General features: G+C 39.5%; 1 protein-coding gene across 14 annotated transcripts; it reads left to right on the top strand.

The window, feature by feature from the left end:
- Window positions 1–67,023: 67,023 nt before the first annotated feature.
- On the top strand, window positions 67,024–271,611 carry NTRK2 (neurotrophic receptor tyrosine kinase 2). Of its 14 annotated transcripts, none has more exons than XM_051801377.1 (18): window positions 67,355–67,734; window positions 86,161–86,235; window positions 86,479–86,550; window positions 92,813–92,881; window positions 95,896–96,050; window positions 110,285–110,421; window positions 113,417–113,549; window positions 115,125–115,424; window positions 120,219–120,251; window positions 124,488–124,588; window positions 125,869–125,968; window positions 147,878–147,949; window positions 184,867–185,055; window positions 215,189–215,319; window positions 221,445–221,617; window positions 225,106–225,340; window positions 265,290–265,448; window positions 266,303–271,611. In XM_051801377.1, the coding sequence occupies exons 1-18, from the start codon at window positions 67,526–67,528 to the stop codon at window positions 266,486–266,488; spliced, it is 2,529 nt and encodes an 842-aa protein (XP_051657337.1). In that variant the 5' UTR covers window positions 67,355–67,525; the 3' UTR covers window positions 266,489–271,611. The 14 variants fall into 14 exon arrangements, 13 of the variants coding, with proteins under 13 accessions (XP_051657340.1, XP_051657337.1, XP_051657341.1 ...); XM_051801378.1 differs by lacking the exon at window positions 67,355–67,734 and adding an exon at window positions 68,091–68,112; XM_051801380.1 differs by lacking the exon at window positions 147,878–147,949 and having other exon boundaries at window positions 67,024–67,734.
- Window positions 271,612–288,358: the final 16,747 nt, after the last annotated feature.

Here is a 288,358-nt window from a genome sequence, read left to right as displayed (position 1 = left end):
CTGAGATGTTGCTTCAGGGAGCTCTTCTATCTTCTCCCTAAGATCTTGCTTTATGGTGAACTTGCCACTGGCTGCTGCATGACAGGAGTCCCGAAGAGAAGATACAAGGGCTCCTTGAAACAATGGGGAGTTGCCCTGCTGTTTTGAGAAAGCACACAGGAACACCCTTGAGGAGAAGAGACAATGCAGAAAGAATTGTGTCTTGCAGAATATACCACCTAAGGAGTCTTTCTGCTGTGCCTTTTGCAACCGGACGTGCCAATCTCATATTGGCCTTTTTAGCCACCAACACGCTTGTAACAAACGTGGGTAGAGCCCTTCCCAAATCTTCATTCACGAAGTCTAGCCATGAAGTGTAAATATATTTATATATTGCTTTAGCTCTCTTATTTCGATTCTCTTGGGGTTTTTTTCCCTTTCCTCTTGTTTTTTTTGGGGGAAGCTTTTGCTGTGGTATTGGGGACTTGTCAGGAAGCCAGCTCCAAACCACCACACTTTAAGAAAAATAAATCGTTTCCCTTTTCCTGTGGTGTTTTTGCTGCATACCAATAGCTGATAAAGAAAGACCAGATCAAGATGACATAGATTTCGTACTATAGTCATGTGGGAGTCAGGGTTTTCTTTTATGTAGACCTATGGGCACATAGGTCTATGGAGCCAGATGGGATCCACTCGAGGGTACTGAGGAAGCCAATGGAAGAGCTCACCAAGCCATTTCAATCATTTACTAGCAGCCCTGATTAATGGGGGAGGTCCCAGGTGACTGGAAGTTGGAAAATGGGACACCCATCTACAAGAAGGGCCAGAAGGAGGATCCAGGGAACTACTGTCTGACCTTGGTGCTAGGGTAGGTCATGGAGCAGATCATTCTAAGTACCATAGCATGGCACATGCAGGACAACACAGGGTCAGGCCCAGCCAGCATGAGTTTAAGAAGGGCAGGTCCTGCTTGACAAACCTGGTCTCCTATGACAAGGTGACCTGCTCAGTGGATGAGGGAAAGGCTGTGGATGTTGTTTTTCTGGACTTTACTAAAGCCTTTTGTCAAGGTTTAGGAATGGTATTCTCCAAATTAGTACTCTTGCTAAAACTACTCACTGCCTTCCCTTCCCCCCTTCCAGTTGGGCACAAGAAAGGAGAAATCACAGCTCAAGATAAGAAATATTTGTTAGAAACAGCAATGAGCTAAGAAAACAAACAGTAACATCATGGCTAGGCTTCGCAAACGAAGATTTAGGAAGGCTCTACCCACATTTGTTACAGGCATGCTGGTGGCTTATGAGGCCAATACGAGATAGGCATGTCCGGTTGTAAAAGGCACAGCAAAAAGACTTCTTAGATGGTCTGTATATTCTGCAAGACACAGTTCTTTCTGCGTTGCCTTTTTTCCTCAAGAGTGATCCTGCGTGTGTTCTCGAAGGAAACAGCAGCGTTATAGATGGTGTGTCTCCAGGTCTCACGATTGGAGGCCAGAGTAGACCAGTTATGTTGATCAATATGGCCAAGGCTGAGATGTTGTTTCAGGGAGTCCTTGTATCTCCTCTTCTAGGTTCCTCTCTTGTGGCAGCCAGTGGCAAGTTCACCATAAAGCAAGATCTTAGGGAGGCAGTGATCCTTCATCCTTGAGACGTGCCCTGCCCAACGCAGCCGTGTTCTCAGTAACATGGCCTCAATACTCGTAACTACTGCCTGTTCTAGAACAGATGTATTAGTCACATAATCTGACCATAATCTGATGTTTAGGATTGTACGGAGACAGCGTCGATGGAAGTGTTCTAAGAGTCACAGGTGGTGGTGGTAAATGACCCATGATTCAGATTCATACAAGAGAGTAGACAGCACTATGGCTCTGTAAACACTGATCTTGGTACTTTTCTTCAAGTGTATATTATGCCATACCCTTATGGAGTTTTCCGGAAGCTCTCTATGCCTTTGCTAACCTGTTGTCTATCTCCCCATCAATCTTACCATCTGAGGAGATGAGGCTGCCTAGGTAATTAAAGTGCTGGACTGATTTGAGCTCTGATCGGCCAATGGTGATGTGGGGATGATGGAAGACTTCTTGAGGTGCAGGTTGATGGAGAACTTCTGTCTTCTTTAAGCTGACTTCCAGCCCAAAGAGCTCAGCAGCATCTGCAAAGCAGGATGTTAAACGCTGCAGAGCTGCTTCTGTGTGGGCCACAAGGGTGGCGTCATCAGCATAAAGCAGCTCCTGGACAAGATGGTTTAAGGTCTTGGTGTGGGCCTTCAGTCGCCTTAGGTTGAAAAGGCTTCCATCAGTACAGTATCAAACGTAGGTACCATCCTGATCATCGAGGTCTGCTGTGGCCCTTTGGAACATCATGCTAAAAAAGACTGTGAATAGGGTAGGAGCAAGAACGCAGCCTTCTTTGACACCATTCTTAATTAAAAAGGGCTCAGAAAGCGTGTTGCCATATCTGACTTGGCCATGCTGATCCTCATGGAGTGAGATGATCATTTTAAGGAACTTGGGGGAACATCCTAAACGTTCCAAAATCTGCCAGAGACCTTTTCTGCTCACAGTATTGAAAGCTTTGGTGAGATCAACAAAGGTTACATAGAGACCTTTGTTCTGTTCCCTGCACTTCTCTTGCAGTTGTCTGAGAACAAATATCATGTCTGTGGTACTCCTGTTGGCTCTGAAACCACATTGGCTTTCAGGTAGAATTTCTTCTGCTATAGTGGGTATTAGTCTGTTCAAGAGTATTCTTGCCAGGATTTTGCCAGCAATGAAGAGCAGAGTAATACCACGGTAATTTGAACAGTCTGATTTAATTCCTTTCTTCTTATACAAAGTGATGATGACTGCATCTCGAAGGTCTGATGGTAGTTCGCCTAGTTCCCAACAGCGCACCACAAACTCGTGAAATTTGGTATAGAGTGCAAGGTCCCCATATTTCCAGACTTCAGGTGGAATTCCATCAACCCCAGCTGCTTTGCCAGTTTTCACCTGCTGTATGGCCTTGAGGGTTTCTCCTAAAGTGGGGGCAGTATCCAATTCATACTTTACTGGTTGTTGTGTGATGGACTGAATTGCTGAGTCTTGAACTACACGGTTGGTACTGAAAAGAGTCTGAAAGTGTTCAGACCATCGGTTCAGAATGGAGGTTTTATCTGTGTGAAGCGTTTGCCCATCAGCGCTGAGTAGAGGGCTTTGTACCTGGTATGTAGGCCCGTATGCTGTTTTCAGGGTCTCATAGTAACCTTTGTGATCATCCATATCTGCACATAATTGAGTTTTTTCAGCTAGATCGGTCCACCACTTGTTCTGGATGTCACGGAATTTCTGTTGGAGTTTGCTGCATGCAAGATGAAAGGCTGTTTTTCTTGTGTGACAGGCTGTCAGTGCAAGGTGTACTTAGTGGGTCGTTCTCTTCTTCCTCAACAAGTCCTGGATTTCTTGATTGTTTTTGTCAAACCAATCCTTGTTCTTCTTGAGGGAGAACCCTAAGGATTCTTCAGAGGATTGCAGGATGCTGTTTTTAATATGGTGCCAAGTCGTTTCAGGAGAAGAATCTGCAGAATCTGTGGAATGGTTTTCAAGCCTAGTTTGAAGGTTTACCTGGAATCTGTCTCTTACTGTGGCTGATTGGAGATTGTTAACTTGGAGTCTTCTCCTGGGGATATTGTCCCTTTTAGGTTTGAATTTGAGATTGAAGTTGAGTTTACAGCGCACAAGCTGTAAATGTCTGTTTGACATTCTGCACTGGGCATCACGTGGGTATGGTGGACATCGCGGACATCTCTCTGTTGCACCAGGACATAGTCAATGAGGTGCCAATGCTTAGATCTGGGGTGCATCCAGGTTGTCTTCAGACTATCTCTCTGCTGAAAGATAGTACTAGTGATGGTGAGCTGTTGCTCCTCACAGAATTCTAGCAGAAGTCGACCATTATCTTTACAGTTTCCAACACCATGCTTGCCCAATATTCCTTTCCAGGCTTCAAAATTCTTACCTACTCTGGTGTTGAAATCACCAAAAATAATGATCTTATCATCTGCAGGCACCTTTTGGGTAAGGCAGCGCAGGTCAGCATAAAATTTATCTTTTTCGGCACAATCAGCTCAGAGAGTTGAGGCATATATACTAAAGACGACAACATGTTACTTGTTGTGTAGTGGAAGGCGTAAGGAGATAATGCGGTCAGAGTGATCTGTCAGCAGATTTTCGAGTTTAGGAACAATAGAGTTTTTGATCATGAAGCCAACTTCTGAGAGATGTTTTTCGGTTCTGGGCTTACCTGATCAAAAGATGTGTAACCGGCACCATGTTCTCTAAGGCTGCCTTCCTTGTGAAGGCAACTTCACTGAGAGCAGCAATGTGGATGTTAAGATGAGCCAGTTCATGGGCAATTAGGGCAGAACATCGTTGAGGACCTCCGCTATCCGCAGAATCGAGCATGGTTCTGATATTCCAACATGCTAGAGTTAATTTAGGTACACCTTTGGAGGCAGGTGCATGCCATTGTCTTTTGATCTTTGTGTGACCACATTGGAAGAAGATGCCCGTTGGCCTGCGGTTAACCAACCGAGTGAAGGAGGAGATGAGCTTTCTTTAGGCCACCTTTTCTAGGCCCCTCTCCGAGTGGAGCAAGCAGTGCTGTCCTTGTAAAGGTTGCTTGGTTGTTCTCAGTTGTCTGAGAACAAATATCATGTCTGTGGTACTCCTGTTGGCTCTGAAACCACACTGACTTTCAGGTAGAATTTCTTCAGCTATAGTGGGTATTAGTCTGTTCAAGAGTATTCTTGCCAGGATTTTGCCAGCAATGGAGAGCAGAGTAATACCACGGTAATTTGAACAGTCTGATTTAATTACCTGGAGAGGGTACTCGAGCCCTAGGTGGGTACAGTGGCCAGAACAGTTTTGTTCGTTTGGTTTTGGCTCACCTGCGGCTACTGCCCAGGTTCAGTATGTTTTGGATATATTCGTTACATCCTGAAATGTAGATGTGGATTTAGGGTAATTTCTGGTGATTTCATTGCTGCTCTATGAGAAGTGGTGATCTTTTCTACAGTAAGGGTGGAATGTAGGACACTTCTGAGACGCTACAGCATGGGCTTTTCCAGCCCATGAAACTGAGCTGTAAACGATTCTTAGCCTTTGCAATCCTATGCTGTTTCTTGGGCTCATAGAAAAAAGTCTTGAGCTCTTTTCCACCCTATAGCACTGTAAATCGTATGGAGTGAAAACAGGAAGAGCTAATCTGAAAAGTAACTAAATAAGAAGTGATTCTGATATCTTCACCCTTTGCCAGCATCTGAGTATTTCCTTAAAAGGCAACTTTACTCTATGACATCCTTTTTATATCCATTCAGAAAAGACTTAGATACAATCATCATGAGCAACAAGATTAATTTAAGATAAAACTGAGCTTCAGATCAGGTCTGGAACTAAATGCACATTGACTGAATGAGAAAAGAAGCTCATTAGTGTCCCTAATGTTCTCTGAGGATCACTGCTGGCTAAATAGTCTACTCCTCTTCTCTGGCAAAGGTTTCATACTTTGATTTCAGAACCTTCTAAGAAGTGGGAACACGTAAGTATGTAAAGTCACTTATGTTCAGACTGGAATCTGTGAAAATCTTGGGGTCAGTGAAAGGCTGTTAGGTTTGCAGATGTATTTCATGCAACATGGTACTGTTTTTCCTGAAATTTTATCTGTGCCTAGTTTAATTAATTGAGGGTAACTTACTAATGCACTAATGCTGGTCACTTAGTTCACTGATCCTGAAATGCCCCCATATCTCAGGGAGGAATAAGAAGATTTCTAAGTTTGGAATTAATCTGGTACTACAAGTGTACATTAATTATGATTTCATTATTCTTTCAGATAAATAATGCAAGATCTTCAACAAAGCACTTCCTTAATAATCACATTAGAAACTGAAGTTCATGCATCAATAAAAGCAATACTCTGTTTAATTTTTACTACCTTATAATAAATAAGAAAAATGGTAGGATAGCAAAACATTTTAAAGAAAACATACAAAGCTAATATTTTAAGTGAAGAGTTATTTCGGCACAGTCTTAATTTGCAAAGTAATCTGCATGTATTTGGCACATCATCACCAAGAGGCAATTAGCTACCAGGGGAAAAAAGCATTGAATATTGCTGAAAACAGATGTTAATTTCCCTTATAGAGTCATTAATATACTAAAAAAAAATCAGAAAAACATCTAAGACATGGAAGTTATTTTAAAACATATTATCTCATTGTGGTGGGGGGAAACAGTTTTTCCCCCTGAAGTTATAAAATGGTAAAACCCCAGGGGGTGGTGACCCTTGAAGTTTTGAAGTTTTAACCAATGAGCGCTTCTGCGAAATATAAACATATCACACTCAGAACGTAAGAGAAGAGAGTTGTAGTTTGATAGAAGAAGGAGCCATGTTGTAGGAGCCACGAGGAGAAACAGCAGCAGCCCCACTGGGGGCTGGGCCCCCCCCCAGCCCCCAGCGGGGGGCTGCAGGGACCTGGAACAACATAAGGCTGGGCTAGGTACCTGTAGCTGAAAGCTAAAAAAGTTTTCTCCACCGTGAGTGAGCAGAGACAGAGCAGCGGCAGCGTCCAGAGATTGTGGTTAAGAGCCAGCAGAAGATAAGCAGCAGAAACAACATGCAGCTGAGCAAAGAAGACACAAAGTTGTCTGAGAGAGCCGAGAGAGAGAGCCAGCAGCAGAGAGAGAGGAAGTTGGGGTAAGAACTGAAATAAAACTCCAAACCCCTCTGAGACCCCTCCTAGGAGGAGGGAGATGGACTCCTATTTAAGGAGAGGAGTCTTGGAGTGCTGCAGCACCAGAGAGAGAGGAGCTGAGAAGCTCAGGCGTCCTGAAGCTGGACTGGGACGGCCAGACGGAATGCGGAGGGGGTGACCTTGGCCCCCCTCTCTGCTACTGCCAAGCTGGCAGCCTGAGACAGAGCACAGGAGCTCTGGTAGAACTCTTGAGGCAAAGGCTTTCAACTGAAAGCTACCCAAGATGTTCTGACTCAGGGGTGAATCCCCTGAGGAAGGGACCTTCATGGGCATCTTACACCCCATGATATAACCATGGTGAAGCGAGTTTTGTCCCTGCTATGCAGTCCACGGAAGAGGAAGACCCTCGCTTGAAGATGATGGGCCACGAGGGCTTGGATATCCCTCGTGAGTGCTGGCAGAGATCCAGCTGCTGCATGGGAAGAAGAGTGAAACAGATAGATGCCTGCTGCCTTAGAAACTGCTGCTCTGAGAGTGAAAAGGATCTTTCCTTCCTCCCTCCTGGACTTTTATTTGGAGGGGAGAAGAGATTTGATCATTGTGTGGTTGTCTAGAAAAAACCTTCTCACATTGAATTGAGATGTGAGAGGGGGTTTAGACTAGGGAATTGGATTTTGGGGCTCTCAAACCATGACATTCATGATATAAAAGTATTAGTCAATTTGATAGGGTTTAGCTCCAGCTCTCAGTTTCTCAAGCATGGGAAGAATTTGGTTTACCACCTGGTGTGGTTTATGGCAAAACAAATGTGGTTTTCACTGGCTTGTAATTTTACTGCTTAGAAAATAGAATAGTTTGACTCTTGATGAGTGCAGATTGATGCAGCTCCAATAAAATCATTGCGATTTGCACCGCTGGGGGCCTAATCTATACACTTCTGTAACAAGTAGGAGTTACGTTGCAGGTAAGGAGAGCCTGTCTGTTATTAAAGCTGCATTACCCCAGCTGTCAATGAGAAGAGAATTAACTATTTGTTCCTAGTGTTTTCTATTCGTCTAGCACTTGAGATCTGAAAATTGGAAAATAAAAGCTTTTTTCTTACAGTTGAAGGAAAAAATGAATATTTACCTAGGGTAAGTATTTTCTTTAAACCTGACTGTACGTTAAATGACTGCTCCCAAAGAAGGTGTTCTCTGTGTTTTTCTTTAAAATTTGTAACAGTAGCCTATAAACCATAGCTAGACAGAGTTGTGATGGGGGTTCTGCTGCATTGATGTGAAAATTACAGAATTGTAATTTCCTGTGAAGCTTGATGTTTTTTGGGTTTTTTTGTTTTTTTTTTTTCTCTTGGAGGGAAACTAAGAGACAAGGTTTGTTATTGTTCCTAACCAGCAAAAGCAATGGTACAGCAGTTCTTCCATTTGAATAGGAAATTGTTTTTTGCGTAAATACAGTCAAAGAAATCATGAGATATCTGCAATGCATTATTTCACCATATGGAAATTGGTTATGTTGGAACAGCTGAGGACAGCCAATTTCATTCTTGTACTTTTACAGAATACATTCAAACCCCAAACCCTCTTCCTTTGCTTTTATTCTACTCTATTTTTTTAATTCCTGTTGTTCCTTTGCTTCTGGTCCATGTAGAGATATATGCACATCTTAGCCTGGGTGTACAAAATATTCTTAGATTTTGAGTTTTGTAGCTTTTTCATCTACAAATGAAAAAATAGAAAATTACTCTCAGTCTGCCTTTTCAGATATTTCCAATGTACTTTCCTTAGGTGACACCTAAACCCTTAAAAGTTACAAATGCAGGTTCTACAACCAGTCCTTAGTTCAGTGTGTGGAATAACTGAAAATAAGTTGTAATTCCTGTATTTTGCACAAATAACATTCTCCTGACATTTTAGCAGCTCCATAACACAGTCACATGTATGTAGAAGGAATCTATATGCTGGTTAACCAAAGCAATGAAGACATCTTGATAATCAGGACCCCAAAACCATAATTTGATCAGAATGGAAATAAATGAGCAGACTCTTAACTGAATCTTGTAAAGACCAGTTTGGTCTTATATGACAGAGTACTTATATGACAGAGTAATAATAAAAAACCTTGGCCAGACTTCATTTTGTTACTTCAGAAACAGAATCTGCATCATGTAACCACAACTTCTGTGCACAAAATAGCATACATGTGCCAAAAAAAAAAAAAAAGTTTAGAAAACTTCCTGAAATCCACATGGGAAAACATTAAAACATTATAGTCAAAGTCCACTGGTGTTGTGCTGCCTTCTCTCGATGTTGGTAGTCCTAGTCACAGCTGAATGTGCATTTATAATTCCTGTGCATTTCACATTGATGCTGCCATAAACCCATATCTAAAATATTCTGCAGCATGGCACTCTTATACAGTGATTTTTATGAAAAAAAAAACCACAAACAAAAAGAGTACAAACAAGCACAAACAAACAAACAAACAAACAAAAGGGCTAAATGTCTATTTCCAAAAGGGGAGACCTAAAGTATTTATTGCTAAGGTCAGTGCCAAACACGCCAAAATTTTCAAAAAGCTACATTTGGTGAAGTCCAGTTCTCAGAGTTGTGGGCACACAGATCTTTCACTCCTAAATAGAAGGCTGAACCCTTTCCTTGTCTGAGAGTACAGGTAAAGAGTGACAGCAGTTAGGTCCCAGGGTGGACAAAAGCAAGTCCTTCTTTCAAAACCTGACAGAAATATCAGAGTTGGAAGGTGAATGTATCCTTTCCTGGGAGAAAGGAAGAAGGATTCAATTCTGCGGTGCTCTAAGGAGAACAATCCATAGTTGACCAAGATGTAGGCAGTAGGCTGAACCAGTTCCTGGAACAGACTGGGACTGAACTTTGGTTGTCTTGGTGCTGATTAGTAACAATTCTGAAGTTCAGTAAACAGAAACGAAACCTTTAGAAGAAGATGTATTTTTACCTACAATACTCACACTGGGTTTTCTGACTGTGGGCTCTGTAGGTTAAACCTGGCTTGGAAGTTCTTCCGTATCAGAAGTCACACTTTTTACTTCCACTATAGAGCCATGGAATTGTAGAATGGTTTGAGTTGGAAGCATCTGGTTCCAACCCCTGCCATGGGCAGGGACATCTTCCACTAGACCAGGTTGCTCAATGTCCTCATCCAACCTGGTCTTGAACACTTCCAGAGGTGGGACACTCACAACTTCTCTTGATGACCTGTTCCAGTGTCTCAATCATCCTCACAGAAATGAATTTCTTCCTAATATCTATTTTAGTCTCTGCTCTTTTTGTTTAAAACTGTTCCCCCTTGTCCCTGGCCTGTGTATAAAGTTCCTTGTCGCATTGGGTCTCTATATAATAAAGAAATGGAGTCTGCTCCCAGCTGAGATGGTGATCAGAGAGCTTTTATTTCAAACCCGACACTCCTTTTATCCCTTAAAACCATGTGACCTTGTGACCAATGAGGTTATTGATTCCAGTGCATGTCCCCTGAGCTTCCCCGCCCTGGTTGCTTCCCCTGCACCCCTGGACATGCCTCCTACAGTTGCTCTACATCTTTTTTATAAGATCCCTCTAGCTGCTGAAAGGCTGCAATGACATCCCCCCCAGAGCCTTCTTCAGGCTGAACAACTCCATCTCTCTCAGTCTTCACTCACAGGAGACGTGCTCCAGCTCTCTAATCATCTTCATGACTCTCCTCTGGAACCCCTCTAATATGCCCATGTCTTTCTTGTGCTAGGGACCCCAAAGCTGGATGCAGCTGGAGCCTCACCAGATCAGAGTAGAGGGGAAGAATCATCTCCCTCAACCTGCTGGCCGCATTGTTTTTGATGCAGCTCAGGAAGAAGTTGGCCTTCTGGGCTGCAAGTGCACATTGCTGGGTCATATTCAGTTTTTCATACACCAGTACACCCAAGTCCCTCTTCACAAAGGACATATCCCATGTAAAACATATGGACATATGCTATATAAACCCCTTGATATATACAACTGCATATAAAATATATGCCAGAGACTGGTGTGCTTACTCTTTTGTTTGTTTCTGTATTTAGTATGAGACTAGATCTCATAGCAAAATACCTTTTTTGATTTGGGAGCAGAATGGTTAGGGAGTCTTCTGCAGCTGTAAAAAAATCCTTGCTAGACACCTCATGAGTGGAAAGTCCTGCTTACCAAACCTGATTTTCTTTTATGACAAGATAACCCATCCAGTTGATCAAGGGAAGCCAGCTGATGTAATTTTTTGGGATTTCAATAAAGTTTTCTATACTGTCTCCCCCAGGATCCTTCTGGACAAAATGTCCAGTACACAGCTGGATAAACACATCATGTGGTGAATGAGCAATTTGCTCACAGGTCAAGCACAGAGGGTAATAGTGAATGGGGTAACATGAGACTGGTGACCTGTCAGTACTGGGGTTTCACAGGGCTTCATCTTGGGCCCTCTGCTCTTCAACATTTTCATAAATGACTTGGACACAGAATTGGAAGGGACACTAAGCAGGTTTGCAGATGACACAAAACTGGGAGGAGCTGCTGACTCCCTTGAAGGCAGAGAGGCCCTGCAGAGAGACCTCGACAAATCAGGGGGCTGGACAATCACCAACCAGATGAAGTTCAATGAGGGAAAGTGCTGGATTCTGCACCTGGGTTGGGGCAACCCTGGGTGTACAGACAGACTGGGGAATGAGATGCTGGAAAGCAGTGCCATGGAAAGGGACTCAGGAGTCCTGGTTGATGGTAAGTTGAATATGAGTCAGCAGTGCCCTGGCAGCCAGGAGGGCCAATCGTGTCCTGGAGGGCATCAGGCAAAGCATCACCAGCCGGTTAAGGAAGGGGATTGTCCTGCTCCGCACTGGTGAGGCCTCACCTGGAATATTGTGTGCAGTTTTGGGCACCACAATAGAAGAAAGATATTAAGCTCTTACAGTGTCCAAAGGACATCTTCAATGAGAAGATATTGAGTAGGGCTCTGGAGGAGTAGATGTATCTTCCTGTAGCTAACTGAGCCTATGTCCTGTGTGCCAGAATCATAGAATCAGAGAATGATTTGGGTTGAAGGGACCTTAAAGATTATCTGGCTCCAACCCCTCTGCTGTGAGCAAGGAACTTTTCACTTACTCAAAGCCCCATCCAGCCTGCTCTTGAACAACTCCAGGGATGGGGCATCCACAACTTCTCTAGGTAAGCTGTTCCAGTGCCTCAGCACCATCACGGAAAAGAATTTCTTCCTAGTATGTAATATAAACCTACGCTCCTTCAGCTTAAGGCAAGTTTCCCCTTTTCTTTCCTCTACATGCCCTTGTGAAAAGTCCCTCTGCAGCCCTCTTGTAAGCCCAATTTATGTACTGGAAGGCACCCGTAAGGTCTCCTTGGAACCTTCTCTTGTCTAAGCTGAACAACCCGTCTTCAAAGGAGGGGTGTTCCAGCCCTGTGATCAGCTTAGTGGCTCTCCTTTGGACTCTTTCCAATAGGTGCATGTCTTTCTTTCTTGCCACTCCAGGAGGGGTCTCACAAGAACAGGGTAGAAGGGCATAATCACCTCCCTTGACCTGCTGCTCACACCTCTTTTGATGCAGTCCAAGATGTGGTTGGCCTTCTCTGCTGCAAGCGCACATTGCTTTTTGTGCGCTTTTTGTCCACAAGCTTTTTGTCCACAAGCATCCCAAGTCTTTCTTTCTTTCTTCCGAGGGCTACTATCTGTCCATTCCTCTGCCAGCTTGTGCTTGTGCTTGTGATTGCCCCAACCCAACTCTTATGGACTGCAAACTATTGAAGTTTCTACTGAAGGTAGGAGTCCTGTTTCCACGTACCACAGTATTTAGAATCTTGTCTGTATTTAGGACGCTCAAAGTGATAATCTGTATTCAAGGTCTGTATGTATGCTCTTTAGGCAGTAGTTCAGCTTTTCTACTTCCTTACTACTAGGCTTTGTGAGGTATTGCATGTGGCTATGAGCACAGGAGCTTGATTCTCTCATGTCTTCACTGATTTAATTTTGTCTTAACTGCACTGAAACCAAAGGCAGCAATTTCCTTTCCAATGTCTGTGATGGGCAGGACATGGTAAGGGAAGTTTTGCTCCTGAAAGCTTAAAGCCTTAGGAAACTATCTTTTGTTCCCTCCTCTGCTTATTTAATTTCTGAGAAAAGATTAAAGGTTGGGGATTCAAAAGCACAATTTTTTCCTGGAATATTCAAAATTACAAAGATCCTAAACATTTAGAAAAAAAATTGGCTTCATTATTGATTTTTTTTTATCTTAGCCCAGCATAAAGCATGTCCCAATTAATACCAAAAACTGCAAAACACTTCTCAAGAAGTCTAGAGTCTGATTTGTAATGACATAATACTTAAAATCTGCATATGAACACACAGAATAATTTTTGAAACATAAAGGGACTTTTAGAGGGTGTCTGAACTGAGGATTGGGATGCCACTGTTTCTGGTGTTCAGTGCAAAGACTGGGCCCATGGGTTTTATACCTCTTGTACTTTATGTCAGAGTCTGGAGACATCATGCCTCTCCAGGAGTTTTGGCAACTGAGGCTTGGGACCAGCTCAAAGGGCAGCCCTGTCCCCCTAGTGTCATTGGAAGAGGCTTTCAGATGCCCTGCAGGGAGTGGCTCACTCCTGTCTTCTGGGAGCTGATTTTCAGCTTTGCCTTAAGCTGGGGCTGCCCTTCTGCTCTCTAGCAGTCGTGGTGGGACAGCCCTGGCTGCTGGTCTGCCCTGCCCTACGGGGAGGCCCTTTGGCCAGTGGTCCCCAGGGAGCAGCCAGCAAGTGCCACTTGAAATGGCAGTGTTAATCTACCACTCTCTGCCAAGCCCCATAATGGTGCCAGCTGGAAGACAAGAGCTTCCCTGCCACCAGCAGTGCATGGGTCAGGCAGACCTTACCTGAACAATCAAGACCAATCAGCTTCAGTAGCTTTCACCTTAGTGCGCTGGAAGAAGAATATCTTCCAGACCAGCTGCAGTGAGAAGTCAACTCATGAGGAAAAAGACTCCAATCTGCAATTCTACAGCAAGAAGCAAAACAAAATTAGTGTTCCAGGTTGATGCTCCAGGCTTTGAACATCTAATTCCCAGTAGTATTATTGTAATATTCTCCATGTGGAGCTAACCTTGAAGTTCTTGTGGAAGTTACAGCTGGTGCAAAGCATCCCAATAGGCACATAAAAAGGCCTTATACAGTTAAGTAGGAGTAAACTTGCAATTCAGCTCACAGGGTGATTTGCCTCTTTTAGATAAACACCGTGGCTTTATGAAGAGAGAGGAAATGCAGAGCACTTCCATGCTGCAGTTGTGCTCCCCCTAAAGGCCTAATCCCAGCATTATATTACCAGATGCTATCACACTAGCTATCACACCTGCATTCCAGGCTTTTAGTAAGAAGTTCTACAGCTGAATCCCTTATATGGCTCTTGAAGAAATTGCATACTTCAGAGATTCTCTGTCCCCTTCCCTTCAGACCAGCAGGAAATTGCTCTCATGAGATCTGCCCCCTCCAGAAGAAATGTGGGTAACCTTGGGTTAAATCCTTAGACGTTCCTGTGGATGGCAGAAGTGTGTGTGTGTAGTGGAGGAAATCTAACATGGCAAGTCAATGTTGCCATGTTAGTTGTGTTCCTCTTCTTTGATCTTAGACCCTCCATAAATATTTCTTTGGCTTAGATTCTATGAACAATGGCATAGGAAGTGTATTTTCAGGTATGTCAGTTGATATTCTAAGCAAATAGTTATTCAGATGCACTCACATAGCTGGTTGATATCACACCTTAGACACAGGTATGAACCCACTGTAGAGAGAAAATCATAAATCCCTAACCTAATGGCAAAAGAGTATAGTGCCCAAGTTTTTCCTCCTCAGATTTCAGGAGTAAGTTAAGTCATAACATCAATGTGTCCAAATTTTCTCTCTAAGGATATAGCTGCAGTTTCTTCTGGACATCCTAGAGTGTGTTAAAGGTGATATTGTTTTGAATTTAAATATTTTGTTGTGATGCCCTTCTTTCATACATATGGTATTTGAACTAGGATAATCATCTGTTATTTCCAGTCTACCATATCTCATTCCTCATTAGTAACATTTTGTCTTCTCCTGAAACGTACTTCTGTAGTTGGAAGGCAAAGGCATTAATAATCAGAAGCCTTTTGTCCTTCATAAAACATGCCATCCTGCAAAATGATTACTCTGATTGATTGCCTAAATTGCAATACACAGTTTCTCTTCTCTGTTTGAAAGGACGACAATTAGGAAAAGTCCTGAGCCAACTGAGTAGATCTTGATTCTATCAAAGAGAGGCTATAGGGAATTTTCTAACAAAAAATCAACAGAGGAAATGAGTAATTATGTCTGATAAGTAAGCTTGGGAAAATGTGAAGCCTTTTCAATCGTTCCCACTCTCTTTTTTTTTTTTTATGTGAGATTCATTCCAGCTGTGTATCCAATTATACCTCAAGTCACCTTTGGTGGGGATGAAGTGAACGATGATTTGGATAAAACATTTGTCCTCCTTTGCAAGAAATTAATTGATTTTTATTAAATAAACTAATAATTAAAGAAAAAAACTAAGTCCTGAGTTTTGACTGCAGGTTCCAGGAGGACAGGGACTGGTGCATTTAGAAAGTACTCCAGTATTATAGTTGAGAATAATACCAAAGTGATAGCATACCACCATTTTATCAGACCAGCTTGCAAGTATGTTGGTGAACCACTGCAGTTTTTCTTTTTTTGTCAGGAAGCAGATGATTCATAAATGTGCTTGGACACTTGTAGTGTGGGAAACTGAGTAGGCGACAGTACCATGCCAAGGCTCAGGGTTCTTCCAGGCTGGTAATGTGACAAACCAAAGGTCTTCACACAGACCTCTGAATGAATCGTTAGAGAGATAGCACATGAAATAAAATGAACATATCATGAATCACCAATAAGTTGCAATGTAGTTACTACGGAAATAGATGTACCTTCAGTTATCACATTTATTCATACACTAACATATCCATAAGCAACATTGAAATAATAGTGGCATTTTTCATTCAGGCTTTACTTTTGTCACAATTTTATTTTCACAGGGGTTTTTTTTTTTAAAGTGAGGAACTCCAGTCTGATATTTGGAGTCATATGACTTCTTAGATCAGCTCTGTATTTGGTACTTTTGCCTTAAACTCTTCTGAGTTGGTGAACACCAATATTTGGAAGTCACCATAGCTGTGATTCTGATGCACATTACAAATCACTCCAAAATTCACCAGGATATCATTATTCCTTGTCCAAACAGTAATTGCATTACTGCTTATTCTTTATTCTATTCAAGATTAGCTTTATTCTACTCAATACTGAAAAGAACAGAGCAGGACACAGAAAATTACTATGAAAACCACAAAATAGTGTGTTTCTCTTACTGAATCTTTTGCTTGGGCAACTTTTTTTCCCCTACAAATTATCAAAACTTGATTGATATGTCTAATTTTGCTCCATTTTTGTACAGCTTCATTGCAATAATTCAGTACCTAATTAAGTAAAAGAGCTAATGCTCAATTCCATCAGTTTCCATGAGAGTGGCTGAAAATATGTTATGTAGATCTCAGGGTCCCTGGTGAGCATTTACATATTACACTGTCATGATAAGTCATATAAAACCCTAAGTTAACTTCAGAAAGTAAAACAGAGACTCGAAAACATACTATTTAAAGATATAATAAAATACAGGAGGTGACTTGGAGTTTATGTCCTAATTTTGGCCAGGAGAGGATAAATTTTTTTACAGTAGCTCGGTGTGGGGATGAGGGGGCAGGGCCAGGCCCCAGATGTTGTTCTGTACTGCCTCATGTCATTGCTGGGGGTAGGTGAAAGGGACTCTACGGTTTTTGATATAAAGGGCATGGCTTCTGGTCTAAAAGCCAGAAGGGGGGGGACAGAAGCTGTCCACCACTGTTCATTGTCTCAGGGTCTGTTGTGAGCATTCTCTCTTTTGTATACTTCTGTTATTAATATTGTTGCTGCTACTGATCATTTCTTATCTCATTCCTGTTTCCAGTAAATCGTTCTTATCTCAGCCTGTGATGCTCATCTTTTCTGCTTCCAGTTCTCAACTCCATCCTGTCACAGTGGGAAGGGGGAGGGAAAGAGGAGGGGTGAAAGAGCAGCATGTGGATTGGGAGAGTATTGGTGGGGGCACTGAACTGGAGAATACCATTCCTAAACCAACACAGGTTGGAAACTATTTTGATCTAAGCATCTGTTTTATAAGGTAAGGAGCCACTGATCACAATGTTGCTTGTTCTGTTCATGTGGGTGTGGTACCTAACCCTGTATATTTTTCCACACATGCAGTATGTGCCCATCAGGGTTCTCCTTTTCAGAGCAGGGAGAGGGATCAGGATTGGTGCAAGTTGAATATGAGTCAGCAGTGCCCTGGCAGCCAGGAGGGCCAATCGTGTCCTGGAGGGCATCAGGCAAAGCAGCGCCAGCCGGTTGAGGAAGGGGATTGTCCTGCTCTGCTCCGCACTGGTGAGGCCTCACCTTGAATATTGAGTTCAGTTTTGGGCACCACAATAGAAGAAAGATATTAAGCTCTTACAGTGTCCAAAGGAGGGCAACAAAGATGGTGAAGGGCCTTGGGGGGAAGCTGTATGAGGAGAGGCTGAGGTCACTTGGTCTGTTCAGCCTGGAGAAGAGGAGACTGAGGGGAGACCTCATTGCAGTCTACAACTTCCTTGTGAGGGGAAGAGGAGGGGCAGGCACTGATCTCTTCTCTGTAGTGAACAGGGACAGGAACCGAGGGAATGGCCTGACTTTGTGTCCGGGGAAGTTTAGGTTGGATATTAGAAAAAGCTTCTTCACCCAGAGGGTGGTTGGGCACTGGAACAGGTTCCCCTGGGAAATGGTCACAGCACCAAGCCTGACAAAGTTCAAGAAGAGTTTGGATGATACTCGGGCACATGGTGTGACTCTTGTAAATGGTCCTGTGCAGGGTGAGGAGTTGGACTTGATGATCCTTTTGTGTCCCTTCCAACTCAGCATATTCTGTGATCATGTGAATAATTGCACCCAGTCTGTGGGTGAGACAAGGGAGGATGATTTTCCCCAGCCTTTCACTCCCTTTGCCTCCTTCAAGCCTGTTACAACAAACAATCCTTTTGATTTTGATTTGCCTTTGGATGTTACGGAAAGCATGGTCTTCTTACTAAGACTGCTAGGTCTTCTCAGTGCAGTCCACATCATGTTTAGAGTTAAGAGATTTCTTGGAAGGTCATTCAAAGAATTAGCTGTGCTGCAGGTAATCTATAGGGATTCAAATAATGAGCAGTCCTCTGTAGGTCCAGATGAGGTCCAGTGTACACAATCCATGTGACAAAAGTTTGTATGGATATGGACCGTGCCATCATCATATGTCAACTCATTGGCATTGATATCAATGAAAGAAGGAGCACAAACAGTGCTTCAGGTGACCAGCTGACTCTGTTAATACGAATATTAGCTTTTCTCCTCACTACTGATCTGTGCCTTGTCTGTGGAAAGACTGTCCAAGACTGTGGACAGATTCAAAAGACTCGAGCAAACTAGAGAGGAAATGTCTCATCTCCGCCCACATGGACCACAGTCTTTGCGATTGGGAGTAAGCCCTCCTCTGCTCAAGAGAGAAGAAACACACCACAAGGTAACCTGTGGTTTTGCATGAGCACTGCAAGGACACAAGGAAGTGGGATGGAAAATCCTAGCAGTATGGGTATGTGAGTTGAGAGGAAGAACAACCACCATGGGAAATTCTTCAAGGATAAATGCCACTCTGGTTTCCAGTGGGCAGGTCCTCAGACAGAATCAGAGGACTGATGTTACTTCCAGCCCTCTTGTAGGGACCTCCAGTTCATATTTACAAGAAGTGAGCAACAAGTACCATGACTGAAACTAGAGGCACCCTGCCTCCAGCCAGGTGGAGGAAAGGGACAATTGGATCTACCAGACTGGATGGATTCAATGGCCTGGCACATCAGACCCACAGGAGTATAAAGCTTCAGTTGACACTGACACACACTGATGCCATCAAGATTTGTAGGGACAGAATCCATCTCTGTTTCTGGGGTAACAGCAGGATCCCAACAGCTGACTCAACTGGAAGCTGAAGTGAGCCTGACTGGGAACAAATGGCAAAAACACCCCACTGTGACTGGCCCAGAGGCCCTGTGCATCCTTGACATAGATTACCTCAGGAGAGAGTGTTTCAGGACCCAAAAGGGCATCGTTTGGCCTTCAGGATAGCTGCTGTAGAGAGAGAAGAAATTAGGCAGCTTGGTCTCTCAGAGAACCCTTCTGCTGTGGGACTGCTGAGAGTCAAAGAACAACAGGTACCGATTGCTACCACAACAGTGCAACATTGACACCACCACACCAGCAGGGACTCCAGGCCCCCCACCCATGGATGATTTGTGAACTGGAGAGCCAGGGAATGGTCAGCAAGACTTGCTCACCTTTTAATAGCCCTGTATGACCAGTGCATAAGTTCAATGGAGAGTGGAGACTGATGGTAGACTATTGTGGCCTGAATGAAGTCACACCACCCCTGAGTGCTGCTGTGCTGGACATGCTGGAACTTCAGTATAAACTGGAGTCCGAGGCAGCAAAATGGTGCCACCATTGACATTGCTAATGTGTATTTCTCCATTTCTTTAGCAGCTGACTGCAGGCCACAGTTTGCTTTCACCTGGAGAGGTGTGCAGTAAACCTGGAACCAACTGCCCTGGGGATGGAAACACAGCCCCAGTACTTGTCATGGACTGATCGCACTGGAAAAGGGTGAGGCTCCAGAACACATGCAGTACATTGATGACAGCATCATATGGGGCCAACACAGCAGAGGAATCTTTTGAGAAAGGGGAAAAGATAATCCAGATCCTCCTGAAGGATGATTTTGCCAAAAAACAAACTAAGGTCAAGGGACCAGGCAATTCAGTTCTTAGGAGTAAAATGGCAAGATGGATGTCGTCAGAATCCAATGGACAGGGTCAACAAAAGAGTAGCTATGTCCCCGCTAACTAGCAAGGAGACACAGGCCTTGGAAACAGCGTACGGGCCTACATACCAGGTTCAAAGCCCTCTACTCAGCGCAGATGGTCAGGTGCTTCACACAGATAAAACCTCCATTCTGAATGGATGGTCTGAACACTTTCAGATTCTTTTCAGTACCAACTGTGTAGTTCAAAACTCAGCAATTCAGTACATTACACAAAACCCAGTGAAGAATGAATTGGACATTGACCCTATTATGGGGAGAAACTATTAAGGTCATACAGCAGGTGAAAATCAGCAAGGCAGCTGGGGTTGATGGAATTCCACCTGAAGTCTGGAAACACTCCATGCTAAATTTCACGAGTTGCTGTTGGGAACTAGGCAAACTACCATCAGACCTTCGTGATGCAGTCATCATCACTTTGTATAAGAAGAAAGGTGATAAATCAGACTATTCAAACTACCAAGATATTACTCTGCTCTCCATTGCTGGTAAAATCCTGCAAAAATACTTTTGAACAGACTAATACCTGCTATAGCAGAAGAACTTCTACCTGAAAGCCAATGTGGTTTCAGAGCCAATAGGAGTACCACAGACATGGTATTTGTTCTCAGACAACTGCAAGAGAAGTGTAGGGAACAGAACAAAGGTCTCTATGTAACCTTTGTTGATCTCACCAAGGCTTTCGATATTGTGAGCAGAAAAGGTCTCTGGCAGATTTTGGAACATTTAGGATGTCCCCCAAGTTCCTTAAAATTATCATCTTACTTTGTGAGGATCAGCGTGGCCAAGTCAGATATGGCGATGTATTTTCTGAGCCCTTTCTAATAACCAGTGGCGTGAAACAAGACTATGTTCTTGCACCAACTCTACTCACAATCTTTTTCAGCATGATGTTCCAAAGGGCCACTGCAGACCTCAACAAAGAATATGGTATCTACATCCAATATTGTACCAATGGAAGCCTATTCAACCTAAGGTGAATGAAGGCCCACACCAAGACCTTAAACCATCTTGTCCGGGAGCTGCTTTATACTGACGCTGCCACCCTTGTCACCCACACAGAAGCAGCTCTGCAGCGTTTAACATCCTGCTTTGCAGACGCTGCTGAGCTCTTTGGGCTGGAAGTCAGCTAAAAGAAGACAGAAGTTTTCTATCATCCTGCACCTAAGGAAGTCTTCCATCATCCCTATATCACCATTGGTGAATCAGAGCTTAAATCAGTCCAGCACTTTAATTACCTAGGTAGCCTCATCTCCTCAGATGGTAAGATTGATGGGGAGATAGACAACAGGTTAGCAAAGGCATAGAGAGCTTCCGGAAAACTCCATAAGGGTATGGCATAATATACACTTGAAGAAAAGTACCAAGATCAGTGTTTACAGAGCCATAGTGCTGTCTACTCTCTTGTATGGTTCTGAATCATGGGTCATTTACCACCACCACCTGTGACTCTTAGAACACTTCCATCGACGCTGTCTCCGTACAATCCTAAACATCAGATTATGGTCAGATTATGTGACCAATACATCTGTTCTAGAACAGGCAGTAGTTACGAGTATTGAGGCCATGTTACTGAGAACACGGCTGCGTTGGGCAGGGCACGTCTCAAGGATGAAGGATCACTGCCTCCCTAAGATCTTGCTTTATGGTGAACTTGCCACTGGCTGCCACAAGAGAGGAACCTAGAAGAGGAGATACAAGGACTCCCTGAAACAACATCTCAGCCTTGGCCATATTGATCAACATAACTGGTCTACTCTGGCCTCCAATCGTGAGACCTGGAGACACACCATCTATAACGCTGCCGCTTCCTTTGAGAACACACACAGGATCACTCTTGAGGAGAAAAGACAGCGCAGAAAGAACTGTGTCTTGCTGAATATACCACCTAAGGAGTCTTTCTGCTGTACCTTTTGCAACCAGACTTGTCTATCTCGTATTGGCCTCTTTAGCCACCAGCGTGCTTGTAACAAATGCGGATAGAGCCTTTGTTTGTGAAGCCCAGCCATGATGGTGCTGCCAGCACCAACCTCCTGCCAGTGATGCTACCTTATGTACCAAGTATTTTTCTAACCCTTATGAGGATTCAGTAATATAGTTGGTTTACAACACACCACACCAACTGTATAGAGACCATGTTAGTTTTTTGACTGCCAGCCAAAGAAGGCTACCCTGAGGGCAGATTATTGGGAATGCATGTGCAATTCTGAAAATGCTCTTTAATCACATATTGGGGGAAGTTTGGCATCTTATATTTAGGGAGAGTGCATTATTGATGTGATTCTTTTCATATCAGTGGAATTACTAAAGCAATTATAAAAGCTCAATATATCATCATAAGAGTCTGTTGACCAAAAGAATTTGTCTCAGTCTGTAAGGAAGGAGGAGGATGACTGACATTACCCTATCAACCTCTTAATTTCTGACGTATAACTTTTATCTTTCAGCAATTTGAAGCAATTAATTTCCTGCATTTGAACACCTATGATCAAGTATATATATGTTATTATTATAAGGTAGTTGACAATAATATTTAAGTGAAAGCTATATTTCCTCTTTTTTCAACAAAGCTGTGCTATTCTTACATAGCACCAAAGTGCCATTTAGAGTTGGAGAAGGAATCCTAGGAAATTGGAAAATTTACATTAGTGAGAGCTGATTTAAATTCTCACGGATTTTTCTTACAACTTGACTATCTTTGGAAGCCTTTTAAATGATGTTTCATGAAGTTGTGATGAGCACAGATAAATCTTTCATTTATCTTCTGCTCTGCATATAGTTTGCTATAGATGGATGAAGTCTTCATGTTCTTTACTTAGAGAAATGTGATAGAATTTGGGCAGTTGGGATATTCAATAAACATGATTTCAGTACTGAAAACCCAGATCACCCCTTCTGTTTCAGTATCTTATCTGATTTTTTTACTCCTTTAAATTTTTAATTTGGAAGATAAAACTCAAGCAGTAGGGTAGTTTCTGTGGCCTAACAGTAGAGTAGCTAAGAGTTTTATCTGTTCAGAGTTGCTTTAACCATTAAAATCTTTGGTAAACATTTTATAGACTCTGTAAGAATGTTTGTTTTTCAGTTTGAACCACAAAGATGCAGGAGTACTTGAAAAAATACCAGCCAAAGCACAGATTTAGTAACTGCAAAGTAACTTGCATATTTTGAAACCAGAAGGAATCCAGAATGAATTATGTTGCTTAAAGGCCTTGAGGCTGTACCTCATAAACAGATTTTTTCCATGGGGTTCCCTGGCACCACCACAGCCATCAGAATATTCAACAGCCATCTCACAAACTGCTGTAGGGATCTGACCTAGTCTGTGGGATATTTTTTTATTGAAAGGGCTGCTACAAGGTAGAACAATTCCCTTATCTGCCTCACTCTCACCACAATTATTTTACACTGCAGTTAAGCCCTAATTCTAAGGGCTCCTATGTGCCTGAAGAATTCCTCTGCCTTCCTTTCTGTCTTAGCCTCTAGCTTTGTGCTTTACTTTTAGGTAGAATGGTAGATAGTTTCGTCCATTTACCTTGTTTAATACATGGGCTTTCATACATACAATTACTTTTAGAGAACAGAAATGTGGCTACTTAGCTCGTTTGTTGCTACAGAAAAGCCACATACATGTTTTTAATTTTTTTTTAAGTGAGGCGTATGTTGACAGGTGTAGGAGAAATAATGCCAGGCATTGTTCCCTGTGCTAGCTGCTGCTGTAAATGAATGTGTTTATCCTGAACTGAAAAATAAAACTGATCAGACAAAATCAATGGCATTTTTGCCTGAACAAAGTTTTGTGTTATTGGTCTAAGTGAAACCCCTCCTGCTCCATAAGACCTATATGTCTTAATACAATAAATCTGTAATTGTCAAAAAAACTCTGTATGCTTTTCCCATTTCTTTTGAAACAAATGTGTACTGCTTCATATCTGATTAGAGCAATCTGTTTTATTAGCAATTAGCTGATCTGTCTTGTGCGACCACCCTAGGGACTGCTCTTGCTTCTTTTCCAGCATTGGTTTTAGGCACAGAACAGTGGATGACGGCAATGGTTGGGTATGGGCACCACAACCACCACAATCCACTGCCAGATTAGGCCATGTGAGGCTCTTCTGCTGCAGTGTCTGGGGTTGTGTGAGAGCATGAAACTGGGAAGGCCCTCAACATAGTATGGCTTCTCCCTCCTGCCCTGCATGTGGAACAGTTTGGGAATGGACCGAATAGTGACTCATTGCTGCTTTTGTTTTTGTTTATCTGGTGTCAGAAGGTCAGGTGAGACTAAGAATTAGATGTAGTTGCAGGATGAAAACCAGAAAGTGCAAAAGTCTGTTTCTGGTCAGTCAATGTCTTTTGTTGTATGAAATGCCATACATGTACATGTATGGACATGGAAAGAGAAAAGATTCATATGTGGACAATGTGAGGATGACAATGCAATGACAGTCATCTGGTCCAAATCTCACCAAGGCTAATGAAGTAATTATAAAAGTAAAGTAAATGAGAACCAGACCAGACAGCATAAAGAACCATCTATAATAAGAGCTGAGAGTTCAAATCTGTATAAAAAAGTTCTTTTATTCTGAACGAACCCTAAAGTTTCATTAAATAAAGCGTTCAACATTAAAAGGTTGGGCAACCAAGCATCTGTGAGGAGAAGCACATCAAAATCTGTAATATCTGCTTCCTTGCATTAAACAGAAATATTTAAAACAAGCACATTCCCAACTAGTAGTTTGTACCATCACAGTTGTTAAAATGTGACATAATCCCCTCTCTAATAAAGCAATTCAAAAGCAGAAAGTTAAAAAAGACCATAAAATAAAAGTAGACTGTGAGGATTTACAATACAAACACTATCTACTGCTGGAACCACAAAACAATTAAAACTTCTCTCTGGGATGACTTTTCTTCCTCCTCTAAGTTCTCTCCCTTTATTTTACATCCAGTTAGCTTCCTATATCTGTTACTTGAGGGTATCTACAGTGCAAATCCTCTATTTTTCGGAGGTATATAAAATTATATATGCGGAAGGTCACATCTGCTCCATTCTGCCCTATATCATCTCAGACTACATTTTGGTTTTGCCTTTTCTGTCCCACACTGGTGTTTTGGCAGAGAAAAAGCATCTACTTCCCTAGTGTCCTCACCTCATTTGATCTCAGTCTCTGAAGTATCAGAAGACTGATGTGAAGTTATGATAGCAGGAAATGTGACCTCTTGGTATTTATGCCTTGGAAACTGCTGTCCACTTCACAGTTTCTGGTACCTCGCTTGAGCATTAATCTATTAACAAGCTGTGTTTGGAGACCAATTAATACAGTTTTGTATTATTAAGTAGATGACATGTTTGTCCCATTTGTATTAATAAGGCTTTTAAAAATGCTTCTAACGGGACTCCCTGAAGCGTGGGAGTGGTATAATTCACAAATTTTCTACATATATAGACATAATCCCTCAGAGCAACTAAATAGTCAACAGCTTTGAAAATTAGGCTATGTAGATTGTAGATAGATATCTAACTATAGCGCTGCAAATATCCCATACACCTGTTTCTGAAAATTTTGAATCTTTTATATGTAAACTTCGCAACATCTGTTTTCATTTATTATTTTAGGGTTCTAATGAAATTTTCTTCCATGGTCACACCTTACCTCTTCAGCCTGTGTCCCTATTTCATCTAGTATGTCCATTAATAGCCTGAGGAAATAGCCTGAATATTTTATATAGTAACAAACAGACATAAATTACTCTAAACTAATATATGTTGCTATAAGTTATATTTCTTCATCCTTCAGCACTGAAAGTATGCATCTTCTTTTGACATTAGATTTTTGTATGCTTCCTAAATCCAACACAGATGCAGCTCTTGGAAAAATAGAATTTAGATAAGTCTTAGATTTTTTAGAAATAAAATAAGCTAACAGGAACAAACATATTTGGTAGCTGAGTCTAAACAAAAAAGTGGTCCCTTCTGCTCCTCTGGAAAATGTGTTACGGGCAGGAACCACAGAGGTTTTGTCATCCTTTTGAATTCAGTAATATGATAAATGCCAAAAGGATCTGTAGTCAATAGAGCTAAGAATGATACAACCAACACAAAATATTTATACATGTAAAATATAACACTGAATTACTGAACTCAACTTTAAATTAAATGATGTTGCTTTGGGAGGGCAATTCTTCTCACACTTGCTACATGATCACCAAACAATCTTGGCACTTTTCTTCAGTGTATCTGTTTTGACACTTAATTATCTGCTATGATACCCAGAAATTTCACTTTAACAATGCTCAAATTAAAAATTAATCCTCTCTCTCCCATCATTTTCTTCTGCCTCCTTGCCTGACAAGGGACAAGGAAACATTACAGAAGAAAGCAGTGCCAGAACTCTCAAGATCAAGGGCTAATTTAATGGGGAGCTTAACTGCTACATGCATCGGAATGCCAATGATCCAGAAGATCCCAGATGAAAAGCAACTTTTTTAAAGTGAGATATTCACTGGTACAGGCTGAAAGACAATATGTGAATGTTTTCATTATTGTTGGCCTTGTTTTCTTGATTTCATTTTCAAAATGGATTGCACCATGGGCTGCAATGCAGAATACTTTTCAACTCAGGTCCCCTCACCTTGTGATTCTGCTCTCGTTCAATATAGAGGTGTGGTGAACAGCTGAAGCTGGGTCCTTCCTCAGAACGCCAAGCATAACCTGGCCTGCTGTGTTCTTCCAGACAAAATAAAACCTGTTAAGGACAGTCACGTTCAAACGTAACTCACTTGACTTTAAGCAAATTCTCAGCATGAATTTCTGTTTTGTGTTTTGTCAGAAGAAAGTTCAACTGGAGACATATAGCTTATTTTTGCCTTTCCTTAGTGTTTAAGAGAGCGAAGATTACAATTTTCAGAGAGATGAACTATCTTAGCTTTCAGTATCTTAAATTAAGGTCTGAGAGAATCCTGAAGACTTTCTATAAACTCCTTCTTTAAGATCAAAGGGAAAAGATTAAGGGCAAAAAGGGGAGATGTGATTTAAATGTCCTGTTTGTTGTTTGAGTGTCCCTTGCAGTAAACTTTCTTCACTAACAATGTGTGTGTTTGCAGAGCTTCACTCATATACATTAAGCAATCAAATTCATTATTTTTGCATGCATTGCCTTGAAACATGACTAGAGACAAGACTTGAGGAAACAGCATGAAGCTGAGTCAGGGGAGGTTTAGGTCAGATAACGGGAAAAGGTGTTTCACCCAAAGGGCGTTTGGGCACTGGAACAGACTCTCCAGGAAGTGATCACAGCACCAAACCTGTCTGAGTTTAAGAAGTGTTTGGACAATGCATTCAGGTACACGGTGTGATTCTTGGAAGGTCCTGTTCAGGGCTAGGAGCTGGACTCGATGATCCTGATGGGTCCCTTCCAATTCAGCAGATTCAATGATTCTATGCAATCCTATTTATTAACTCCAAATTTAATTTTAACTCACTTTCTCACTCTTCATGTCCTTAGAATGTTTTCAGAGTATAAGCAATTCCTTAGAACAACTTTATTTAACAAATGAAGTTGCTCTTTTACTTAAAAAGGTCTGCATGCAGGTTCTCTTCTTCCTCCAGACTTTTTGGGCTTGTTTATGCACCTCTGGGGCTTATCTCAGCCTAAGGAAAAATGTTTTCCTTCAAGTGTCTCCTGAAAGTTTTGACAGCAAATCACTGGCACTCCCAGAAAAGAAGGAGAACCTGAAGGCAAAAATTCTCAGAATTCAATAGGACTTTTCTCTTCATCTATCACCCACACTTGCACTGCTCCCAAGGTCTGGGGAGAATGAACAGTCAGAGGTTATCCAAAATTCCTTCCAGCAGAATGAAGCCACTGGGGAAGCTCCATCCTGTTCTAAGCAAAAAGGAAGCGATAATCTCCAAGTCACTCATCGCTTTAGGAGACACTTAGGAGATTCACAGCTCTTGCATTTCTTATGAAAACCCTGGAATGCAGATGTAACAGCTAATGGATTGCTGAACCTCTGAGCATCTGGTAGTCTAATGCTGTGGTTAACCCTTTTGAATTGCAGTGAGCACAACTGTGCAGTAAGAAATTGCTCTGAATTTCCTCCCTGCTCAAAATATGATGTACCCAAAACCTGCTGAAGTCAAAAAGAGGTGTGTGGAAAAAGGATACTTTGGTTAGATCCCAGAGACATGCCACGGCCTTCCAACTTTCAGGTTACTCAATAGAAGTCCTCTCTTTTGTGATGTTTTGTTTTATTGTCCATCCCTGTTACAACTGATTTTTGTGACCTTTGTTTCTGTTATTTGTGTCATTAAGTTCTGAAAGTAGGAATATTTTCCTTCCTTAATAAATTGGTGCCTTACAGCACCATATGTTGAGACCTCTTCTGTACTTGACACTCTCTTCTGGTCAGCAAAGGCTCTTTCATGTTTTCATTGTAGGAAATCACAAATCAACAGACTACCTGAACTTCACAGAATAATGTCAATTTTTCGTTTTACTGGGAGGCTGGGATGAGAAGACATTACAAACCCCTAAAGAACATGAAAATAACACCACAAAGCAGCCTGAAGGCTTTAAAAATAAATTTTTGAAGGTTTTTAATGCCTTATTTAATACATGGGCTACCCCCTTATGAAGAAGAGGTATACTACTATTTTCTAGGCTTCATGTGGGAGTGTAACCCAGGACACAGTGACACTGGTGATCCTCTTGGGTGGAGTAATAAGAAAAGAAACTTAAGTGAAGTCCTGGCTGCTTCACTCTAACCACAGAATAAATAATTCATATATTTCAATGCTGTATATTATCTTCTGTCCCTAATCCAGTGTGGCCTAATGTAAGAAAATCATGTTGTACCAGACAAATGAGGTAACAGGGGATTCGGATGAAGTATAATGAAAAAATAGCAACTTAGGTATAATATGAATAAGTGGAAATTAAATATGTACATATGCACATAAATATGTGCAATTTTAGATACCTATGAATATGTAAATGTAAACATATATAAATAGGTTTGTAATTCACTGAAGCCTTTTCTTTTGAGACCTTTGGGGATTTACAAGGATAAATTATTAGGATATTTTGCAGTGAATTGTTTCTCAGTCAAAAGTGTTTTGGGCCTGGTCTAAGGGAAGACCCAACTTTACAGGTTCAAATTCAAACATATACTAATGGAGAACTTCTTATGGTCACTTGTATAATACAGATTTGCCATAATTTCAATTATGATGTGTTACATATTTTTGTACCGTGATGAACGTGAGGTTGATAGAATGAAAGGACATAGCTAAACATCTGTTATACATTTGCATTTGAGGTGTGAGCATGAAAATAATTCATTTTTCATATTTCACCCTGGGTACTGGTGACACAATTCTGGTTATATTATAGTCTTCTATATCTCGAAAGTATAACTCCACTGTTTCTTCATATTCCAGGTCTGATTCTAATTTTATGCTGCTCTAAATTAGGTGTTGACCCATTAAAATGAAGGATTAAATCCTGATCTCATTGTGTGTAATCTGAAGGTAGTCTTGCAATTCAAGAAAGCAACTTTGAAATTTTATAAGGTAGCTGTAACCAGATCCAGCTCCAACTGCCTGTGTATGTAAAAAGCTAATATAAAAGACAGCCCAGTCAAGTCTGTGTTATCTGTTCTTTCTCTGGAAAATAGTTGATAAATTTATGTTTGTTTTTAAAAATGATCAGTAATCTTCCAATAAGAGTCAGTCATGTTGAGCAATTAGCTTAATGCTGAAGCACTTCCCAGCTGATACTTACAATGAATTCCTTCTTTTTTTTACTTCAGATTCCTCATACTTCCTTTTTTAATGGAGAAATTCTGACATGTGCTAGAGTAGACATCAACAGTAACATTTAGGGACCCAGAGGACAAATTTCTGTTTTGGAAGAAACGTAAATTAAAAAGTATGTGTCAATTAATGAACAAAACCCACAAAATCATAGAATAGCTCAGTTTTGAGGGACCTTGAGAGATCATTTGGTTCAAATCTACATGGGAAAGGGGGCCTATATGAGATTATCTAGGATACTCTCCAATTGCATCTTGAAAACCTACAGTGATTGAGGACTCTACTGGTTCCTGGTGAGGTTGTTTCACTGAATGATTGTTCTCACTGTAAAAAATGTCTTTCTTATGTCAAGATCAAATGTCTCCGGGTGATAAAATTTCTACTTCTCCTACTTCTAGTAGGCAATGGATGCACTATGTTTTAGCAGACCTCTTTGGAAAGGTTTGCTGATGCCAGAGAACTCAGCTTCACTGAGAGCATTGGTCTGAACAGAGTCCTTCATTCACTTGATAAAGCAGATTACCTGCTCTCACTCTTTAGTCTTGAATTTCTGACTAAATTACGGTGGTTTAATTAAGTTATTCCTGGTCTAACATTGGGCTAGAAACATAATAGAAATGAATTTTATGGAAAGCCATCACTCTAATCTGCATTTAGTGAAAATCACCCACTACTAAAAGTCTCCTTTACTAAGCCTAAGTCTGCACATATTCAAGGTTACATCCCACATTTTTTAGTGAAACATTTCACCAATGATCTTAAGTATTATGACTGAAAGCCATATATTCTATTTATTTCTGCTATCAAAATCTATCTTTCAAGACAAACTTCTAGATTTCCTGTCTTTGTTCGTTTTTAACAGGCAGTGATACTTTGATCACTGGGATTGGTAGAAGCAAGTCTCCTGAATTGTAATTTATTTCTACTCATATACATTTTTAGTTACTCAGAAGAACTACAAATTTTAAATCTTTATTGTTATAGCAACTACATAGTGAATTTAGATGATTGTTCACTGGGTAGTGTAATAGAAAAGATCGCAATCAGTATGTGAAGCTGAGGTAGTGGCCATCAGAATACCATAGTCTCCATATATTCTATATATGATCCACACTCAAAATCAGAACACCATGTTAAATTGAAACATCTCAATGTAGGAAAAAGCAAACATTACAGCAAGTTGTCAATTGATAATATGTAATTAAAAGCAGTTTTGAAAGTCTATAGTAGCAATTTTAATTTAGGGGAAGAAAACTCAACATTCACAAGGTTACTAAAAGGCTCTTACTTATAAGATTAATATCCATATTAAAAAACAAAAACCACAAACCAACCAACCAAAAAAAATTCCAAGTGAATTTATGCAGAAATATATATTTTTGTAAACTATGCAGCATTTGTGTATTCAAGTATATCTAGCTAAAAAGTGATTACTTTCTTTATCTCTTCATTACTAGAATGAACTGAAGCTATTTGCAACTTTCATAGGGGAAATATTCTAGATAATTAAAATGAATGCATTCCATTATCTTATCACTTTGCAACTGCTGACAGTCTTGAGGAAATGTATCAAGAATGAATGGATAACATTGCCTTTGAATGGATAAGGCAATGCAATTCAATTCTCAGCCATCTTCTTCTTAATGGATGGAGTGGGATTATTCATGTTCTAAAATTAACTAATAAACTGATGTACATGACTTGCCTGAAAACTGCTTTTTTTCTGAATCTCTAACATAGACATTTAAAATATATATAGTTACACTGAGTAAATGCAAGTTATGTGAGATAACTCATGTGACAGAGATCGGATTTTGTGAGAACCAAGTAGTTGGCAGGAACAAACTCTCTGTTTGCATTTGTACAGTTTCCTAAATCTCTTGATTTTTGGTAAATGACTGACTACCTCTGACATGACTAATGGAAATGGTAATATTTAATCTGCATTTACATAGACATGTTCAGATTGAACGATCTCACAGAGAAGTAAAGATAGCAGGATAAAATAACTGCTGTTTTCTGATGGAAAATATTTGTTTTCCTTCAAATTATAGGAACTTCTAAATGTTTACAGCAACAGGTTATAAAATAAGGCAGAAGTTACATTTCAATCTGCTTATCCAAATCATGGAGCTTATCAAAACATTACTTGAGATATTGTATTACTTGTGAAGAAATCCCAAAATATTACCTTAAAATTTTTCTCATAGTTTAAAAAGGCATGATCTGGACTTGCTGTTATGTCACTTGAGGAAGGAAAGGATAATGCATTTTCTGCTAACAAGAAGAAAAGAAGAAAAAAAATTAGTGTTTAAGACGTATTCAGGCTAATTTACAAAGTCAACACTAATGAAGCATAAGGCCTATATACTAAATGTAAATAATGTTCTACCTAATGTGAAGATATGTTTACTGTACCACAATCCATAAAATTGCTCAGTGAATTAAACAAAGGACTTGACTCTGTGAAGAGCCCACTTTTAAGATGCAATATTTTACTCTAATTCCCATGAGACTGATTGACTACCAGCAGTGTAGTAAAGAAAACATAATTACAAGAGTTCTAAGATCACATCTTAGTTTTAAGAGATGGTGAAGCACATACAGGCAGTTAGGATCTACTGCCTGTGGTTTGTCCTAACAAACCACAACCTCCTCTAGCAATGTCAGAAATATTTTCAGTTGTTGCTAACTAATTCACCAAACCATGCAGTATGTTTATCTTGTCTAAATACTGGCTTTACTATTATTTTACTTCTACCATCACTTATTTGTTGGATTGAAAACTTTTGATTTTCACTGGAAAAGATGTAGCATTTTTATAAACATAAATTACTTTCAGTGAACAAAGGATTGACAGTCATAGAGAAGCTATCTGCTGCCCAAGACAGTGACAAGACAAAAAGTTCTATACTTAATTTTCCTCGTGGTCCCAGTCAGGAGCGTTTAAAAAATACCCTAATAAATTTTTAAAAAATTTCAAAAAAACTTCAACCAAAAAAAGGAAAAAAATATTGCTGGAAAATTTCAGGCAGTAAAGTGTATGTATGAGTAATAGAAAACATCCTTTAAGTCTGGATTCCTATGGATTTGTGTCTTAGATAGACTTGACTTTTTTATAAAGATTCAGGTCATAACTGCAGCTTTTCTAAAAATACAGATTGTGTAATGCGGATTTTTGTACATCTTGTAACATTTGAGTTTATGTTAATCTCATCTCTTTTCCTCATTTGAGATGATACTGAATTCAATACACTGAGTAAAAAAGTCACTTACTAAGCCTAACTACAAAGTCATTTGTTTTCCCAGAATTTAAAAGAACAGTGATTCCTTCATCAGTTTGGCCGAAAGTACCTATTAGGTTCAAATGTGGTGGTTTAAGGAAAAGAGCTTAGCAGACTCCTGTCAGTCTGATACTACGATCAGCAGGGCATAGCTGTATAACCCTTGTCTTCACAGAAAACTGGGAAAAATAAGAATTGAAGCCAACATTCAGTCTAAACTGTGGTTAGTGGTACTGCTTCTGTGCTGGCTAGAATCTCACCACCTTTTATGGTGGGTATAAGAGGGGTAGGTCTGTTAACTTAGTGATTTTACCTGTGTCTAATGCTCCCGTAAATGAGAACAAAATCTAGACTTTAAGGTAGACCCCAGTACTTATTCCTTACTGAGAATATAATATACTGAGTGCTAGTAGGAAAAAGGAATCCCTTTGGGTATTTTTATTAATTCTACATCAATTCAAAGTTTTCTACTTCAATAAAGTTGTCCATAATGACTTATTGAAAATACAACAAGAATATTGATTGAATTTCAGTAAAAATGAAAGTACATCCACAAAAAGATGGAATCGTTTGAATACTGCTAAACTACTGTAAAGTATTTGAATACAAAAATAACCAAAATGTTTTAAACATTCCTTAGGGGAAGAAACCAACCTTATAATATTTGGACTTTCTGTGGAATATTGCCATTGAGGGCAATAAATCAAATTTAGCTCTACACAGCAGAATTGGGTTTCAGGTATTGCAAAAGTAGTATTTTGAAGTTAGAACTTCAGGAGAAAGTTCTGGCAGAACACCATTTGCCAATAAATATAAATGATCTGCAAAAACAAAATTTTTTGCTGCTCTTGATGAAGTTTCAGGGAATATCTTCTGGAGGAACACTGCAAACTGCATTGACATTTGTGGAGAAAAACATTTGGGTTTTTGTTTTGGGCTTTGGGGTTTTTTTTAAGAATCTTCTCTTGTATCAATGTTATGGAGCACGGAAAACACTTCCCTGGTTGCTCATTTGTGAGGCTGTTGGTTCCAGTTCTCACTGTACTAGATGTTTCTTTGAAACTTGCCTTTGATTGCATATCTGTTTGCCTTTTTGTCTTGGATTTTCAAGCACACTAGCTGGATGACTTAGTCCATTTGTTTCATGCCCCAGGCTTTCAGCGTCTGATCCATTCTCATGCCGGACATGACTTTTCTGTACCTCCCACGTAGAAGTTATTCTTGACTAACAGTTCAGCTCTTCAGGGAGATATCAGGGTGAAGCAAACAAATACACAGGCTTACTCATTTTACAAGAAGAAACTATTTGAAGAAATAGTAAGATTTAGAACAGGGTAATGTGAAGCCTATCATTCTTGGTGCTGTCTTCTCAACACCTGTGTAAAAGCCACACTCCCCTCACTTGAATGTGATTTTTACTGCAAATCACAAATTTTTTTTTTTCCTGTAGTTACTTTCCCTCTACACTTCCCTATGAAAAAGTGGCTTTCTCCTCTCTTGGGTCAACCTACATTGTTTTTTTGGATTTCTTGCAACAGCGTAAAATACTTGTGTATTTTAGAAGAAACATGTAGCATCTCAGTTGTTTTCTGCCCTAATATGTATTCCCAAACTACTTTTGACAAGTTGAATAGGTCTCATTTTTCTTAAGACATCGCTCTCCTAAACCGAGATAAGTAGACTTTTTTTAAAGTATAGTTCATCAGTTCTGACATAGGCATCCAAAGTTAAAGGTGGTCACTGTAAGCTCTGTGCATAGAAGGTTGTTACAAAAAAATGATTGTATAATTAATCCGGTCCTTCATCTGGCTTTTGAAATTGATTTGATGAGTTTCCCCCAGAAGAATCTGTTTCCTGTTGTTGACTGTAAAGGAAGTCTGGCTGGTAACGTTGTATTTGATGCCAAATTTACATGCCTAAATTTCAATAAGATGACTCCTGCCTAGTATGTTTAGACTTCAACAAAATAAAATTATTCTGCAATACTTTGCTTTACAGATACATTCGTCAATGTGCAGAAATTTTCTGTTTCTTTCCTAGTTGAAAGGTCTTTGAAATTCCCCAAATCTTTGTGGAGTTGTCATGCTCTGCCTATCGTTTTTTCTTGTATACAGTAGGTTGAAGACAGATTGCACTACTACTGATAGTCACAACCAGATGTGTAAAGATGAAACCAGAATGTCAGTCACATTATCAGGATTACACATGGATTGCCACCTGCAATCAGCAGTTCACATCCTGATAAGACGGAGAGGTATTTTGCATTGGCTGAAGTGTACTCAACTCCGACTTGGAATATAACTGAGTACTTCGCAAAAGATAAAAATAGCAAAAGATAAAAATGCAGGTGGGAAATGCAAGGTAAAGCAAATAGTCTTTTCAGACTTCTTTTTAGCTTTCCTCTGTCTCCCCATCTTTCTGTCCTTTTCAGTGGCTGTCCTCCTCTCCAGCTGTCTCTTTCCATTGTCTTCAACACTCTGTGGAAAAGTAACTGCCTTGTGAAGGCAGTTGGTTTTGTCTGGGAACATCTGAAATTGACAGACTATACACAGAATCATCCCCTATGTAAGCACGTGAAACAGAGCCAGAAGCCCTAAATAGACAACTAATATGCCACCTAGATATTCTTGTGTGCAAGAAACATGCCCAGATGTTTTTGGTTTTGTTTTTTTTTTATCTCTTTGCTCATAATGTTTTAATGGAAAGGAGATGGAGATGCATTAGTGTGAAGACCTAAAGGGAGGGTGTACAGAGATTGTGGTCATAGGTTTGTAGGATTCCCTAATGCACAAGAACATGGAGATTTTATCCTCTAAATTCCCCTACTTTATTACAGATTATCACAAATACCAGAAAATTTACCACTAGCAAGTAAGCTGACACAAAAATAAAAGTAATAAAAAAATCACTTATAGCAAGTACAGCATAACATATATAATATAATAGTATAATTATGATTAATAAAGTGAATATATACTATATAATATAATTATGTATATTATATATAATATAATGATATATAATATATAAAATATATACTATCTATAATACACACTACTCTCAGCAATAGTAGTAATGTTATCAGATTGATAATATAGCATCAATAAATAATATGGCAACAGTCAGCAACAGTGACAATCAATCACAAAGCAACAATCAATAACAGCAACTACCAATTAGGTATATATTATTACAAGTTACTATGAACTTTTCATTACTGAAGCAACTTACCAACAATGTAATACCAGATACAATAAATTATTTATATGGTTTTATAATATCAGTATCAAGGGAATTAGACAGATTTCAGAAGGGGACAGACCATCCCAAAGTGGGGGGCAAACTAATCCCAAAGGTGAATCAAACCATCCCAGAAGTGAGATCACAATCTAAACCCACCCCAAAAGTGGGTCTAAAAATGAGGACCAGTGAGATTATAGATAGAGTCTCACTTCAAAGTTGATCTGTGGCACAGAGTCTGGAGTCAGCACCCCCAGTGAGCAGTCAAGACCTCGTAGAAAGGTAATGTGGAGAATTCAACCTGTTTAGAAATGAAAAAATACGTGTGACAAGGTAAGTTGCCAGGAAGAGAGGCTCAGCTTTGAATAGAAATTAAGCTTTTTTTGTACCAGAGACATAAGAGGGCACAGAATATCATTGCTTCAAGCAACCAATAGATGCTGCAATTTCAATTTTTTGACTTGTAACACACAATTGATGATGAAATTTCCTTTTTTTTTGGAGGAATTTCTACTTTTTCCAGACTGTTTTCCACCTTTTCAGATATAAGCTGTCATTTCAGTCCCTTGTTTTTGCAATTATCAATAGTGCCTTAGGATGTGTCCTCTTCCTAGGTACACCAACTGTACTTCCAAGAGACCAGCTGCCCTTTTTAAAGATGTTTCTGGTCCAGAGGCCTAGTTCCTAGGCTCAGAGCTCCCAAGCTGGCAAGTATTTTCTGTGAGTATTTTCCATCAGACATTTTCCTCTGATCAGTATTTTCCCCCTATAACTGGGCTGCCTTTCTGGCTGCTTACAGAAATGGAACGTCTTAGCAGAAGTCTTGTTGCCAGTCTGATAACAAAACTTAGAACTTCTCAGAATTCTAGTTTTGTTTGTCAGATGTTTCTTAGGTATCCCATTCATCCCAACAGATATCATCTTAAATATTTATTTTAATTTGGTCTGTATTCTGTATCATATGTGTTATTTTTCAGCACTGTAACATTCTCAGAGAAAACAACAGCAACAAAATTACAGCATTCCAGAACTGTAGAGTGGAGATTGCTTTAATTAAAAGTCACTTCTGTTCATAAGGGAACAGGCTGTGAAAAGAGATGAAAGAACACAGAGGAATTTAGGTTAAGCCTAGCATGAATATTTTGGAAGATTATAATACATTGTCTACTTTTTTGTCACACATAATGCAAATTGTACAGCCTATGTTTGTTGAAGACTTGAGACTTTCAGGGTAGTATATGTCTATTCAGCTACTATGTAAAGGCCAGCAGTATTCCAAAAAAGGAAGTAGAATCTATACTGTGTTCCAATGCTTGTTAACCTTTTCCCTGAAGAAATATTTCCTAATATCCCATCTAAACCTCCTGTGGTACAACCATTTCCTCTTGTCCTGTCAGTTGTTACCTGGGAGAAGAGACTGACTCTCACCTGGCTAGACTCTCTTTTCAGGCAGTTATAGAGAGAGATACAGTCTCCCCTGAGCATCCATTTCTCCAGGCTAAACACCCCCAGCTCCCTCAGTCACTTCTCTTAAGACTGGTCCCTTCACCAGCTCCCTTGCCCTTCTCTGGACATGGTCCAGTACCTCAATGTCTTTCTTGTAGTAAGGGGTCTAAAACAGATTTAAGGTGTGGCCTCACTGCTGCTGAGGAGAAGGGGATGATGTCTGATGTAGTCCTGCTGGCCAAAAATTATATTATTTCAAAAGAGTAGTATTAATTATGGAGATAATTGTCAAAAGTGAGTTACATTTCACTTTTGTGCTCCTTATCAGAATATCAAAAAGTTACAGAAGTTCTTGGATAAGAGAGAAGAAAGACCTCTCACTTCAATATTCTTTCCCCTCCCTTCAAAGTCTTGACAGCTCAAAAAACTAGATGGACTCCTTTTCTCTAGAATTAGCCACCCATCATGCTCCATGTTGGCAATTATGACATGGCAGCATCAGGCAGCCATCACACTCCGTATCTCACAACCATACATATATTTTTCCTCTGGTTCTGGAGGTAGACATCTTGAAGTACCTGTAAACATCACTTTAGTAGCATGCAAGTGTTCCCAGAGAGAAGCTCATACCTGGAATTAGCTGCTGCACATCAGTCAGTAAGATAATGCTTAAAAGCACAATTCACAGATCACTGATATTATACTGACAGATCATTCAGCAATTTAAATTTCATGTGTCTCAGGCATGAGCATGTGACCATGTTTCTTTCTTTCCTTTCATTTCAGATTTTATAATTTTTGACAGAATTAATAAAAACCCAAATAAGTCATGGAGAAAGTAAAGATCAGCCATAGATCTAGGACACTTTTTAGAGCAACTACTCTGATGGTGAAGCAGATTTGTAATGAAGAAAACTGATTATATCTGAGTGTTTTGGTGGGTAGAAGACAATTACATCTGTTGCTATGAAGTCAAAGAACTAGTCAGAATTGTAGAGTTAGTTGTGGTGCACAGAATAATGACCAGAGAAGGCTGAAGAACATTTGTGGTTGGTTTTGTTGGCTTAAAGAAGATCTCTTGTAGCATCAAAAGGCAATATCATCCTGTACTTTCAGCATACTCAAATTAGTTTATTGATCAGCTACGTAGCTAATTTTTGGAGTAAGATTTCATGCAAGTCATGGCATACAGAACACACTGCTTTAGAGATTCATGGTGAGGACATGTTCGACTCACCAAATCACTGACCGAGTAATTATGGAGCACTCTAACAAGACTAGACAACACTAAGAAAATACACTGAGCTACTGATGAAAAATAAAAACCAAACCAAACAATAAAAAACCAGAGCTACTGCTGTTTATTAGAAATGTGTAAGATGTTTGGAAAAGCCTTAAGGAGCACTTTGTGGTGATGACCTCTTGACCATAGCCATTTCAATAAAAAAAAAGCCATTCTTCTTCAGTTTTAGGTTTAAATAAAACTTGTTTTAATTAAAAACAAATTTTTTTCTTTTTTTGCTATCACATCCCTGTGTTCTAAAAACTCTCCTGGAAATTCGTATAGATGTAAGCTGCAGATAAAGTCTCCAATCCTCATGCAAATAGCAGCATGTAATGCAGTCCAGGAAAAGATCAACCAGGTTTGTTTGTTTTTTTGGTTTTGCATTTCACTAGAACAGATTTTTGTATGAATGCCTCATTTCTCTCTTTTCCCTCCATAAATGTAGAATACAACTCCTGAAAGGTGACTTGTGACTACACTATATCCTGAAGTTCTCCCATTTAAATGGCAATAGTGCTGGATTAATCCCCAAGAGATTGTAACTTCCTCTCTTCAAGCCTAACAAAACCCACCTCAGCTAAAAATGCCCTTGACATAAAGTGTCACAATGTCTCAGATACAGTATGAAAGAAGTGACCTGAAGGACAGCAGGAGGCAGGGGGAGTGTATTTGTTTAGATATCCCACTACCAAAGCCTGTGCCTACCCCATCACAGCCCAGAAGTGTTTAACATTCAGCATGGGGGTGAAGGGTGACCCAGAGGAAGAGGTCCTTCAAAAACATCTTATACTTTTCAGATTTCTTTGGCTATAGAAAATGGAAAAATATGGATTTAAAAATACAAACATACACATAAATTGTACATAAACCCTAACCAACTTAAAAAATTCTAGTTCTGTGAAGTTGCACTTGTGTACATGTTCCTGTTCTGTTCAAAGGATGAAAAATGGAGCCTCTACTATTTTTCCTAAGTGTGATTGTATAATTTACTGAATCCCCAAATATTTCTGTGTCTCTAAAGAGCAATTCTCTCTGTCCTCGGACCCAGAGGCAATATGAGTTCTTTTGCCTGACCCATTAAAGTCCCTAGGACTGCCTCCCATTCTGATATTACCTATTGGCATCAGCCTGTAAATAAAGCCACTCTAAAAAATGCACTGAAGAGGTGGCGTATTTGCCAGACCCTGCTGTTCCCTTCCAAGTGAGGGAAAGTGAGAGATCTGAGAACACACAAACTCTGAAGACAGTCAAATGATCCCCCAAAAAAGCAGAGGATAGATATGCTCTGGAAAGAAGCTCTGCATTTGAAATCAATAGAAAGTTTAGGTTCCCTCTCTGGGAGGTTCAGCCTACATTGCTGAACTTACAATTCCTTCTTTGTTTTAAACTGCCTTTCAGGGCCTTTGTCTTTGGCTTTGTTTCTAATTTAAGTCCAGTAACTCAAAGATTGCTTGTGCAACTAAGTGTTTAGCAATTCCTGAAATAGCAGGTACTTGGCAAAGCATCTGTCACTTTGTCTGTTAAACCTTTCTTGGAGTGCCTTGCCATCAGTGATAGCTGGCTGTGCAATTAAATCATTCAGTGGGGAGGTAGAGAAAGAGATCATCACAGATTATGGTATATGATTTGATCTGTCACAATTGCAAACCCTACATACTGATGTTCAACATTTTATTTTTATGAACAGGATTTCCTAGGACCCTGCCTCTCCTTTCTAGCTTGTTAGCCTCTGATCTGAAGAGAGTCCAGCACCTCTTTCCTTGTTCTTCTCTGAAAACAAATAAGTATGAAATAAGGTATAAATATTTTCTACAGTGCTGCTATTAAATGTGGATATGGTAGGCACCAGAGTTCTTGTGATGCTAACACAGCTGCTCAGTACACAGTCTTCCTGTATTTCCTGTATTTTAGATCACAGCCCAGAGGCTCACTCCAAAGTTTATGCATCATTCCTCTCAGCCACCATCAAGAAGTGAAGGTCACTGAAGAGGCAGCCGCTACCTTGGACAATGAGTTTGGGTTTTTTTCTTTATCTATATGGCTGGATCCTGGAGCTTGTCCTTCCTCCATGCTCTGTGTTTTTACCTGGCTATGTCCCGACCCTGTGCTGAGGAGAGGCCCCATGTTGCACTAGCCATCAAAGCAGGGAAGCTGGTTGCTCCACACAGCAAGGTGAGCCAGCAGCAAGGCAGCACAGCATGGCTAGCAGAAGCAGTGGCCTCACCAGTTAAGAACCCAGTCATATATTCTATGCTCCTCAATCCCCAGTTCAATGCAAAGAGTTGTGGCAATGTGGAACAACATGAAGTGGGTTTTTTTAGAATGATCTCTGCTGCCCTGGGCTCTATCTGGTCTTTAGTTCATGGACTGTGCAAATTCAACAGATTATGCTGGAGCAGAAGATAAGGCTACTGTAGAAAGTTCACTGGAGGGCCTCTCTCTTCATCCAGGGTGGATGAAGAGGTCTTAAACATACTTATGGGAGAAGAGATTTTTTTTCTGCATGTCATGGAGGGTTCTGGGCTCATGCCTGAGTTTTGTATCTACCTTCAACTGCTGCTTCTGTAGTAAACATATTAGACATGAAAGAAGATGAGAAATCAATTTATGACTGTCTACTGGTCTGAGAACTGAAGAGTATTTTTACTGTAAAACAGAAGCTACCATGGGTCAGCTGGAGACTGTCCAATAGTTTTAGAAGTATGTGCCTAGTTTGTATTGCTTTTTAAAGCTATTACTAGAGAAACAGGATATACATCTATGTTTATTAAAGGCCACATCTGTGTGTATTCCATTTCCACAGGCCTGAGGCAGTGTGGACCTACAAACATGATAAGTAATTTCAGTGAAGCCTTTAAAGAAAACCTGGGATGTAAGAATTTAATGTATGCTTATTTCATGTATGTTTGACGAGTAGGCATCTCTGCAACTTAAGAAGCAACTTTGATTCTGTGACTGAGATGGATCCAGCCTTTTTTAGAAAGGGAAGTATTGATATTTTGGCTTTATTTTCTGTAATTGCCAAAGATAATTTTTTGCTTCAGTGTTTGTCATAAGCTTTATAGGTATTTGAGCACAACTGTCCCATGCTTGTGCTCCATAAGCTGATATAACTGGGAACAACAGACTGAGCTGATAGGTCTGTAAAAATCTGAAAAAAACAGAGACATCTGCAGATTTAAAGATAGTAATATGAACTTATACATACTTTAAATTAATATTTTTTGAAGTCAGTTGTCAGTTTCAGCTACAAAAAGAGAAGTTCTATCAATAATGCAGAATTTTTATTTAGAATGGATATGAAGTTGCTATTGGTCCATCTCTACAGCTGTATATGTATTCCTGAAGTTACATGTGCATGTGTGGTATTGGCAGGGTTGGGTGTCACAAAATAGGTAGTACAAATACAGGAAATGATCAGTGTATTCTATTCAAATCTACTGTAGAATTTTCATGAAGTTTTAATATCTTAAAATAGAGCACCTTTACTAAAGCTAAGGTAGCTGGCAAGCTAGTGGGACACAGTAGGTGTTTCTACGTTATACTATTGGCTCTAAAGCCATCTTTAAAAATTTTCACTTATGTCCTGGCACTAGAGTAAATGCAGATGTGGCCATGCCTGAAGATGATTCTGCTAAGAGTATACTACACCAGGATGGTATTCAGATCCTGGACTAGCTGGATTCAAGCCTTGTTTCTGGAAACATTCTTGCTGCTGAAACTACAGGGGGTCAGCAATCGCATCTTCTCTTTTGTTTTTAATAACTTCTGACAGAAAAAAGCTTCTGTCCAGCTTAGATGCTATTGTTTGATCCTTCACAGGTGATTATTTAATAATTGTGTCTCAATGTTCTTTAGAAGTTAATTATGACTACACTAACTGATTTCAGGAGTTAAATCAAAGACCAAAGTGACATTTGCTTCTTAAAAAATAACTAAACAGGATACTCAAGCCTTGTTTTTTTAGTGAAAAGTTAGAATTTTCCACTGAAAGCTCTACTCTTAAATTCTCAGTAATCCTCAGGCAGGCCTGCTATATGGAATGCAAAGTGGACTCAGGTCGACATTAGGTTTTCTTTAAAGCACCTGTTTTATTATTAATATACTTTTAATAGCATCTCTCTGATTGTTTTACAGACTGTCTACAACTTAAATTAATTCTAAGACATTAAAAGCTTGCCTTTTAAATTTTTAACAAGAATAAATATGTACACAGAGAATGGACTGTGTTGAACTTTCTGGATCTCATCTGAAAACAAGCTAATAGGATTTCACACTTTGTTTTAAATATTTTATTAGAAGTCCCAAGTGCTTCTGATTTGTATTTTTTGGCCACTATTTCTAGGTATTCTAAATGCTAGTTAAGTGATCTCTTAGAAGTTTCCAAAAAATTGGGGCCAACTTTTCATCTAGGTGAAAGATATTGGGAAAATGAAAGGTGGAAATTAACTAGCTACAGGAATCGTAATTAATCCCCCCACCCTAACAACAACAACAACAACAACAACAACAATGCCAAACAAAACCAGCCAACCAGACAAAACCACACTAACCCCAAACCCACAAAAAACCCCTCCAGATGTCAAAAAACACAACAAAGACATTTGAGGGAAATGGAAGCAGAGGACAGAAAAATAAAGAAAAGGAGCTTGAAATACTGTCTTTCTTCTCTTGTTTCTTGCAGACAGCTGTAATGAATTTTCAAACCAAAGCTGTCAAGAAATTCTGATTGAATTATCAGCAGTTTGAGATCTCTGGGCATTTTGACTGGACTCATCACCTGGCTGTGATTCTAATGTAGAAGTGAAAAGCTGCTTACCTGGTAGGGTGAGTTTGACTTTTAGCAGTTTTATACTGTGTTACAGTTGTGAAGTTTAGGAAAAAACCCTAAATGTGCTGCTCTGTTTAAAGTACAACTTTTAATTAATTGTTTTCTTCTTTTTCACCCTGTTTCAATTTTATCTATTAAAACCCATAAGTACAGGAATTTGGTGTGGCAGAACAGCAACTTTGCCTCACTCAAGTAAATCACAGAGTCAAAGCCTGTTTTGAAAATGTAAATCTCTTAAAATGTATTTACTATGTCTACATTATAGTTTATGAAACCCCTTTTAGATGATTTTCTTTCAAATAAGTAGCAATATAATTTTTATGTGCTTTTAAAAAAGCTGTGCAACTTCTCTTTTCCCTCTCTGAACAACTGTAAATATCCAAAGCTTTAACAACATAAGATGAAGTTGCTAATTTACCATATGCCCCTCCTTCCTTTTCAGTTCATTCTCCTCATCTTGAACTAGTCCACACAGCTACAAATGATATAAGGAAATACAGAGAGGTCTAACATCACAGGCTTGAAGGACTGCAGCACCCCTCAGCTACTGTTAGAATTTGAGAAAAAACATTGACTGTCATTCCAGATCTCTTAGCTGAATCTGGAGGACCCCAGCTGCTCAGGCTTCCTGGGATAAGCTATGCCTCAAATTTCCTTTTCAGACACCAGAACCATATATGTGGAGGACATTCTTGGTGCTCTCCAGTGTCTGTAGTTCATGTGCTGGCAGAATAGCTCAAAAGTATGCCTGTAGTTTCTGAGCAAGAGATGGCTCAAGGGATCTAGCATTCCCCTAAATGGATGCACCAAAGAGCAAGAGTGTGAGTCATAGGTGTTCCTAATCAGTCCAATCTAATCTGTAATGCAGAAGAACCAGTTGTGCTTTACTACCCCACTAAAACAAGCTGAAAATTTATACACCTATGATTTGCTCCTATGATTATAGATATGAGATTATGCTATATTTTACATGTTAACAGAATTATTGACTAGGAAAAACAGTGAGCAAAACCTAAATGTTCTGTGCTTTGGCAATTAAATTTTTCTCTGCATGTTAGATAGAAGATGGGGTATATCCAGGAAAAATGAACCAACTTATTTAGTGAGCTACTTTATTCAATTTTTACCCTAAAAAACCCTAAAAGAATATATTTATTCTCTTTAGAAATTAGAATCTCTATTCACTTCAGAGCATAAAATGACTTTTGAAAAAAAAAACAACCCAAACTAGCAAAGTATGGCAGAGAAACAACACTTCTCACCATTCCAGTGAAAACATGATTATAAACAGAAATGAGCTTGCTTTTCTTTTCTTTTCTTTTCTTTCCTCTTTCTAGTTTGGCCATAAGGAGCAGTGTTCAGAGACCATGGATTGTTTTACACTGCTGATGAGTCAAGCCAAAGGGAAGGAGTTTCTGAGCTGGGACCTGCAGCAGCTTTCAAGGTTGAGTCATAGCCACTGAGGTGTCCATTCTCTGCATTTTTCTGGGAATCATAGAGTCAAGAAGGCTTGTCACAGACATCAGCTCTACCAGGAAGCACTGATCCAAAACAAGAAACAACAGAGTTCAGGGGATCATCAACAAACGAGAGTGCAGAAAGCTGCAAAAGGACCTGAATACTTCCCTGAGAAGAGACAGTAAGTATTATTCACCCATTTCCTACCACTGTTAAACAAAATGCCTAGAAATACAAAATAAAGGAATCAATACGAATATATCATCTGTGCTCAGACTCATCCCAAAAAATGAATGAATGAACATATCATGTTGGAGATATGAGTGGAGATATGAGAGGAGCACAAGTACTTTTATTTCTGGTGGGGAATTAGTGGCAGCTACTACCTCTTAGCATCATCTGGTGCAATCTGATGCAGTTTACGCCTTGCAACCAGGTACTCACAAACGTAGTCTCCTGTTTTTCATCCTTGAAGACTGAATAATTGGAGGGTTTTGTTAGTTTTACACTACACCAGGAATCCCAATTGCATTCTTGCACTTTCCCTTAATGATGAGAGCTTGTGTCTGTGCCAAGCAATTCAGGGTATCATTTGCAGGAGTTGTATTCTGTCCAGGATATGTTACGCTAATGCCTCATCTCAAGAATACCAGTAGTACAGTGACTTTCTTTTAATTAACTGTGATGTTAGCTTCGTGCAGGAGGCCAGCTCACAGCCTGTGAGCTGAATCTCTAGGCTTCTGATCCAGGAAAGAGAATCACAGCATGCACAGGCAAGCAGTATTTGATATAGTTATAAAAATTTCTATGAGTTTGCTCTCTTAAGATAGAAACCTGATCAACACTTACAGACACTTCTGTTTTTTACTGTTACAAGGTCTGGTTTGCTCAAGATAATAGGAATGGTGTGCACACAAAGCATGGGAATGGGCCATTAGAAAACCCATTTACTGAATGAGACTTAAATTGTTTCAAATGATTTCTGAGTATTGAAGGTGAATGAGGTACAAGGATGGAGAAAAAATGTAACAATCTATGTGGAGATGGTGTTCATTTTTCGTAGTTCAGGTGTATCCTATAACAAAGATCTAGCAAAATTTAGAAATAGAGTCCATCATTCCCCCTGAAATTTGCAGGAGAATCTCATTGGTTTCACACTAGTCCTCTGTGACTGAAGTTCAATTCTGATCCTGCAAAAGTTGGTGAAAAGATTCTTGTTGTTTTTAAAGAATTTCCTCCACAACATTTAATTAAGAATGTTGTTTTTCTGTGGCTTTATATGCTGAGAACCACACCTCTCTGTAGGAGTTGTAGGAATGTTTTTCTTTGAAAGATAGAGGCTTCACTCATGAGACAAAACAATGCTTTTAGGAGATACTTTTACTTGCAAAAAGGAGTTAAAATTAAACAAAAACCAACCACCCAAACAACAAAACAACTCATGCATCTAAGCACAGTGGTCCAGCTAGTTCTGGGTTTGGTACCTGGCTCCAAACTCAGATATACTTTCTTGGAAAATTACTAAACGTTGCATTTGAGTGCCTTATCATCAATCTGTATATGGGAACTGGGACTTTTGAGCATCTGGATTCAGATAGGGCAAGCTTATTATCCTGGAAACTCTTTCTGAAGAAAGAGTCTGAAAAAGTCCCATGGGCTCTACTGGTTGTACACTTGTCACCCACCACTCAACACCATGAATAAAGGTTACACAGGTGAACCTTCAGGATTACCTGGAACGCAGTACCTTAAGTAAATGCCTTCCATTACAAGGGATAATCCCTACAGTATTTGTTCAGTATCACAGAAAATATAATTAGGTGGCTAAAACTTCTGCAAATTTTTTCCTATATCTGTGTCTCACTGTGATCGCAGAAGTCTCCTCTCGTATGAGGTAACACATACTCAGGGTCTTTCAGGTAACAAAATTAATGATTTACAAAGTCTGGGATTACTACAAGACATATATTTTGTATTCACGTTCATCCTTCCTAGAGGTCTTTAAATGGCATACAGTCAACCTCTTATTTCAGCAATCCAGCAGTGACACTTTTTCCTATTTTCCGATACAACTTTTCTTCAGAAATTGCCTCCATTTTGAAACAGAAGTAAAAACTGTTCTGTGAAGATTGCTTGCCTTCATATGGAATCTCAACCAAATACAGTTGTGTATACAGTATATCTTCTTTTGTTTGCATGCTAAGAAAAATATTTTGAAGACTGTGTGTAATGTAGTTCCTGATGAAAACTTCCATAAAAACATAAACAAGACAGGTAGGATATCATTCCTATGACATTTAAGATATTGTGTAGTTTAGATAATACGCTATGGAACACTGTTTGGTGTTCAGTTTCAGCAAAGTAAGATGTTTTTACTAAATGAAACAGGCAAGTGGAAATCTTTGCCTTGAGATGAGCTAGACGAGTACCTCTGTTTCCCCAGTTATGTCTTATTGCTTCTGCTTGTTTCCATAGAAGTTACCATGACATAAAAGTAGAGTAACTTGTTGTTGAGTCAGGCCTTCTGTCTTACTGTATTTTTTGTGACAGCACAGTTTTTAGCACTATTATTGCCAGACCTAAAGATACTGACACTGTTGAGAAAGACGGTTTTGAAGGCTCAGCACTGCCTGATTTACTCCAGTGCCCCAGGCCTCTATTAAGAGCACTTGAGTGTTACTGGTATGTTTACCTCTGGCATACTACTCTTATTATTTGCTTTGTTTTCCTTTAAGCAGGGTTCAAAATGCTGTTGTATTTCCTTGTTACTTTGCATTTCTCAATGTTGTCACACTCTGCAGTCAAAAAGCATGCAAAACCTCAAAAGAATCAACCTTCTTGGATTAAGATTGAGCTTAAAAGTCAAATGGTCAATTAAGTGCCTGCAATGACCCACTGAGCAATTTTTTAATTAGGTACCTCCACTTTCACAGTGTCTGAAATCATTAGGGCCAATGCATACCACAAAAGTAAAAAGCTAAAGGATGCTCCAGGAGATAAGATTTTGTCTTCTATAAAGAGAAGACACAAAAGAAATGGCACAGAAAAGGGAGTGGAACTCTGAGATATGAATTGCTTCTTCATTTTTTCCTTCACTACTCCAGACAGACATTATTATTTTTAAATGTAGGAAAAAATTGGAAATAGTCTCATTCAGCACAGTGGCAAACAACTTTTGACCCAACCCTGTATTTACACAAACATGGAAATGACTCAAAAAAGAAGTGCTAGGTCACAGGTTTGGAAATCAGAAGATAAGATATTATGATTTTAGGTGTCAGTAAGGTAAAATATTAGAATACTGGCATGCCAGTGAAACTGTGTTCCTTACATCAGAGTTTATAGTGATTTATTTAATATGATTTTAGTTGTAACAAGTATTGGTACATCTAGAAATTTTCTTACGGGACACCATTCTATAGCCTAATAATTATCACTCTGAGGCAAATGGTCTCTTCGCTCTTCCCTGCCCTTGCCTAATGAACACAGTTGAGCCACCTCTACATTCTCTTCAGGTTTCTTTGCAACTCTTGAATTTGTGGAGTCTCCTTGTGTTTAGATTTAAGTAGGAGGCATTTCCAATATTTATTTTTTTTCTTGTCCCCAAAATTATGTACTCATCATTTTCCAAGTCCTCTCAAGTGGCAATTGAACAGCTTCCTCATTTTACCTGAGTCATCAACACAGATAAATGCTCAGGATGTGAAGACAAATAAGTTAGTGCACATGGTAACTCCACAAAACCATTGTATCTTAGGAAGCCGAAGAAATACCATTCATTTTAATAATGGGCAGCATGATTTTTACACTTCTGTACAAGTTCTTAATAAAGACATTGGTCTTCATATGACTGTGTGAATACTCAGGATTCATTCCAGGTATTCAAGAACAGAGATTTAATTCAAAAGCAGCAACAGCCAAAAAATATTTTCATGGATGCTGTTTTGTTTGCAGAACAGTGTGATTTCTGTTTTGTTAGCTTTAATGGGTTTGCATCCTTGTGCTTATGGTCTGTATTTCTAGGTCAACAGAATTAACACAGTCAGTGTTTTTGTGATCTTAGATAACTTTTAAAAATACTAGCCAGACCAATGTCTTCTGATATAGTGTTGCCACACTAATTCTTTAAATGTCATAAATATGTTACATAAACTTCTTAGACTAGAAAAGTTTATATGCTTGGGAAGAATAACGTTAGTAGCTATATCATTTTGTTAACAAAAGTGGTTTATTTATATAAAAAATTATTAACAACTGAATCACAAACTCATTTTGTTGTACTATCATTTATTTACCATTTGTGTTACCACTGTTTATATTTAATTCTTCTGTATCTTACCTTTAAAATTAATCACAAATTTTATAAATTCAGGTGCAACTGAAGAAGCAAGGCAAGATATTTCTTTTAACTTCAGGTCAAAATAGAACAGCAAACATTAGGGAGTCCTACAGAATTTTAAACGCTTGTGCAATCTGCATGTCATTTTAGTGCCCGTCATCTTACTGATGATATTCTTAGTATTTCCTTCTTTGCTTTTCAGAATAGTGACATTCTTTTTTCACACATGCCTAAGTCTGTGTTGGCCTGCTAAGTGAAATGAGCTCCTGAAACAAACTCTGAAAATTTTAACAATAACAACAAATAAGAAATCTTGAAAAGATTTTTTCAGCTATACCAAATGTGTTTTGTAAACTCATCCCCAGTTTTTTGTTAATTCTCTCACTACACAGAAAGTTACACTGAAGCTGTAATGAACTTTCATGTGCCCAGATTTAACAAACCACAGTAATTATCATTCATGTACTTCAGTCCTTCTACCCACATTCTGTGGTCAATTAATAAATTGACAATCTGTAAGGTTGTTTCACACTGGAATTTAGTAAGGATGACATGGAGAGGGCCCTACATCAGTGGTTTCCTTTCAAAGTACACTTCAATACCATCAAGTCCCCAATCAATGGCAATGCACACATGTTTAACAAAGCTTTTAACCTTTTGGCCATCAGGCCATCTGCCTTTCAAGAAATATTGCTCTTGGTTCAAACAGCAAAGCAAGAGATTGTATACAATCCCTTGACTGGAATCCCTGGATGGATGAAGGCCTGGGAATCTCTTCAACTATCCAATCACCTCTCAGTTAAAAAAAATAAAATTGTAGGTACTACAATGCAAGAGTCATGCCATGAAACAAATCCAGTCAAGACACAATAGTGAGTCAGCAGTGCCCTGGCAGCCAGGCAGGCCTTCCTGGGGTGCATCAGGCGCAGCATTGCCAGCTGGTCGAGGGAGGGGATTGACCCACTCTGCTCTGCACTGGTGAGGCCTCACCTTGAATAATGTGTGCAGTTTGGGGCACCACAATAGAAGAAAGATATTAAGTTTTTAGTGAACGTTCAAAGGAAGCCATGAAGATGGTGAAGGGCCTTGAGGGGAAACTGTATGAGGAACAGCTGAGGTCACTTGTTCTGTTCAGCCTGGAGAAGAGGAGACTGAGGGGAGACCTCATCATGCTCTTCAATATCCTCACTAAGGGAAGAGGAGGGGCAGGCACTGATCTCTTCTCTATGGTGACCAGGGACAGGACCCAAGGGAATGGCCTGAAGTTGTGTCAGAGGAGGTTTAGGTTGGATATTAGGAATAAGTTCTTCACTGAGAGGGTGGTTGGGCACTGGAACTGGCTCCCCAGGGAAGTGGTCACAGCACCAAGCCTGACAGAATTCAAGAAGTGTTTGAGCGATGCTCTCAGGCACATGGTGTGACTCTTGGGGATGGTCCTGTACACGGTCAGGAGATGGACTCAATGATCCTTGTGGGTCCCTTCCAAGTCAGCATGTTCTGTGATTCTGTGATAGTGATGGGAAGGAAGACTAGCTGGTTCTCAGTGACTTCTCCTGAGCCTCCATAGAAGTGCTAATATGGATATATATGCAACATGAAGTGGGACATAAGACCCTTTCCTTTAAAGAAATGAAGGAAAAAAATCACTGCTCTTTTTGAACATAAGCACCTTAGTCTTCAAGTCTAGTCACATGAACAGCAGTGGCACCTGTCCCAGTCTTGGTGAAAGCCCTGTAAGTGTAGCAGAATCCAAACTGGCTCAGCAACTGTGGAAGCCAAAAGTGGGAGTACATCTGACTGTGAGTAACTTGTACCTGCATTAAAGGGTAAAACCAGCACACGAATTGGATTTGGCAATTTGTAAACCATGGCTTTAGAAAATAATACTTACCTGCAAAATACTGGGAATTTTGTATAAATACATCACCAACATGACTGCACAAAACTTTGATGAGTCACAATCGTGTGCAAAGAAGAAAAATGCTGCACAGAAGGTGTCTCAACTATAGGAGCTATAAGAAAATGCATTGTGAGATTTTTAACACTGGTGAGGGCAGTACAGAGAAAGAAAAGATTCCTGTAGTAGGTGATGAAACTAACAGGAGTGGGCAACAAGAACATGACCTTCTAGGATAGATTTCAGAACTGGCTTCGTTTCACAAGGATAAATTGTGTCTTCATTGACCAAGACAGGGTAAAGGATTTGAGTAGCTGGGATTCAGCAGGAAAACTCCAGTCAATTACTCCAAGAGCACAAGAGTGCCCAGGATACCAAAGGAAAAAACCGGACTCAGATAAAAGGGAGTGTGTGTTATAGAAAACGGACTTACTGTTGTTGTTGAAGAGCTACATCCTCGGCAAAACAGTTCCACTACAAATCAACATGCTGAAGAAACAATCATCTGCTTGAGTCAAGATGAAAACTAAGTGTTACTGTCTATTGGTCAATGAAATTAACCTTGTAGATATATAAACTGTATTGGAATATTATACACTTGAAATTGCAAGGGGTTTTGCTCACTGTTTTTCTGGACAATGTTCTTCCAAGCCTTTTATACTTCATTGACAGACCTAAAAGATGACCAGGGCTTGTAATCAAGAAATATCTTTTTGTAGGACAGTGAGATCAAGGAGTTGAGGTAGTTTTGTCTGTAGTGCATGTGCTCTCCAAATTTTTGCAGGGACATCAACAGATTTTCCCAATGAATCAATCAAAGATAGAAATCCCTTTAGGACCAATATCCACTTAAATACATGTATTTGGAATAAAAACTTCCACTTTGCAGTCATTAGAGAAACAGGTGTGGTGGTTAATTGATATAATAACTAATAAACTTGCATGGACCCAGTCGGTTGAGGGTTCAGCAACCAGATCCATTTATTAGAGACAAACAACACCTTTTATATGCACTTCGAAAGTACACGTCACAACGCGTGATTCTACCAACCAATCATACAGAGTACTCCACTGCCCATGTGTGCTAGAGTACATAGGAGACTTCATTTCCCAGGATGCTCCTTGGGCATCCCTCCTAAAACATGAATCCCACATCTCCCCTGTTTTTTTATTATTGTGATGGATTACAGAACAGTGCATATAGTAGAACAGTACATTTTTAAACTTTTTGAACCCTTTTTAACAGTGACCCAGCTCACTGCTTTACCCTGGTTCTTTAACAAGCAGATTTATTTGAACTTTTCTTCTAACCTTTTGAAATTGTTTGATATAATCTCAAACTTTTATTTTCTAATGGTTTGTATGCAACTGGAATGAAAAACAACTTTATTAATCTGAGGTTCTTCTGTGTAACTGGGTGAAATATCAACCTCTACTTTTCTAGGGGTCTGCATAGAACAGGGATAATTCGACTTTATTTCAACAAAAGGGTTTTTGGGGGATGACTGTTGTGTACTGAGTTTTTTCTAATGCGATCATGTGGTTGAGGTAGAGCTGTCTTGTAAGTGCAACCTTTTTAAGGCTTATTGGGTTTAAAGTGCTTATACACTCACATATAATTCTATATCCACACAATTCTCTCTCATTCGCTTATAGACATTCATGCAGACAGCCGTCTCACTCTCTCTTCTGATGCATACTTATGATTTTTATTAGGTTTCTGTATTTTAGCCACACAGGTCAATCTCAGCAATAGTCAACAATTATGTGTCTTTGTCTGTAGTCTCTTCAGTTGTCACCTCCGGCGCTTGCTCCTGCTGTGAAGGTGTACCTACATAGGGTTTGACACACCTGGAAGGAATCCATTTTAGTTTTGTGCCTGTAGAAATGCAAACACATCCTCTTCCCCATGTTACAAGATCCACCGGTCCCATCCATTGTCATGATATTAAGTACTTTATCGGGACCGGTGGCTTGGGAGAGGAAAATGCTTGAGGTCTATGTTGTCTTTCATATCTACTTTGGTCTGCACTGTCACTATTTAAGAAGTTTAATACGTATGTCACTTTCCACAGACGTTCCTGTGGGCTACAGATGGATTCCCCCTCTTTTTGTTTTTGCAGCACATACTTTAGGGTACGGTGTTCTCTCTCCACCATCACCTGTCCTGTAGGTGAGTGTGGTATGCCTGTGGAGTGAGAAATTCCCCAGTCTGTTAGAAAGGTTTTGACTTTTGCTGAATTGTAAGCAGGACCATAGTCAGTCTTTATCTTTTTCGGGGTTCCTAATGTTGCAAAACAGTTAAGCCAGTGCCTTATGACATCTTTTGCCTTTTCCCCAGTATGTGCAGTGGCAGTTATATATCTGGAATGCGTGTCAACTGTAATGGACATATTTTAGTCAACCAAACTCAGCTATATTTGTGATGTCTGTCTGCCACACCTCATTAGCTATCAGTCCGCTGGGGTTAACTGGGATGGCATTGGAGTAATTTGTTGGCAGTCTGGACATGACATGATTATGTCTCGAGCTTGGTTAATGATGATCTGAAATTGTCTTTTTAGAGAACGTGCATTCTGATGGAAAAAGGTATGAGACAATTTAGCTTGCTCCAGAATTCTAGGTACTATGACAATCATAACAGCAGCATCAGCTCTTTGGTTACCTTTTGCTATGGGCCCTGGCATTTCTGTATGTGAAAGAATATGCATTACACAGAAGTCAAATTTTCTATGGTTAACAAGAAACCATACAGTACATATCTCAGCAAATAAGTGGGGACTAGTAACATCTCAAAGAAAGGAAGCCTCGAGATGTGAGACTAAACCTGCTGCATAACACGAATCTGTGGCAATGTTAGTTGGCTGATTACAAAACAGTTCAAAGGCAATACGAATGGCTGCGAGTTCTAGGACCTGTACTGAACCATGACTTATGGTCTGTACCTCTGTCCCACTGTCCTGTGACAGAGTTTACTCATGTCAGTGCAGCTTTTCTGGACTGCCCAGATGTGTCAGTAAAGACAGTAAGGCCGTTTACTGGTTGGTGTCGACATTGGCGTGGGGCTCTTAAGGGTAGGTTACCGATTTCTGCCCAAAATCTGTGCTTAGGATAATGAATTGAAATGTCACCATGATAGCCTGCCAAGGCTGTCTGGAATCCAGCATCTTCTGCCAGTAGCCAGTCGAGTTGTGCTTCGTCGCTGGGATGGTTGCAGGATCCCGTCCATCCAGCTCCTGTAGATGTCCTCTGCCTTTAATGGTAAGCTTAACAAACATTTCAGTGATTGTTCACACAGTCTTTGGTGGTGAGTGGGGCAGAAACAGCCACTCTAGGATCCTCAAGGGATCAGATTTGGCCTGATACCACTGGAACAAAACTGCAAATGGCTGGAACCTGCTAGGAACAAGTGCAAGGCAAATGTGAAGGTCAGGATTTCATCTTCTGCCTTGTCTATTCTCAATCACCTGAGAACATGTCTTTAAGGCCTGTTTTGCCTCTGCAGTTAAGAACTGAATGGATGTTAGATATGGATCGCCTTTGAGCAGTTCAAAAAGAAGATGAAGCTCCTCTGTAGTTAAGCCTAAGATAGGCCTTAACCAGTTAATAGCTCCTAAGAGTCGCTGTAAGTCATTTGAGGTTAAAGTGTCTTTTACCTGGATCATCAGTGGCTGGGGTGTGATTTCCTGCTGCGTGATCCTCCATCCAAGATAGGCCCAGGGTTGAGATCGTTGGATCTTCTCTGGAGCAACCTGCAACCCTGCTTCTTGGACAGCATTAGTCAGAGCACTTATGACAGATTGTAGCTCAGTCTCTGTGGCCGTGGTTACTAAGATGTCATCCATGTAATGGTAAATAATAGCTGAAGGGTGAAGTTTTCTGACAGGGTGGATAACCTTAGCCACAACAGTCTGACAAATTATCGGACTATTATGCATCTCCTGGGGCAAAAAGACCCAGTGGTACCCCTGCATAGGCTCTGTGTGGTTTAAAGGAGGGATTGAGAAAGTAAAACATGGGGCATTATCAGGGCGTAGGAAAACGGTGAAGAAACAGTCCTTTTGGTCAATTACCATTAATGGCCATCCTGCTGGAAGCATAGCAGGTGAGGGGAGTCCTAGTTGTAATGACCCCCTAGGTTCTAGGACTGAATTGACTGCTCTAAGATCTTGCAGCATGCGCCATTTGCCACTCTTTTTCGGAATGCAGAACACCAGAGTGTTCCATGGACTGAAGGTTGGCACTATATGTCCTGCATTTAGTAGCTCTTGGACTAGATCTCTCAGGTGAATGAGCTGTTCCCTTTTTAAGGGCCGCTGATTAACCCATATAGAGTCATTGGTCTTCCATGTCAGTTTAATTTGTCCTTGGAACAGCTGGCCAATGGCCCTCAATGAAAATCCTGAGCATCCCTTGTCGCAATTTGCATGACAGTGCCAAACTGGCCTAATACATCTCTTCCCCACAGAGTGCACGGGATAGGAGCAACAAAAGCTGCTATCTTGGCAAACTGCCCCTCTGGCCCCAACACTGTAGGCACCTGTGCACTCTGCCTAGGCCTCTGCATACCTCCAACCCCTTGAATAGTCGCAGCAGGAAATACAGTGGGCCAGTCAGCTGGTCACTCAGTGTCCTTTATGATAGAGACGTACGTGCGTGTGTCCATTAAGCCTTTAAATCTGCATCCGTCTATGTGACCAGTCATTATAGGTTGTGCCACAGAGATAGCCCTTGTCCAAAATATTTGAGGCTTGTCTGTGCTCCCGAAAGCCCCTGAGCCCCTTTCCCCCTCCCCAGGTGGTGACACACTATAGAAGGGGCAAGTTGTTGTCCCTCAGGTATGTAGCAGGGAGGCGCTGGTGTCCATGCCATGATTTGTATTTAGCTTTGGGAGTCAGAATCAATCACTCCGGCTAGGACAAACAAACCCATCCTAGTGGCTGATGAACGTCCAACTAGAAGGGCATGGATTCCTGGGCCTAAGGGTCCACAAACTCCTGTGGGAATCAACACTACGGCAGTGGAAGTTATGTTTACTGGTTGATCTGAGGCCAGGTCCAGGCCTGCACTTCCTGCCGTGGTGGCGAGTAAGTCACTAACCAATTTTCTTGGGCCGCATTTATTTGATGGACCGGGGCGCACGGCTTCGCACTCCGCTTCCAGTTTCCTGATGGGAAGGGTTTTACCTCAGGTCGACTCAAGTCCATCCTTCACTAGACCACCGCTTCCCTTTATGACACATACTGCCAAAGGGGGTTTCCTAGGACAGTTCTTACAGAAATGATCGGCAGCCCCACATCGGTAGCAGATGCCCTTCCCTTTTGTTCCATCCTGTATTCTCAGCTGGGCACTTAAGGCTGTTGCTAGAGAGGCAGTATGATGTTCAACTGATCCGACATTCTAACATGCTCGGACCATCTCAGCAATCGTGCAGCTTTGCCTTTCAGGGATGGTCTGCAAAGCTCGCCGACAATCCTGGTTAGCATTTTCATAGGCAAGCTGCCTGAAAAGCAATTCTCTCGCATCTTCGTTTTCTATCTGCCTGCTTAATGAACCCTGCAGCCGATTGAGGAATCGTGAGAAGGACTCTGTTGATCCTTGTAGGATCTTTGCAAAGAATAAATTACTATCCCTGTCTGTGCTAGGAAGCCTCTTTACTGCCTTTAAAGCCATTTTTGTGATTACCTCTTATATCTCTCGAGGGTAACCAACCTGGGATTCGGGTGCCATGTAGGCTCCCTCCCCCATCAAATGATTACAAGTCACACCTGCCTGCAAGCTGCTAAGATCATTTGCATAACCGTGCAATTCTCCCGGAAGTCAGTAAGCCAGATGCTGTACTGGGTTGTTGTTAAAATCATCTTTTACAACATCTTCCAATCCTGGGGGGTAAAAACATATGTAGTACTCAGTGTCTCCAAATACAAGAACATATGAGATGAGGAAACGCCACTTTCTTTAACAATCTGCCTCAACTCCTTAGTTACCTCATAAGGCAGACTGAAATTGAGGGGTTTGCCGCGGCTGGTAAATGACTGGACGTGCATTTATAACCTTCCAATCTCCCATCCACATCGCTTCCTCTCGACACCTTTCCCACCGGCTTACTGATGTACCCGCTTGCACACACTCGTCCTCACCCAGAGGAACCACAGCGGATTCCTCTCCTGCATCTTCCGATGCCTCACCACCCGCTGTACCAACACACTCAGCTCCTGGTAGAGGCATGCCAGAAGGTGGTTGCTGTGATGGAAGAGGCAAACCTTCCTTGTTCACACGGTTAGGACAACATGGCTGCAGGGCTGGAAGAGATGGCCCAAGTTCTGGTCCCCTGACTGTAAGAGATGGCAGCGCCCATGCAGCGATCTGCTCGCCACATGGCCGTGACTCATCAGTGACCAAAGGGGGTGAGTTGTCTGGGATCCCCTCCCCCACGCCACAGTGGGAATTCAAAAACTGCTCCTCTGTAACAGCTCCACAGTTTGAATTTTGTGCCCCAACACCACAGCCCACGTGTGTGCGAAAACTCAGACTAGAGCCATAACTTACATTGTTCCCCTCCCGTTCCTGCCCATGGAAAGTCCAACTCAAGTCCATTACTAAGTCCTCTCACCTACTTTCCTCTTGCATTGCCTGTGGTTCCCCCTCACTCCTGTCTCTAATCCTAATCTCTGGGGAATGCCTGAGCCTAGCAGCATTAGTAGGGGTTGCAGGAAAATTGATGTTTGTCTCTATGGAGGGATTTTGCTTTCTTTGAGCAATTTGCAGAGCATTCATAACTTCTGTCCAGGTAGGCAAGCATTTAAAGGCTTCTACATCACTGAACATTGATCTTTCTCTCATTTTTCTCCCGGTCCTTTGCCAGGTGGTTATATTTAAGGCTCCAACCACTGGAAGCCCTGGTGCAACTACCCTTATCCATTGCAACAGTTCAGTCACATTAGCTTGCATTATTTCTGTGGGATATTGTCTTAATAATACGCACACAGCTTCTGTGTCCTTGTCTATCTCCCTGGAGTTTGAACCTCCCATGCTGGCTTCTTACCTTGAGTTCTCTGCTGCCTTTTTTCCTTGGTGTACCTTGATGCATGCAACTTCAGTTTTCAGAGCTCCTTCCCGCAGTCCTGCTGCACTGGTCTCCCGACGCCTGAATTTTTTCTTCGGAAAGCGTTGTTTTAGCTTTTAAAACAAGTTAGCCCCAAAAGCTACTGCAATTACCCTGATACAGGGCAGTCCCCATTCACCCCTGGTACAGGGGAAGTCCCATTTCATGTGCCATGTGTGGCAGTTTATTAATATAATAAGTAATAAATCCACATGGACCCAGTCGGTTGAGGGTTCAGCAACCAGACCCATTTATTAGAGACAAACAACTTTTACAAGCACTTTGAAATTACACGTCACAACACGTGATTCTACCAACCAATCACACAGAGTACTCCACTGCCCATGTGTGCTGGAGTACATATGAGAGTTCATTTCCCAGGATGCTCCTCAGCCATCCCTCCTATAACATGAACCCTATAAACAGGTACTTCCAGGAAATGATCCATGTGATCTGGTCAGACTTTACTGTAGGATGAGATATGTCAGCCATTGTCTGTTTCTCACGACTAAATATAAAAGGAACATAGAGTTATACTGTGAATTTCTACATGTAATAAGATGAATTTTGAGACTAAAGTCTGTCTCTGTTGCTAAGGAAAATGTATCTTCTTCAGAAGATGATCTTTCTTGAGGAGATGTCTTCAAAAGCAGATTAAAATGGGCACAGCTAAGAAAACCTGTTTGTTTGATATTAACAAGTTTAAAGCATCTGGCTTTTTTTGGCTTCTTTTCTCATTGTGCGACAAAATTACTGACAAAATTACTAACCAAATCAGAGAATTCTTGCTCCAGAGGCAAAGCAAAGAGGAGTACCCAACAGTACTCGTGAGGAGTAATGCCAAATTCATCTCTTAGGTGTGGGGAGCAATGAATCCACAGTACTTGTTCCTCTTTCCCTGTCATAGAGTGAGTTCCTCTCCTGTTATTCCACCTGCTTGTCTCTTCAGCTGGAATGGCCTGAAATTCTGAAATAGCTGAAAAGAGAAAAGATCTAGCAAAAAACTGAGAGGTGATGATGTGTCACCAGTGTTGTCAGTTACTCCACCCCTATACATGTATTTACCTAAAAAATTTACAACAACCCCTGTGACATGACTGAGGTGTGGTGTCTGACACTAGAGGTCCAGGAAGAAAGAGAAGCAATTAAGAGGTACTTCTAATGGGAACAGATCCCAAAAAGCATTGTCTATGTAAAAGACAAGTAAAAGCACCAGTCTCTGAGGAGAGAAGTTGCCCTTCAGGTAGGCTATGTAATGAAACCGCAAAAGATGGAGGAAAAACAAGTTTAAATGCTTTATATTGGTAACCTTAATAGAAGGTTCTTTTTCGCTCTGTAATTCTTGGATAAAATGTTCAAATGAAAAATATATTTAGTGAAAGTTCAGGCATCAACATGCCATGTTAAAAAAAAAAAAGCAGCAGCATAGGAAGAGAACAAAATCAAATATTTTGGACATGAATAGAATACATTAACAAGAATTTTCATAAATCTAAAAAAGATATTCCCTAAAAAAACTTAAAGTGAATTCTACTGAAAGTAGGTATAAACTTTTGCTACATTATCACTTCAGGCTAACACATGGAACATAAGGCCAAAGCAAAAAAGTACAACTCAAACAGAATTTAACTGCTAAGAACTAAGCTGTGCTTAATGGATAAGCTTCAGATAAGATAATACAAATCCTTCACTGACTTCAGCATCAGAACCTAAGTTGTAAGGTGAATTCACCTTAAATTGCTGTAAATACTGTTAACAGTCAAGAGACTGCTTTCTGCGCTGAACTGTACATAATATGCTTCATGCAATTGGTCCAGCTGCTTAGACAGCAAGCTGGACACTGCCTTAACTAGACATTTAAAGAGGGTAGCAAAAACAGCGAGATTGGTTTAAGCTAAAACTTTCAAAACCCAAATGTTCTCATAGTTTAAACTTTTATTGCATTCTCTGTGAAGAGAATGGTGACTATCAGCTCTATCTTTGATCCAGATGTTGCCAAACCACAAGGCAACATTGTCTGCTGAACTTCAGAAAACTGAACCGAATGGTGCCTCTGTCTTAACTGGATATGGCCATGTGAAAAACCAATGTTATCTGAATCTTGGGAAAAGGATTTATAAGTGATGATGATGGTACATCTTAAAATGTCTCCTGCTCTGTATGGTTGCTGTGGGAAACTGAGGGGAAGTACCATAGAAACCTAAACATTATGTAAGAGTCCCTCATGCCCTGTGACCAAATCTGTGTGTTGCGGAGGGGAAAGGTAGACAGGGAGAGACAAAAAGGAAAGAGAAGCTGTTAACAAATACTACATTTACATAGTATTGCCTCTAGTACCAATGTTCTTAAGAAAGGGAAAGAGAAATTAAGAATGCTCTCATAAACGTGATTTTCAGTTAGAAGATTAGATTTATCAAGACATTCACAGTGTATTATCCATAAGTGGAGTAATGACCTCCAGTTACAGTTGCTGTACCAGCCATCAGGATCTCTCAGTCCTAAACTGATCAGCTGGAAGCAATTGATTTCTAACCTTCCAGGTCTCTACTACTTTGATTGCTTATCACTGCTCACGGCTGTTACCTATGTCATTGTGACAAGAGGCATGCTCAGACATCATCAGTAGTTCTGGAACAGAATTACGATGTCCTCTGCATGCCATCAACAATGAACACAACTGTACAAGCAGCATTTTCCCTTGGAGAAACAGGCCTTATAATGCGATTTGCCCTTTGTTTGAATGAAATGCTAGCATAGCCATGACAAGCATAACTGCATTATAAATTAAATTATGTCTATCTTGAGCAATAAATTACAGAGCTTTCTTTCTCCAGGTTAGTGTATTTCCCACAGCCTGAAAGGACAAGGAGTCATAAATCATGATCATGAGCAATGCATATTCATGTTATGTAGTCCCTGTGCATATAAATGACAAGAGTAGCAGTAACTCAGCAATTTGTAATGCCAAGTGAAGCTAGCTTACAATGTTCCAATAGCTAAGTTTTCAGATGATTTTGGATCTTTTTAATTAGTGTCCTGGAGACTGGGTTTTGGGGAGTCCTTTTTTTTTTCTTTCTCGTTCAGTGACTGCTGTAAAGGAGGATTCAAAATATCATGTGCTCAGTGTGGCAAAAAAAATCCTACCATTTTCTCCCATTAAACTGGAAGAAAACTGACAACTGACTGACAGATTTTTATTATGTTGCCATTTTCCACCTGTTGAACCCTCCTAATCAGAAAGACAAGTATGATTTGCACAACAAAATATATGTGTGCAAACAGACATATAGACAGCTGGATCATCTGAGGAAAAAACAATTTCTGTGAACTGAACAAGTCCATGCCATTAATGCAAACTTAACCTGAACAAACACTGTTTGAAATAACCCAGCAAGACATCAGGGCTGATCAGTTGCTTTGGGATCCATGTTACTGAAGTCTTACCGGTAGGCACATAATTTATCTTTGCTTTCAGTTTTCCATAAGGTGATAACTGGATAGTTGCAGAAACAACAAGCTGCCCAGTTTGGCTGGCTGCAGAGAGACTCACAAGTGTGGTGGAAAAAATAGACTGATGTTGGGGTAAGAGCCTGCAGTGACACAGAGGGGGAGCAATTAAGCACGTGGTGGAGGAAGATACCTTTTCAAGTTTTTGTTCTAGTTCGACCACCTTCAGGATGATGTTTGCACTCACACATTACCAGGAAGCTACTTGTGGAGCCCTGTCAGCCAGAAAAAAAGAATGCTGCCTTGGACTTCAGCAAAAAAGGGAGATAGATCCATGTTCCTTACAATCACTACTTTTACCATTCCCCCAAGAAATACTAACTTTTTTTTTATAAATGAAAAGGGTCTTTCTCTCCACTCTATGATGTGACTGCTTATTGATGAAAAGAAAGCAGCACTGCTCTTATAGCAAACAAATGTGACCAAGAGTAACCAGGAACTCTGTAATTAATACCAGCAGCCATCACACAAACACAGGCTATGGGACAAGAGGCTAGTTAAATGTCTTGCCCTCATAAGGGCATGGGCGTGGCATGGGGGACTTCGACACTCTGTAGGGATATGAAAAGCAACACTCCATGGTGTTGCAGTGTCCGGTGTAACAGCGTCCCTAGAAGACTGACTGCCCTTTTTAAAAAATCTCAGGTAGACATCCCAGGCAATATTGAACTGGACCCAATCACTGTACACTCAGAGCCCCATTTTATTCCTTGTTTAATAGAAACATGGTAGTTAGTCAACTTTTCCTTCCCCTTTTCTCTTTTTTCACTCCTTCCAAAACCAAAAAGGTGTGCTAATTTTCTTGAGCACAAGGTGGCAGGATTCAGCTTCCCTTAAAACCCGATAAATGCTGAACGGTGCTTGAAAGCGTTAAGGTAAACGTTTCCATTATCAGGAATGCAAAATCAGCCATGATCAAGTAGCTAGATAAATCTGCAAATAGGTGGAACACTGCAAAGAACAAAAGGCAGGCTAAAACACTCAGAGAGTGCCTCGTGTTTGAAGGAAATTCAGAAAAGAGCTGTGTGGAAACCAATTTTTGTCATTGAGGGAAAAGATGTGGGAGCTCATTTAAGAGAGGCAGGTACATCTCAGAGTAGTTATCAGCCCAGCAGACGCTGGCGGTTGGAGTTCATAGGCTTGCTCTGGTCGTGGTGCAGATGCGTGTCTCTGACCACAGTTCTTGAACACAAGGACATCTTCGTATGGAAAGTTTTATGGGAATTGGGATATTTCTCCAGAAAACAAAAGGTTTCTGACAAGATCATGAGTTCCTATGAGGTGTCCAACCTCTCCCTCTTGTAAGAGCTAAATATTTCGAAACTGGAAGGAAAATGTAAGCATTTATTTCTATGCAGTTTTGATAAGATTAGTCTTTCTGTATACACGCACTTTTGCCAAGATAGGGTACACAAATCATGTGACCTGTTCTCAGACTCAGCAGTATAATTACTTATTCCCCCACCTAAATAACACTACTCTCAGGGGAATTCTTTGAATTTTCAGGTGCTGACTTTTTCCCACAAATTCATGTTATCCACCTTTACAGATATTTACTATAATTTCTATTCAGTGATATGTTCTTTATGTATGGTGTATGAATTAAAGCTTCAGAGTGATTAAACTTAACTTTAGCATAGTGATTTCAAGGAAACACTGAGTATTTCATTATGTTCAGGTTTTGCTCCTAATATATTCAGATGAAGGTGCTCCCACATAACTTTATCTACAGCAGTAAAAAAAATGGGCAAAGAAATGCGTATTGCAAGGAAACAGAATTTCTGGGAGGTCGTTAATTTGCCTTCATCTACCTAAGGCAAATCTGACTCTAATTCACCAGCCCTGAAGAGGTTCACCTCACTTGCTCTGAGAAGGCTCTATTATTCAAGATTTGAGTGTTCTCCAAAGTGATCTATTTGTGGTGCTTAACTGTCCTTTTCATACAAAAGTTTTCATAATGTCAAACATGAATCATCCTTGTTGTAAATCAAGTGTATTACTTGTCCTATTCCCCAGACAAGGAAAAAATATTACCTGTCCCTTTGCATGCCCTTTTACATATTTCAGGGGTGTTATTGCACTTCCTGTCAGACTTTCATGCACTGAAGAAAGACAGTTCTTTCAATCTTGACTCAGAATTCATATTTTCTAGCCCTATAATCACACTCTATAGCTTTGTCATATTTTCAACTTTGCTCCAGTTTTAACACCCTCGGGATGATGTTTGCTTTTGCAGCATTATCAGAAAGCTATTTATCTCTAGTGGTTTAGCTGTGGCTCTCCCTTAAGTATTGATTCACATTGTGGCTCTTTCTTAAGTACTGATTAATAGGAAGTACTTGAGTATTTGAAGTTCCTTCCTACTTTCTTTAATCTGTAAGAAAAAAACATAGAATACATAAAAATAAACCTTATCTACGTAAAATAAAGTCATGACTTACCACAGAAATTCTTTATACAGCTATCTAAATAATTCTAGAATTTAAAGACTCAAAGCAGGAACTGTGCCTATTGTAAGAGTTGCTGCTTCCCCCACTAGGCCAGCAATGGTATTTCTCAGTGCAGCATTCCCTAGCTTTCATGTTGACAATTCTGGTGGCATTTTCAGTCTGCTATCTTCCCCTATTCTCCCCCCAATCTATTTTGATAAAATACTAACTTTAGTGGGGAAATAGATTTTTAACAGAATTTGGTATTTTACCATCACGTTTTCACATCTGGTAAGTTTTGGCATTGTCATGCAGAAATCTGTGTCTCCAAACTTCTAAGCAATGATTACTGTATAACTCAGCAACACCCTCATGAGAAATTTTTTGAATTGCAGAAAATATAAACTGATGTTTACCACAATGGTGATGATTCCTTTTCCAAGTGTTTGCTCTAGCACTATTTAACGCTTACCTGCAGCCTTATGAATTTATGGTCTTGCCTACAGAACTTTGTCATTTCAATACTATTGAACCATCTCATTAACCAGTTTGATCCAACTGCATAGTTTTATCTAAAACTTCTTTGACAACTTGTCAGTTTTGCAAATTCATGGAAAACAGAGACCTAAGATGTCCGTGAAGTAATAAAGTTTAAGTATGTGCCCATATATGATTAGATAGCTGTGACCTAATTGTCATAAAATCACAAGTAGAATTGCAATGAGTAATTATGGCCATAAAGAGCTGATATCTTCATGTTCATCCAGGAGAGAGAGGGGGAATAAAGCATATTTTCCAAAGCTGTAAGTAGACTTCGCTAGAGAACAGTAAAGAAGGTTTTATGGCAACTTACAGATTTCAAAATTTTACTTCTGTCCTGCATTAAGGATCTTACTGAAGATTGAAAATAGAATCATATTGCATTTTATGCAAATAATTTTTCTCTCTTTTAACACTTGCCTCCAAATCCTTTAAAAATACCAAACTGTTTTGCCTCTAGAAAATTTTTCCATGACCTTTTTATCTTACTAGCTATCCTTCTATAAATACTTTGTTTGGAGAAATATTTTATTTTAAAGCTATTGGTGCCTTAAAAAAAATTGTATTAATTGTAGACAAAAGCCCTTGCACTGAATAGTATTTTTTATGGTCCTTCCATGTTTTTATGCTGCATCATTGGCTTTGTTATTCCTTGAGCCTCTCTTCATCTTCCTTGTGTTTTATTTAAAAAAAAAATAAAGTGCTGAACTTGGTAAGGAGGTAATATATTCTGAGTATCTCTGTAAACATTTTACTTAAACTTCAAATAAATTAAGTATATCATGATCAATAGTATTTTTCAATTATGTCTTTTTGTCTAGTCTTCATTTGTTGCCTCATGGGGAAGTATAAATCAGTGTTTCAGCTTTGACTTTCCTAGCAGGATGTTCTTTGAAAGCAAAACTAACCCTGTCTGTGGCCATGCCAGGCCTACAAATGCATCCAGTAAGATGGGGATTTTCCTGTTAGCCTGAGCAAATGCAAAAAGAATGAAGTGTGCTTTCAATTAATAAGTGCCATGTCAAATTGATTCCTGAGCACTTTCTATCAGCCTATTGACTGTTCTGTGTCTTAGTAAGAGAAATTCTGTAACCTTTTCTTTCTTTAATTCACCCAAATTTACTAATCTGAAAATACTCAGCTCGGGTAATTAGGTAAGAAAGGACCATCACCATCTTTTGATGTAACAGTAGAGGTTAAGTGAAGAACCTGTTGACAGAGAGCAAGGACTACCCGCCGTGTACCAGGACAGAAGCACATAGTCTCAGAAACGGCAAGGGAAGAACATCCCAGATCAGCTGCTCTTTGCACCTGCGAATGCGTGACACACGTATGTCGTTCGGACTTGCCTCAGCCTCGATGCACAGCAATGATAACTCCTTGTTGTGTGCCGTGTGTCGTCCCCCTGGCGCCTGGGTGTCCATGGGGCGGTCGGGGGTTCACTGCTCCGCGCGGAGGCAGTGCGGGCCGGACTGCGGGACGCGGCGGCGGCGGGACGCGCGGTGGCGCCTGCGGAGCGCTCAGTGCGGGGCGCTGCGGCGGGATCCGGCTCACCGGCAGCGCTGCGGAACCCGCAGGCGGGGGCGGGGGCAGGGGCAGAAAAACGCAAAGCACCCCCGACCGCAGAGCTGTCAAGGGAAGAATAAGGAGTACTAGGGTAGCTCATCCGTTGATTTCCGGGGTTCTCACACCATCCCCGATGGTTTATCATCCGAGGGCGAGCTCTCGCCCTGGCGGGGATGCCAAGTGCCCCTCGGCAAAGTGCCTCTGTCCGCCCGCCGGGGCAGACAGCTCTTACAGGCGGCGGGGCGCTCCCCATCCCGCGGGGTGCGTGCACGTCTCTTTGTGTGTGCGCGCCTATGTATGTGCGAGGCTGAAAGCTCAGGCGCAGCCTGCCTATTGGTATCTGCTCTTCGGCAACCTCCCTTTCCCCCGCTCCCCCTCCTCCCTCCCATGTCCTTTTTTTTTTTTTAATTATTTTTTTTATTTCAAGCTCATTTTGTGGAGTTTCTGCCCCTCTCTGCGTCAGCCCCACGTCACTTTGCCGGCAGCTCCCCGTCTTGGGCTGGAGCAGGAGCCGGAGCTGGTTTATTATCAGCTGGAGGGAGGAGGAGACGGTGCGTAAAGCGGCGAGCGCGGAGCCCCGAGCCCCGCCGCCACCGCGAGCTGCGCCTCCCTTCTCATCCGCTCGCCCTCCCTCCGGCGGGCAGCGCCGCCCGAGCCCCCGCAGGTAGGCGCGCAGCCTCCGCCACCTGCCCCCGCCGCCCCGCGCGTTTTGCAGCATCATCGGGAGTAGCCTCAGGGGCAGGCAGTGTCGCTGTCAGCCCGCGGGGCCGGGGGCAGGTGCCGCGCCGCGCCGGAGGCCCCGCTCGGCCTCTGCTCCGCGCCGCCCGTGTCCGGCCCCCGCCGGCTCGCGCAGTGCCCGGGGCGGACGGCGCCGCGGGGCGGTGTGGCTGCGGCTGCGGCGCGCCCATGTAAGCACCGGTCCCGTCTGCCCGCCCGCGGCGCGGAAGGCTGCGCACCCTCCGGCCGAGCGCCCCGGCAGCGGCGGCGGCGCAGGGAGCAGGAGGAGGCCGTCGGGGCAGCGCTGGAGTGAACGGGGACGGCATGGTGTCCTGGCGGCGGAGGCCGAGACCCGGCCTGGCGCAGCTGTGGTGCCTGTGCTGTCTGGTGCTGGGCTGCTGGCGGGGCGCGCTGGGCTGTCCCGCGTCCTGCAACTGCAGCTCCTGGCGGATCTGGTGCACGGAGTCGTCGCCGGGCATCGCCTCCTTCCCCGTGCCGCAGCGGAGCGCCGAGGGCGACAATGTTACCGAGATGTGAGTACGGCCCGGGGCCAGGCGCGGGGGCGGCGGGCCGGAGCAGGGGGGGAAGCTGCGGGCGGAGGTGGCGGGTAACTGGCCCGCGCCGAGAGGCACTTACTCCGCGGGCAGATGCGGTGGCTGGAAGACTAAAAGCCCCTATGATTTAATTTGGACGCGACTTTCCAGACGTACCGCTGTCAGCCTGTTTAGATGGTGAATCCTAATTGCCGCGATGCGGTTCCCAGGGCACTGGGCGGGGGTCGCCGCCGGCCGCAGCGGGAACACGGGGCAGCCGGGGAGCGGTACGGGGGGCTGGGGCTCCGCTTCCGCCTCCTGCTCCTTCCCCTACCAGGGGCGCGCACCGGTCAGCCCGCACCTCTGCGGCGGCAGCAGGTATGGTACGAAGGGCTTATTTTATTTATGGGGTTTTTTACATTCTCTCCCTCCGTTTATTGCTGCGAACCTCACCCCAGATCTCTCCTGTTCTCTTTTCCTATGAAAAAAAAAAAGAAAAAAACAAAAAGAAAAAAAAAGAAAAGAAAGGGATGCGGCAGATTCTGATGGAAGTGACAGCAAACTATCCTCCAAACCGTAGCCATAGGAATGCGAACCTGGTTTGCCTTTCTCAGTGGAGGTGGCTGGAAGGGGAAAATACTAAGCCCGCAGATGAATGAACATTGTGCTGCTTGTCAGCAAGTGGTAGGCGATTAGGAAACCCTAATTAAGCGTGAGGAAGGTGCAAAAAAGTTTTTTCCCCCCTCGTTTCCGTGTGGTACTTCCATCCTCGTTGGCCTGTAGACGGTCTTTGGTGAGGGAGTGCTCTTGCTTTTCATGTTAAATCCTGCATCCTTTAAGAACTCAGAGCACTGTGGCGTCTATATACGTTGCCTGAGGAAATCTGAAAAGGTTCTTGCTGAGCAAAAAAATTTGGGTACTGGGTGTGGAGATGATAGCTCTCAGGAAAAAACCATCTCAAGCTGTCTTCTCCATCTTCTTATTTCCCTGTTCTTGTTTCTGAATTACTTTCTATGGCATTTAATGTAAAAGATACCAGAATATTTTCCCCAAAATTGATTCAGGTTTCTCACTATTTGGCTTCACCATCTTTCTTCTCTTTGTTAGTTTCCTCTAGAAGCAGTATAAAAATACTGTCGAATACAGTGTGAGTGTAGATTAAATTCTAGCCTTTGAGCTACATTCCTACAGTTTGTCGAAGTCAATTTGCTGCATTTCTCTGCTTGGGGAGAAAGCTGGAGGCATTCCTTTCTACTACTCATACATGGCCTACCTTTGGTAGATTTTTAGGACCTATGGTAAAGAAACAGTCTTTCTGAATTGTAACTGTTATTGATTTAGATGTTTGTGTAATATTCTGTAGATTGCTTAATTGGAAAAAAATTACTTTGAGCTATGCATCTGTGCTCATTTACATGGGCTTTGTAGCCTTTTTATCTGGTGCTTTCAAATTAGAAGTAACAGAGCCATTTTCCCTTAGAATTTAATCTCTGTTTAAAAGGCCAGAGGAGAAAACAGGTATTAGAAATATGTGTTCAAGCCATGATTAACTTAAAACGTGTCTAGTCATTTTGTGTTGCTGGTTTTGGTTTTCATTTTCTGTTTTTTGTTTGGTTTTTTTTTTTTTTTTTTTTTGTGCATCGCTGTCTTTACAGGTTTTTTTTTGGTTTTTACTGTATCATTCTGTGACATTGCACATTGTTGTGTTTGGTGATCTAAAAATAATTTTGAGTCATGGATTTCTCAGGAGATGCTGTCACACATATTTAAGATGGTCTTTTCATGTGTACTTTTAACATAAAACACAGAGGCCCTTCAATTAGTTTATAGGCATAAATTAAAAATTGGACTGCAGGAGCTGTCACATTATTTCGCTGTGTGACCTCGGTAAACAGTAACTATGTAGGGAAGCAGTTCTAATACAGTAGCTACAGATTGTGGAACCATTTTTAACACTGCAGATCTTGCTTTACTCTAGCTAAGAAACAGATTTAAGAGACTGGGGCATTGCGTTTCACTTGTGAATCTTCAGGCCTGGTTCTTTTTTATGTGCTTTACAGACACAAGAGCACAATTCCATTGGTCTCTGGTGGAATTCCTCTTGGTATAAATAACAGGAGAAGAGTGTAAGACAATTAATTTCAAGAATTTGTTCCCATGTATTTCCATAGTGTCTGTTGAAACCAGTTCTTTATTTGTTAGTTATGTACTGCTCTTGACGGGAGTGGATCTCACAGTCCGAGACAAAACATCCACAAGCACCTGGGGCATGTGTGCTGACTCCAGTTCCTTACGTGCGCCACAAGTACGGGAGGCTGGGATAACTGCGTGGTCAGGGTGGGTGTGTGAAGTCCACAGTGGTTCAGAGGGTTGGCTGTGGGCCAGGGGTATGGCACTGAGCAGATGGGGTGTGAGTGGGCAGCCAGAGTTTTCCCCTTTAAAAGGTGGCATAGAAGGCTTGAGCATTGTGGTAGGAATAGCGGAGCTGAGGTGCCATGCATAAGGCAGCCTCTGTCCTTTAATGCTCAGGTGCTTCAGCTCTGTTTTGGTCTGTAAGTAAACTGCAGTTTAGAGCTTAATAAGCAGTCTTGTCCCAGTTGAGCTATTTCTTGGTTCCTGGTTGGATCCAACATCCAGATCTACTGAGGGCAGTAGAAAGACACCCAGAATGCTTCTGCATCAGCCCTGTGAGGGCCAGCTGCTGAAATTTTGTGTGGGAGGGCATAAGAGTATTTATGCCTGGTGCTTTCTTAGTCATCTTCCTCACTCTTTCCCTTCCTAGTTGTTTTTGTATAGTTTTCTATTATAGTTAATAAGATGCATTTTAGATTTGTCCAGCTGGCTAGGATGATGGTGTGGGCTGGTCTTTATCTAGAAAGCAAGTGCCAATGCTTATCATAAGAGAGTGTAATTGTAATAATTGTTTGGTTGTTTGTATATTATTGGAGATAAATTGAACTCTAGAGTGAGATCCTGCATTCAAATAACCATATCAGTCATTGAAGCTCACATTAAGAGCCAAGGACCAACAGTGGTGAGAGCAAAATAACTATATCAGTATTGTTAAATCCATACATTGTAGGTACAATAGCAAATAAGTAGTTCTTGTCAGGATCACTCATTACAGAATATCAATAGAGTAGTAAATGAGTGATTTTTAAAGTGTTCAGGCCTTCTCGTAAAAGGACCAGTCTAATATTTTCTTGCTAAGTAAAATCTATTGCTATTATATCTCAGTGTATATGACTCTTCGAAGACTTTGATTTAAAAGTGATTTCTTGCAGTGCAAGTATATTCCTGGCCTAGTTTCACAGTTCTGCTTTCAAGTCATTAATATGTTTACTTATGATTATTCAGGTGAATGGGGTTTGAAATTAATTGGTGTTTTTCAGGAAGAACTACTTGCCAACAAAACAGTAGATGACTTTTAAACTCTTGCCTGTTAAAACAGGGGTGATTGTTTATTACGTACATTTCAAAACCACAAAATAAATTTCTTATGCAGTTACATAAAGCACTCTAGAATTGTTAATAAGACAGGATAAGTAATTTATAGAGTAAATTATTTAACAAGTCGTGAGCTTGTGCTAAAAAAAGGCAGGTTTAAATTCATTAGAAGCTCAGAGCTGTTGGTATTTTGAGGTTTTTTTCATTTGATATTTCTAAACTGTTGTAGATTAAATGTAATATAAAACTGGCTACAGGGCCTCTCAACCCCCAGCCCCTTCCTCCTCAAAGCAACTTTTGGCTGTGCATCATTGCATGAACTTGGCTCGATTGAGAAGTTATTTCTGGTGACTTGGAATTGTATAATAAAACATGAGACACCAGGCTACAAATTGTTAAGGGGACTTTGGACAGTGGTGACATAATAGCTGCTTTTAGGATATTGTCCTTTTACTTTTCAAATCTTTTAAAGATCTGGGTAAATGGTTAAGGTGAGTGGAAAGTAAGAACTGAAAATTGGTTTTCTAATTTCTAGGCTCTAAAAATACTCCAAATATCACAAAGCATTGGATTTTGTATATACTGGGGTTCTTCTTTTGATCTCAGGGAACCTTTTATGTGTCTTGTTTTAGTCCTTGTCCTTATGATTTGTGAGGACTGATGTGGCTCCTGGGGGTCTCCACTCTGGCTGTCAGGCTGAGGCGAAATAGCTCACAAGGCTGGAAGAGAGCAGCATCCATCAAGAGAAGCTCCCTATGGGCAGGGTGGCAGGAACGGTCTCTCCCTCTTTGTCTTTGGTCACTCAAGAATTTTGAGAGGTTTTACATTTATATACTGAAATGAAAGCTGTTTATATAAATTCAAGAATTTGGTCTTGAATACGCTGTTTTCAAGAAATTTCGACTTCTTTCCATACTAATGAGAAAACAGGGCTCGGCAGTGCAGCCTGTGATATCTTTAGGATGACATTTTCCAGATTTCTCAGGTTCTATTTTTTCTTCATTATTTTTATGCTGCCAAGTGTAAGGGAGAAAGTAGCTTAGCAATATTCTGGATCCCTAATCACTGTAAAGTAAAAAATTTTACATAACTAAACAAGGACCTTATTTCTCCATTTTGGATTTCGTTTTAAAGTGAAGAGGGATCCCCCGTCCCCCTTTATTTTTTTTTGATTTCTATTCTCTCTCCTCTGTGTTTGTCATCTGTCATAACACAAATGTCTAACACTATGTCAGTGAATGTGGCCATCCAGATACCCTTGCCCAAGCAGGATGAGTGTAATGAGTAATAAAAAATGAAAAACGGAGGAAAGAGCTCTAAAACTGTTTCAATGTTTTGTTGATGTATATTTAGCTTTTTACGTGTGAAAAACCACTCTTTCAAAACTGTCCTTTGAAAAGTGAAGCACTGATGGTATAAATTCACTAATTCATATGCATTTCAAATGGAGAAATAAATCCGTAGAAGTTTGAAAGCCCGTACTGCCTAGGATGTGAATATGCTCTGCTACTGGATGCTGTTTGTGTCTGCAAAAGTCTCTTCATCCAGATGTATGTAGGCATATAGCTGCTATTAAAATCAAATATAATTAGGATGCTTCTTAATTCCTGTTTGATTATGAGTCTGTATTTTCAGAAACTGCAAGAGGCAAACCAAACTACTCCCCTTCCTGAATGGTGTGTTTTATATAGCTACCGTTAAGCATAACATTACAGAGTCACAGAATCACAGAATGGATAAGGTTAGAAGGGACCACCAGTGGTATCACCTAGTACAACCTCCCTGCTCAAGAAGCTTACTCTAGAGCACGTTGCACAGGACTGTGTCCACATGGTGCTTAAATATCCCCAGTGAGGGAGACTCCACAACCTGTCTGGGCAATCTGTTGTACGGTCACCCAAAAGTAAAGTTGTTCTTCCCTATGTTCAGGTGGAACTTCTTGTGCATCAGTTTATACTCGCTGCCTCTTGTTCTGTTGCTTGACACACTGAGAAGAACCTGACTTCGTCCTCTTGGCACCCTCCCTTCAGTTACTTGTGTATATTGACAAGATCCCCTCTGAGTCATCTCTTCTTGAGGCTGAACAGGCCCAGCTACCCTAGTCTTTCCTCATATGAGAGATGCACCAGTTCCCTAACCATCTTCGTACCCCTCTGCTGGACTTTCTCAAGTAGCTCCATGTCTCTCGTGTCCAGAGGAAATGGACACAGCACTCCAGATGGTGACCTCACTGGAGCTGAGTAGAGGGGCAGGATCACCTGCAGTGACCTGCTGGCAATGCTCTTCCTAATGCACCCCATGATACCATTGGCCTCCTTGGCCACAAGGACACACTGCTTGCTCATGGACAGCTTGTTGTCTGCCAGGACCCCCAGGTCCTTCCCTGCAGAGCTGCTTTCCAGGTCAGCTCCCAGCGTGTGCTGGTGCCCGAGATTATTATTCCTCCCCAGATGTAGGACCCTGCATTTGCCTTTGTCAAATTTCAGGCAGTTCCTCCCTGCCCATCTCTCCAACCTGCTGAGGTCCTTCTGAAGGGCTGCACAGCATTGTGGGGTATCGGTCACTCTTCCCAACTTTGTGTCATCAGTGACCTTGCTGAGGAGGCATCTGTCCTTTCATGCAAGTCACTGATGAATAAGTTAAACAACAGTGGGCCCAGTATTGAACCCTGGGGGTTCACCACTGACAGGCCTCCAACTAGACCCTGTGACATTGATTATGACCCTCTAGGATCTGCTGGTAATCCAGTTTTCAATCCACCTCACTGTCCACTCCCACAGTCCACACTTTCTAAGCTTGCCTATGAGGATATCATGTGACACAGTGTCTAAAGCCTTGTTGAAGTCGAGGTAGGCAATATCCACTGCTTTCCCTCATCCATCCAGGTAGTTGGCCCATCATAGTAAGCAATCAGGTTGGTCTAGCATGATTTTCCTTTAGTGAATCCATGGTGACTACTCCTGATCCCCTTCTGGTCATCCATGTGCATTGAGATGGCCTCCAGAATAAGGCACTCCGTCATCTTTCCAGCGATAAAGGTGAAGCTGACTGGCTGGTAGTTCTCTGTGTCCTCTTTCTTGCTCATTTTGAAGATACCTTTCTTACTGTCCTTGACATCCTTGGCCAGAATTAAGTGCAGATGGATCTTGGTCTTCCTCATCTCATTTATGCTTACTCTGACAACATCTCTGTAGTCTTCTCAAGTGGCCTCTTCCTGCTTTCACCTCTTCTGTGTCTCCTGTTTGTGCTTCACTTTTAACAGGAGTTTCTTATTCACCCATGCATGTGTCTTGCCCTCTTTGCTTCACTTCTTGCTCATCAGCATGCACTGATCTTGAGCCTGGAGGAGGAGATGCTTGCATATTGATTGACGAGCTCTCTTGGACCCCTCTTCACTGCAGGGCTCATTCCCATTGGATTCTTCCAAAAAGGTCCCTGAAGAGGCTAAAGTTAGCTCTCCTGAAGTCCAGGGTTGTGGTTTCACTTGCCACCATACAAGGGGCTGAACTCTACAATCTCACGGTCACATTGCATAATTGTAGTGAATTTACAGGAAAGGAGCCATGCCATGGAAATTCTGTTGTGAACTTGCATTTATTTTTTTAAATTTTCATGTAAGAAAATGACCTGCATTGAGTGTTGATCATCGACAGAGGTTATAGCAGAAACTTAAATATATTTAATACCAGTTCAGCTATACATTTCTGAGTTGTGTTATCATTGTTAGGTTACATTCTTGGAGATCAGATTTGAGGTCAGTATTCTTTTATTCTTAGACAAGGCCTGAAGCAGTGAGATTTTCTTTTTCAGAAGTAAGATTAAAATGGAAGAAATAATGCCAAAGGTGTCCAAGGCATTTTCAGGGGCACTTTAAGAGATCATAATCTCTGAATCGTGTAACTTGAACTTTACTTTTGCTAAGTCCTGATCTAGCAAGGTAATTAGATGCCCTTTATTTCAGAGGGAATGTGAGTCTGAGATTCTTGCCTTCTTAAAATCGGTGACAATAATGGATGGAATTAGTGTTTCACCAGGGTAGTTTAGAGTATATATGTGAAGGATGAAAAGAACCTTGATTCAAGCATTTTCCTGCCTGTTTTAAGTTAGGAAGAGATGGGACCTGTTGCTCCATCACTTGATGTGTTTTTGACTTGCAGCTTTTTTTGCTTTTCCAATGTTTTCATACTGTACAAAATGCATTGAGGCATGAGGAAGCTCAGATTATTTTCGTAGGGAAGCCTTTTACAAAGTCTTAGATAATTTTGCATTGAAATGCAACTGCAAAACAGTTGCACCTGCAGGTACTACTATGGATCGATAGAGGGTATATGGTTCATTGTATACAGTTGTCTGATGTAGAAATAAAAGAAAGGCAATGCATTTATCAAAGTTAGTCTGTTTCCAGACTGTTGCTGAAACAGACAAAGTAGTGAAATGGCGAAACTTTGGAAGTCCTTTTGGAAGAGTCTGTCCACAGAGCTATAGTTGGGGCTGGGAAAGTTGCCTGCTTTTCTCTTGATTTGACACTCGAGCCAGCAGTTTTAGATTTAAATGAAATTAGTCTTACCTTCTCAATTTCCTAACCATACATGTAAAACTAAGTAAGGCTGTGTTGAACAGGTATCTTGTGAAGCACATTGCCCCACATCACGTGGTCAGATGCTGTACTCTATACGAAGGGTGTATGGGGTGTGACTTTTCCCATTCTTTTGCATCAACTACCTGCTTTCCTGAATGTCATATGGCATAGCAAGCATATGTGAATAAATCATGTGCCCATACTGAGCATGTCAGTCTTACTGGGTAGGGACTAGGAGACTTTTCACAGCATGTGCTGTGGGTGTTATGTGATGGACTTCTGAATCGTGTCTAGGACTGTCCCAGCCCTCAGCATTTAAAATCTGGCATCTCCCTACTAACGATATAGTGAAGGCAGTTAACTCAGCTGGCTATTCTCCTGCCAGCAATGGAGAACTCACTTCTTCCAGAAAGTGATTCAGGAGGCTAAATTACATTCCTACTGCAGATTACCCACTGGAGTCATCCTCTTTCCTCTCCACTGATTATAAGAAAATATTGGGGACTTAGTTCACTGGAGTGAGGGGCAAAACCAAGATCTTCCTTTTAGCGAGCAGAGTCATTCTTTAGAGTAAACTGATTTTTGTGGTTCCAGGTGAAACATTTCAGCATGCATGTGAAGGGCTGCTCTGCTAGAAGCAGAACATGGGTCTGAACCAAGGTCTTGCATGTCAGCATCTTAACTGCTCGTCCTGTATGGTGTACAGATGTGGGCTTGCCTTGGTTCTTCCTGGCTGAGTTGCCTTCTTTGGCATATAGTATTCAAATATGCTTTTGGGTCCAGGAGCAGGACAGTCTGTTTAGCTAAAAGGCTGTGACACTTATTTGTGTAGTGAGACAGCTGCATCCTGCTCCTTCTCCACTATGTGTTCAATTACAGTAAAAATTAGAACAGCACAAACAGGTAAGATTGAGATTGCCCTCTTTCAGGTTGCTTTATAAGTATGGTATTTTCTGAGAAACTGGGATCACATTCCCTTAGGAAGCAGAAGGATTTGAACATGGAACCCCTGGACATTATTTATAGCTGGAGCATTATTTATGGCATTTCCTTCAACTCTGTGATCTTCAACCTCACACAGAGATGTCTCTCTTTTTGTTTTTTTTTTTTTTTCTCCCCCACCCCCCCCAGCTGAATCTATCTGTTGAATATGGGTCTAGTTCAGGAAGCTGAAATTTCTTTTTTCCTTTTCTCCACCCACTAAATGGGTGAATAGTCTACTGCATATTCATCTCCTATTCTTCCCTCCAGTCTTGCCTCTTTTAATTATTAGAAAAAGGTTTTGGAACACAATATGCATACTGTGATCCTTACCTGGTAAACATATATACTGTAGTCTCCAGCTGGGAGCAGTTTTGTTGACTTCATGGGTCTAACTAAGCATATGCTGAAGTGTGTTAAGTTTGGAGTGGTGGTAAGTAAGCATCTTTTTAAGACTGCTGTGTGCATATTTATAAATATTGAGAAAATTAGAATAGATTTACAAATATTTTCGATTGGTGCAAATCCATGTGACATCAAGGCACCTAAATAAAAAAATATTAATGCTGGATACTGCTTCTGCAGTACATATCACTGCAAATCCTGGATCAGGATTTGTGTGCAATGACTGTCATGTTGCCTGAAGCCTATGTCATTTGAGGGATGTGAACCGAGGTGGCACAGCTGCAGAAATAGATGCCACTTGTCCTGGAGGTGGGTGTGGGTGGAAAAAAGACTGTCCATCTTCCCTGCTCTGGACGTTTCTCCCAACTGTTCATGAAATTCCTGTCTGCATAGAGACAGGGCAGTTGTTCCTTCAGTTTACGTGGTCTGGTAGCGTGCATAGTTTTCGCTAGGGCACGTCTGCAGGTTCTTACGACTTTCAATGAACGGTTTAACTTGTAGCAGCTTTGCTCTTCTTTTTTTTCACTCTTTCTGAAATGAAAGGTTTAGGAGGTGAGCTTCCTAATAGTTGGAGATATCACCAAAATGTCTACTCAGTCTTATATTTGCAGGTGAACACCTTTACCGTGTACATCCTGGGACAGGGGCAATGCTGCAAAAGGTGTGTAGGAAGGAGTGCTGAAAGGTGTGCACATCAGTGCGGTGTGGTCATGAGAACTGTAGGCAGAAATATGCTGGTGGATGAAAGGAATACTACTCTACTCATAAGCAATAACAAGGACAAAAGCTGCAGAGGTAAATGAAGAATTCTGTGAAAGTAGTGGTGGTGAAGAGAAGGCAGCTTTGCAGAAATAGTGAAGAAGTTTGAAGAATACTGCTGCAAAAGATGTCACCTTTTGAAACAGGTACATGCAGGATAAGAGTTTTGTTTGAAGGTAAAATGGTAGAGAAGGTGACCTAAGACTTTGACATTATATTAAAATGGAAAATTAATACTTACAAAAGAGTATGTTTTCCTAAAATATAACAATAAATACATCCATGAGCGCATTTTTAAGTAAAAGTTAATGACATTCTGGAAGGGGCAATGTGTATATGTCACATAGCAGAACAGAAATACAAGAAGAAAACTGAAAGACAGACACAGAATGCTTGTCTGTGTGTACCATTGCAACTGAGAATTTTCCCAGGATCAAACTGGCCTAGTACAGGAACATGGAAAGTTATGGAAACAGTAGCAGCAATTTGGCATTCAGCAGAAGTATTTAATATACTCTGGATACTGACAAATGTGCAGAAAATATAATAAACACATCATTATGCTAATATATGCAGTATGAGTAAGAAGCTACTTATATTAAATGAAGAATGGGATTCCTCAAGTGAAAGAATGCTAATGGAAGCTATAAATTCAAAAGATTGACTAACTAAAATAAGAAGTGGACTATGCAGTAATGTAAATAAATGTGATAAAAGAAATTTAAATAGGTAACTATGAAGAGCACATGAATGTGGAACAGTGAAGAATGCCTCTGAAAGGGTTTAGCAAAAAAGCAATATCAGTGCTGTTGAAATGCTCTCTGAAAAATGCATTGGTTAAATATAAGATTCACTTGGACGTACAGAAGGTGGCAACTTGTTCTGGGCCTGGAAGAGTGAGGTAAATGTCAAGAGAGTCAATATCACAGAAAGTCAAAAGGACAACCCATAACCCTTTTGGAATGCTTTGGTAACATAATGTGAAGTTTTATTCGTGTATGTCTTTCATTAAGAGACAAGAATGTCTTCAAGAAGACATAGATCTGTGATCAGGGCTACACAAGATGTTTCACAGGTCTTGGGAAGGAGTGTGGGAAATCAGTTGTGACCCATGGAAGCAGATGGTATCATTTGAAGAATGGAAAAACATCTACCAGTTGGGTTCTCTGTGTAATAATTGCATAGAAAAGGGGTAGAGATTATGGCCATATGTAGTCTCTCAAGACTTAAGTAAAAACAGAAGAAAGAAACTTTTTGTGGGTTATGGAAAAGGGAATATTGTTTGAGATGTCAGGAGTCAAATTGTTCAGCAAATTTAATGTATTAACAGGATATAGATGGATTTTCTTGGATAGATGTCCTTAAGTTTTGCATCTTCTTTCCATCATTTGGAAGTCGTACCTTTTAATCTGTATTTGGCATGGGATGAACTGAATGCAGTGGATGAGACAGTGGACAGTGTAGCCAGTACGTCAGACATACATCTCGATGATCCAATGAATATCAGACCACATCGAATGGAGTATTTGACATTCTAAGAGCCAGTAGTTTTAAACTGAATAAAGCCAAGTATTAATGTCTAACAGTGGAAGTAGTATATGTGGGGGAAGACTGACCTCAGAGGAAAGTTCAGAAGGAAATTCTTATGTTGAGTCAAACAGTGAAGGAATACTGAACATGTTAAAACCCGGAGATAGGAAAAAACCTGTTGTGAGGGATACTGATTTATGTCAAGTGCTATCTAGCTCCAAAGGACATGCAACTACCACAGACATCTCTTCCACAAGGTCACTGCCTGAGCATGGGTGCCTAAAGAGAATTCAAAGGTTTTGACATTAACCAAGAAGCTTTAATGTTTTGACTCACTGAAGGACATAAAAAGATGCACATAAAGGACAGTTATGAGGAATCTTGCTGTGCTGTTATGGAACTGATGTTTTGCCATTCTCGTTTGCATGAAGGACAGTGATAGCTAGAAGAGGTGGTGTATGCAACTGCTGAAAAGAGTATTTACATTACTACTTTTTGAAGAGTCACTGCACACGTGGTTCTGTGGAAGAAAGAAATGTCACATGTATTTGTATTTATTTATTCCTTTGAGATGCTCTTTCTTCCTTGCAAACCAAATAATAACAAAATTAATAATAACAAACCCAATAATAATAATAAAAATTAGCTTTATGTCTGCTTTCTGTTGAGTAATAATGAAAAGCCACATTCACTGCTCTCCTTTTTTATGTGAATTTATTGTGTGATTTTTAGCATATATATTGTAAAGGGGCTATATCGGAGTTTAAACCTCCTCCTAGCAGTCTGCAGAGATTACTTCATACACAGGGGATGAAAACATGTTTTCTAGGTAAGTACAAGGTCAGAGATTAAGACATTTTTTGAATAAATAGGTCATTGTTTGGCCAGCTGACAATAAAAAGGAATATCAGCATTTCCAAAATACCTTTGCTTAAGAAAAGCTAGACTATAGTTGTCAGTTGTTCTCTGGAGAAATGTCAAAAGTTGATGTCTTGGTATCAAATGTATAAACTTACAGACCTCAAGGAGAAGGACAGGTCCCTGAATGGAGAAAATACTTAAATAAGTCTTGCATGCATTTGGGAGAAAGTAATTTTGGAGGTGGAATTCATCAAGGGCATGAATCTTAAATCTGGAAAGCTGCATGAAATGTCTTGAGAGTTTGTTTGATTTGGTAGTCTGCTATTTGAAGAAAATAGAACAAACACCTTGAAGCCAAATCAGAAACGTAAGTAAGCCCAAAGGTGTTTTACGTTTCATTTTCCCTGCCTTATAGTAACTGTTTGCTTAAACTTTGCATTCTAGACATACTAATTTATTTTTATTTTTGCCTTCATGCTGTAAAGAGGAAACTAAAGCTGGCTGGCAAACTGTGGGCTTTCCATTTTCTAGGCAGTTGTAGCAGTAAGCAACAGCATGGATCTGCTCCTTCACTGCCATAACAAGATGGTATCTCCATTAAATTCCTGTTTTCTTCTGCTTTAAGATGGTGGCTTGGCACTTATTGTTCAGGATGGTGGCTTTGGAGAAGCAGTTTGCAGTGGCATCTGTGTGCTACTGATTGGATAATCATAGTATATTGATGTGGAATAGAATGTCTGGGGCACACTGCCTCCTGGTAGTTGACACAGCTATGCATCCTGAACAGGGAATTCTTGAAGGTAACTGTGATCTCTGCTGTGAGATGCTGAGTCCCAAATTGTTCTGAACAGCTTGTTACTTGAGTGTAGTCTATGTGTAGTGCAGGATTTGCTCAAAAAAGGGCATGCCTATGTCTGTGAAGAAAGATCCCAGAGTTAATTATTTTGCCTCCAGAGCTGTTGTACTGGCACGTGGAGAGCTACCTCCTGTAATCTTCCATGACTCATGGTTAAATACTCTAAATGGGAGGAAAGAACCCTTAAGGAACCCGTGATACTGGCAAACAGTTTTTTACTCTTTGTGAAATACAATGATTCACAGTTTAAAAAAAAAGAAAACAACCACCAGAGCACTTGCTCTGAATTTGTCAGGAGACATCAGGCAGCCAAGGAAGGAGTTGAGCACCTGCTTGTAAAATAGCTGAATGATAAGTAAGTCCTCCATGAACTAACTTGACACTCTACCTCTTTTCTGAGTTATGGCACGGTCTTTTAGCAGTGGAAGTTCTGTTTCTTGAGGTTGTCTTCATGAAAACTGGCAGTTGTGGTACCAGATAGATAAAGCAAAATATAACAAAATGATTGAAGTAAACCTGTATATCTGTAGAGAGGACTTGTTGTTGATCATTGCTTGCTGTTAAGAGATTCCTTCCTAGAGGGATCTTGGTCCTGTGTAGAACGATTTCTTGATTGAGCAGAGATTGTATCATTGGTACCTACATCTGTCTGAAACCTCACATTCCTGATGTACAACATTATGTAGGTCTCTGCTTCGTTTTCCAACCATATGAGTTCACACCACTTGAGCATTACTTTAAATTTGGTTTCAGAGGGGCTGCAGTTGAAATCTATTTGAATATGCCAAGTTTCATCAAGTATTTTGTCAAGCTTACAAATTCTGCGTGATCTTAATGCATAACCATAAAGCAGGCCAGGTTTGTTGAAAATGGCCCTAAGTTTTAGCTTACCTTTTGATGAACTTGGCATGACAATTGTAGTTTGTAAGAAGATACAGCACTAAGGAACTTTGCAATGTTTAATCGTTAATGTTAAAATAAAACCCTCACAGTAGTGTAGACTGGGGACATACATGATTTGTCATTATATGGTAGTTCATCTACTGACAGTTCAATGTGTGAAGTATGCTGCCTTTTTTCTCTAAAGGCTCAGTGAAAAAACAACTCGGACTATGAAGTTTTCCCAAAGTTCAGAAACATTTCACCAGCGAATATGAAAGTTTTTAAAAACTTTTTTTCCTAGCTGTATGAACCAGAGCTAGACATATAATTGATTTATTTTTTGGAGTGTTAAGCAAATATGTTTCCCATAAAGGGAGTTTTCTGGCAACAGAAATACTTTTGGAACTGCATATTACAGTATTACTTGTTTGCGTCTATATTCTTAAGACTAGCGTATACTGGGGTTTTTTTCAGCATGTCCTTATAGCTCCAAATGGAGTAATATACTTTAGCATACATTAAGCTGGAGGAAACAGTTAGTTAGGAAGGCCAGTTTTTTTCAGGTTAAGGAAAAGATTTGAAACTTGCAATGAAATCTTTGAACTTAGAGAGGAACAAAATAATCTAGACCGCTTTAAAGATCAGAACCTGCTTTCTCTTTGTGCTTTTGCAATTCAGAGTTTGCTTCACTGACATTATACATAATCTATCCCTAGTGTTTCACTTGCATAATGAGAAGAATTGAAGACAACTCTCTTAAAGGAGATCCTACTTGGGGGAGTTAGGTCTTTTACAACAGGATTTTAAGCTATCATTTCCAGAATGTTGTAGCAGTGATGAAATGTGAATGTGTGACATTATTCAATAGCTGCTGAAGTGTGCTGAGATAAATGTGTTATTGTAGGTTGCAATCTGCAGTCAGTAGGTGTGTGATTCTGAATGCCTTTATTAGAGTTAATGAGTAGTTTACAATGGGGAGATTAAAGGTCTGAAAGCAACTATTGTTTACTGATTACTCATTGAAGGAGAGGCAGAATGCTATAGTATAATCAAGCAAATAGTATTGTAGGCAGCAGCAGATTTGGTTTAGAGGCAGCAGTCAGTATTTGTGATCTGATATGTGTGATCTCTCTGGGTACTATCCAGCCAGGTTTTGGCGGTGCTACGCTCTGCTGTGGTGTGCAGTGGGAGCTTCCAAGCTCTCCATGTGACTTCAGCCATCTGTGAGTCAGTATGTTTTTCTTCTGTGCTACAATAAAAATCTTCAGTTAAAGAATAGGGTGGATGTTCTTAAGGGCAGGCAGGCAAATTACATTTCTTGGCATCGCCCACTGCAAGTCAAAGCTCTTAGAGTATTAATGTTTGATGATAAGTAACATTAAGGTAGAGTAGTTGTGAAGAAGGTAAAAATAGACTTCAGAAAGGGAGAGGTTTTATTTCAGGTCTCCCTCTAAATTAAGCAGAAGAACAACTTCCCCTTACAATGTACAGCTACATCATTCTACTCCTTTCTTTCTCACTGCTATGACATAGCTGCAGAGGCTTAACTTAAAGCAGACTTGTTAAGCAAGTAAGGAAGCGTAAGGGGACATGACCTGCTTCCTGTAAATTACATCTGTCCACTCCTTCTTGCAGGATTTCCAACTGCATGAAATTTGCTTTACTGTCGTGTTCTGTACTGAGATTGTTTTTACCAGTGTATTGTAGAGCAGTTATTGAGTTAGTTGCACTTAGACTAAAATTCTTCTGTGTCCCTATTCAAAGTATCGTTGTGGAAATCAGTGGTTTCTTTTGGTTCTCTCAGTTAGGAACTGGAATTGTAAATCATTCATCTTAGAGAATCTGCTCTGATTTCTTTTAGGGAATACAATAAGAGAAGGAAAAAAGGTACCATAAATTCATGCCACTACTTCTTCCCAAATGTTGTCCTTTTGGTCTATTGCCTAATGGACCAGCACTGATCTTTTATATAGATTGTGTGCTCATACTCAGATCTTTGTTCGATGTAAATTGTGGTAGCTTCATTGGCTTCAGCAGAGCTGAGCTGTTTTACACTGAGTCTTAATACAGGATGTAGTACACTGACATATTTCTGTACAACATTGTAAGTTATGTCAAGTTCTGCAGCTTCTTTTAGTGAGTGTTAATGGTTAAGTATTTGTATGATTAAAATTGGAATGTCAGATTTGGATGGGTGATATGTGTGTTTAAGTGATGGGTCTACATTTTGGCAGTGTTTGTCAGAGATATTTTTTTGATGGCTTAATCTTTAGCTCATACAACTGATTCCTCTGTTTATTTTCTTTACGTCTGAGTCTCTTCTCCCTCTGTGTTTCACTGTCCATTTTCCTACATTCCCATTCTTTTGTGATTTCCCTATCTCTGTCTGGTCTTGACAGGATTCCTGTTAGTCCTGTTACTGAGGACAAGATGAGGAGGATATCTTTGATAACTTTATTTTAACATTATGAGGTCCAAGTGACAGAGAAGGTGGTACGTAATTAAATAATGAATTCTTCAGGGCATTTTTAGAGGAAGTATGATCATTCATTTCCAGGATTCTTAGATGAAAGAATTGATAGATTTTTATGTACGATTTCACTGTTTTTACTTGGCAAAATATGTAAACTTATGCACCAACCAACAAACCAATAAAATAGATTAGTAAATGCTGAGATAGGAAATCAGCTCATCTTAAAAATTCAAGAAAGGAAACACAAAATATGAAGGACTCTTATCTTCTAATGAGTACGCTGTGTTGATCTTATCCTGAAAAGTCCTGAAGAACAGTTCACTGTCATATGATGCTGTAGTAATGTGTTCCGTCTAGTGTCATGCATTATCTTTTTACTGCCCTTCTTCTTCCCAAGGGACAGTGAATGCCATTAGAGGAAACTTTTGCTTTTCCTGGTGCGTGGCAAGAGCAAAGCCCAAGTCAGCATTGCGGCTTTAGAGGAGAGCCCAACTCGACTTTGGGATTCTCAAGCTTCTGTTTGGATTTGGGAACACAGTGAATTTCTCTAACGTACCAGCGAAGGTATATGGATGGCCTCTGGGAAAGCAATACACCTTCTTTCTAATTCACCAGATTTCCCTTTAAATAAATTTTAAAAAGTACTTAGAATGAATAAAAGGTTTCTTCTAGCAAAGAACGACTCCTCTTTTTTAGGAGAACCTGCATTTTTGCTTAGTTCAGGATGCTCATGAAAATGCAGGTCAATCTCTGTTTGAGTTTTTCTGGGACTAGGCTTATCTTCTGAAAAATCTGGAATCCTATAAATCAGACATATTTTTCTGTCCACAATGTCAGAAGAATTGCAGTTTCCACCGATTTCTTCTTCCTAGACTGCATGATTTGCACTGTGAAATTCCTTCTTGCTGCAGAAGAGGTAACGATGCATTATTTGTGAACATTTTAATTTCCGGTCTGTGGGATGTCACTGGTTATTCATAGATCTCACATGGTGATAATACAAAGGACCGGCTTACATACCCACATCCTTTTGGGGTTCAGGCAGATACTAATGCTATGTGAGTGGACTCAGTGCTTTGGTCTAATATGGCAGTTTGTCTTCTCTTATTTTCTGCTTTTCTGTGTAACGTCATGAAGTACAGCCCCTTTCCTCAGTTTTGCCATTACCACACCATGTAGAAAGAACTGAAATTACTTTGTGTCAGGGAGAAAATAAGTTTAGCAAGTGATTAAGTTAACAACATGGGAGAAAAGACTAGGGCAGTTTGATTCTCCCTCAATGTAAGTGAGGATAACTCCACTACTACTATTGAAGTTGGCCCCTTCGCTGTTGTCAAAAGGGACATGTGTCTTGGAGAACAGTGACACTGTAATGCAGCTTTATTTGGCTTTCAGGTTGATTTCCTTTCTTCATTTCCCCTGTGTAAAACTAAACTTTTCCCTTCCAGCAGTGCCCCACAAAGTACCATTTAAATGATGGGGAAGATTTTAAGGACCACTTTTGCTTTGCATATGGTCTGAGTAGGACTTACTTCTAATTGCAGTAGGTCAGCAATCACTACTGACTTTCATACATCAGTGCATGATCTCTGAACACTCAAAGCCCCGGAAGGATCTACTTACATACTTTTTTCTGTCTTGCTTTTTCAACAGTTACATCGCAAATCAAGAAAACTTAAAAAGTATCAATGACAATGAGGTTGGATACTATGTTGGACTTAAAAATCTGTGAGTAGGGGATACTTATCTTATAAAGCTATCTTTTTTTTCTATTTCTTTCATAGAAGCATATGGAGACATTATCAAAGTGTAGACCTCACTTTTTGTGTTAGTGAGAAAAATTGTAAATCTTGCAGTTGAGCCTTGTTGAAATTTCACCCAGACTCTTATTTTAACCATTATTATCATTATGCTTTCCATTATATTTTAAATGAAACATAAATATTACAACAGTTTTATTTGTTTTCCCAGGACTGTGGTGGATTCAGGCTTAAGATTCGTGTCCCGTCAGGCATTTGTGAAAAATGTGAACCTACAATACATGTGAGTAAGAATAATGTCTGTCTTCTAAGTTAAAACTGTCTAACTCATGTTAATTTATTGATTGTTAACTTATTTCTGTCTCTTACCATTTCCTTAATAAAAAAATACTTTAATAATAAGTCAGACTTACAATGTTCTTCTGTCATTAATTGACTTTAAATAAGGTATGTATGGTAAGGAACTGGCAGATCATAAGAACACAATGTGGGATGATAAAAAGACCATGCATTTCATTATCCGGTCTTTTACAGCAGACTTTGTCTGTGTCTTTTGTGGTAAGCAGTGTAGCACAAAGAATGCCTCTCTTGAGCATATGATGTCCCCACTGTGCATCACACTCAGTGACATGGGTTTGACTAGCTGTAGTCTGATTCGATGGGCGGAACATGTTTTCACAAAATTACGGTATATGCCAAGTTGGAAGAGACCTATAAGGATCACTGAGTCCAACTGCTGGCCATGCACCCATTCCCAAGAGCAGCTGCAGTGCATTAGGTGCGTACATGAAACACATCTACTATAATTTGACCAGTACACATGCCCAGAGACTGTGACATGACTGTGAACTGAAGTCCTGGGAGTGACCAGAAGACTTGCTTTGAAAGCTCACACGCTAAACTAATGCACCCAAAGCAAAACATAGGAATGAAGTTGCAATTTGTAGATCATGGACTTCAGAATTGATGCCTGTGCAGCTTTTTGACTGTGTTTTTCTAGATTTCTTATGCTTTAGATTTAACAAAGGCTGAACTGATCGAAGTTCTCTTTTTAGTATGACTTTTTTGCTTTTATCCTAATGAGATCAGGAAGACATTTTACCAAACCTTGAGTTTGTAAGATATTTCTTTGTAATAGGGAAAAACTGCTGAACAGAGAACAGGGTTGATTGTTTTGCTTATGAGATGAAATCACTTTCTGAGCTCTGTTTTCCAAAGAATGGCAATTAGTTCATGTAAGGAAGTGGACATGGATCTTCATTTCTGCCTAAACATTAAGTGCTGTCCTTAATGTGGAACAGTCACTGGAGGAGTGTGAACCAGATCTTCTGAGCCTGTGAGACTTACATATTACTTCAGATAGTCATTAATAAAACAGGTAATCAGTTGGTACCTGTAGTGGGTTTGTGTAGCTAAATAACATTTTTTTTCTGGGAGGAAACTAGGATAAGTCACCTGACTCGAACAGGAAGATATTCCATACCATGTTACGTCAGCTAAAACATAAAAAGAGGAGGAAGAGGTAGCTCTCTCTCTTCTCTTCTGGGGTAGCTGTGTGGAGCGGTTGGGCAGCTCCATCAGGAGAGGAGATCATTGGTTGTGGGGAAGTATCTTTATTTTTAGTTCTTCTCTGTATGCATATTGCTTATAGTGTTTTCTATCTTTGTGTAAATATAAATAATCTTACTTAGCAGCTTCGATCTAGTAGTTTTTCCCTTCCCTCTTTTCCCCCCTCCCTCCATTCCCTCTGGAGGGACTTGGGCACAGGCCCAGTGGGTATGTGGTTGTTCAGCCAAAGTAAACAATAACAGTACCATAAGGGAATAATCTTCTGTAGTAAATTTGTGTGTTTACCTGTGTAAAAATTGCTCAGTGAATTATGGTTATAAAATATGAAATTCCATTTGCACTGACTGTGGAAATACACAATACCAGTAGAAATACACAATAGGAACGTACCGTCTAAGAGACACATTTGCAGAGAAAGACTTAGTGACTCTGCTGGGACAGAATCTCAGAACAAAGCAAATCCAAGTCTGGAATCAAAAGGAATTTTGTGTTACATTTTTACCTCTTTTTCCCATTACTTTAGTGGCTGGGAAGGAATCTGTCAAAATACTATATAGTGATTAGGACACTGAATCTACTCATCTTGCAGGATACTACAAAGAGCAACAGAGCTATAGGGAGCTTATAAGGCAAATAATATAAGGAAACTTAGAGCCTGAGTCTGTTCAGTGCAATAAAGAGAAGACTGAAAAGGAACATCACTGCAATAGGACAACAAATAATGTTTTGAAACTGAAAGAGGGTTGATTTAGATTAGGTATAAGAAAGAAGTTTTTTACAGTGAGGGTGGTGAAACACTGACACAGGTTGCCATAGAGGTGGTGGACGCCTCAGTCTTGGAAACATTCAAGGTTGGATAGGGCTCTGAGCAACCTGGTCTATTTGATGTTGTCCCTGCTTGTTGCTGTGGGATTGGACTACGTGACCTTTAAAGGTCTCTTCCAACCCAAACTATTCTATGATTCTGTGGCTTCTATGATCATCTTTGCTTTAAAAGAAGAGTAATTATGATGAGGAAAGCAATCGATTCTCTCCACGACTATGAGTGCAGAGGGAGAAATAATGAGTTTAGTTTGGAACAAGGTAGACAGATATTTGGAAGACCTTCCCAGCTGTCTGGGCAAATAGGCACTGCAAAAGGTGAGAAAATTGATGGGATCCTCTTGAGAGGCTTTTTTTACCTGTTGCTTTAAGAAAATGGATTTCATGCAGTCATAAAGTGTCTCTGGCCCCAGTGGTTGCTTCTAACCAAAACCTCAACAGGTAAACACATTTTCAGAAATCTGACCATTTAAGCAGAAGAGGGACACCCTATTAAAGTTACCATTTAAGGAAAAAGTATCATTGTGTATATATGACCTGCTAGGCTTTACAGAACCCACTTGGATGAGATGCCCTTAAAATACTTCAGCCATAGGAAGAGCTTCAAATGGAGCATGCAGTCAAATGGGGAATGCATATCTGTTGGTAAGCAGGCTTTGCTAGAGCTGAAGTTCATGAAGCTCCTTGTTAGAAACAATTTAGACTGACTTGATATCTGTTCAGTTGATGGACATGGATACTTGATTCAGAATACTTACATTATGCACCATAAGCTTATCCAGTATCGTACTGTGTTTTCTTTTGGTGGGGATTTAGTAATGTTACCAGAGACAGGATAAACCCAGATAATATGGAAAATATTAAGTGTCACCCGCTGCTCTAGATACATAGAACAAAGCAGAAAGTATGGAGGTATTTTTTACCGAGGCTCATCTGTTATCCCTGCAAAATGCATTTGTTTGTTTTCTCTGGCAAGTCTTTATGTGCATCAAAATGTTTCTGAAACCCCCAGTGAATCATGGTTTGTTGTCATCAGCAATAACAATCCTGTTGACTGCACTAGGAATGAGATATAGCTCCTGTTATGTTTGGGACAGTGAAAACTATTAAGAGCTGAAATAATTTCACTTTTTAAGAGTAAATTCTGAGTACAGGTCTTTGAAAAGTCTTACATTTTATTTTGAAACAAATTTGTTACTATCCCAATGAAAGCTCCAAACACTTTTCTGAAGACTGATGTAACTGTATAAGCTTTAATTTTACTATGATACTATTACAGCTTTCTTTTTCTTCTATGAAAAATCTTTTAATGCAGTTAAAGGGCTCTTATTATATGAAAATAGTATTTATTTTATGAATCATACAACAATATCAGTTTAAAATAAACTTGTTAACACATATTTCTTTAAGCCCTTTTTGGTCCTTACCTTATTTTCTTGGTGAAACTTATGTAGCCCAAATATCTTTCTAGCATTATGTATGATGGAAAGATTTGTGTAATAACATAAACAACAGGAAAATAAATGCCCTAATGGACACTACTTAAGTGTAATTAATAGCTTTGCTCATCTAATTCTGGTGTTTTCATTGACCTTAGACTCAAATTAGCCAATAGTTGCATTTTAGTAGTGCTGTAGTTTATAAACTTACCTGCTGCTAACAGTAATTTGTTGGAAATGTGTAATACATATGCATGGTATATTGTCAGTGTTTTTAAATATTAAAACACATTTTACAGGGAGCCGAGATTTCCAAAAGCTTTAAAAATTAGCTGTTGTTACGTGCCAGGCTGCATCTAACTGTGTTGCTGAATCAAAGATTTGTGAGTGTAGTATATATACAGCTCTAGGTATTAAGATGAGTTTGTATCTCAACACTGTTCAGGTTTAGGCAAGACAGCCAAATGAAACAATTTGAGATGTACTTTGCTGCACATAGGGCTGGCTCATAGGCAGAACAGGCAGTTGCCTGGGCAGGAAGACTGAGTGTAGCAAAATGGCCTTTTCTTCACCTCTTTCCCCCAGTTCTCCTTAGATCTATTCCCTCTCCTTCTTTCTTGCTTCCCCTTGCCAGAAGCACTGTAGGTGGTAGAACTATGCCCATGTTGCAAGCTCTGTGAATTTTTATGCAGCTTCCTGGTCTGCTTTTGGTCTCCTCAGATTACCACAGGTTTGCTTTTAGTTGAATTAGGGCTAGCAAGTTTAAAGTGAGCTTGATATTTACATGTAAAATACAGGCATGCTTTTAACTGAATTTGGGTCCTGTCTGTGGGTAAAGCTTTGGAGCCAGGCTCTGTACCCTTGACTTTTCTTTTCCCCCCATAATTAGAAAAGTCTTTAGAACCCCAGATGGATCTTCTTTGGGCATGATCTTTTTATGTACTGTTAAATTGGGGAACTAATTCTTATTCTCTTTTCATGAAAGCGGAAGTGTGGTCCTTAACGTCTTCAAAAGAAACCTGGCAGTGATTTTTTCACTTAACATGAATTAAAGAGACTGCAGCAGGCATCCCTGTAGTCAATATAGAGTACTCACTTTATGAAAAAATATAATTTAAATTTACTGTCCAAGTATTGTTTAAGGCAATAAATTCATAACAGTGGTCTGCAAGTAAAGCCCACTGTATATATCTGGTTGTCTTTAGGAAAAGGTAGTTGCTGTGCAGGTAAGAGATGCAGGTGTACACCTTGTTTGGTAATACCACGGGGCCATCTGCATGTGCTGCTTGTCAATGTCAAAACTGGAAGGATTCTCTTGCATGGTGAGTATAGAGTTTCCTATGGAGGGAGGGCGTTTGATGTGCCTCCACACAGGAGGCAAAAGCCCAAGCTGACAGGAGGATCAAACTTCCTTTGTTCAACCTCCCAACACAGAGCATATACATATTAGGAAAAAAAACATAGTGACAATTTTTGTTTAAACACAACTTCTGTTCTATATGCAAATTGTACTTTAATGTTGCTATATCCAATCAGGGTCCATGAAGCATTTCCACCAGCATCTGCTATATGCAATCTAGTTCATCTGACTAATGAAATAGTACCTCATTTGTTTCGTTCTCACACGTAAGGACCAGTCAGTTTGTAAACTTCAGGGTGTTGTTTGCCAGAAGGAATATGTGATGAAATGTAGTAAATCTTTTAAAATAATCTCTTAAAGATTCTCTTATAAACATTTGTAGAGAATCCAACTTGTAATTTCTGTGAAAGTTATCTTGTACTCAGAGATCAAGGACTGAAAGTTGGGGAGTAAACACTGTGTTCTTTAGTCAGGTTAAAAAAAATAATAATTAATCCCTAGTTTTAAATGCTTTGCAACTTTTAAGTGTGGAGCCTTTACGGCGCCTTTATAATACCACATAAAACTCATGGTATTTTGGCTCATAACTCTGATTTGTACTTTACTGCTGGCAGTTACACAGTTTACTGCTCTTGCTATCTCTAATTGGTAGACCGATAAGACTGTAGAAAAACTAGCATTATTTTGCTTTGGGGTAGAGAAAGCAATTTTGTAAGCCTATGAGAGGAAGAGTATTTCTGGTTCAGATCAGCATTTCTTTGCGGAATAGTAGAGGACCTTTCACGAATTACCACTGGAAACCGTAAATGCTTAATTGACATAAAAAAGCCCAATACATGCATTTTACAGTTTTCTTTTGATCTTCCATGTGGGTGCATATGGTACATGCAATTTGAAAAGAACAACTAAAAGGCTCTGATACGGATGTGTGCTAGCATGTGAGGAGGGCTTATGTGAGTGCAGAGTTTGGTGCAGCATCAAAGAATGGAATACACCCATTTCACATGAATTAAATTGAGCATGTAATTAACACATGGACTTTACAAAATACTTTTGAAACACAGTTAAATCTGCTGTTTTTCTGCAATGAACAAAGTGCTAAAAGTAAAAATATTGATCCCTGTTGAGCTTGATTTTGAATGTATTTGACTTGAGGTGTATTCTGGATTCAAACCCTTGAAACCCTTCAAACCATGAAGTAATACTGAACACTGTCTTTTTATAACTGAAGTCAAAGGACTTTCAGAGCTCTTAATGATTGAGTCCTTAATTATTTTTTTTTGAGAGACGCAAACTGTATTTTCAGTGTAAGAAGAAACAATTCTAATTAATGTACTCCTTCTCTTTTCCCATAGTAATTTATCCAGAAACAACCTCTCAAGTTTGTCCAAGAAGCCTTTTCACCATCTGGGTTTGTCTGATCTGTAAGTTGTCAGTTTTTAAAATATAGTTTATTTTTGGCTGGAATGGAAGAACAAGACTTTGAAGCTTTTTCTGTTGAAGGTAGAGGTCCATCAAGGATTAGGGTGAAACTTTGATCCAAAGAAAGCATCGATGCTGGACACTTAAATACAAAAATATTGTCATTCCAGAGCTTCAAGAAGGTCAAGTATGTATTTTAAACCAATTAGAGGTCAAAATAACCTCTTCCCTTCAGCTTTAAGATATTTTATTGTGAGGGTACTTCACAAAAAGCTGCTGGTGTTTATATTAAATGTTTAAGCTAGTGAAAATACAGTCTTCCACAATTTTCAAATTAAGATTCTCTCTCATATTCTTATATAGGCCTCACAGCTGCTATGCTTATGGTTGGCTATTGAAGAATATTTTCTCAAATTCTTTGAGTTGCACTGTGCTTTATATAATCATTTAGTAATGAAAGCACTGGTAAACATATTCATTGATGGTTTCAATATTAACATTTTTATCTTCTGTTACATCAACTGGATTTTCCAGTTGATGTAATTATATATTCCAAGTATACATTCCAAAATTTTGGTCATCTTGTACATTCTCTGCTAATATGCAGAGAGCCTGCAGAAGCTTTAGGAGGGCTGGGGCTGCACTGGAGGGGGAGACTGCTCTCCTGGAGCTCAGAGCAGAGTCAGAAGTTGTCCAAAAGTGCAACAGCAGACATGGAATCCTTGTTCTTTTCTGGTGAACTTCAGCATGTGAGAAGTGAAATGAGGAAATCTTGGTGCCAAAAAAAGAGGTTGTGCCCTTTAGGTATGTTTTGCTGATAATTAAGTTGGTATAATTATTTTCTTTAAAGCCGAGGGAACATTGCTCACTGGAATTTTCTTTCATAACTTGACGGTCACTGAGCACTGTGATGGAAAGACTAGCTAGTTGCAGAGCACTCCCATTGCTTCATGCTCTGTGTTGGTCTGTTGGTTCTGCATGAAGAAGCAGGGGAAGGGTACTGGGAGTGAGCCAAACATGGGAAAAAATGGGTGATACGAAGGTTAAACAGAGTAGTGATTGAGAGGTGGAGTCAATGGGTGATGAAGTACAGGTTGAGAGAGAAAGGAGATACAAAACTGAGATAGAGTATTGTGGACTTGGGAAAGGGAGTGTAGGAGTAGATTAACTGAAGTTACACAATCAGACATTGTGATGAAAGTGAGATAAACAGACATAAAGTAAGGGGAGGGATAAAAGCAGATCCTGAAGGGAGGAACAGTAGTGATAAAATCAGTATAATTGAACAATTCTGTTGATAAGTAATTAATACATAGGTGGAAGATCAGAAACAGGGGAGAAAGAAGAGTGCGGGTAGATGAATCTGCGATAAGAATGTTGCCATAAATAGCTTCTCAGGAACCTTCTGACAGAAAGCTGACAAGTATGCTTGTACTGTTAGTACTCTTATAAATCAAAATGTAAAGGGATGAAAAGTTCAGGATAGGCTGTAGTTGAGGCTGTTCACCAGGTATTATAGAGATGGAGGTGTCACTTTGGAAGGTTTCTTTTAGAACAAACAAACTGCACCTGTAAATTTACTAGCAAACAAGATAAAGACTCATAATTTGCTTTTGCTAGGTTAGATTCTTTCTTTCACACAAGTGTCTATAAAGGGCCATTATGCCTCCAGCATCATGCCTATGATATGCCTACCTCCTGTGGTGCATTTAGCACAAAATAAAAGAGTGGAAGAAAAAGACAGCTCAACCACTGGTCAAGAGACATTCCTTTTTTACAGGGAAACTATAGGATGAAACAGAAGATGGAAGTAAATCTGGCAGTTTTGAAAATCCATGTCATAGGCTTTGACCCAAGGAATCTTCACATTCATACTGTGTCTTGCACAAGCCATTTTTGTCCATGGTGTTGTGGTGTTGAAGTCCAGCAGATGATTTCTGTGATTATAAATTGCTCCTTCGGAGACTTTAGAGGATGAGCCCTACATTTGTTAATCCTCAAAGAATTTGAGATGACTTTTGGGGAACAGGTTATGGCTGTGATAAGCTGATTTTTTAATTATTTGCACACTTTATGTCCTTAGGAGGCTTTTATTAGCATAGATTCTGTGAGAAATTCGAGCTTTTGTGCGTTGAAAATACCCATGAATCTTTGCTAAGAAAAAGTTTGCCTTCTAATGAAATGCCTTAAATAGTTACTCACTCACCCACTTTATTGAATCGCATGTATGCCTGTAAAAGAAAAAAAAATAACACTGGGTAACTATTTATGTAGACATTGGGATGTTTCTGTTTCTATTTATGTAGTTTTATTAAATTTTAAAAATAGAATTTGTTAAGTTCACTAACCTGTAAATTCTGTGTGGTATACCATATCCATTTCTGTTTCAAGGCTGTGTTTTCAGTTAGTATTTCTTCATGACATTACCTAAGGTTTTACTGTGAGATTTTCTGAAAGTTTTGTAGTACATAGTAGAACATTAGGTAAAATTGTTTTTAATGATTAGACTTTGTTAGTGCATGTGTATAATCCAAGAGTGTTTGACTCTATAAGAATTTATAGTCTCACAGTAATAAACTATATTTGAGGTAACTAAGGAGGGACTCAGGTGTAGAAAAGAGGAATTCTGATCTCTGCCTATGAAAAAAATGGACCTTCATAGAAATACTAGTTCTCCAGTTGCTCCTGATTTACCCTGATGAGTTGGAAATAGTAGTCAAATCTCCTGTGTGATTTCTCCCACCTGCGAGAGTTTGGGTCCTTGGTGCACGCAGAGTTTAGTTCCCTACATGGAAACTGTTACTGACTCGCAGCTTGCACTGGGCTGTTTACCAAGGTTGCTTACCTTATGCTTCTTAACTAGAGGGTTCAACTTGCATACTTCAACCTTCTTAACTGAAGGATTCAACTTCTACTTTCACTCAGCTGAATGCCTGGACTCCCCGTGCCCCTCATTTTTTTTCTATATGCATGACATGTTTTTTCTTCTAAATAAATTAGTATTTTTTTGCTATAGGATATTGGTGGACAATCCATTCAAGTGTTCCTGTGAAATCATGTGGATCAAGAAATTTCAAGAGACCAAGTCTTACACAGAAACTCAGGATTTATATTGCACAGATGAGAACAACAAGAGGACAGCCTTGCTGGATATGAAAGTCCCAAACTGCGGTAATATTCTTTTAACATAAAACTACTGCTAAATTATTGTGAGCCAGGAAAAACAAACGTGCTTTTTTACAAGGTACCTCTCAGAATGACTACAGTGCTCTAAAGGAAAAGTTTTCAGTGGAGATATTGACCACTCTGTCATCTTTCAGTCCGCTTGTAATAATTTTGGTAACTTCATAGAATCATAGAATATGCTGAGTTGGAAGGGACCCACAAGGATCATTGAGGCCAACTCCTGGCTCTGAACAGGACACCCCAAGAATCACACCTTCTGCTTGGGGACATTGTCCTAACACTTCTTGAACTCAGACAGGCTTAGTGCTGTGACTGTTCTCTGGGGAGCCTGTTCCAGTACCCAACCACCCTCTGGGTGAAAAATCTTTCCCTGATGTCTAACCTAAACCTCCCCAGCTCAGCTGCATGCCATTTCCTCTAATCTTGTCACTAGTCACAAGAGTGAAAAGATCAGTTTCTGCTCCTCCACTTCCCTTTCTGAGGATCTTGAAGACCACAATGAGATCTCCCCTCAGTCTCCTCCAGGCTGAACAGACCAGGTGACCTCAGCTGCTCCTCATATGGTTTCCCCTCCAAACCTTTCACCACTTCATGTAAAGTTGTTTGTTTTTTCTCTTGATTCTTTAAGGATGTTCTTTATTCTAGTACAGGGAAACAGAATACTGATTATAGGTAGCACACAAGAATTATATAGAATGCATGTGCCTTTGTTGAAGTAAATAGCTTCCAAGCTCAGTAGACATGAAATTTTACCTCCTTGAATTTTTTTTCAGGTATTTGTGGTTAATGAAGTCTTTATTTTCCTTCAAAAATACGAACTGTAGTACTAGGACCATAGGAAGAAATTTCAGAAAAACTATCTGCTAATTGAGACTGATTAGCAATAGCTCTGGTCTTCACACATAAAATTCTGCTGAGTTCATTTGTAAAGGCTATACAAAAGAGTTATATCAAGTTTAAGTCTGTGGCATATTGCAGCATACTTTTTTGGTTATCATGTATGGATCTAGAGATAGTGAAAAAATTATGTAACCCATAATGCCATCCCCTTTTGTGTATGAAGTTGTTGACTGTATATGGTCCTGGGACAGTGGGGGAAAGGTTTCACCCACTAGTTGAAAAGATTTCTCCTCCTCTCTGTATGAGGGGCAGAGATGGGGTGTTTCTAACATGATATCACATCTGCTGGACTCTGGAAATTCCTTTGTGGAGTGGGGAGCTGGGGTGCCCAGCAGCAGGAAGACAAGAAGTAAGGGGAGCAAGGGCATCCTGATTTGGGTTGGAAAAGCTGTAAGTGAAGATGAACAGCAGGACAAATTATACCTTTTCTCCTTCCACCTTTGCTCATTGAGTTTTCTTTTCTGCCCTGCCTGTATGGAGGATATGACGTCCTCTGATAGCAGCTGCCAGTAGAGAACAGCCATGATGGGGACCTATTGCAGGCTCAACAAGTGCAGCATTTAATGACAATGATGAATTTTGTGATCACATATCATGCTCTAAGTCTTGTGTCCAGCTTCCTTCTGGGACCAGATGTGGTGGTGTATTCATGGCAAAAATAGTGCTAGTGTCTGGTACAATCAAAAAAACCCCCACAAAACGACCTGTTTAGGGGTTCTTGTGAGCTGCAGAGTAGGTCTTGTGTACTCTAGGGTCTGATTTACCTGAAATGGGAGATGGTACCTAGCTGAGCTCCAGCTGCATAGACTAGAAGGTAGATTCATGTGCTGGGTGTAGAGAGGTTGGTGTGCTGTTGGAGTGACATCAGTTAGTGCAAATCAGGAACTCCAGCACAGTCTTTCGTAACATTCTTGGCTGGCACCTCGATGAGCTACCAGGGAGTTGGGATTTTCCTTTGAAAACTTTTGATGTTAAATACCCAGAATTAAACCTATGAGACATTAGTTCTTCCTCCTGATTTCTTAACCATCTGCAGTCAAAACAGGCTTGTCTCTGACCTCTGGGTGCTGTGTAGGTGCTTATGTGTGTACCCATGCGTGCATCCTGTGGGCATATCTTGACTGAAATACTTGTCATGACAAGGGAAGGTGGTACTTCCAACTAAGGAAGGAAAATGAGGAGGAAAGATGAGTATATACAACATTTAGATTGGAAGTTGCAGTATGTACAATTTGCATATGGAAAACATGCATTGTTTTGAAGATTTGTGTGGATGTCAGCACATGCCTACAAATCATTTATGTTAGCTTTCAGAGTCCAAATATCACCACGCTTTCCTTATTTCCTTTATCTTGTAGATGCTCTTTCCCCTTAATTTACCTTTTCCAAAATGAACCAGTATAGGGTATAGGTTTTTAATAAAGATGACAACACAGGCTTTTCCTAGACACAGAGCAGAGAATCCCAGATAAAGAGGAATGACCATTTTGATGGAATGTGTTCTGGAAGGTATCTGAAAGATCCAATGCATAGCTCTTTCAGTATCTTTGCAGATATTTTTCTGTATTTTAAAGGACAAGACTTAGTTTCAAAACAAAACAACTCATGATGCTGGTTTATTTCATTTCCAGAACTTTCTGTGAGGCTAATAGGTAGAACTGAAATAGAAGAGGAATTCAACTTTTTACATATGTGAACTTTTTCTTCCCATGAGCTATGTGACCTTTTTAGCTCCCTTTAATGTTAAGAGAAATTTTTGGCATGCAGGCCTCTGCATTTTGTTAATTAGATGCTTTCTAATTTTTCTCTGCTAATTAAATGGTTTCATCCTATATTCTTGTTGAATTTGTTAGGTTTGTTTTTTTAAGTTAGAAAATAAGCAAACACACCTATGTTATGTCTTCAGGTATTATGAATTACTTCATGATATTATAGTTTATATATAAATGCATATATAAAAATACATATAACATGTACATTTACAGTTTATATATATACATATATATTACAGTATGTGGTAAATGTTTTGGCAATAGGATATCTTGCTACTGTGTGTTGTGAATAAACCTCTTGCTGAGAAGTAGGTAGAGACCACTATGGGTTCTTGATCGTAAGGCTTTAGTTTATACAAATTGATGAGAAAATTAGCAAATTTCTGTGGTACTTTACTTATTGTTTGTATGGCAGAAGTGTTCAATAACGTACTGAGACTGATTGCAGTTTAGATGCCATCAACTTTGTGATTTATTTTCTTGAGGTTTAAATTCAAGTGTGCTCACTATCTAGAAGATCCTTTCCAGCTGCAGTATTAGAAGTGTCAATCAATATTTTTTTTTAACTGCATTTGAAATGTATTTAGATATGATGAAAATTGTCAGATTCTCCCAAGTTTTAAATTCACACATAATTACTATGTCAAAAGTTTTCAAGTTGCATCTACCCCAGTAGAACCTTCTGTGTAAGAAATGATGGTGTTTAGTTTTGCCATTTTCACAGCATTTGCTGGTTGTCTGTATAGCATGGACAGCATCTCCACCTAGTCAGTCCTCTTTTGTTTCCACATGATAAATAGCATTAGAAAATCAAAAAGAGAACTAAATAAGTAAACACTTCGTTCTTATATTACTTCTGTAAGTTCTGGTGGCAGTTACCACCAGTGTGTTAAGTGCTTGCAAGCAAGGCATGTTGTATACCTGGCGTAAGGTCACTCAAAAGACCCAAAAGACCCAAGAGATTTTCTCCAGATCACCTGGAGCTCACTCAGTGTCAGGGAGGCAGGACCATGTCTTTGGGACTGGTTGCTGATGTGTTACTCAGTCCCTCTGGTAGGCATTCAGTTACTCAACTGTTACTGATTTCAGTGATACTGGAAGAAATCTTTTTATCTTGTGATGTTTTGGGGAAAGGAATGGCTTCTACAGCTATCTCTGCAGTCCTATGCAGACCTCATGTTGCTCTGGATCTCAGTCTGGTAATGGCATTTTGCCTTATCTGGTAAATTATGCAGATACGATGCCTAATCAGTTTTTCAATTTTGCTTACCTTTGCAGCTTGGATGCTTGTTTATCATCCATGGTTTTTCAGATGCCTTCTGTCTTGTCATTGGTCATGTATGCTTGTGAAAATCTACTGAAAAATGTCGCAAATTGCTTCTGTGTACTAATTTGCTGTACATATAACTAAGGTATGTTTAGACTTGCGTGTTTACATATGCAGCTGTGGAACTGTTGTCTGGTCTGAGAACTGTGGGATTTTATGAATGCTCACATTCTTTTCCTGTCTCCTCCCTTACACATGAAGTATTGCAGTGTTGCTCTTAGTGCTGCTTCTAGTGTATGACTGACAAAATTTTAGAAGTCACTGTAATGTAGAATTTCAATCTAAGGTGATGGATTGCCCATTTCTTGCTTGTTGGGGAAAGCCATGAATTTTAACAGGCAATTGTTCAGATGACTGCAAATGTACTGGACTGGATCTGGCCTCATTTCAGCCTGTTTCTGATGATTTTTTGGTCCTAGAGGTAAATAAGTAAATGGTAATACCAGACTGGAGGCAGGTGGTTATAAATTCCAAAGGGCAAAAAAGGCAAACTGAAGGATTGACACATATGCTTCTTTGAATTTGAAGAAAAGATTGTGTCGTCAATAAAATAGGCAATCATGGCACAGTGAAGTCTAAAACCATAAGTAAAGGCATAATCCAGTGGGTGTTGACATTTTTTTTCATTATCAGCCAGGTTTCACAGATAAGACTATTAGAAGGAGAACATTACAGGCAGAATGAAGCGAGTTTAAAAAAGCCTTAAGTGTTCTTAATGTTTAGTTAAAATATTCATGGAATCTGTGGCCTGTGTTGTTTATTTTCGCTCAAAAACTAGATGTGATGCATGATGTTTGGTGACAAACTGTTCTTATTTTCTCTGTAAGAGTTTTGATTCTTGTCTGTGATCATGGGCTATGTGAAAAAGTTTCATTTTTTATGAGACTTCCATAGTATTGGGATTTCACTGTTGCTCCCAAGTTGAATTAGAGTTTTCCATACTTAATTAAAACAATTTTTTGGCTTATAAGTGAAAACAACCAATAATTTATGGAGTTTGAAAAGGCAACAGGAATCTTATTTTCGAAGACACATACGTAACTTCTTTGTGAGCATGTTTGTAAATCAAACATGAACTTTAATACAGATGTTAAGACATGAACATCTACATGATATGTAAATTAGGGATTGTGAATTATGATAATTGAGTGATGTATTTGAATGTCTCATCTTAAAAAATAAAACAGATTTTTGTTTGGTAATTCTGATTCAGGTTCTACTTTAATTTCAATGAAGCAGATTTGTAATACAAAGCATGTTAGAAATAGAAGGAAGCAAGACACTATCCAAGGGAAAGAAATGTGTCTGGATCACTCAAGTATTGTCCCTGAATTCAGCATATTGTGCAGGTTTGTAGAGGTGCTCTCTATGCCTGACTTGACACACCTGTCTAAGTGTGGAGTACTAATCCACTGAGTAGAACAGCTGTCTGACTCTTGTCTGGCGGTATTCTTACTTTGCTCTTACAGTCTATCTGGGTGAAGACTGATGACTAGATAACTGTATTCTGGAGTCTAGAGAAAGTATCTTTTTCTTTAAAAATGGAAACTTTTCATGAAGGCATCCCTTCAGTAATATGCTTGGTATACCATATATTTGGTATTGATAATGAAAGCCATAATTTTACTTGTTTATATTGTTCTCTGAAAATATTCCTGTTTCAGGATCAAGTGTTTGCAAGATTACACAGGTCAGCATTATTTTGAGTATTTTCTAGACACACATGAAATTCCACAAATAATGATACAGGAACTGCAACTGCGTTACATGCGCTTAGTGAATAAGAATCCATTTGTTAGATGTTTGCATAAGCTACTTTAGGCCTCATTAACTTACATTACAAGGGCTGTTTAGCTCTCAGTTCATCTGTTAACCTTGTGGCTGCCGTATTCAGCCCATCTTTACTACATATCTTTGGTTTTCTTTTGAAAGTTGTTATGGATAAACTGAAGCTTAAATGCCAGGTAACAACAATTTCTCTAGGTGTAATTTAATTTGCTTAGCCATTCAGTGAACATGGCTAGATACCTTCATGATAGTGCTAGAAAGGGAAATGTTGATTAGATTGATAGCATCTGTAGAAACATATAGTCTCAAAATTCTTGCAGACAAAGTGTTTAAATAAATACTGTGGACAAGGTCAATTAAACAATTCAGGTGCTGAAGGATCCTGCGGCTTCCTACTAAAACTGAGGCCATGTCTAGGAACCTTAAAAGAAAGGTCCTGAGCAAAAGTTAAGGAGCTGATGTAAACCTTGGAAATGTAAGCCCTTTTTCTGGTTTGAGATATCAGCAACAACCTTCAGAGCTTCTGTACAGGTTGACGGTAGAATTCAGCTCACTGTCCAAGTGAATTTGAGTGGTGTGGTGGGTTGACCTTGGCTGGATGCCAGGTGCCCACCCAGCCGCTCTATCACTCCCCTTCCCAGTTGGACAGGGGGGAGAGCAAGGTGGAAAAAAACCCAAACAATTCATGAGTTGGGATAAGGCAGTTTATTTAAAGCAAAAAGTAAAGTGAAGCTTGTGTGTGCAGAAGCAAAAGATAACATGGTTTATTCTCTACTTCCCATGAGCAGTGATGGTCAGACACTCCTGAGCAGCAGGGCTTCAGGATGTGTGACGGTTCCTCAGCAGGCAGCCATTGGAGACAATGAATGCCTGCCTTCCTACTCCTTGCTTTAGCTTTTCTATCTGGGCTGATGTCATATGGTATGGAATATCCCTTTGGTCAGTTTGGGTCAGCTGGCCTACTTGGGTCTCCTCCCAGGATCTTGCCCTCAGCTAAGGAAGGAATGTTACAGTGCTGATGCTGTGCTCAGCAGTAGCCAAAACAGTGGTGTGTTATCAAAACCCTTCTAGCTACCAATGCAGAGCACAGCACTGTGAGGGCTACTGTGGGGAAATGAACTCCAGTTCAGCCAGACCCAATACAAGTGGGTGCACAGCTGTTGGTGGTTTTCACCTGCACTGCATTCATTTGAAGCCCTGGGTAGGGGTATTCTGTTGAGGTGGTGCTTATTACTTTGGTTGTGAAGATGAGTTAGCACATTTTGTGGTCTTTGCTGTGGCACACACTGGCTCTATGTAAAAAAGTTTGCTTCTAGTGACAAGTTCTGTTGAATACAGTGATGGAGTGTTTAAAGGCAAAGTAAGAGTGCATTGGCTGTGGGAAAGCGTACTTTAAATTAGACTCATCATCTTCTGGTGGAGACTGTGCTTGTTTGTTTTCTGTGAAGGTTCCCAGCTGAATGTTACAATCAGGTGTGTCATGATTGGAGAAAGATTTCTTTTAGTATTTTAAAGTATTTGTGTGGCTCAGTGAGCTGCCACATCACTCTTTCTGCCTCCTGACAGAAATACGTTCCTCCATAGACTAATGAGGTAGGTGCTGTAAGTATCACATCTGGTGCAGTAAGAAAATGAGAGCTGGAATTCTAAGGTGTACTGAAGCAGCAATCCACATCTAGCAAGAAGATGTCAGAAACGAGTTTGTTCAGTGTGCATATGCCTTCCAGCTGCTTATTAGTAAATGTTGAAGGCATGAGACAGTCTTAAACCTTGGTCTCAGTGATTTCCTCAAGTTCAGTTCAAGAGTATAACCTGCAGCTTTGGAGATAAAGTACTCACCACCGATCTGTAGAGTGTTTGAGACTATTCTAACTTAACTGTATCAGACCTGTAGGAGGACCCCTGGTGGTCTGGTGGTTAGGATGCAGCCCTCTCACGACTGTGGCCTGGGTTCGATTCCCTGTCAGGGAAACTCCCCCAGGCAGATGGAGCTCGTCAGCCCTGTAAGGCCATCCATCTAAGAGAAGGTCACTCTAAACAAACCTACGTCCTGAGGACCTCGCTGCCACTGTCCGAGCTCGCTCGGCCCCGGCAGATGAACCTTAGGATTAAAGGGTGGGCTCAGTTCAGCGCACACTGTGTCTCACCTAAAAAATCCACTGCACAGGCTCGAAGGGTAATGACCTTTCCCAAATCTTCGTTCACGAAGACTGGCCATGAATAAGAGTATCAGACCTGTGCAAAGTACCATTTGGTACATTTGTTCACTGTGGAAAACACCCATCAGGATTTTCTGTGCCACATGGCAAGCATATGTCAATTCAGTGATGATTTAGTGCTTTATTCAGTGGCTGTATTTTCCCCTAAAGATTGAAAGAAGTTTTGATATGGAACCGTTTTTTTTAATTTACACTCACATTTGGTCAGCAGAGTATGGAAATTTACTGAGGAAAAGGGTCGTAATCCAGGATTCCTTTTTGTCTTTTCCCCTTATATCTCTAATATTGATGCCTTTATTTGTCATTTTAATCCATTGGAAATTTCAAGTTTTGTTGTTCGTAATGGCAAAGTTCTAGTGGAGCGATGGAGAGTAGTGCCTGGTGGTTAGTGCAGTGAAATGAGAACAGGAGAAGAATGGGAACTTAGGCCTTCAGAAAAAAAAGGAAAATGGTGATCTTTGGGCTCTGGAAGATAAATGAAAGATGATAATTTGTTTCAAATGTTCCTTATTTGTGCCAATCCTGTATTTTATTTGCCTAACATATTTTTAATGCTCATTGAAAATGTGGATAACATCTTGTAGTAACTTTTGTGAGATTTCTGCAGCTTATCTCTGTGTATTGAGCATTTTGATTCTGTGTTTGTGATACAACAGGAAATGGAAACATTTATTATTTATGTGTCTTTAATTCACACTTTGCATGTAAAATTCTGGGGTGTCCTGTTTATAGTGTTTTAAAGATGCAGCCAGATGATTTTTGGCCCTGTCATTTTGCAGACTTTAAGTGGAAACATACCCACTTACCCAGTGGCTGAAATCTGGCTCAGAGTTTTTTGGCTGCAGGCATTTAAGTGAAACTTAGGAGGTGAATCATGTATTTAACATCTCCTATCTTTATAGCTAGAATTACTAGAAATTTTCCTCCTTTGTGTTTTTTAAACACTTAAAAGCCCATAGGAAAAGACCTTTGAAATTTGTAAATATTACTGTATTTTCCAACAAGGCAGAACTTTAATAGAATGATAAAAGAAAACTGTTTTCCTTCCATTGATAAAACCTGTTTTGAGCCAATGAGACCTCTGAAATTTCAAGAGCTATGACAGTTCATAACAAATTACATTGTGAACCGTTCTGTTTTCAGGCTCAAGACGGTACAGATAGTGGGTGTTATGAAGCTGTACTGTAGTGATATAATAAATTGTATGTTTTCTCCCTAGAGAGAAAAAGCAAAACCAGGGGAGCCAAGAACCGTAGACTGTATTGAAACTTTATGTGAGGCAAGTAGACTGGATTTGAGCCACAGTACCTTAAGAATTGTGGTGGATATTTTATAGATCAGTGATTCTGGTAGTCTGCCTTTACATAGTTCAGTTTGATAGATGGTTGCTGCCTCAGTATTAATTTAATCATTCTGTGTCTGATAATATCTACTAAAAAGATGATTAAGGGTTTCAGATAGGGATTAAAATGACCTTATTAGAAATCAGATGCAGTTGGCTAGTTTCAAGAAAAAAAATGTCATTTTTTCATGGTAATTACTTGTTCTTATCACAGATTGACCTCCAAAAACATGCCAAACAAAAGGGAGATGTTATGGGCCACATTGAAAAACATTTAGTGACACGGCATCATGTCTAGACTCCAAAGATTTTGTTGACAGAACAATGAAAATCAGGGACTTAGTGTGCAAAGGATTTCATAAATGAATGCAATATTGAATTTACGGTATTCTCCCAGGTACTCATTTATTCATCATGTAATTTCTTAGGTATTAGTGATGCTAATTGACCATATTGAGAGAATTGTTGAAGATTTTTGAGCAACTGCACAAATCCCAGAACTGAACAGATGAGAGTTGAAGCAGAAAAAGTGAATCTGGTACTAATTTTGTAAAAATTTTTGTAGCTGAAGATAGTGAAACAGTATCCTTGGTGTAATGGTGGATTTGCTTATTCTGGCTTAAGACCATCACCTTCGAAAAGTAGCTTTAGTATACTGGCTAAAGTGTTCTTGCTGCTAAGAGTTGAGCTACAGACTACAGCTTATATTAATATTTAGTTATTTCTTCATTAGGTCATATCCTTCCTTTGACATACAATGACAATCTGGCCCTAGTAAGGCCAATTTAAGCTTTCTATAGAAAGTACTAAGTAGCAGCATGAAGCCTTTGAAAGCCCTGTAGGAATTTAGGCACATTCATTTTATGAATTTCCATTGACAGTTGCGTAGCCCGATGTAGTAGTAACCTTTAAAAATTGCATCCAAGGTGTTTGGTTTTGTGGTTGCTGAGGTCCCAGCTGTGCACAGGAAAGATGGGAGTAATTCCCTAGTGATGCTTGGCAGTTCCACTGTCTGGTGGCCTCAGGTCATCCTTTTGCACTAATGATGGTTTGTGAGGGTAAATGCCTCTCTTCCCTACATAAGGGGGAGTTTGTTCCTTCTAAAGTATGAGATGATATTTGGAGAAACTCAGCTGGCAGAAATGAGTTCCTTCTGCTTGTCTCTGTTGTGTCTAGTTGTGCTGGAGTGAGGGAAGTGACTGCTTATTCTAATCCTGAGCTGCCTATAAAGTGTAAATCAAATTGAATAAAGTGGGAATAAAGTGTAATCAAATTGAATAGGAGAAAAGATATTCTGTATGTGGTGAAGAACATAGCTGTTATATACCAATGCATAATGAAACACATGGATATTAGTGTGTACCTTCATCTATTGAACTGGGTTATTTTCTACATTATAGTTTAAAGTTCTCAGTAACAGGTTCCATCCTCCCATTTTTGCAGAGATTGAAAAGCTTTGGATAGATTATCAAGAAGAAAAGGGATTTGAGAAACAAAATAAAAGAATGTAATCTTAAGGAGATCATTCAGAAACTCTCTTTACTCTGTTCCACCAGAACAAGAGAGTACTCAATAAATTTGAAGGTCACTGAGAAATTTCAGAACTGGTAAAAGGGAATTGCTTTTGTATACAGCCTGAACATTACACCTGTAACACTCATTGCTGCAGAAGGTTGCTAAGGCCAAAAATACAGCAAACTTGAAAAAGACATTGGATACTAAATGGGTCATTGCTGATATCCAGAGTTATAATAATTATTACTATAAAAGTTTGAAACAGAGATTGTGTTTGAGCTTTGAAGCACAGAGTAGTCTCTGTCTGACAGATATCAAGATGAAACTTATAGAAAGATAACGTCATGACTACCTTTTATGGGCCCTTATCCTACAGTCTGAACTTACTATACTGGCAGTATACAATAGTATTTGAATCTGTTGTCTGATTGCATGTATCAATTGCTGTTTGCAAAGTCCTTTAAAATGTACATCTGTATCAGATGTACATTTTAACAGAAGCGATAGCCATCTAAACCCCTGTATTTAACCAAATTGAGTCAGAAGTGAAAGCAACATGGTTGGATATCTTTTATAAGTGTCAAAATGCTACCGACCCATATAAATGATCTCACACTACACTGAGCATACAAACTGAGCATGTATGTATGTATGTTAAGGTCCAATGTGTTTTGTTTTTTTTTTTTAAATACAGTTATTTTTCAGTACAGTCTTGCTGCTAAGTGTCATTGCTTTGTTGGTAAGTGCAGTGCATCATATGTCTGGATATGAAGCTACTGTCCACTTTTCTGAAATAGAACCACATCTCAAACAGTGTGTATTCTGAGTGTGTATTCTGCTGTGGAGCAGTTTGGGAGCCACTGGAAATAAAAGCAAAATGACCTTGCAGTTAAAGTTCATTATCTCAAGACATGTAACCAGAAAAAATGAATCCCAAGGTGTTTCTTAGGTTTTCCACCCACCTCATGACTGGGAAAGAAAGTGAAATAAAACACACACAGCAACATGATTTCTATTTCTAATTCTATTCTATTCCATTCCATTCCGTTTGTACTTCTTTTGAGGCAGAGGTCTTGCAGCTGGTTTTTAGTGTAACTTTAGGAACCTATAGAATAATAAGCAGTAATATTTTATAACCTCCTGGCATGATGTAGCTGTTTTCATTAGAGACTTAACACCAACATGACATATGTAGACTTTTGCAAATAAACAGAACTAGATTTAATTCTGGGTGAAAAACAGAGGCAGTACCAGAGAAATTAAACTTCAGTCACCTATCCTGTACATAAACACATTGCAGGAAGAAGTTGTCTCAGAACTTAACAGCTATCAAAGGAGAGCTCTGAGGGACGAAAGTTGTTTATATTTTATTGGTGGTTTCACCTGAAATGATATGTTAGTAGGAACTGTGCAGGTTTGCACAGTGAAATGCTAATCTACCATGTAGACCTTATCCCAAGTGCTAGGGCTAGGAAGAGCAGAGACCTTTAATCTCTTCGGATGTTCAGGTCTGGCAGGAGTAATTGTAATGGTTTTCAGAGATGGTGTGAAGGTGTAACTTTATGAAGCAAATTATCTCGTTACTTTTCTCTTTGTTCCCTAAATAGCATAATTAATATCCAGATGTTCCCTAAGATTAGTTTTATTTCCTGCTCACCTAGTTGACAGACACTGGTGAGATTTGAATTCACAGCAGGCTAGAGCAGATGGCTACCTTTGCTAACAGATTACTGCATCAAGGCATACAAACTCCAGCTCTGTCTCAATAAACTTCAACATATGATTTATAAAGTGAACATAATAGAAGAAATCTATGATGCCTATAATGGGAATCATATTACAGCACTACTTAAAGCACCAGGAGAATTGCCTGAGCAGTTAGTGTATACTTGTGCCGATCTCCAAATCTTATTAGGCAAGAAAGCATTGCCTGGGAAATTATTCACCTTCTTTTCTGTATTAATTCCTTTAATTTTTTTCTTTTATTGAACTAATTAAGGCAGATTTCCAATACATATAGCTTCTATTGAACCTCCAGCAAACATATGTGTTCACGCTGCGTTGGCAGTTAGTTATTTGTTTTGGATATTTTATATAAGGAAAAAAGTCTCTGCTAAACTTCTGTACCAAGTCCATGATGAAAGTGCTGTACTCTCAACTAAAAAAAACAAACGAAAAGAACTGTTGTTTCAGAAAAAGAAAAGTTATTGCAAGATGATGCATACATATCCAGCACGGCAGATAAGCTTGATTATTTGAGGTGATAAATTGCAAGTAAAACTTACCTGGAACCATTGCTGAGAAATGCCTCGTAAAGGAGACCAAGGCTTTTTACAGAGTGTGGCAGCTTCAAATGATGACATAGTATCTTTAAGAAAGGTGATATTTATTTGCTATGTAAATAAATATGAAATGTGAGTGCCTGTGTGCCTACAGTCTACTGATATTGCTGTTATTATTTTTGAAGAGGGTGAGTCTGTAATTCTGTGTGTTTTTCTAAGCATTCAGCACATATTTACTCTTTGGGAAACTCCCGTTGCTTTTAGTGCTAAAGAATGAGATACAGAGTGATTTATAGCTATGTAAGATGAAGTGGGAGTCCTTACTCTTGCAAAATTTGGTCTTGTTTCCTGATGAGTGATACCATCTCACTCCTTTTCTGCTTTTCTGAGGGCATTAGAAAAGTCAGCTGAGGTGCCTTGGATAGAACTCCGTGCAATTGCTAACACTCTCTTTTGTCCTTTCTCTTCTCTAGTTTGATCTGTTCAGTGCTCTGTTTCCCTCACTTTGTACTTAAGATCTAGGTTTTGCCCTGCTCTCTGTGATCTCTGTCACTCTGTGAGAGGAGGGCTGCAGTCACCTGTGTGATACTGGGAGCTAATGGGATTTTCTTGTTAGTGTTGTGGAGAACAGCAGGAATACCACAATGTCAGTTAGTTGAACATAGAGATTGCTTTGTGTTTGTTACAAAAAGATAGATAAAGTTTCTGGGTTTGAAGAGTAAGGGAAGGGTTTTTTCCATTTTGAAGTTAAAAACTGAAGTTAGGATAACTTCTGTTTGCAGACCTGACATATTTCCCTATATACTTAACTAGCATAATGTATTTCCACATGCAATATTGTTTTCTTAAGATATGAAGCAGAGGAAGTGTAGAAAATACATAGCAGCCAAACATTGTAGTTATATATTTCCAAAGATTCTGTTTGACTGCTTGACTGAATAGCACTGACTACAGTAAATATTTGATGTAGTAGTGGTTTTGCTTGCATTTATACGGCTTGATTAGAGTTGCATGGTGTCTCTTCTGTCAAATACAAATACGTGTGGATGTTTTTTGTTATTGTTTCTATCATAGACTTGCCCTCAGCAAACTTAAGCAATTATAACATCACCGTGGTGGAAGGAAAGAGCATCACGTTGTACTGTGATACTACTGGAGGACCACCCCCAAATGTGTCCTGGGTGGTAACTAATCTTGTTTCAAACCATGAGGTAAGTTTTATATTCAAATATGTGACAATTCGGAGACAGGTGATACCTGCTGAATGATGGAATGAAGTTACACATTCAGCTTTAGTTAACTTTTTATTAAAAAGATGAAAGAGAAAGTTAATGTTGGGATTACATTTGTTTTCCAGTTATTTTCAATCACGGGTGACTGTGGCAGTGCTTTTGGAGAATGGCAGACATTTGTTTCTCAAGATCCTGATTTTCACTCTGGTTTTTTGATGTTCACTGGTAAATGAGAGTAATGTAAATTTTTGAAAGTAATGTGAATCGGGATACTGAAACACAAGGACTTTCTTGTTATCAGTGATACCTGCTTACAGAAAATAAATCCAATCTATCCTAATTGTGAAAAAAACTTTGTGTTCATAATTTTATTATATTTTCATGTCAAAGGTTTGGTGTGTTGGAATTTGGTTGTAAATATTTTGTGGCTTGTTTAATTTTCCTGCCAGGTGTTGCTACAAAAGGAAGCCTTGGAAATTGAAGTTAAAATGTTACTAAAAAGAATGGCATGTGTTTGTTCATTTTTTAAATGAACTATGAAAATGTTTCCTCAGTGAAATCATCTAGGAGGGGGAATGTTGTTTTCTGGGATCTTTATATTTTGTGTCCCTACTGTAGACTGTGTGTACACTGGAGATGGCATGATTAAGTTCTTTCTGATGGAAGTATTGACAAAGATGAGGCATTTAAACAGATATTCAACATGCAGCTACTGACCTCATAAATTGGCATTATTTACACAGTGGAAAAGACCTTCTCTGTATTAAAATTTTGTGGCATTGTTTGTCCTACATTCATGGTGATGCACAACTGTCTAAAGCTTCTTGGTCTGTACAAGGTGTGGGATGTGTACTTCCAAAACTCTTCCTGCAGTGTGGAAGAGACAGGATCTCTTGGGTCTCAGTTTTTGTACTTTCTTTCATAAGGTCATTATATCAGGCTTGTATAGAATTTAACTAGCCTGTCTTTCATTTCAGCTCCATTAGTAAGAGCTCTGCAGAGCTCTAGTTGTATTTTTAAAGTAATTTTCTCTGATCTGTAAAGTTCCCCAAAGTCATCAATCGTCATCAAGAACAAGAAAGTAAAACAGTTTGGGGAATCTATGCCAAGTTGTGCTCTTTTTCTCTCTCTTTTTTTTAACTTTTTTTGTTTTTTAATTAGGAGCCAAAACAAATGTGGGATGCTGTTCAGAAAGTGAGGTCACCTCATTTTTTAACCCTCCTATCTTTGAAATGCCATAATCAATTTACTTTAAGCTCTCCAGAAGTATTTTGTCCTGGAATAACTTCATCGTGGTGTTTTAGAGGGGCTCATAATACAGGCTAGCTACAGCCTTAACCGTGGAGCACAGTAGTCTTTTCAGTAGCAGGAGAGCTCATGCCTTTTAAACCTTGTTTGGCATTCACAACTGTCCTTTTCTGTGAGTGTTGCTTTCGGTTTGTTTTCTCTCACTTGCAAGTCTCAGTTTCTGCCCCCCTTTCCTTCACCTCATATTCTGCTTTTGCCTGTTTTCTCTCTCTTTCCTGTTTTAAGAGAGACATAAGCAAAAGTTAAAACTAGACTTTAGTTCTGCAAAGCTGTATGTTCTGAGTTTCTATGCTGATGTATAGTCTGACTGATGTTGCTTAGATTTTTCTTGCTTTAGATTTCAGCCCTGAGCCTGTGGTTGAGCCCCTCTGCTTTCAGTCCAGCTTTGGGCACTGCTCACCTCTGAGAATTGCACGCAGAGAAGTGTGTGATGGGATGTTTGCTTTTCCACCCACCTCCCCTATTGTAACACTGAAAGCAAAGGGACATTTAACTCAGATGGAGTTGTGCTGTCATCTTGAGGTTCAAAATTCTGGTTGCACAGGACTATATGCAAAAGTGTTCCCACAAATTCCTATTGACTGCCATGTCAGGTTGCTGCAGTTTTACAGATGCATTGTGTTATTTGTTTGTGTTCTGTGCGCTGCTGGTGTGTGTGTGTACAGTAAGAAAATTATCTCAAAAGTAGTTTTAAAAAATTATCCTAATTATTGTTTATTTTCTGAATGTGTTTGGTTCCTATCCTAATAAAACAGTCTTGCTCTTTGTGAAAAATTCAGGTATGGAAATAATGATTTGGAGATCATATGAAGGCCTGATTTAAGAACATCAGAACCATTAACAAATAGCTTGCTTTTTGTGTGTGTGTATAATTCACCCATATTTCCTTAATCAGTATGGCATAGCTGCATATTCAGTATGTCATTTAAGACTGTAGATGGACACTGAGCTTTCTAGGAATCATAAGAATCAAGATTTATAAGAATTATCATTCTTACCTTAATTAGGCTGTACTTAACACATAAAACAGTACTTGGACAATAACATAGGTAGTAGAAAGTATTTAGTTTCTTGTGGAAGGTTTCTTGAGAAAAGAAAGCTTCCAAGAGAAATTTGGTTGAGGAGGTAGAAGACACATCCTTGTCAAGGTACAGTAGGGCTCAGAAGGCATCAGTGGAAGAGATGTCACGCAGAATTTTAAAGGAAAGAGAGAAAAGGATAAGTAAAGCAAGGATTGAACAGAATATAGGCAAGAGAACAAAGAGAACAGGCAGAGATAGAACACAGAAATTGGTTATGAAGTAGGAGAGAGGGATGAGCAAGGGTGTGGGTAGAGAAGAAAACATTTGTGTGGAGAGGATCAAGTGTTAAAAAAAAAAAGGCAGAGACTGAAAGTGACAGGACAGAAACATGGTTGAGTGCAGTGTTTGTAGCAGGACTTCTGGAGCTTTGAATCCACTGCCACTGATTGTTAAAATTGATTCTGTAGGTGATTTAGGTCTGTGTGAATAAGACGCTAAGGTAAGGCTTTGATTAATTGTGGACTGATAGAGTTAAAAGGAAGGGAAAATGAAAAATGCCATTCAGCTATTGCCAATAACACCCTCCCTCTCCTTTGTTCTTAATGCTGTGGTTGACACATACATGTTTTTCTGATCATTTGTAGAGTGACACAAATAAGAACCCTGCCTCACTAACCATAAAGAATGTTTCGTCCATGGACAGTGGACTGTCGATTTCCTGCGTAGCAGAGAACATTGTGGGAGAGTACCAAGCCTCTGCCGAGCTCACGGTATTCTGTACGTATGCAGGCCTCCATACAGGTCCTGAGGCCAAACTGCATTAGCAGGAGCTGTTTTGGATATAAGTATTTTTTGGTCTCTAAGGTTGTTGAAAAGAAAACCGTTAAGGCATGTGAACTATCTACTTCAGTTAATGCTAAGGAGTAGCCCAACGAGCAGTTGTTGCATTTATCTTTTTCAACTCTGTATTCTGCAAAAAATATGTTTGTAACTGCTTCCTCTTCCTCTTAGAACAATCTGTAAGTAAAGGTCTAAAATCCCAAATACTAAATGGCACTATCAGTGTGGGAAGGTTTGTAGTGATGTGCGTGTCCATACACACTATCTTAGGAATTGAGAAGTGTGAATGCATCAAAAAGCTTGTAGAATTCTATGAGACTACAAATGCTTAAGTTCTTACTATCTAAAATAACAGCTGCTTTGTTCGAAAAATAATACACTTTCAACATTTGTACGGCCAGATATAAATTTATTTGTCATAGCTTTGAATAGTGCATGTATTTGTCAGGGCCAAGGAAGGGGGAAGGGACATTTAGTGTAGAGGCACTGGCTTCTTAGGTCTAGGCTCCAGGCTAAATTCATTTTACATGAATTTACACTGTCATTTTACATGACAGTGTGTTTTCACAAGTTCCAACCCTCTGTTTAATTGAAGATGAGAATGGAACAGTTCGTAGACAGCAAACTTGGCTCAGCGTGTGCTCATGACAGAGCAAACTACAGAAATCACTGTACATGTAGGTTTGTAGGTTGAAATTGGATATGTAATAACTATGGGAAAGAACATAAACTAGAAATGTTTGAACAGTGTAATGAGATTCTGAGCTTGGCACTGTTATGAGTGATAAAAGGGAGTACAACGAGATGAAATTGGATGTAGTTAAGAATAAATATAGAGGAAAATTTCCCGGTAGTGAAATAATGGGCAAGGTGTTGGAATAATCTCTTGAGAGAAACAGAAGTAGTCTGTAAACTTGAGGCATTTAGCAGATTTGAACAAGGATGAGAATATGTATAGTAGAAAATCATCTTTCCCTGAGAAAAGAATCCAGGGAATTAAGTAATCTGTTCTGACTTTGATTCTGTGAAGAAAATAGTCTGTAAGTTTGGATTCCTAGCTGAGAATATTTGCAGTGCTACTTGCTTTTGGCCAGCTTTTAAATATTTTCAATACTGCTGTTTTCCTTCAGCACTCCTGTGCACCATTTTTTCAGCAAAATAAAGCTAAAATGTTTCTCTTCCAAGAGAGAGATTTTCTCAGCGATCTAGTAACTGAACTTCCCACACCTTACAGGCTTTAAGTGATTTAACACATGTTCAGTCTTTGTCTGAAACTAGTTTGCTTTGTTTTTTTGAAGAGCAGCTTCATTTCAGTTGTAAGCATAGTACCCTAGGCAGAGCAGGTGCATTCCTCTGTGAGCATCCTTCAAATATGTACCATTCCTACTAGTAACATGTATTTGTACTGGTGAATAAAAAATACTTCCCTGATAACTTTGGAGGGAGAAAAGGAAAGGAGGAAGGACATGTTCAGAATATTCTGATGTTCTTCATTCTTTTTTTCCAATATAGTTGCACCAAATATCACATTTATTGAATCTCCAACCCCAGACCATCACTGGTGTATTCCATTCACTGTGAAAGGGAACCCTAAGCCCACATTGCAGTGGTTCTATGAAGGAGCTGTGCTGAATGAGTCTGAATACATCTGTACTAAAATACATGTTATCAATCAAAGTGAATACCATGGCTGCCTTCAGCTGGACAATCCTACACACCTGAATAATGGTGCTTATACCTTACTGGCAAAGAATGATTATGGAGAGGATGAAAAACGGGTTGATGCTCATTTCATGTCAGTCCCTGGAGACGGTAAGTGTAATTTTTTTTTAATGTTAGCAATTGCAAATTTATACTGTTGAGACAGTGCTCTTGCCCAGTTTAACTATTTGGAGGAAGCTTTTTATAGGACTTTTTTTTCTCTGAATAAATGTCTTCAATATTAATTGTAAAATAATGTTTTCCTTGATTATTTTCTTCTTGTTTATTGCTTCTCAAGGGAGGCCATGCCAGTGCTCTATAAATCTTTCCTTTGAGTAGCCATCCTCGCTGCCAGCTAAGGCTAATAAAAGGTTGCTTTTCTTAAGTTTTCCCAAGCCTCAGTTCTGATCCTGGAAGGCACTGACTGCCAGTTCAGCCACTCTGTAATTTGCTGCACTGCATACGAATGGAACTAGGCAGTGTATTGCAAGACATGGAGGATGCCTGTGTAGCATCTAGTGCCTTGTTGCAAAACTGATCGTGCGGTCCAGTGAATTGATGATAATATGTTGTTTAGGGCATCGGTGACCCAGAGGCAGGATGGACAAGGTCTCAGGTGCTTACAGGCATTTTGATGTCCAGTTCCCATTCATCTATGTGAAGGTTGGGCATCTACATGTCTAGGAGTATCACTGTTCAAGATAGCTGCATCTTCAATTGCTCTAAAGGTTCTACCAAGGCCACCTAAATGCTTTTTGGGCAGGCTTAAGGTAGACTAATTACTGAATTGCAGGGACTACTGTAAGTGATTGTTATTCTCTGTGATTTGATCTTTTCTCACATCTTCAAAACCATACATGAAGTGACTGCAAGAACAGTCACTGTACATGTAAGCATACTGGTGTATGTGGAAGAAAACACTGAGGGGACCTTGCACATCTGGAGTAGAAATAAAGTCATGGTTTTGTGCAGATAATTACATACTCATATCTGAAAATACAAGCCTGTATGTACCTTTGGCTTTTTAGCCATGTGATATAAAAAGTTGTCTTCTTTTAAACAGCAATGTGCAGTATAACGTTATCTGGCAGGAAAAAAGGGGGATGTTTAAATTCTCTCTTCCTATATCTCAGGCTACAGAAAGTAAAAATATGGTCATATGTCATTTTTTCCCTATCAACTCAGTTTCCTGTAGGGAGAGAGAGAGTAGGTCAAAAGACTTTCCCATCTTTAGAAGGAGAAGATGCAGAGCTGATAAAATCAGACTATTTACTCCTGCTGTCCTTAATGCTCCTCTCTTCTTTTTTTCTCTGGAGTTCTTCCTTAAGTAGACTCATTACAGAAACATGCCATGATTTCAGCTATTGGCATCCTTTAATACTGCTTTTTAAATGTTCAGCAAAACAGTTCACCTCATGGATATTCTGTGTACAGTGGAAGTTCTCTTAAACTCTGCTTATTTAATATGAATCTGAGTTCATTTTCTAATTGAATAACAGTTAACCTCTCATACATTTAGGTGATTTTATAATTTTTTGTCTTTGATCCAAATCCCTTCTCCTGTTTTTCCTTTATGCCTCTCCCGTGTGCACTGAAAACTTTCCAGTTGTGTTGTTTTAGATCAGTAAATAGAACTGTAGCTATCCTCTAAATTAGAAAGAAAACATTATTTATTTGTTCCATCATATTTATATTCATATGGAATATAAGTCTATATATGACTATATATTATTTAATCTGTGCTGTGTTCTTTAGGCATTTCCCAAGTCCTGTAGTGGATTAAGCTTCACAAAAAGAGTACAGAGGAAATGGGACTATCTATGGACAGGATGTAACTGCATTAGAAATTAGTTCATATATAGTGAATGGCACCAAACCAGTCTTAAAAATTAACAGCAGGGGAAATGGCTTACATACTTAGCCTCCTCAATATTGTTTTTAGTTTTTTCCTGTAAGAGTTCATGTCATTGAGCTGCTGAAAATGTCACAATGTTGTTGTCTCCTCCACTGAAGCTCACATAAAAGCAGATGTGTTGTATTACAATTTTCATTCTCAACTATTACTATTTAAAGCACTGTCAAGCTTTTACAAATCCTTAAAAGGTTTTTTCAGTGCTGTTGTTACTGTGTAGTTTCTTCTTTTGGCCCCTATACTGTACAATGAATCATAAAGGTTAAGGCTCATGCCCTGGTATTATGTTCATTTCCATGTCTTCATGACTGAATTAAATATTAGTCCTGATGTTTCATGGAGTGAGGTACACTCACTGACGTTAAACTGATTCTCTGCTTATTGCATCACTTGGGCAAATGCTCAGAAGGTAAAAACAAAACAAAAAAAAAATTCAAAACCTATAATCCATATGTCTAAAGTGAATACACATAAGTCTGAAACACATTCTACTATCAACAACGTAATGCTTCACTTTCACAGTTGCATCAAACATGGTGAAGACATGATTTCTCTAAGGTGCTCTCAATTTCCAGCATGCTACTTGGTGAACTTTTTTCACTGGTCTGAGGATGGAGGAAACTATGTACCACAGTGGGATTTTGATGGTGTTAATGATACCACAATTAATGTTGTAAAATAAGAATTTGTTTTAAATATGAAGACCTAGAAGAATAAAGTTTATATTTTATTGGCTGGATTTTAGCTATCTTTAAGCTGCTAAAGTTCTTGGTTTCCTGTTCTTGCTGAAAGTGACTTGATTATTTGAGATGACACTGCAGTGAAGAGTAAGCCAGAAATGGTCATGGTTTATTCTGGAGGCTGTCCTCATAGTTGATCCAAAATGGCTAATGAATGTCGGAGAGATTTTTACCAATAATAGGTATTTTTAATTAAGCTTATTCATCTACCAACTGTCTATGCTAAAATTCAGCTGAAGTTTCCAAGTCACATATATCTTGTCATAGCAAAAGAATATGTTAAATATGCCATAGAAGTAGCATTTGCTTGTGTGGCATAATGTGTTTTACAGATGTTTTTGGAATTGAGTCCTTTGCTGCTGTTTTATTTTGAAAACATCAAATTTGTAAAGAAAGAAGCAAGCAATCCAAGTGTAGTTGATGTAGTTTGTAAAGATGAGTGAATAGGATAAGTCTTTTGATAGTTCAGTTACTTAACAGCCTCTTCTAAAGGGGACCAAAACAATGGTGCCATTCTGTATTTGCCTTGAAGATAAATGTGTGTAAATATGCAAAATTATTGTGGTGAAGTTTAATGTTAAAATAACTTCAACTGATGATTAAGTAGGTGTGTTTTTATGTGCTAAATAGAAAAAACAATACTAAGTAGAAAATTGGGAGTTGTCTACGATCTTGATTTTTGAAACTTTATTTGAAGTATTCAGTTATACAAAAGGAGTTGAATAGAGTTGATGACTTCCTAGTTTATATCTCTGGCAGGAGTTAAGGGTTTACTAATCTGCTTATTTTATCCCAATTTAAGTGAACGTTAACAAACATGTTGCCAGAAATAAAGGACTGGGAGGCTTTTTTATTGTTGTTTTGGGTTTTTTTCCACTTCTGATTGCAGAATGTGAGTTAAAAAATACTGTCTTTCAGCAGATGGATGTTTTACAGCAGAAAAACTGAATCCATGGATTTTTATGGACAGAAATCTCTGGCCAAATGTTGCTTGAGGACAGATAGTGCAACATTTCTTCACTGGTTGTTTATTTATGTTGATTGACATGATGCTTCTCATGGGGATTATTGAAATGTATATCTGGATACTAGAATATCTTCAGATGCATTTTAAAATGAACCTAATTATCTGTTGCCACTCTGCACATAGGTTGCAACTAATATTTTCAGCACAGTTTCTCATGCTGTGAACAATGGTGTTCTGCTCATATTCACAGTGGCTTTATGCCAGTGTAATGCCACTGCTGTGGATTTACTGTATAGTATTATAAACAGAATTATATTATTTGAAGTTGGATGCATCTTTAGAGATTTTAATTATCTATAGTTTTACTTCCAAACCTACAAAAAGAAAGACTAAAAATATGGAAGACATTATTAGACGCCTACTACATAAGCTATGTTATGAATACATTATAAACTAGAATGAACAGGTATGTTAAGATACAAAACAAGTATTCAAAGCATGAATAGTCTAACAGTGCACAATAATTCTGTGGGCATTCTGTACATTACATTCACATATGTGCTTAGCCTTACCTATGTGCAGTAATTAGAAAAGGATGCAAATAGGCACTAGTAAAATTTAGAAAAGTGTTGCCTGGACAGGTATCCATTTGCTTGTGTAAATTCTGGTTTCTGAGACATCTGACTCTTTTGGTAAGAGTTCTGTCTGTGTATCAGCTGTGCAGTTGGCTTCTTGGAAGCATCCTTTTACAGAGTGAATGAAATGGTACTGCTTCAGTTGTTGCTACCTCTAGCCCTTAAATTACCAGCTCCCAGCTAAACCGGTTTGCTCTCACAGTGATATAATAGCAATTTCTTTATCAGGTAAAAATCCATAATTGTTAGACCTCACTGAAGTCTGATTCCACTTGAAGTCAGTGAGAATTTTACCATTGACATTTCAACGGGAATAGTTGATGTTGCACTTATTCCATATATATATATTGATAGTGGAAAGTAGGATTTTGCCCAGTTGGGGAATAATGTGTGCCCTTGCCAGAGCTAGCTTGCAGTAACTCTTTCACATGAAGCAAAATATTAACCTTTGGGATAGCTCCAAAATGGTTGTAAATGTAATCTGATAAGCAGGTACTGTAATTATTGGTGTTGACTTGCATTTATGTAGTTACTGGTGATTGCTATGGCAAATAAAGTCAACTCTTAAAACAATACCTGTTCTTATTCGTCCAGCATTTGCAATCTATTTACATAGCTTTTCTTTTTTTTTTTTCTCTTCTCCGTGTGCAGGTAGTGGCCCAATTTTGGATCCAGACGTTTATGGTATATATTTGATTTCCTTTCTCTTTTCTTTTAATGCTAGAAATTAAGGAACTGAAGCCATTAAAAGATTGAATGTCAGACTCAGTTAAATTGAAATGTCACATATTATAACACGATTCTAAAAAGTACTTTGTGTTTTTGGTTCTTCTGCCTTATATTCAACATACATGATGGCAATATGATGTTTTACTTACTCTGCTGCTTTTGATTCACATTAGGAGAAGCATAAATCCACTGCTATGAATGGGTGCAGTTGATCCTGTAGAATGAAAGCTGTCTAATGTAGTTCACAGACATTAGGTTTTGTGAACCTTTTGGAGGCATTTCTTGGAGGAAAGAGAGTTCGTGATTTCTCCTTATATAACTTAATTTATTTTTTCAAGGATGATTCCATACTTAATTTGCCTCCAAAAATGTACCCCTAAATCCCACTTAAAAATGAAGTTGGCATAGGTAAGTTTTCCTATAGGTAATTTATTCTGCTCTGTCCACTCATTTGTACCTTCCCTTCATCTCTCTTGCATAAGCAGACCATCAAGTCAGTGGTAGCCGAGTGTGTGCCAGGAGATTCGATGGCACAGTGTTCACATTAGTTTTTTAGTTAGGAGAAATGTACCTAGTGAAAGCCAGTGTGCACTAGAATAGAAGCTGCAGAATGAAAAGCAACTGGCTAGTTTTACAAAATATTTCTGGTATACTTCTGGTGAGTGGGAAAGTTCACCTTAACCAACATACCCAAACAACCTGAAGCTGGATCCTATTTGGAGTAATTTTTACTTGGATGAAATGGCCCATGACTCAAGTTAGCTAAAGCTGATCTAAATGTTATGTCTTTGATTCCATTCCATGTCATTAAACTTTAGCAAATGTGCAGTTGAAGCATCAATTTGACTTTAAATGCTTAGAAATTCCAAAGGATAGCTTCCCCTCCCTCTCTTTCCAAATTCTTTTTTTTTTTTTGTTTCGTTTTGTTTTGGTTTTTTGTTGGGAGGCTTGGGGATAGGAGAGTGGTGATGGTTTGCACAATTTCTTCATGTGTTGTATTATATAAACTGTATGCATGAAGATTTTGATTCTGAGTTGTTTATGAGGCCCTGATGCCTGTGTATGGCTTTAGTCATGTGAGCGCTGTATGCTTCGATTGACTTGGGTAGGATTCTGCTAATATGTTGTGCTTTGAGTTTTGCTGATGGATTACACCCTGCAAGACCCAGTCCTGGTGAAGGCAGCCTTCCTTTTTATTCTTGGGTGTTCTTTCTGCTGTTTAAAAATGCTGTCCTTGTGATGTGAGGTGATTTCCAAATGTTTTCCATTAAGTGTTTTGAACATACAACAGAAAATAGAAGAACTGATGAGGCTACATCAGGCTGCATGACATTGTGTTTGTCCGTGGGAGTCCAGACTGCATGGAGCAGTTCCTGCAGTGCATGGAGCAGTCACTAGTGCCTCTAGCTCACCTCTCTGGCACCTCTTGGAAAAGGCGAAGAGGGGAAGCTGTCCTGACACCATCTGGGAAGTAACTGAGAGAAATAAAGCAACTCACTTGGGTATGAGCAGGAAATTTAAGTGCAAAGCCAGCTCCTTTGGCTCTGAGTTCACATTTTCATGCTACGATGCTTCTTCTAATGTGGTTGTGAATGTGAAGGAGACAACCTGCCCCATATCAGTCAAACCCCCAGAATCACTGTGCAGGGCCTGCCTCCCCTGTTTCCACCCACCCCCCCCCTTCCCGTGCTGATATGACTGTGCTGTTATGTCTATCCCAGCTGCCATGCACCTTGTTTCTGAAATTGCTGCAAAATATGTCCCAGGCTCAGATGCAATTCACCGCAGTTTTTATAGTTATTGGTGGCTGCATGAGGTACACAGCACAGGAGAACTTGGCCCTGCAGCAATATGAGTCCTACCTAGCATGAGTCAAGAGGCGTGACCCTCTCTATATAGCGCTCAGTGTTTATGTCAGGATTTCATAGTGAAATGAAGAGGAATTTGTTTAACTCAGAATCATCTGGTTTGGGCTAGATAGCTGTTGTGTGTGTTTTCCTTGACTGACTCACCCATTTCAAGACGCATTGAAGATCTGGCACTATCCACCTCAAATGCATATGATTCACAATTAGACAGCAGGGAATGTCAGCACAACACCTGTGTACTGATGCAGCCTACTTTAACTCTTGCCCATTTGAATATAAAAGTGCATTCAGGGGATTCACAGACCAGACCTGAAACACTATGTATGATTCTCACTAGTCCTCCAGGGTGTGATTTCCAGTAGCTTAGTACAGATATAAGCACAAAGACAACTGCAAATAGCATCGTCTTTTGCCCACTGCTACTTACATGTGAAATTAAGACCAAAAAATTTCCTTCTTTGAAGTTTGTTTTACAAAGTCAGATCAGTGAAGGCCCTAAAAATTTGTTTTATATGTTGGTCTTATAAACCTACAATAAATATAAGGTTGGCCAAAACTATATTTGTGAAAATGTTCCCAGGTAATTTTAAAGGAAGCCCAACCTTCTAGGCCTAGGTATTTGTTATAAAGCAGGCTTTGCCTGCAAATAAATTAAGCAGAAGTCTCTTCCTCTCCTGTGGCAAAGTGTGTAGTCATGGTGACAGATGGTCTTGTTCAAGAGTCCAGGCTGCTTGTGCAGGTGAGCTGTTCAGGCAGAGGTTGTACTACCTGGACGGGTGAGAAGTGCTGTTCATACTTCTGTTGCTGATGCGTGGTAAACTACACCCATAGAGATGCAGTGCAGAGTTGTGGAATTCAAATGGTAAAAGACAAAGATATTAATTTTTTTTCCTCATGAAAGCTCTGTATATTTAAAATGTATTTTGGCTTGAAAGAGTCCTGTCCTTTGGCATGTATAGTTTAGAGCCAAAATAGAATATGTGAGTTGTTTAGACATCCTGACTCTGCTGACTATAGCACTGATACCAGAGGTAGCTGATAGCTTCCTCTACCAAAAAAGTCTGCAGCCTGCTACTACCTTGCAGAAAGCAAGTGTGTTCTTGAAGATCAAAAGCCCAGTGCAACGTCTTGCTAGCACTGGCAGCTGAGCTCTCCAAACTGGCCTTCGGAACTAAAGGAGAATGCCTCTGCTGGGGTGCAAGCCTTCCCTGTGCTTGCTCAGCAGCAGCTCTGTGATCAGAAGAGCTCCTGCATCTCTAATTAGCAAGAGCTGTGCCTCTGTGCTCTGCTTTTTCAATTTCATAGTTAAAATTTCATCTGTAGGCTTATGGCACTAATTTTAATCCAAACATGTAAAGAAATACCCAGTGAATTGCAAACTTAAATTGCAATGCTGGAGGTGCATTTTGTAATAGGTGGAGTTATTACCCCTTGTTTCTTTCATCTGCACACATTACAGTCATGAAATTGAAATGTTTTGTGTGTTTCCAAAAGTAAATACAAAATATATGCATTTTTAAATTTTATTTTAATGCGTGTTTCTCTTAACATATATTACTATTTGGTTGTTTTTATCTCATTTGAATAATTTTGTCAGGAAATCATGAACTATATATTTGTGTTTCATTTTAAAATTATTATAAATAATTAAGCCATGTTCATTTTTTATATGGAATGGTTCTGGATTTACCCTTGCAGCCCTATCAGTGGAATTATTTTGATAAGTCAATAAATTTCTTCATACAGCTTCAGACACTTGAATTTTTAAAGGATTACCTGTATGACAGCAGTGGTAAATGGTAACCCCTGTGCACGCAACAGAGGTTTTTTATTATTTATTAAACAAATAAAACCAGCTATTTCTCATTTGATACTCATAAAACTAGCTAGAAACTCATCTGCCAAGTTCATCAGCTAAACAAAAGTGCCCGAACTAATTTCTGAGACTGTCCTTTATTTGACTGAATGCAAGGGTTCAGTGTAGAGGGCAGTCTTTCATTTTTAATGGGAATTCAGAAGTGCATTAAAATAACTCTCTGGATGGAGTTCTCGTTTAACTCTAGTGTTTCCAGTAGGAATACACATTATGATGTAGATTGCTTCTCTTTTCATGTTTGTCAGTCACAGCACATTTGTTCAGTTATATGCTATAGTGATTCCCCCCAAAACATTCCAGCTTCATTAGCAATTATGGGTTGTTTCCAAAGAGCTCGAAGTCCCAAAGTCGATAGTGACCTTACCATCTTACAAAGCAGAAATAATGAAAACCATTTCCTCTCCAAAGTGACGAAATTATAAAAGCAACCCTTTTTCCTTTCTTAAGAGTATGAAACCACGCCTAATGATCTTGGAGATGCCACAAATAACAGTAATCAAATCACTTCCACGGATGTTTCCAACAAAGAGAATGAAGATAGCATCACTGTAAGTATATGTGGTGTTTCCTGATCTATGATTTTTGTGAACTTCCTGGCTATAAAACTCACGAAGCTGCAGACACTGTAACAGGACCCTGAGCTACCAGAACACTATAACTATTAGTGTGTTGTGATCAAAACTCAGAAAAAAAGGGGAAAAAGAAAGAACAATCAGTGCTCCCCACTCATGTCCTCCCCCCATTTTTTTGAAAGAGTGAATCAATTTTCAGTTCAAGTAAAACTGTTATTTTATTTCTTACTTTTCTGAACAACTTAACTGTAATTTTTTTAGCCTAAGACTTTACATTTAATTTTTAGTTAAGGAGAGCAGCTCTTCATTTACAAAACAAAGACATGCAAGGTAACTTGAAGATTGTTGTTTGAATACCAGTCCTGTAGTCTACTTCTCCTTAGAGAAAGGATGTGCTGCAACGAACTTTCAAAATCTAATTATATGTTTTTAAAACATGATTTCTTGTAGGTTTTTGTTTTATTGGTATGTAATAGATTTTAGTAAAAGTGACTGAATTGATATAGGCTTCCTCCTTTACTGCCTTGCCTCTCATGCTTTCCTGAACTGAAATGTTGGAAATTGATAGTGGGTTACCAGCCTGGTTGACATTGCAGCCTCCCTCTACCAGTGACTCTGTAAAGCAGCAAGCAGTGGGGTGTGTGCATTCATGAAACAGAGAGCAAACTGTGAGCTGGGACACTGTGCTAAAAACTGGGAGGATCCAAAACAGTCTTGTCTCATCTGATACTGGAGTCGTTGAACTGCTGAGGTGAGAAGGGAGGGATCTGTGGAAATCCGCTGGTCGAAGCCTTTAATCAAAGTGGGGCCAGCATGGATCCTCATGGGTGTGTCCTCTCTGGTTTTGATGTCTCCGGTGATGGAGGCTTCCCAGCCACTCCAGGTAATTTGTACCAGTATTCAACCATCTTCACAGTAAATTTTTTTTCCTATGTGCTTTTGTTACGTGTAACATGCCACTTTTCTTGTAACGTGCCACTCTGCTGGAAGGGAAAGGGGTGATGTATGCTCCCTCCCACCTACCTTGAATGTGTAGGATGTTGAAAAAGGTGTTCTTATAGCTATCTGAATCTCTGCTCCTTGCAGAATAGAAGAAACCTCAACAAGAGTCTGTTTTCTGTACTATTTGATCTGAGTTCCCAGTTGAAATGAATCTCTTTTCCTAACTGGATTAATCTGAATGTATGCTGGATATCTTTGAAGGTAGTTTACAAGTGCAAAACAAGCAGTTCTGTTTGTGTCCTCTTCTTTTTTAGGTGTATGTTGTAGTGGGAATTGCAGCGTTGGTGTGCACTGGCTTAGTAATAACACTCATTATTCTGAAGTTTGGAAGACACTCCAAGTTTGGAATGAAAGGTAAGCGGGGGTTTTTTTTATACCTTCCAGAACTGTTGTGGGTTGTAGGAGCTGATACTATAGGTGGTTGTTCTGGGAGCAGTCAAAATAGCTACATTAAATGCCATCACATTTAATATTTTTTTTAATTCATCAGGTAAGTAAGGGCAGAGGGAGATGAAGACAGAGTGTAGAATTTTGGATGATAAATATTTTTTCTCTTTTGTTCTTATGACAAATCCCATTTCTCTGCCGCCTTCTGCAAATCCCCCTGAGACACTTCCTGGAGTAAAATATTTCTCAAGACAGTGTAGGTAGGAAGAAGACAGGAAATGAAATATTTTTTGCTACAAGTTTGATAATAACAGTTTGATGAGGATCTATACTGTATGTAAGAGGTACAACACAAGACAATACGACAATGTCGCGTTAAGGTGATTCAAGAGGAAACAATGACAAGAGTGGAAGGTGCATTTGCAGTGGATCCTGTCAGATTCTGACAGATGCATTTTCTTGTGCTTCTTGGGGAGTAGCATCTGGAGTGACGAATACTCATGTCCCTGTGAAAGAGGGAAATCTCAGCCTTTTGTTTATTCATTTATTTATTTATTTTACAGCCAGATGGAGGTATATATAACACAGAGGTACCTGCAACAACTCTGTTACCGTATTATTTTACTGATGTCATCAGTCTGTGACTGCTGATATGAGTGAAATGGTATTAAAAAAAGAGAGAAATTTAAAAAGACCACTGTGTACTAAAGGAGATGAAGTTTTGTTCTTAATATGCGTAGATGAGGGTCTGTGGAGAATGTGGTGACTAATCTGTTAACCTCATGTACTTCCTCTCAACTGTGCTTATGGCATAGTACCACATGGATGTATATTTCGGGAATCCTTATGTGCTCTTGGCAAGTGATCTTTTCAGAGATATCTACTGTATATTTTGTGTTCTTGTGTTCTGTTTAGAGTAGATTTCCTGGAACAAATGAAATTTGAGCACAACAGAAACGTAGTCGGTGCGTATCAGCTTGCTGGGATGGTAACCTTGTCTTTCACCTCCTGATACGATACAGTCTCTGCTCTTTGGGGTAGCATAAGAAGAGGACAGTCATTTTGATATACTCTGCATAACAACACAAAGTCAGCAGGATAGAGCTGCAGTTTTGGTGGAAGGCTAGAAAAAATTTTCTGTGACTGAACAACAGTTCAGTGTAAATTTTACTTGTGTTTGAGGCTTTCTGAATTGCATTTACAGAGCTGAAGTAGATGGAAGCTAACTGAGAGAAACAATGAGAATTGTCTGTTGTTAGTTCTTTAAAGCGGAATACTTGTTAGGTTTTTCCAGATGTGCATTAAATATTTCAATGCTATTGGAGAAACTAGGAAGTAAACTCTACCCTGAGGGAGAATGCACGAAGTTCTGTTTTGTGTGGTAGTGTTAAATTACCTTCCAGGATGCTATTAGTTTTTTAATATCTTAAGATACAGCTCTTCTCACAAAAATAATGCACTTGCCTAATCAGTAAATTTGACCTGAGTAGTTCTTTGTTGCAGAATTGTCCATGTAGATCATATTTTAATAAGGATATATTTTGTGGAAATGACTATATGAAATAATGGAAAGGCAGCAACCTCATATATATTGTTTATTTTTAAATATGACCAGTGATGGTTAGGAAAATCAGTAAAATGAGTTTACAGTTCAGGTACACCCCTTCAAAAATTAATTACAGTCATGGTATATGTGGTAATAGTGAAATGTCACTGTGAGCTACAAATAACTCTTTAATGTTTCATTAGAAGGGAGTGACTTTCACTTGTCCCTTAAATGGACCTCAGACTTCTCCAAAGTGTGCATTCACACCTCAGCTTCACACTGTGGATTTATCCATAGTCCAAAGTCCCAGAAACTCTCTCTCCCTTTATCATTATCAGTATTATTGAATTGACCTGAGATTAGATTTTTATAGATATGCAATACCCAGACTAATAAGAAAATATTACCTGCTCTGAAAAGCCTGCAGCGTATGTTGAGAATCCATAAACAACATGGTGTGTTCAAACATGAGAAAAATAAGGAAAAGGTGACAAGAAGGGGTTTTTTTGATCATTATTGGTCACCAGAATACATTTAAAATGTGTGTCTTGGAATTTGTGAATAAAAGGATCAGGCCAGCTACCTGAGAACTCATTGAATCATTTGCAATTGAATTTAGTGACAGCAAAATTAATCCAAACAGCATAAAGACAATGTGCTGTAGTGGTAGTTTAATAAACAGTCTTAACAGGGAGGTGGGAAGGAGTGAAATATCCAGATTGCCATGGAAAATATTTATAAAAAAAGATTAAAAGTCCTCTCCAAAATTAATAACTATTTTATATTCATTAGAAGTAACTTCCTGAGTTATATCAAGCAAAAATGCATGAAAGGCTGTGCTTCATTTTTCTGTTACCTTCTGAGAACACAACATGGTCACTTCGGACGCCTTGTCATTAAGCGTCTTCCCACACTTCTTTAGCAAGCAGTTTGGAGAAAAACCCCAAATAGTTACTCAGTAACTGGAGCAGTCAAACTGGCACCAATGGTATTTTACATGCAACCATGTACATGGAAAAAATGTACCACTGAAAATCAGAAAAAGAAATGTGTATATACCCAATCAGCACTGTGTGTGCCATAGGAAATGTGAGGGATGAAATTTTCATCTCATTGAGGTTCTCAGCAGGCATCTGTAGCTTCTGTAAACACCGTTTTACACCTCATGTTTTTAAATGCCAATTGGTCCCATCTTTTACATGGGCATCATCTGCCCACTTCTTAGACTGTGTCCTTGCTGAGTTCTTCTGCACTTAAAGAGCTCGAGCGTAGTTGGAATGTGGGACTGACAGTGATAAGAGTCCCCAGAAAGAGATGTGGAGCAGGCAGTTGTGTCTGAGCTGTGCTGCCTCAGAGCTGCCCATACCTAGAAGCACTGGTAATGCTGAGGAGCTGCTCAGCCTGCCACAGAGCTCACATTCCCCGTTGTCTCCTTTTCCTTACCGGACAGAGCAGAAAAGTGTCCACTTTATGTGTTAGGGAGTATCAGGTCCTCTGGGAACTTCTAGTTCTTTGGCAGTACTGATCAATCTCTTATTAAGATCTCTCAAAGAGTTGTATAAAAATTATTTTTTTTCTACTTTTGTCTATTCATTTGGTATATCTAAGGTAAGAGAATAAGTTGGTATATGTTAATTTCACTCAGTTATCTTTCCAAATTGTAGTCATAGAGTATTTTTACAGGTAAGGAGAGCAAGCAAAGCACTCATTCACCACCAGTAACAAAATGTAAACATTTTGTTTGTGATGTTCTGTATTCTGATTGAAGTTGGATTGTCCTGTTTGAAGCAAGCAATTGTTTTAATTCTTGCCTTGCTTCTTTTTAGTCTGTCTTTTAGAGCTAGAGAAGATAGGAGTTTCTGATTATTGACTTTGGGAACAGTATTAGTATAGAACAGATCTTTGATCGGTACTAGAAGAGACTTAAAATAGAGTGAGTAGAAAAAGCTCTCATGTTGTGCCAGACTTCCCAACTTCTGTTGCAGAATTGGTCAGAGTAACTAGTGAAACATAACTCTATTTCGCTGCTTGTGTACATTTTAAACACCTTCTTATACAGAGTCTGTTTGACAACAACTTTGTATGAAAAGCTGCTTTTCATTCCTTGAATCTGGAGATGAGGTTTTTAGACCCTTGCAAGATGCAGCATAAATGGTGAAAGCTTCAGTTAATTTCTTAAATGCATTTGTTAAGACTTGTGAGTTGCTCTTACAAAACACTTTGGCTTGCTTGCTGGGGGATGTGAAAGTGCTCATGGTGGGAATTCAGAGAAAGCTGCCAAGACAGCTCTTACAGTTTGGTGTGTATTTCTGACTCCATCTAACCAACTTATGAAACTGAAAAATAACAAGGGAGCTGAAGTAGAGAGGACAAGGGAGTGTTTGTGAACTCCCTGAGAGGATTTGTGGAAGAGTAATTCTAGTCCTGTTTTATTCTACTTTCCATGTTGAAAACTCAATATAAGTAATCAAATGGCTGCAAGCATAACCAGCCCAATAGACGGTTTGCAAATGTTAATAAAGCCACTGAGCATGAATGGAAGTATAGAGGAAACCGATGGAAAGTAAATTAGTGGATAAACTTCAGAACACCATCATTCAGTTAAAAGGATGAAAACATTTTTGTTTATTTGAACTGTAGTAAATTTTAGCACAATATGTCTCCATTCCAGTGACAGGGCAGTATCGTTGCTGCTCCTTGCTTGCTAGGGAAGTTGGAAGTGGGTTGTTACAGACAACAGTATTATCACAGCAGCCTTACTGTAGAGATAAATAGAGTTTGTGTAGGTTTTACCAAAATCAGAAAGGGAAGGGAAGCCACTCTTATCCAAAGCAGCAACTTTTGTCTTTTAAGAAGTTAACAAATAGCATTTGACAGAAGTAGAGGAAAATCTTACTTAATCCATATGGGGTTAGAGAAGTTTTCATTTCTGTGTTTGTAGGAAGTTTCTGTCAGTGCTTTGAACTGTGTGCTGTAGTGCAAAGTGCAAAGGTGAGAGAACAAATAGTCTGAAATTTGCATTATACTTAGGCAGTGCCAGTTATCCTGTCTGTGGGCTTGGGTGTAATGCTTTGAAAGGTGCTTCTCCTTCCTTGAACACCCTCTGATCTACCTACCATGTCTAAATGCAAGCCCTGACTATGAATGTTTCACTCCTTTCAAAATCTTGCAAGTCTGTGCAATTCAGGGTACAGAAATTTGCCTTTCTGTGATTAAGTTATGAGATCGTACAGGTTGATCTAAGAAAGATAACTGTCCCTTTTAGGACACCCCAAAATACTACATTTCCTTCAAGTTCTTGCTAGCTGCTTCTTGTCTTTCTTGAGTGTAAGTTTAAAATTTGGCCTCTCAAGGAGGATGCCGTTCTCTTTTATCAAGCTGATTAAAAGTTAGGAACACACCCATGTGTTTAGCCTGCCAAGGTTGAAACTGCATTTTCTCCTACTTCTTGATAGCTTTTTCTCTCAGGTGATTTCTGTAACTTCTGCACTGAACCCTGAATGTCCTTGAAAACTTTTAAATAAAGGCACTGGTTATTCCAACAGAAGCACACTGATAGTCCAGGAATGTTTTTTATTCTTTGTTTGTCATTCACTATATTCTGTTTGCTTGTAAACTCTTGTTACATTTTGAGTTTTGGCCCAAAAGAAACACACAGGAAGGCAGCTTGGAACTCATCTCATTTGCTGCATATTTCTCAGCTGTCTTACCGTATTTTAGTTTGGCTAAGAAACACTGTACAAAAGCAAGATAAGAGCCTCCTTTCAAAGCAGTATTGTCATTCTGACACAATGATGTGACATAATGACCAAAAGACTTTAACCTTCATTTACCCATATTTACATGACTTCAAATACAGTGCTGTCTAGGTGAAAGTGGAGTACTTTACCATTATGTCAGACACGTAACCATTTATTCAGGCTTTTGCATATTCTTTTGGTTGTATTTTTAGGGCCATCAAGAAACATTTTTCCTATCTTGCTTGTCTGTAAACAAATAGCAAATGGTCATTGCTTTTCTGCTTTAATACATTTTGTTTGACTTCTTGTTGGCAAGGGACTGATTCCAAGTTACTTAAAAAAAAACCCCTGCTTCATTCACATTGGTGGTTGAAAAATTCAGATTTAGGAGAGTGTAGATGACTCTGAGTGGTTTGAAGTACTGATATGGGAAAAGGGAGAGCTGTTCTGTTTATTATTAACTCATGCATCACATGTCTGGCTTAAGCAATTGGCTTGCTTATAGAGTAGGAGAAGGGTGAAATGCCGTTAATATGCTAACACTTTTACTTCTTTTAATTCTGTACCGATTACAAAATAGAAGCTTTTATCTTCTGCAAAAACCTGCAGTTTGACAGGTGTGATCTAATGTTCAAATTGGTCTGCAATAAGCTTCTAGCAGTAATGGCTTCCTGGACAATTTTGCCTTGTTTGACAAATAATTCAGAAGATCAGTTTGTAGCTTGGGAACACACTGTTTGACTTTCCTCAAGTCACTGAAATACTGAACTTTTTGAGTTTTCATTTATACCTATAGAAGTGCTTTTGTGCTGTGTTGTGCCTACCTAAATGCCAATTCTGTGGGTGTCAGTCCTTTAGTGTCTTTAGAACATTCCATTATTTAGTCAATGAGCAGAATATAAAAGAGAGATCAATTCATATGAGTCAGTGTCATAAAATCAGATGTAGAGAAACATGAATGTACTCAAATCTACAGTATTTTTAGTGAGTAGACAATGTAAAGGCAATGATGATATTGCTCATCTGAACCACACACAGCGAGCTGTTTTTATTATTTGACACTGTCATTCTAATCCCTGCAGTCATGGGCAGATCATACAAATTGTCTGTCTTAGGTGCACCATTTTTTTAATGGGGGCAGTAATATTACTTTACTACATGAACATTTGGAAGATGGAGTTGTTAATACTTTTAAGTACCTTACTTTGAAGAAGCAAATTTTTATTAAGTACTTTTAAAGAATGAAAGTTTGTATTAACTGATCCATGAAAGTAATTTTGCATAAAGGATTTTACAAAGACCTTAAGATATTTAAGCCACCATTCTCTTGTGTTCCAGTAAATAAAAGAGCATTGTTTCTTAAAGCATTGTACTGGGTCCATGTCACCCTATCAGAACATACTATTGGGCATTTTTAGAGTTCCATTGTTATAATTTGTATAAAATTTGGTCTCTAGGTCTCAGATGTCTGTTTTGGTCTGCTACTGTTTTTCCTGAGTCCAAACCGAAGGGCAAGATACAAGAGAGGAATGTAGCTCTGTTTCTGTAATAGGAACAAGCAATGGATGACATGCCTCATCTATGAAAAAGGATTTATGAAGTGTTGTAGTTTGACTCGTCCAACCTCCCTCTGGGGCTGGAAATGGTTAATCCCAAGTGAGTTTCTGATGCAGAGCCAATAGAAAGCTGCAGTACACCCCTGTGAAATTACCATATTTCATAGGCTGGAAGAGAAGGCTTGTTGGCCTAGTTGGAAATTAGAAGCAGGAGACAGCAGAGGGGCCGGTGGGCCCCTCCATGGGGGGCCAGGCCCCTCTTCCCCCTGACCGGGCCTAAGGGGTGGCCTGGCGTGGCATTGGAGCGGCTGGGGCTGAGCTGGGCCCCTGGCCAGAATATGCAGCAGCCAGAGAGCAAGAGAGAAACTCACCAGGAGTTTCCCAGATGGCCTTGCTGCCTTCCCTCCCTGAGGGGGTGGGGTGGTGAGGCTGGCTGGGCCCTGCGGCAGCCAGGGAGGGGACCTGCAGTGCCAGCAGCAGCAGCAAAACACGGCAGGGAGTGGAGCAGGCCTGGAGTGGCCCAGACGGTGCCAGCGGCCGTCTGGAGCCTGCCGGAGAGACAAGGAGCCGTCCAGCTGGGAGAGAACTTGCAATGGAGCGAGCCTCTGCAGACCCACAGCAGCAGCAGCAATTACACAGACCGAAGCAGTAAGAGAGAGACGGGCAGAGGGAGACCGGAGATGCCCTGTGTGAGGTTTGGACCAGGGCAGCTGAAACGAAGGAGGTGGGGGATAGCCCCCCCCACGTTGCAACCAAGCTGATGCCTACAACGAAGACAGAGCAGAAAAAGTCTGCTGGCATATTTGCAGGGTAAGAACTGAACCAAAAACCCCCAAAACGTTCTGACCCGGGGAGCTTGATGCCCAGGGACAGGGACTTCCATGGTACAGAGAACAAAGACTTTAAGCTTTAACTTCCTACCCTCCATGGTATGACCATTGGTGAGGTGAGTTTTGTCGCTGCTCGCAGTCCATGGGTGAGACTCCTGATTTGGAATTGAGGGGCCAAGTAGGGGTGAGAAACCCCCCACATTCTAATGAAGAGAAAGAGAGATTTTCCAGCTGTGACAAATCGGAACTGCTGCCTTAAAAAGGAGAGACTGTGCTGCCCTTAAAGTGAAAAAGACTTCTTTCCTTCTGGACTTTATGGAGGGAAAGGAGGATGGTCTATGTAAATATATTGTTTTACCATAGGAGAGATAGGATTGTTGTATAGATATATTGTTCTATAATATTTATTGTGTTAGTAATAAATTTTAATATAATTCCCCGATGCTGAGTTGTGCCTGTCTGAAAACTTCTCTCACATTGGAGCAAATTGTGGGCGCTTGAAAATTGACTTTTTGGGGGCTAAAACCACCACATTTTTGGTGGAGAATGTGGGCATCGATCCCACTACCTCTCGCTACCCTCGGGCTTGGGGCCCCTAGGCCACTCTCTCTCCTCGTGATCTCTAATTCCATCTACCCCAACAACTTCTCTTCCGGCCTATTAAATATGGAATTTCACAGAGGTATTATTAAGTTTTTGATTGGCTCTGCATCGGAAGTGCCACTCTGGAATTAACCATTTCCAGCCCCAGGGGAACTGAGCGAGTCAAACCACGACATGACGACAGCTCAAATTTGAAACTGGAGAATTTTTAGTGAAGTAATGGTGCATTTTACTCTGATTTCCTTTGGTTGCAAGATTTAAACTCAGTTGTAACAATTGAGGCAGAAAAGAGGTTTTTAACTTGCTGAGAGCTTTTCACGATGCAAACTACTACACTGATATTATTAACACTAATATTATTAACAAAGGAAAATTATCTGAGGCCTCAAGTCTCTTTCTAGTAAAAATATATGGAAAGAAGTGTAAACAAGTACTTGTATTTCACTCCCCCTCCCCCAAAACAATATACAAACAGGCGATGAGATGGAGTACGCATGTATGATGTGCCTGAAGTGAAATGGAGAACTGGGGAGATGCTGACTAGAGAACAGCTTAGAGACAAAATGGAAAGAGACTGAAAAGAAGACTATAAATGTATTCAGTAGAAATAAGGAAAACTGAAAATCATGGTTGCCGGGACTCCACCTTGGTATGGGCTTAGGCACACAGAAATAGCAGAGCTCCTAGATCAATGTAGTGACATATGAGAAGAATCAGTCTTAAAGGTGTAAACTGCAGAAACCCAACCCCGTGTTTAGTCTACATCCACAGTTGCTTTATAACTCTTTTTTTTACAGAGCCCAGAGTTTCTCCCTTAGTTTTTTATGTGCAAAGGTTGAACGCTCACCTGTTTTTATATGAACTTTTGCCCATAATGCAGGTCACACTGTTTTGGGAATGCATTACTTTGTGAGGGCAAATTGTGGCTTAGTCCATGGAGAATTTTAGAGAAAAACAAGATTGGATGTAGGAGGAAATAGGAGAATGAGAGAAATGAGAGGTGGGGGAGAAGGTGGATCATCATAATGATATGCTTACCTGTAATGAGAATGAAGAAGTAATCAGATGTGGGGACCAAATAGAAAGAATGAAAAGGACTAAAGAATAGCAAAGCTAGCCTATGTTAAAGAATAGTTATAGCCAGCCTCTATCTGTCTATCTATCTACCTACCTACCTATTTTTGAGTGACCCCAGTTCTCCAATGATTTAAGCATCATTTACTATGAAGTACATATATGCTTGGTTTTGATCACCATTTGAGGAAATGTTGAGGGTAGGCATGCTAGAAAACTGGATGCTAAAAAACAAGCAGTTCTTAAACAATATAGGTGGTGACATGGATAGTAGATTGAAGGTATTGCTGGTAGAGATGAGGTCCCTTGTGAAATCTCTAGCTAGGAAAAAGGCTTATACGGAAATGACTGACAGCAGAGGCTTCTCCTGGAGGCTTGTACTGACTTGCTACAGAACCCAACAGGTGAGCACTCTGAGAGTGCCTAGTGCAACACTGTTCAAAGCAGGGTAAGCTGCTGTGGCCAGCTAGAATTGAATATCTCCGAGGGTGGAGGCTCCAAAACCTCTCTAGGCAATGTGTGCCAGTGTTCAATCACCTTGAGTACATTTTTTCCCCGCCTTATGTTTAATGAAATTTCCTCTATTTCAGTCTGTACCCATTACTGCTTGTCCTGTCACTGAACGTGTTGACTCACACTGCAGAGGAACACAAAAAATGGGTACATGAAGTTGGCATGTGGACAAAAGACACTTTCAGAACTCTTCCGTATTGTCTTCGGATACTGGCTTAATTGCGAAGACAAGGAAATACTGAAAAGTATGCTGCATACTATTTACAGAACAGTGACTTCTTTTACAGGGAAATTATTTGGCTCAGGTATGTGAGTCTCAGTTGGATAACACTACTGGGAATTACAAGTACATGTTGCTTAGGGCTTTACTTCACTTCTCTTATGATAACTCTCAGAGTTTATGAGAGTTTCATTCCATTTGTGTTCCTCAGCTTTCGAAGACTGCTGTAGGATTCCTCTTCTTATTGATTTGCATTGATTTCTATAAATGGCTCTGAAGTTTGAACCTTTTTCCTTCGTTTTCCTCCTTTTTTTCTTCTCTGAGCTTGGGACAAACCCTTTGCTTGCAATAGTAGGTAATATAGTTACACTGCATCGTAAAGTTCTCATTTTAAATGCCTGACCATGTTAGCTACTTATCAACTGTGTTAACAGATGCCAAGATATTAGTACACTCGAAGTGCTCTTTTTTTGCCTTATTCCTGTAAAAGTGTTCAGTATGGAACTTCGCACAACAGGGGAAGATTCACCATGGCCTCAGAGCCTGGCTGGCACAGAACACTATAGTCTAGCTCCTCAGCTGTTGCTATTCTGCTTCCTGCAGTGGAACCATGTCTTTTTAAGTAGTATGTATGGAATCACAAAACAAATTGAAGACTTGTTAAAATATGTTCCAGGCAAATGTGTGCGTCTAAAGAAGCCCCACAAACAAAAACTGCTCAGATATTGAATATGATTTTCAAAGTTTTCTGATGCTTATTTGAATTTTCCAAAAGTCAGACAAACTGCTTATTCTTTGTTGCTTGATTTTGTGAAAACACAGAAGAGTAACCTTTTATCAATAGCTTCCTTTAATGCATCTGAAAATTCCTTTGTTTTGTTTGTACAGTCTCATGACATTACACTCTTTGGGTCTGAATATTTGGAGAAAGCATCAATAATAATTTTTTTTTTTTGCTGGGTTCACAGTATCTTTTCTGTCAGAATGAACAAGAAGTGCTGTAAAGCCATTCTTGTAGCAATGCTGTTGCAGCTTAGGAAAAAATGAGGAAGTACGAAAGTTCAGAGGAATTAAGAAAAATTAAGACAAAAGATAGCCAAGCTGCTTGAATATCTAGTAAAGGGAACACTTCAGGTTTTATTTAAATTCTGGGCAAAAGTTCAAATAAAATTTTATTATTTGAATTCATAGGCCCTTTTTATTTCTCTTTTTCAGACGCACCCCCTGATGCATGTTTAGTATCTCCCAGGACATCTATAACCTGGGATCAGCTTTGTATATTAGCTGTTAATTCACTGCAGTCAGTGAATTCCCCAAAGTTTTTTTTTTGTGGGTAGCTGAACACACCTTTTCGAAGTGACTCATAGCTGTTCTCAATTAACCTTTTCCTGGAGATACTGTACCACCCCAATGCTTCCTTTCTAGTGCAATATGAGTATGCCTCTCTGCCTCACACTGGCCAGTGTTTTAGCCTTTCACATTTATTTACTTAAAACATTAGGGCTATACTCAGTCCTCAGGCTGGACGATAATCCAGTGTAAGGATCAGAATAGTGTATTATATATAATGACTTTTTTCCCTATAAATGAATGATGACTGAAATAGGAATGGTCTTCTCTGTTTTGAAGGAGCTTTTTGTGCTGCCCTCAAAGTCCATTTTCTTCTGACACCTGTTCTGTATCCTACACAAAAATCAAAATTGCCTTTTTAAGCAAGAGTCTTTCATTCTCTCTGTTTTGTCCTCTACCCTGTTTTGTCCCATTTATTGCTGTTCACTTTGCCATTAGGAGAAACCAGGAAGAATTGATGCCATTTCTAGTATGGAAATGAGAAACCAGAAACCACAAAGAAAAATGAGATCTGTCTTTGAAAATTTAAAAAAAGAAAATAAATTAAAGAGGGGTTGAGAATCTTTCTGCTTTGCTCTGTTTGATTTTTTGGAGCTTCTTGAAAAAGAGGTTTGGGAGGGAGCAATATAATAGGATTTTTTATAATGAAGTAAAATGGGCAAACTATTTGGTAACTATTATTTAGCCTAGATCAGTTTTATTCTTAGCATTAAAGGTTAATCCCAGTGTATCTTCAACTGCCTGGCATAGCTGAGTACCCTGGAGCACAAAGAGGAGTAATGTAAACAGGCAAGAAGTATTCATAAAAAGTTCTTCACCTTTTGCTGCTAGATGACAAAGCATTTTGTGTGACTGAAAGAGGGTACGTTTAGGTTAGATATTAGGAAGAAATTCTTTACTGTGAAAGTGGTGAAGCACTGGAACAGTTGTCCAGAGAAGTTGTGGATGCCCCATCCCTGGAAGTATTCAAGGCCAGTCTGTATGGGTCTTTGAGCAACCTAGTGGAAGGTGTCCCTGCCCTGCAAAGGGGTTGAAACTAGGTGGTCTTTAAGATCCTTTCCAGCCCAAACCATTCTCTTGATTCTCTTTGTCACAAAGTTTCACTTCTTCCTGGTACTTTGGCCAGCCAGTCACAACTGTGGTCCTCCTCCCTCTACACTTGCCTACTCCAAATATTGATGGTATGAAAATAGAGAGCTGGCATGTCTGGGAACTCAGATCTTTTCCCTCATACCCATTTTGGATTTTAAATGCATCATTCTTGTGAAGTAAGAAGAAGATGGCTTACAGTTGTGGCACAATTTAGTCCCTGCCACAACTCTTCGGCAGAGCATATGTGGAAGCAACTGCAGCTGGAGGAGTTCATTCATAACCCTTGTGAGGAGTGCCTGTGTTCCTGGATTTGCCTCCACAGTTGACAGGGCCAGCCCCAACATGGGGCAGGACAGATTTTAACTTTGGTTCTGGTTAGAAGATGTTGTGAGTAATTCAAACTGGTAGAAAAACATTCCTTAAAAATCAGTGAATTGAGTTACCATGACACTTCATTTCCTGTGGAAACTCTCAGGCACAGGAGCTGGTGCCCACAGATGAATTATTTGTTACTGAAGGTGTTCCAAAAGAGATTTGTGGCCTAATCGCTCTGTTTGTTTCCTCTTGCTGGAACAGGCAGCAGAAGAAATATACTTTGTAGAAACATGCCTTTTTGCACAATAGTGTCTAAACTAGAATCTGCTGATATCCTTTTTTTTTTTTTTGAGGGCCGTTGTAGTGTTCTCTCACACAAACTGTGCTGTTATGTGTCCTTCTCCTGTGGCAAGTGGGGTTATGTACTACAAGCAGTCCATATCTTGGGTCTTCAGCTGCTCTGATGCAGTTGTGCATGTGTTGAATGTCTCTCATGCTCTAGCTGCTTGAAAGTCAAGTTAAAACAGGTCAAATCATGTGTTTGTGTCTACCACAAATTAAATATTTCTGCCCATGGCCATCCTCTTGGAGGTCTCCTGTAAGTGCTCACAGCCTTCAGTCACTTAAGAGAGCAGAGCCTCCCCTGCTAAATTTCTCTCTTTTTATGCTTTTGAGTGCTAGTTTACCAGCTAGGCAAGTAATGTAGCTGCTTTTCATTGTTCCTGGAGCTTCTGCATTGCAGCTGCTCTTGCAATGGCCTCTCCCAGCATGTTCCAAACATTAATGCGGACTATTCTGCTGCCATCAGAAGTAGTCATGCAACCTGCCAGTGGCACAGTAAAACTCAGGTGCCTTAGGAGTGCAGGCTGTGAGTCAGGTGGATGGCACAGGGCCTGTTCCCTGCCCAGCGGCTCTCAGTTTGAACGATACAGCTATTAAGCACAAAGTCATCACCTCAGGCACATGAAATCTTTGTGGTGTGGTGTGGCAAAGGTGTTCTGGTATGCACTTGCTCTGTGCTAACATGATCCCTCAGGCAAATGCTTTTGACTTGTGTCAGAGGCAGGGCAATAGATGTTTCATTTGGTTGGACCAGCATGGCTGTTCTTGCATTCTGTGCTGCACAGAGGAAGGCTGACGAGGGAGAGAAGCTTTCTTTTCTGTCTATTAAGCACCCTGTTGTTTTGGTAAAAAAGGGTATAAAATAAGTACACATGGCTTTATTTTAGAAAAGTAATAGTTTGGAATGCCATATAGGTGGTTTAAAGTGCAATTTCCTAGCAATCTAGCAGGAAGGCAGAGGAACCAGAGGAAACATTCTTTTTACTCCTTGGCAAAGCAGGCTATACCTGTGTCTTGGACATGGCATATTCTACAGGTCATATGGCACGCACAAGAGAAGGATGATAGCTAACCAGCAGAGAAACTGAGGAGATTTTATGCTTTCAGGCTGTTGGACCGTACTGTCCTGAGGCCATAGAGAGACTTGGATAATTTGAACACCAGCTTTTCCTTTTGATGTGTTCAGACAGTTTCTCAGGTCAGAGTCTATGTGTTCCTGCAGAGACTGGAAGTGTCTATCCAGTTACATGGCTCAGGCTGGAGTGTGCCAAATTTGAAGAGGGAGAAGTTGATATTCCAGGGAGAAGGATGAGACTGTCTTTTTCTGCCATCCTGCAGGTGTTGCCTGTGGCAGCTCTGGGCTGACAGTCTTGCCCTCATGGTGCTAAAGGAAGACTCATACTTTGTGTTTACAGTCTCTATGCAATTGACTGTGACCCATCTGTGTTCTTTTAAAAATGTTCATGCTGCAGTAGACATTCACTATTAATCACAATGAGATCACCTAGAGTTTAAGTGCTTAGGTACTGCAGTGATGGTAATTATCACAAACTTTAATTTGCTCCCAGCAGTCAGGACAACATTTTTGCTAAGTAGAAGCTATACTTCTACAAGCAGGTGCTTTGATTGATTGAAGTATAAAGCTAGGCACCATTCTCACTGACCACCACCTGTAGTAAAAGGATGTTCATTTGAGCTGTTATGTATATCAGCTGACACTGGAACAGTGATCTCTACCACTGAGCTCTCATACTCTGTGCACACTAAATTCCTGTCATTTATTACTTACCTTCTAAGTACAAGGCATAGAGCTTCTGAGAGTTTCCTAGTGCCTCTTCCAGCTGTCCTAAGTTTCAAGTTTACTCAAATTTTAATTAAATACTTCAGAGTTAGCTGGTTAGGCACTCTGTCTTTTTCCAGTTCCTTCCATTGTAGCTGGCTAGTGATAACCTTTCTCTGTTAAAATCCTGAAAATACAATCAAGCCTGTGAGCAATATTATGGAAATGCTTTAATTGAAATGTTTTCGTTCAGTTCCACAACTTGCTTACCAGTTTGTTTTGCTTCAATATGAGGTGGAAAAAAAAAAGAACCTCAGCTACAGTGTCAGCTTCAGAATTCAGTGTCTATTACTGTTACTTAGTCAAAGAGTTGGCTTGATGTTTAAAACTGAAGGAGTACCCTTGCTAAGTGCAGGGATTTTTGAAAGGGGAGAAGGAACTGGGCTGATAGAATGCATCACTGGTATCTAAAGATGTTGGTATGGTGATGGCATCCTCCATAAAATACAACAAAAAGGTCAGTGAGCCAGACTTTTTTTCTACACAATGGCCCCTTTATACTATCCTGCCAGTAAATGAATGTAGATGGGAATCAGACTCATTTAGATTGATGGGTGTTAGCATTTCTTTGGGGAGAGAAGTGCAGCAGGCAGAGGTACTGCGGTTGGCTGTGTCAGCTTCTGTGTGCATCTGGGAAAATAACATGGGAAACTAAATCTTCCCAGAGAATAGGTGGAACTTAATCTTGGCCTTTAGCTCCTCAATTAACCTTGGCACTGTAACACACTGGATTCTGGATGAGTGAGGCATCTTAGACAGCTCCTTAACCAGGGGATGAAATATCAGTGTTTTGCTATATTACTGCTTCCAGACAACATGGCAGGACTTAAAAAAAAGGTAACAGAAAAGAAACCCAGCTAATAAGGTCACTTCTGAATCTACTCTGGACAAGGTATGAACCAGGACCAGTTCTTCTATGTCTTAGCTTCTTCTGTGTCTTAGCTTCTTCTATGTTATGGAGGAGGGAGTTTAAGAAATATCAGAGGGTGCTCTTAGCTGCACTACAGATGCAGTCGACTGCATTGGCTGGTGTGTGTGTAAAGCACAAAAGGTACAGCAAAAAGTATTTTGCTGGTGCCAGTGAGAAAACTGTGTGTGTCTAGTGGTAGACACAAACACAGGTTATAGACTGAAGTGATTAATCCTTTTTACACAGACCGAAGGGTTCATGTACATTCATGTTTGTGGTCACATATGCTTGCACATTCTTGGTTTTGTGTATAGCCTCTCAGCTATAGTCAGATAAATATCTTTGAAACGTGAATCAAAATAGTTTTCTGCTTTCTTTAGCGTAACTTTTATGGTATTTGAATGGTTTTATTTGTCCAATGTAGTCATAGTTTAGTCACTTAACCAAATTCATCAATTTTTTAAATACTGCATGGCTTCATTGCTTATGATTCACCTTTTGGAATGTGATTGTAGTTCTGGCACATTTCTCTTGTTTCATTTCACTAAAAGGGTTTGCTAATAATGCAAAATAGGTCTAAAAGATGATAGATCTAGGATGGAAAAACATGAAAAGGAAATTTTACGTGATTTTGCATGATTCCTGCAGCCAGAGTCAACAGATTCAGTTTTCCTTTTCTGTAATACAGTGCTTTCTAATTCTTTGTGTAGAGTTTCATCTGTCTTCAACAGTACAACGCTTGCTTGGAGATTCCGTGTGTTAGCATCACCTTGACTGCTACTTTGTGAAGAAAATTACATTTTCTCCTTTGTTTTGAAACTGATTGTAAGGGATTCAAGGATTGTTTTGTAAGGAAATGTAGTGTGTGGCAGTTTGGATTGTACAAATAGCTCTGAACCATGAGTCATGCAAAACTAAGCACAGGTAGTGAATGATAGGTTATATAAAACTAATAGAAAATAACTGCCGTGGGTTGGGACTACACTGAGCAAGATTTTGGGTACGTACAGGGATACTGCAGTCAGAAGACTAGTAGTCCAAGAACAAGAGCAGGTGAACCTCCTGCAACTCATTCAGTGAGCACAGTGAGAAATATAGTAATAGTTTGAGAGACAGATGAGATTACTTTTTCAAAAAAAAAAAAAGAAAAAAGACAAGCTGGTTGTTAGAGAAGTTGGGTTAACTGAGAAATGATGGAGAGAGTGACAGAGAAGTGAAAAAAGAGGTAAGGAAAACGAGAAGAGGACAACTTCAGCTCCAAGTGAGAAGACCAGAAAAGGTAAGCAGGTGGGGAATTTCTTAAATTGTGATGGGGAAAAAGGAAACAGTTGTTGTGAAACTAAGAGAAAGCAAGCCAAAGAAGGCTAAAAAAATCACACCTTTTCCCAGTTTTGTACTGGAAGGATTGTTTGTATTCTGAGTAGGAAGAGAAGAGCGGGAAGGTATTAACATGAGAACCCGAAGTTGTATAGGAGTTGCTGGGATTGAAGATGCATAGTTAATTGTGATGAGGAAGGTGGGACTAAAATCTGGCAGTTGGAAGAATGACAGAAACAGGGGTAGTGTGATTTCTTGTCTATCTGGGGAAGGTCCCAACCTGACTTTGAAAGCATGGTCTCTGATATCCTAGAGAGAAGCAAAAAAATCAGTGAGAAAGTGATTGAAGAAAGGAATGAAAGCAAGAGAAAAAGCCTTGAGGGGAGAGGACTGAAAGCTGTGGAGAATGTCAGCTCTGATGATCTCTAAGTGAGAGATAGGCCAGATGATGTATCCCAGAAAAACAATGTAAGAGTTTGTTCTAGATGAGGCCAGTATTGGGAATGCAACCTTTACAAGTATTTTGCAAATGTTACCAGACTTAGTCTAATCACCATAACTGGGGCCAGGAGCTGCCCTGAGCTCAGAACAGCAGAGTGAAAGCTTGGGAAGCTGGCTTTTCTCTTGCCTCTAATTGCTGCCAACATGAAATTAAGCTCTTACAGTCAGTGGAACTGTATGGTTGTTAGGCTCGTTTGCTAGTGTGGAATTTGATACTAGAAGGTATGTATGTTTCAAAGTAATATTATGGGACCAGAGGAAGAAATCTGTGCTTCTCTTGTGAGTGATGTCTTGATGCTTAGTTGTTAACAGTGTTCTGCTGTCACCTGTTTTTTATGGTGTCCCTCACTGAACCTGCATATTCATGAATTCCAGTGCATCTTTTTAAGAAAACCAAACAAAAAAAAAATAGATATTTAAACTTCCACTTGGGATGCACCAAGGCCAGACTAATGGCACCCAAAATCAGACAGGCAGAGCCAAAAATGTGCTTCTTGTGCCACAGCCGCTATAGAATCAAACAGGTAGGAAGAGAAAGTTTATTCTGCAAAGCTCTGTACAGTGGCATTTAGCCTGGCCTCTAGCCAGGACAGTTCTGTTGACAGAGGTTTACTTAATCTGTCCTGTGCTATTCACATGTGGTCACAAGATTGGATGTGAACACATCAAGGAATACAGTAACAAATGCAAGCAGTAGTCAGACTTTCTCTGAATATTTCAATGAATACAGTGAATTTCAGTGTGTACAATATATATGCAGTTAAAATAATGAATGCAAAAGAAATGAGGCCTCTCCCACCCACCATGTGCAAATCATTGTGCATGCCGAAACAGATGATTAAAAATGTGGATCAGCTGTGTAAAATTAGAAGGACGGCTAGTGCTGTTGTTGTGTTGGGTGCTATAGGGTTCAGCCATCAGTGAGAGCAAACCTTTTTGCCCCAGCCTGTACTATTGCTTTTTCAGCACCACAAACACCACTGATGGAAATAGGAGCTACCAGTCAGTGCAGAATCAGCATTGTGATAGACTCCACAGATAGCAGCATGCATGGAAGAGGAGCTTTTTGCCCTTGGCCTGGAAATTACAGGTTTATGCATAGGATTATATGCAGCTTATTTTTTTGCTCATCATTACACCTTTCTGATGTTAGGTGGCTATAGTAGTTAAAGATGGTAAACTTTTTTTATAGAGTTGTGTTCCACTGTCTTTTTCTTGATGTTGTATAAAGTTTATGTAAGAGCCATGGGGCTGAACACAACCATGCAATCATAGTGAATGTTTGTAAATAGGAATGAGGTATTTAATAATGATCTTCTGATTTGGAATATTCTTTTTCTGTTTTGTTGCCTAGAAATACTTCACATTGTCTTGAATGAATGGGTAGTTTATTTTCATGTATGGATTGTAAATGTGCTGTTTTTGAGGAAACCTGAAGAAAAACCCACTTGGATATGTAAAAAAACTGGAATTAAGAGCATGCTGTGGGAGCTCATTAATGATTCAGGATGGTTGGTTTGAGTTTCCCATCCTTCCTTTCACAAGGCAAAATCAGATCAATACTTTTCTTTCAAGGTCACGACTGCTGTTTGGTCTCTGTCCTTCTCACAACCCTTGCCCGTCATAGGAGTGTTTTTGATGATTTAATTACTATTTTAATCGAGGTTATCATCAATAACTCTTAGCATAAATGTACTTGGACAGAAAGTCATATCATTATAGTAGAGGGCTCTGCCTTGATTCAAGTACAGGGTGCTGTGCTCATAAATGTCTTTGTGTCAGGCATGAAAGGGGCTTTCCCTCTGTCATCATATCTCCAATAATCCTGTGGTTGTATTAGGGACAGGAAAGCTGTGAAGCAGTGTTATATCATATGTCAGTTATTTGATTTTGCAAGATCTGTAAAATAGAGTTGAGTTGTGGAAAATTAAGTTTCTGTCTTTGCAAGGGAAAGGTTTTTTCCACTGCATGAGCGATGATACTTCTTAATGTGTTCTGACAATGTGTTTTCCAGAGCTGGAAATGAAATATATGTTTTTAAAAATACTATTTATTTTGTCTACTTTTTTGGTACATTTGTGACACATTTTTTCTGTTTATTTAGAATTAAGTTCAGTGTAGATTAAGTAAACTTGTTACGTACTCATTAACTCACCTCACTTTCTGAAGTTGTATTGTAAACCCTAAGGGGAGTACCAGATCCAGTATTTAAATTGCAGAAAAGGAAACAACATTCCTTTAATGGGAGTGGAAAAATTTATCTTTCCTGGTTTGAAAATATCGTAAATGGTCAAAAATACTGAAAAATATTTTAATATCTTTTGTTTAGAATCATGTTAGACTGTTCTCTCATCCAAGTATTTGCTTTCTGAATAAGCTGCCAAAATACAGGTTTGATGCTTCATCAAGAAGCAAGCAAGGCTGCCTATGCCTCTTTCAATACTTCAGCTTTCATGAAGACATTATACTACTTTACAATTTCTGCTTTTAGAAAGTTAAATTCTGTGGCTTAAAAGTGATATTTAAGATCTGTTAACTTGAGTAGAATAAGCTGGATGTATTTGTAGGAGCTAAAAAGGTTGATCCAGTATGATTTTTATGTTAACTGAAAAATAACGAATAAAATTCAGGCAATCATCTCTTCCTTCTCCTGCTTTTTAGGAAAAGCTGGACAGGATAAAGGTCTAAAGTCATGACAGACTTCAGGGTTATCATAATAATTTCAGGAGCAAGCTTCTGGAGGTCAGCTTTATTGTAGAATATTATAAACATAGTTAATCATGCTTGTTGAACATGACGGGTCTAAATTTGCTCTTGGTCATAATCCCTAATCAGTCAGAGAAGGTCCACGGTTCACGTAGCCCATTCTCCTGACAAATATTTAATATTGCCCAAATCAGTTTTTTATATATTCTGTTGATTTTATGCTGTTCATAAAATGCTAGTAATAGAAAATCTATTTCTGTTGCTGTTTTTTAACGTTAATATAATTTCTGAGGAAAAAGCTCTTCAGTGACTCATGTGAAATATGTTGGAGGGAGTTTGTGTGTTCATATATATAAAATGTGCAGTTACACAAATTTTCAAGCAGTATAATTTAAGTAGATGATTTAAATTGAACCTTGACATTTTGGCTGGTGTTCACTTTTATATATATATATATATATATATATATATATTTGTTTTTAGATGTTTTTCCCTGTAATTGAATTCATAACATATAACCAGGTCTGCTGACCATAGATCTGCTGCCTTTGCATGTGAAGTTCATTTTTTTCATGTTGCAAAGAATACTTAGCACTGAATTTCTAAATTTTCTTTTAATGTTTATTGTGATGCCTCATGCTGAGATACCTTGGAGTAGAACAGGAGGAGGTGTAGAAACCTGTTGTTTAGCTGCACTGCCTTACAGGAAGCAGTAAGGGAACACCAGGGTCTCTGACACAACAGAGAAGCTTACAGAAGCGCAAGTTGGTTAAAGGTTAATGGGAAAGAGGAATCGGGCCAGGTGCTGAACAAGCTGTTTTGATGTCTTCTGAGAATTCATTAACCCAGTGAATTCCTGACTTGGCTGTTAATGAGTCAGGTTTTTGCCTCTATATGATCCCCAACAAAAGCGAAAGTCCCAGACATAACCCATAAGCGCCAAACAAAAAACTCCTGCATACAGGATGACTAAGAGTATGACTCTTGACTTCTGTGCAGAAGACTTCTGCACATACATTAAGTTTGTCTTTGCAGGCCAAGAATATATACCAAGAAGAATTTGGCCAGTGACTGAAGAATATCTCTTCACTGCTTATAATAAAGCATATTACAATTTTTCATAAAGATTTTTAAGTGACACGTATTTTTATAGCTCTAAAATATGTGTACAAGTTGTGTCTGATAGACTCCAGTCCAAAAAATATCAATAGTTATAGCCTTCCTCATGTTATAGATGCCTAAGGGTGAAAAATGTGAACTGAGAACAATCTAAAAGTATCACAATGAATGTTTTCCCTTCTGCAGAGTAGGATGAAATAAGGCAATTGATGAAGAAATATAAATATTAAAAAAAGAGTAGAATTGGCAATTGCAAACCAAACCCTTGACAACTGCATTAATGGTAGTGCATTCCATTCCAGTTCATGGTGAAGTAAAAGGAGTTGGTCTGGTAGATCAAATATGGCTTTCATTGCAAGACTGCGACAATGAAGGTGAGATAATAAAGCTGTTCAGACTAACCTGTAAAGAGTGTTGTTATTAAATATACCTGATGAATTTATAGAATTATTTATTCTTAGAACAGATGTAATTATAAAATAACTATATTTGTTTCCAGTTATTTTTCCAGAATGTATGTATCCTGTTATGTCTATGTCTGTATACATGAATACATACATTTATTTAAAAAAAGTATATATGCAGTCGAAATAGTGAATAACTAATGATGCATGTTAGGTTCCTTTATGAATCTGGGAAATTCCTTTTGTCTAAATGTCAGGGCTTTGAGCAGGGCTTAAAAGGGATTTTAGGAAATATTTGAAAAATTGGGATGGCCCAAATAGTCATGTGAGAATGTAACTTGCTGTCCCATTTTGCTCATTGCAAATATATTGTGAATCAATTGATATGAATCCATTTGGTGTAGCAAACCCAGCTGTGTGTTCAGGGAGAAGTCCCAAATCTTGTGTTTTAGACTACTGATCTTAGATGTGTGTTCATTTTGGGTGGGTTTTTTTTCTAAGTTTGTTAACATGTTTTCAGTCAACATCTTATTTTCCAGTCCAGGCAAGAGTAAAATCACAAAAGCTCTCAAGTGCCTTTAATACTGTTTTTCAGACAGAATGTCAAAAACCGCTTTGTGTTCCATCAATACTAATTCATGGCAACAAGCCTAAATAATTATAATTGGCCAAAAGCCAGGGTTTGGGGCCCTACACTAATAAATATTGGTACAATTATTTTGAAAATTATAAAACCAGTTGCAATAATAACATGCATTTCACCTAACTGACTCACCTCTTCCAATTAACTTCAGGTAATCAGAAATAACTCGGTTCTGTATTATCTCTTAAGTGGTCCCCCTGGAGAGTAGGCAGTGTGTGATTTGCATGTACTGTATAATTTCACTCAGTTCTGGGGCAAAGCACAGCAGTGTTTGAGGCTACTAGTATGCCATCAAAGCAGCTGGGGCTAGGGCACATTCTCTGGCCCTTAGGGAAAGGCACAAATCGTGACTATAGGTTTAAATCTCTCTTCTCCCTCATTCTTCAAATAAGATGGCCTCATACATGCTTGAAAATAATTTCAGATACACATTCTCCTTTGAGACATACTGGAACATTGTTTAGGAAACTGCTATTTATCTTAGGCCAAAATGGCAACTTACTTTAATGTAGAATAAATAATTATGGATGAAAAAAGATACACCGTTGCTTATGCCTGGGCTCTGATGTCTTTTTATTCACTGACACAAATGTGTTCTTGAGCCTCTGTCTTTGAAGTCTTTATGTTAGCACACAGGTCTGGGAGCAAGTAGGCTTGCACATCCCATTCACACCGAGGTTTTGGCTTGTTATCTACTGTTCTGATCTTTTTGTGTGTCTGTTCCACGTCTGAATTCACATGATTACTCTAGTATGGTAGAGTCAATCAAGCTCTAGTTTGCAGCAGCCTTGCTCCATATAAGTCTTGAGTCTGGTTTCTGGGAGGAGGTTGGGGAGGTGGGGATGAGATGGGAACGCGATCTCATGAAAGGAAGGTGGGGGTAAGCACTATTGCTGGTTCTTTCTGCAGAGGCAGTAGCTGGAGAGCATCATGTTGGCCAGTGCTGGCAAAATCATGGCCAAAGCATTGCCAAGTTCCATGGACTCCTGACCTGTGACTGTTGCAGGCTGGGACCTGTTTGGTTTCTGGAGCCCAAAAGTCGGCATTCTGTATGCCTGACCAAAGAAGAGTCAGGTGTATGGGATTGTCTATTTATTGATTGGAAAGGCAAGAGTATTTGACTATAAAGACTGAGGACTCTGCATTTCTTAAAAATTTCTTCAGGGTGAATTGTCACCAATGAAAGCATAAATCTTTCTTCTTTCAGAAGAAATATCACTTATTTCAAATTAATTTCAAGCTTTTATTAACCTTAATACAGGTACAAGGAGGGAAATTCAGAAGGCTCACCCTGGCAATGCTACAGAGATAACTGAGCAATAGCACTCTTCCTTTCCTGGTTCTGTCCCTACAAAGTTATATGACAGCAATATGTTTGATAGTGGTTTTCTTTGATTGGGTAACAGGACAGGAGTTTGTTTCACTTACATGGAGAGGGAAAGGATATTTGCAACCAGCAGTAGGACAAGAGAGCATAGTCTTAAGCTGTGCCAGGGGAGGTTTAGGTTGGATATTAGGAAGAAATTTTGTATGGAGAGGGTAATCAGGCATTGGAATGGGCTGCCCAGGGAAGTGGTGGGTTCTCCATCCCTGGATTTTTAAGATGAGACTGGATGTGGCTCTTAGTGCCATGGCCTAGTAACTGCGGTGGTGTTGGATCAAGGGTTGGACTTGATGATCTTGGAGGTCTTTTCCAACCCGGCTAATTCTATGATTCTATGAAATAGATGCAGGACCCAACTGTATATTCTTCAAGCTGCCTACAAGATATGTGCAAAACTTTGAGATGACTTTTCAGTAATGTAAATTCAGACCATGACATTCATGAGGAAACATCCTGTGCCTCATCCTTCACCTACCTCAAACCTATGTGTTGCTGTGGAGGGAGAAATAGTGTAGTTAAAAGTTCAGTGGAAGGCAACTGTAAGGTTGTCTCTTCCCTGTTCCGTGGCATTGGATTTATGGTAAGAGATGACTAGGAGCATTTTTATGGTATTTTCGGTTTTTCCCTGGGAAACACCACTGGTGACTGGCTGTCAGCTGGATATAACTCCATTTACCACCACCCTCTGGGCCCAGCCATCCCTTCAGTTTTTAACCCCATGAACAGCACTCATCCAAGCCATAAGCAGCCAGTTTATTGAGGAGAATGCTGTGCGAGATGGTGTTAAAGGCTTTACTAAAGCCTTTAACTACTGTTTGCAGCCCTTCCCTCATCCACAAAGTGCATCACCTCGTCATAGCAGCAGACCAGGTTTGTCAAACAGAACCTGCCCTTCATATACCTGTGCTGGCTCGACTTGACTCCCCATGGGAAATACTTGAGCCAAGATATCCAAATGTGGCAGTGATCTCTGCTCCTGGACCTTAAAATCTGCAGAGGAGAGAGGAAGAAGAGATGTATAGAAATGTCATAGTCTTCGTGGAGCATGACATTAATGGGACTAGCTGGAATTTGGCTCTTGGTTGCTTGCTGTCATTCCAGTATCTTCTTCATTGACCATGTATAGATCACTTTTTTTAAGGAAGATTTTTAATTGCCACATGGAAGTGCTTGATTAGTAGTGACTTTAAAGGAAGGCAGTTGAGATTAATAAAGTAAAAAAAATGCCACAGTTGTTTTACTAGAGGCACTGAGCGATTATGAGATACATCCTGCAAGAAGTATTCAGATTTCACAAACTCAAGATAAAATGCCATAGGAAGGAGACTGGAGAATTGCTCAATAACAACAATGAGGACTGTAGCTGATCAAAGGTGTTAATATTATTGTAAGGCAGCAGTAAGCAAAATAATCCCAGTATAATTGAATATGTGTGAATATATGTTATGAGTTCCGTAAGTCATCTTGTACTGTAATGAGCAACATTATTTCCCTAATCTGTATATAAAAACTGGCTTACCAGGTCCTGTCAAGAGGTCATGTCTTGAAAATATAGCATATTTATTGATCCTTGGAATTATGTAAGCTAACATGATGTTAGAGTTGTCCTCAATATTTGGGTAGGGACAGAACAGTTTCAAAGTTGATAGTGGTTCTCTTTTTCAAAGGGACAAGACGTAATTATGCTATCCTTTCATGTGCTCTGATTTTCTTTATTGTGACTGTAAACTGACACTTGTCAACACTGTATCTGTTTAGTAGGGTTTCTGTATTTTACATGCATACCAATGAGTGTATTAAACACAAATCCTAGGAATGTCATAAGCTAAAGAGCCTTCTTTCCTAACAGCTTTGACTTTTTAAGTACTTGCAGAAAGCTTTGAGAAAGCATCCGTTATCTATTGATTGATCTCTTGGGCATACAGTGTTTCATGCAAATAAAGTATAAAGTAACCCACAGCCATCCGTGTTTTAAAATGTGTATGCAGATAGTAATTGCTATGCTCTTTCCTATTAACTGGGTTTCTATTAGTGCACATTTGCTGTGGTTCTGTGGGGAGATGCTGTTAATATAGGGTTCTGTTAAAGTTTCTGAACAGTTCCTTATTCACACTCTCGCTTTTTTACTTTAACCTGTCCCTGAATTAGAAGCTGTCCAAAATATATATACTGACTGTCTCTGTGCACTGGTAGTTTGAGCTTCAGCTCCTAATGTCCTTGGCTCTCAATAATCAATAGGAAGCAAAACAACTACACCAACAGCCTCATCCCTGTAAAAGGAAACTTCTTTTGGATAGTGTGTTTGAGGATAGGAGGATAATGGCTCTCATTGAGAAAGATGGAATATCTTGTCCTTAAGAGTGCAAACAAAAATGTTTTGTTTTCTGCTGCCTGCTTGGAAAATGAGCATGTCTTCCAATGTGTCATACTGGGAAATAAAATCAAAACTCCAAATCAAACTAAGGAAAAACAGATTAAGATATTAAATGATCCTTGGTAGCAATGTACAGGACTGTTACCTAAAATATTTTTTTGCCTCTGAAATGCTGAGTAAAAAGGTTGAGTTTTAGCATCTCTTAGTTCTAATTTACTTCACAGTGAGAACAGCTTTATAGGGTTCTGTACTAACGTATATATAATTCTCTTCGACCCCCATTCTCATTTTATGAACTTGTAGATCAATGAAACAAACCATTAAATAGATTGAATACTGCCTGCAACACTGATGTAGATGACTCCAATTTTATTAACCCTATTTGAAAATCTCATACAGATGGCGGCATCCATAAAATGACAAACTATGGAGCATAAATTTAAACATTAGAGGAAAAGATAGTGATAGTGGAAAAGAAATCTTTAAAATATACTGGATATTTTTAAGAATTGGAAAGGAGAACAAAAACTTTTTAGTTTTGGGTTACTGTAAATAGTCCTCAGTTTAATATGATACTATATTGATTATACTGTGTGCTACCTTCCTGTTGTAAGCAACTGGAACATGTAAAAGGATCAAGACTCTTTATCTTGACGTACAACTTCATGGGATAGACTATTTAGTCTCTTTTGCTCCTAGTTTTTCCAACTGCTAAGTAAATTCAGTTATGGGAAAATGTGATCTGAAGAGAGACACTGATGTGTAATTGAGATACAGAATTTTCAGTGAATCCCTGCCTGCTAATAAGTTAGTTTGTTTGTCTTCTATCTATGCTTTTGTCTTTCAGTAAAAGAGTAATATTTATACTTGTCATTAGAGCTCTTAATTATAGAAATTAAAAATATGGTGTTACTTCATATATGGTACTTCAGGGGTAAAAAACGATCATTAGAAGGAAGGAAAAAATTATATTAAATGTTGATGTTACTGTGCTCTGAAACACAAGGCAGTATTGAGCCTGGTGCATGCAAAATCTGCAAAATTCTGAGAAGAAGTATGGATTTCTTAAGGCAACTTCATCTTCTGCTGAATTGCTCTACAAGACATTCTTCTTCTTTGTGCAACAAACATTCTCCAGAAATCTATACAGGAGCCTCTTCTTGCTTACCGATAAAAATTAGGTGACATTTTGTCCTCATTTTGCCACAGCATTAGCCAGCACTGCTCTTTGAAGCAGTGGCTTAAATCCAACAAGCAAATAAAACTAGGAATAAATTTTATTTCCTACTGGAAACCAGAAACTGATAAAGCAACTACATATTCTCTTTGCCTTCATCCCTTCCAGTCAGCAATTTGAGCTTCCTCCGTATAAGTCATGGTTCATTTAAAAAGATCAGAGATACATGTCCTGTATGCTTGATTTCCTTCAGTGGAAAAGAGTAAAAATGTAAATTGTTTTTTGATTCAAAATACTCTGTTTGGATCAAGTATCCAAATAACCTTCTGCTTATAATAAACCTTATGCACTTGGTGAAGAGAGAAGGTGGGATGAGACTTCACATTATAGAAAGTTTCAATTTCTCAGCACTTCTTTTGCTTGTACTTTCCCTTGAATGCTTGAGTTTACATACATGATCTCCAAATTTATGCAACTCATATGTAGAGACATAGCTGGCAAGTGGGATGTGAGTATATAAAATTTATGTTTTAATTCACCTAAGTCATCATTATAGGAAACTTTTATTTATTCTGACAGAGTTTAGATCAGGTTTGTAATGACCAAGAAAGTCTGACTGCAGACCTCCAGTTTATATACAACTCATTGAAATAACATTATTTCAAATCCTGTTGGAGCATAAAGGATTTTACACTTCTAAAATTTAGCGTCTTGCTTTGAGAAAAAAGTTCAGAATATGACCATGTTGTAACATTTTCCTTTCTGAATGACTTGAGTTGGGGCTTGTAGAGAGCATAACCAGTGAGAAGGGGGATGATTGAGATTGTTTGGAACAGGTAGAAATTGAGCCCATGAGAATGTGTGACTATTCTCAGAACAGTGATGTTCCCAAATATGGCAATACATTAGATGTTATGATGCATAAGATGTTATGATGCCAGTGACTGCTCAGTGTTTTGTTGTGTGCTCGTTGAAGAAGGAAAAAAAATGGCTTCTTTACATATAAAAAGGATCATGTTTATGAAAGGCTCTTTCAGAGTCAGTTCAGTATGTATAAACACAGAGGTTTGCTGTCATACCTTTTTTTTTTTACTCTTTCTTCTCTAATGAGTAGAAAGCTAGAAACAATTCATCAATGACAGTTTGTTCAGCACCAATGACAGTAAACTCTTAGGATTACAGGCCATCTGGTATCCCAGATACAGGTCTGCAAAGCTCGTGAGATAGTCATCTGTGGTACTTCCAGAAAGTAGTATTAAAAAAGTTCCACTGATGGCTCAAGTGGGTCCTTGTTAATAACATAATTCAAACTACGTAATTTCTCTTTGGGGGAGAGCAATTAGACTTAAATTTGATATTCTCAAAATAGTGTACTCCAAATTCTTTAGGCTGTTTGTTTAAAGACTAATAATTAATACAGTGCTGATTTCAAAGCTCTTTGAATGAAAAGCTGCTGCTGGAAATAAAGTTATCACCAGGTTACATTTCAAGCTACTTAATATTTTCTTTACTGTCTTGAATAAATTTGCATTTGAGAGAGACAGATTCATAATGTTCCTTTAAAGGATGAATGAAGTTCTGCCATTCCTTGTACAGGGAAGAAGGATAGTTTTTTTCTGTCTTCCACTTTTATTTTGAGATTTTATTTTTATTCTTTAGTGTACTTTCCTCTGCAAGTCTGAGTGGCAGCTTATATAACAGCAGTATTCTTTTAAAACTAATATTAAACTCAGAATCCAGTACCCTGACAGCAACTCAAGCCAAAATCAGGCTTTGCCTCAACTTGCCTGACTGCATTTGAGCATTTGAACTCTAAGAAGCCAAATGAGAGGCTGAAAGTTAGGACATAAGAAATCTTTTAAACAACCACTGCCAGTAACATTTTGCCTTTGTTAGCTCAATGACTCCAAATAGTCAGAGATCTAGTGTACCAGTTAAGTTCATATTGCCTACTGCTTAATGGGTTTGCAACTTTTTGTACTTTTTCTGGAACCATTATTTTAAAACACTTCCATTCAGTTTCTGCATCTTTATATTTCAGTCCTATTTCCTTGTTTCATTTCATCAGTGTCCTTCTAGAGCCTTCTTATCCCCTTCACACACACCACTTCCCCCCTCCTCTCCCCTGTTCCCTCCTGCCCCACTCCCCACAATTATGCTGTATTCATGTATCCTTTTTTTCATTTCTATGTACTTCACCTGGTTGCTTTCCATGTTCAATGAATAAAGTCAATAGACTCTTCTCTTCTTTTTCACCTTTTTCTTTTCTTTCACTGTTTTCTTTTCTCTCTGATTTTCTGGACTCCTTTCTGTTAACCAATTTTTTTTCTTTAAAAGAAAGATTTAATAATAAATATTTAATAAAGATTTAACAATACATTTAAAAATTCATTGTGATTAATTCTTCTGCCTTCAGTAGGACTTCAGGACTCTCTTGTGGACTTCTTGACTCCTGTAGACTGCTCAGGTCCTAGGTCTGCGGCTTCTTTCATAGTGGTTGTTTTAGATACCACTATTGACTAATAGGATTACTAATATACATGCAAAAGCAACTAAGAATATAGAGTAAGAGAATTAATTAGGTTGAAAAATACCCTTAAGATCATGAGGTCCAACCATTAGCCTAACATTACCAAGTCCACCACTAAACCATGTCCCTAAGCACCTCCAGTGGTTTACAAGAGCACATTGGTTCACTTTCCTTAGTTATACTGCCTTCCCAACCCCCTCCACCTCCCCGCATATGGCTTATCATGATCTGAAGTTTACAGGAGTTGTAAGCAGATCTGTTTTCTACCTGTGTTTGCCCATGCACTATTCACTGAGTAGTAGTTCAGCAGTTGAAACTTCTCAAAATTCAGAAATTACTTTAAACACAGCAATATGATTTCACTGTGATTGCAGCAGACCAGGTAAGAAACAAACTAAAAGGCCAAAAAGCTTTCACTTGCAATTATTTGCTTTGATGTTAAATGTGTGGTATAGATGTGTGGTTTTACATGTACGCGTCCTTTGACTTAGTTGACAAGAATGTATGCAATCTCACATATTTAAGAAAACAAAATTCCACAGAGGAAGTCTGAATGGCCTCGGAAATTTGAAGGGAAAGTAGCAATCGTGCAGTAGCTCTCAGTTCTAGACTACCAAAACCCCAACAATATTTCTCCCTTTCCATCTAACCTGTAAATTCTAAACCTCCTTCAGAAAATTACTTACTGTTCTGAAATGAGGCCGATACTATATTTTTGTATGTGAATTAGCAGATCCCTTTGTTTTTTCTTGACATCTTACGCTAAACCTTATTAATTGTTTCAAAGAAAAGGCATTTTACCGCATGCTTTTAGAAATGTGGGGTTGCATAAGCTAGCACACTCAACTTCTGTATGTGTGATTACCTCCTTTCAGGGTAGAAGTACTAAGAGTGCCTCAAGATTAGAACAAGCAAGAAAATGCAGTGTAAATGAATTAATCATTGTTACTAACAGTCACACTGAACTTCTCTTGAAACTCATAATGTAAATTCCAATTTTTTAAAGCAAATCAAGATTTGGCTCTGAATTGTTTAAATTTCTGTGGAATATTGATAAGCTTTCAGTCTTTACAAACGTTGAGGACTTATTAAACCAAGGTAAAAAAACCCTGAAAACAAACAAACAAAAACTACTGCTGAAATTTACGTTTGCAGATGATTAGTATAATTCTCACACATGTTTTTTTCAAATGTCATTAGAACAAGTAATGGTGACTGTCAACAGTGATGTACATAATAACTCAACTGCATCAGATAACAACAGACTGGGTAAGACAATGCTATTCTAGGAAGTATTTGTGCTAGTCAGCTAGTTTAATTTTACACAGGGCCCTACATAGCATTTTTTAAAGTTCTTAGCCTTAGACAGTCAGGTAAGGTTTGGGGGATAGGTTTCTCCTTCATCTCAGAACAGAACATGTCCTAGGGATTTTTTTTTTTGTGTGTTTCGATGTGCCATCATATTTAGTTGTTGATGTTTAAGTTCCTGTTGATATTTAAAAACAATAAATGTCAAGATAATTGACTAATGTTTCCCCCAGGTCCATTGTTTTTCTACCATTACAAAGTCAAGGGCAGGAACCTGTTTGGAGCAGGCAGAAATGATGATGTGCACAGAGCTGAGGTGTGGAAAGTTACAGAGGGCCCTGGTGTTGTACTTAGAATATCCCTCTGGTGTAGAGGGGTACCCTTCACTTAGTTGGTGTAACGTACTAAAGACAGAGAACTTAATTGTGGACACCAGGCAGAACACCTGACTGAAGTTTTTCTAACCCATGAATAGTGCAGTCCTTGGTTGAAAAATTCTATATTTATTGCATTACAGCTCAATATGAGTATACATTAAAGACAAACGTATAGCACACTCTATACATTTTTAGTAAACAAATAAAATCTTTGGCCACAAGATAGAGCTAATGTTGTCATTTTCATAAATTCATATACAGTTTTTATGTAACACTTTATGTATGCTTTAAATGCATTTTATATATATGTGTTTGATTGTTAAGTGTTCATTTGTATTTGGTCTTTTATATTAATTTTTCTTTGATTTTTTTTTTTAAGCATGATTTCTCACATTTTATTTTGTTTCTTTTAGGTTTTGTTTTATTTCATAAGATCCCACTGGATGGGTAAATGAAATAAGGAAAAGATGAGAGGGGCTGTTGAGCTTGTGGAATCTGTATGCTGCACAGTAGGGAGTGGACAGTGTTCTTGCCCAGTGAAGTGTCACCTCCCTTGGATTCTCTTTTAGTCATTGGTTCTGTATGGAGAACTGTAGAAGTACATTCAAATCAGTAGCTGTTTTTGCAAGAGCGGGGCAAAGCAAAGCCCTGAGGCAGCTAAAAAACTCAAGAAAGTCCAGAAATAAGCTACCACACTCTTTCCTATTGCCTTGTCCTCACTGTATCTTCCAAAATGACATTGAGATGAAATGACATTATATTGTTTCCTCTGTCAACTATTTTTTTCTGTTTGAACTTAACTGGAAAGATGTTGATTTTATAAATAATATTTATCAAAGGTGAACTGCAAAGCTGCTTTTATTTTATTGCATTAATGCCTCTGCAAAACTTCTGCATTACTTGAGTGTGTGTGTAAGCCCACTGATTTCAGTGGGAATGCTCACATTCTTTAAAGTTAAGTTCTTGTGTATTTGCAGGATACAGTCCTAAATCATGAAGCAGTAAATTGCAGAGCTGGCCCTGCAAGTCTTTTTATGAATGTAGTTCCACTGACTTTACCAGAAGATGGAGAGTCTAAAATGTATACAGAAAGGTGGCAGTACTGTTTGTTAGTGTGTTTGGGTATTGAAGCAGCACCACCACTTAGACATTCAGTTAGGTCATGCTTATTCAAGATAGTCCATAAGTTTAGATGAACATACAAATTTGTAGGAAGACAGAATGCTGATTCTCAGCCAAGAATAAGAATAACAACAGTATGTGGCTGTTCCTTCAGACTGTAGACTTAAAGGCTTGTTTAACTGTTCATATTTAACTGTGAAGTATGCTTCAGAATATGCTTTAGTATAGTTCAGAGAAGAGTTTAACATGAAGCTAAGTGAAGGCATGAGCATATTGCAAGAGCAAGTATGGCATTTAGATGGAGTGCTAGAAATTAATTTTCATTCTATTTACCTATCAAATCCTGGGTTTCTGCTTTGATCTTTTCAGTTTAAGGAATTCTAAGAAATATAAAGTTTCTGGTTTGTTTTTTTTTTTTTTAACTGAGAGCTACAAAGACTAACAGCAAAAAACTGAGATAGGTGCTTATGTTTCTGTCCATTTTGATTACATTTTTGAGATACAGTTCGATTTTAATTCCTTACAATTATGTGTAGTAAAAAAGCAGAGTAGATACTGTTTGTGTCTCCAGTATTTGCTTTTCATTGTTACTGCTTTTTAATTGCAGCCTTTTTCACTCTTCCATCATAACACCATTGTGTTGTCTTTTGCTGCAGTCTGTACACCATGCCTCTCTTTCTACAATACTATCTTGACTCTTTTGTTCTATATCTATAAACTTACTTGCTTTTTACCTTTTAAGACTCTTAGTCCTTCAGCTTTTTTCTTGTGTTCTCTTGAGTCTCTTGCATCAAAGTTCTTTATTCCTGCTGTGCTCAAGTTTTGGAAATATCCTTTTTAGTCAAGAAATGTGTCTACATTTGCATTTTTCTAGGCCTATGTAGTAAGAAATTTCCTCTCTCTTGCCACTGGTTAGGGATGGGGAGCTGCAGTTGCTAAAAATCTGTCCTAAAGATGTGTTCTTCTCCCCACACTAAAGAAGAGGACAGAACTGGAAGTCTACTGATGACCTAGGAATCATGTTGTCTTTGTCGCCCTGCACATACTGTGGTGATTTGGGGAGGGATGGCAGCAATTAAGGATATCCATCATAGTTCTGTTTGAAGTTAGATGACAGCAAGTGTTCTGCTGTTCCTCAAAAACAATATTAGGAATGTTTGCTTTTTTTCTCCCTGAGTCTATGTAGCCATGGTCTTATTTTCCAGAGATCATAACTTTCGCTTCTGCTTACTGGTTCACTTTTAACTTCCTTTTAATTATTTTCTTCTCAGACTTCTTGCTTAACCATGCATCTCTCTTCCTGTTGAAATAATATCTGATGTCATTGAGCTGATTCTAAATCAGTGGAGAATCATTTAGCAGCAATATCTGAACTAAAGTCAGTGGACTTACATCAAACATATGTTGGATCATGAGCAGTGCTTGACCAGTATCTGAAATTCCAGTTTGAGGCTTGTTGGTACAAAGTCAGCATGTCTCAGTTATGTGCTCATAATTTATTTCCAAATAAACGAGGTGAGAATCTGAACCCTTTTCTTTTGGCAGGGAAAAAGCAAACTCAAAGAGCTGGAATTTGGCAGTTGATTTTTGAAATATTTAACTTTAAAAGGTAGTTCTTTCAGATTCATAATATTTATATGCATAAATATGCACAGCTATTCATTGGGGATTTTACGTAATTTTCTGTAATTTATTTTGTAGCACTTTGCAGTTCATCTTTATCATACAGGGGTAGGTTTGACCTTCAAATGTTTCAGTATGTACTGACACAGTGTTTTGTATTTTATGTAATCATGGAGGTAACTTTAATAAACAACAACTGATTTATGCACCACCGAAATATATATATTTTTATATCTATATTGTAGAATATCCTTCTTACGTATTTTGTACTACATTATGTTAGCCACACGATGCACTATTACTTGATGCAGATATTCACAGAACCTTACGGATTGCAGCACCTGATTTGTTACTAATAACATCTTAACACAGAACTTTAATGCTCGATGGAAAGACTATGAGTTCCTGAAATGGTTCCTTTTCAGTATGTGGACAGAGCCTCTTAAAGCCAAGGGAGCTAAACATTTAATGTGGAGATTACAGTACTGACTAGCTCCTGTCTTTCAGCTTGATTGTAAGTGACATTGCTTCTAACTGTAGAGATTATGATCTGCCCAAATGGTGTTGGTTTACAAAGGGCTCAGTTAATTACAAATTCTTGACCTCCTTAAAATAAAGTGAGACTGAAACTAAGAATCATGCAGGAACCATTAACATGGTAAAAGTTGCTGAACAGCCAAGATTTGACATTAAAAAGCTTTTATATTGTTTCACTGAGCAATAAAAGAGGCTATGAAATGTCTAAAGGCAGAGTTGCTATTTTTTTCCCCTGTGCCAGATATGAAACTAAAATAAAAACGTATTTCTAATGTTCTGCTAGAAGGGGTTTATTTGTACTAGAATTTGTTTTGAATAGACATTTAATATACTCAGAGACATACTTATATAAGCTGTTGAGCAGTTTGATGGATAGATTAGTTTGGGGACTGGAGAGGAAGCACTGCTGGGGGTGTTTTGGTTTGGGGCAAGTCATATCATCCATTCTGTTAAATAAACCTCTTTTGGTTGAATTTGGTCTAAGTTTGACCAGTGGCCAGGTCTATATTGCAAACAAGTGGATTGTTTCCCAGGCAGAGCCCAGTGTTGTGCTTATTGCAGCTGCCTCCCATGAAAGCCAAAGTAAGGGCACTCAAAAGGGCTGCTCCAGCAGAAAGGTGTTTGGGAATCATGTCTTTCTTTTATGAGAGTCATGGGAGCTCACAGCCAGGTCAGACAGAGGCTGGTACGAGACATTTTCATGGCAATATGTCTCCGAGTACCCTAATCTGTGAAAGGCAGTCTTCAGCCTTTCCAGTGCCTTTGTCTACCAGCTGGATCCCTCCCAGGCAGCAGTGAAGAAAAACATGCATTTCAGTGGGAGCAAGATCAAGATCCTAGGGAACAGCAGACAATGCCAAGAAAACCTGTGGATAGCTAACTGAAAATAATTTTACTTCAAATAGTTCTTGCAGGAATTACTCTTTCTTTTTTGACTGTCAGCAGAAGCACTAAAAATCTATTTTTTTCCTAAGAAAGCCAATTTCTGAGCGTGGTTTCTCAAAAATTAAAGAACATACGGAATTTTGCCATGTAGGAATGACTGATACTCTTCCAACTGGCTCCTTACTCAACAGCCTTCATGCAGAGGTCCATTTTGTCAATCCCTTTACCTCGCCATTCATGATAAGTTGACAGTTAATCATCACCATGAAGACCATCAGTTTGTTTGCATCTGTTTAAATGTTTAAAAACTTGCAAATGGTTTGTAAAGTTGGAAGCTATTATCAGATAGATAAAAAAATGTATCCTTTCTGACCCCTTTTTAATTCAGCTGTCCTTTTCCAATTGTATATTTAACATTGGAATAATTGCAAAGTTTTTAGTGGATTGGGCAACTAAGTGTTTTGCTTGTGTATATTTCAAAAGAAAACCTCAAAAGCTTACCTGAAGGTTTTTAGTATTTTCTGTGTCTTCATAATTTTCCCTGGCTTCTTCTCTTCCTTCCAATTTTCAGTCGTTCTGTTTTCTGCTCTTAAGAGAACTCAATATCCTCCTTTATGAGCTTTAGTAAGCTCTGTTCTCCATAGGGCACAAATGTGCAGGGTCTTGGAATATCCTTTTGAAGGGCTTTGTCATCATTATGTGATGTGGTAAAGTACTCCAAATTGAATGTAGATCCATGTTGTTCCAGATTTTGTCATCTGATCTCCAGAGCAGGAGTTTGTAGACAGTTGGAAGTGTTGAGAAATATGAATACAGCATTATAGGGACCACAGAGAATGCTGATGCTGTGTATTTCACATGTGTTACAGCCTGTGTCATTGTCCCACTTCCATAGGAATGTATATCCCCAAACTTTTGAAGCTGACTTCCATTTGTTCTGTTCTTCTTTTGTTCATACAAAGTAAATCTGCTCTGAAAATAGGAAATGATGCATTGATTGGAAATAAATTCAGCTGTTTAGTTCCACAAGCATGTAGACTGTATGATTGAACTTGCAGAACATGTTATTGTCTTTTAATCAACCTCAGGTTAACTGTTTCCCTTATTTTCATCATAAAAGATTGGAAGAACCCACATTAGAACGTGTATTGTTTTCATATAGAAATGCTTTATCCTTCTAATTTTAATAGCAACCTCCATGATTAGCTATGTTTTTGCAGCTGCACAGAGTGTGGTGGATAAGCATATTTGTCCTGGCCTAGAGCAGAGTTGCAGCCAGTGTAGAGCCAAACTGCTTTCATTTTGAAGAGGGCAATTAATTCTCTGTAATCTCTAGAGGCAGCAACTCACAGCAGTGTTACTAAGCAGATTATGTCTTAATACAGGAGGAGACTTGTCTCGTTGCATACATGTTTTCACTGTAACTTTTTCCTCAGCTGAAATGACAAGAACAATCATATAAGATTTCAGGGAACCATCCAATATTCAAATAAGTAGAGGGCAAAGTCATGGCTTTCTTATGATAGCTCTGATTTTTCCTTCATGTAAGCAGAGCAGGGCTCATCATCAGGCATGTCGACCAAACATGAAAGAAATCTTGATTTTTTTTCCTGAGACCTTTTTTTTAACATAACTGTTTCATTGATATTATTGGCTTTACTAGTGTAAGAGCAGAATTGAGGTGCCACACCACTGCACAAACCCAAGACCAGAGTCTTTGACAAATACATTTTAGATGTCTTCCACTGCCATGCAGAGCTTTATGTTCCTGGGTCTTTTTTATATTTCAGGCTCAGTTTAAAAATAGGAAGAGTCATTCAGTCAATATCAAAGTATAGAAAATAAGCATTCTTTTCTGAATTATTTTTTTCATACATGGAAAAAAGTAATATTCTAAATGATAGCATGAAATTGCCTTCTACCATACCATCACATCATGGATGGCAAGCACTGGGACAAGAGACAACAGGTAGAAACTGAGGCACAGGAATAAGAGGAAAAACTTCTTTGCTGTGCAGGTGACCAAGCACTGGAACAGATTGCCCAGAGAGGTCGTGGAGTCTCCCTCACTGGAGATATTCAAGAACCGTCTGGATGCAATCCTGTGCCATGTGCTCTGGGATGACCCTACTTGGGCAGGGAGGTTGGACCATGTGACCCACTGTGGTCCCTTCCAACCTGACCCATTCTGTGATTCTGTGATTAAAGAATTCGTAGCTGTGATCCATCAGCAAACTGTGAGCCTTTTCTCCCTCTCTTCTCTAATTCTTCCTGTTGAAACTGTTTCATATTCTTGTAAATAACAGGCAATCATTGGTTTTATTCACAAATGCTACCATAACAGTTTGGAAAAATCTATATTTATGAAAAATGGACTTGATGAACTTACTTTTAACAGGCCAATAAAGTTTTATTACTCCATATCATTGTGTTTTTCACTGCTTGTAAATTGATCAGATCTTGTATTTCATTAGTAATAGCACAGTGCATTAGAAAATATATAAATCTTTGAGTTCCGCACCTATTATCTGTTGTTATAGATGTGCTATTGTTTTTGTTTTCTGATAAACAGTGAGATTCCACTCCTTGATTGTATTTTTATAGGATCTTTAATGGTTACTCTGTTTATAAAGCACTCCTCAAAGCCTCTTTGCAGTAGTTTTGTATCTATTTAGTTTAAATGTATGTGCGTTTAATATGTACCTTCAATCACATATGGGTATTCAGACCAAATGACTACATATTCAGCTATTGGCCATAAGATAGCAACTTTTACATGTCAATCCACACTTCCTCTACTGACTACGTAACGTAGAAAAAGTTGATTGTTTAAATATTCAAGTAAGCTGTACTTATTTTCCAAACTGTTTTGAGAAAACATCACTGCTCTGATTTGAAGGGTATGTTTTGCTTTGTGACTGTGTTTGTTGGCCCAGACCATCTGGATTTCTTGACAGATCTAATGAAATGGAGTACACAAATGAAACGATTATGTCACAGTTTATGTCCAACTTCTTCTCTTTTTTTGCTTCTTACTAGGGCATGTCATATTTTCCCATTAACTTGATTGCTGTATTTGGACTGCAGCAGATTATATGTTAATTTTCTTGCTTCTGAAATGTTTTGCCACATTTTTCTCTTTTGGGAGCTCAGCAGATCTCTAAGTATTGTACCAAGTTTGCTTTGTATACCTGTAGAAAATTTCAAATATTTCATCTCTTTGAACAGTTGTGGTGTTATGCCGTGTATTTTACACATATGCTTTTTTATCATCATCCATGTAAAATATGCTTTTGGAACTAATTTGATATATCCTCAATATCTAGAAGAAACAGTCTGAATATAAAGGTCAGTTCTTTTTCTAAGAGGATCTTTCAATAAGACTTGCAGGTAAATTGTGCTGTTGATTAAGCTGGTAGACACAATTATTTTAAAGAAAGTATTCAAACAATATAAAACTTGAAATTCTTGAAAATGCCAGATAGAAGATGCTGAGATGTGTTTGATATTTTTCTGAGTGGTAGCAATCTTACCATTGAAATACTCTTAATATAGGGTTTGCAGACTCAGTAGAGCAAGGTGTTATTATCTAGGGAGAACGATCAAAAAATGAAGCTGAGTAAAGGCAAAAGTGAAAATAGCCATTTACACTGCCCGGGAACTTAGACAGTCAACACCACAAGAAATAAAAAAGTCTTAATATTCTTGATAATCCAAATTAGTGTAAAAATGCAAACAAGGGTTTATTTTTTAATGGACATTAATTATAACTTAACAGTATTGTTGTAGAAGTCCGTATTTTGTTCTTTTAAATGAGAAAAAAGATACAAATGGCATGTATTGGATATTTGTATCCTGAGAAATTGTAATTTCTGTCTAATTTCGTCATTAAAATACTTAAAGAATAAAAAGTTAATTTCATAGATTAGTTTATAATTCTGTTACTATTTTAAAGGTAAAGTGAATTTAAAGATCACCTTTCAGGTTGAGTAATTGATGTTTCTCCCTCTATTATGTTAGTAATCAGGCTCTAAATGAAAAATGCAGAGCACATAATAAGCAGTTCTTTGTATATTGCAGTTCCATGAGAACGGTTGAAAAAAGTCACAAGATACTGTGTTTTAATTTATAGATAATTGTATTGAAAGACCTTTTGGCAGTGTGTTTTACCTGTTAAAAGCAAATACACTGTGCAGTTTTCTAAAACAAGTGTCAGTGAAGAGAATAGAAAGGTGGGTTTGAAAGACAGATGAAAATTAATTTGGATTGGAGTTCTTACTCTGGTAATTGAAGAACTAATTTTAAAACCACTTTGTTGTCGTATTTATGCAATTTGCTTTTCTACTGTAGTTTTCAAATTCATGGTTTATTTCCACTATGCCATTTTGTGATGCCATGATTTCTGCAGTTTTCGTTGTAGCAAACTTTAGATCTAGTTCCCTAATACATTGCGTCTGTAATCAGTAAAATCCCAAATAGTGTCTCGGATAAGTTAGAATCTCAATGTGACAGTATCTTTCATACATGCATTTATTCTTGCCACATAAAAGTGCTGTGCTATTTTCACATTCAGAAAGAGCAAAGTATTCAACTGGCTGTTCTAGCCATGACACATTCCCAGGATAGCTGATATGTAGAAGGAAAATATGGAAGTTTTTGTTGGGAACCACATACCAATGACACTACGGATCACATTCCTCAATAACTCCTTATAGCTGGTATTAGGGATTAGAGTCAGAAACCAGAAAGTGGTGAAACTCCAGATGGACAATTGGGTGTTCCTTCATGACTGGCACGATCCACTGACGAGTCACCATATTTTCCCCTGGAACAGTTTTAGCAAAATTAGAGCACCGAAGTCAATGATTCCTCAGGAAGGGATGCGTCATCCCTGCCTCAGGGAACAAGATCCAAGAAAACGATTGGTTCTATACAAACCTTTGTCTGAGAGCTGGGTAGTGTTTCTTTCATTTTGTTTCTCAGCCCATGCTGTGTTTGTAGTGTCTTTACACTAGCAGATGTCCCAGCATAGACCCTGCTGCCTAAACCAGAATTCTGCTTTCTTTTTCTAAAGATGCATGCCATGCAATCAATTTTAATGCTTACTTATGAGACCTAGCATGATGCTGAGGTCATAGCTTATACTTAGCTCATACTTTTCATCCCCAGATGGTCCCAGGGTGAAGGTCAATACAGCTAGCCATGTCAGAGATTCCTGGTGCACTTTCTACTATACAATTAATGCATAGTCATAAGAAGTTCCTTCACTTTTAAGACACTTCATGTCTTAAAAATCCAGGAAAAATCCAAGGGCTGTATATACCTGTGCAGAATAACTATCAAAATTAGAACAACATGTGAGATCTTAATAAGTCTATACTTTGTAGACAAAAACATTTACATAATACTTCCATTTGCATTCAGATTCAAAACTGTGTATGTTGCCTTAAATATGAGATAAAAGTCAAGCGTGAAAGAATATCAGTGTTGTCTTTCTCATGGTAAGCCCCGCACATTGACTTTTCCATTAATGTCAGGTGATAAGATGACCTAGCAAGTCAGTTTGTCTCAGTTTTATAAGCCAAAAGTAATTTTTTGGCAGTCTGAGGTACTACCTTTATGTAGTAATGTAACTGTCTGCCTGGTGAAGTCTGTCTTCTGGGTAGCAAGTAGCCCATTGACAAATATCTCAGTCTCTGATGGGTCTTGTGAAGGTTTCTGCCACACAGCTCTCTGTTATTACTAATTGCTTAGTTCTATAATTTTTAAATACATGCAGTGTTCTTTAAAAACTACCCAAATCACCAACTCTGTATTTGTTTGCTTACGAGATTATAAATCAAAATCATGGAAAGTTCATTGCGATTTGCCTGAGCATTTCCTTTATCCAGGCGTCTGAGGCACAGTTTTTGAGGCAGAACATGCGGAGACCAGCTTTCTACTTGTTGTGTGATACAACAGGTTACCTTTTCCCATATGTAGGTTTTGTTTTTCCCTTGGGAGTTGGCAGTCTCTTTCCAGGTAAAGAATCACACTTTATCATACTTCATCATTGTCTCAAAAAAAAAAGGCATAAAGGGCCCTGCGCCTCTTCAAGAGGAAGGCAAAGATTTATCATAACTGCTTTTTCTTTCTAAAGAGGATGCCAGGTTTCCATTGCCTGCTGCTACTTCACACTTTGTTGGAATCCAAATGTATATATAACCTGTTGCTGTTGAACTCAACTACCCTGGGACACAGGTGAAGTTGTTACCTGTCATTAGGAGGTTATGGTGTGGCCTCTGGAGTCAGTTGTTTCCAATGGCAAGGCTCCAACATGCTTTGCTCCTGGGTTCTGGTCTGAACTTTGCCCATGGTGAGTGCAACTGTAACCACTAGTGATATGTAGATGGCCCACATGATAGCAGTTTGATCAGTGATTGCCAGGGGACAGCTACTTATACCAGGAAAGGGCAGCCTTTGGCAGATGAAGCAGAGAGGCTGAAAATTGATGGCAGAGACTTAATTACTGTGTGATCAATCAAAGCACAAAGGGTTTGATTGTCTCTAGGAGGGGAGTGGGAATTCCAAAAAAATGGTTTTTTCCCTTTGGAGGCATGCAGGTCTTACTTTGGGTGCCATAAGTCAGGCTACTGTGAGATTTATTTGTTTAATACAGAATATCATTGTAATTTTAACTCTCAGCATTCATGAGGATTTCCGTCTGCATGTTTCAGGTTGCAAAGGGTCTGTGCTGATGCTTGTCTGGTTGCAATAGAACCCCGGCTCTGACTTCAGATAGAGCACAGTTCTGTATTCCCCTGTAAAACAAATCGGGGATGTTTATTCATCTGGGATTTTTGTCATCCCTGCATTTATGGATGGGAGAACTAGTGTGTGTTTGTGTGGTCCTACCTGGAGTGCATCTTTCTCTTATTTGAATTATGTTATCTGCTTCAGGATTCTAAGGAAGTCTGCTAGTGTACCACATTGAATTGTTTTATGTAATGTGTAACTGCTTTCTTTAGCATCCTGAAACATTTTACCATTGCTGCCTACACATTGCAAGTGCACAGCTTGTGCAGCATGATTCTCCCGTGTCTTTCCTTGCATTGCATTTCTGTTTGTGCTGTGTAGCTGTAAAATGCTAACAGATCAATCTGTCCAGCAGTGAATGTATCTGCATGGGATGCAAAACCATGAGGAACTCAAAATCAGTAGGATTGGAGAAAAGTATGAGTCAGATCCTTTAACCAATTCACATCAGCTAAGAGACTAATTTAAATACTTCTCATTTGTAAGTACTACTACTCCTACTGTTTGGGAATGGTAGATTTTAAAGCTTGCATTTCACTGTCTGTTAACATTTTGAAGGAGTAGACATCCATCTTAGGTCCTGCCAGACATTTGACATAAAAAGGGAAGTAATGCAATTTTAACTCCAAAACTGTAAGGTTTTTGTGATGTTTAATCCATAATAGCCAGATATCACATAAGATCTGTATTTATCTGCAGTTTCATTTTTTCTACAAAATGGCCTTTGAAGACATTATGTATGTGTAAAATAGTGCTATATATTGCAGTTTTAATCATGTGTTACTAACACAGTGAATAAAGGAATCTCATTTTTTTACTACTAGTCGTGAATTAATTTTTGTGTGAACATACTTTGAAACTTGCTTTAGAACCCAGATCAATGAGTTTAATTCAATAGGACTATCTTATTTTAAATTCAGGACTCCAGTGTCTCTGTGCTGGTATTTGAATCATTAGTACTGTATTGATCTTTATTCTGTAAGGAACAATGGTCCCTAACCATATATTTTTTTCATTAAGAATTTAAAAAAATATCCTTAAGTGTGAAATTTTTTTTAGTTAATTTTTTAGCAATAATTGCTTGGCAGTTTGAAAGTAAATTGGTGCCAGATGGCATTGCTAGCGAGACTAAAGGTCAGTAATCTGTTGTAATCATACTCTTAAAAATGAGGTTTCATTTAAGAAATGACATCTGTAGTGAGATGTTACTGTTATTTTCTTATAAAAATTTAAATGGGTGAGTATATCAGGACTTACTTTTTGCTTCATTTTTGTAGGCTGGTTAGAAAACTTAGCTGTTTCAGGTTGTCATATCTTTGTTCCTTTGGTTCTGCTACCACATCATGAAAACATGAAGAAATTTGTTGATAACATACGAAAAGTTGTTACTGTTTTAACAAACCAAATTCTAATGTCTCTGGAAACTGTACTGGAGAACAAAACCGTTCCAAACACTCAGTTGATGAAGACTCTACTTTTTTTTTTAAGAGTTTCTGTATCCATTTAAGGTAACATGACCAAGTGGATGGAGCTGCTGGCAAAATCTGAGAACCCCAAGAAAGTGCAATGTCCCTTCCCTGCAGAGCCAGGTAACCCCCTAAGGATAGCAGGCTCCTCTAGTTACAGGTGTGGTCTGGTCACCCCTGGCAGAAGCTCAGCGAAACTGTTATGTGTTGACTGCTTCCTGCCATCTCCCTTTAGATGTGTCATATCTCTGTGGCACAGGGTCCAACCTAGAACCTCCCAAAGGGGTATGTGCCTAGGCGTGCTCCTAGTGCTGGAATAGCACAGATAATGGATGGCTTCAGTATTTTTTTGTGATAATGAGCTTGATGCCCTCCATCCAGCTAGTGCTGTTTTGCCAAGCACCCAGGCTTGCTTCCTTGCTCTTTCCTGCCTCTTTGTTGGGCCTTAAAGAGGAGAAGGGAAGGGAGATACGGCAGGAGGGATGCATTTCTGCTGGGTCCCAGCCCAGCATTAAGCACCCTCCTTCAAGCTCACTTGTCTGCCTTGCCTCTCTCCTTCCTCTGCAAGCCCACACAACTGTGTGCCTGGAAAGTGAAAGACCAAAATCTTGCTAATTTTAATAATACCAGCAGCATTGTAATGAAAATCTAGATCCGTAGCTTTTACATGTCTGATAGCATGGAGCAAATCATACCATCTTTAATCCTCTCCATGGCAAAACTCCCACTGACTTCAGTGGGAGTTTTGTCTGAGCATGACCAGAGTTTGAATTTGAGGTTTTGGTCCTATATTAATTTCTCAACAAGAAAGAGAAATGGATTTTATAGATTTTTGGTTAAACATTATGAAGACATAAAACTGTCATTCTCTATAATGTAGTGGTACAAATATGGGCAATTACCTTTTTGTCATTGCCTCTTGGTAGTAATACAGATAAATTACTTTAACCCATTCCTAACATAATTCATATGCAACCATATATTATAAATGCTACCTTTCAGTAATATAACTAAGTGTCACAAGTAAATGCCACAGCAACAGGAGACTGTATTTGCCAAAAAGGCTGTCATCATTCTTAATAAAAAGACAGCATTCCTGATTCCACTGTCATTCATAGGGATTTTGAACCATTGTCAATATAGTAACTTACTCCTGGTTGATATTAAGTTGAAGGGAATTAGACTCTTGGTATTGCTATTTCACTTTATCTGCTTGTAGGATTTCATGCTTGCATATTTGGGTTGACTCTTTCACCCTATTCCTGAATTGCTTTTGTCTACATTTTTGATGAACTATCTGGTTGGAGCTTAGCACATTATTTTGGATTAAGGAAAAAGTAAAAGAAAGGAAAACCTTATATGGCACGGAGAAGTAAGGTGTAGAAAAATACCTTTAGGTGAATGTGAATTCTTTCATTCTAAATTCTTTCTAAATTCACATTCTTTCTAAAGACTGAAAATTAGGAACCTGCAGTGTACTGAAATTATATTATAGATGTGGTGACACCAGAGAATGAAATATACTTATTATGGTCCTGCACTGAAGTCCATTTCTTGGTTATCTAATATTGTTGTGCTTGAAGTGAGGGTGCACGTTTTTGTTGCACATAGGAAGTGCGTGACTGCCTTTTGCAGTTTGGTCCATTGTGTGTGACCATTGCAGATGCCAATTTTTAATCTAGTCCAGTGCAAGAGGATTGTGGCTGTGCATGGTTTGCTGTTTTGTTTTTGTTTTTTCCTTTCAGTGTCTTAAGGCAAGATTATTTTTGCAGATCAGTTCAGAGATGAATTAGTTAGGAAAGTTTATAAGGTCATCTACTTCAATTGGTGCTAGTGCTGTACATGTGTTCATTAAATTTCTTATGAAATTACAAACCCCTTTTCTTTTGCTTTTTAGCATTTGCTTTTAATGGTGGTCAGGAATAAGGCTATGCTATCAGCTTCCTTCAGCAGTTCCTTTTTGAGAGAATTTGATTTTCATGCAAATCTGTTCTGATAAATCTGTTGCTAAGAAACAGCCATGACTGAATTTTTGATAAAAGAGGAAGCTAGACTGAGAATAAATGAATGTCATCCTAAAATACTTGAGTTTAACAAGTACAAATGCTATTTAATCCTAACATAAAATTTACAACATCACAGGAGGCTGCGGTTCTTAGAAAAAGAGGGGATAGATGAGCCAGGTGGTCAAGAGAAAATCAGTTAAGAAGAGAGAGGAAAAACTTTCCATGAAAAAAGAAGTGAGTAAATAAGTAGAGGAGGCCCATCAGAAAAATGGTAATGCTAAGGGAAAATATTCAGAAGTAGTAGAAGCAGTAGAAATAATTTATAAAAATATTATGTGCAGCATCCCAAAAAAAGAGAAACACTGCTTTACGCAGAGCTGTGCAGAGTAGAAGCAGTGATGCTTTCAGTATTTTAGCGAAACCTCGTTGTGGTATCATGACCAGTTTTGTCACCAGTTTCACACTTAATGCATCCGTTTTCAAATCTGAAATCTGCTGGAGCAAAACTACCAGAGTTTAGCTTGTAGCATGACCACTTTTGGGATAGCAAACTAGCTGATATGTTGCAAATAGCTTCGAGTATGCAGCATTTTTCTGCTTGCCATAGCAGCAATTTCCAGAAAGCTGCTTGAAATTGAAGGGAAGATGTGACAGGAGGAATCTCCAGCAGATGAGGCATCATGTGGCAGGGAGGAGGAGGTGTCTGTAAATGGCAGTTGAGGTTTAGCATACAGAGGCAAGTCAGTCAATTTGTGCAGCTAATCCTATAGCTTGGGAGTGATGCTGCTGGGACAGAAATTTGACACGTTGCCTTTCTATCCGTGAATGTCACTTGCTCCACTGCATTTGAAGAGGATTTTGAGTATGTAAGGTGTCGCTGCCTTAGGAGTTGTACCTGGGGAAAGAAGGGTGTTGTTTGGAGGCAATTTCTGCATCTTTGATCTGAAACTGTATTAGCAGGGATGTTCCTCCAGTCTGTGAAGCTCCTTCCCTGTTATGAAAGAGGTGAACTATTTCATGAACAGTGTCCTCAAAGATCTAATTGACCATAATCCAGAAGTCTGTAACAATGGAAGATGATTGTTTTTCTTTTCTTTTCCTTATGATTTCTTAGAGGTGCACAGAACAACCAAGCACTAGAATGGGTCCATTGGTAAGACTATTCCATTTTGGAGAACATGGCAGACAGAGACTTCCTGTGAATATCACAGGCATTTTTAGTGATACATGATTGCTGAGCATCAAAATTCTTCCCAGAAGATTTTGGCCAGTCTCTTGTTGGCTAGAAAGGTTTTTCTGAGCATGGGTTATGATCTGTATTTAAAGGCCTGGGACAGGTTCTGTAGAAAAAGCACTGAAAGGGCTGCTGTGGAAGAGACATAAAAGGAATCAGTTTCACTGTTGCTGAGTAATCTAATATATAATTGGAATAAAATGTCAGGTATTAATGTTCAGGAAGGAAAGTAAGCTCCCTTTTGCTTTGTGCTCACTGAGGGCTGGTTTTGGACAGCCTGTGTTCTGTGCTGAATTCTCCTGACCTTCCAGCCACCCTCTTCCAAGGCCAGATAATACCTCCCCAGCACATGCAAAATTTGAGTCATAAGTACACAAAACCTATTCACCTGAGAAGAGAGTGAATTACTTGACAAGAAATAGACGGTGGAGTGTTAGTTCACCATCTTCCTATACTCTCCTCTTCAGGTGTAGGTGAGTATTTGAATTTTGTTTTTAAAACCTGTTTTCCGGGATAGGAAGTGTTTGGAGATGAAGAGTCCACTGACAGTCCAAGTCAGTGCAAGTTCAAAAAACCTTTAGTTGGGCTACAAGATCATCTGGTAAACAGCAAAACCAGACTTCTGCAGATGTTGTTTACAATCTGAGCATGATGTTTGGGTAGATTTTGTGTAATCATTTAGTTTTGCTTCTTTGTAGATTGTCAGGTTTAAAGTTAGCTGATGTGGTCGTAAATGAAAAATTAATTGGAAGCTGTTATGCTTGTTGAGAACAAGTTGAGAGGTATATTTCAGTATAATGTTGACTTCATAACTTATGCAACTTTGGGGGCCTATGATAATCTTGTACTGACAAAAAGTAAGAAATTATACAAGACTCTGTGTTATAATGTCATGTAGTTAACACTTCCACTAATGAAAGCTGTTAATAAAGGGGGAAACCCTCACTGAAATAAATTGTATGTAAAGACTGCTATTAAATAATGTGTGTTCTAGTAGAATAACCCACATTAGTACAGCACTGGTGTTCTTCTCAGCCAACTAAACCTGTCTTTGTTCTGCAGGCTGGAAAAGTGATCTTCTAATGCATTGAAATATATGTAATCCATTGAGATATGTTGTGTATTTGTTGAACTCTGGGCTTCCTTCAGTTTTGAATAGGCATAAATCAGCATTTGAGTGTTTCCCATAAGATCACTCAAGGTCTGCCTTTTTGTCATTATGGAAGTTTAAAGCTGAAAGGGGACCCTATCCTAAGCCTGTATGAACTATACCTGTATTTTTTTCAACAGACTTTTTCCTTATGTTGCTTAAAGATCTCCAGAAATGGAGGTTTCTGAGTCTTCTATGAGCAATTCCAATGCCTGAGGATGTCTTCCCAACATTTTACCTCAGTCTTTTTTGATGTACTTTTGCAATGGAACTTTTCATTTCTGTCCAGCATAGGCATGCAATAAAAAATGTCCCCATGCATTGGAAGGCCTGTTTTTGTGTACCTCCTCAGACCTTGGTTTAAGATAAAAGAAATCCTAGATCTTCAGTTTTTCATCAGTCTCTGAGTATGTCTACCTTTTTCCGTATCATGTTTTCAGCTGATTTGCTTGAATGGAAGAGGGCTATAGTATCTCTGTACTTCCAAGAAATAATCAGGCTTTGAAAAAAATGAAATAGTGTCATTACTAATGTTTTTTGTTTGTTTGTTTTTTTAAATGAAAAAAAGGCACAAAAGCAAATACAAGTTTAAAATCAGGGAGCTTTTCTCTACAATCTAGCATATCTGCCGTATAACCTAACCATATCTAACTAAACAGAATTTGGAAAATTATTCAAGTTAACTACTCCAAATAGCTTTGTTCTCTCAGGTAAAGACTGACTGCCAAAGCAGCATGGGGAAACCTGTGTCGCTTCTGTACACTTTGTATTTATCTTCTAAACAAGAGAGGACCTCATTCCCAGCCCTAGGAATGGGAATGCTAACACTTAGATTATTTATGAGAAGTCTGGAGGGAAGCAAATGTTAATTAAATAATTTTAAATTAAATGAAAGGCAACAAGGGTTTAATTTCAGGTGAATTACTATTTTTTGCTCAATGCCAACAAGTGCATTCCAGCTGATCTTTTTTAATATTGTGGTGATTTTTCACTGTAGTATTTTTGAAGGATTGTAATTTTACCCACATTTCCAAGATACCCAAACCTGCAGGTGATTATAATTAATGGTCTTTATGATCTATATTAAAAATAGATACATTTTTTTCATTCTTTAACATTTTCTGCCGCCTTGTATCCTTACTTCTCTAGCTGATGTATTCTTATTGATTAATATACCACATCCTGGCTAGATTTTTGTCTCAGGTCTCTGTTTCATTTGAGCTGCAGATACTGCCAACATGTCCAAAGCAGTGGACAACTGTATAGCCACAATTTATCCTACAACTGAAGGAGGGCTGTGAGTCACAAAGGGCTTCATGGTTCAACAGTTGGGGCTACCAGTTCATCTCAGGTTCTGATCAAGACTTTGACAGAGATCCCACCTGCAGTCTTGGGCGAATCAGTGAGCCAAAGAGCCTTCTGCTCTTCTGCCTCCAAATTGGGAATACCACATTGAAGACAATCTCTGAGGATTTATTGGGTTTGGTACTTAAGAATTTGAAGATTATGCCAGATTGCAGTTGTGAGATCTGTTACACAAATACCTCCCATTCTGGCTAAAAGGAGAAAGAAATTGGCAACCTTTGTGAAGCAGGCTGAGGTTTTGCTGATGGCATCCCTGGGGAGAGCTGGCACTGGAATGAAGCCAGGGCAGAGGGGGTTGCGGACCTTTCATCCTGTACAGACAGTACTAGCCAATCCAGAATGTGTTAGAGACTGCATTCTTGTTACTTACAGGGCTTTGCAGTGCTGCAAAGGAGGTTTCTTGGGTGAACTGTCGTACCAGTCTGTCCCAGACCAAGACACCTGTGTCTTTGGCCCTGCACCCCATAGGTTGCATGACTTTCAGCGAGTGACTTGCATTATAAAGGAGTCCCCCAGCCTATCCTAGGGAGTCCTCCCTTGCAGAAACAATTGCTCTAGGCTTGTGTGTGAAGGGATGCAGGAATACGTGCATACAGGGGAGTAGATGAGGTTGTGAGGAGAAAGGCAGCTGAAAGGAACTGACTGGGCTTCTTTCAGTCACACACCAGAATAAAACCAAAGCAAAAAAATATGCAGCTGTGGCTCTTAGATTCAAAGCCACAACAAAAAAGCCCTGATGAAATACTGAGTGGCTAAAATCTGTGCACAGTCATGTCAGTGGAAATTACCCAGATTGTGTGTTCCTCTCTAGAGGAGCTCGGCATTTGAAATAAATTATCCTGCAAGAGGAGTGTGTGATTTAGGGGAAAAGGCATCTTGACACCTAGCAACACTGAAAATTTGGTACTGTAAAGCTGAATAACATACCTGTTGTTTCATTAGACTCAAAGGTATGCATTACTTAAATTATTCTATGTGGGAATGAAGGCAATCCAACACTGTAGTTTACTTGCTGTGTATGAAAGCTATTCAATGACAGAGCAAACCACCTTTTATCCCTAATCACCCAAATCAAACATTACATTGAATTGGTGTGATTTCATCATGATTTTCAAACAAATATTCCACTTTAGTTGTAAGTGAACAGACTCCTAAGGGCTGCTTCTTGAGTTTAAACCTTGATTTTGCGCTACTTATTCCTTCAAGAGACCTTCAAGAAGCCCCCTTACTTCAGTTATTTAGAGAATGTTAGAAGTGCATGCTGATGGGTAACAGAGGCATTTGTCTGCTGGGTGTGAAGATGTTCTCCTGCTCTCTGTTCCGGTTCCCCTGACTTCCTGGGAGCATCATCTTGGATGGGAACTGAACTTCTTGGGCAGTGTCAAGAAGTTTTTCTCATCTCATATATCAAGAAGCAATAGGGAACAAGCTTAAACAAGCACTGGTGGGTGCAAATCAGTTAAACAGATTGATGATACCTGTCAGAAGATGTGAAATGATTTATCCACTAAACGCCTAAGCCTGGCAAGTCTCAGTTTTCTGAGTCAGAGACTTAATGTCTAATGCTGTTCCGGGATAGAAGGACATGCACTCTTTGAGCTGTGAAGAAAAGTATCCTTCAGCAGGATGGACTTGGGCATAAAGTTGTTAAGGGTGATCTTGCGTTTTCTTCACCACAAAGGAGGATTAACCCCCTTATTAATTTTGAACTAAATGTGACAGTGAGTATAGAGGTTACTTCACTCATGCTTAAAACTAACGGCTGTTTTCTGGATAGCTGGCAGGGATGGGGATATGAGACAGAAAGGGTCAGTTGGAAAATGGGGAGAGGCAAGATATGTTATTGCTCCACACAACTGAACTGCTGACAGAACATGAGAGTGCCATGCCTTGAGTTTCCCTCATTAAAAGTATCAACAGCTACAAAGCAAAACCATAATTTTAATAAACCCTCTCTAGATTTGCAGAACAATCTGACTTTGAACAGTTCTACCAAGCAAAGTGAGTCTAAACTGGTTTCTCTTTGAAAGCTTATTCAACCATCTTTGGGGTTTTTTTCTTGTGTTCTATTTATGCCTTTTAATTCAATTCCCTGTATTCGGCATGCAGCATTTTAAGAGAGCAATAATATAAAATAATGTTTCTATAATTGCATGGCTTTCTACTTTGCTGACTTTCTTATCCAGTCTAATAGAATTGCACATTGTATTCCTTGTATAACTTAGGAATACAAAGGAATATGCAAAGTAAAACTTATAGCACCTTAGTCAAATAAAAGTGTGCCAAGCTGTGACTGATTACTTGTCTTCCAGAGAGAATAAAAGATAAGATCATAATTTTAGAGTAAAGCTAAAATGATGACTGTTCTGGTAAGAAAGTTGAATCCTACCTTGATAACAGGAGAAATTGAATATCTGCTCTTGCTGCAGCACAAAACTTACCTTTTGATGATGTGGAAAAGAATAACTTAAAATCTACAGCAAATAAGGAAATCTCATGGGAAGAGAAATTTGTGTAATTGCTTTTCAGAACAATGTATTTAACTAGTGAAAAACCATACCCCTCCCAAAAGGAAAAAGAGAGAAGACTCAGTATGGCCTGGAAATTTGGCAGAGGTGGTACTGACTGATGTGGCATGCATTCACTGTCCTGCTTTTAACTTGGTGATGTGCTGTTACCATGCCTCAGCACAGACTGGTCCCTGTTTGCAGTGGAAGTCAGAGCCATGGTCCATTGAAAAATAACCCTAGCAGTCAACATAATTTTTTGTGGAAGGAACTATGTTTATTAAGGCATCACAGCACAAAATCAACTCAATGAACATTGCTCTTTATATAATCTGCTTTGTAACACTTGACTAAGTAGATGCATCCTTATAAATCACAGTCCAACCACACAGCTAAAATCGGTTTGCTTTCCAGTGTACCTAAGCTATTAGTAGTGACTTCAGGGATAATTGAAGTGACGTGTATTGCACAGCAGTGTGTTGTGAAGAGGATGCAGGATATTGTAGCCTCCAAGACATCTTGTTAGAGCTTGGAGTACAAACATGCAAAGTAGACTGCTTACAACTTTGACGCAGCAGGTGAAGGGAGAAGTAGATGGACATACTTCTTGTTTGTGATCATCTAAGCAAAAGTCTGAGTATATGTGCCTGCAAGATCATGCGAGGTGCAACCAAAACCCATACGTTCTTTCTGATTCTGCATTTGAGCACCCCCCTTTTTTATTTTTTCCCAGAACCTGCTTAGATGAGAATTATTCACTTTGAGACTCTTTCTGTGCTTTGATACACAAATATAAGACTCCAAGTCTCAGAGCTATGAGCTCAACCAACAGAGTTTTACTTTAAAAATATGCAAGACTCCAACCATATCTGCCCTCTGGATTATTAGAAGAGCCTTTGGTTCTTTTAACACCTTAAGAGAGAGTGCAGAGGAGAAATGCTACATACATTTTCTCAGGAGGGACTTTACTGGTAAACTTTAGAAAAAATAAGTTCTCGGCAAAAGTTTAAAAGGTAATATACAACCAGAACAAAGCGTTCCACAAAACATTGACTTACCACGTACTAACACATACAACTTAGCAAAACCAACCTATCCAGTATCCAACTACCTAAAATATTAAGAAAAGAGAGTAGAAGAAAAAGAAGAAAAGAAAGAGAGATAAAAGGAGACATATAGCTACCATTCCTAGATCTAGTGTAGATCCAGCTACAGGAGTCTAGAAATGGTGGGTTCAAACATGTGGACGTCACATATCTGTTTTTATGTGCTCTGGCAGACGATCTGTGGTCTTCCAGCCCACTGGCCACTCAGGGGCTCTGGGGTGAGGTGAAGAGTGGTGCTCCCATGATGTGAGACAATCTAAGGTTGGGTTAGGGACTCCAGGATGTGGTGTAGACCGTGCTTCTGGGCTGCCTTTGACTGACAATTGCTCCAGGGTCACCCCAGGAGTCTTAAGGGGCATGTGGGACAAGGCATGACCTCACCTCCGTGAGATTCAACTTGTCCTTCCCCCCTCCCACATACACACCTGAGTTGTTCTGACACAATGATTAATATAACATTCTCGTGTCTCATAACAGGAAGGTCATGTGCGTTATTCCAGTGGTAGACAGTAGTCAGATCTGTTGCTGCAACCAACTACCTAAATATTAGCCAAAGTCTGAAATTGCAAAGCAAACTTAGTCCCAACAAATAACAGGGTAGATAGGTCTTCATAGCATGCATGTTAAAACTGCATTAACTCTGATGGTGATACAAGTATCATGAATCATAGAATATAATCACAGAATGGCTTGGGTTGGAACAGACCTTAAAGTACATCTAGTTCCAACTCCCTTGCCATGGTCAGGGACGCCTTTCACTAGATCAGGTTGCTCACAGCCACATCCAACCCAGCTTTGAACACTTCCAAGGATGGGGCGTCCACAACTTCACTCTGTAACCTGTTCCAGTGCCTTACCACCCCCCATAGTAAAAAATTTCTTCCTAGTATCTAATTTAATTCCATTGTCTTTCTGTTTGAAGCCATTCCCTCTTTTCCTGCCTCTATGTGCTTTTGTAAATAGTTTCACTCCATCTTTCTTGGTAGGCTCCCTTCAGCTACTGGAAGGCCACAACTACATCACCCTGAAGTCTATTCTTCTCCAGGTTGAACAATCCTAATTTTTTTAGCCTTTTCTATCATGAAAGGCTGTATATAATAATCATAAATCTCCTTCTTTTGTCCAGAAATAGCAGCACACCTTGAAAATAGCTTACATAAATTTTATTTCTTAATGTAAGAAAACCCACATTTGTTGGTACCACCAAGATCAGGGACAGTGCAAACATGCGCTGTTCAAGAGGTAGCACAGAAGCGCGTTATATTTCAGACAAGAGTGCTGACACTGTTAAAGGTAAACCACACCCCAACCACAGTAATGTTTGACTGTCTCCAGTTCTCTATGGAATATGCAGTAAGAGAAGTTTGCTGTTTCTGCCTGTCCCCATATTATGTGCTGAGGATAATGCCCCACCTAGTTGTTAGAGGTATTTTGGTTTTATTATAGCTCATCAGTTTCAAATAGAACTGGTTTTCTTACACGTCACCACTTTTTTAAAAAGCTGATGGCAGTTTTTTGTACACAGAAGGGATTTTTCTTGGGCCTAGGTGATGCAGAATGGAGAGGTCTTTTGCTTAACAGTAAATAAAGGTGAAACTCATCCCTGCGGTGTATAGCTTGTATCATCTCCAAGGCAGGCTACCATTTCTTGTCTGGCTCCAAATTCTATCCTCTCAAGAAGTATTGTCTAAAAATGAAATCAAGGAAAGATGCTGGGAAGCACGTTGAAAGGTGGAAAAGGTCTCTGGAGTTTTCTTAAAAGCTCAACCTGACTGTGAATCAGATATTGGCAATAGCTAATAACTACTGACAACCCATGATTTTCACTCCCTCTATGACATTTTGTCTAAAATTTGCAGATATCAGGTGTAAAACAAAAAGCAGATTCTATAAAAAACAGAAGCAGTAACAGGTGATTAAGTGTAATTACCATACTCATTCTGCCTTTGACAAGTAATTCAGTGACCACATTTCATCTGGATGGAACCACACTCCAAGGTGCTTTAAGAAATTACCATTCATTTTGAACTCAGTGCCTGTTCAGAAAAGTGCAACTCTAGCTTCTTGTCAGTGCAGGTGATGGTCTCATCTTGCATCCCAGAAATGGTTTTGCATTTCTTGAATATCATAGCCAGCTGCAGTGCTGGTCAGTAATTGTAACGTGGCTTAGTGATTTCAAAAAATGAAATGTAGCTTTATGATGAGTAATAGTCCAGCAAATAAAAGTCTATGTACAAGTTTGCTCACATTGAAAAAAAAGTCCCGGCAAAGGGTGAGTTGGAAAGAATGCGAGCTCAGCTGCCTCTGATACATAAAAATTTCCATCTGTTGATGGAATTGTCTTAATTAGAAAAGAAATAGACAGGAAATAGGATTTTTTAACTCAAACAGCTATTCAGAAAGACCATTACATGAGATGTTCACTTGCTAATATATTAGTAAGGGGGATCACAAAGTGATGCAGCAACAAAGTTCCTACAGTTGAATTTTTCTTACACTGTTTTGTAGTGCCAGGAATTGCTCTGAAAATCACGTAATTTTCCAGGTTTTCCTTACCTACATCAGAGAGCTGAATGTACTTGGAGCCTGCTTCATACCACACAGAAGAGTAGCTTTTACCAGCTAGCCTAATTGAGCAAATAGATTTATGGAACAATTGTCTACTTTTCACCTGCAGCACTTTGTGGTTTATACTGATTGAAAGAATAGTTCACCACACAAAACTGGGTCTTGAGGTAGTGTGGAAATTATACGATGACCAGAGGTCCTATTCATTATCCCACTTTAACATCTGGAAATGTCTAATGGTCACTTTTCCTTGCCATCACTGCATGTATGCTGGAAGCAAACAACAACAAAAAAGCCTCCCCCTATGCAGCAGATAACAGCAGGGCTGAAAAGGACTTCAAGACTTCTTTCTATTAAGTTTCAGAACCAAGAGAATTTGCCTGTTTACTGTGACAGAAGGGATTCGACCCTCATAGTATTTCTCTATAAAAAGTCTTTGTTTTCTCAAGAAAGTATGTATTAGTGAGCCTGCTTTTTTGGAGCAACTAAGTTGATATTCAGAAAGCTTAGAGATGCAAGGATGTTATCTACCAAAAATTGAATGCAGTTTTAAATGGGTTGCACTCTAATACTTCTACAAACAACACTCATGCATCTGAAAAATTTGTTGTGATCTGATTTAAGTATCTTCTGTGCCATCTGAGGGACCCTTTCCCGCAATTTATTAGGCTCTGCCCTTCATTAGAGAAATCTTCACCAAAAACTCTTAATCCTGGCAGTTTTCCCAGGAGAATCAATCGTTTGAGGATCTGGGTGATCAGTAATAACAAAACTAGCCTTAGTATTAGTGGTTTCACTTGATAAATTGCAGAGATCTAGGCTTTGCTTACATTTGTCAACAGTGACTTTACAGTGAAGTGCAAGGTATTTGAAAAATTACTTCTAATGTTTCAAGCTGGGGGGAAGTACTTTTTCAAACCACAAGAACGTTTTCCTCATGCACCATTAAACCAGCTGAGAAGAAAGGAAACCAGGACAGGGGTGTGAATATGCTTGAGTCTCAAAATATAGGGTTGAATAGTCACATACCAGAATATTTAAGCTTTATTCCTGTGAGCCATGGCATGTAGTGATGAAGTGATTTTGTTAACAATACAGCCACAGAAGAGTAGAAGTTTCTTTAAAGCTCCCTTTTCTTTGCTGTGTTTGGGACCGTCCTTTTTCTTATCATATCCCTTAACTGTATGTCTGCTGCGGTGAATCCTGCCTGTCTTCTCTCATGTCCTCAGTAATGTGTATACAGAACCTGCTGCTGGTCCCCATTCTTACTCTCTCTTTCTCTGCATTCCCCATCTCTCCTGCAGACACAGATGCCACCTATGTGGCAAGTTACTCAGCTCTGTCTTGACTCTGCAGTGTTCTTCTGTCCAGCCAAAACTCATTCTGGGAGTGCAACATGTTGCAAGGGGTTACCAGTTACTGGTTACTGAATAAACACAGCTTTTTACTGTCCTTAAGGTCCTCTCTGCTGCCCCCTTCTTTGGGGGAACATTTGCTCAACCTCTCACTGCTGCCCACAGGCTAAACACAACTATTGTCTAAGGATGCCATTCCAGGATGGACACTTCCAGGGGGTGAATTTTTCCATCCGTTTCTAGCACCTTCTTTTGATGTTACAATTAGAAGATGTGAATGTCATCCCCAAAACCCTAGTTAACATGGACGGACAATGAAGTGAAATATGACGTGTGTGATCTCTGCTGGCTCTTCCGTCGGGAGATGAGGCAAAATGTCATTACTGCTAAATGGTGCTTCTAGTTTTCTCTGAGTACTGGATATAAACAGGAAAAAGTGATGTGGAGTTTAAATGAAATGGCATTTAAATGGCATAGAATTTAAATGTCAGTAGTTCAAATGTCGTCTGTGCTGATCGTGCTGTTAGTTCAAAGGTTCCTGCAACTCACAGAAGTGGAACACTGCGCTAAGCAGGATTTTTTAAAATCCATTTACAAGGTATTATCTCAGTGGTACTTCCATTAAAAATACAAACCACAGAGTGGAAACAAAATAAAAACTGTCACTGAATTACTGTTCACAATAGACCTCTTTTTGGAAGGTGACTAGACTCAGATATGGATGGGGGAGCCAGTGGGATGTTCCTCTGGGTTCAATGAGCCTCTCTGCATTGGTTCCAAGTTTTGCAGTGTGGTGGGATGTGTCTTTCCCACTAATCAATTCAGCATCCATCTTCTCTGCACCTCTGTGACTGTGCAAATTGTTCCCTAGATTTTTTGACCCTGAACCATATTTGTTTCAGAATTTACCAGCTTCTCACATCAGGATGAGCCCATCTCCTCTGTGTCTTTTGTCTTGTTATATTGCCAGGTAGGGCAGGCATTCCCTGGATTTGTGCTGTTACTGCTGTGTGTTTCAAGTAGGGCATAAAGTAAAAAAGTTAGTGCATGTATTTTATAGCCTAATTCTGAGACTGACAGAATGAGTTCAGAAATTTTGAGATCTTTCCCAGTGACAGACTGTGCTGGACGCTGACATATTTAGTCTAGGTGATGTGCCAGTATAAAAATTTGTTTCCCATTGCACCATTCTCCATCTGCTTCCAGAATATAAAATTTCTGAGGTAAGGTCAACAAGGCACACAAAGAGAGCTGTTGACCATGGACAACTGGTCAAAACTTCAAAATAAAAGTGGTCAAAACAAAGATAAAGGAATTGTCTAAGGGAAGGATACCATATGCTGAGTTACAAGAAAATCTTTGTTTCTAACTCTAGGTCCTTCTTCAGTTATCAGCAATGATGACGATTCAGCCAGTCCCCTCCACCACATCTCAAATGGCAGTAACACTCCATCTTCTTCTGAGGGGGGTCCTGATGCAGTCATCATTGGGATGACAAAGATTCCTGTCATTGAAAATCCCCAGTATTTTGGAATTACCAACAGTCAGCTCAAGCCAGACACTTGTAAGTACAAACAACTCTATGTGTTTCAGTCATTCATTTTATCTGTGCAAGTGTTGTGACTCCTTAACAGAACTAGCATGATACAATACTGTAAATCCCTGGGAGTGGAAGGGTGGGGTTAAAATGTATGGAGTTTATTAAAGGTACATGGGATGAAGCGCTTTACGTCTGTTTAAGCAAAATTCAGCCCTTGTGGTGAGTCAATTAAGTCAGCTGTATTATGCTCAAAGCCCAATCCATATTTCTTCAAGTCACTGGTAGCCTTTCCATTGATTTCAGTGGTCTTTAGCCAGTCCTGTGCACTGAATGTATATTCTTGGGAGAAAATAAATCTTGGGTCAGAAGCAAAAGTCAGTATCGTTACGTATGTGCTACAGTTAAATTGATCATGTTGGCAATTAACATAACCCAACTTTGAAATCTGAGTATTTGCAAAGTTTCAAGAATGACAAGGGTTAAAACTTCAATTCTTTTAATTTCATTGTATAATTCAACCCCTGCAGACAGAAAAGATGTTTAATATTTAAAACTAGAGCAGAAGGTTACATGATGGACAATAAATGTCACATACAAATTCTTTCATGTTCAGCTAGAAGCAGGTGGAATGTGAAAAAATATGAAGTTAAACATAATTAACTATGAAGTGTTAAAAAAAGAGTATCCCTATTCAGATGCTACTTTTCAAAACTAGTAACGGTTTTAGAACTGAACATGTAAAACGCTGATTTTTGAACCAGCAGTTAGCACTGCACATAACTGAAAAAATACCTAAAAGATATTGTAATTAATAGTAACTGCACTGCTTACTATTTCTCATCAGGACACTGAATTCTTTAAGTGTTTCAGAGAAGGTTGCTCCTGCCTTTTTTTTCCTATTTTTGTGTGTTTGTGTGTGTGTATGTGTGTGAGTGTACATACATTTCTGAAGTGTCACTGGAAGTCTGAACTGTTTCTCTGAGAAGTCACTCCAGAGATTCTCAGTATAGCTAGCGAGCATTGGGCTTGCAACTAAGGGACACTATATCCTGTCTGTATCCTACCCTGAATGATATCACTTCCTAGCACAAACTATAGTATAGGGGCTTACTGCCAAGGTCAAAAATCTCTGCCTCCAGGTTTGCAAAGTTTAAAAGCTGTTACAGGAGTCCTTCTTGACCTGCACATGAGGGCATGCATGCATCACACATATGCATAGCTTCTAACACTGCAAACAAGGACTGATGCTGAACTATCCACTTGTCTTGTGAATATTAATGCTTATCTACATCTAGATTGTTGCACTAAGCACAGTCCAGAAGCATGTTCCTGTAACACAAGGTCTTCCTCTGCCTTTTTATTGTACATCCTTGATGTTCACACTTACCATAGTTTTTTGTGTGGCATTATTTTGTGATTAGAAATGCCCCATTATCTCTTCTACCAGCAGATAATAATGATAATAATCTGAATGATCTGGCCTAGCATATGCAGTGGGATCGCAAGGAAATCACTGAATTGGTGATACTTGATCAGCACCAGGAAAATGTTATACAGATGCATTCTGATTGGAACATTAATTCATGTAAAGAATAGAAGCTGCTAGATAATCAGAAATGGGCAACATGCCATTAGTGCTCTTTAATGTTATATAAAAGGCTATGCTTTTAAATATAAGGCTACTGTACCTCTGTTTCCAGCTGCATTAGACAACTTTATAATTGTTAAAATAAACGTCAGTAACTGTGGAGTTTTGAACTTCAGCATTAATGTTGAAACAACATACATGCTGTTCTGGGGAAAAACACAAACTGTACCAAAATACAGAATTCTCTCACATTTAGTAAATTGCACATTAAGTACAGGCACATTAAATCACGGCTGACTTGTGTTAAGTATGTTCTGATCCTAAAAATACGTTAAGTCTGTGTTTGGTTTTGTATGCTGCAATGAAACCCACATGGTGTCAGGGAAATTAATCACAGTACATGAAGTTCAGTTGGTCTATAAATGCTTGCAGGAGACATCTTGGGACTTTACTGTGGTGCTCCGGGGAGGTTTGTGGAACTGATGCTTTGCATTCTGCCACATTGCCACAGTGGTCCCAGTCTTTGTCGTTTTGGGGATTTTTCTTGTGTTCTTTTTGCTTTAGCAGAGAGAATCAGGTAAACTGTGGCGGTGTATAAACCAAAGCAGATTTCTTCTACTACTTTGAGCATCTGTCCAATAAAAAGCATAATTAAAATTGTCTTGGACAAAAATGGACTTCCCAGATATAATTTCACATATGCACTCTTTACATCTTTCTCAGTTATTATTATAGAACTGTGCTTGTCCTTTCTTAACCTGACAACTTCCTCCTAATGTGTATATCTGGTATTTATAAACCTCTAAGCTAAGTAGCTTTCATACCTTTTTCCTGTTTAGAATAATGCCAGCTCCAGACATCATCTGGTTTCTCATCTCCAGCAAGATAGTTAACATTTATGTTTATTTCTTCTGGTTTAAGTTCCATTTTACACTAGCATTAAACACAGCAATCACTGATAGACACACTGGAAAAGGTTTCTTATGTATTCAGCATATGTTGGTCTGTGGAAGGTGGTGAGACACCAAGCTAGGTGAAACTGTACACAGATACTATTGCAGTTTTCACAGAAATTGAAGGAATACATCTGCTGCGAGTAGCAAGTTTATTTTATTTTATATTGTCTGCGTAAGGCATATTTTGACTTATCTACAGAAAACCATTTCTGATTGCAGTGTTTCAAGCTTCATCACAAAGTATTAGAAGTGTATAGGTTTAAAAGAAAATTAAAAAGTTCATCACAATCAATTCCATTTGAAATTCTATCACTGTATCAGTAAACTGATCCTTTCACTACTGAATAACTAAATCCTGAAGAGTGATGGCTTCTAAAGAGTCAGCATCAGGCTAAAAGTTATAACACTTTCCTCCTCTTGAGATACAGCCTTCAAGGTGGGAAAAGCAGCTTGATGAAGACCAAAGACCTATGGACTTCAGGGGTCGGGTTCCAGTCATTACTAAGAAGGACTGTATTTCTCTCAGGTTTCAGCACAACGGCTCATCTGTACCTTCAATTAATAACGTAACAGTAGAAGCTTACTCTACATCTTCCGATTGGGATTGGATAATATTTCCCACTTTCTCACCAGCAAACCCACTGATGCTTCTTCAGCACTTGTCTGTCTGACATGCTGTCCCAGTACTCGTGGCTTTTCCTTTTTATGCCATGTATTGTTCATTGCTGCTGGCTGGTGGATTTATCTGCCACTCCAATATCTTGAATATTTTCACCTTGAAAGGATATAGTCTGAGGTGCATAGAGAAATTTGAGACGTGTACTGGATTTCTTGATTCCTTTTTGTATGAAATCAGAAGGTATTTCCATTTGCCAGTACTTGGCAGTACAGTGACAGCTCTGATTTCAGATGTGTGAGAGTCTGAAGCCTGGACATGCTGAAATGCTCTTTCCACATAAGGCATTATAAACCAGGTTGCGCTGTGTTAGTGTCAGCCTGCAAAACTCTTGCCTGGAAATTACAAACAAGGTCCAGTTGGTGTTGTTGAAAATTGAGCCATAACTTTGTAATGAAGTGACACCACCAAGTCCAGAAACCTTGCATGGATGGCAAACCTTGCAAAGATTTTTGTCCCCTGAAATCAGCTGGACAATGTAACATTTTATGGGCGTAGATTCTAACCTTTATTAGGTGGTTAGCTTCACTAATCTGACGAGCTGTCACAGACCCTAAGATGTTTGATACTTTCATTAATGCCATGGTATTTCAAACATTAGTTTTCTACATCTCTGCACAGAATTTGTAGTTGCTAAAATTATCAACTAAGCCTACAGAATAGAGGAAACAAAGCTATTTTCTCAAGGAGTGACTATGGACTTTCTTCATCACTTAGTTTGCAGCCCGGCACTTGGAATATATCAGTCCATTACTGTTAGATTTCCATGCTTAATGGTGGAAATATAGTCAGTAAATAACATTGCTGTTTTTTGAGTAATGTGAAAAGCCAAAAATGAGGAGAGGGCATAAAACACCAGTAGGAGTGCCCAGGCTGAGATTCTCAGGGCAGAACTTGGGTAAGAAACTTCTTGCAGGTGGTTTTGGGATTCTGAGAATCAAATTGTTCTCTGAGCCTTACCTCAGTAACCCCAACACCTACCCCACAAAGTCACTGTGATTGCTTGGGTGCAAGTGAAAGGAAGGCTGGATCTTTGCCTTTTAATAGAGATGTTTACGAGCTCAAGGTTTCAGGCCCCCTAAGGTAGATAAATAGCTGCACTGACATCAGTTTGCACTTCCCAGCTAATCTGTACTTGCAACTCACTCTATTTTATCAATTTCATTGATTTCAGTGTTGGAAAAGAGCATACTGTACTTGGGTAGGCTTATTGATTAGTCAGTAGATGGTTTAGTGGCAAGATGTTTTCAGTGACTGGCCATATAAATAGCCATTGCATTTCAGATGATGTGGTGTGGATTGTGACTTTCATATGGGAAATTTAGGTATATTCTTGAGGTAGTCTTAATGTTTCATCCATATTTCTACAGTTTAAGACTCTGTTCTTTCAAGTATAGGAGTCTGAATATGCAGTTTATGTAATAGTTATTGTACTTCCAGTTGACCTCTATTAGGGAAAGTCTGAAGCTGATTACAGGTTGGCAGAATGGCATTTACCCACTGAGTTGTATTTCTCCTTCCAGGCTGTTTGTGGAAGGGTGCAGCTGGATGTAGTTCAATACCTAGTTCTTTTCATGTCTCTGGCCACTCACACCCTGCAAGGCAGCCTGGTTTCTCTTCATTTTGGAGTATGTTGACAACCTTCTCCCCAATCACTAGCAATGGGTCATTTAATATGAAAAAAGAAGTATTTGTCTGTATTTCCAGGGTAGGTTTAACAGAAGAAGGAATTGTGATCACCTGGTCCGTATTTCTCAGGCATCCTTGCCCAAGCAGTCCCACAGCAGAGCCTGGTCCCAGCGCATATGTGTCTTCACTGAGTGCAGACGCTCCCACTGCTGAGCAGGGACGAGACAGACTAGTAATACAAAAGCTGCTATCAAAAAGGAAAATTCACCAAGAAGTCTCTGCTATTCAGGGATCTACCAGACCTCTGACCCAGAGCAGCAGATTTGTCTGTTTATGGGTGCTGCTTATCTGCACGCACAGTGTCCCTTAGAAAATAGCAATGTGCAATGAGCAGACTGCCTGCAGTGGATGGTCTCCATTTGACTTTATTTCAGGTTTTATCTGTCACCTTACACTTTCCTACAGTTTTGAGGAATAGGGGTAATTTTCAACAGACATGAAAAGGTAAAAAATTAATCGAATTGGTCCCTGTGCACAGAAGGAGAATCTCCTAAGACAAACTATGGGCATTTTCATCTCTTTTGAAAGACTTTTATATTTGAGTGACTACAAAAAAAAAAAAAAAAAGGCTGCTGTAGTGTTTTCTTAGCCAGCTAAGCCCTAAGGCTGGGGATTTTCCATTAACTTCCAAAGTTTACAGAGCTGAAAATTTATAAGCAGCTCATTTGCCTATAAAAGAGATCATGTCCTCAACAGCCAGAATGCAGAGAGGCAAAACTGATGAATCTTAGTAAAATCCAGACTGGGATGAAAAACCTGTCCAAGCTGAACTTGCCGTTCCTGGCATTCGTTGTTAGTCGGGATTGCAAGGCTTAACAGGGCACTCATGTTGAGATCTTCAGATGCTGAAAATAAAAAAACTTTAGATAGTGAAAGCCAAACATGAATGCAGTTGAGATTACAAGGAGGGATATACATATTATATTTACTTATTGTCCTGATCTCACTGTGTGGTTTACTTTGGAGATATTTTATTGGCTGAATAAGGATATAAAGATAAATATTTTGTTATCTTGACTAAATACTTTTGTATTTTGATTGCATGTTTCAATCCATGAGTGCAGCCATCATTTAAAATTTGTGTCTTTGCAATTGTTCATCAAGTCGTAGGCATGTCAGAAATTACAGCCATATACATCAGTGATGTATTTTCATTAGTTGTATTTGACTTTTGTTAACTGGGCAAAAGACTTTTCTCCCAGACCATAGCGTACTGAGTCTTACATACTTTTCCCAAAAATGTGGTCACTTATTTCCTTTGTCCAACTAATAAAATGTAATGAGGAATAAATGAATTTATGAGAATCAGATACTTTTACTCCTGCTGCTCATTCTGAGACTTATCCGACCTGCGTTTTTTTTGTTTTCTAATCAGGTGGAAGAAAGGTAGGAGCCTTCAACTTGAAAGGTGTGGGTTTCTCCCTCATTAGGAATTCAGAATTTGAAAGAAAGGCTTATATATTTTTCCCCAAGATGTTACTTGTGTTGCTGTCTTGATTTGTCCTTGAAGTCCATTAACATCTAATAAAAAAGAGGAAGACATGGTGCTCTCTGCAAAATATTTGCATTTCATCACACAGAATGTTGTTTGGTGACCCAAATAATTCAGTAAATTATTTGCACCAAGAGTCCAAATGCTGGAAATGCAACTGCAAGAAAAAACAGCTTTGACTTTGATCTCTACTTTGTGGAAAGCACGAGTGTTTTACTACCTGGAAATAGCAGCACATGAAACATACTTCAGGGTAAATAGCAGATGTTATAAGGACATCTGAGCAATGAAGATCCAAAGTATACATTTCAACAGTGGAGTACGAGGCAAGAAAAAATGAAACATACACTCTCAGGGAAGTTTCCAGGGTCAAAATTAAGGTAAAACATACACCTTCTTGTTTAAATTTGTCAGGTAAACTTCAGATAAGAACACTGTTCTTCCTCAGCAGAGCACTGTCTCCATCAAGCCCAACCGTGGGCTAAAGGGGAAGAGCAGACTTTATGAAAGATAAGTGAAATTAAACATACGCTCAAGCATTCTCTGCAATTTAGTGTGTTAGTTGAGGTCAAAAAAACAAGCATGGTGCTTTTACATTAGGTTTAATCTCTGTGGCTACATTCAGTTTGTCATTTGATAGTACATCTGTATCAGAAATACATACAGTGTCTTAGCACCAAAACACCTAGCTAAATCAGTAATATGTAAATGACAAATAGCACCATTTATATTGTAATGTTTAAATTATGCCTTTCAGACTCTGTGCTGCATGCTAGATTCTATGGATGCTGATTTTATATACAAAAACCTGCATGGGTAGTACTTACATTAAGCTGAATGGCAGAAAGGGTAATCCATTCTGAAAACCTCCTTATCATAAGCCTGTGCTTGGGAGCAGGATTGGACCTTGGATTTATTTCTTTGTGTCAGTGAAAGCTTTGGCTAAATGAGAAACACGGATCCCAGGGAAGCAAGGTAGTCTAAATAAGAATAAAATGAGAAATTTGAAGTCTGATAAATACAAAAGTATGAGAAAGTTAGAAATAAATAAATAACTTTGTAGCCAAAATTATTTCATAAACCCTACTTCTAATTTTCTTGAATTCACCACCAAGCTAGTGCATCATTATTAAGAAACATGAGTGTGTAAAAATACACTTAACTCTGAGCATAAACCCAACCAAAGCTGAATTTTGGGAGAGAATTATCAGGAATACAGTTGTCCACAGTAAGCATCAGTTAAGACAGGGTAGTATTTATTGCAGTTGCAGTGTGAGCCATGTTGTTTTTCGACTGTGTTTAAGCACAGTCTTAACATCTTCACTACTGTTGCCAGCAGCTGTCTCTGAGGAATTAATGCTGTCAGCGCTTTAAGACTGACATTTGAGAGAGGTTTAGCAGTTTCTATCCTGCAGCAGACCATGTGGTTGGCTTTGCAAGTTTGCAGATCTGCCCAGGGCAGGGAGACTCTGGATAGCCTGTTATGCTGGAGCCATCAGAACTGCAGAAGGTTCCGTGGCCCACTCTGAATATATGCATGGCCCTTGTGTTTCTGTATATGAATGGGGGTGACTTGCAAGGCAGTCCGCAGAACCCAGCAGGAGTTCACCTGCTCTGTGTTGTCCCTCCCTTTACTACATCATTTGCATGCTGGTGGTCAGATTCTGTGAGAGCTGCTTTCCCCACTGCATCCCACTGATGGTGGCTTTGAGGGTGGAGATGCAGAAAGCTTGTGCTCCCACCCAGAAGTGCGTATCAGCTGCTCTTGCTGGTTGGTCTCCCAGACATCTTTTTTATTCTGTGGCCTCTGCATCTTGATTATCATCTGCCTTGAGGAACCTTTCCCAGCAGAAATGCCACAAGGTTCATAAGGTCTAAGTATGTTTGGTTTTCATAGGTTTTTGCTGAGGAGCTCCTCATTGTCTCAGAGTTAGCTGCATGTGTTTTACAAGCATAGGGTAGACCAGCAGTAAGTGGAACCGAACAGACATTTAAAATATTGTCAGAGATAAAAGTAACACAGTTGGCAATATTACTCTGTAATGTTCTTCAAATATTTTTTTTTCAGCATTAGCTTGTTAATTAACCTCTTAACAGGCTTCTCATGTTTTACAAAATCAGTTGGGGAAAAGTTCTAAGCTTATTTTTTCTCACTGGAAGGTGTTTAATTAATTAATAACTAATTAATTAATTAATTAGTTTAGACATATATTCTGTATAATAAAATACCTGAGCTCAGCATTTCTAACTTGTATAAAAACTACAATTACCTCAATAGACAATTCCAGAACACTTTTCCATCATTAAGTAGTAGAAATAAAACCTCCACAGCTGAAATGTATGTTATGAACATTTTTAGAGCCCTCCCTTTGTCGCTTTTTCTTAAGCTAGTTTTCTTCTGGTTTGTTGGGCAGAAGTGAGAGCAACTTTTATTACCATCTGCTTTCTCAGTTAAGGATGTGGAAGGGACCTCTCCATTGTGGGATGATGACTGAGGGGCAGGAAGAGAGACAGGCAGCCCTTGAGCTCAGTAGTACTTGGCAGTGAGAGTTGGTGTGAATTTCTCAGCCTGTGATTGAGCAGGACATTCCGCAGAGGATGGGTTATTGGTCTTTAAAGGTCAGAATGTGGGTTGAATCATGAGGCATACAGATCTGATGTGAAGTGAACACTGGTTTGGTCTTATTTCTAGCCCATCAAGGCCCATAAGAATTGAAGACAATAATTTGCAGATTGAGAGGTTTTCACCGTGATAGAGGTACAAAACTGCTGCAGGGGAAAATAACCTAAGTCAAGACCCTGCAACAAGGTTTGAAGTAGTTAAAGCTCAGTGGATGAAAAGTTGTGCAGGACCTCTGGTAGCGACTTGCCCAGTACCTTTGGGGGGCAATTAAATAATTAAACTGAAGACATATTGCATGGAGGTGTTGTTTGCATTTAGTAAAAATATGTGGTGTATGCATACATGCCTATTTCTCTAAGTTGCAGCATATCTCTGTATAATTAATACTCTGGGGAATTTGGGTTTTTTGTAGTTTCTGCATTTGGGGAATCTAAATTCCATTTTCAGATGTCAGCTAGGTCCATGAAAGGGCATTCTGGTGCTAAATAAAATCAAGTAATTAATTTTTGAAATAGCCCTAAACAGCTTTGAAGTGTAAAATTCAGTATCTTAGTCAGCTTAGTACTTTGTGAAATTCCAGTAAATGATGGCTTCACCTTAACTACCTAAATGCCTTTTGAAACCTGATTGCTGGAAGCTGTTGAAAGTCAGTTAGTTGCATTGGGTGCAGGAAAAGGCTCCAAGAGGATCTCCTCAGTTTGGGAGTGGACAAATTGCTACAGTGGATCACAATAGTAACTCTGATAGTACCTTAAAATAGCAGCAGCTATTAGAAACCTTTCTTTAAATAAGTATCCGATAAGCCTTAAGGTGTGTATTTTTTCCAGGTCTTCTAACACATGAAGATTGGTTAATGCTCAGTGACATATTGATATCCTTTTGTAAATACTAATCCTGTCTAATAAACAAGAAGATATTCCCTGAATGCTATATAGCACCTTCCCTGACATTAACAGCAACATATTTATATCCTCCTGTGACCAAAACCCTCAGGACCAGGAGAGCAGAGGAGAGGAGGGATCAGAAGCTCAAAGGCCAAAGGCTCACAACTCATCCCCAGCCATTGCAGCAGAGAGCTGAGGCTCATCTGCCCTGGCATGTCGTGATGTGAAACAATGTTAGCATCACCAGAGGTCCATTAGTGTCCTGCACCCCATGGAATCATGGGGTTGAGCCTTTGGTATTTCCTTGAGGACTCTGAACACCCACAGCTTAAACAATGTGCCTGGAGAAGGGACTGCTGCCAACCTCTGTTGCAGGGGAAGAGCAGAGGCACGTTTGCCGTCCTTCAGCTTCTGCAGCCCATGGCTTACTACAGGTGAAAACTGCCTTTGGCTTCAAGTCATATCAGTTCTCTAGCCACCACTGCGGAGGGTGGATTCATGGGCTGGACTCCTTCAGCTGCCACAGCCAGCCCCAGCAGGCATCAGAGGTGAAGCTCAGGAGCTCTGTGCTTAACTCAACCTTGGGGCTTGTCACCAACTATTATCAACTCAACCTTTCAGTCTTGAGCCCAACTCTGAGACAAGAGATCAGGTGCATGTTTTCAGTGAGGTGTGGTTTCAACACAGTAAATTACAGTTCTTGTGCTGAAGATATGATAGAGGAGCACAGACTTAAGACTCAAATTCACACAGTCCTTAGAGAACATATTTCTTTTTTGTCTTAGACTTTTTTTTTCTGAAGAGAAAGATGACTATTTCCCAATTCATTGAAGTCTTTTGCATTATGCATTCTGATGTAACACGTCTCCTTGCTGGAAATGGTTTCCCACATTTACCACAATGTTGTATTGCACTTCAGGTTTACAATTTTTTGCCTCTCTTAATGGCAGCATTTTAGAGAACCCTGGCATTTTACCACACTGATGAATAAACACAGTACCAAAATAAAATATCTTTTAGAAATTATAGAATCATAGACTCATTAAGGTTGGAAAAGACCTCCATGATCACCTAGTCCAACCTTTGACCAAATAAGAAAGACAAGAGTAGTTTCAACTTTTCTTTGCAGTGAGAGCTTTCCTCTAGAGGACCAGTTCAGAACAGATTTCTAATTTTAACCAGTGAGTCTTTCCTACCTCTTGATCTCTGTGTGTTTTGAGTTTGGCCTCAACATCTGAAACAGGACTATGGTAAGTGGCAACATTAAACTGTTAAGAGATTTATTTTGAACTGGTAAATTTTCTTGACTGTAAGATAGGGTGTTTTCAAGATAGAATAAAGCACATAGGTGTTCACTGGTCCTGCAGAAGACAACTTTGCCATCTCAACTTTGCAGCATCTGTTTATTGATAGAATATGTACACAGAAACCTGGAGAGCACTTTCTGTTGGAGAAGCACAGAAAAGCATAGTGTGTTTTTCATAATGGAGAGAAAGTGTACAGAGAAATATTTGAATGTTTTTTTGGTCTAGCCTTGGGATGAAGTCTCTGCTTGACTGTGTAATATTTATTCTTCATCATATAGAAAAGGCTGTGCCCGCCCACAGTGAGCTCTTTGCCTCATCAGACCAGTTGTCCCATCTAAATGTCTGCAAAAGCCTTTAAGAAACATTTTGTTATGCTTTCTGTGGCATAACTGGGTCTACTATATACAAGCATACATGTTAAAATGCACACTGTTCATTAGCTAAAGCTTCTCAAAGATGAGTTTTCATTTTTAAGAAAGAAGGGCAATTATTTAAATGGAAATGCGGTCTTGAGTTTAAATCTTTCCTAGATCTTCACACTCTTATAATAAGAAAAGGAAATACTAGTTTACAAGCTAGGATATAAACCCTCCATGGTCATAAGCTGCCCTTTGTTCCCTGTGCTGCTTTCTGCTTGAAATTCTGAGAGGCTGTGTCAGTGCTGAGCAGAACTTGGGGAGTTTTGCATGGCATGTTAAGTCTCTGGCTAATCAGGCTAAGAAGGCCATAGGTCAAAGCCTATTTGAACATATTTGAGCCAAACCCAGCAAGTACTGTTTTCTTTGTATTTGGAATTAGCTTTTGGGTTATTGCTTTTAAGTAAACTAATGAACCATTTAATACTGTGCAAGCTAAGCATTTCTGCATTCTGATACACTTGAATTACTGAGTTTCTTGGTATGTGTGGTTAAGTTGTGCAAGCTGTAGGATTACTGTAAATAAAATCACACTTTTGAGCAGCTAGTACTCAGTCTGATCTCCAGAAGGTGATAGTTTGATTCATAGGAGACAAAAGTTTCTTCTCCCTTCCTCTTCAGCCCAATGAAAAGTGATGGAGCAAAACATCTGGGAAAAATAATGTAAAGACTTAGGAAATGCACCCTGTACATGAATGCAAAAAATACAAAGTATATCTTGATGTGATACTCTCTTATAGCAAGATTATGGAACAAAGAAAAGGCAATGCAAACTCTTTAACATTTTGCTTGTTACCTTTAACAGGCAGCTGCTCTGTATGGGCAGAATTTGATGTATGTCCTCAGGCTTTGCTACAGAGAATACCTCCCATGTTGCAAACATGGAGAAAAAATTCTTATCTTTAGGTGCTGTTTATGCCAGCAAGCATGTTAAGGGTGACACTGGCATCAAGAATATAAACTGTGAGACACCATTACTGATAAAACTCATTAGAAAGGACAAAACTGAACCAACATCACAAAGATAAAACTGCTAAATCATGCTCAGACAATTGGGAAACTAGTAGGAAAATACAAAAGCCTGCATCTTGCGTGTACTCGAGCAATAACCAGAGAGACCTCCAGTAAGAAGTGGCACCCTGTGAGACTGTGATGTGTATAAATCTCCTTCTCCCAAACAAAGAGAAGGAAGGAGAGGGTGGAGGAGGAAAAAGGAAATAAAAGATAAGACAGACAAAAGGGTAGGCCTGTTCACAGTTTACTCTGATTAAGCCGTATTTTGCAGCTCTACTGCTCGGAGTTCAAGTGATTGAGGTCACTGCCGAGGTTTTGTCCTTGCTGATTTCAGGATTAGGATTCAGAGAGCAAAAGGGTTTAGGCAAATAGGCTTTGCATTTAATACATTACCTGACTTGTTAAAAGCAGCAGTGTTTGGTTAAGGGTTTTTTTAGTTGCCTTTCACTAGTCTGATATGTTCATCAAGTTTTCTCTTTTTTGTACATTTCATCCTGACAGCCAGGATGATTGGGTTGGGAAGGAAATTTTACCCACACTCCTCTCTAGCCCCAGTGAACAGAACTAGACGTTGACATGACAGAGCCTTTTATCTGTGGCTTTAAACATTTGTTGGTTTGGTTTTATATGTTTAAAACTGATGATTATTGCTTTTCTAGATGTTCAGGAGAGAGATCTTAAGTCCATGATAGCATTTCATTATGGTCATAACTATAAAATGCCATGATCTTTGGAGAGTGTGAAAAGATCAATAGAGTACAAGACAGATGAAGAACAAAACTCTCTTCTGGGTCACTGTTTATTTCTGTATCTGTCCATGACCCCCACCTCCAGACACCAGCTGCTACTTGTGCTCCTGGAGATAAAAGGAGAAAGATTATTAGAGTACTTGTGATTATCAAAGGGATTGGATATTTAATAGATATCTTGATTTGCTTTAGTTGCTGAAAAACAGAGAAGCTGTTCTTCAGATTTTCTTTGTGTCAGGAATATTAATATAACAGCACCAACCTTACTGAAGATGAGATGACCCATCATAATCCAAATTGTTCTAACACACAAATACTTCTGTATGCAAAACTTTTGCTGTTCCAAAAGATTTGTACATAGACAAGTATTTGCAGTAGCATAGCAATTAAATTGCGGAATCTTTCTTTGGTATTTATTATTTGCTCAGTCTGGGAGAGATTTTCAGAGCAATTGCTTTTAACTCACAGAATTCAGATCAGGAACTAAAGTTTGTCAAAAGTAAGTTGTACTCAAATCTTGGATTTTGGTTTGAACTTCTATAACTTCATTATATCTTGGTTAAAACTTTGCTGTGCTTAAACTGAGTTTTGACTTCCATTCTCAGCATCCCTTTGACTTGTTCATGGTTTTTACTTGGTAAGTTTACTCAGAGTCAAATTTGGTAGCTTCTGGATAAGAATGAGGAAAATGATCAGTGAAGCAGGCATCCTTCATAGGCTTCTGTATGAGACTGGCAACCAGTTCTTCATCTGATGACAACCTTGAAAGGGTGGTTCATCCACCATAATACAAAGTGTGAGAGGAAGGTCCTACTTTACCACTTTGTACAGCCAGAATAATGCAGCCTTTACTGAATTATTCCAACTTCAGTACAACAACTCCTCCCCCTCCAGAGTTTCAGGGTAGTAGGTGAGATTTCAAATGCACAGAAGTAAACTTGTTCAAAAATGGACTTTTCCTCCCATTACTTTCAGGTGTAAAATGTAAGTGAAGGCAGAGGGCACTTGGTTAAATTTTGTCTCAAGTTTCAATTTGAAATGTTGAAATGGAAAAAAATGTGCATCTTCAGTAAAATTTAAATAATTTGGTGTTTTTAAAATTATTTCTTTTTAAATATTCACCAGGGAAAATATTTCAAAATTATGGGAAAGAGTTTTTTTATGTGGTTTTTATGGGGGAGGGGAAGGATTTTTCCACTTTGGAATGTTAAATTTTATTCTTTGTTTTAGGAAGCCAAAAACATAACTAAAATCATCATTTTTCTGCTGCCAAATCTTTGAAACTTTATTTTATGTCATTAATATTTCTCAGTGAAACTTTTGACTGGCTTTATACTGAAAGTAGTGCTGTGGGAATCAGAATTTTGAATGTCCTGACTGGTGTTCAATTAAATATTAGTATATTTTCTTTTGTTCCTGTACCTATTTCCATTAATTTTCTTGTTGAACTTAACTGGTAAGGGAAAGGACTCTAAAAGACAAAAGGGACTGTATGTTACTGCAAGTGATATCCAAAAAGTCCAAACTTTCTTGGATTAAAGGGTGAAACTCCACTGAAGTCAATGGAGCTTTAAATTTTGGCACCACCAGAAAATTTGTCCTGTGGAATGAAAATGCATTGTCACATTTTGAATGCTCTTCATTCTCATGACAGACATTACTAAAGGAGTCTCTTTTCCAGCACTTATACATTTATTATTTTCAAAACCCATTTCCTCAGAGAGGTCAAAAGCTCTTCTCACCACCACAGGGAGGCCATGGGAATTTCGGCATTCTGAAGTACCATAGGTATCCACCTGCATACAAAATGTTAACACCTTTTTTTAGTTTTTCTTTTTAACCATGCTTTGTTTTTGTCATGAATCAAAAGTGGTAGAATCTAATTATTTTTTGATTGGAAGGGCAAACATGGCAGCAGGAAAAAATGTCACATTAAAATCGGATTATTTCCAACTAATCCATTAAAGAAATTCCCCTTATCCCTGATTGCTCTGTGTCACTAGTGTGATGCTATAGTACCATTTTTATACCATGTTTCTGGCAGTTTTCAGTATTATCTATGCAGAAAATAGATTGCAGATCTCTTCCAAAAGCTAAACATTTTTTCCTGCTTGGAAAAGTTGGAGTAAGTTGGAGTAAAGTAAAGTTGGAGTTTTTCCTCCTTGCCTGTATTGCTATTTTTACTTAACAACAGAAGACAATGAAATTGTTTATCTTTACTTTTGTCCATTACTTTAGAACCCTGAGATCCAAACAAGACCTCTTTGTACAAAGCATTGGGGAACTGCGCATCTGCAAGTAACCCCTGCCTGAAGAGCTTTTGGACTATGGCCCCACTCCTGTAACCTGGAGCTACTTGGTTGTCCTGTGGACAGGTTACAGACCTGGGGCTTCACACATGGGGTGAAGAATGGGGGAAGGATGCTTGGTTGTCCTGCCTGTATGAGCAGGGAGTCTTGGGAATTAAATCCCTTGTCCCAGATCACACAGGAAATCTGTGGCTGACCCTGAGGTGGAAGCCAGATATCCTGTGTGGTACCCTCATCCCCTGGCCCATCCATCCATCCTTGCTCCCCCATGTCATATTGGCCTCCAGCGCAGAAACTTCTAACCAAGGAATTTTCCATTGAGTTCTGCTGCTGATGAGTTTCTTTCTCACCAATAGGTGGAAACTGACAGCCCGGTTTCTCAGGTGACACAAGGAACGGTTCTGCCATCCCAAATGAGGCAGGAAAAACATCACGCAGAACAAGGAATTTTCCATAAGAAACTGTACCATAGCAACTGAAAAAGACGTTGAAGCACATTATACTTTCTCAGCTTGTTGCAACCTGTGCTTTGATGCAACAGGACATCAGAAAAGTGAAGACTTGGGTTTTTTGTTTTTTCTTTTCCTCACTTATTTCTTTGGCCAGGAGAGTGATTGCTTTAACTGCTGCTGGTTGATCATAATGAATTTATTGCAAAATTGTGTAACCTTTCCACATCCGTCTCCAAAGTCTGCCAGAGCCTATGTTCTGGCATGCATTGTCATGCTATAGCTGGGGAGGGTGAGGGGACTACATCTGTGAACTTCCATAAGAGATCACAAGCTTCTGAAATTGTAGGTTAACTAACTAAATAGGATGCAGAAATATTTGCAACAGGCTGACAGCTGTGCAATATGTGGCATTAAAATAAAGTTGAGTCACTAAGAAGTAGTGATATAGAAGCTAGCAAAAGTTTCTGTCTTTTTTTCTAAATATATCCCAAATGTGATTGTCTACTCTAACAGAAAGAAAATCACTATGCAGAGACAAGTGGCTTGCGTCATTGGTTTGGATATGGACAAAGTCTTGCTATATTAGGCACAGTATTTATTTAAAATGTTGCATAAAATCTTTAAGTGAAGTCTTTGTGGGGCAGATGTTTGTCTTGTTCTTGATCAACTGTAAAAGGCTATTCAGAATGAAGAAATCTAAATTAACAGGATCTAAAATGTTTAAGTGAGAAAATGGGGAAATCTGATTAGCAGTACTAATCAACTGAGGTCTGGAGATTCCTCTTCTTTTCAACTGGAGCAGTTTAGTCATCTTCCTTTTCCTTTTTTTTTTTTTTTCAGAGTTCATGCTGTACCCTGCCCATATTTTATTTCTTCACTGTGTTCCTTCTCAGTAAGCTCCACAATGTGGATCATCCTCTCTGCATATATATATATCTGCAGATATGAGTTACTAGGTGGAGAATTGCAGCATGTAGCAAGCACTTTTTCTGTGTATGTACTGTCTTTTTGTTCAAACTCACAACCTGTCCAATATCTGAGGTATTTCTGAGGCAAGATGTCCCTTTTTTCTGTGAGACTTCTTGTTTCAGGTTCTCCTCAGTGTCAGTGACAAGTCTGTCACTGCTTTGGGAAAGTTATATCAGAATCCTGCAGAGCTGGACTTGAACTAAAAGCACTGTTCTGGAGCAGGAGTTGTCATAGCTAACTGTGACTGTCTTTAACTAGGGCTTCCAGCAAGGTCTACATGCGAAAGCACAGTACTTTTTGTACATTAGCAGGGATAATGCAGGTTTTCAAACCACTTGCTCCTAGCTACTGTCCTAGCTTTCAACTTGGTTAATTATGGGCAAAAAACTTTTTAAAATAGTATCAAGAAGAAATTTTTCCTGATGATGTTTCTCAGGTGCTTAGCTAGAATAGCCCTCATTAGGATGCAATTTTCCGTTTTCTTTAGTTTCCACATCAACTGGCATTTCGAATGCCTACTTACCACAATATGAAGGCAAGTGATTCCAGTAGCTCCTGTTCAGAAATCTTTTTTTGTTTACATCTATGAAGGTGTGGAAAGGGAGCTACTGCAAGTAGTTTTGAAGTGTTCGTTGTGGTATGTTAATCCCTGAGGACCTGTTTATTTTTGTGCAGGATAGTACATAAAATACTGTAAACTAGCAACATACAGACTGGAATAACCAAAGAATAAGGGCACTTAGCTAGCAGCAGACCTCATGTTTTCTTTTGTTCATGGCAAGTCTTTTTTCTGTGTATGTCTGTGTTTTAAATTAGGGCATGCTGTGGGTTTCTTAACTGTTTTCTTATCAGCTTCTCTTTGTGACTGTTAATCTAGAAGAATTCCACTCACTTTCCCAGCTCACATTTTGTGAGTGAGGATTACTTTCATGACATACAAGACAACACTATGTTCTTTTTTGAGTGTGTATAATACACTTTAAGGAGACCAGAATCTGTAAAATTACAAGGAAATATTTATTGAAGCCAAATCCGTATCTGAGGAGTTTCCACTTGAGCATTTGAAATTAAGAAAGTGATGGCAGCAAGGAGTTTGTGCCATTGTTTTCAAAATATACCAAATAAGAACCTTGGCGAATACGTCACTCTGCACTTTGTAGCTTTGTGACACTGTTCAAATAGAAAGTAATTAATATTTAAAAAAATCACCACCACTATTATGGAACATCTAGATATGCATTTCTAGCCTTATTTTCTAGGTAGGGGAAACAATCAGAAAGGGATTCACTTGCCAGAAGCTCATAAGAATTGTTTGCCAAAGCGCTGATGGCAAATACCTTTTCATCTATGTGTGCGTGTCTAGGTTTCAGAAGCAAACTATGTTGCCTCTATGTAGTTTTTCTGTAAGGAAAAATGCAAGTATCAGTAGTGGTTATTTTTGCAGTTAGAACCTGTTATATTCTTGGAACATGTGGCTGAATTACAGTTCTCTTACTGAAGAAAATGTTACAAGGGAAGAATAAATGTGACAAGCAATGGTGAAAACAACACACTAACCTATAAGTTAGTTGACAGTTTTACGTGGGAAAACACAAGAAAGACTACCCAACAAGTACTGACATTGTTTATAAACAATTGTTACTTTCTGACCCTTCGTCTTCTATTTAAAATTCTGACCAGAAGAACAGGCTAGAAATAGAGTCCAGGAAACTGCTTGAGGGCCATTTTGTGGATGTTGGACTATCAAAAGGCAAATTATCCTCCAGTTTCGCAACAGACTTCAGACAGGTCTCTCCTAAAAGCAGGTCTGTGCTTGCTCTCCTGCTGGTGGTGGTCTTGCAGGGGGCAGTAATTAATAAACACTGCTTGTAAAGTGATCTGTTAATGTACCATGGTGACGTCTTGTCTGTAGGGTTAATAATAATGCTTTATGTATCTCTGTGTTTTAGCTAAGTGCAGACTGGGTGCTTACCAAAGTACAACACCCACTTCCTTAGCTGCAACTGTCAGTTCCAGCAACTTGAGGCAAAAATCTAGCTGTTCCATTAGTAACAATAAAAATTATGGCAATTTTTAATATTTCCGTTACTGATAAGCACACCAGGAAGTCTGCCATTCAGTTCAACAAATGTAGCAGCTGTTTGTGTTGGTTACTGCTGCTCAAAATGTTTCCCAAGTACATGACTATGTAGGCATGGTATTTATTGCTCTGGGAGGGAACTTGAACTTCAGAAGAAAGGGGAGAAAAACCCTACATTTTGTCTATCTTAGTTCTGTGGATACTACAGTTGCTGTAAATATCATGGTGTACAGTAGTTGGAACAAAACAGTTCTGGTTTTTAAGAGCAATAGTCATAGAGATGGTAGGTGAGAAAAGAACTTTTCTGCTTCATGCATTTTTGGTGTCTTGCAGAGATTGCCAGAATTACATTTGCATTAATTTCAGTCTGCAACAAGTACTGAAGAGGATTCAACTGAAAGTACTTCCCAAATATGAGGAGCACAGGGGAGAAAGAGAACTATGTTTTATAGTGACAGCTATTAAGCTTTTACAGAATATCATATATATGTACTAGCTATCAACATAAAATTAACTGGTAATAATTGGTCAGAGCTGACAACTCAGTCTGCTTGTGAGTGTAATACTCTTCTTTAGGTGACATTCATTATACTGACATCGTATGTCAGATTCTGAATAAAGTTCATTCAGCCATTTCTGCCGTTCTTGTTTACCCTGGTATGTATATGTGCTGCCATCAGCAAGAGTTTATGTCTCAGCAAAGACTGGGTCTGTGTGCTTTGAGAAATACGTGTCTCAGTTATCTGCCCAGTGGCCACTTCTCCAGCAACAGCGGGACTGTGGGAGGGCATCCTTTGATTGAATCATGCCTGGTGTTTTCTTCGTTCTTGGAAACTGACTGGAACAAAATGTTCAAAGCTCTTTCTTCCTCTCTTTCCTCTTTTTTTTTTCCCCTCTCTCTTTTTGTTTTTCAGTTCCATGCCTCAAAAGGCTGTAACTGGGTTCATTATTGTGTGATAAATCAGCAGTAAACTTCTATGCATTTTGCTTCATTTGGGCAGCTCCTGTTCCTTAGTGACAGCTGCTTGGCTCAGCAGACTGTAATTATCAAGTCAAAACCAAGATGCTTTTAGGTAGTGAAAACATATTGGCAGAGACTGAACTTGTCCTGAACTTCGTCATGGGTCACAGCTTTAAAAGATACCATTTGTTGTTGTTTTGTCACTGTTGGTACAGGGGGTTTGACAGTTATCGCACTGGACTATGTGGGAAGCTGTTATCCTAAAGGAGTACAGGTCTTTCTTTTTCGTTAGATGCCGACATACTGTGTAGTTAACTTTTGATTAATGTATCTGTGTTCATTCTTTTTCTCTAAAATAAAGTTTTATTGATATGTGGGAGGGGATTTACTGGGAGTTTACAAATAAGCCTTTATTTAAACAATATCTGAAGGAAGCTTTGCCCAGAAACAGATGTATGGGTTTGTTGTCCATGGTGGAACCAAGGCACTCTCTGATGCTACTTTAAATGTACCTCCATTTGACAGACCGGCTACGTCTGTGACTGATGCCTCACTGCCCATGGCCATGGAAACATACAGGGCATGGCATTGGCTCTGGTCTGCTAAAGGCCAAGGGGCCCTGGGCTGCGTGTCGTGTAGACCAGTTGCAAGGGGCTATACATAGTGGAGACCTCTGCTCCCTCACCAAACTTGTTTTAGCAAAGAAGATGTATTCCTCTTCATTTGTCTGAAATGTAGAGAAACATAATTTCAGTGACAGATAACACAATCCAGAGCTCAAGTGAGTGGAAGGAGATTTCTTATATTCTTTGCTAGATGTGTTAGCTTTCCTGTTATGTGAAAATAACATGCAAATCCAAGAGAGGAGAAGAGAAAATACATTACTTTCTTTTGCAAGAGAAATTACCTGTAAAGTCCTCCTGTTCCCATTGACAAGTCACAGGTTTTCTTTTCTCTATATATTATGAGCCTGGGTTTTCTATCAGGACAATTAGAATAGGCACTCATCTTGCTGCTATTTAAAAAGCATTTAAAGTGTTCTCAAATCTGACTGGGCTGTAGTTTAGTGTAATTTAGAGAGCAGTTCCAAGTAGGAGCACCATTGTTTGCATAAGCAAATCTCAATGCAAGGAGCATGGCACAGTCTCATTTGCATCCTTCCCTGGGATTTGGGGGGGTTGTCAGACCTTGAAAAATGATGAGAAGTCACCCAGGCTGTAAAAACCTCATGACCTTTACACATGGAATAATTTGTGTTGTATAAACATACACTTTATGGTATTAGTACTTTGGAGGACAGAAGAACCAGGATACCAGAGGAGGTAATGTGTGGTCTGTAGTAAGCAGATTTTTTCAAGCTTGAAAAGTTAAGCACGTGTTATGTTAATGTGGAAACAGAGAAAGATTTTTTTTTCCCAGTGCATTTGCAACAAGACAAAACAAAAGCCATCTTTACTTTGCAATTTTTGAGGATCCTAAAAAAGCCTCACCATGTTCAGTCTTGCAAACCCTTCATGACTTCATTTGGTTGACCTATAAGTAAGAACTTGCAGGTCTTCTGTTTGAAGCTAGTACAATATAATAATCTTTTGACTGCGTTGTGGCTGACGTAGAGGTATCTGTCACCCAGGGATAAAGATGAATTTTCTGGGTATGCCTTGCACTCATATACTGCCAATTACATCATAACATTGGAATTCTGAAACAGTAGCAGAGGCCAAGGGGGAAATGCCCAATAGGGACATAGGGCTCTGTATATGGCATGCCCTAGCAGAAAGGTGTGCCGGCCTGTCAGTGGAACAAAAGCAGAACAAGTGCCTCACCATGGAAGAAGGCTGAAATGCTGAAGGAGAGCAAGTCTGTAAAAGGGAGTAACCGCTTTTTCAGGTTCGTTCATCTTTTATAATGTTTTGGTCATCTCTCCTGTCACATGGGGCTGTGGGACAGTATAATTGTTAGTGCTAACCCCTTCTGTGTTCCCAGAAGACAGAGGGCAAACTGAGGTTCTTTCCTTGTCAGTGCATAGGAAGACTTGAGACTTGTTTTCTCTTTTGTCTGGTGATTTTGTTTTTCAGTGAATAATGTGGGAATCCAATCAAAGAGTGAGGAAAGTTTCATATTTTGTTTGTTCGCAATGTCCAATGCCTTTTTGTGTCATTTTTGGGTACTCCTCAGAGACAGACAAACCCCAAACTTTTCTCTGTGTTTATAGTCCACTTATGGCAAAACTCAGGAAAGGAGCAAATAACCATGTAGCAGCAAAGCCTTAACTGTATGCAGTTAAGGAAGCGGGCAGAGACTTAACCTTCTGCTTAGGAGTTTACCTCAGTTGGCCCAAAGAAAGGAAACTATAAGGTAAAAAATGCATAAGATTCAGCTTTCCTCACAGAAAGCCACACAGTGTACTGCAGCCTGATAGAAATGTAGAAGGAAAAAAATATTAGGAAAAGGGTAAATAATATGCTCAGAAGTGATCTATAAAAGACTGAGTTCTGTCATGTTCCTGTGATGTTTTCTCTAATGTTCCCTTTTCTTTCTATGCATAATTAGCTGCAACAGAGCAGACCTAGCCATCTAGCATGGCTGATCAGATGCTATGCTATCTTTCACTAAAATAGTTCATCAAAAGGTAAAGACTGGATATGTGCTTAAGTTTTATATAAGGGGATAGAATTTGAGACTGTGAGCCAAGAGTACGGTTTATTCCTTCACAGGCTTGAAAGTTCCATTTACTTTTCATATTTCTTTTTGAAAGGCCACCAGTAAAAAGCTTCCTCATGTTGAGGTACAACATTATTTCCTTTTCCTTTTAAAATAAGAAGACAAAAAGCAAAGCAGAGAAAAGTACATCAAAACCAGAGCAATCTCCTTTGAATTTCACCTTTATACTCACTTCCACCAGGCTTGAATATGACTCAGTCTCTGAATGTAAGTTTCTTTTAGGTCCTACTTCTCAGACTGGTGTCCTGGGATGCTTGTACTGGGCTGTGTGTTTTTCTGAAAACAGAGATAGAAAAGAGTTAATATTTTGAAGACAGTATTTTTATTAGCCCTTCCCCCTCTGCAAATGTCTATTATATGAGACATGCTACATGGTACTCCCCCATCCTTTGCCAAGTACTTCTGTTTCTATAGCAAAGATCTCTAAAGGTTAGTATCATGCAGTTCATCATCTGAATTAAGAGAAGGGTGTTGATGGTGAGATCATAGTCTCCATGGAAGATGGACCAGATTTGCCACTGTAAAATAATACCAGCAGAGGTTTTATACAATAGCCTTTAAGTTGTACAATCATTAATCGTTTGGAAGAAGTGCACTGAGATTGGCATTTACAAATTAAGTGCATACATATCTGCAAAGGCAGTGTTTTGCCAAAATTCAAATACAGTTTTCTGCTTAAAGCAGATTTAATATACTATGCTGAAAAGCTTTTAGGAGGCTGGAAGCAGCATAGAAAGGGAAATGCAGGGTGATTAATACCTGCTACATATTCTGAAAATAGAGGGCCAAATCTAGCTTTCAGCTATTCTGATATATTCCAGTTGTTTTAACATGTAAAAGATCATTTTTAGGTTGCTAAGGCTTGAAGGCCTTGTGTATCTTAGTTTTAGTATGCAAGGGCAAACTTATGTATGGGTAAACTGTCAATTAATTACTATTTTTTTTCCCGAAGGGTGAATTTAGCTCATAAGGCTCATGCATTTAAAACAATGGTAGCATTGTTATTGTAATTTATTCTTAAGTAATGTTTATTTGTGTGTAAGGGTCTAACCAAGTATGGCCTTATGTCAAGCTGAGAGAATGTTGGCCAAATAAACCAAATCAATTACAGTAAAAAAAGAGTAAAATCAAAGACCTCACCAGAAATCAATTATTAACCCCAAAAGATAGCAAACACTTGAGTTTCAGCCAAGTGAGAAGCGCCATGCAAGCTATAGCAAAATGAGTTTACAACGGGTAAGAGCTATGGTGCTCCTGCTGCTGTGGGCAGTTGGGAGAGGGATGGGCATCTTTCAAGGACCTGCAGCACTGTGTTACATAAGGAAGCCTAATTCTAACCCAGAAAGATAGAAATTCTGGGGTTTAAAGTATAGATCCTGTGAGGATTTAAGTTGTAGAAGAAGCAACTGAAAGGTTAAGCTGCAGCAATCACAGATTTATTTGATTTTTCATCAGATGTATCTCCAGGCAAGTAAGTGCCTGGGAATTATGCCATTCCTGTGATAATCAGTGGTTTGCCTTGCATAAATGCCTTCAGTTCTTCCTGGAAGATCACTTCCTATTTAATTTGACCATTAAATATCTCCTTAAGGTCCACTTAGACTCTGATGCCTATGAAAAACCTGACAAATCACTGATGGCTGCTCAAGGATAACTGTTTTACAACTGCTGAATTAAACTGGTTTTTTTTTCAAAGAAGCAAAAAGTCAAAATGCTTCAGAAGCTGTATTTGCACAGGTAATGTGGCAAGGCCCAAATGCCTTTCTGACCTCATTCTGGATCCTCCATATTCAGTTTTCTATAGCCTGTACCAGGACCTTTCATTTAGAGTAGAGTACCTGGGAAGCACGTGTAAACATGCTGTTTATTTGTTTGTGCCTACAACATCTGGGCACCAGTCTTGTATGAGCATTTGTTGCTGCTATATGGTAAAAATTAAACAACAGTAGCACTACACAAAAATATATATATAATAATAAGTAATGTTGTATGTGATAAATACTTCAAATAATCAGAAATATGCAACTGAGCTGGCCTACTTCTGGACCCAGGCAAGGCTGACAAGTTAAAAGGTTATAAAAGGTTACCAAAAAAAAAAGGCGTTGTTATTGGCTTTTATTGCCATGTTAGAGAGTAGATACTTCAACATGCCAAAATTTCTATTCTGGCAATAGCTTGTAGAAACTGTAGAGGTGCTGCTAGTGCATAACCAGATGGCCATCAGTCTAGACTTGCTCTCTGCCCTTCACAGTGATTTTGTATTCTTCTGCTATGGGATTCCATCAGTAATTCCATCCCCCCTTTTATGTGGATGAGAAATGCTGTACAAATTTGGAATACTATCTAAACAATCACTTGGCCATTTACACCTGTTTTTTCTAGCAAGATCTTAGAAATATTTGAGTCTTCACAATTGCAATAGAAATAGTGGGAAAAGAAATTAAGAAACCTGCAAAATATCTTTCTATGGCACCTCATGTCACATCACAAGCTGAGTCTTTTCTATGACTGCTTTTTTCTTATGCAGCTGTGAGTATGTTTATAATATTAGCCTGCCTGTTTGCTTGGCATCTTGAAGGTCTTCATTCCCTTCTCAGAGTCCTGGCACAACAAATTTCATCAGGACTGTTCTACGTGTATACTGCTAGCAAAATTTTGGACAGAATTCTCAAAAACAGACTCAGGAGATGATTTAAGTAGGCATGCAACACAACAGGATTTTCTAGTGTTGGTAGTTCAATGAGTGGTGATGGTGGAGCCTGTCTGCTGTGGCTCTTAGTGTCCATCAAGCAGTGAGACTGTGTTTCAACCTCCCCCTAAATCTTCTCTGCTGTTCTCATGAGGCATGTGGGAACACATTTGAGACTTACAGAACTTATGGTGTTGTAATTGGGTGAGGTGTTCTAGATGAGACACTGTCATGTATACCACATAACTGTGTAATTTTTATGCTCTTTAGGAAACCCAGCCTTAAAAGGACTGGCATAATATATGGATGTGCAGAGATACAGGGAGCTTCCTTCCAGTTAGGAAAAACAACTGGAGACAACTTATTTTAAAAGGTTGTTGAAAATATTCCAGAGAAAAGTCATGAAAACAACTGGAGAGGATGTTTTCCTGGGAGGAGGGACTTCTGTCTCTTTGCCTCTCCAAGAAGAATAAGAAGAGTGTTGATTATGTGTGTTTAATACCAGATCTTAAAAGGCTGCTAAACTATCAGAGAAAGTCTCCTGGAGCCCAAGGGAGGTGCAAGCCAGACAAGTTAATGATTAAGAGACAAAGAAAAAGGCATGCATTTTTATTAGCAATGAAAATGATTACACATTAAAACAAGTGGATAGTTCAGACTTTCAAATCAAGACTGGTGCAGTCACTTTCTGGAGGCAGTCTTCTGCTAAGCACAAGTCATTTAGCTCAGTACTATGCTCTGTGCAGTGTAGAAGGTCAGCTTAGGTAGTGTAATGGTCACATATGAGGGTAAAATGTTAAGACCTATTGTTTGTGACCAAGGGGAAACATTTTTACTCTGTCACGTTGAATTTTTTAATTATGGGCAGAAAGTTTTTAATAATTTACATGCTAAGTATCCTACTGTCCATGGCTGGATTCAGTCAGTCCAACTCAGTGATTTCAATGTGGTGAGGTGATCCTGAGTTGCCTATTCTGCTGGGACCCATTCCAGAAAGTGGTGTGACCCTCTCTGTTCAGCCTCATCATCAAAGGTAGGTTACCTGGGGAGTGCAGTCTTGTGCCTGCAGATACGTTTTGCAGGATAAGGCTGATGCATCATTTCCAGTGTGACATGATGTTTCCTAGTGAGTGAAATACCTAGAAGTCCAACTCTCTTGGTGGGATGTCTCTGTGACCTTGAAATGACAAGAGAGACTTTTTCTGCAGTATGCTCCTTATTGCCTTCTGATTCCCTGCAGTCATCCATGGGAGCTGCCTGCTTCTAAACGTACAGCTGTGTGGTTATTATTTAACACCACAGCCTCTTTTCAACATTTACCCTTCTTTAATTTGTTGTCTTGCTTCATATTCTATATTTCATTTCTCTCTGAAGTGTTTCAAGTCAGCTTTTAGCTTAATGGAACACATTTTTTGCAGTAATCAGTCAAGATTTTAAACCAGAGATGATATACTCTTAAAAGTACGAATAGCAGGTCAAGTGCAATTTCCATTTAGAATCAAAAGGAGGAAAATATATAGCTACCATTTGAATGTTTGTCTGTGTTTGCCTATGAGACAATGTCGTGAGATGACTTCTTTGTTTATTCCACCTCTTTGGCCAAATTCTGCTTTGTTTCTTCAGTGTAAATCCAGGATAATCTCTTGAATGTCAGCAGAGAGAATTTGCTTTATCCTGACACTAACTGAAATCAGATTTTGACCTGAATTTTCCAGTGCATCTGCTGCTGCAATATCCTCCTACTGAAGATGGTTTCATTATGGCTGGGGCCCTGAGTTTGCTAAATGGATCTTTTCCTTAGCTCATATAACCATCACATCTTATGTGTTTGATTTACTTACATAGTTCTTACATTTAATCTCTGCCCATTTAGTCATATTTACTGTCATTTTTTATTTGTTTAATTACACAATGCAGCTCAAAAAGGTTACAGGGGTGGATAGAGTGTAACAAGTTAAAATGCATTCTGGGCAGACCTCTTCTGCACCTTTCTGTGTCTCAGTTTTGACAGTTTGGTTTACAGAGGGGATTGTTCAGTCAAATGCTTGGCTTATATAAAAGTATTTAACAGCAGCTGTAAGTGTACTGCAGAGAAGTATTTGATATGTTTTTTATTTATTTTTACTCTATTGTCCTTCAGGAGCTTTACAAAACCCCCCTTTGTACTGCTAGGGCCAACACTTGGGTAGGATGGGCTCAAAATGGAGAGGACCCACACAAAATTCAGACTCAGTTCGTCACTGAGTCTTTGACAACTGTGGAGAGAACCAAGTGAAAAACTGCCTTTACTGGAATTTTCCTACTGATACCAGTAGGGCAGGTTCTCAGCCCTGTAACCTGTCTCTAGCATTTGTGTACTTTTTAAGATGGTAATACTGGTAACATGGAACTGAACTTTTCTTTCTGGGAAAGGAAGAGAGGCATTCTTCTGGCACTACTGGTAAAGCAGAGGGTAAGAGAATTCCCCAAGAGACAGGGTTGGATGACAAGTTTTTCAGGGGATAGGAACTAGCCCTCGTTTAATAGCAATTATTTTTAAAGCACAGGTCACAAGGTATGCCACACTCCAGAGCTCAGGTGGCATGCCAGGGCAGCAGTTCTGCCTCTGCCGGTCTGTGTTGTGACCAGTATTAGTAGAGGCAACAGATACTGGTTAACTTCTGTCTGGGGGAAAAAAAAAGGTGTGTTTTGGTTCAGACCTATCTTGTGCTGACTGCATTTTTGGCTTTACTTGCAAAGCCAGTACTGAGAGGAAGTGAACATAGAAAACAATTCCTGATGACTGCAGGGGAGCTGCTAGGGTAGCTGGCCAAACAAAGCATACCCATATAAATGCATCTCCACAACAAAACTTAAGCTTATGCTAGACCAGAGTTTGACAAAAGTGAAAAACATAAGTATCATGAAGCCTTATTTCATGTGTACCTGGCTGTTAATGAGACATGCCCTCTTCCAGAAGACTTGGGATTGGAGGAGGAGGCTGGCAATGCTCCACCCTGCAGCCACCAGCTGCAGGGACAGCAGTGAGCCCTGGTGAGTCTGGTGTGCTGCAGGGAGAATCCAGCTTTCCTCATGCTATACACAGGCTATGGAGGGCCTGCTTACACACTGATGAGAGGTTTCTGGCAGGTGCCAGCTGGGTCTGGTGGAGATCTGCTCCTTGGGTGTGCTGCCCACCTGACAGACCCCTGATGGATTTCTCACTTTTCGAGCTTGCTCCAGCACCAGGTTTCCCTCATGTGCAAGCATGTGAATACAAAGTGTATTTACATGCAGTGCTCTGGTTTTACGTTTCTGTAGGCTTAGGGTGTGGGAAGCACATATTTTTCTCTTGTAGGCTGTGGTCCTTTTCTCCAAATGCTGGTGACAGGAATAGGGATAGGCTGTGCTATTTCTCCCCACTGTTGTTACCACCAGCACTCCATTTTCCGTCTTTTAGACATGGAGGTAAGGTGGTTTTTGTACAGGTGATCACCCACTTTGGAACAGATTTGTGGCCAAATATGGCAACAGCAGTTGGTCTGCATCTGCATAGATCCTAAATTATTGGCAGGGTTCAGTCCTGCAGTTAAGCAGCCAAGGTAAGATTCAAACCCTAGCAGAAGCCAGCTTGATGCCTGTGCACCCCAATTTAATTCACTGTGTCAAGGATTTAAGTTGCAAATGGACCTTTTCCAGGCGGGGGTTAATTTCAGTGTTTGCAAAGGCAACTAAGTGCACTGAGGTTAAATTCATCAGTAGATTCTGTCTGTTTTGTACAGATTCAGCAACACAAGCTGTCCATCTGATTGGCAGCTAAACCGCTTTACTGAGCTTGAACATTGCAAACTGATAATGTGTTGTACAAAATTTAGTACACTCTCTTAAATATTAAAGGTTTTAATGGAAGCTTTTGCTGAAAGGAGAATGTAAAATAAGTTGAAAAACTTGAGGACGTCAATGAAGTTTCTGTCCACTGTGTGGACTAAAACCTTTGTCCATCTTTTCTTTTACTTCAGAGTAATACTGTACATCATGTTTGCGAGAATAAAATTTATCTTATTGTAACTATATATAGCTCTGAGAAGGAAAGCAGTTGAACAAGTGGTAAGTAAACCAGAGTATTAAGTTGCGTTTAGTTAAAAGAGGGCACATTTGGTTTTCTTGGATTAGCTTAATTTTAAAACTTTTGGGCTTTGGACGAGAGTTCTGTTATTGTTAAAGGCACAAAATTAGAAGAGGTGTGAGAAAGGTTTGCTTTATTTTCAGATTAATTTTCTTAATTTTTTTTAAAAAGCAGCATTGGCTCCTATGTGTTGCTCTGCAGTAGTCTTCCTAACATGATGATAACTGGCCTTCTCCCAGGTGACTCTGAATTCCACGTCTTCTTATCCAGCAAATGTGCTACCCTCCAACTATAAATATATAAGCTCAGTCTGTTTGCACAAAGCACTAATAAATGGCACATGGAGATTTTGATTCTTTCCACAGTACGCATCCTACTTTACGGGCAAGCTTGTCTCCATGTGGCTGTAAGCACGGACTCCGTCCCATTCTGGCCTTGCCACTCCTTTCTGACCTCCATTTTGTCTTCTTTTCACAGTTGTGCATCACATCAAGCGCCACAATATTGTTCTTAAAAGAGAACTGGGAGAAGGAGCCTTTGGGAAAGTGTTTCTGGCAGAATGCTATAACCTGTGTCCTGACCAGAGCAAGATCTTGGTGGCAGTGAAGGTAAAAGAATCTAGGGTTTCCATTACTAATTCATGGTTGCAACTAATGCTATTTTATTTGTAATTTATCATCTTTGCCTATTCCATAATACAGTGTAACTGTTCTGATATGTGTGGAAAAGTTCACAAGGCTAATTGAGTGTTAAGAGAATGCGGTGTTTGATCTAGTTGTGGATTATAAAATGAGATCTGAATCTTATAAGAAAAAAGAGGAAAACAGATTGTGTCACAAGGGGGCAAAATCTTTTATGATCTATCTAGAGTACAATTAGTGAAAAATAATGTCTAGGTCATTAAAAATACAAGTGACATATGTGTTATGTGTCTAAAAAAGTAATCTATTACTTGCTAAGTGAATAGGTTATGTGTATAATTTCTAGGCAAAGAATGCCTTTCTTTTTCAGGACTATGACATTCTTCAAGTCAACAACTGAAATTATCTGAGAGTAATTGTCATTAATATAGCTGCCAGGAATATAAAAACAAACTTGTGAATAGTATTGTCATGTACTGTTAAACACTGGCAGTATGGAAATCCAAAAGTCATCATATGTCAGACCTGGAGGAGTGATTCTTGATTATATACAGCTCCAATCAGTGATCCCGAAATAAAGTCCAAAGGATGAGGAAAATGCATGAAAACATGTTTGGAGTTTCATGTATACAGACAACTTTTACATTTCTGAGGGGGGGGAAAGATTTGTCTGATTCTCCTAAAAGGCAAAGAGCACCTGCTATGTTGGGAATCTACCAAGGATTAAAAAGATTTCAAGATTGATCTCAGAGCTTGGAGACCAAGCCTGCTTCACTACACCAAGTCTTTACATCCACCTAAAATTCAAGAGCTCAGGTTGGCTGTTGATTTCAACTCAGGATGTAGCTAGAAAACAATATCGTTGAAATTACTCTCTCAAAATTTGCAAAGTTTCCCTGGAAACAAACTCTTATCTCCATCTGTAGTGTTCTGCCAAAATCTCAACAAGGTGTCCAGCATTTGAAGTATCTCATTAAATGCAGGTGGAATAGATGTTTGGAATTTGAGCTGTGCCTAGGGGAAAATAATTTTATCTGACCAGTCACAGTTAGGCAACCATGTGTACATGGATGAAACCATACAGTAAAAGAAACAGAGTAGATCATATTTTTGAATTTGGTAACAAGTAGAGTTTTGGACCTGACAGTGAGAGAACATGAAAGGAGGGTAGACCTGTAGAGTGCTCAATCAAAAATAACACATTTTTAGGTTTGCCAAGGTTACAGTCTTTATGATACTTGGGAGTTGTTCGGTCATGTTGACTCGTGAGAAAAAATTAAGCCCTGAAGGGAGATGGTATAGACATAGGGAGAAAGCAAGAGATAGGAGATGACAAAACTAGATCTGAATTAATTTTCTATTGTATTTTGGTGAAACTACAGTGGAAATTGCCTTTCCTCTATCACTTTAGGGAACTCCTTGATAGCAAAATAAAAATACTTCTATTCACTTGCTCTGTTTCAAAGTCCTGACCGAATGGAGCCTAACACTTCTGCTATTCAATGCTGTACTGCACTTCCTCTCTGCGTAGTTCAAAAGGAAAAGCATTCAGCCTTTAAAGGTAGAGATGTCTCCATGGATTTAGATGAGAAATTTGTCAGTTTTCTGGACAAGTTGCCATACCTTCTTCTTTTTTTTTTTTTTCTTTTTTTTTTAGCAAATCCACTCTTTGTAGTGTCCTTAATAAACATCTTGTGGGCAGCTGTGAGAAGAATTACCACTGGGGACAGGTTCTACCCACTTTATGTTTCTGCCATTGGCTCTTAAAGACGTGACTCTGGCTGCTGTTAGAGCAATTTTTTTGGTGAACTGAGCCACTGGATTGATCGTTATGTAAGAGGGGTTAATTGCCTAACACTTCTCTCTTTTCCTGTGGTACCAACATAGATCACAAGTATCCTTCAGTCACAGTGGAGGTCAGGGGATGGGACCTAACTGGAGTGCAGACAACTATCCAGAGGACTGTGTTTGGACCCCACTGCTGAGCACAGGATTTGGCAGTGTCTTAGTTTTAGTCTTAGAGGAGCAGACTTTGATGCCAGCAGCAACGGCAGCTCCTCCTGACACACAACAAGGGCTTTAGAGAGCTTTAGCCCATGGGCAAAACCAGAACACATCCATCACCATGACGTAGATTTAGTGAGACCAGTGGAATATGTACTTGGTGAGGATTAAGAGCTAGTGCCAAGGGAATTTCAGCAGCAAGGAGACACAGTCTCACCTGCACAATGTCCCTCAGGATGCTGGTGGTCCCTGGCAGCTGCCTGTGCCTGCCAGTTGCTGGACAACTGTAAGGTTCATGCCTGGCTCTGAGCATCCCTCATTATAACTCAACATGTTTACTTCTTCCTTTCAGCCAGCTGGTATCCAAAATGCTGACATGCTGCAGCAAATTATTTAGGAGCTAAGAGGCCCACAAAACTCTGGGAAGATAAAAAAAGATCAGGCTTAGCATAAACAACACAAAGAGCTTGAGCTTTTGCTCCTTGGGAGAGGAGAAAGACAATTTGTTTAAATTAGTTTTGATTAGTTTTGTCTTTTGAGGGCAGCACGGAATGTTTGGGAATGCTTGCCATGGGACAAACCTTGTGAGCATGGGCATTGTACTAGCTTTCCCTCATGTGAGTTGCCACATTGTTTCAGCACACTATTTGCTGTAGGTACTTTTAGAGAACAGAAGGTGGAGGAAGGAAAAGTTACTCTTTCCTTGAGAGGCATTTTGCTGTACCACTGTGGTTGTTCAGGCCTGGCTCAGTGCTGTCTCCTCATAGGATTGGATCCCCAGGCATAATCTCGCACTAGTTTAGCCTGTCCAGAGCTGGAAGTGAGGCTGACTGACAAGGCACAGGTTAGCAACTGCCTCTTGCTCCCTTGGGAGGTTGGAAGGGGATTCACCCTGTTCTGCTCAAGGATAGAGCTCAGCTAGCAGACTGCTATGTGCATGAGATCAAGAACATTTCCATGGCACCTACACAGGAAAACCAAAGGTTTCCAAATCTTTGGATCTTCATTTCCAAGAAGGTGGAAAACCACCCCTTCGTTTCTTGAGAACACATACCACTCAGCTTTGTATGGTGTTGAGGAGCAGTAGCAATGGTTTCATAGGGGAAGGCTGGAACAGTAGAAAGGTCATATGTCATGAGAATTTCGATACCAAGTCCTGCTGATGTTGCTCTGATACCAAGTCCTCCTCTTCTTGCTCTGACTTGCCCATGAATGCAGCTTTGTGGTGTCAGCATGGGGTAAGGAGCTGGCAGTTCACACTCACTACAGAGCACAAGTCTGCACAGACCAGATGGACAAGGACTATGTAGAGGAGACTAAGCAAGGGGTAGTGGTCCAACTGTCACAATGATGAACTCGGCAGATGTGGAGCTTCTATGAGAGCCAGGAGCTCCCTCTATTGCCCAAGGAAACCTATCCCTCTTCCTTAATGCTGGCTTGAGTGGCTGGAAAGTACATGTGGTTGAATCTCAGATCCTACTTGGGAACACCTCGTGTCGACTGGTGAGAGTGCTTTGTATGCAGAGCTTTGGTGTAGTTGACAGTAATGATAATAGTAATTAATATGTCTTTTTCTCTTTTAGTGCTCTTACGGTTTTATTTTGGTTTTATTTTTTTGTCTTGTGCTGAGATCAAGTTAAATGCATTAGTCAGTGTCATTTCTAAGTAAATTCTACATACTTATAGTTTTTTTCACCTTCCAGTCTCCTCTTTGCCTGACTGTGCCAGCTCTCTCTCATGCATTGTGTCTATTCTGTGCACTGCATGAAATAACAAAAAGGAGATTTTGCAATGGTGGGTGATAAATACTGCATGAGTTTTACCTGAATTTTAGACCTTTCTGCATTTTGCTGTTTGACAGAAAATGCAGAATTGCCATGGCAACTGCTCTGTCATACAATAATTTTGCAGTTTCTGTGAGATAAAAAGCGTCTTCTCAAATATGCAATATGTCATCCTCACAGCGCATAGCTGTCAGCATTTTTACTGTCCTTCCAGGGAAAGAGCCCACTGGAAAGAGGATCAGCCTCTGTTTCTCCCTGTCAGTTTTTATCCAGGTTGCTTTTATTTAAAAGTTGGTTTTATATGAATTGTTTTTCTAATTCTGTTGAGAGGAATTACAGTCCAATCACTTTATACATTAAACTACCAGAGGAAACTCAAATGACAATAGAATTATTCCCCGTGGTTTCATTACATATAATGTAGACTGGACTGTGGGTTGGTGCCTGTATCATGTTAAAGCCGCATCCCAGAGCTTGGAAATGTCTTCACTCAGTTCAGACGTGATTGTGTGTAGACCATAGTGGGCAGCAAATTTGATATACATGATATAGCTGTGTATACTGACTTATCGTGCCTAGTGAAGCCTTGACGATGCAATATCCTTGTTGCATCATTATTAGTAAAACTTACGGAAGAAGGATTCTGGGCCTGAAGGCATTTAAGATTCATAAGTCCATCCCTCAGGGAAGGGACAGCTGTGGCATAAGTGATTTCTCTTGCCTCTAGAATCCACAGAGCCTGAAATCCACAGGGAAAAGCCCATGAACTTGGAAGACAGCTATCTAATCTGCCCTACTCCTTGTTCCCCCATCTGAATCTTGTTGTGGTAGCTTTTCATTTTCAAGACCTGGGGTTGCAGTTTCACAAGTAAAGCAAGTGTTTTTTAATGACAGTTATCTACTAGTCTGTACGTTGCACATGCATACATACAATATTAGAAAAATGGGCAGAATTGTCCCTATGGAACAAAAATCTTGAACAAACCATGACTATTGTAGCTGAAAATTCAGTTTGTTGGTAGAATGATTGCACAGTATCAGTTTGTTCTGTGTCTCTTCTGATGAATGTGGTTGATCCCATGCTCTGTATATTAATTCAGGATGGAAAATAAAGTGACTAGATGACCAGGAAAAAGCATCTTTAACTAAAACTTTGCAACTACTTTTGTGTCTTGTCTTCTATTGTGTTAAGCCTAGGTATTGTTAAAATCCAGATGTAGAGAACCCAGACAGCAGTTTCTGTGAAGAATAATTTGTGAACATTGGTAACTTGCCATTTTTCCTTTGCAGTTTTAAAAATATTGTTTGAACTATTATAGTGCAACCACTATACCACTTGAATATAGAGTCTATTAGTGGTTTATTGCCAATTATAATTATTCCTCATTTAACTGGTGTCAGAACTTCCTTTTTTTTTGGTGCATGAAAGTGTTGCTTTGCTCATGAACTGTAGTTCTTAAGAAGAAATCTGAAACAGCCTGTGTTTGACAGTTTAATTAGTATTATTTCATTATACAACATTTAAGCCTCCTATTTGATCCAGTGTTGATATATTTCTTTCAAAATTAAAATGTGCAAGAATTTAGAGCTATATAAATAAAAAGGGGTAAGAAAAAGTGACACTCCAGAATTCTGATCTGCATCTGCCTTCCTCTCTGCCTATCACTTCAAGAGTGATCCTGCAGTTACTTATACCTAATTTTAGGCATGTGAATAGATTTACAGAACTTCAAAGGAGTTTCTGGCTCAGGTTTTAAGTTCCGATCCAGGGACATAAACTTGTGTAAATCTACCTAATGTGTAGCACACCATAGGGACTAACAGCAACAACGACGTTAATAATACATAAAGAATACATCTATGTTACCACCAAGTATTTTAAACAAGTAGAGTTTTATTTTAAGGAACTAACAAGAAAGGTAAATGCAAACAGGATACTAGGTGTTCCATAAGTTAAATGCTAAAGCATACAAACCAGCTGTGTATGAGTATATTTTTGGATGAGATCAGTTTATTTGCTCTGTGTTTGGAGAACACTTGCCACAGCAAGAGCATGAGTATTCCTACATCCTCTTACAAGAAAAAAATGTTGTTTAGGATAACGTGGCAGGGGAATGAAAACTGTACTGCCATTTTTTAATTGCACTTAAGGATCACATCTGCATTTCTAAAAGAGGTATTAAGAAAATACTTACTTCATCCTCTGTGCTGTAGAATATCGGTGTCTTACCCTTACAGTGCTGTCCTACATGTTCCCTACCTTCTGTAAACATCTGTCCTTTACATTTTCATTTTCTCCATCAGACACTGAAGGATGCCAGCGACAATGCCCGCAAGGACTTCCACCGTGAGGCAGAGCTGCTCACTAACCTGCAGCATGAGCACATTGTCAAGTTCTATGGCGTCTGTGTTGAGGGTGATCCGCTCATCATGGTCTTTGAATATATGAAGCATGGAGATCTTAACAAATTCCTCAGGTAAACCCATGAACATATATTGTGCTGCTGAGCCAAAAGTGGGCCGAGAAGGTAGGTGTTACTGGTACTTAATGTCAAATTAACTACTACCACTGGCAAATACTGACATCTAGGAGTACAAACTGTGTGACTCTTGTCTTCTGTACTGGGATGTGGGGCTCTGTCTCTTTGCCTGTTTGGAAGTACCATTAAGTCAAGCCTTACGCTTTTTACCAAACAAATGTGAACCAAAGAAATATTGTTTCCAATATATTTCAGTGTATTCTGAAATGTTTGGTTATAAATCCTACAGTAGGAATCATTTTCTTGCTGGCTTTCTGATAGCACTTGGAAGATCCCACTCAACACCTATCACTATCTGTAGGCATCTAAGAGCTTTTGAGGTCTAAACCCTTTTCTCTTCCCTCTTCGCAGTGTTTTGGAAAGACTACCATAAGTCTACAGCAAAAAAAAATGTGAGCCATGGAAGCTTTTGTGAATTGGAAACTGCTGCATCTTGGGGTCTGGATTAGGGCTTTATTTCATAAAACTGTTCAGGAATGTGCATCAGAAATTGAAATTTGACAGTAAAGCAGTCATAAATAAATAGATGATACCTAAGATTCACAATAATAGGTAACTTATGAACCCGGAAGTTGTGAACAGAGGCTTCATATGTATGCTATTTCCGCTAGCCTGCACTCATTAACATAAAAATAAGCAGTTAAGGCATAGCTTTTGCTACTATATTAAAAATATAAGGGACTGTTGTTTCAGCACCTTCTCTGTAATTTTCATCAAAATATATCATAAAGACATTTCAACATACAGAGGTCTCTCCTGCTGAAGATAACTAGAAGTTACCACCACTTTGGAAAGATATCTGTATCAAAGCTGTAAAACAATCAAACCTGATGTCCCTTTAAATGTGTTCATGTTTTCTGTTTGGTTGAAATGACTAGTGATTACTAGTGTCACCATATATGCACTTTTGGTAGCCTATATGAAACGAGTTTGCTGTCTTTCTGATCTCTTGAACAAATAGCCACATCATAAAAACCAGTGACAACAACTAGCATGCTCCCTTGTTGGCAGGGCTGACAAGTTTGGCCTGGAGCTGGGTTCTGAACTGGGGATGCAGAGCAAAGACTGCTACTTTTCCCAGACTGATTGTCTCTCTGGCAGAGGATTTAAATATATTTAAGAATTCAGGGCATTTATATTGGCCTGACTGGTCTTCTGCTGTGAATCAGAAGTTTGGGGAAACTGCAATTTCCCTAGATGCCATTCCAGTATGTTTACAGAACACTGAATTTCCATTAGAAGAAGCCAGATTCTCAGCTGATGAGAAATAATTTCTTATTTCATAAGAAATACTTAAGCTTTGATTCTTTTTGATTGGCCTTTTCTTACCTTTTAACTCTGATTTTGAATTATTGTACAGAAAAGTAGTTCAACAGACAGTATATTTCCTACATAAAGTGATTATGCTGGGACAAGCTGTTAAACCTCGGCTCCAGTTTGTCCTTCCTCTCATATTGCAGCTTGTGCTGCAGACCACAGGTTTGTAGCAAAGCAGGCTAAAAGAGCCTGTATTTCTTACCCTGCAGCGCCGCCAAAGGCTGTTAGGGAAAAATTGATCCAAAAGTTTAACCCAAATGAGCCTGGCTGTCTGCATGCAGCCAAAGGCTGTGTAGGTCTAGGACTAAAGCCTCAAAGTCATGCCTGCCCAGTGCTTGTTCTGACTAGTGGAGTCTGTTGTTGCTGCAGAGAATATCCCTGTCAATGTTCCTGGCTGTTGTAGATGCTGAGAATCACCTCATTTATGACCAGCACCAAGAGAATAAGCAAAGTGGATGGAGCATTAGGAATAATCTAAAAGTTTCATTAGACACAGACCATGTTCTCGTGAAGGCTAGCAAAATGTGATGAGTTCTCTAATTTAGCTACTCAGAGTTTCATGTCTGAGAACAGTTATTAAAAAATCCATGCATGATAAGGTACAATGTGTTTCAGTAGGAATTTGCCTGTGAGTTTTAGTTGGAGATTTCTTATCCTCCCATTTATTCCCCTCTACCAACCACACCAGGTGAATGGCTACATGTACATACCCTGTGGCAGAGAACTGGCTTTGCCTGGTACCAGATGCAGTCCCAGCAGTGCTACACACCCTCCATTTTCTTTTGTGTTACTTTTCTCATGAAATTCTTCCCTTGGGGCAATTTTAATATCATGTTTCTGATAGGTAGTGTCAGAACTGATCTCACAGATTCGATTAATTTGCAACTCTTTTCCAAATTCCTGCACCCTTCCCCTAGAGACAAATTAAGGCCTCACCTCTGTTGATTAGGAAGGCAATTCTCTGAAACTCCCCTTTGTAGGAAGGAAGGGCTTCGAGAGGAAATAAAAATCAGTTCTAGAGCATTTTTCAAAAGCAAAAGTTGATGAGGGAAAAAGAGAGGTGGTCTCTTAGAAAGAATAGTCTTCAGAAAAGGAATAAAAAAGGCTTCTGAAAACACAGGAAAATTGAATGAAAGGGAAAGGGTATTCAGAATATTATAAGCTGTATCAAATGAAGAATGATTGCCAGATGATCCTGCTAATTGGATAAGGATTAGCTAGTAATTCTTACTGTAAAATGTTGTGCATATAGTATCTTCAAGATACTAGGATGTACGTGCATTTCAGAGCTAACATAGTTAAGACGGGTGAAGCACATGTGTCCCAGTACTTCGCTGGGCCTTTCTAATGCAAAACTTCTCTGTTTTTACTGGAGTGCATAGAAGTATTCTCCTTAATCAGTTGATTGTTGCATCTTAGAGACTTGCTATCTTGTATTTCTGAAACTGGTTTTTTTTGCTGTTTCAAATAATGTGTGTTTTGTGTCCTCATCCTATCCTCAGGAATTCCCATGTCAGATAGGACTCACCCTTGGTGATGAAATAAGCAAAAATTCTTTCCTGCTGTGCATTTGGATAGGAAACTAGAAGTATAAATCTAAGATTGCTGCCCTTGTTTCTCAGAAGGAAGTGAGCTTTTTCTTCTTGAAGAAAAGATGGAAGGGGTCAATGTCGTTTCTCCCTCTAGAAATCAAGGCATGCCAGTCATAGGAAAGGTGATGCTATGCATGCCACTTCATTGCCTTTCCCCCAATTGTTTTTCACACTTATAGTGTTACTAAACAGTTGTTTTTGTCAGCCTTTCTCTGGATTACTAGATTGGAACAGGAGAAAGGTGGTGTTTTCTGACAGATGGGTATTATTGTGAACACATGTGCCTTATTTCCTTGAGTAATACATATCCTATTGTGTAAGGCTCTTCACACCACCTATCTTTCCCACAGTGAAGGAAACAGCAAATGAAAAAAGCCGAGATACAATTTTTTCCTTATTTCACCAAGTAATTTGTAGCCCTTTTGACTGCATTGTGTGGATTTAAACTCACTAATGCCCTTTACCTCTCCATTTTACAAGTGGCCTGTCAGTTTATCCACTTGCGTTTTGGTGCAGGGCGCATGGACCAGATGCAGGACTGATGGCAGAAGGCAACCGTCCTGCTGAGCTGACCCAATCCCAGATGCTTCACATTGCCCAGCAGATTGCATCTGGTATGGTTTACCTGGCATCACAGCACTTCGTGCATCGGGATCTTGCTACCCGGAATTGTCTGGTTGGTGAAAACCTACTGGTGAAGATTGGGGATTTTGGGATGTCTAGAGATGTGTACAGCACAGACTACTATCGGGTAAGTGAACTGCTGTACTAAGAAATAACCTAGGTCTTGTTCAGTCTTATTACCACATTGGTGTGACTGATTCTGCTTTTATACTCAATCATCTGTCTGTCAAGTAATTTAGAGGCTGGCATATGGAGAACCTGCTTTTGAGTTAAAAAGTTTTGGTAAATTTGGAGAGTTAGTCAGGGTAAGATTGTTATGTCTTGTTTTTTATATATGTTGGGTTTAGATTTTGATAATAAATCACGGAAAGGTCTTTTTCTCTGGGCAAAAATTTTGCATTGGCTTTAGTGAAGAAAAAGCAGCAGACGAAAATGAAGAGTTGGTAATTGAATTTGGTTCAACACTTTGAAGTTTTTAAAATATGTTCTTAAATATTGCAAAGACAAATGGAAATTTTGACTTTGGGGAGATTTAGAATGTTTCAGTTAACTAGAGAAAGTGTAAGTACTGGACAACAGCATGACCAGTTATTTTACTCAAAAAGAAACTAGGTGAGAAATTTTTATACACTCAGCACCTGAAAAGCTGTCATTAAGCTTTTCCTGCCTTCAGCCAGGGCTTTAGACCTACTTCTTATGGTTGAAAAGTTGTTTTGCAGAGGGTAGGAATAGCTGGTTGCGCTTGTTCATTCTTACTGGTTTTGCTGAATGTGGTTGCCATAAAATGATGTCTGAAGTTTCCAAAGACCTTCTAGAATTGCTGGGATAAACATAACTGTGTGCATTAATTACTGTTGTTGACACTGTCTTGGTGCTGTGTGGCAAGTCATGTAGTTGACAGCATTTGTTATTTGCTATCACATTTGTAATTTCATGATTGGAACTTAAGCTGTCAGGTGTTTGTAGCTTGGGAAAGGCAATCCGTGGCCAAGCTGTTAATTTACAAACCCTAGAGTTTATCCTGTAAGATAAACTAACTCATCATCTTTAACCACATGTTATGTATCTGCCTCTCACATGACTTGTTGCCAGTGAATTCCTTAGAGATAAAATAAAGGCCTCTTTCTTAGCCACTCAATTTGGGCTACTGTGTTAGTAAAGGAGAGTGTCACCTCAGCATCAGTGTTTGTGAGATGTCTGGAAAGAAATTGTCTCTACATCTGGCTGAGGCTGAACAGGGAAGCTACACACAAGAATTATTGATGAATGCTGATTCACTTGACAAGTGAGAAGTAAGTCTCCCCTGTTAATGGTCTTTTCTTTCAAAGACAAACCTAGTATTTAGTAAGCATATGATCCAGATTCCTCTTATAAATTGTTATTTTGGAAACTTGGCACTTCGAGTTATTTGATCAATGTAAAACAAGCCTGACTGCACTTTAGAACTTAGAAAAAATATACAGGATGGTAATCAGTGCCTCTGTGTGCAAGCACACCAGTGAACACCAAGGGCCAGGGTTTCTTATTTTGCATCTGATTTTGCATATTGCATTTTTGCAATACTTGTTGGGACTGAAGGCATCTCTGTTCTGTACTTCAGTGTTTACCATGTTAGTTGTTACACTTAAGAATGAATGTGTATGCTGAACAGTGACTGTTGCAAAGATCTTTACAATCAGAGGCAGCATTTTTAAACATATGCACTGCTTATTTTTGGAAAAAAATAGTAACTCCCTGCTACATAAAAACTACCTGCAAAAAGGGATAGAAGCTCAGTAATTGTAGGGGCTTCCAGGAAACAACTGAGACCTGACATAGGTGCACGATAATGTACTGACTCTGGCATCATCTTACCTGCTCATATACCTCTGGATTTAGTCCTTGAGTCTTACACATGATCATTCAAGCAAATCTTCTGCCCAGTGAAACATGGATTTAGAACAAGACCCATGACCTGGAGAAAGCAGCAGTTCACCAAAGGAAATTCTGCATAACTCGGATAGTCCTTCGATACCTCTCAAAAGACCTCGTTCAAGGGGTACACTGCATTTCCCACTGCCTCTTATACAGAATCACTCTCTTCTTTCCTTCTTCTCTCCATCATCATCACCTACTTTTGAGGTCAAGGAGGGGTTTTGTGTGGTCCACTATGTAACAAAGGAAAAGGAAGAGGGAGCAGTGCGAAGAGGGTGCAATCATGGATGTGAGGGAGGGAACAAGTAAGGTGGGCAGGTGTGGTGGTTTGGCCTAGGCCTTCCTTGGTGACCAGTTTGTAACCAAGGAAGGGTCCAGATTTACCCAGTATTCCCTATGATTTTTATGTAAGCCAGGCTATAAGAAGAAAGGAGGAGAGGCCTTTGCTCTCTTTCCTTCCAGCGGCTTGGAGGTGCAGGTTCCCTGCTGTCAGGTCTGCCGTGTTGGGCAGCGAGGCCTGGTAAGGCCTTGCCGGCCTTGGGAGGCGGAGGTTGCCGGCGATCGTTCCAGAGCAACTCTCGTTTGTCCCAAGGAGAATAGTGAGATATTTCTTTGCTAACTCTTTTAGTTGTTAGATATTGGGCTACTAAGCGGGATATATATATATTTTATTTTGATTTTGTTCCTTTTTCCCTTCCCCCTTCCCGTTCCCTCGTGAAATTGTATATATATTTCAATTGTATATACCTGTAACATAAGTGTAAATATATTTATATATATATGGCTTTAGCTCTCTATCTTGTTTCGGTTTTTCTTGGTTGTTTTTCTCCCTCTTCTCCCTGAGGTTTGGTGGGGGGTACTTCTTGTGGTAAGGTTTGGAGGCTTGGCAGGGAGCCAGCTTCAAACAATATCAGCAAGTAAATGTAAAGAAGTGTTAGTAAAAGACAAACATGAATGAAGGGAGAAGGAAGTAAACAAGTGTCAGAGGAGATAATGTAAAATAACATGGCTACATGCAAGTTGATGGTGTAAGCTTTCAGGGAGATGGTTGGATATGAAACTTCAAGCTGGGTAGTTATTTGTTCTACACAGTAAGAAAAAAAAAAGGATCATTTATCTGACCTCTCATGTTCCAGCTGGTTCGTAACTGGTGCAGAGGAAGGACAGAGCCACAGCCTGCCACACCATCGTATTTCACAGTGATAAAAGTTGGAAGTTACAGTTGAGCCTGTGAGGTTTTGGCTTGCCCTGCTTGGGCCATATGCGAGCTGATCAGAGTCTGGTCATGAAATAGTCAAGGCAATGATAACTTCCCAGATGGTTACCTGGAGAATTATATCCATGGCAGGCCTAAGTCAGCGATAATACTGGAATGGCATTGACCTACCATAGCCAGTTGTTTGTAACAGGCTAAATCTTTTTAACTGCTCAGGCTTAAACACATACAGAGAAGCAATTCATCCCCAACCCTGACAGCTTTATCTGATGCTTGTTGGAGGGATTTACACAACTCCAAAATGTTCTGCAATAAATGGTTTGGCATTTGTGTTTATTGATACACTGGAATTTCGGGATCCCAGTCATGATGTTAGATTTGCCCAAGATTATTATTTATCACTTGCTTCTGTAAGATAAGGATAATCCCAAGTCATTGTGCACTGTTAGACTGTAAACGACATTATGCACTGAATCAGCTCAGTTCTTGAGAGATACCTCAGGGAAGACAGGGAGAGAGCTAAGCCTTGGACTGGGATTGCATGTGATGTGTGGCCCTGATTGTGCAGGTTTTCTTCTTTCTCCCCAGTTCTTTTTTCCTTTCTTTTTCATTGGGCAGGAGTCTTGTAGGTGGGGGAAGCCCTGATGTACATGCTAGCATCCACTGTAACAGCAATAGTTTTCAATAATCAGACCAGATGAGCCTGGGGGCATGAAGAAGCTGCAGACTTTTCTTACCCAGAACTGCTGTCCACCCCAGGTCAAAGTAAAACAACTGTCAAATAATTGTTTTGGTCTGCGTGCCAAACAGCTCCAGCGACACTATGCTGCACTGCAGTCCTTGTAGCACAAAGAATCCTTTCACAAAGTTATTTACTTGCAGAGCTTAGGTCTCAGGTTCATTAGGGGCTTTTATTTGTTTTGTTGGTGACTGGTTTTTGTTGTTTGATTCCCAGCCTCCACAGGTCAGGGTTTCCCGTCTTTCGCTCAGATACACAGGTATTGCTTCAAAGCAGCTTTCAGTGCTTTAAAGTATTGACGCTGAATCATGGAAACAACTACTTTGTTATTATTTGCTCTTGCACTCAGAGATAATGTATCAGGGCCTTTTAGTCTTCCAGTTCAGGTTTGCAAGTGGCTGCTTAGTACTTGGTCTTAAAATATTTTCTGCATTTCTTTATCATAAGCAAAAAGCTTAAAAAAAAAAAAAAAGAAAAAAGAAAAAAAGAAGTCATCTTGTCCAGTACTTGGAAAAACTCAACAGGGATATGCTTTAAATATCCAGCCTGGTCAGCCAACTACAGACTTGAGACAAGATTTTGGATGAAACTGTGATCTCACAAGACTAAGCAAGAGTTTTGCCATTAACTTCATTAGGACCAGAACTTCACTCTTCCACGTTTTTGTTTGTCCAGTGCAGGATAGGGACTGTGTTTCTGATTTAGATTTATGGAGCTCAGTTGTGTAATCCCTATTTAGTTATTGTATAACCTACTTGCCTTTATGCAACAGCACAAGGAACAGTGGAGAAAATAAGGACTCCCTTCCTCTGCTTGTACAAATCACTCAAAACTCTGTCAAAAGGCTGGGGCTGTTAGTGATGTTTCCGTCTTCCTTTGGGCCTAGTTTGCCCTAAACAGCAGAGAGGTTCACAAATTACAGAGTCACAGAATATGCCGAGTTGGAAGGCACTCGCGAGGATCATCAAGTCCAACTCTAAGCCCTGCACAGGTTCAACCCCAACAGTCACAGCGTGTGCCTGAGAGTATCATCCAAACACTTCCTGAATTCTGCCAGGCTTGATGGTGTGACCACTTCCCTGGGGGGCCTGTTCCACTACCCAACCACCCTCTGGGTGGAAAACCTTTTTCTAATATCCAACCTAAACCTTCCCTGACACAAAGTCAGGCCATTCTCTTGGGTCCTGTCCCTGGTCACTGCAGAGAAGAGATCAGTGCCTATCCCTCTTCTTCCCCTCACAAGGAAGTTGTAACTGCAGTGAGGTCTCCCCTCAGTCTCCTCTTCTCCAGGCTGAACACACCAAGTGACCTCAGCTGCTCCTCATACGGCTTCATCTCAAGGCCCTTCACCATCTTTGTTGCCCTCCTTTGGATGCTCTCTAAGAGCTTAATATCTTTCTTCTATTGTGGTGCCCAAAACTGCACACAATATTCCAAGTGAGGTTGTACCACTGCAGAGTAGAGAGGAATAATCCCCTCCCTTGACCGGTTAGCGATGCTGTGCCTGTTGCCCCCAGGACACGGTTGGCCCTCCTGGGTGCCAGGGCACTGCTGACTCAGATTCAATTTGTCGTTGACCAGAACTCCAGTCTGTAGGTACATCCAGGGTTGCCCCATCCCAGGTGCAGAATCCAGCACTTTCCATCTGGTTGGTGATTGCCCAGTCCTCTCATTTGTTGAGGTCTCCCTGCAGGGCCTCCCTACCTTCAAGGGAGTCAATAGCTCCTTTGAGTTTTGTGTCATCTGCAAACTTGCTTAGTGTCCCTTCCAGTCCTGCATCCAAGTCATTTATGAAGATGTTGAAGAGCACAGGACCTAAGATGGAGTCCTGTGGAACCCCACTAGTGACAGGTCACCAGTCTGATGTTACCCCATTCACTGTTACCCTCTGTGCTTGACCCATGAGCCAATTGCTCACCCAGCACATGATGTGTTCATCCAGCTGTGTGCTGGGTGTTTTGTCCAGAAGTATCCTGTGATAGACAGTATTGAAAGCTTTACTGAAATCCAAAAAGATTATATCAGCTGGCTTTCCTTGATCAGCCAGGTGGGTGGCCTTGTCATAAAAGGAAATTTGATAAGCAAGATTTTCGTCTCATGAAGCCATGGTGGCTGTGACGAAAGACTGCATTGTCTTTCAGGCATCTTTCAATACTTTTAGTATAATATTCTTCATAACTTTACCTGACACTGAAGTGAGACTAACAGGCCTGTGGTTTCTGGGGTCCTCCTTCTTGAAATTAGTTTCCTCCACTGCTGGCACAGATGAGGTAGAAGACCAAGAGGATGCAGTTCAGTATAAAGGATGCAGTTCTGAGGATAAAGTATAAATGACCCCATTTCTCTTTAAAGTATTCTGCGTATTTTGTACCATGTTTTGCTATTTAAGGAGAGCATATTGGATATATTCATTATCTTCAGACTGGAAAAAGAGGTATAGGTTACTGAGCCTAAGCCTTCCATTCTTGCAGGAAGCTATGCAGTAGGAGTTAAGGATAGGAGCAATAAGAACCTGAGACCTTGTCATGCTACAGGAAAACCCAACACTCACTAATACTTTAGCCCCTTCTATGTAAGGCACCAAACCCCATAAAAATTTCAGTCTGCCAGGGAAAAAGAGAAGATGTCAAGAGTGTCAACAGTGTCCTAAGCCCCTAAAGAGAAACTATGCTTGGCAAAAATTCCTGAGAGATTTTAGGAAATCAGTCACACCTGGCACACAGCAGGAGGTGACAGCAATCCCCATCAGTCTTTCCTCTGAAAATTACCTGCTGAGCTGGCAAACTGTATAACACTAGGTGGGCCCAAGCCAGCTGCACCAGCCAGTGGCATAACTGGAATTTGGTGACACCCCTCAGAGGACATCTGACTGTGTCACCTGTCCTGAGTGCCTTAGAGCAAAGTGGAAACTGAAGCTGACCCAGAGCCAAATCATACAACAAGAGGGAAAACAAAAAGGCAGGTAACCAGTGCAAGTCCTGAAGAAAGACTTTAGTTAAATAAATGAATAAAGAGCGGCCTGCAAAACACTGACAGGGTTTTTCTCAAATGTCTCTCAGGTATACCACAAAATTGGATAGCATCAGTCTTGTGTTGAAGCCTGGATTTCTAACTCCTGAATCACTCCTGTCCTGTCACACAGCTGCTTCCACCGAAGTGGATGCTGCAAATAAGTAGGATCCTGCTGCCAGCACTTTTCCTCAGACAGCTGTACCACAGTCTCTCTGTCCTAACAGATGCATTTTTTTTTAAATCAGCAATCTGAATTAACTCATGATCAATATACACCTACTTGATCACATTATTCTCCTCCCTTTCTAGCCCTTAAATCACAAGTGTATTTAGAGAAAGTATTCCTGTCCCTTATCAGACTGTTTTAGAAGGTTAAATAAGGCACACCATCAGGGAAAAAAGTTTCTTCGTTTTTCTTCTCTTCACAGTAGCCTTCTCCAATGACTTTCAGTGTGTGAAAGAGCAGTTTTGGTGTCTCTTTCTGCTACAGACATCACCTGAACTGTGAATAATATTTTCCAAATCAGATTTTGTCCATTCTTGGATTAGAGGTACTTGTCAGCCTCTAATGAAAACATGCTGCACAGTACATCATAGACTTGCATAGGCTGTGTCATTGGCACATGGTCACTGTATTGTCAAACAGTGCCTTGGGCCTCTCTCATCTTCCATTCCTTCCAAATGAAGAACATCCTTTTTTTTTTTTTTTTTTAAACTTTTTGGTTTCAATCTCTCAATAAATGACTTTGCAGTTCATACTGGCACATTTTGTAACTCTAGTGATTGAGAAAGACTGTTGTTTCTCTTTTATTTTTAACTTCTTTGGGGGGTGCCTTTTTTTTTTTTTCTTTAAATTAAAATTCAAGTCTTGTCCAATTTGGTGATGAGTAAGGAAATAAACAGAACCATGGTACCAAAAAGTAAACAGCTGAGGGAGTGGGAGAGGTTTGTAAGGAAGTTTCCTAAAATTTTGTAGCTTTTTTTCTTAATGTTTTCCTGATAATTTCTGTTTAATGTTAATGTTAAATGAGTATTTTGGGGAAAGATGTCTTTTAAAACATAGAGTTACCATATATTTTCAGTTAAAACAGAAGAAGTTATTGCACTCCTTAGCCTCCCAGGTAGACTTCCAGAGAAACTAAGGGTTACACAATTTGCTATTCCAGGCCAATTTTAAAAATTCATAGATTCTGGACCTTCTTGCTATATAAAAAAGATTGAAACCCCTTTTGAGAAACCATTTTGATGCTTGTGAGTGTTAGAGTCCTCAGCTAACAGTTCTGATTCTGATCTTCGCTTATCAAGACCAGAGTAGCAGTTTAAAGAACAGTGAAATAACATTACTATTAGAGGAGTGAAGTGGCAAAGAGCATCTTGCCGACTAGCCATAGCCCTTTCTTCATGTGTGAACCTAATATTGTAGAGTGCTGTATTTCTGGCAACTGCATAATACACTTTTCTGGTGATATTCTATATTGAACATTTTCTAAAAGGTAGGGCTAGTAAAATAATCACCAGAGAGTGGTCTCCCTTAAGCTATTTCCAGTACCAAATGTCTATTTGCAAAGAGAATTAATGCATGACAGCAAGGGGCTAAAAAAACAAAAGGCTGATTTATCATTATTTGGGCTGTAACTAACCAGGCAAACACCATGATACAAATGTTTACAGTGAGGAACAACTGTCTATTCTGAAAGGGCAATAGCAGCAAACACCTTCAGGTCTCAGCTGTCACTGCAGAGATGAATACCTGTGTGTGGGAGTTTGGAGGAGGCTACACTAAAGAAAACAAGAAAGAGTTATTGGGAAGTCAAGCAGCTTGTCAAGGCATCCTCGTAGGTGTGTGTATTGAATTGTCACAGTTTGAAGGCACAGTTTGAAGGCTTTTTATTAGCTGCTATTTTTGCATCCATTGCTCTAAAGGAAATTATCTGCTTCCCTACATGGACTTCTCGGCTTTCCTCCTCCGTCAGAGGCTCATTGCATCATGTGTAGTGCTGGGGAGGACAGTGGGTTCCAGCAGCCCTGGGGGACGTGCACAGATGATTTCATGCAACTGGAAACAATACAGGAAATAACAGGTCAGCTCGAGAGATGTAAATCCAAACCAACTGCCTGAAAGTCAGTGCAGGAGCTCTGAAGTTAAAGTAATATAATCACAAGAAGAATTAGGCCCAATGATTTTAGAGGGCTTCCTAAAGGTCACCACAATGTCATCATTTAGAAACTTGTATGCACCAGGACATGGCATTATCCTGATGAAAGAGGATTAGCACCATGGTTTGATGCCTGTTACTATTTGCCCATGCCAGAGTATATTCTGTGGTGTGCAGGAGGCATGCTCTTTCCCCAGCTTTTACTTACACAGCTTTGGCTGCTGGTGTTTTATCTGGAATTGCAGTTGTCTAACCTGCTCAGTTCTTCACAGAAAACCCAATTTCAGCTTTGTCTCAAGGAAGTACAGTTCCATCTTTTTTAGCACAGCTGTAGTCACCTCCTAAGTGAAGTTTTCTCATCATCTTCACACCAGGGTCATTGGTCCTACTTACAGTTCCATTTCCATCTGTTTTCACTGACACAGATCCTGAGAGGGGAGTCCAGGAAAGTTTTCCATGTTACTGTTAGAAGAAGAAACATCAGATGTCCAACATATGTAGTATCCTGTATTTAACAGTGAGGTCTTATTAACATCCATCTTGCAGGATTAATGACTGGTCAGTAATACAGAAAGTGAGATTTTTAACTGGGAGATTGTGACATATTTCACTTTGCCAGATTTAAGGCCCCTTTCCCAGGAAATATGCAAACGGCAAGACAGTTTCACAGCTTCTGGAGTATATTCTTCTTCAGTCTGTGAGATCAAAGAGTGTAAAGAGGGCAGAAACAAAAACCTGTAATAACGAGGTTGAAAAATGAAGCTAATTAAAAGACAATCTAAAGAAGAGTGACCTTGCTCTGTGACCAGTTACTTGATTACCCATTGAATTTCAGTGCCTAATCATTCCTTTGTAAATCTACCCCCATTAGATTTACACCAACGTGGCTCTCATGCAGGATGTCAAGAAATAGGTTCATCTTGAGGAAAAAAGTTCAACCCAGGAGGCAGTACCTAGAAATATATGTTATGCAGAAATCCTGTTTAACTACACTATAGTTAAAAGTATTGAATGTATGTCAACCAAAATATCAAATTGTTTTGAAATTTTAAAATGGAAATTTTTCCCTTTGCTTCTGCTAAATGCATTGCAAATTTACTGTTTGATCCTGTTTTGGTTATAAAACAGATATTAGAGTTTTCAAATTCATGGAAATTTTGGGTTTCCTACATGATTGTTAAAGCATTTTAATGGTGTGGTTTTCAGCTGGGTTACTCCTGCAGTATGCAGCTGATAAGAGCCTTAGGATCCACATGTATGCCTATAGGATAACAGGAAGTTTGCACAGTCAGCGTCACCAGTGGCTGACACAAGCTTTTCTGTTGAGAGGCTCTTAGCACAGATGTTCATTAACTTAAAAAGTCCTTTTAAAATTATACATACAAAACTGAATCATTCTCAAAAATAACCACACATATGGATATAAATTGCAGGAAAGCAGTGATTCACTCATTGAAATTAGCCTTAGGAACTGCAATTTGGAGAGCTTTGCAGAACTCTGATCGTAATCACCCCATTCCATTAAGTAGCAGCACAGCTCTACAAAGCTATTTTTTGCAGGTGCTGAAACAATTTAACCGTTTTTTGATGATTAGCACATAAGAGAGCCATGTCCTCAATCCCATCCCTGTTCACAATTTGCTGGATTGTACTTGGAGTATTGGTAGAGGCTATTTCCATTGAGTTTACTAGAGTCAATGTTTTGTCCAGGGCTTTAGAAAGTGAAAAGTTTATGGGCAGCTTTTTCTACAGACCAGGCAAGAGAAACGATGAATTAATTTCTGTAGTTTTTTCTTCTTGGGCCTTTGTGCAGACTAATAATGCCTTTTAGTAATTATGGAAAGGAACCATGTGAAAATACTGGAGATACTGTACTGTAGTGCAACAGAATGTCACTTTTGTCAGGAAAGCTGGAAAGCAAATTACGGAACTCCAAAGGTTAGCAGCTGAAACTGTTGACTATTGGATGTGTGATGTACACAGTGTGAGGAAAAGATGATGTGGGAACAAAATGAGTAAAAGATCTCTGGGACCACAGTCAGAAACCTGAGCGGCAGCTCTTGGCTTCTGTACAGAATACTGGTGCACTCTGTGCAGCTGTGCCACTGCCCCACTGATGGTGGGGACAACACAGAAAGACCACCCAGGGGGAGCAGGACTTAAACTGGACTTCTCCTTTGATGTCTGGTCACAGAATCAGCTCCCAGCAGAGTCTTTGCAGACTTCCAGCTGGAAGGTTTTCTTATGCAAATAGCCTCTCTCCTCACACTAGGAAAGCAGTTGCTAGGCAGTTTTCCTAAATATGCATTTTTTACCCTGGGCCTGAAGAACAATGGCACTCTTTTGACTCACAGAACTCAGGAAGCATGGGAAGGAAGAACTACACAATTAGTCTGTGGAGTGCTATGTGTAACAAGACTGAATAAAGAAGATGAGAGGACAGCACCAGCTAGGAATAGAGCAGAGCCTACAAACCTGGCTATGAAGATTCATGTGTGCATAGCAAAGAGCTGCTGGTGGTGATGAAAATGAGGAAGCCCTGTTTGATACTGCAGATCATTTAGATGTTCACTGTCCTCTGAGTCCTTTGTCTGTCTGATAGAACAGCATTGAGTGGAAGGAAAGGGAAGACTTGGGTCAATCTGAGGCTATTGGCATCAGTGACAGAGAACACGGAGACAGAGAACCTACGCTTTAGATTACCTATGTAGCTGTAACACATATGCCTTTGTGAAGTCTTTTCAAAACCAGACATGATGAACAGTAACAAAGTTTTTGACAAGTTGTCAGGAACAGCTCTCCGAGTTTCCCAAAAGGTGAGGGCCCTAGAAATTTACTGATACTGCATCTTGCAGTTTCAGGAACTTTGTAATTAGACTTCAGAGATAACTTATTTTTGCGTTAATCTAGTCTTACATAAAATGGAGCCAAAACACCTGTAAAATCTGTCAAGCTTATTGCTGTAGCCTAACTTTCAGAAGAGATGAAGGCCTGATTTAAGGTGCATGAGGGAATATTCATCTGATACCAAGGACAGGTATAAAAGAGTTAGAAAAATTGTGGTGACTCAAATGCTTCTGTCTCCATCAGGTGGATAAACAAACCTGCAAAAGAAAAGCCACATGAGTGAGAAGTAACTTCATTCTTCCCAGTGTACTGAAATACTTTCAAGAAAAATACCTAGCCTGCTCTTGAATTTGCTTTGAAAAGTTTCTATTTATTTGATCCTTAAAAGTATCCTTGTAACACTGCTGTCCAGTCCTTGAGGACTTGATGAGCTTGCATTAAATTTGATTTACAATCGGATCCTACTTCTCTTCCACTTTATTTCATCCAGGGCTTTATATTGCCACAGTGGTGTCTTAGATGTTTGGACTGGGAGCAGAGTCAGACCCATTGAAGTGCTCAGATAGAGGTGATGCAAATGAAGTTTTAAAACTATTACCTTATTTAGTCTTATATTTGTGTAGTTCTCTGAAGACATATAAAATTTATATTTTCGGCTTTCAAGCAATTTCCCAACATGTATGTGTGTTAGTCAGAAGTTTAACAGTCTGAGTAGATAAGCCGTAGTTTAACACCTATGAAAACACTTGAACTTAATTGAAGTTGCATCTCCTGTCTTTGCTGATCAATGTAGTTAGCTTTTAGTTGGTATTTTAACTCTTGATTTGACATGTAATCATCATGCTTTTAATTTGCTGTGGCATTTTTTCCTTTGTGACAATTTTGAAGAAAGACTGTTTGAATTTGGTTTTGTTTACAGTGCTACATTCCTATATGCATTATGTACCGAGGAACTCTGGAAGTAATAGTGCTTTTTGAGATTAATCTGAGTTTGTCTAAATCACCCTATTCAGAATTGAATCATGAAGACCAATGATGTGGCAGGCCCCAGGTCAGAGAAGCAACTAATGAGTGATTTTCAAGAATCTGTATCCTTGCTGATGTAGCAAGTTCAGACCAAACCATTTCCAGCAACATTCCAGAAAATACATGTGGTGCCATTTTTTTCCGTGCCAGAAATGCTACAACATTGGTTGCTCTAATTACTAAAATAAATCCTTACTTCAATCACTTCCTTACTGGCTCAGAGGAAGCTTAAATTCTTACACTTAAACAAGCAAATAATTGCTGAATTCTATAAGGTATCTTTGCTTTCCTGGACCATATTGCTAATGGCAAGAGTTGTGAACAAGAAATATAATAGGGCAAGATGTATAAATAACCAAGAAGCTAAAGAACAATTCAAGCAAAAGGTCATTGCTGCCTCAGGAGCAAATAAATATGCACTGGCATGACTGTGAGTGTATGAGAGAATTTTGTAAGTGAAAGCAACAGAGCACAAAGAAACCCAACTACTTTAAAGGTAGAGGTGGAAGAAGTTTAAATTATATGCACCTATGATACTTGGGCCTCATGAAACCCTATGTAGTCCTCTGTTCCACATAGCTGCATTCAAGGTTTTCTGTATGACTGCAAGTTCCAGAAGTGAACATTTTAAAATTAATGTAATTTCAATTATTCACATAATCATGTGTTTAGAAGCCAGGACCATAAGGAAGACCTATGGTACGAGACTTTTGATAATAGTATATAAGGCTGCAGATCTATATCTACAAAAAATAATAATCCTTTGTAATAAAGGAGTACATAATGAAAATAAAACAGATTAAAAGCCATTTAGAGATAAAGGAACCTTGGGACTGCAATGCTGTAAAGCACAAAATACTGGTTTTTTATTTTGCTGATGAAAATTACTGTGACCTAACCAGTTAGTTTTGTAGCCTATACAATTTTTATAGAAGACAGAAAGATACTGGTACATATTCAAAGAATGTAAACTTGTCTACCTTCGAGACCAATGAGCAAACTGACATTGATATCACTGAACCAGGATTTTTACTTTTATTAATTGCACATTTGTAATGGTTTTATATCTGATTTCACTTCTGTGTTCACTGCTGAATCTAAGGGGTGGAGAAAAAAAAATCACATCAGCTGTGATCCAATCCTTGCATAGCACAGCATGACGGAAACCAATGTTTTGCTGGAAACATAAGCTGATGGGGGGTTCAACTGATATGCAAAATATGATGCAATCTGAGCCTCCCTTAAGGAATTATTTTATAACTTCATGTAGTCCCTTCCAAGGCACGTGTGAAGAAAGTCCTTCAGATTATTTTATCACCTGCAAGATTGTCTCTGTAAATCTGGATTAAATGGTGTACACAGAAAGGGAGAAATTTTATCAGAGTGAAGAAATCACTCTCGTTTTCTTTCTCTTTTTCTTTTTTTTTCTGGTAGCATTTTAAGAAGATAAAGAACTGTTCATTCAATATGTTGTCAGATATTCTTTGATAACACATCAGTGTTGCAATTATTTCAGAGCCAGTATAAATATTACGGGGGGCGAAGGGGGAAAGAGATAAATCAGTGACAGTCATGATGATTACAAATCATTCGTCCTAATGTTTCTGTCATCTACGTTCCTCATACTGCCTCAGCCCAGGCCCACAAAATAAAATTGTGATGTTATCTGGAGAATATGGATTCTTTCCAGATTGATTTACCAGATGCCTTTCATCACCAAGTCTCTTTGAAAGGCTAACTGATAGGCTGGGCTCTTTGCAAATTACTGCTCTGTATGCAGTCCTTTTGCAGTGTTATTTTCTGATGGTGAGATTTAGTGCAGCACACTGGCTGGCACTATCTGTGTAGGAGATTTTTCTTGCTTATGAGCTAAGCAAAGGGCAGGGCCTGCATTCTTGGCAGACTGTCCTAAGCATGAGCTGTTTGTTTTCTGGATTCAACAAGCAGAGTTTTAAATCATCTTTAGCAAAGTAAGACATAGAGAAAAAAGAGAGATCAAAATAGAGCTAAATATGTCATAATTTTGGCAGCACATCTCGTCTTGTCTTCTAGATTAAAAGCACCAATGAAAAAGGGAATTTTGAAGTTTTCAGTTGCGTGACTTTTCCATGCTCCATGAGTATCCTCAAATATTCTTAGACTGGCGTCTCATGCCATTTCAGCCATTTTTAGAGAAAAGAATCTAATGTTGAATACTTGTGTGGGAAAAGCATAACTGTGTTACAGTAAAGGTCAATGCCAATACAGAGTGAGTGGAATATGTGTCTCAGCAGAAAACAAATAGATACTACTTGAATCTGCAAAATAGAGCTTAGCTATTGTTTAAGATATATAGGCCCAAGATTGCCATTTTCTTCAAAGGGAATTCTATTGAAAGTAATTAAAAATCCATCTTGCAGAATTCTGTCAGTGGGTTTGGAGCTTGCATATGCCCACATATTCAGTATTAACCTTGTTTTCCATCTCAATCGACTTTAGTTAGAATAAAACACTAAATAAAAAAGGAGAAAACTGAAAGCTATGCTGTCTACTACACACAGTAAAAATTTCTTCAAATACAGACTTAAGCAGAGCTAAAATGGCATAAACTAGAAAATGCAAATGAGTGTCACAGAGAGGTTTATACAACTTCACTGTAGATTGTGAGACGGAAGGTATGTCTCGTCTACAGACACTGCTAGCTCAAAAATTGTGACATGAGCTTGATGCAGACTGCAAAGCTATTCAGAAGCAGGATGAATATTCCTTTTCTGGGCATACACTTCTTTGTGCTACTCATAAAGTCCAAGCTAGCTGCCTTAAAGGTAGCTTGTGTTTATATGTACTCAGTTATGTCATTAGGGATATGGAAAACAGCATTATGTTAATTAGCACAGTCAGAAAAAAAAGATATGTAAATAACGCTTCTTTCCTTAGTTATTCCTTTTAATCTGGCAGTATTTTACATCTTAATAGATATCTTTAAGATGAAAGACAGGAAAAATAGAAAACAAAACAGGAATAGGTCTGGATCTGTTTAGCCTTTGGATTACATAAATAGGCAATTAGTCTGCACCTGTAGTTGAATAACTTCCCATTGTAAGTACAGTTCACAGGGGTATTGATGGATTTAAAAGCTTCCTGAGAGTCTCAGAATTCCTGGCTTTAAAATAATTGAGAACTCAAAATTTTTGGAGTACCTCTTTTCTTATTGACCTTCTGCTGCTGCTTTTTCAGCCTTTCTACTCTGAAAAATAGAGAGAATTAGTGGTTAGGATCAGCTTAAGAATTGGAGAAATGTGGATTTTCTTTAAACAGAGGTGCAGAAAGTAGATAGAAGTTGAATCCCTAAATCACAGGAGAAAGTGAGGAGCAATAGGTTGCAAGACTATTGGTGTTTTCACCTCATAAAGGACACTGGAAGTAAGCAAAAACACCGAAGAAGGAAAGGCTAATGGACAAACAGGGATAGAGTGAAAAGTGCCAAAAAGCATTTCAGATTGACTTTGAAAAGAATACTAAAATAAACAAGAGAAGTTTATATTAACAGTCTCTTGACTGTTAAAATGTCAAGAGTATGAGAAGGAAAGTATCGCCACTACAGACATGATGATGTGGGAAGGACAGTTAGTTTGGCCTGAAAGCAAAATTTATTCTTAACATCAGGTCTTGAAAGGAGAGTGATAAATATGAAGATATAGGCAAAGTGGCCAATGGGACTAAGAACATGTGAAAGCTAAACCCAGAGCAGGTATAGAGAAGAGATCCTCAAGGAGTGAGGTACAATGACAGCCTGTTTTATGATTGGAGACAAAGAGGTCAGTGAACTCTTCAGGTAGCATGAACCAGCCCTGATGCCTAAAGTAGAGGTCCTGCTCTCCTGTTGGTCTTGACAGCTAATTTCTGCATCATCTGCTTTTCTGCACTAGCACAGGTGTTTCTGCATCCACTGAAATAACTTTGTTAATTAAACAATCCATCTGAAAAACAAGCAATTTTTTTCCCCCTGGTTGCAGAGTAGACAGAATACTTCTCCAAACCGAAACACAGTACAAGGGCATTCCTGATTAAGATCTTTGTTGAAGGATAGTCTAAAGGAACTGTGCTAAATGAGTGCATCAAAAGAATAAAATAAACATTAGGGATGAAAGAATTTAAGCAAGAGACTTGAAAAGATTTGTCTCAGAGGAATGGGGTTCTTTGACAGCCTGTGAACTGGGAAGAAAATTGTCTCATTTTAAGGTGGTACTGTCCAATTTATGAAGAGAATGATTTGATGTAGATGAATTGTGTGATAAGGTGCAAGAGGACCACAGGACTCGGTGTGCCCCATGTAATTCTTAGCAGGTACCTTGAAGCATATAAAGAACCAAAACTCCTGATAGTGTCAGAAGTATTTGGTTCATCAGAGTGCCAGCATGAGAAGCAATTTGAAGCATAGATATTTTATTTTGTCTAGATCAATTTACTCCATCTTTAGTTTGCAGGTTGGTTCCAGTTCTACAGATGCTTCTGTTTGACCATGGCTGAAGGAAATATTGCTTTGACCTTGTTTCCCCATATCCTGCATTTGTTATTAGTTAAAGTCAGAAGAAGATCTTAAAAGGATGAAAACATGTAAATAGATCTGCTTCTGCTCCAGCTATATCTGCTTTCTATTGTCTTCACATTTTCTTTTTTTTTTGTTGTTTTTTTTTCAAGATGGGTGACAATCAAACTTACCTTTTCAGCCTGTGCCCATCTCAGAACATGAATGTCTTCTGTCAGTGACAAGGTTTATTGTGGCCCTGGTTCAGTGAGGTGGAAGCTCACTTTAGGTCAAAAAACTACAGCTTCACCTGCAAAGTGGAACACTGGGGCTTCCACCCTGGATTATGCTGGGTTCTCCCTGGAGTTTTAATATATAGCAGATTCATCACATTCATTATTGTATATTATATGCCATGCTCCGAACTTCTTTCACAGAGAGCACAAAGCCATTACAGCCTTAGCCACTCTGGAGCATTCAATTTCCAAAAGTCTGTTCAAGTTCTGGAGATTCCCAATGCGATGATGAAGTCCAGCAACCCAACACTGATATGACAAACAGGACACTCAGTCAGGCAGTCTTCCTCCATCTTGCATGGTGGAGATGGGGGAATGGATAAAGGCTAATTTTTCTAATGGATGTAACTCCAGAAGATGCAATAAAACAAACCTATACCTATTCTTCCCAAAAGGTGAATGGTATTTTTCTCTCAATCCACCTTCCCAGTAGCTTCCACAACTTCTAGAAAAAAAATAATATTCTCTTAGAAACAGACTAATGGAAGTTGCCTTGAAGTTCACTTAATGGTTCATTCTTTCTTCTATTGCTGAGACTGGGACCCTGCATTTTTTTGGTCTTGCACTTCATTGCAAGCATTGGGAGCCTTGAATAGCAGGAAACACAAGTCGCAGAGTGGCTACAGAAATTTTGCTCCACCTTGAAATCCCAGAGACTATCACTCTGCAACTGTAATTTTAATTATATAGGATGATTCTGTGCCTTTTAAAGAGCAACTACTCAGAATTTAAAAGGAGTCTGGAGACTTCTGGGGACAGGCAAGTTAGATTATAGTTATTACCAGACAACTATTTCAAGATTACTACTCTCTGAATTAGCAAATCCCCCACCCCCATGAAATACAAACAAAACAATGAGTTTACTTGTCCTTCCAAGATTCTTCTGGTGTTCAACTTGTAACTCGCAATTTGCAGCCCTTCACCTCAACACTTTCTCTGTAGGAAAAAAACTGATCTTTAAAGTTTCCAGTATGTCAGATTAAGGTCCTGAAATTAAAAGACATAGATACTCATTTGGTTTCAATAATTTTTGATGTGTAAATGCTAAAATTATTTATTTCATGTGCATGAAAGAGTGGGGTGGGGAAGGGAGGCATTGGGAGAGTGGGGGGAGGTGTGCATAACTAAATCTGTGTTGTTTTTTTCCGGTTTTGTGAAACTCCACCTGGAGTGCTGCATCCAGCTCTGGGGCCTTGTAACTAAAAGGGCTACAAGAGAGCTGGAGAGGGACTTTTTACAAGCACAGGTAGTGACAGGACAAGGGGAAATGTCTTTAAACTGAAAGAGGGTAGGTTTAATTTAGATATTAGGAAGAAATTCTTTACTGTGTGGGTGGTGAGGTTGCCCAGAGAAGTTGTGGATGCCCCATCCCTGGAAATGTTCAAGGACAGATTGGATGGAGCTTTGAGCAATCTGGTCTAGTGGAAGTTGTCCCTGCCCATGGCAAGGGGATTGGAACTATGTGATCTTTAAGGTCCTGTTAAAACATAACCATTCTATGATGATGATGTATGGGAGTGGGTTGCTAAACATTTCCTGACATAAAAGGTTCCCCTAGCCTTCTCTGCTGCATTGCTTGAGGCTGAGCTTGCATGACTGCCCAAGCCACTCCAGCATACTGCTGAGATGGGCTTGGCTCCCACAGTAGTATCTGGAGAAACTTGAGCTGTGTTCCCTCCTGCTACAGCTCTGCCATTGTATTCCTATCAAGGCAGCATGTTCTCCTCCTGGGCATTCCACAAGTAGGTTGAGCATCTATTCTTCTGAAAGTCAGCAAAAAGGCAACAGATTTGCAGTAACTGCTGTGCCAGTACTTGGTCCTGGTGCTGGCCCATTCTACATTCTTTTAGTAGTTCCAGGATAGCCTTGTTAATCTGATAAATGAGGAACCAGGTGTCTGTGCTGCAGTTTGAACCTTCCATGGTCAAATGTAATTTCTGATACATTGCAGGGAACTGTTGTGTTTGGATAAAATTAGATGTGGAAGGAGTTAGCCAGGTGGCCACATACACACCGACTGGTGAGATTAAGAAGTAATATTTAACAGCTCCCTCATTTGCTGAACACTGTCAAGCAAATGTACAGAATTAAAAAGACATTCTGTGGAAAAACATTATTAGATCCTGTAATTAAAAGTGTTTTCCTTAATGTGTATTTAGATTCCTAATAGTGCTGGGATCTTTCACTCCAGAGCAAAAAAAAAACCCTTTATACATCATATACGTGATATAAAAATATTTATATAGAAATGATACAGTTGTAAACATGTGAGCAGTTGCAGTGGTGAATTATATTCAGAAATGCTTCTGCCTTTATCCACAACATGTAAGTGTTGTTGCCTGCTCAGAAGCCCAGCTCCTCAGGACTTTTTGTAAAATGCCAAAGATCTTCAAACATTTCATTATGTTTTAATTCAACATGCAAGGGAGATTTTGTATTTCCATACCAAATGAAAGGTTTAACCCACTGATGCAAAATACACATGGTACATAAAAATAAGCAACAAAGTGCAAACTGGGCCCATCTTCAAAATTAGACATCTCATAGATACATGGGGCTCTCCATTTTGACCTAATTTTCTCTGACTAGGCCGATACTCTCCTGACTTGCCCAAGCCAGCCCAATATACATGTACCTCTCCAACCTTTGTAAGAAATGACTGAGCCTGTTCTTAAATGTAAATCACATTTGCTTGTAAGCTATCTGCCTTATCTTTGGCCATTTTTGAGGGCATTTTCTTATGCTGTGCCAGAATCTATGATCTCAGGATATGGGATGTTAGGGTTTATTCCTGACAGTTCCCAGTACTATCTGTATATGAACCAGTTCATGGATTTGTCTCATCTTTGTTTGCACCTGCTAGTACTGTCTACATTCATAACTGTGGCAGCAAGTTCCAGAATTCTAGTACCCATTATGTAAAAAAGTGCTTTCATCTGTTCTGAATTTATTTCTTACTAATTTTGTTGAGTATTCTCTTGTTACAGTATTTGAGACTTTGTTAATAACAATTCTGCACTTGTTCCTGATTGACCTCAGTTTATCCATCACTTTAATGAGTTTGTAAGACTCAACCTAAGTTTAGTTCTCCTATTCTGTGCCTCTCTGGTTACATCATATCCTCCTCAAGCTGTGAAGACCACAACTGCACACTAAAGTCATGTAAAGGCCATGGCTTTGTAATGTGGTAGAATTATGCCCTGTGCCACATTGTTAGTACTTGTTCTGGTGATGGTCAATGTCTTGAGTTTTTCTGGTAGATGTTTCTCACTGATCTGTTGGTATTGGAGATGGCTCCAAAACCTCCTTCCCAATTTGTAGCTGTCAGTGCAGAGTGTAAACTTAGGTTACTAGTTATTGCACCCGTTTATCATGCACTTAGTTAACTGCATTAAGCTCATCTGCTACCTGTTCTCTCAGTTTAAAAAGCCTCTTCAAAAACTTAGTATCACCCTGTTACTTGGACTAATTGACAATGCCTTCCCATCTTTGGGCCATTGAAGATGTTGAATGTAGCTGATCCTAACACTGACCTCTGGGGACTCCACTAGTACTTCCTCTCTGTCCTGAGAAGTCGTCTTGAAGTCCTCCTGTCCTCCTTTCTGCTTCTTGTCCTGTAACTAGCCTTCAGTCCATTAAAAGGCCTTTGCAGCAGGTGTTTGGGTTTTTTTAACAACCTTTGATGTAGAGCCTTATCAAAGATGTTTTGAAAATTCACATATACTTTGCTGTATCACCTTTGTTCACATTCATCCTATGGACCACCACTGGGCTGGTAGAGTGGGATCCTTTTCTACAGAAGGTTTTCTTTCACACTCTGCTCAGAAGGATACAGACAAACTGTTTATGTCCATGCATCAGCTCTCTCGCATAGGTGCTCTTTTTAATGATAGTCAGTTTCCTGCAGTTTTCCACCTGCATACCTTCAAATTCAGATGAATGTAATTTAGTCCTGGTGATGTTAACCAGCTTCTCTCTTTGCTTGAAAAAAACATTTTCCTTCCTGTAATCCTCTAACATTTTCTGTTGCATTAAAGGGGTGGCTTACACAAATGCTGCAAACTCTGTAAAACAGTTTTCTCTCTCAAGTTAGGCATTCTTATGTCTTGCAAATACTCCTTCTGCACTTCTTCAATGTTTATGTACCAGTCTGTGCTGTAGTAGCAGATCATGTGTGATAGACCTAGCGTATTGAAATTTATAATGGGGTGGTCCTCTTCCTTTTCAAGTCAATGGTAAGATCAGGTGCAAGACAACATTAAGTGCCTGAAAGAAAAAATCCAAGCAGAAGTCTCCTTTTGCTGGTCTTAGCTAAGGAGGAAATATATCTGTGGGAAGCCAGTTGAACTGTCCTTTGTTGTCATGCCTAAGACCTGTCTCACTGTACTCCTCAGCCTGTGCTGCAGTAGATCCTCCTGTTTCACAGGAATACCAAGTAGTACCTTTGTTGGGTGTCCAGAGTACTTCATCTTCAAAACCCTGCAGCATTTCATGGTTTAGCAAGTTTTCACTTGTATCTGAAGTAAATTTTCAGTATTAAGCTGGTTGTTCAAGTGGTTGGGACAGCGCAGGAGAGGTGAAACATTTGTTATGTCCCTCGCATGGGTCTGCCTGGGATATAAACAGCTCCATCTAGTCTTCAGAAACGTGCTGACCCAGTGAAGTCTTCCCTGTTTTGTTTGTGTGTTTTTGGGAGCATGCCAGTTTTATTGACCTTCTGAGAGCTCCCTTCATGAATAAATCATATCATAGGGAGCTCTGCTTAGAAAAATGACACACAAGGACATTCTCCATTGCTGGCCTGAAAGCTTACAAGAAGACTAGATGCAAGTGACAGTGTATTTTGAAGGCTGAAATTTGGGGTTCAGATTGCAGTGTACACTCATCTTACCCTCATTATATGGCCAGCAGTCCTCAGCAGACAGAACTGAGGATAAAATTCCCACAGCCACACAGCCTGAAGAAGGGACCAGAATGCTTTTGGACACAGAGCTGGAGTTGAACTACATGCCAGCCCAGAAAAGGCATCAGCGCATACAGACAGTGCCACAAGTGCTTCATTTTCATGCAACTCCAGTCCAGTGGCTGCCCTGGGAAAGGGAGGCAGGACTGAAAGGCTGGGCACAGGATCACAGCCTTATTGCCTAGACAGCAGTTTGTCTTCCGGCAGCTTGTGCCTGAGGCCCCCTCAAACCTTTTGCTCACTGAAATCAGGACTTTTTATGGCTACAAACAGTCCTTGAGGTGCGTGAGTCATATTTGGGATTGTCAAAACCCCTTTGATGACATGGTATGTGCATGTATTAGGGGTATTTGATCCAGACAGTAAGTGGATGGAAGAGAGGGGCAGAAAGACACTTGAAACATTCAGAAGAAAAACATTGGTAACAGAGGGTTAACCTCTTTTTCCCGTAAATGTCTGATTTCTTATGCCCAGTATACACTCACCTTGTGCAGTGCCTTGGCAGAACAGCCCAGACCTGTTCCTGCCACAGTCAACCTTACACCTTCCCACTCCTCCACCTTTACACCTCCTCCAGCATTCCCTTCTTTGAGCTTCACCACTGGAATCCTCTCCCAAGGCTGGTGCTGCAAGTTCAGGGCATTTGAAGGCTTGGTTTCCATGGCAGCTGGGCTCTCCTGCTCCCAGACAGCAGCTTAGAAGGAGAAGGGAAGGAGAGCAAGAGAACGTCATTAAATGTGCCAATTAGTATGCAGGGCCAGGCTGCGGTGGCAGCAGTAGGGGTTGCGGGGCTGCATGGCAATTAGGGGAAGATGGCTGCAGCAGGTGGGAGCTGAAGGGCAGAGTACCACACCAGGCACCTACCCACTCTATTACAGATGAGCTCTCCAGCATCATTCACACCCCACAAGCTAAATGTGGTCTGAAAATAGGGAAATCCCCTAATTTCCACTGAGCAGGAACACGGACAAAAATTATGCATTCTGAAATTTGTATATTTGATGACCAGCCAGGTACCATGGTGACATTCAGCTGGAGAACTGCAGAGAGAAGAAGAAGTAGAGAAAGTGAAGTCAGATTAAGATTTTATATTTTCTCCGCTGCCTCTTAGCTTGTAGCACATGGCAGAGTTCAACTAACGGAAAAGATGCAGCTTGAAGACCAGAGTGTATTTTCACGGGAACAGAGAACAGGGGTCTGCTAGACTGTGGTTTTGATGCCAAGCAGCATGCTGACCCCTCCTGTTAGAGCATCCAGTTTCTGTTGGATATAATCTTTTCCTTAATTTCTTGGCCTAGTCTGGAGGGTTTTTAAAAAAATTCTCTGTTCTCTTAAATGGTTGCAACATTTTGTCCTGGGTTGACAATATTTCAGTAAGAGCTGTCTGTATTTTATGCAGATGCACAGGAACTGTAAATTTTCTGTGATGTTTCTGAGTAGACAATGCAATGTGACAGTCTGCCGTGGTTTAACCCCAGCTGACAACTAATTACCATGCAGGCCTATGCTCACTCCCCATCTCTGGTGGAATGGGAGGGAGAATCAGAAAGAAGTAAAACTTGTGGGTTGAGATAAGATCAGTTTAATCATTGACATAAAGTAGAATATTCTAATAAATATTGTATTTAGAATTTCTATTATTAATAATATTGTTAATGTAATGAAAAGGGGAGAGAGAGAAATAAAACATAAGGAAAGAGAGAGAGGCACAGTACAATTGCTCACTGCCAATGCCAGCTCATCCCTGAGGAGTGATCGGTGGCTCCCAACCAACTGCCCCAAGTTTGTATACCGAGCATGACATTCTACGGTATGGAATGTCCTTTTGGTCGCTTTGGGTCAGTTGTCCTGGCTGTGCTCCCTCCCAGTTTCTTGTGCACCTACCGGCTGGCAGAGCATGGGAAACTTGAAAGTCCTTGACTCAGAGTAAGCACTACTTGGCAACAACTAAAACATCAATGTGTTATCAACATTATTCTCATATTAAATCCAAAACAAACCACTGTACTAGATAGTAAGACGAAAATTAACTCTATCACAGCTGAAACCAGGACAGAGTCAGAGACTGTTAGATGGATTAATTCTATTGTGATGCAGTCATGCTAAAATATTTAATCTCTAGAAGGAAAGCATTCTAAGTACCTTTATAGGACATTGACTGCTGGTATTTCAGATTTGATTTGCTTTTAACAACTAATGACCACTTTCTCCCATCAATTCACTTTCCACAGAAAGAGTCTGCCTAGAGAAATGTCAGAAGCAGTTGCCTATTAATTAATCATTTTTTTGTTGCTTGCTTTTGTTTAGGCTATAAGATAATCCATTCTCTTCCCAATATGTGTTTGGTCCCTATAGTATATTTTAACGCTTTACCTGGGATCCAGTTGTTTTAAGACATGTTTCATTGATCTAGTGTGAAGCTTGGGGTTTTTGTTTTTTCTCCTGTGAATCTCTGTAAAATGTACCTTTCCTCAGTGCATATCTTGAGTATCTGAGTTGTATACGGAGCAGTTTTGAGCAGGGGAGGAATTCCTCCTGGAAGTAATAATGGAAATAATTTATAAACCAGTGATATTGCATTGAGCCACTCCTCATGCCCCTGCAAACCTCTCATGCCAAACTGCCCAGGGCTTGAAACACTCTCGGAATCCCCTGAATGTTGCATTCCCACATATTCAAGGAGGTACCACTGTCTGCAGGGAGATACCTTCTAAAAGCATAATGTTCCCTTCCACCTCCCAGCCCTCCAGCAGCATCCACTGCTGAGATTTTTCTGAACAGACCTCTGTAGGTCTTTGCTTCATTTCAGAACCCATTTAGAGGATGCACAATACTAAAAAGCATGCAGTAGAACGTGTAACCTAAATTGAGTATCAGTCACATTTTCTTTTTAATTATCTGAGTACATTTTGTGCTAAGTTTCCATTCGAACAGAAATCTTTCAGGAGCATCTGGCTGCTTTGTTTTGCTGGGAAACACCAACATTTTTCTTTTTGAAATTTCTTGCTCAAAACTGTGCTCAATATTATGAGAAAATGGTGAGTAGTTTTGCCTGATACAGAATCAAAGGCATTTCAGAACATCAGTAATTCTCAGTAAGAAATGCACTTCTTTTTATGACCACAATGGTTTTGTTGAATGGAATAATAAGGGTACTGTAAGTAGCCTAGGTAGAAGTTCATTTAAATTTAAATTAGTTTGCATTTATTGGGAAAGAGAAGGTTCGGGGGAGATATTCTCAGTTCAAAAGTACAAGGGGAACTTTCCTATTGCCTTGTTGATTCCTTATTCTGCTTATCCTGTCCTCTCATTCTCCTGCTTCTGATTCTTCTGAGCCACAACGTATTAGCATGATAGTCAAAAGTTGTTGTGATTCTTCTGTTAGTCAGTCCTTAGACTAAATACAACCATTTCTTCCTTTACAGAGATTAATTCTTCTCTCTTCTTTTTTGTACTGGCAATACAGAACAAAAGGATTTAGGCTCAGTTGCACATAGACTGCTTCTCGATACCATTGCACAGTATAAAAATATTATCCATTATTTCAGAATACTAAAGATGATTGAATTCTAGAACCAGCATCCCACCTCATGCTTATAGAAATTTGCGGCCAGTCTATGTGTTGTGGTTCTAGCTTTCATTTAAATTAGAGCATTTTTCTCTTCCTTTGCATGCATAATGCTATTATTATCATAATTAATATGAACAGTGATCATATAGTGTTAACATAAAATAATAATTTTTAAATACATTTAAATCTTGAAAATAAAAACCATAAGATTTTCCCACTATATATTATATAATTATTAAAATTAATAAAATTAATTATTCAGAGATGAATTTGTGGAAAATACATTTGTGTTTGGCATCCATCTCAGTGCTAATAATCAGCAGAAGGTGTATAGTATTGCTTCCCTTGCTCTCCATCTGGGAACATCATGAGCAACTGGCATGGCATGCCCTTGACATGGTCCCACAGAGATTTAATTTTACCCTTGGTGCTAAATCATGATAACAGAATGCAAGCCTTGGACACAAATAAAGGTATTTATAAGTGCCTTACTTGACGGTAGTGTATTTTAGCTCAGGCTTCTCAGAGAACTAGGACATGGATAGTAATGGAAAAGGCTCATTGGCCCAGTGTTGGACATTCCAGAGGAGATTCCTGGTTCAAATACACAATAACCAAAATCTGTACTTCTACTGCAAGACAGAATGTACATGCATTAGCTGTTTTGGAGGGAACAACAATTACATTTGTTCCTATGGTGGCAGGCGTAACCTATAGAAATTTGGGGCCAGTCTGTGTGCTGTGGTTCTTTCCCCAGACTTTTGCCTGAGTTTCACCTAGAGAGAGCCCAGAGGCTTGCCCTGCCTCCATGACTCAGTGGAAAGCCCAATTTCTGGTAGTGACAGCTGAAAAGCACAGTTTCATCAGGGCTTTTTGACAGCTGCTCACAACCTGTGAAATCCCCTAGAAAAGGCAGTGCAAAGCTGTCTCTGTGTTCTCTTAGAGAAGGTAGAAGTTCTGCCTTTATTCCCTCTTTAATTCCTTCCCCATCTCTCACAGATGAAAAGCAAATGAGCAAAGGCACTGCAGTTTTGTGTCTTCCATGATGGAGAGGTGAAATTATAGTTATTATTGTTTTTCTGAGTATTGTGTTCTTTTCAGCAGTGTTCATTCTGGATATTATATGCCTTTTCCTGAAGTAGAAAAGAGTTGAGGCTTCTTGTAACTTGGCAGTGTTCTGACCATAGGATATCTTATGCAGGAGGCTCTTAATGTTACTGGATATTTACTGAAATAACTGAAAGGCACATGTAGGATTAGAGCTGCAAGAGTCTTCCCAAGCTTCAGCCCATCCATAAGAGGACCACTTGCAATAAGAGCTTTATGTGGACCATAGTGCTCACTGATGGCTGCTTGTGTGCTTGCCTATTGGAGATGCTTTGCAATAGAAAGCAGGCTGGGTGGTCATACATTCCTGCATGTCCTGGTTTATGATTGTGACCATTTTGCTTTTTCCCCATCTCCTTTTCACCCTCTGTGCTTTTCCCATACCCACACCTTCTTTTCTCTTCTATTGATATTCTTCTTGATTCCTTTCCCTATTCGACAGGGTGAGAGTGTCATGTTGTTGCTTCATTTAGTAGACGCTTCTTCATTAAAGTGCTCCTGCTGAACATAGAGGCCCTTATTTGAGCAAGTGCATCAGGGGGAGTAACCCATATTAGATTCATTTAACAAGGAACATTCTCCCCTGTTTTCTCTAGAACCAAGACAGTCTTGGAAAAAATAACTTCCTTTTGCTGTTATTGTGTCCTCCTGCCACAGGAGGACATGGACTCTGGACAGCTGTCTGACCTTAAAGAGCAAGAATTTGGGTTGCATTTTGTTCAGGAATTGTCATACTTAATTCCTGTCTGATAGAAGCACATTCTGTATTGGCTTACATATGATATTCATTGTTATCTCTTCAAAACAGGCAAAGAAAATACATGGACCATTATTTCTGCCTTTCAAATGGCTAACTTCCACCTGACTGTTTCCATAGCTCAACAGTTTTCACAGAAAACCAGAACCATGTTTTGCTTCCCACCAAAGATGACATATTGACCGTAACAGTGAGATCTCAGTAAGACCTAAGCACCTTTACCAAATACACTGCAGTGCATTTATTATCATACTATAAATGTATATATATATAGTTTTATGTATATATACAGTAACGTGTCAAAATTAAGTGGCATACATTTTGTGATGGAGTCTTCATGATCTTGAATTAATCCAGTTCCTTCACTACCTAGTTCAAGGTTCAAGCAAGAGAGCACCCAGACACTCATACAGCAGTGACTATGTAAATTGTTCAAAAGAATTGAAAAGAAAATTAAACGAGATAAATACACAGTTCAGCAACTCGGAGGGCATTAATTTACGATGTCAGTATTCACATGTAATTACCATACTAGCAAGGCAGCCTCCTTTGTCAGTAGTACCTAGTCAGTGATAAGCTCACTGCTAAAAATTAACATGTCATAAAATAAACACTCATTTAGGATGTCCTGGAAGACTGGATTAATCATACAGAACGGGTCTTGCACAGTATGGTGGGTTTTCAAGCTCAAAATCATTATGGTAGGAAGAAGATTCTTTCAGGGGAGAACTTAGTGTTGCATATGCTTTTCATTAACACAAGTCTCTTAGCTCAATGACTGAAGTATCTTGAAGGAGAACTGCTATCTAGCAGAGAGAAAAGGAAAATAAAATGGGGCTGTAGCCAAGGCATGAGGTCAGGGCTAATGAGAACCTTAGATGGATACAAGATTGAGACATTTTGAACAGAAATAACCGCAGAGGTCAGGATGCAGGGTTAGGTGAAGATGGTGGCCTAATACACGAAAAGAATATATAGATTTCCTGGCAAGAAAGCAAAGAAAATTATATACTAAGGCCTGAAGCACATAATATTTTAATAAGAACATCGAGTGCATGTGGTAATACTCTGTGTGGATCATCCTAAAAGTGCCCAGAGTATTATGAAGTAGCATGACTTTAAAAGGAAATGCAGGCTTTATGAAACAATATTTCAAAAGTTTTCAGCTGAAGCAGATGAAAAATATTCTGAAGTACAAAGATTCACAAACAGTATTAGGGCTTTATTAACCCACTGTGATATAAAAAAGTGACACTGCAGCTGCTATGGAGAACCCATTTGTAATTTTTTACAAGTGGCTAGAAAAAGTGTTATTATTATCCATTGCATGTGCTGCAAGTGTGTGTAGGAGCCTCGTGTAGATTAGGACTTCATTGATCTAGGCATTATACAAGCATAGGTCAAAATACTAGTGCCAACCTAACTGAAATATGACTTGGTTGAGTACCAGATTTCTCAGAGATTGATTTGGGAATCCTATCCCAAAATATTCTTGAACTGTCCAAAAAACTGGGGCTATAGACAATCTCAGGAACCCCCCCAAAAATTTGAAATATGTTGTCTTAACCGCATGGGACATGCATTTCCCACTTGGCATATTTTGACTGTCTCCAAGACCTCTTAAGTCTTGGCAACTCTGGAGCCTGGGAATACTGTGTGTAAGATTTATATTGAAGATCATGCAGTTGACTCTCAGTTCTAACAATAGGCATCTCAAAAAATTAAATTACTTGTTGGAACTACTTTGGTGTAAAACTGTAGCCTGTTTTTGTTTAAGAAATGGGTTCTAACCTTTGAGCTCTCAGTTTTACTGCAGATCCTACTTTTATTTGAGCAGTGAAACTGAAATTATGTTTATGTATTTATTTTGAATTAATTATAGAAGTGCAGCAAGTAGAGGACTCCATGTTTAATAGGATTCTTTTTTATCCAGAGAGGAGGGTGACCGTGCATGAGGAAGGAACCACTTCAATGCTGCATGGTTATAGTAAGGATTAGCTTCATCCTAGGAAAAGGTGGAAGATTTTCCAGAGTGCTCCCTTGGGGCAGTGAAAAATGTGAGGGGAAAACAGGGAGAGTAGGTGTAGTTTTGGGTTTCTTTCCCACCCATCTCTTCTCCTTTGTTCACATGCTACTACTGGCATTTGGTGAAGGATGTGAGGAGTACATTGCACAGTCCATGGCGTGGAAATTCATATATGTTAAATCTTCAGAGAGCACTTACCTGAAATGTAGCAGTGCTGGTGAAGACCTAAATCCTTTCAAAGATCACTCTCATCTTCCTCTGTTCCTCAGGATCACCTAGTAATAAGAAAGTTTAACAGGCTTTGTCAGAAAGCCAAACTTTACCCTGATCACATGTCATTAGGGAATGGATACACCCAGGGAAATTTTGGGGGTCTTTTCTTACTAGACTAACACCTTCTGCCAATGCTTGCATGTCAAGGTTACCTGGCCTTATTTTACGGGCAGAAGGTAAGATGCTATGGCACCACAGGCAGAGTTTATACACTTGGGCTCTCGTATCCAAGAACAAAATTTTAAGCATGGCTTGAGGAATAATTCAATATATAAATATGATAAGAATTTAGGATTTTGAAAGCACCATAGGAATGAGAAATCTTCCCCCCCCCCCCCAGTAATAGCAGTTACTGGTATTTTTAATGATCATATTGTGTGTCGTTTGCTGGATGCCTCATTTCAGAGCAAATGCCTGCTTCAACTCATAGCATGATGTGGCACAAATAAGGAGACAAAACCTAGACTTAATGGAGGGAAAACAACAGAGAATGTTTTCTGTTCTATTTTAGTTAAACTTTTCTCTTGTGTTTTCCAGTTTATGTAAACAAATTATGGCCCAGAGAAAGTGCAAAGAAGAAAACATCAAGACTGTGGAAGAGAAGGAAAATGAGCACAAGGACCTTGTCAGTGCTTTGTTGATTAGCATTTGGGGGGAAAGGGGGAGAAACTGTCTTAAAAAATTCAAAGAACTGAAACATCTGAGACATTTCAACTAAAAATTGTGGTGCTCCCATGCGGTATACATTATAAAAGCATGTTTGTGACTCACAAGGGAGAAGAAAAGCTACAAACCAAGCTCTGTTGCTCTCCTCTTCCCCTGTGATGTAATTTGACATGAGCAATAGAGCCAGACATGCTACATTAACCTACAATAAATTTGAAAAAAATATGGGTTTCAGTAAAGTATGGGGAAAAGTTGTGATCTTTAGTACCTGAGGAATAGCTTTCAGACTATTAGGAATACATATTTCCCAGTGAACACAAGCTGCCTTATGTGGTGTGATATTGGGCTTTCAGAGTCTACGCTCAGATGACTGCAACTCGTTGATATTGACTGTGCTGTTCAGCTAGCACATCACATTACGCCTTAAACAGCCATCTAAAAAGCAAAAGAAGTTAGGATTTCAACTGTGATGCAGACCTGTAGAGGCCAGTTTTTTCCAATGCAAGGTTATTTCGTAAAATTTCCTTGGCACTGGTAACCCGGACTACTTGTGATTAATATAAAAGTGGAATTTGATATATTGTAAACCACTTTGAACATCAGAAAGTGCAATTCATTAATGTTGCACTGCAAAATTGCTTGCTGACTTGCTGTTGACTTGGACAGATTAGATGATCACCTGGAGCCTGTGAGGATTTTGACATAAGTAATTCTAACTGCTTGTCTACTGGTACTTAATACCTCTCTTCATCTGCTGGTACAACCAGCAAACACTGAGGTGTGGCAACAGTGGTAAGGTACAAGTGATACAGTGACAACTTTTTGTAAGGACTTCAAAAACACAGGACTTCAAATGAGCTCAATATTCTGAGTTGCAAGTTGTACCACTGGAGTGATCAGTAACTATATCCTATGGCAAAACTTGATGTGGCAAATTGGTAGAATACAGAGTGTTTTAAAAAGGAGAGACCACCTGATTCAATATGCCGAATGTTCTCTGGCTTATAGTAATCTCATCTCCCTGCTTTTTTCACTAAGTTCCTGAATCCCATCTTCAGAAATTAATCTAGATGTACACTGAATTCACTGAAATACACTGTTCAAAGTGCCTTTCCTTCCATTTTACCACAGCTTACCTCCCTTTCTCTTAGCTTAGATTATTGTTTATTTTAACACTGGAAAATTTTATCATTTTGAAGTAAAATAAATTATATTTTAAAGGAATAGACTTTTTTTTTCATTTATACACACTTTGTCCAGGGAAACCAAAGAGCTGTAATCCATTACTTTTCAGTGCTGCAGATTTCTACTTGGTTAACTTTCCTTCTGTCCCTCTGTCTGATAGGAGACATTTGTTTCAATCAGAGATGAGAATCACGTCACCTTCTTTGTAGCACTCATCTGATCTTACCTCCAGGGCACTTCATCTTCCTTTCTTGGAAGAGTAAATGGCCTGTAGTGCAATAACTACTACAGTGATTAATTATCCTGTATATTTGACTGGCCCAAACTGATGCTGTGTTATGTAAAACATAACAGTAGGCACTGTTTCTATATCTGTTCAGCTTAGCATTTTAAAATCTTTGGAGGATGCCGAATTGTAAGATGCATTAGGTCATTCACCTACTTTGATTCTATGTGGTATCTCCCCTTTATTCCAACCTTTTGCCAGAATTGTTTCTAGCCCTCCATAAGCATTGCTGAGAGGTTTAATAAGGACTCCATATTGCAATGTGTGGCCCTTCTGTACAGGAACATAGGAATAGCTTCTCCAAAAAGACCCTTCTAGTCCAGGGTCCTGTCACTGTGAGAAACCAGTGTCTGTGAAATAGTATGGAAACAGGTTAAGCATAAATTAATATTTCCCTGAAGTGCTCTATTAGCCTTCAGCATTCTGCAACTCAGGAGCTTCCTGGGCCAGAGATGGTATCTTCATGTTTGATAGTCCTTGTCCTATTTTATCCTCCATCCGTTTGTTTAATCACTTTTTGATCCCTGATAATCTTTGAGGGTTGACAGTACCTTATGGCAGTAAGTTCCACACAGAACTGTATATTATGTGACAGGGTGCCTCTTTTTGTTATTTATGAACTGCCATTTACAAATTTTATTTGATATCTTCTGGTTCTTGTGTTATGTGGATGTCTGAGTAATTGGTCTTCCTTCATCTTCTCCATACTGCTCATGGTTTCATAGAGGCTAATGAGAAGAATTTTATCTCCATGACACAGAATTAACATACAATATTGAACTGATGTTATGCAATTGAAGAGAGAATTTACAGTTGTAATTAATGTTGTTCTAGACAATGTTTCACTTTTCTGAAAAAAACACTGGTAGAATTAATTAAGAACTTTAGACATAATCCCCTTTTAAATATGATGAACTAAAGTAGGGTTAAAAGTGAAAAAGAAAGGACACATTTTTAGCTATTGGCTAATAATCTACCTTATTTTATAATTCAGTAAACTCATGTGTTGGATTGGTATGGCTTATAATGACTGTGATAATAACATATTGCTTTTCTGCAAGTAGACATGCAGGACTGATATTTTAAGAGAAGGCATTGACTTTGTCTGGAAGGCCAGGGCATGAAAGAAATGAAAATAACAATTATTGATTTTTTTTCTTGTGCTGAGAGAAACATTTGGCAACTTTTATGAGGGGGAAAGAGCAGATGTTTAGCGAGAGAGGAGAGGTTTTCAGTTTTAGCAATAAGACATGATAATTTTCTCAGAGAACATTTCTTTGCAGTTTTATCATCCTGAGATGGGGAAACAAGTCAGAAGACCAAAATATAAATAGTGAAAAGTACCCTAAAATGCCATTATCTTGCAAGTATACTGGATGCTTTTTTTAGGGAGGAGTGAACAAGTGATTGGAAAGGTACAGCTTCGTTCCAGTTTGACAAAATTATCTAGTTGTGTTAAAAAGATTGAGTATATACTTGTCACATGATATGGTTTGGTGCTGGATCCCTGCCAAGTCCCCAAACCTCACCACAAGACTCTCCCCCCCCACCAAACCACGGGAAGAAGAGGGGAAAAAAAACCCAAGAGAACCAAAACAAGAGAGAGGCAGCTAAAGCAATATATATATAAATATATTTACACTTATATTACAGTTATATACAATTTCAGAAGGAAAAGGGAAGGGGGAGGGAAAAAAAAGGAACAAAACCAAAATAAAATATACACGATCAATAGCCCAAGATCTAGCAATTAAAAGAATTAGCAAAAGAATGTCTTACTACTCTTCTTGGGACAACAGAAAGTCGCGCTGGAACGACCGCCGGCAACCTCTGTCTCCCAAGGTCGGCAAGGCCTAACCAGGCCTCGCTCCCCAACACGACAGACTCAACAGCAGGGAAACTCGCACCTCCAAAGCCGCTGGAAGGAAAGAGGGACGAAGGCCTTTCCTCCTTTCTTCTTATAGCCTGGCTTGCATAAAAATCGTAGGGAATACTGGGTAAATCTGGGCACTTCCTTGGTTACAAACTGGTCACCAAGGAAGGCCTAGACTAAACTACCACACATGACTTTTAATTGAAACATATGCTGAACTGCTTTGCTGCTTTCAAGTCCACCATCCTGAATTGCAAAAGGTCTGTGAACAGCAGGGCTCTGGAGAGATGCACCAGTCAAACCAGACAGGACATTCATTTGGTTGTTCTCTGTAAGAGAGCATCTCCGTTTGCTATCAATCATCAGACAACAAGGCTTTGGATTCCCATGGCAGCTGGGCAGTAGAAGTTGGAGGAGTGACCATGGCAGGTATAGACAGGTCTATTTTTAATGGACAGAAAGTGAACAAACTTTAACAAACTCTAAAATTATATGCCCTGCTTCAAGACTAAGACGTAGTCCTCCTCTGACAAACTTAGAAGCTAAATGTTTGCAAATATATCAAAACAGTGTTCAAGGCCAGCTTCTCTCACACCTTTCAAAGACCGAAATTCATTAAAAAGGTGGTTGCTGAAAGTGGTGACAAGTGGAATGACCTTGTATTGTTGAAACTGCAACATTCATATGTGGCGCAGTGTGGTGGTTTTTCCTTGGAAGAACTTCATTGGTGAACATCATAGTTCACTGGCCAGGCATAGCAGACTCCTCCCCGTGGATTGTTTACACAATGCAGGGTCTAATTCACCAGGCTTTATGTTTTAGATTCTAGACCAATATTGCTAGTAAAACCAGCTAGTGAAGATAATACAAGGCTATAGCTGGGCTAGGGTATGCTTGCTTTCATAGGCTGACATTTGGAAATAAGTACTTAAGTCTGTACTTCTGTAGCAGTACAATTCTAAATAAAAATGAACTATGGCATTATATGGTATTATGGTAATAATGCAGCTGCTTTCAGATAAGCATCAAGAAAATCTACCCTAACTTGTATACATAAAGTGGTCATTTTTACAGCTACAGTATGGATCACAGATACAGTGATAGCATATTATGTAAAAACTTAATGCTTTAAATCCTGTCATAACCTTAGCTAGGCTGAACATAAAGGTGTTATTTACCTATAACTGTAGTCTGCTTAGCACACAACCATTTGAAATTTATGTATATCAAGCAGCACTGCAATTGCAGTGTGCATAGCAGGGACTTTATACTGCAGAATGCTGGTGATATCTGAGAGCTGTGTAATAACTTGCATTTCTTAAAGAAAATGTGGAAGGCATCCCTGTGAAGCACTCAGAACCTTTAAACTTTGGTCAGTGCAGTCATGTTTTCATTCATTGGTCCTTCTTGGAAAACCCCTTGTAGCCTTGCTGAGAGTCTGGCAACAACAGCAAAAAGGCACCCCACCTCTCTTCACTGCAGTTATGCACAACCCTGGGTGCTTGAACTCATCAGATAAAGATAAAAGAAGCTCTCAACAGACTGGCAGTTTGTTTCAGGCATCCCACAAACAGTTGTGTCAAGTTCCAAGCTTCAGTTCAAAAAGCTCTGAAGTACATGCTTCATTTTAAACACACAACTAGCACAACCCTTAATGCTTTTCTTAGCTGAGTGTTGACTCAGTAACCACTGATTTTTAGTAGAAAAGGAAATGTGCATTTAGAAGAAGTGCCTTTGACCCTGACATGTACTTTTGATGGGACTGAACTGAAATGGAAGGTGCTCTTAGACCACAGGTAGATTCACAGCCTGCCACAGGTGATGCTCAGTGTTGCACAGGTATCATGTTTCATTGCAATGCCATCTGTCAAGAAGAGCACCCTGTGTAATACTTTTATTGATACTTTGAAAGGCAATAAATTCTCTCTTCAAAGAGATGCTGAGGTGTTGGAAGTAACTTTGTCTAAAATGATTGATGCTAGCAGTGATAAAGATGGAGAGACCTCAGGACTTCTCAGTCCTGGTCAAGTCCTCTGTCCGATGAAGTCCCATGCCTTTGGGGACAGAAATGGACACCAGTCCAGGCAAGATCATGTGGGAAGAACACCAAAGAGCCCTGTGGCTTGTGCTTCTCTGTATTCTCGGTATCAACCCTAGCAAGTCAGTCTTGCTGTGACTGCAAAGAGAGACAGCTAGGTGTGTTATGTTACAGATCAGTTCATCACAGAGCCATTATTTGGTGGCAGTTTATCATCATCACTCTAGAAATGTGTTGTTCATTTTCCTGAATGGCATCAGAAACTCAGCAGAGAGTCCTACCAAAAATACATAGTGGATCTATAGTGAGAAACCATGGGAAAAGAGTGGTTGGGGTTTTTTTAAATGCTTTTTCAAAATCTCTTGATTTAAGATATGACAAATAAGAAAAAATAGAGACACATATTTTATTGTCTATAACTTTCATTAATTTTTAAAGGAATGAGTCAAAGAAATTGATGAACAGAACCAATAGCAGAGGTTATATGATGAACAGATCTAAGAGCCATTTTAATAATTGATGAGACCAAAAGGTCTCATCACTAACCATCTTTTAATGGCACTTGCCCTTTATCTGGGTGTATGTGACTGCGTGTTTCTAAGGGTCTGACTTTTCTGACTTTCTAATGAAATACCTCACAAGACAGGGGTAAAAGTGGTGGTTTGAAAGTGTTTGGTTGCCATGTCAGTTTAGGTTATGATGAGGTGGATGACTGAATGTTTGCATCTCAGCGTGTTGGTGTGTTCAGACTCCCCACATCGAGGGACATCTCAGTCAAAGTTGATGAAAACTGCTGAAGCATAGGAGCTTTACAGCCACTCTGTCTGCCAGATGGATAAACTATAACACAGACAAAAATGGGCCAAATCGAGAAAAGTACCAAAAAATTTTTATCTGTTCTCTGCCTATGAAGTGCATAGGAACTGTATCCCCTTTTTAATGACTCTGAAGCCTGTGCACAGCAACCTGAATTGAGTCAGAAACAAATCCACAATGTAACCAGGAACTGAAATCAGGAGCCTTGCCTTTCATTCAGCAACCTGTCAAAAAATACTCCTCCATCACTCATATGACATCTCACGTGGAGGGAGGAGAAGAGCCTAGATCAAGGGAAGCCAGTTGATGTAATCTTTTTGGATTTCAGTAAAGCTTTCAATACTGTCTATCACAGGATACTTCTGGACAAAACATCTAGCACACAGCTGGATAAACACATCATGTGCTGGGTGAGCAATTGGCTCATGGGTCAAGCACAGAGAGTAACAGTGAATGGGGTAACATCAGATGGTTGACCTGTCACTAGTGGGGTTCCACAGGACTCCATCTTAGGTCCTGTGCTCTTCAACATCTTCATAAATGACTTGGATGCAGGACTGGAAGGGACACTAAGCAAGTTTGCAGATGACACAAAACTCAAAGGAGCTATTGACTCCCTTGAAGGCAGGGAGGCCCTGCAGGGAGACCTCAACAAATGAGAGGACTGGGCAATCACCAACCAGATGGAAAGTGCTGGATTCTGCACCTGGGATGGGGCAACCCTGGATGTACCTACAGACTGGAGTTCTGGTCAACGACAAATTGAATCTGAGTCAGCAGTGCCCTGGCACCCAGGAGGGCCAACCGTGTCCTGGGGGCAACAGGCACAGCATCGCTAACCGGTCAAGGGAGGGGATTATTCCTCTCTACTCTGCAGTGGTACAACCTCACTTGGAATATTGTGTGCAGTTTTGGGCACCACAATAGAAGAAAGATATTAAGCTCTTAGAGAGCATCCAAAGGAGGGCAACAAAGATGATGAAGGGTCTTGAGGGGAAGCCGTATGAGGAGCAGCTGAGGTCACTTGGTGTGTTCAGCCTGGAGAAGAGGAGACTGAGGGGAGACCTCACTGCAGTTACAACTTCCTTGTGAGGGGAAGAAGAGAGATAGGCATTGATCTCTTCTCTGCGGTGACCAGGGACAGGACCCAAGGGAATGGCCTGAAGTTGTGTCAGGGCAGGTTTAGCTTGGACAGTAGAAAAAGGTTTTCCACCCAGAGGGTGGTTGGGCACTGGAACAGGCTACCCAGGAAAGAGGTCACAGCACTAAGCCTGGCAGAGCTCAAGAAGTGTTTGGATGATAATCTTAGTCACATGCTATGACTCTTGGGAATGGTCCTGTGCAAGGCTAAGGGTTAGACTCACTGATCCTTGTGTGTCCCTTCCAACTCAGTGTATTCTGTGATTCTGTGAAGTCTGTGAAAGTTTTAGCGTGACTTTCTGGTTCTGTGAAGTCAGTAGTAAGCATGGACTTGTGGCAATGCACAGGACAGGGTTGAGCTCTCAGAGTCATAGCTGCATTCAGTATGCTGTGCTAACACTGAGTTATTGACAAAAAGCTGGAAATGCATGTTCTGTGTGATTTAAAAATAATGGGAACCCTGACTGAACTTCCATTGTATTTTCCTTCCATTTGCTCTTTCAACATGAGAACAAAGAGGGCATTATTATGCAACAAATGTAATGTCCCACAAAGAGAAATGATATTTTAAATTGACAGAATTCTGGAAGTGCAAATATGGTTTCATAACTAAATACATTTTCAGACAGGAAAGTGAGTTAATCAAGGTTAGATGTCCTTGAAAAAGCTTTCTTTTTTTTTTTTTTAATTTTCCTTGGAAATATTCTCAGCTGTCATGATGCAAAAGTAATTAGCATATCTGTATATCTATGTCAGAATATCTCAGCAGTTACACTATTTTAAAAGAATTTGAGTAGATTTATTTAATGATGTGACCCAGTCAGAATGGTACATACCAGGAACAATAAAATTTTTAGGAGCTGAAAATAAGCAATTTTTTAAAATTTACATTAAGGTTAGGAAACCTAAGTTTAAGGACATGTAGCATTCTGGGAAAAAGAAGAATGTTCTAAAAGCCTTCAGAAAGGCCTTCATTCAGTGAAGGTCCCATTCAACATGACCTGATTTTGGGCAGAGTTCATGTCTTACACATTGTTTATTATCAAGGGAATATATCCAAAGGACTATTAAAAAAAAAAAAAAGCTGTATTGTACTGCGTAGTTAATGAGGAACAAAATAATTTGATGCACTAACTGGGGAACTTATCAACAGAAAATAACATTGCTTTATTCAGTCAAAATTAGGATATTAAACCATGTAAATCCAGTCCTACCATGCCATGCAGTGAGACCACTGTGTTTTCATGGATTTCGGTCGATGTCACTGAGTTTCTAGGAGAATCATGCAGTGTAGATTTCATTTAATGAATCTTTTTTAGTTTCTTGAGTTTAAAATGGAGAGTAAAACTGGTCTAATTTAAAATAGGTTGGTAGTGTGATATAGAGCTTCCTGTTTCTTGGGTAGGATGTACCAAGTAAACACTAAAGATTAGTTTGAATTTTACAAACGTCTTTTGAGATTTTGAGAAACCTTTTGTGGTAATGATTGTTGCTGGGGGAGAAGAGTTTGGACCATGAATCCCTAGTTCTTTAAAGGTCCTTGAAGGAAATGTTAACATATGGGAAAAAAAGAAATCATGGATTCTCCTTATTTAGTGTCTTGGCACTTCCTTGTGAGGCTCTGATGGAACTATTTCTGACTTTTTCATTTGTTTTTCTCAGGTTGGGGGTCACACCATGCTGCCCATTCGTTGGATGCCTCCAGAGAGTATAATGTACAGGAAATTCACCACAGAAAGTGATGTCTGGAGCCTGGGAGTTGTATTATGGGAAATCTTTACTTACGGCAAACAGCCATGGTATCAGCTCTCAAATAACGAGGTGTGTGTAATACATTCTCAAACTGCATTAGGAAAGCTGTCATGGTAACTGGTGGTGGTGCTTTTCTGGAGAAGGGATAGCAACAAATTTATTCAGTAAAGGCAAATACTGTTATCAGGTATTGTCATGAATCATGTGATCAAATTTCTTCCTTTTCACCCTTTTCTCTCTTGAGTGGATGGAAGTAGTGTCCAAGCAGAATGTCCAAGTAGAACTAGAATAGTTGGAATTTAGGTTTTTCTTTTGTATAGGATAGAGTCTGATCAGGGTATTTAAAAAGGCATGAAAAGGACATGAGGCAATGAAAAGAACCTTAGCTATCTCCTTAACAGTCGTATCATACATGATATTGTTGCAGAGTCATTGTCCATAACCATTCTTGAATAGATTGAAGCAATCTAGATATCTGTTGATTTCCAGGCAGCCAAAAGTAATCTCTTTCCAGAGATTAGCTATGGTGATACTCATAAATTTAAAGAGGGAGGGAGAGAAGGAGAGGCATTGAAGCTCTGTGTGAGCAGGTTGAAAATTTAGCCTCCTTCTGAGATGAGATGAGGTTGATAGATGGATACAGAGGGAAAGTATGGGATTAATTCCTAGCTATTGTGTGAAAGGGGCAACATGGGTAACTTAATATGAGAAAAGTTATTGCTCCTTGACCACTTGAATTTAGTTATTTTTTCAGATTGCATAGTGCTGCTCATGCATCTTACCTAGAAATGCAGCCCTTGACAGAGCAGGCTGTATGACCAGCACCAGTGAGGCTGCTGTAGTGATTAAAGTTAACTCTTGGATGGATGAACTCCATGTAGTTGGCACAGCTGTGCTGATCCTTTCCTTGTGCTTTCTTGTAGGTGATTGAGTGCATCACTCAGGGGCGAGTCCTGCAGCGACCTCGCACATGCCCAAAGGAAGTGTACGACTTGATGCTGGGCTGTTGGCAACGGGAGCCTCACATGAGGCTCAACATCAAAGAAATCCATTCCCTCCTTCAGAACTTGGCCAAGGCATCTCCAGTCTACTTGGATATTTTAGGCTAAAGTCTCCTAGCATTTCTTCTTCTGGGCTGCAGGAATGAATGTGTTCAACTACCGCTGAACTCCATTAAAATGTGTTCTTAACTTTGACAGTATCAATGACAAAGTTGCGGAGAAGCTTTCAAAGGGCAAGCAATGTGCACTTCTCCATCTGTAGACACAATATTGACTTTTTAGACATTACTGAGATGTATCTTCTCTCTCTCTCAGTTTCTATCTTTTTTTTCCTTCTCTCCTGTCTTTCTAATCAATTTGGCTTCTGCGTTATTGTAACTCTGCATAGACAAAGGCCTTAAAAACCTGATCTGTTATATCAGCAGACTCTTCAGTTTGCCCACCACAACTGACAATGCCTTGTTGTATTCATGCCTTTGATGTGGATGAAAAAAAGGGAAAAATATATTTGACTAAACTTTGTGATTTCTGCAGTACAGCTACTGGGAGTTTCTATGGATTCACCTCATTTTTTTGCTTTGGCCTGTGGGTGGAAAAAGAAGACTTCTCTACATGAAGAATGTTCTTTGCAGAGATAAAGCCAGATGGAAAGAAGACATTCTTCTGTGATACACTATCTGGAGGAACTTGAGAATCAGGTGGCATTCAACCCTACAAGAAAACACTGAAATTATTTGATAGAAGGCAATAGGGGATCTAGCAATTTCCCTGAAGAATCTTTCTGAGGACTAAAAGGATTGTTTAAGGAGGTGCTTTGCCAGCATCATTCATTGCCAGAATCAAGTAAAATGAAAAAAGATGCTGCCTGCACTGCACACAGTTGTGTTACAACACGATAAACTAAACACATGCCCTTATTTTGTCTACTGCTAGGATAATGTCATGCCACTGGTGAAAGAATGTTCTCCAGGTAGTCTTTTTTAGTAAAGGCTGAAGCTGTACAGTATTAATTTTATGATCACATGCTGAAATTAAGGATTTTGATAAGATAGGATGAGCTATAGATGCTGGGGCAGATATATCTTATACTATGCTTATCCAGCAGCATATTCCTTCCTTAATCCCTTTCTTTTTTTTTTAACCATGCAATTAAAACTGTGCATGGTCTTTGTCAATTAATGCCCTTTGTGCAGAAACGATCACTCATCTTGTAGTACACCCTAGTAGGCATAGCAAACTCATAACAATATTTCATTAGTAGGGGCTAATGGAGGACATTAGCCATGTTAAAATGCCTTTACAATGTTATAGATACTATAGGCTGATATAACATGAATAATCTAAAGCACGGAGATCACTGGTTATGTTTGAGACATAGCAGGGGATAAAGATCTCTAGAGAAAACAAATTACTCTGTTGTTATGGCTTGCTATTCAGAGTGCAAATATTCTGAGCTCAGCACCATGTTTGTATTGGTACTATTGCTGTCATAACCAACATCCACACTTTCTTAAATAATTTATTTTTGTTTGGGTTGGCATTGTATATGTACAACATTTGCATGGCCACTGTGTTGATGACAGCTGCATGGGCATACTTGTTGTTTTTCAAACTAGAAGTTGACAATTTGAAATTTAGAGTTAGGATTATTTTTAATATAAATTCTTACAAATGAAAACCTACCTTACCTATTCCTCAAGACTTTTGCCTCCCTCTGTGAGGGGGCATTATTGCAAAAAAGTGATCTTTCTTTCCATTTTCTCTTTTTATTATTTCTTATTGATATGAGCCAGATCAAAATAGTTCATCTTCGTGTTGGGGATATTTTATTTAATAAATTAAGCATTTTATTTTTGTAAGTGTTCCCATAGAACATTTAATATATAATTTGCTTGCATGTATTATTTATTGAGGCACTTCAAGTTTTTCCTTCAGAAACTTTTAGAGCTAGCTTATAAAGATTCTGAACATTTTCAGAAGAAGACAGTTCACTGGACACTGATGAAGTTTTACCCTTCTCAATGTCATTGAAAAGGCAGCATTACAAATAAACATGACAGTGTAACTATAAAGCCATACTCAGTATTTCTTTAATAAACTAGATGTTATTTCTTAACACTACTGAACTGGAAACACATAAAAAGCCAGAGGAAGATTCCTACAAAATGGGCCTTAAGATTTTATCTAGACTGTCTTGGAAGTTCTCACAGAAAACTAGATAAAGACTGAGCATCCGCTGAAACCCATTCTCTTGAGAAAATGAATGTTATGTTTTAAAGGAATTTGAAAATTATTTTCAAAATAACAGTGGTGGAAAAGAAAGATACCAGAGTCCTCTCTTACTGTGCAGTGGGAGGAGGATGCAGATGGTGGAGAGGGCTGCTAAGCTTCTACCTGCATATTCTGTCTTAGTTTCTTTTGAGCTGAAGAAAAAGGCATCTGAGATGATGCTTCTACTGGAAAACAGGCTCCAGCCCAAAAGCAAGCACGTGTGTTTTGCAAGCACTGAAAGAATGTATACCAAAAATAACCACAAAACCCTGAAAATACACTTAGTGGCATCTTCTTTTTGATTTACTAGTGAGAATAAATTTTAGAGTCATTTCAGAGAATAAATAGTATTAGAAAGCATTGTGCAATAACATAGCAGTATGTTAAACTCCTAAAGGACCAAATGTTCTACAGAGCCACCAGTATGGTTAACCTTGACCTATATCCTTAATGTTCTTGATAGTGCATAAAGTGTATAATCACAGTAAAAAGCTATAAACTGTAGCTATACATAGTTTGCGTTTGTTCGTGAAAAGGTGGGTAAATGTAGCACAATGAGCAGAGAAGAGGAAGAAATAAATGAAGGGTGAGTATATGTGCGTATTCATCATGCTTGCACTGTCAGGTAAATTGTGTACACAGTAAATATGACAATCAGGCTCATTTAAAAAGTCTTTCTGAACTGTGTTATGAACTGATCATATATATAATATATATAATATATCTGTGTTTGCATATGGCATATATATATACACACACATAGCATATACATGTATGCCTATGTCTGTTGTATTTTATTTATATATGTGCAGACATGCATGCACATTATGTATGGGCTGTGTGTATATGTATAAATTTACATACACCTATGTTATTACAAATTATGATTAGAGTGCTATTAATAAATTGATAAAGTCTGCTAAGCAACCAATTTTTTTTCTTTTGATATTTCTTTTTCTATGTTTGTAAGATTCAACTTTTTAACTGGTGTGCAGCAGAGGCAGTGCTAGAATGCCAGAGATCCAACAACGAGCACTTTTCTTCCCCAGATGATTGCATAAAAACATTTCTTCCATACCCATCTCACTTGTTGATTTCTCACAGTGAAATGAGCAGACAAGCTTCCAAGCTCAGAAAACAAAGTTTGTTTTACTCTCATTTCTGGGTTTGTGCTACTCTTGTTTTATTTCCTAGAATAACGGTGCAGCTCCATTGGCATTTTATAATTGTCTTCAGTAACAAAATGATTCCACGAATGAGCTGGACTGTTCAAACTGCAGCATGACTTGTAAAAGAAGGAGAACACCGACATTCAGGATCAATAACAGTAGAATTCACTGCACTCTGTCCTTCACTCTCAGTAGATCCACGGAACTTAGAAGTGGCCATAGAGAACAGATAACTGTAAAGCAACAGCACCCTATGATGCCTGATGGACTGTATCCTCTTTAAAAGGACTGCATTCATTTTGACCTATAAAACAATATATCTATATATTGTCTACAGTTTAATAAGTAACTTCTTATTTTTCTCTTCTTCTTTCTTTTTTGTCCTTTCTTGTTATTTCTTTATTACTTTTTTTACTTCTCTTTTTCTGACCTTCCTTTTCTCTTTCTTTCCTTCTTTTATATTTTCCTTTCTCTCTTTCACTCTCTTTCTCTCACTGCACCCTCTCCACCTTCATAAGAGATTATGATTGATGTAGACTTTTACAAAACACTTTAAAAAGAAATTAAATAACCCGATAAAATTATTAGATCACTGGATGACTAAGCTATAATGCATATATACTAGAACAAGTCCACATTTGGGTTGTTGCAGCCTGTAACTGAATTTCAAATACTGCTATAAAACATGAGGAAGAGGAATGGGGAGGGACTGGGAAGCAAGGTCAGGATTTCTAAGTTTTGATAGCACAGGAAGTTGTATTTTCATGTTGTGAGGGCTGGGATAAACCACTGCTGCTTTGAATAAAAGGTCCTTTAGAGCCTTAGTTTAAACACCTTTATATGTGTGGGGTGGGGAGATGTGCTACATTCATCACAAATGTGACGAAAAAAAAAGCTACACATTGCAGGGAAAACACTGTGAAATTTACAATGGTAACCAAGTGACTATTCTGCCATCTTTTTAACATATGACTCAGGAGAAGAAATGGGAAATGATGAGTGTGTTATTTTTCTGTCTATGCATTCTGGACAAGGTCTGTGGGGATTTTTTGTTTGCTTGTACAAGGTTCTGAGTGATAACCGGCTGATGTTTTATAAACAGTGAATACTTCAAGCAAGGATTGTAAAAGCTGCCAGTAATGAGGCCGTTGTTCGGAATATGTGAGGAAACAGAGAACAAATCAAATCTTTCCAGAGGCCTAATTCTTGCAGCTTATATGTATCTTTCTGTAACTTAAAGAAAAGCAGCTAAGAATATTTTATATACAAGTAATTTAATTCAACATTGATGTTTAATTGAATCACCAACAGAGAGAGAATCAATTAATTATGAAATTTTTGTCCCTGCCCTGCTCTCCACCTATACTTTATGTATATATATTTCTAGATATCACTCTCTTTGTCACATAAAGAGGAAGATATCTACATACAAATATAAATCTCTATATTGTCACCAAACTGTGACCTGGTGTGTAGAGCTATCTTTCTCCTTTTTTTTTTCTTTTTTTTATTTAATGTGATGTCTCCGTGGAAATATTTAGTGGTTCTTGTTTTACAGTTTGTTACGAATAGTCATTGCTTTAAAACTTTCATTGCATCTTGGCTGATTTCAAAGTGATGCCTAGGTATCAGTGTTAAAAGTTTTGTTTGTGAATCATGTGATCAGCTTCTCTCAACATGACATGGAAAGTCTCTTGTATTACAGTGTATTTAATAAAAATGATGTCTTACAATAAACAGTGTCATCCAAAAGAAATATAAAATGGTTACTTTAAAACACTAAAAATTTCATTAAGTGTTGTGTGCTATTTTCTGTTGTTTGGATGGCTTTGTTTACCTCCATTCTTTTTAAAAAGGATGAGATTAAGGAAAACTTTGGTATGCTTATAAAGGTGGCATGTTTGCCCTCTAAAAAAAAAAGGTCACTGAACTCATAATTCATGAAGGAAGAGACCCATAGTAATAGGGCAAAGGAACAGTCAATCTGATGGCAGTCTCAGGTTTTTTAGTCCGTGTTTTCCAACTGAAGATCCTATTTGAATGCTTATTCATTTGGACAGCTGGCAGCAAAACCCAGTTTATCTTCTAGCAGAAACAGGTCTTCAGGTATTTTCTGACTCTTTTTTGAAAGTATCCCTCAAACCACAGCCATGTTAAAAATGTAGTTTGTTCTTTTTAACTCATGTCAATCTAGAATAAATATATTCCGAACAAATATATATAATAGCATTAAATCCAAGTCCTTAAAGAACATAATTAGGATTCATAACATGGAGTGTTTAGGCATCTGTGGGGAGGTTCAACAACCCGATTAAAGATCCCTCCACAAGCTGTTCATCTAAACCAAGCCCTTCAAGGTCAGAATAAAACAATGTAAGAGCCACTTTACAAATGCATGTGCTTCCTTCTGTCAAGAGACCTCTCCAAGATAGATGAGCTGGCTTTAAGCACTCAAAAAGTCAAAGGAAAATAATCCACTGAGAAGAAGCCTCAGCATAAAGTCTGTTCAAAACTGAAAATATGGTTGGACCACACTAAAAGATATTTGTTGGCAGTTCATATTTATGCAGGAACTTAGAAATGCCTTATCTGTTTTCATGGTAAAATCTGGATGCCTTTTTGGACTCAATGGGTTGTTGCCATCCCAAAATGAAACACCTTGCTGCAGGCAACTGGTTGCAATGAAGTATGTTTGGCAGCAGCAAGAGCTTCAGAAATGCACAGGATTGAACCCATGTAAGTATCGTCCTGCAGTCCCAGCAGCACGGGCACAACAGCCTGCACACCCTCCCTACCATTCTTTTTCCCCGGGGATTTTTAAGGCTAGGGGCACATAGCTGCAGCAGGGACAGGACATTGCCACTCCTCATGGCTGTTTTGTGCTACAAGACACAAAGACAGATGACCTATCAGGGTCCATGGGCCTCCTCAGCAGTACACTCAGAATTTTTGCAGCATAGTAACACGGCAGGCAAGTACCTCTCTTCTGCAGTGCAGCCTCCTCAGTACTCAAGTTTGAGTTTCTCTCCCCAGCAGCCATCCTACCTGCCTGCAGAGTCCCATAGCTCCTTCAAGCTCCTACCAATGGGCCCTTGGGCAAGCAAAAGGTGTTGATACACTGATACCCTGCTCATCTCTAGTTGAGGGATGAAAGTTTTGTGTGTTCTACCTTTTGCACCTGGGTGCATGTGGCCCTGCAGCATGCACAGAGCAGAGGCTCAGTTTAAAACCAATGATTGGTGCCATTTTTATTGTCTTCTATTCACTGCAGCTGTAAGGGTAAGGCTTCATAAGAGGCTAGGGGAGGACTTATGAGGCTGATGAGCTTAGTGATGCTCCCAAAACATGTTGGACTTGGTAACCTCTTTAAGGTCACTTGTGCACAGCTCAGAAATAGCCTTCCATGGCCTCAGCATCCAAAGACCTGTCAACTCACCTGTGCCAGCCATCTGCATAAAATCCAGAGAGAGTTGTGAAGGACCAGGCAGGTCAGCAAGGAATATGCAATACAAGTCCTGTACCTGCTTCTGGTACATCTCAACAAACTTCTACAATTGATTTCCTGATGAAGAAGTCATATAACTGGACAATCGTCTTGATCACTGTATTACTTTAAAAGTGATTCACAGTGCCTGTTGATTACTCTAATTAGTGTTTTTTAATGCAAGTTCTCTACCAACCTGCACCAGGAAGTCTTCCATCATCCCCATATCACCATTGGCCAATCAGAGCTCAAATCAGTCCAGCAGTTTAGTTACCTAGGTAGCCTCATCTCCTCGGATGGTAAGATTGATGGGGAGATAGACAACAGGTTAGCAAAAGCATATATGGCATAATAAACACTTGAAGAAAAGTACCAAGATCAGTGTTTACAAAGCCGTAGTGCTGTCTTATCTTATATGGTTCCAAATCATGGGTCATCTACCGCCACCACCTGCGTCTCCTAGAACGCTTCCATCAACACTGCCTCCATACAATCCTAAACATTCGCTGGTCAGATTATATGACTAATACATCTGTTCTAGGACAAGCAGCTGTCAAAGCATTGAGGCCATGTTACTTAGAACACAGCTGCGCTGGGCAGGACACGTCTACAGGATGAAGGACCACCGCCTCCCTAAGATCTTGCTTTATGGTGAACTTGCCACCGGCTGCCGCAAGAGAGGAGCCCCAAAGAAAAGATACAAGGACTCCCTGAAACAACATCTCAGCCTCGGCCACATTGATCATCATAACTGGTCTACTCTGGCCTCCAGTCGGGAGGCCTGGAGACACACCATCTATAATGCTGCCGTTTCCTTTGAGAACGCACGTAGGATCACTCTTGAGGAGAAAAGACAACACAGAAAGAATCATGTCTTGCAGAATATACCACCTGAGGAGTCTTTCTGCTGTGCCTTTTGCAATTGGATATGTCTATCTCATATTGGCCTCATTAGCCACCAGCGTGCTTGTAACAAACGTGGATAGAGCCTTCCTAAATCTTTGTTTGCAAAGCCTAGCCATGATTTTTAATGGCTATAAAAATTTGTTTTTAAAAAGTGAGAAAGTTTATGTTACAAAAAAGACTTTTGGCCCTATAAAGGACAAAAAACATCTTGGAGGTACTTAGGACAGGGTTAGGCAGGGTCTACTAAACCAGCTCACAGGTTTGATTACCAAAGCAGCTTATTAGTATTTGTCATAAACCATTGTTCTGGCAGGCAAGATCTCATGCAAGAAAGAATAATATTTGAAGTAATCACCTGAAGAATAACCCAACTCATTTCTATGCTAGAGCCCTGTGCTTCAACCTCTTGAGCATGGATTACTCTGGACAAGACATAACAGAGTTCCTTCAACAACTCATGCCTTTTGAGAGTTGAGAGTTGAAGATTTTAGGGATTGGGTGTATTTTTATCAGTGATGCAATGAAGAATCCTAATGAAAAAGACCATAAGCAGAACAACAGTAGAGTGGAAAAATAATTCCTTTACTTTCTTGAACTGATAATAACATCATGCAAACAAATGTACTATCACAAGTTATAATAATTTGAGCTAAAACTCAGCCTAGACTACAGATTAATAAGAATGTTCAGAACAGAATAGCTTGTGCTCTTTCTGGCTGGTGTCTGTATTAAATTTGATACAAGGGAAGAAGAGACAACTGGGGAAGATCAGAGAGTAAGTGTGCAAAACCTTGTTTAAAATGTGCTGTAAACATTAGACATGTAGATTTACTGTCTCAGTGTCTGACAAATAAAACAGATACTTGGCAAATTATTTACACATATTTTAGCGCTTCCAATATGGAAGACTTTTCTAAGCCTAGCAGTTCTTTGTTATGATACAATGACTGTTGGAAGGTCTAGGTCTGCCACTCTATTATGCTGATTTTTGCCTTTTTTTTCTTCTGAAACAGTTCATTTAAATACATAAAAAGTAATACTGCTGTTCACTGTGTTACAGCACGGACAGAGCCAACTTCAGGGTTCATTAACCTGAGTTCTCAGGAGGCCCAGTTAGAAACTGTTGGGAATGACTCAGTAATTTATTGATGATTAGCAGAGAATGGGAATATTGATTGACACAGGTAGCTCCCAGGGTAGGGTCCTGCTCAGGGTAACCCAGATCAGTCTTTGGAAGGTTGAGGCTGCAGCAGAAATGACAAGGCCTTTATCACCTTCTTCACAGTGTGAAGCCAATTTACAACTGTTTTATGATAGCTGATCAAAGGGAAAAAACTCTCTTTAGCACTTTTCTGTTGCCCTTTTAGCCGGTGCTACTGGCCCTGGACCCGGATAACATTTAATTTGAAGCTCTTTTCTTCCCCAACATGCATTGCCAGGTCAGAACCTTCCAATCTGGAAGCAGACAGTTCCTTGCCAATTGTTTTTGCACATGTAAGTGTCCTCTAATTTCTGTGCCCTGCAGAGCCAGCAGATGCTCTCAATATGTGTGAGGGCAGGTGAACCCTGTATTTATTCCATGCAACAGAGAGGAGGAAAAACATGAAAGTGGGAGCCAGTCCAGCCTACAAAGTGGACAGAAGCTGAACTTGGGCCATAAACAGTGCTGAGAGCCCGTGGCATCTACTGAGGAGCAATATGGGAACATCTCAGCACACTCATGTCTTATCCTCCAAGACAGATGTTTCCCCCTTCCATCATGCCCTGAAGTATGTAAGGGATAGAACAGCTGCATAGGTGTCCCCAGAGGGGAGAGCACAGCCTTGGTCTCCCACCCTCATGTGACTTCTGGGCACAGTTCTGGCAAACAAAAAGTCCTTGTCCTCAAGTTCCTGAACTGATTTGGTTTCTGCATGTCCTCATCCTGATAGAGATGATGATTCCCTTTCACTGATGAAGGCTGAGCCCAGTGCTAATAATAAGTTTCTATCAGTCTGCGGTGAGTCAGTGCAGTCTCATGGGATGCTTGTGGAGGTGGCGTGGTGTAGCTCTAACATGAGAAAGGTGTGCATGGCTGTGGTTAGCCTGAAACCTGTAATCCTCCTTGACTCTTTCCTGTGGCCTCTATATCATCCCAGGGCTGAGACTGGAGAGAGGGAAGGAGGGAGGAGCACACTTTGACTGAGGTAGACAAAGGCCTCAGCATGCAATGGTCTTGATCTTACACGAGTGGGAAAAGATGCCAAACACTGCGATGACATTTACCTGTCATTCTGTTCATCAGAAACACTGTGCACACAGCTGTGCATATTCAGAGCACCCATCCACCAAGGGTTGTAGCTCTGCCTATCTTGGCATGCATAGGCTGGTGTTTGTTACAAAGTGTACCTCTCCTCAGGAGTACACGCTGCTGGACCTGCTGGCTGGGAAGTGCCACTCATGGCCACTCAGGCAATCTGATGTTTGCTGTGCAGAGGGTTGATGACTACGCCTTGTCCCTGTATCTTGGTCTTGCCATTTTTTGGGTGCCTTGTGCAGCTGCTTGCCTTGCTGGAGGTCTGCTAGCACTGAACTGGATGACTCACAGGTGCCAGGAGGAGACAGCTCCCTGGCCTCACCCTCCTTCTGCAAGATGTTTTCTAGCTTATCCCTGGCATAGTAACTGATAAATCACTCAGTAGTGTAGCTCTGTAGTTTCAATTATCTTAGAATTGAAACACCAAAATACCTGTCCTGGTTTTATCTATTCACTGATTTAATCTATTCACAAAGGGAGGACTGATATAGTTTGTCCCAGAGACTAATCATTCCTTAGAGGGACAAGCAGGCATATCACCTTTCCCTGAATTGCCTCATCCCAGTGACCCCCTGGATAGCAGCAACAGTATTTGCACCCATGTGCCTCACCATTGTGGTGGGAATGCCTGCTTGGCCCTGTGAGTTCCTGTAATCCTTGCTGAGGTTGGTTTTGAGAGCCAGCACAGTGGCCCAGAGACAAATCTGCTGTCAGCAGCCAGCAAAACCCTGGTCAGCACAGTGGCAGGAAGGTAGAAGTGCAGTTCTGTGCTCCTCATACAAGCCACTGCTTTTGCTGCAGCCGATGGCTGTTTCTAAAACTGGCATTTTATTCATTGTACGATTTTTTTCAGCAGAGGAGTTAGTTTATTAAGAAAACTGTTGACATCTCCAGCTCCTGTCATTAACATTTCAAGAAAAACCACAGCCAGGAACAGTAAGCCTTTGAGACAAAGTAAGATAAACATACAGATTTCATATTTCCTGCTCCCCTCTCCCACTTCATCCCAGAAAGTGGGGTGGTTTGGTGCAGAGACTGTCTTCCAATTCATCCAAGCTGTTACACAAGAAAGTGTCTGCAAACAGTCCACTGTAAACTTAAGTCATCTCTTTCCACTTTTGTTTTGTTCTTTTTTTTTTTTCACTGCTTTGTTATTGGGGGAATTATGTGGACAAATGTCATTAGCACCAGTTGTTTTTAGCAACCCAGAATCTAAACAGGTTTGGATGAGGGAAAGCAGATGAAGAGTAAACATGGTGCTTTCAATATCATAAAGGCCACTAAATAAATATGCACTTTGCTTGGTCAAAATAATACCTATTGGCAGTATTTGTTGTTGGGTTTTTTGCCAGTGGGATACTAGTCACTCTGGCAAGAGTTAGGTGATCCACAAGCTGTTACAGTGTGCTTTTTACTTGCCTCGTGTTGTACAACCTCCCAGATTTCCATGCTAGGCAACCATGAAACAGTCAGTGAAGTTTGCAATATAACACTGATATTGCAGGTCACACTGTTTTCACAAGCTGTGCAAAATTCTATTGCGCCATCATATACATTGCTTAGTGGTTATTTTTAGACTACATTTGCTAAACACCTATGTGAATGTGACTCGAGACAGGGTTCAAAAATGGCTTTCCCAAACCAGAATGGCACATGAGGCAAATTTGGCTTGCAGCTTTTTTTGGACAAAGTCAGCATTCTCCTTAGAAAGGCAGAAACACAACCAATGAACATGAAAATTCTTCATTTCAATTTTACGACACCAACATGCCAACCTAGGTCTCAGCACAAGTGGCAGTATACAACTGAACTGGTGGCAGTGGCAACTGTAAACCCCAAAGCAGCAGACTGCTGTGGTGTGAGCAATGGGGATGTCTTCTTGGATCCTACCCAGGAATCAAACCTTCCTGTTGTTTTGCCTTCCAGTGGTCAAAACCCGGTGTTTGGAACAGGTGTGATGCTAAAAGACTTGGGAAGGGATTAGATAATCTCACACCAGAGTAAGAAGTCAAGCCAGGGCCAGCCTGAAAATCCCTAAAATTTACAGTCTCTAGCATTACCTTGAAATAGTAGTAAAGCTGTTACACATAAAGTGAGAACAACAGTACTAGTGAAAGGCAGAGAAGTGCACCTGATGTTACATTCGTCTCTCCGGCTGTTTGGTTACCTGCCATATTGCTGATGGCAGTAACACTGTCAGAGCAAGGTAACCTTCCCATGCTGTTATTTTTAGCTTAAAATGTAGTGGTGATTAAATCTATGTGGGCAACCAGCATCTTGGAAACTAATGCAGCACAGATTTGTTGCGTTCTACCTCCATTCTCATCCTGCAGTTGGCGATTCCCCAGTGAGTGGGACACTCAACAGGAGACATACACAGCAGATTGTTTTATAGTGATGTTTAGATGAGGTTAATACTGGCCACCTTCCTCTCACTGGTTACCCAAAGTTGAGTTTCTATATCTTCTACCTCTGCTCTGACATAAAGCCTTTGTCAAAAGAGATGAGTTACCATGGCAGTGCCTCTTAAATAGCACAAATTCAACACACATTAATATCTGTACAACAAATACAATAGAGTACTTCTTATAATGCATTATTTTGCATTCATTGGGTGGTTATTTGTGCAGAGGGCTCCAACTAGTTCTTATTCATTCAACTACTGGAAAGTAATTCTTCAAATGGGAAATGCTCTGTGCTTGGGAAGGAACAGAACAGAACCACCGAGTGATTAAAAAGACAGCTCTGTTTGTTAAAATAGAGCCACTAACGCAGTTGCTCTTCATGGAGAGGCTGATTTACCCATACTGGGTGCTGGATCAAGCCCATACTTTCAGAGAAGTGCGGACTTTTAAGGGTTCAAACAAGGTTGTTTTTATTTTGCGGATCATGGTTGCTACTTCCCAGTTGCTGCAAGCCCTCAGTAGATCAGGACACATGGCCATAGGCCCAGCAGAAGGAGTTCAACCAGGTTCCCTTCCCTGAGGTGAGAGGTATTAAAAGGCAACTAAAAAACCAGTGCTATTTACCCAGGAGTGAGACCAAGGCTGGGACATGGTGCATTTCACACCAAGGCAGGGATCTTCCTGGTTTGAACTGTACGTGTTATAGCTGAGCCAGGGCACCAGGAACAGCTCACAGAAAATGTCCATCTTCATATGTCTCCTAGGTCAGGAGAATAACTGTTTGACCTCAGAGCCCACTAGGTACATGACCCAGTGGAGGTTTTTTCAACCTTGTTGTTCTGTACTGGGAAGCTCTTGCACCCCACTGAAGTGCCTCCGACATGCTGAATGTTCCACTATAGAAGTACGCAGACCAAGTTCTTCTTAGTTGAACACTGTTTTTCTTTTGTTTTTTTAAGACTGTGTATCATGCTTCGGCGCTTGTAGAGATCCTGATAAACTGATTTTCTGGTTCAGTAGTTCACTGCTCTAGGTGACTGTGAGCAGGGGAAGCAAGGTCTGTAATGAATATCTATTGGGAAAACTTTTGCCTCTCTCTGGAAATAAGTGATAAAAATTACTTTGATGCAATCGATGAGACTTGCAAGAGATGAAATCATGTTCAGATGCTCCGATAGCAGTTTGAATTATTTGGTTGAATGAATGTGGGAGTGTTGTTCAACAAATTTTCTATTCATTTCCTCTTTTCTTATTTAAGTAGCTGCTGTGCTGAGCTAACACACTCACATAAACTTGATGTCCTGAAGATAGGACAGTTTCCCTGGCAGTACTTCTGAACCCAATTCTACTTTTTATATGCACAATGATTAGCATTTACTGTTGCATATGGTGCCACTGAATGAGCTCCGTGAGTCAGTACTCTACCTCTTGTATCTTCACTGATGCCTGCCACAGCTCAGGAAAAGCTTTCTCACATGGTTATTCCTCCATTTATTATAACATTCATGCGCTTAGGACTGGAGTTTTATAGTCACCAACCAGATGAAGTTCAGTGAGAAATTGCCGGATTCTGCACCTGGAATGGGGCAACCCTGGGTGTACAAACAGACTGGGGAATGAGATTCTGCAAAGCAGTGCCACAGAAAGGGACCTGGGGGTCCTGGTCGATGGTAAGTTGAACATGAGTCAGCAGTGCCCTGGCACCCAGGAGGGCCAACCATGTCCTGGGGGCATCAGGCAAAGCATCACCAGCCAGTCGAGGGAAGGGATTGTCCCACTCTACTCTGGTGCAGCCCCACCTGGAATATTGTGTGCAGGTTTAGGCACCACAATAGGAAATATTAAGCTCTTAGAGAGCATCCAAAGGAGGGCAACAAAGATGGTGAAGAGCCTTGAGGGGAAGCCGTATGAGGAGCAGCTGAGGTCACTTGGTGTGTTCAACCTGGAGAAGAGGAGACTGAGGGGAGTCTCCTCCTCATTGCAATCTACAACTTCCTTGTGAGGGGAAGAGGAGGGGCAGGCACTGATCTCTTCTCTGCAGTGACCAGGGACATGACCCAAGGGAATGGCCTGAAGTTGTGTCAGGGGAGGTTTAGGTTGGACAATAGAAAAAGGTCCTCCACCCAGAGGGTGGTTGGGCACTGGAACAGGCTGCCCAGGAAAGAGGTTACAACATCAAGCCTGGCAGAGTTTAAGGAGTGTTTGGATGATACTCTCAGGAGCATGCTCTAGGGAATGGTTCTGTGCAGGGCTAAGGGTTGGACTCACTGATCCTTGTGTGTCTCTTTCAACTCAGCATATTGTGTGATTTTGTGGTGGTCTGACAGTTCCTTAAGGTCTGGCAGAGGTTTCTTTTAGATCTGTGGAAATCTTGCTGTGTATTTCAGAGGGCTCTTAATCTGACAACTCTGCATGCAATGCATTCACATACCCTATGCCAGTAAAAAGCTCCCAATAAATATAAGGCTTCTGCCAAAGAGGAATACTGAGACAGTCTAGACATGAAGGTATGTCTCTCCCTAAATCTGAGGTAACAACCATTTTGTTGCTCAGTTGCTTACTATGCTCATCAGCTGTGCAAGCACTGGTATAGGCAGTGAATAGAGAAGGAACAGAAAATATCATTATATCCCTGAGTAAATCTTTACTTCTCAAATACTGCACATATGTCACATAGTACTGTAGAAGGGAAGACAATTCATAGAAACGCCAACAAGAAAATCTAGGTTGTGGTAGCAACTATGATGAAAGAAATGCCTCGGTAGTATGCTAAACAGAGTCCTAAGTCTTCTGAATTGAGGAGGTTAAAATGAAGATGACAAATCCCAGGTGGCATGGTGAAGGTGAGTACTGCATGGTTATACATAAAAAACCAGGAGCATGCTCTGGAAGCAACAGAGGATGATACCCCTACAAATATGCAATTTAACTGTGTAACATTGCCAAAGCTTCTTGTGGGCACTAGGAATGAAAATTAATTCAAGAATTGCTGGACATATCATTGGAAGAAAAATCTACAAAAGAAGTTTAAAAGGTAGGGCTTCATCACTCTGGGGAGGTACTATAGGTACCGTAGTAATCGGTTTACAGCCCACAGGAGACTGTGAAAAGATTCTGGTTATTACTGTGTTCTTCTTGTCCTTGCCTCCTTCTCCACAAACCTGCTCCAAAAGGCTCCAGGTATCAGGAGACCTTTGATCTGACATTCTCACCTGATTATTGGAACTAAGCCATGACTTTCAGCAGTACAATTTCTGACAATAGGAGTTTCTTATTTATTGTGAAATGTTAATTGCAATACTATCAATGTTCTTTAACATCTTTAGTATCTGGCAATATTCTTTCTAAAGCGAAATCAGATTTTTCTTTCTTTTAAATATGTATTTTTGGTGATGAACTAAAAAGAGGTGACAATGAAATTTCATGTATTCAAGCAAATTCAATCTTAAATAAAAACTCATCTCATTAAAATGGAGTCCATATTTTTATTTCTTTAAACATTGACCAATCTTTACATTTTTAATGAATTTGATATAATTGTGTTCCTCCTTGCTGCTGTTTTTCTCATATGGAAGTGTCATGGTTTGAGACTCTCCAAAATCCAATTCCCTAGTCCTAGCCCCCTGTCACATCTCAACCCAATGTGAGATGGGTTTTTCCAGACAAAACACACCAGACTCCAAATGGGGGAAAGGGAATATATTACAATGACTGTACAAATAAATACTATAACACATTATACACACGATCACAACTATCTCTACCATGACAGATCAGTATTTACAATGGATCAGATCTCTTCTCCCCTCCAAATAAAAGTCCAGGAGGGAAAAAAGGACAGATCCCTTCCAGTCTCTAAGCAGGAGTATCTTCTAAGGCAGCGGGTTCTCCTCATCTCATGCATGCAGCAGTTGCAACTGGATTGTTGTAGCTGGATTTCTGCCAGCACTCACGAGGGAGGTATCCAAGCTCCCTTGGCCCCTTGACGCAGGCAAAGGGGTCTTCCTCCGTGACAAGGTCATTCCACCACGGTCATATCACGAGCACAGGGGGCTTCGTGACGGTCTGGTACCTTTAGGAGATTCAAGCTCCTTGCAGGGCCTCTGTGCCCTGCCTCAGGCTGCAAGCTTCTTTGTAGCTTGCAGCAAGAGAGGGCCCCCAAGGCCAACCTTCCACACCGTCCTGGTTCAGCTCTCAGGACGACTGAGCTTCTCAGCTCCTCTCTCTCTCCGGTGCTGCTGTATTCCAAGGCTCCTCTCAAATAGGAGTCCATCTACTCCTCCTTTCTCAGAGGTCTCAAAGGAGTTTGGGGGGTGTCTGGTTCAGTTCTTACCCCCAAAAACTCTGTAGCTCTGCTGCCAGCTCTCTCTCTCTCTCTTTCCAGGAGTTCCCTCCTGCTTGGCTGTAATGCATCTGCTGCTTCGTCTTATCTCTTCTGGCTCTGTGCCACTGTTTCTCCGGTCAGTGCCGGCTGCTGCCGCTGCCCAGGGTGGACAAAACATCTCCCAGCATAACTACAGACACTTAGCCCAGTCTAACACTGTTTCAAGTCTCTGCAGTCCCCCCAGCCAGGGCTGGGAGGGGGCCAGAGCCCTCCAAGGGGCTCCGAGCCCCTTCCTCGTGGCTCACAACATGGCCACCTCTCCTACAGCAAACAAACTACAACTCTTCTCTTCCGTTTGCTTGTGGAATGTTTATATTTTGCAGGAGCGCCCATTGGGCAGAACTTCAAAACTTCCAGGGGTTTCCACCCCTCTGGGGTTTTACCATTTTTCTTAGCCTCTGCGGGAAAACAAGGTCCAAACCACTACAACACTATGCTTAGGAATTACTGGAACCTGTAGTGAAAATGACTGTAACAATAGGCAATACACAAAGGACACAAAGTGAAAGAAGAGAAAACTTTGTGCTTATACACTTTTCAGTTATCATCTGTCATTTTCCCTGAGGTTACCCAGGTGTTCAACTCCACTTCCTTAAGTGAAGTAAAAAAATCTCAATCAGATGTTTGCTGTACCAATGGCAGGTTAAAGTCCTCAAGTTTTTTGAGGCAACTCAAAAATTATGGAAGTCCATGGAAAATATAAGTGGCATTGATTGAACAGTTCCCCTATTAAAAGTCAGGTGCAAAAAAAGAAGCTGAAGGTTGTATGATCTATGTTCAGGTCTCTTTGTTGCTTTTCTCTGATCCCCCAAATCTTCCAGGGTGAAGGTTTCTGCTCCAGGTGGTACTGTCACTGCTGTCCCAGGCTTCTTAACACAGCAAGATGATCCTGTCCCAAGGCTTTCAAAACTGTAGATTATGTGTGGGGAACTGGTTGTTAATATACTGCAAACGTCTTTATAAATACCTGCCTCCATAGTACGTCAAAAGGGAAAATGCTGACATTTCTCTGCAGGGGTGAGCAGGACAACTCACCGTTATCTTCACTTTTAGCATTTTAACTAAAACTGCAGCTTCTTTTAAACTCCTACATGTTTATATGCCATTGTGTGTTCATCTCTAAGTCAAAATAAATAAAACACTCTCTTTTCCTGAAGAGAGTCCTGAATAAGTCTGGGGTAGAGAGAAATATTTAAACCATTAATTAATTCCAAAATAAAATTGTCTTCCAAAATATTAAATAATGATTTAGAGAAATAAGAATGAAAAGGAGCAAACCCTAGAAAAACCCAACAAAACTTGCTGCTGTGTGTTTCTACCAAGCAGTATGAAGCACAGTAAGTAAACAGAATATTTATAATTGTCTTTAAAAATTAAAGCAAAGTTAAAGAAACCCACACCAAGTAATAAATAGCAACCACTTCACTGATATTTCTGAAGATGTTCTTTGGATGAGAGCTAGAAGCAGAGGCTTACACTGAGAATGACCATTTCACTGGTGAGCATGATGTTTATTTCAGAGCATCAGACAGAAAGAAACAGTATTTATAAATTGATTATTGGGGATAATGTAATTAATAAATAGCAGTAGAGAGTGATCCTTATGCCACAGGAGAACATTTTAAAATCATCTGTTTACCAAAAATCTTTTAAAGGATTGGATTGACACAAATGGATAGTAAATCCCACTAATCCTGTCTGAAAAACATGTAGCTTCTTTCAAAGGAAGATGGAGTCTTGATGTTTATGTAGCCTAAGTTTTTTCTCTCCAGAAACACTGTTGAGCAAGAACTTTGATTATTCTTGCTGCTTTTGTGGTCTTCTCTTCTTCCCTTTTCTTTCTTCACTTGTGTTGAGCTCTGAGTCTGGGGAGGCAAATAAACAAAAAAAGTACATATAAGAGTACGCGATGAGTTAGAAAAACTGGAGAAGGTAGATGCAGAAGTCTGGAGAAGTGGCAGTCCATCTCAGCAGGACATACAAGATGAATCAGGCAGAAAGAGTTGGAAACGTTAGCAACCTGAGAAAAAGCTATCTGTAATGTCAGAAATAAGGTTTCTGTGAAGAGACACTTGATTGTCTTAAGTGACTGGGAAGCTGCAGGATGTTTCATGCTGTGCAGGTCACTTGTGTTCAAGCCAGCACACAGATCAAGAGGATCTATGGATAATACTAACAGACTCAATCTGACACAGGCATTATATCTTGCCTATTTCAGAAAGCCACCATTCATCCTGTTAAACTATTTATTTGCAGTGATAACATTCTGAATAGGGAGATATTTGTGCTAACAGTTTCCTTATCTTACGAGCTACATATACATTACACGCCACCTTCATTGTATTTAGCAGACACCTAATTTATTTCCATTTGATCCTAGGAAGCTATAATTCAATCCAGGCACATTAGCAATTGCCTCCTCTTTCCATAAGCAGAGCTCCATGTGGAAACGCTGCAGGATACAGGGTTATTTGCCATAACAATCACTGAAGAGTAATGAGCCCATAATCTTCAGAGACCATCCCTAGAAGGTTTGACACAGGTTGTTGTCTTACTACAGTGACATGGTACTACAGTTCAGGACTTCACTGTCATTATGAACTGAAGCACCTTTGTCATTCATTTGCCCTGTTTACTGTATGGTGAAGGTGTTAGAGTAAAATTATTAGCAACTGGAATTTAAGAGCTTTCAAATTCCTTTATTCACAGTACCTAAACCAAAAAAAATTATGACACACCTCTGAAGCTCTGAGCAGGACGACTCACCATTACCTTTGCATTTGACATGCACTTTGAACCTTACATATTTATTTCTGTGGTTTGTGTGGTATCATTTGGTGTGCTGATTGTGTTGATCCATCTCTCCTAGAACAGATAGATATAGAGGCAGAATAACACCAACAGGAGCAGGGAGACATGGATGTCATGCACAGTTGCACACCCATTCTTAGAAAGAAATACAATGCAAAAATGTAAAGCCAGTTAGCACATTGACACCTAGATTGTACAACATCTTTTGGAGCATCTTTAGTCAAAGCAATCACAAAGCTGTCTACAATTTCATTTGCCAATTTTATCTTTTTCCCGTCCCAGAAGTGGCCTCGTGTTTCAAACACTGCTTTGCCCAAGTAAATGGTGAAAAGGGAGGTAAATGGCACATGTAAAAAAACTATTGAAATTTAAAATTTTGTAGTGCTAATTTTTCTTAGCTGTCATCAGAATAATAGTTTAGAACATTACAGGAAATACTCTAGAAGAAAAAGAAATTGAAATTGAACTGAAGTGAAAACATTTGTTGTGGCTGCAGCGAGTGAAAATTTCCTACTGAAAAATTTCGTACATTGAGAAAACTGTGCACTTTCCAAAGTAGTAACTGTATTTTTATCTTTATCTGTTAGCTCCCTCTAATTAATGCCAGTGCTGTAATGGTTTGTGAAATCACCTTCAAGAGGACAGTGGTCTTCATTAAATCTCAGTGCTTTGTTCACAGAATCTGAAAATCTCACCAAAAAGGAAAAGGTTAATAGTAGATTAGCAGAAGCATCAAGGTTTGATTGGTAATCTTAAGATTACTAGACATACTGCATGAATTCTTGCTAAGAGCTTCATTTTGTTTTAAGACAGTTTGAAATCTTTTTTTTTCTCTGTTTTGGCCTTTTGTTTTCATTTGTTACTAAGGATGTAGGAACAGCCTGCTGAATTCATCTGCTTTATGTTAGTTAAAAATATCTTTGTATAGGGTACAGGCAAAGAAACTCTTTGGGAAATAGTTATTGAACAAAATCGGTAAAAATATTCTGAGTATATAATAGTTTCTTCTCAATATTTGAAAATTAATAAATCCACTGAAAATAAACTATTTAAAAGAGTAACTAAATCCATAAAACCAACCAGATGGAATTTTCAGTTGCTTTTGTAAAATTCAGTAGAAAAATAGCCTAATAACAAATTTTGCAGACATGTATAATTTTTCCAGAATCTTAATTCACAACCAAACAATTTTTCTTCCTCACCTAAATTTTTCCAAAATATTTCAGCTTCATCGAATGAAGAAAGACTAGTAATGGACCAAGACTTTGTGATGTGGATCGAAGCATACGACTATGATTTTCAAAAGGATTTTGACATTCTTCAAATTACCAACAGCTTCTGAAACGTGGCACATTTCCCTGAATAGATTTTTAAAAATTATACTTCGTTGATGGCAAAGGATACATTTAAGGAAGATTCCCTTTCTTCTAATGAAAAGCTCATTGATATTTTAAGGTACAATTCAATTGCTACTGCACATTATTCAAAATGCCTCAAAAAAATTGAGGATCATTAACACAGTCTTACTTTCCTTCATACATGCTTCTATACTACAGAGAGAAGAAAACAGACCAAAACTACACTGAAGTCTATTGGCTTAGTCTGTTATGGCACAGTGTGTGTGCCAAAGTGCAGGACCTTTCATTTTTATATGCAAAGTGTGTTAATTTGTACAAAGCCCAGGGAAGGCCCTAGGAGCATTTGCAATGAGCTGACTGGCCTGAAGTCAAGGCTCAAATCCAATGAGACATTAGTAATCAAAAAGATATTTAAGAATGTTTTCGTGGTTACATTTTATACCTTTAAGTATTTTGGAATATGGTGTGGCACATCACTTAATTTTAGAATTAAATATTTTTCCAGTAATTTATTAAAAAAAACCCCACTGCCATTATTTTACTTTTTATTAATTTATATTATTTTCAATTTTAAATTTTAATTGCAGTAAAATTTGGTAATTGTAAAAAAAACCCATGTATTTGATGTCAGCACAGAAAACCACACATACATACACACATGCATGCAAATGTATAAGGACTATTTAAATTTTTCTGCTCCTTGTTGCAATCAGCATGTGTTTAATGTAATGGTACATGAAGGGTAAAGTATCCAGTTAATTTTTTTAAGTCAAATATAATTTTTCAACTATGTCGTATGAGCAAACATGTCTGCACATATGTGTTTCTACAAAATAAATACAACAAGCTAGCAGTGATTTTTGTAGTCAGCAAACTGTATCAAACTGTGATTTT

Source organism: Manacus candei, unplaced genomic scaffold, assembly GCF_025592945.1.
Source record: "Manacus candei isolate 608988 ecotype Guabito, Panama unplaced genomic scaffold, ASM2559294v1 h1tg000051l, whole genome shotgun sequence".
Lineage (NCBI taxonomy): Eukaryota > Metazoa > Chordata > Aves > Passeriformes > Pipridae > Manacus > Manacus candei.
The sequence above is the reverse complement of the archived record's forward strand: the minus strand, read 5'-3'. Positions and strand labels throughout refer to the sequence as shown.

What these genes read in the sequence shown, in the direction of transcription:
- NTRK2 (XM_051801377.1), top strand. Translation starts at nt 67,526, where the DNA reads ATGGTGTCCTGGCGGCGGAGGCCGAGACCCGGCCTGGCGCAGCTGTGG. An exon ending in ATCTTGTTTCAAACCATGAG is followed by an intron (nt 110,422 to 113,416) that starts GTAAGTTTTATA and finishes GATCATTTGTAG; the next exon opens with AGTGACACAAATAAGAACCC. An exon ending in TTTGGATCCAGACGTTTATG is followed by an intron (nt 120,252 to 124,487) that starts GTATATATTTGA and finishes TCCTTTCTTAAG; the next exon opens with AGTATGAAACCACGCCTAAT.